The 271502-nt window shown below is 56.1% G+C and overlaps 19 protein-coding genes, 1 long non-coding RNA gene and 2 other non-coding genes across 41 annotated transcripts in view; 15 read left to right on the plus strand and 7 right to left on the minus strand.

The window, feature by feature from the left end:
• Positions 1-54807: 54807 nt before the first annotated feature.
• LCMT2 (leucine carboxyl methyltransferase 2) lies at positions 54808-78445 on the minus strand. 3 transcript variants are annotated; one of them, XM_053971813.1, is made up of 15 exons: positions 78396-78445; positions 77948-78072; positions 76135-76216; positions 75633-75813; positions 73357-73513; positions 72748-72937; positions 72238-72345; positions 70169-70259; positions 67753-68001; positions 65488-65718; positions 64363-64460; positions 62586-62773; positions 62250-62385; positions 57585-60281; positions 54808-57442 (listed from the first exon to the last, which is right to left on the minus strand). In XM_053971813.1, the coding sequence occupies exons 1-14, from the start codon at positions 78417-78419 to the stop codon at positions 60114-60116; spliced, it is 2028 nt and encodes a 675-aa protein (XP_053827788.1). In that variant the 5' UTR covers positions 78420-78445; the 3' UTR covers positions 54808-57442; positions 57585-60113. The 3 variants fall into 3 exon arrangements, with proteins under 3 accessions (XP_053827788.1, XP_053827789.1, XP_053827787.1); XM_053971814.1 differs by having other exon boundaries at positions 70169-70211; positions 77948-78442; XM_053971812.1 differs by having other exon boundaries at positions 77948-78442.
• A 62-nt stretch (positions 78446-78507) lies between these two features.
• Positions 78508-83058, plus strand: LOC128804225 (uncharacterized). 3 transcript variants are annotated; one of them, XR_008435978.1, is made up of 2 exons: positions 78508-78702; positions 82346-83058. It is a non-coding gene; the product is annotated as an uncharacterized LOC128804225 (long non-coding RNA). The 3 variants fall into 3 exon arrangements; XR_008435980.1 differs by having other exon boundaries at positions 78508-78610; XR_008435979.1 differs by lacking the exon at positions 78508-78702 and adding an exon at positions 79508-79608.
• Positions 83059-104652: 21594 nt separating this feature from the next.
• DCHS1 (dachsous cadherin-related 1) lies at positions 104653-141547 on the plus strand. Its single transcript, XM_053971811.1, has 20 exons — positions 104653-106404; positions 119808-119996; positions 120095-120326; positions 121353-121589; positions 121888-122907; positions 123290-123477; positions 127949-128045; positions 128213-128370; positions 129934-130768; positions 131066-131305; positions 131740-131865; positions 132132-132341; positions 132851-133714; positions 134185-134298; positions 135196-135407; positions 135549-135703; positions 136797-136927; positions 137380-137666; positions 138250-138388; positions 138611-141547. Exons 1-20 carry the CDS (start codon positions 104653-104655, stop codon positions 141223-141225), a joined length of 9801 nt encoding a protein of 3266 aa, XP_053827786.1. The 3' UTR covers positions 141226-141547.
• Positions 141548-146085: 4538 nt separating this feature from the next.
• TPP1 (tripeptidyl peptidase 1) lies at positions 146086-151652 on the plus strand. Its single transcript, XM_053971815.1, has 13 exons — positions 146086-146133; positions 146522-146617; positions 146698-146837; positions 146912-147062; positions 147276-147397; positions 147757-147941; positions 148151-148349; positions 149530-149718; positions 149822-149894; positions 150133-150253; positions 150354-150512; positions 150582-150719; positions 151420-151652. Exons 1-13 carry the CDS (start codon positions 146123-146125, stop codon positions 151558-151560), a joined length of 1725 nt encoding a protein of 574 aa, XP_053827790.1. The 5' UTR covers positions 146086-146122; the 3' UTR covers positions 151561-151652.
• Positions 151653-151923: 271 nt separating this feature from the next.
• On the plus strand, positions 151924-153507 carry TAF10 (TATA-box binding protein associated factor 10). Its single transcript, XM_053970620.1, has 5 exons — positions 151924-152120; positions 152311-152462; positions 152620-152684; positions 152789-152903; positions 153345-153507. The coding sequence occupies exons 1-5, from the start codon at positions 151940-151942 to the stop codon at positions 153432-153434; spliced, it is 603 nt and encodes a 200-aa protein (XP_053826595.1). The 5' UTR covers positions 151924-151939; the 3' UTR covers positions 153435-153507.
• Positions 153508-154001: 494 nt separating this feature from the next.
• Positions 154002-160381, minus strand: ILK (integrin linked kinase). 3 transcript variants are annotated; one of them, XM_054003755.1, is made up of 13 exons: positions 160252-160381; positions 158367-158460; positions 157171-157336; positions 156748-156843; positions 156561-156657; positions 156385-156468; positions 156193-156278; positions 155839-155948; positions 155452-155579; positions 155228-155349; positions 155046-155145; positions 154839-154969; positions 154002-154602 (listed from the first exon to the last, which is right to left on the minus strand). In XM_054003755.1, the coding sequence occupies exons 1-13, from the start codon at positions 160379-160381 to the stop codon at positions 154453-154455; spliced, it is 1494 nt and encodes a 497-aa protein (XP_053859730.1). In that variant the 3' UTR covers positions 154002-154452. The 3 variants fall into 3 exon arrangements, with proteins under 3 accessions (XP_053859730.1, XP_053859721.1, XP_053859737.1); XM_054003746.1 differs by having other exon boundaries at positions 160036-160381; XM_054003762.1 differs by lacking the exon at positions 160252-160381 and adding an exon at positions 159999-160064.
• Positions 160371-162891, plus strand: RRP8 (ribosomal RNA processing 8). Its single transcript, XM_054003772.1, has 7 exons — positions 160371-160454; positions 160531-160691; positions 160769-161177; positions 161401-161530; positions 161791-161897; positions 161998-162094; positions 162696-162891. Exons 1-7 carry the CDS (start codon positions 160405-160407, stop codon positions 162804-162806), a joined length of 1065 nt encoding a protein of 354 aa, XP_053859747.1. The 5' UTR covers positions 160371-160404; the 3' UTR covers positions 162807-162891.
• Positions 162892-162909: 18 nt separating this feature from the next.
• Positions 162910-169762, plus strand: LOC128804348 (F-box/WD repeat-containing protein 7-like; the record flags this gene model as incomplete). The annotated part of the gene is made up of 13 exons (XM_053972014.1): positions 162910-163101; positions 164140-164319; positions 164639-164959; positions 165394-165476; positions 165812-165950; positions 166256-166390; positions 166478-166601; positions 166682-166818; positions 167455-167568; positions 167800-167981; positions 168087-168312; positions 168856-169066; positions 169324-169762. Coding segments are annotated over 13 exons (2313 nt in total), but the record flags the coding sequence as incomplete, so codon positions are not given.
• A 399-nt stretch (positions 169763-170161) lies between these two features.
• Positions 170162-171168, minus strand: TIMM10B (translocase of inner mitochondrial membrane 10B). The gene is made up of 3 exons (XM_054004237.1): positions 171064-171168; positions 170702-170797; positions 170162-170621 (listed from the first exon to the last, which is right to left on the minus strand). Exons 1-3 carry the CDS (start codon positions 171100-171102, stop codon positions 170424-170426), a joined length of 333 nt encoding a protein of 110 aa, XP_053860212.1. The 5' UTR covers positions 171103-171168; the 3' UTR covers positions 170162-170423.
• Positions 171169-171198: 30 nt separating this feature from the next.
• Positions 171199-176797, plus strand: ARFIP2 (ADP ribosylation factor interacting protein 2). Of its 4 annotated transcripts, none has more exons than XM_054004087.1 (9): positions 171199-171284; positions 172171-172278; positions 172363-172471; positions 173367-173477; positions 174015-174130; positions 174248-174469; positions 174826-174983; positions 175062-175236; positions 175574-176797. In XM_054004087.1, exons 2-9 carry the CDS (start codon positions 172180-172182, stop codon positions 175727-175729), a joined length of 1146 nt encoding a protein of 381 aa, XP_053860062.1. In that variant the 5' UTR covers positions 171199-171284; positions 172171-172179; the 3' UTR covers positions 175730-176797. The 4 variants fall into 4 exon arrangements, with proteins under 4 accessions (XP_053860062.1, XP_053860055.1, XP_053860070.1 ...); XM_054004080.1 differs by lacking the exon at positions 171199-171284 and adding an exon at positions 171319-171639; XM_054004095.1 differs by lacking the exons at positions 171199-171284; positions 173367-173477 and adding an exon at positions 171322-171639.
• Positions 176798-179064: 2267 nt separating this feature from the next.
• Positions 179065-188109, plus strand: TRIM3 (tripartite motif containing 3). 3 transcript variants are annotated; one of them, XM_054004014.1, is made up of 12 exons: positions 179065-179165; positions 180162-180303; positions 182059-182293; positions 182709-182869; positions 183129-183309; positions 183659-184382; positions 184625-184728; positions 185007-185174; positions 185254-185422; positions 186134-186204; positions 186313-186453; positions 187420-188109. In XM_054004014.1, the coding sequence occupies exons 2-12, from the start codon at positions 180176-180178 to the stop codon at positions 187570-187572; spliced, it is 2235 nt and encodes a 744-aa protein (XP_053859989.1). In that variant the 5' UTR covers positions 179065-179165; positions 180162-180175; the 3' UTR covers positions 187573-188109. The 3 variants fall into 3 exon arrangements, with proteins under 3 accessions (XP_053859989.1, XP_053859992.1, XP_053859997.1); XM_054004017.1 differs by lacking the exon at positions 179065-179165 and adding an exon at positions 179333-179399; XM_054004022.1 differs by lacking the exon at positions 179065-179165 and adding an exon at positions 179884-179900.
• Positions 188110-190064: 1955 nt separating this feature from the next.
• Positions 190065-197550, plus strand: APBB1 (amyloid beta precursor protein binding family B member 1). 2 transcript variants are annotated; one of them, XM_054004033.1, is made up of 14 exons: positions 190541-190612; positions 191099-191759; positions 192160-192338; positions 192592-192648; positions 192724-192824; positions 193210-193246; positions 193669-193806; positions 193917-194041; positions 194671-194785; positions 195426-195510; positions 196038-196121; positions 196241-196362; positions 196915-197091; positions 197157-197550. In XM_054004033.1, the coding sequence occupies exons 2-14, from the start codon at positions 191234-191236 to the stop codon at positions 197322-197324; spliced, it is 1914 nt and encodes a 637-aa protein (XP_053860008.1). In that variant the 5' UTR covers positions 190541-190612; positions 191099-191233; the 3' UTR covers positions 197325-197550. The 2 variants fall into 2 exon arrangements, with proteins under 2 accessions (XP_053860014.1, XP_053860008.1); XM_054004039.1 differs by lacking the exon at positions 193669-193806 and having other exon boundaries at positions 190065-190612.
• A 381-nt stretch (positions 197551-197931) lies between these two features.
• On the minus strand, positions 197932-202124 carry SMPD1 (sphingomyelin phosphodiesterase 1). Its single transcript, XM_053972015.1, has 6 exons — positions 201888-202124; positions 200220-200998; positions 199511-199682; positions 199355-199431; positions 198768-198913; positions 197932-198690 (listed from the first exon to the last, which is right to left on the minus strand). Exons 1-6 carry the CDS (start codon positions 202122-202124, stop codon positions 198275-198277), a joined length of 1827 nt encoding a protein of 608 aa, XP_053827990.1. The 3' UTR covers positions 197932-198274.
• Positions 202125-202661: 537 nt separating this feature from the next.
• On the minus strand, positions 202662-206226 carry CCKBR (cholecystokinin B receptor). The gene is made up of 5 exons (XM_054004060.1): positions 205970-206226; positions 204675-204926; positions 204189-204444; positions 203991-204118; positions 202662-203672 (listed from the first exon to the last, which is right to left on the minus strand). The coding sequence occupies exons 1-5, from the start codon at positions 206118-206120 to the stop codon at positions 203155-203157; spliced, it is 1305 nt and encodes a 434-aa protein (XP_053860035.1). The 5' UTR covers positions 206121-206226; the 3' UTR covers positions 202662-203154.
• Positions 206227-206715: 489 nt separating this feature from the next.
• Positions 206716-210729, minus strand: CNGA4 (cyclic nucleotide gated channel subunit alpha 4). Its single transcript, XM_054004008.1, has 5 exons — positions 210626-210729; positions 210334-210447; positions 210145-210251; positions 207814-208806; positions 206716-207728 (listed from the first exon to the last, which is right to left on the minus strand). The coding sequence occupies exons 1-5, from the start codon at positions 210667-210669 to the stop codon at positions 206725-206727; spliced, it is 2262 nt and encodes a 753-aa protein (XP_053859983.1). The 5' UTR covers positions 210670-210729; the 3' UTR covers positions 206716-206724.
• Positions 210730-210867: 138 nt separating this feature from the next.
• Positions 210868-220955, plus strand: FHIP1B (FHF complex subunit HOOK interacting protein 1B). 7 transcript variants are annotated; one of them, XM_054003847.1, is made up of 14 exons: positions 210936-211007; positions 212729-212770; positions 214281-214542; positions 214620-214868; positions 215256-215642; positions 216275-216433; positions 216514-216600; positions 216736-216903; positions 217080-217159; positions 217358-217530; positions 218199-219152; positions 219222-219400; positions 219638-219800; positions 220351-220955. In XM_054003847.1, exons 3-14 carry the CDS (start codon positions 214405-214407, stop codon positions 220620-220622), a joined length of 3009 nt encoding a protein of 1002 aa, XP_053859822.1. In that variant the 5' UTR covers positions 210936-211007; positions 212729-212770; positions 214281-214404; the 3' UTR covers positions 220623-220955. The 7 variants fall into 7 exon arrangements, with proteins under 7 accessions (XP_053859837.1, XP_053859850.1, XP_053859822.1 ...); XM_054003832.1 differs by lacking the exon at positions 210936-211007 and adding an exon at positions 211026-211114; XM_054003869.1 differs by lacking the exon at positions 210936-211007 and adding an exon at positions 211026-211114 and having other exon boundaries at positions 216323-216433.
• Positions 220956-223110: 2155 nt separating this feature from the next.
• Positions 223111-225491, plus strand: RPS11 (ribosomal protein S11). Its single transcript, XM_054004203.1, has 5 exons — positions 223111-223218; positions 224061-224192; positions 224398-224473; positions 224916-225045; positions 225322-225491. Exons 1-5 carry the CDS (start codon positions 223204-223206, stop codon positions 225443-225445), a joined length of 477 nt encoding a protein of 158 aa, XP_053860178.1. The 5' UTR covers positions 223111-223203; the 3' UTR covers positions 225446-225491.
• Positions 224576-224659, plus strand: LOC128804419 (small nucleolar RNA SNORD35). The gene has a single exon (XR_008436057.1). It is a non-coding gene; the product is annotated as a small nucleolar RNA SNORD35 (small nucleolar RNA).
• Positions 225132-225219, plus strand: LOC128804418 (small nucleolar RNA SNORD35). The gene has a single exon (XR_008436056.1). It is a non-coding gene; the product is annotated as a small nucleolar RNA SNORD35 (small nucleolar RNA).
• Positions 225492-234710: 9219 nt separating the features above from the next.
• Positions 234711-237406, plus strand: LOC128822370 (olfactory receptor 52B2-like). The gene has a single exon (XM_054004070.1). The coding sequence runs from the start codon at positions 234746-234748 to the stop codon at positions 235718-235720; it is 975 nt and encodes a 324-aa protein (XP_053860045.1). The 5' UTR covers positions 234711-234745; the 3' UTR covers positions 235721-237406.
• A 13095-nt stretch (positions 237407-250501) lies between these two features.
• Positions 250502-251578, plus strand: LOC128822432 (olfactory receptor 52B2-like). The gene has a single exon (XM_054004140.1). It carries the CDS (start codon positions 250502-250504, stop codon positions 251468-251470), a length of 969 nt encoding a protein of 322 aa, XP_053860115.1. The 3' UTR covers positions 251471-251578.
• Positions 251579-270675: 19097 nt separating this feature from the next.
• The window catches only part of LOC128822407 (folate receptor gamma-like), a 5612-nt gene continuing 4785 nt past the window's right edge, over positions 270676-271502 (minus strand). For both annotated transcript variants that reach the window (XM_054004110.1, XM_054004117.1), the window contains exon 5: positions 270676-271326. In XM_054004110.1, coding sequence (XP_053860085.1) covers positions 270989-271326 — 338 coding nt within the window. In that variant the 3' untranslated portion in view covers positions 270676-270988. The remainder of the gene's footprint in view (positions 271327-271502) is intronic.

Raw genomic sequence — 271502 nt, forward strand, 5'->3', positions numbered from 1 at the left:
TGTACGTATGATATACTTCTATACATAGATTTCTAACTTATTTATATTTCTAATTTTTACAATAAAAACCCTGCCTACTAACAAATACAAAATTTTAAAAATCCTTTTATTTTAAACTATATTTGAATATTTCTATATTCATGCTTTTGATATTTACATTTATATGCTCTTGTATATTATATTACAGTATATTGACATACTATATTTAGATAGATATAATATATTACATGTAATGTGGTATAATAAGACATATACACTAGAATATCTATGAGGTATTGTATCGATTTCTGTGATTTTGTATTTTTTTTTCTATTTTCTATTTCTATTTCTATATACACGTATATTAATTATACATTACATCCTCACAGCGCATACCTGGGGCTGTTCTGGCTTTCTTTCCAAATGAATTTAGCAATACTTTCCTATTTTTACCAATACCTATAAAAACGAAACATTTGCCAGGATTTAGTCGTATTCTACACACCCCCCTTCCTGTGCATTTTGGGGGCAGCTTTGGGTCCCTCGGGGGGACGGCACCCGGCAGGACCCCCCCTCATTCGCCACCCACCTGCTCCTCCGCCGCAGCGTGCGTCCCTCTCCTAGGGACCTTAGGGTGCCCCAAATGACACCAGAGCCCCGAGTCTTCACCCCTTTTTCCTGGCCCCCAAAGAAGGCACAGAAGGAGTCTTAACTGCCCCGGACAGCAGCCCAGCACTTGCTTCCATCCCTTTCCACATGTACATCCCCCCCGAAAGGGACTCTGCCGCAACAAGAAAGGGGGGCAGCCGCCAGAAGGGTCGAAGCTCCTGCCCAGCCTCGCTGTCACGGGCGAGGGGCAGAGAGGGGGAGCGGCAGAGACGGCGGGGACGCGGCACGGACGGCACGGCACCGAGCGGGGGCCGCTCTCAGCGCGATGCCGGCAAAGCCGCAGGTCCGGCGGGGCCGGGCGGGGTTTGACCGGCACGGGGGGATCCGCCGAGAGCCTCCGGCCCCGTGCGGGGACTCCCGCAAGGGCCCGGGGCCGCCGGGCTCCGGCCCTCTGGGCTTTATGCTCCGGCGCCCCCGGCCCCGCGGCTGCGGGGAAAGAAGGAACGGGGCGACGGCAAGAGAGGAGGGCTAGCAGGGCGTGAGACAGCGTATGGAGGGAGGGAGGTCGGGCTGCGGAGGAAAGCGGGAGGGCAAGGGAAAGGCCGGGAGCGGGGAAGAGGGACGGTGCACAGAGGAGGGAGAGAAGAGGAATAGAACGGAGGAGCGGGATAGGGACAGGGCAGTGGGGGTCGGGTTTGCGAGGGAGAGGAGGGGAGGGTCCGCGGACAAAGAACAGGAATACGGGGAGGAGGAAGGAAGGGTAGAGGGGGGGACGGGAGGGGAGACCGAAAAGGGAGAGAAAGGGGTCGGCTTTGGGGAGAGAGGGAACTAAGGGATAGAGAGAGAAAGAAGGGGAATACGGGAAGGAGGAAGAAAGGAAGAAGGATTGGTAGAGAGAGGGACAAGAGGGGGAGCCTCAGAGAGCGCCGATCCACCCCGAGCCCGCCCCGGCGGTCCGCCCTGCTCGGGATGCTGCGCTCGGCGGAGCTCGGCTCGGTTCGGCCCCACTCGGCTCCTCGCCTACACTCGGGCTGTTCTCCGCTAGACTCGGCTGGATTCGCCTCTTCGGCGCAGCTCGGCTCGCCTCAACTCGGAGCCGCTCGGCTCCGCTCGGCTCCGTTCGGCTCCGCTCGGCTCCCCGCGGCAGCGCGCCTCCCGCGCGGCGCGCACAGCTCGCCGCGCTCCTGCCGCCGAGCCCCGCGCCCGGCCCGGCCGGCGCACGGAAACCCCCGCGCCACATCAGACCCAGCAGTTTCTGCGCTAAAGCCTTTCTGTCCTAGAAGGAGATAAACTTCTCTACCTCCTTCGTCTCCTCAGTTTTCTTCTTTGATTTCAAAATCAGAGTTACAAAAACCTACTCAACTACAAGACTCAGTAAGTAGCCGAGAAAGTAGTCCCGTCAATTTCAGAACCTAAAGAACACGTTATACTTAAGTTTCCACACTTAAAAAAAGAAAAATCACACACGAGTCCTACTCACTGTGTCAAGCCTTATTTAAAACACACCAAAAAACCCTAAAAGAAATAGTTCCACAACCAAAACAGAACAAACAAGTAACACTAACTAAAACCACGCATCCAAATACACTGTTTATCAGTCACCAACCCGAAAAATCTCTTTTCAACGTGTCTCGTTTGTATACCTCCTCACAACTAACCTTATCCTTTACAAACACTAAATTGCAAATCAAAAAACTTACACATAACATAAACTCTTCAAATAACATTTATACACTCATACCCCAAATGACAGGTAAACCACCAAAAGTAAAATTACTCAAATCATTACAAACAAATACTTGTACAATATTTAGTTACAAAACAACCCCCAAACCACACAAAACCACAAAGAAGTTACCTCAAAACAGCAAACCTACAATTTAAAACAATTAATCCACTAAGACCAAACTTAACAATAATACATTAAAAAAACACCAAAAAAAAAAAAAAAAAAAAAAAAAACCCACAAACAAACAACCAAAAAAAAAAGAACACCCACCCAAAAATACCCAATCGCTCCAACACAAATTTACTTCTCAGGATCAAAACAGTACGACCTTTTAATAACCTAATTCTATTATTTCTGCATCTCTTTTAACACCTAAAATAACTACAACTCACACTTGAACCACATTAAATGAACTTACTTATTAACTAGCCAAATGAAACAATAACACATCTATAACATTAAATAAATTACTGCCAAATAGGAACATCTTTAAACATACTACCTTACAAAATAAAACAACTGTTCATTTTTTATTATTCACACACAATCATAAATATAAAACATTTAAAAAATATATAAATTGATGAAATCACAAGAAATCAATTTACAAAAACATTACAAAAATTTTAAATTAATCAATCACACATAAATAAAAAATAACGAAATAATATTTTCAAGAATTAAAACATCACTAAATAACTTAAATCATTATTAAAAACTAAAATACTCATCTTATTAATAATTACCGCTTTTTATCTCCCCTACCGATTTAAATTTTTACATAGAACTCTACAAAAATCCTTAACAAGTAGATTTATAACTTAAATTTAAAACATTTATAGATAAACATACTTCATGAATAATCTACACACCAAACAACTAAACTAACAAGAAAAACCTAATAAAATACTAATATATTCATAACATCAAAACCCCAAATCATTAACATAAAAACCCATATAAACACATGAAAATACCCACAGTTAAAAAAGACGTACCTTAATGAACATATTCACACCTTAATAATTCATTACAAACTCTTACCAATTAACGATTAACATTAATTACTTGATACCAATAAAATACAAGAAAATGTTACTTTAGCCAAAAACTATAATAAAATATCATAACTAATAACTTAAAATCACACTTTATTAAAAATATACAACGGTGAAGCAACGTATCATAAAAAATCCCATTATTATCACTACACAGATATACGTATATACATCTATCTATCTACAGATAGATAGATCATATATCCATCTCAACAGCAGCATCTGGGACCGATTCCTGTTTTCTCTCTTGTCTCCTAAATTTATTAGCCATAGAGGATGGAGTAAGGAAATTATTTTATTTATCACCTTGTTCTCCAGAAACCTGAAAAACAAAATAAAACAGAAGAAAAAAAAAAAAAAAGAAAACCACATTTGAAAGGCAGATCCTCACCAGCAGCTGGTCCATCTCCTACGGGGGACCATATTCTAGGGCACTTTTGGTGCACTTGCCTGAACCTGTCAGGGCACTCTGTGCCTGCAGAAGAGATTTTTTTTGTCAGGGAGAGGCAAGGGGAGGAGAAATAACGTTCGAGACAGCTCAAATCCATTACTGTGCCACTTCCTGTGCAGCAGGTCCTGTCACAGGATGGGAACTGAGGCTGCTTGAAATTTAAAAGCTAAAGACACCAGCACAAGGTGTCCTTTTGCTTTGTCAAGGAAGTGATTCCCAAATCACACAGCCCCCCCACCATCGTCCCTCCTACCACCACCTGAAAGCCTCTTGATTCTCTTCTCAAAAACACAAGGGACACCTCAGAGTTCAGCAAGTTCTGCCAGTGCAGCCCTCGGTGCCCCCGTCTCCAGGTCTGTCCCCCTTGCTTTCATCCTCAGCCACGTCATTCTTCAGCCGTGGACAGGAAATTGTCCCCATTTCTCCCGTACTTCCCTGGTTACCTTTTCTCTAAGCCGTGCAGGACCCCCGAGAGGAGGCTGTGATCCTCTATCAGCTCATGGGCAGCTCTAGAGGTGACACGGGCAGCACTCTGTCGTATCTCCAGAATACGACGCTGAAACAGAGAATGCAACTTGTTCTTTTACAGCCAAGATCTGATTATCTAAAATAAAATGAGCAATTTGGCTGGTACCCGATCAACTTCCAGCTAAAATGAACACCGCCTGTTCTCAGCAACTCCAGAGAAGGAAAGACATTCTCCCTTCAACGCTTCGCACCACAGGTGCTGCTCTTACAAGAAGTATTCAGGTAGCAAGACAATTTTCTCTTTTTGTCCGAGGTTTTGATACCTGAAATCCTCAGGGTGGATGCTCCCAAACCTGAGAGCTCCCGGCAGGCGAGTTTCCCTCCTGCCGAAGCACTGTGCAGGTGACAAACGTGCTGGCTGGGGAAATAGAGACCCCAAAAAGAAAAGGCCCCGACTGCAGGAGCAAAACCACGGCACCCCCGTGAGGCTCCACGACGGCAGGAACCGGTCCCAGTTTCAGGGGATAAGGATGGGACCGGTTTAGACACAAGCAAAATTATTTCTCCCTCCACACATCCACAAAACCAACAAGGAACAGATTTTCAAGAGGACCAAGGCAGAATCAGCTATTCCTTTCTGTTTGGTACTTGAGATCTCGAGGCCAATACAAGCTTTTGTGGTTTTGGGGTATTTGGGAACTGTTCTTTTTCAATTCTTACCTGGGAGCCCTGGTCACACAAAGGACTGCTGAAAAAGGCAAGAATGACCTGGAAAATCCTCTGGTAGACATAGAGCTCACAGCAATGTTTGTCACGCAGCCCTTCCCCAAGAAATCTGAGGATCCACTCGTGCTGTTTTGTACTGGAAGCCATAAAGAAAAATACCACCGTCAGACATTCCGACATTTCCAAAGGATACCTGCTCCTAAGAGCACAAAACCCCGGTTCCCTCTGAGTGCCAGCTCAGGAATTACCACAGCTTGTTCTGGACTTCTCAATTTTCCATTCCTATCAAATTTAATCGCTAACATCCATTGGGAACAGTCAGTCTGCAGCCCAAACATGCAGTGGAAATGGAATTTTAGAAGTTGCTGTTTCTAAAATACTTCAGTTGAACTCCAAGGTACTAACCTAAACTCAAAGAGGAATTGTAGCTAGCCGGGGCAGAACATTCTTTTCTTGTGCTCACAGAGCATACACAGCACAACTCATTGTGCGTTAGTATTAAGAAGACAACAAAAACCCCACAGAAATAACATTTTGAATTCCTATATGAAACAGAAGAAAGACGCTTCTAATTAACTACCTGTGGGAGAATGAGGTTTCATTGTATTTTTGCGGCTGTTTCTAATACATTTCTGAAGAATTACTGGGTACCTAAAATGGGACTCTTACCTCAAAATCAAAACTGTAGAAAAGCTGGAGAAAACCTGGTACCTTTCTCAGGTCCAAATACCAGTGCGACAGAAGGAATCTCTTTACCCTTATGTACACGTGCTCCTCTGTAAAGAGAAAAAGCTGGCATGGTGGAGGAGGACAGCGCTCCCAATCCACAAGCACGGATGACAATTCGTGGAAGCTGCAGTCAGTGAGCGTGCAGCGCTCCGAGCTGGGAGAACAGCCCGGCAACTGCAGAAGGCCTTTGCTCTGAGGCGCGTTCCCATTGCTGCCCACCCTCCCCTTCTCTTGCCCAGGAGGAAAAGCTCAGGCAAGAGCGCACGAGCAGAGAGCAGGTGAGGGGATCGACACTCCCCAGGGCTCTGTTTTTCACCCCAGCAGTGACACACGCAGCACGTTCCAGTACCCGGCTTCAGGATCTGCTGTGCCACACGAGCAGCGCAGAGGGTGAGGGAGAAGGTGAACCTGAGGCTTGGCTGCCTGATTCCGTTCTGCACGGCATCCAAGAGATACAGCAACGGCAAGGGCCCCGGGAGAGAAGCCTGAAGCACAGCCCAAATGAACACAGCAGGAGCACAAAGACATCGATCAGCTTCCGGGACATTTCACGGGTCACACAGGTAAGAGCCCCAGTTCAGCAAATCTGAGGCTTTGGTGACGTCAGGATCAAAACACCCGGAAACCTGTGAGAAAGAAACTGAACTGCACCCGGCTAAAAGCCGACCCTGCCTCAAACTCCTTCAAACAACTTGTTCACGAGGAGGCAGGGATTGATTCAATACTCACCAGCCCATCTGGCCAAGGTCAGAGCTCTGGGCCCACCGAGGACACGGCAAACAGCAGGGACCTTTCTCCCACTCTCCAGCACGGACCTGCGAAGCCAGGGAGAAGTTTACGGAGCAGCAACAGCCAGAAGATGCTCTCTGCTTCCGTATGCTCTCTGATCGATCATTCCCAAGGAAAGTCCCCACGGATCGGAAGCAACCACCTCTCATTTCTCCTCCGCAATCATCACTGCTTGCCTTTCTGTGCGTTTCCTCCCGTGCCCGTCCCCAGAGCACCTTTAGTCCATCTTTTCCTCCCAACCGCAGCTCTCCAGCACAAATGCCACTCCTCACACACACAAAGCAAACAGTCATCTGCTTCAGCTTTTGGCTTAGAAAGTAAAAACCTCAGTGCGTCCAGCTATGTGATTAAAACACAGAGACACACGGGTGGACATAGATGGAAAGCTTTTCAGGAGAGAAAAGAGCTGATTCGCTAGCACGCCTCCATACAGCTTCAGAAAAATCAGAATCCACAGCAACTCCTAAGACCCCTGCTGAGGAACCCAGCCCTCCTGGGGACACCCAATGCAGCAGCTACGGGAAAAGCATGGGAGAAGCCAAGCTTGGGGTGAAAAAAAGATGACATCAATACAGCAGCCTGTAAAAAGCCTTCACACAGCAACAGTGGGAACCAGTCCCATTTGCTCCGTCCCTGCTTTCTGGGATGACACAAACAGGAAATGAAAACACGTGCAACACAAGGCACACCTATAGGGTGTACCAGGTGCTCCTTTTGGCAGCGTGGATGACAAAGGTCTCTCTCTGCGCACTTACAGGCAGCCCGGTTGCAATCCATCCTTAGCCCAAGCCTTCCTCGCCTCCCATTCGCCAGCGCTCTGCTCTGGCCTTTGGAGCGCTGGCCCCGTCCTCCCGCAGCAGCACGGCACCGGAACACAGCGAGGCAAAGCGTGCCGGAGCCGCCCGTGCTGTCAGCGTACCTGTCAGCTCCCGGCGGTGGGCAACTCCGGCCCTGCGGGCAAGGGGGAGACGGCTCGGGCACCTCCAGCGGCTGCTCTGCCCCGATGCTTTCGCGTTCTCCTGCATTTCCCTGCAGCGGAGGGGGTCCGGGACGGGGGCGGATCGTGTCAGAGTGGAGACGGCGGGGAAGCACGGGGAGGCGGCGGGAACGCGGCGGGACGAGACAGGGACGCGGCGGGACGGCGACGACTCGCTTGACCTTCCAAAGATGGCGGCAGGGGGGGCGGGGAAAGCCGGGGCCCCGCTCCGCCGCCCGCGCGCCGCCCCGGCGGCATTTTCCGGCACGCGGTCGCTTCCAGCGTCTAGAGAGGGACGCGCGCGGGGATCGGGAAAGGGGAGTGCAGCCCTGTTCCGACGCCGCTCGCCCCCGGCCCGTGAGCGCTGCGACCGCGCCTCCGCCGCCCGCCGAAAGCGGCCCCGCCGGGCCGCCCTCGCCGCTGCCGTTCTTCTCGGTCATCGGGTCCCTTTGCTTTCCCGAATCTCCTTCACCCCTCCCCTCTATTTACAGACACCGCCCCGCTTGCCGCTCGCTCCCGCGCCTCGCCCTTCCCACGCTCGGCAGCCGTCCTTCCCCCCGTCAGCCGGCACCCAGCGGCGAGGGGCAGGGCGCTGGCTGGGGGCGGCTGCAGTACCGCTCTCTGTCCACAAGGCGGCAGCACCGCCGCCGGCCACAGCCGGGGGCTGCCGCTCGCCCGGAGGGAAGGGAGGCAGAAAAGAACGGGGGCGATCCCCTTGGAAAAATCCTGAAAAATAAACGGCCCAAAAAACATCCGCACACAAACTAAAACACACTGCCCCTAACCCAATACAACCCCTCCAAAATCCTTTTCTTTTAAACTCTCTCTGACTATCTTTCATATTTATACTTTTCACATTCGCATTTATCATGTATATTGATGCATGATGTTATTTCGATTCTATATTAAATATCTTCCTATGACTTCTATTTATTTCTATTTTATCTTTTTATAGATCTAGATATATATATGATACATTTCTATATTTATATTGCAAAAATAGTTCTGTTATTTAAAATAAAAGCCCTGCCTGTAACCAAATTGTAGCTCTATGATATTAATATTAACGATCTCTTATTTAAAAGAAAAATGCTGCCTGAAAGCCACCCGCCCGCGGCGCAAGTGTGGCAACAGCCCGTGTCCGCAGTACTGGCAAGGCCGCGGGAAATCCCGGCGGGGCGGCGCCTGCGTGGCGCGCGGGCAGTGCAGCACGCGGACCACGATTTTCCCGCGCCTTTTTTTTTTTTTTTTTTTTTTTTTTTTTCCTATCCGCCATATTGAGAAGGTCAAGAGTGTCCCGGCCGCCGCGACACTTTCAAGATGGCGGCAGGGTGAGGCCCTCGGAAGGGAGAGGCGTTTTTGCCGATGCCTGTCGGCGCCCGCTCACAACCTGACCGCCCGCGCAGCCGCTGAGCTCACAGTCCGTGGCCACGACACGGGAAAAAGCGAAAAAAATCCCGCGGGGCGGCGCCGGCGTCAGGGTGGCGTGCAGGCAGTGCAGTAAACAGACCGTGGTCCTCGTTTTTCCCGCCTTTTTTGCCGCCATATTGGGAAGGTCAAGCGAGTCCGCGACAACCCACTCCCAAGATGGCGGCCGCGGGAGGACCTCGGGCGACGGCTGCAGTCCCGCACTCTGGCCACAAGGCGGCGGCACTGCCGCCCGCCCTGGGGCTGCAGGCGGGGAAGGCGCGCAAAGAAGAACAGGCGCGACCCCCTTCAAAACATCCTCTGCAATAAATGCCCCTAAACAGCCCGCACGAAACCAAAAAACACCGACAAAAAAAAAAAAAAAAACAAAAAAAAACCTGCCTCTAACCCAATAATAACCAAAATAAAAAATCTTTTCTTTTAAGCTATATTTCAATCTATATTATTTTTATATTTTTTATATTTATATTCACATTTTGATTTAAAATGTATACTGATGTATAATGATCATTTTATAATTTCTTACATTCATTCATATTACTTAAAGTTTATTTTATTTTATATTTTTATGCATGTCTTAATATATGGATTACATATTTCTATATTTAGATTGATATTTCTAAAAGGTTTATATTTTTAAAAATAAAATCCCTGCATCTATCCAAGTAAAAACCTAAAAAAAAAAAAAAAAAAACTCTTTTAAACGGTTTGTAAATTTATCTATATATTTTTCGCATTTATATTCAAATTTGCATTTTAAAGGTAGATTGATATATGTCGTTATTTATATTCTATCTCTTCCTATTACTTATTTTTACTTATATTTTATATCTATCTTTGTACATTGATTATATATTTTTATATTTAGAAGTCTATCAAAATAAAATGTATATTCATATTTTTTTAAATAAAAACCCTGCCTCGAACCAAATAAAAACCAAAAAAGCCCTTTCTTTAAACAATATTTAAATATTTATAGCATATTTTCATCATTATAATCACATTTGCATTTATACTTTCTATGGATGGATTATATTTATAAATGCATATAATATATATAATAAGATAACAAGATAGATAAAATATTATATATATTATATTTCATACATACTGCTAATACTTCTATTTACTTACATTTTAATTTTTATATAGATTTTAATGTACGTATGATATACTTCTATACATAGATTTCTAACTTATTTATATTTCTAATTTTTACAATAAAAACCCTGCCTACTAACAAATACAAAATTTTAAAAATCCTTTTATTTTAAACTATATTTGAATATTTCTATATTCATGCTTTTGATATTTACATTTATATGCTCTTGTATATTATATTACACTATATTGACGTACTATATTTAGATAGATATAATATATTACATGTAATGTGGTATAATAAGACATATACACTAGAATATCTATGAGGTATTGTATCGATTTCTGTGATTTTGTATTTTTTTTTCTATTTTCTATTTCTATTTCTATATACACGTATATTAATTATACATTACATCCTCACAGCGCATACCTGGGGCTGTTCTGGCTTTCTTTCCAAATGAATTTAGCAATACTTTCCTATTTTTACCAATACCTATAAAAACGAAACATTTGCCAGGATTTAGTCGTATTCTACACACCCCCCTTCCTGTGCATTTTGGGGGCAGCTTTGGGTCCCTCGGGGGGACGGCACCCGGCAGGACCCCCCCTCATTCGCCACCCACCTGCTCCTCCGCCGCAGCGTGCGTCCCTCTCCTAGGGACCTTAGGGTGCCCCAAATGACACCAGAGCCCCGAGTCTTCACCCCTTTTTCCTGGCCCCCAAAGAAGGCACAGAAGGAGTCTTAACTGCCCCGGACAGCAGCCCAGCACTTGCTTCCATCCCTTTCCACATGTACATCCCCCCCGAAAGGGACTCTGCCGCAACAAGAAAGGGGGGCAGCCGCCAGAAGGGTCGAAGCTCCTGCCCAGCCTCGCTGTCACGGGCGAGGGGCAGAGAGGGGGAGCGGCAGAGACGGCGGGGACGCGGCACGGACGGCACGGCACCGAGCGGGGGCCGCTCTCAGCGCGATGCCGGCAAAGCCGCAGGTCCGGCGGGGCCGGGCGGGGTTTGACCGGCACGGGGGGATCCGCCGAGAGCCTCCGGCCCCGTGCGGGGACTCCCGCAAGGGCCCGGGGCCGCCGGGCTCCGGCCCTCTGGGCTTTATGCTCCGGCGCCCCCGGCCCCGCGGCTGCGGGGAAAGAAGGAACGGGGCGACGGCAAGAGAGGAGGGCTAGCAGGGCGTGAGACAGCGTATGGAGGGAGGGAGGTCGGGCTGCGGAGGAAAGCGGGAGGGCAAGGGAAAGGCCGGGAGCGGGGAAGAGGGACGGTGCACAGAGGAGGGAGAGAAGAGGAATAGAACGGAGGAGCGGGATAGGGACAGGGCAGTGGGGGTCGGGTTTGCGAGGGAGAGGAGGGGAGGGTCCGCGGACAAAGAACAGGAATACGGGGAGGAGGAAGGAAGGGTAGAGGGGGGGACGGGAGGGGAGACCGAAAAGGGAGAGAAAGGGGTCGGCTTTGGGGAGAGAGGGAACTAAGGGATAGAGAGAGAAAGAAGGGGAATACGGGAAGGAGGAAGAAAGGAAGAAGGATTGGTAGAGAGAGGGACAAGAGGGGGAGCCTCAGAGAGCGCCGATCCACCCCGAGCCCGCCCCGGCGGTCCGCCCTGCTCGGGATGCTGCGCTCGGCGGAGCTCGGCTCGGTTCGGCCCCACTCGGCTCCTCGCCTACACTCGGGCTGTTCTCCGCTAGACTCGGCTGGATTCGCCTCTTCGGCGCAGCTCGGCTCGCCTCAACTCGGAGCCGCTCGGCTCCGCTCGGCTCCGTTCGGCTCCGCTCGGCTCCCCGCGGCAGCGCGCCTCCCGCGCGGCGCGCACAGCTCGCCGCTCTCCTGCCGCCGAGCCCCGCGCCCGGCCCGGCCGGCGCACGGAAACCCCCGCGCCACATCAGACCCAGCAGTTTCTGCGCTAAAGCCTTTCTGTCCTAGAAGGAGATAAACTTCTCTACCTCCTTCGTCTCCTCAGTTTTCTTCTTTGATTTCAAAATCAGAGTTACAAAAACCTACTCAACTACAAGACTCAGTAAGTAGCCGAGAAAGTAGTCCCGTCAATTTCAGAACCTAAAGAACACGTTATACTTAAGTTTCCACACTTAAAAAAAGAAAAATCACACACGAGTCCTACTCACTGTGTCAAGCCTTATTTAAAACACACCAAAAAACCCTAAAAGAAATAGTTCCACAACCAAAACAGAACAAACAAGTAACACTAACTAAAACCACGCATCCAAATACACTGTTTATCAGTCACCAACCCGAAAAATCTCTTTTCAACGTGTCTCGTTTGTATACCTCCTCACAACTAACCTTATCCTTTACAAACACTAAATTGCAAATCAAAAAACTTACACATAACATAAACTCTTCAAATAACATTTATACACTCATACCCCAAATGACAGGTAAACCACCAAAAGTAAAATTACTCAAATCATTACAAACAAATACTTGTACAATATTTAGTTACAAAACAACCCCCAAACCACACAAAACCACAAAGAAGTTACCTCAAAACAGCAAACCTACAATTTAAAACAATTAATCCACTAAGACCAAACTTAACAATAATACATTAAAAAAACACCAAAAAAAAAAAAAAAAAAAAAAAAACCCACAAACAAACAACCAAAAAAAAAAGAACACCCACCCAAAAATACCCAATCGCTCCAACACAAATTTACTTCTCAGGATCAAAACAGTACGACCTTTTAATAACCTAATTCTATTATTTCTGCATCTCTTTTAACACCTAAAATAACTACAACTCACACTTGAACCACATTAAATGAACTTACTTATTAACTAGCCAAATGAAACAATAACACATCTATAACATTAAATAAATTACTGCCAAATAGGAACATCTTTAAACATACTACCTTACAAAATAAAACAACTGTTCATTTTTTATTATTCACACACAATCATAAATATAAAACATTTAAAAAATATATAAATTGATGAAATCACAAGAAATCAATTTACAAAAACATTACAAAAATTTTAAATTAATCAATCACACATAAATAAAAAATAACGAAATAATATTTTCAAGAATTAAAACATCACTAAATAACTTAAATCATTATTAAAAACTAAAATACTCATCTTATTAATAATTACTGCTTTTTATCTCCCCTACCGATTTAAATTTTTACATAGAACTCTACAAAAATCCTTAACAAGTAGATTTATAACTTAAATTTAAAACATTTATAGATAAACATACTTCATGAATAATCTACACACCAAACAACTAAACTAACAAGAAAAACCTAATAAAATACTAATATATTCATAACATCAAAACCCCAAATCATTAACATAAAAACCCATATAAACACATGAAAATACCTACAGTTAAAAAAGACGTACCTTAATGAACAATATTCACAGCTTAATAACTCATTACAAACTCTTACCAATTAACGATTAACATTAATTACTTGATACCAATAAAATACAAGAAAATGTTACTTTAGCCAATAACTATAATAAAATATCATAACTAATAACTTAAAATCTCACTTTATTAAAAATATACAACGGTGAAGCAACGTATCATAAAAAATCCCATTATTATCACTACACAGATATACGTATATACATCTATCTATCTACAGATAGATAGATCATATATCCATCTCAACAGCAGCATCTGGGACCGATTCCTGTTTTCTCTCTTGTCTCCTAAATTTATTAGCCATAGAGGATGGAGTAAGGAAATCATTTTATTTATCACCTTGTTCTCCAGAAACCTGAAAAACAAAATAAAACAGAACAAAAAGAAAAAAAAAGAAAACCACATTTGAAAGGCAGATCCTCACCAGCAGCTGGTCCATCTCCTACGGGGGACCATATTCTAGGGCACTTTTGGTGCACTTGCCTGAACCTGTCAGGGCACTCTGTGCCTGCAGAAGAGATTTTTTTTGTCAGGGAGAGGCAAGGGGAGGAGAAATAACGTTCGAGACAGCTCAAATCCATTACTGTGCCACTTCCTGTGCAGCAGGTCCTGTGACAGGATGGGAACTGAGGCTGCTTGAAATTTAAAAGCTAAAGACACCAGCACAAGGTGTCCTTTTGCTTTGTCAAGGAAGTGATTCCCAAATCACACAGCCCCCCCACCATCGTCCCTCCTACCACCACCTGAAAGCCTCTTGATTCTCTTCTCAAAAACACAAGGGACACCTCAGAGTTCAGCAAGTTCTGCCAGTGCAGCCCTCGGTGCCCCCGTCTCCAGGTCTGTCCCCCTTGCTTTCATCCTCAGCCACGTCATTCTTCAGCCGTGGACAGGAAATTGTCCCCATTTCTCCCGTACTTCCCTGGTTACCTTTTCTCTAAGCCGTGCAGGACCCCCGAGAGGAGGCTGTGATCCTCTATCAGCTCATGGGCAGCTCTAGAGGTGACACGGGCAGCACTCTGTCGTATCTCCAGAATACGACGCTGAAACAGAGAATGCAACTTGTTCTTTTACAGCCAAGATCTGATTATCTAAAATAAAATGAGCAATTTGGCTGGTACCCGATCAACTTCCAGCTAAAATGAACACCGCCTGTTCTCAGCAACTCCAGAGAAGGAAAGACATTCTCCCTTCAACGCTTCGCACCACAGGTGCTGCTCTTACAAGAAGTATTCAGGTAGCAAGACAATTTTCTCTTTTTGTCCGAGGTTTTGATACCTGAAATCCTCAGGGTGGATGCTCCCAAACCTGAGAGCTCCCGGCAGGCGAGTTTCCCTCCTGCCGAAGCACTGTGCAGGTGACAAACGTGCTGGCTGGGGAAATAGAGACCCCAAAAAGAAAAGGCCCCGACTGCAGGAGCAAAACCACGGCACCCCCGTGAGGCTCCACGACGGCAGGAACCGGTCCCAGTTTCAGGGGATAAGGATGGGACCGGTTTAGACACAAGCAAAATTATTTCTCCCTCCACACATCCACAAAACCAACAAGGAACAGATTTTCAAGAGGACCAAGGCAGAATCAGCTATTCCTTTCTGTTTGGTACTTGAGATCTCGAGGCCAATACAAGCTTTTGTGGTTTTGGGGTATTTGGGAACTGTTCTTTTTCAATTCTTACCTGGGAGCCCTGGTCACACAAAGGACTGCTGAAAAAGGCAAGAATGACCTGGAAAATCCTCTGGTAGACATAGAGCTCACAGCAATGTTTGTCACGCAGCCCTTCCCCAAGAAATCTGAGGATCCACTCGTGCTGTTTTGTACTGGAAGCCATAAAGAAAAATACCACCGTCAGACATTCCGACATTTCCAAAGGATACCTGCTCCTAAGAGCACAAAACCCCGGTTCCCTCTGAGTGCCAGCTCAGGAATTACCACAGCTTGTTCTGGACTTCTCAATTTTCCATTCCTATCAAATTTAATCGCTAACATCCATTGGGAACAGTCAGTCTGCAGCCCAAACATGCAGTGGAAATGGAATTTTAGAAGTTGCTGTTTCTAAAATACTTCAGTTGAACTCCAAGGTACTAACCTAAACTCAAAGAGGAATTGTAGCTAGCCGGGGCAGAACATTCTTTTCTTGTGCTCACAGAGCATACACAGCACAACTCATTGTGCGTTAGTATTAAGAAGACAACAAAAACCTCACAGAAATAACATTTTGAATTCCTATATGAAACAGAAGAAAGACGCTTCTAATTAACTACCTGTGGGAGAATGAGGTTTCATTGTATTTTTGCGGCTGTTTCTAATACATTTCTGAAGAATTACTGGGTACCTAAAATGGGACTCTTACCTCAAAATCAAAACTGTAGAAAAGCTGGAGAAAACCTGGTACCTTTCTCAGGTCCAAATACCGGTGTGACAGAAGGAATCTCTTTACCCTTATGTACACGTGCTCCTCTGTAAAGAGAAAAAGCTGGCATGGTGGAGGAGGACAGCGCTCCCAATCCACAAGCACGGATGACAATTTGTGGAAGCTGCAGTCAGTGAGCGTGCAGCGCTCCGAGCTGGGAGAACAGCCCGGCAACTGCAGAAGGCCTTTGCTCTGAGGCGCGTTCCCATTGCTGCCCACCCTCCCCTTCTCTTGCCCAGGAGGAAAAGCTCAGGCAAGAGCGCACGAGCACAGAGCAGGTGAGGGGATCGACACTCCCCAGGCCTCTGTTTTTCACCCCAGCAGTGACACACGCAGCACGTTCCAGTACCTGGCTTCAGGATCTGCTGTGCCACACGAGCAGCGCAGAGGGTGAGGGAGAAGGTGAACCTGAGGCTTGGCTGCCTGATTCCGTTCTGCACGGCATCCAAGAGATACAGCAACGGCAAGGGCCCCGGGAGAGAAGCCTGAAGCACAGCCCAAATGAACACAGCAGGAGCACAAAGACATCGATCAGCTTCCGGGACATTTCACGGGTCACACAGGTAAGAGCCCCAGTTCAGCAAATCTGAGGGTTTGGTGACGTCAGGATCAAAACACCCGGAAACCTGTGAGAAAGAAACTGAACTGCACCCGGCTAAAAGCCGTCCCTGCCTCAAACTCCTTCAAACAACTTGTTCACGAGGAGGCAGGGATTGATTCAATACTCACCAGCCCATCTGGCCAAGGTCAGAGCTCTGTGCCCACCCAGGACACGGCAAACAGCAGGGACCTTTCTCCCACTCTCCAGCACGGACCTGTGAAGCCAGGGAGAAGTTTACAGAACAGAAGCAGCCAGAAGATGCTCTCTACTTCCATATGCTCTCTGATCGATCATTCCCAAGGAAAGTCCCCACGGATCGGAAGCAACAACCTCTCATTTCTCCTCCGCAATCATCACTGCTTGCCTTTCTGTGCGTTTCCTCCCGTGCCCGTCCCCAGAGCACATTAAGTCCATCTTTTGTTCCCAACCGCAGCTCTCCAGCACAAATGCCACTCCTCACACACACAAAGCAAACAGTCATCTGCTTCAGCTTTTGGCTTAGAAAGTAAAAACCTCAACGCGTCCGGCTATGTGATTAAAACACAGAGACGCACGGGTGGACATAGATGGAAAGCTTTTCAGGAGAGAAAAGAGCTGATTCGCTAGCACGCCTCCATACAGCTTCAGAAAAATCAGAATCCATAGCAACTCCTAAGACCCCTGCTGAGGGACCCAGCCCTCCTGGGGACACCCAATGCAGCAGCTACGGGAAAAGCATGGGAGAAGCCAAGCTTGGGGTGAAAAAAAGATGACATCAATACAGCAGCCTGGAAAAAGCCTTCACACAGCAACAGTGGGAACCAGTCCCATTTGCTCCGTCCCTGCTTTTTGGGACGACACAAACAGGAAATGAAAACACGTGCAACACAAGGCACACCTATAGGGTGTACCAGGTGCTCCTTTTGGCAGCGTGGATGACAAAGGTCTCTCTGCGCACTTACAGGCAGCCCGGTTGCAATCCATCCTTAGCCCAAGCCTTCCTCGCCTCCCATTCGCCAGCGCTCTGCTCTGGCCTTTGGAGCGCTGGCCCCGTCCTCCCGCAGCAGCACGGCACCGGAACACAGCGAGGCAAAGCGTGCCGGAGCCGCCCGTGCTGTCAGCGTACCTGTCAGCTCCCGGCGGTGGGCAACTCCGGCCCTGCGGGCAAGGGGGAGACGGCTCGGGCACCTCCAGCGGCTGCTCTGCCCCGATGCTTTCGCGTTCTCCTGCATTTCCCTGCAGCGGAGGGGGTCCGGGACGGGGGCGGATCGTGTCAGAGTGGAGACGGCGGGGAAGCACGGGGAGGCGGCGGGAACGCGGCGGGACGAGACAGGGACGCGGCGGGACGGCGACGACTCGCTTGACCTTCCAAAGATGGCGGCAGGGGGGGCGGGGAAAGCCGGGGCCCCGCTCCGCCGCCCGCGCGCCGCCCCGGCGGCATTTTCCGGCACGCGGTCGCTTCCAGCGTCTAGAGAGGGACGCGCGCGGGGATCGGGAAAGGGGAGTGCAGCCCTGTTCCGACGCCGCTCGCCCCCGGCCCGTGAGCGCTGCGACCGCGCCTCCGCCGCCCGCCGAAAGCGGCCCCGCCGGGCCGCCCTCGCCGCTGCCGTTCTTCTCGGTCATCGGGTCCCTTTGCTCTCCCGAATCTCCTTCACCCCTCCCCTCTATTTACAGACACCGCCCCGCTTGCCGCTCGCTCCCGCGCCTCGCCCTTCCCACGCTCGGCAGCCGTCCTTCCCCCCGTCAGCCGGCACCCAGCGGCGAGGGGCAGGGCGCTGGCTGGGGGCGGCTGCAGTACCGCTCTCTGTCCACAAGGCGGCAGCACCGCCGCCGGCCACAGCCGGGGGCTGCCGCTCGCCCGGAGGGAAGGGAGGCAGAAAAGAACGGGGGCGATCCCCTTGGAAAAATCCTGAAAAATAAACGGCCCAAAAAACATCCGCACACAAACTAAAACACACTGCCCCTAACCCAATACAACCCCTCCAAAATCCTTTTCTTTTAAACTCTCTCTGACTATCTTTCATATTTATACTTTTCACATTCGCATTTATCATGTATATTGATGCATGATGTTATTTCGATTCTATATTAAATATCTTCCTATGACTTCTATTTATTTCTATTTTATCTTTTTATAGATCTAGATATATATATGATACATTTCTATATTTATATTGCAAAAATAGTTCTGTTATTTAAAATAAAAGCCCTGCCTGTAACCAAATTGTAGCTCTATGATATTAATATTAACGATCTCTTATTTAAAAGAAAAATGCTGCCTGAAAGCCACCCGCCCGCGGCGCAAGTGTGGCAACAGCCCGTGTCCGCAGTACTGGCAAGGCCGCGGGAAATCCCGGCGGGGCGGCGCCTGCGTGGCGCGCGGGCAGTGCAGCACGCGGACCACGATTTTCCCGCGCCTTTTTTTTTTTTTTTTTTTTTTTTTTTTTCCTATCCGCCATATTGAGAAGGTCAAGAGTGTCCCGGCCGCCGCGACACTTTCAAGATGGCGGCAGGGTGAGGCCCTCGGAAGGGAGAGGCGTTTTTGCCGATGCCTGTCGGCGCCCGCTCACAACCTGACCGCCCGCGCAGCCGCTGAGCTCACAGTCCGTGGCCACGACACGGGAAAAAGCGAAAAAAATCCCGCGGGGCGGCGCCGGCGTCAGGGTGGCGTGCAGGCAGTGCAGTAAACAGACCGTGGTCCTCGTTTTTCCCGCCTTTTTTGCCGCCATATTGGGAAGGTCAAGCGAGTCCGCGACAACCCACTCCCAAGATGGCGGCCGCGGGAGGACCTCGGGCGACGGCTGCAGTCCCGCACTCTGGCCACAAGGCGGCGGCACTGCCGCCCGCCCTGGGGCTGCAGGCGGGGAAGGCGCGCAAAGAAGAACAGGCGCGACCCCCTTCAAAACATCCTCTGCAATAAATGCGCCTAAACAGCCCGCACGAAACCAAAAAACACCGACAAAAAAAAAAAAAAAACAAAAAAAAACCTGCCTCTAACCCAATAATAACCAAAATAAAAAATCTTTTCTTTTAAGCTATATTTCAATCTATATTATTTTTATATTTTTTATATTTATATTCACATTTTGATTTAAAATGTATACTGATGTATAATGATCATTTTATAATTTCTTACATTCATTCATATTACTTAAAGTTTATTTTATTTTATATTTTTATGCATGTCTTAATATATGGATTACATATTTCTATATTTAGATTGATATTTCTAAAAGGTTTATATTTTTAAAAATAAAATCCCTGCATCTATCCAAGTAAAAACCTAAAAAAAAAAAAAAAAAAACTCTTTTAAACGGTTTGTAAATTTATCTATATATTTTTCGCATTTATATTCAAATTTGCATTTTAAAGGTAGATTGATATATGTCGTTATTTATATTCTATTTCTTCCTATTACTTATTTTTACTTATATTTTATATCTATCTTTGTACATTGATTATATATTTTTATATTTAGAAGTCTATCAAAATAAAATGTATATTCATATTTTTTTTAATAAAAACCCTGCCTCGAACCAAATAAAAACCAAAAAAGCCCTTTCTTTAAACAATATTTAAATATTTATAGCATATTTTCATCATTATAATCACATTTGCATTTATACTTTCTATGGATGGATTATATTTATAAATGCATATAATATATATAATAAGATAACAAGATAGATAAAACATTATATATATTATATTTCATACATACTGCTAATACTTCTATTTACTTACATTTTAATTTTTATATAGATTTTAATGTACGTATGATATACTTCTATACATAGATTTCTAACTTATTTCTATTTCTAATTTTTACAATAAAAACCCTGCCTACTAACAAATACAAAATTTTAAAAATCCTTTTATTTTAAACTATATTTGAATATTTCTATATTCATGCTTTTGATATTTACATTTATATGCTCTTGTATATTATATTACACTATATTGACGTACTATATTTAGATAGATATAATATATTACATGTAATGTGGTATAATAAGACATATACACTAGAATATCTATGAGGTATTGTATCGATTTCTGTGATTTTGTATTTTTTTTTCTATTTTCTATTTCTATTTCTATATACACGTATATTAATTATACATTACATCCTCACAGCGCATACCTGGGGCTGTTCTGGCTTTCTTTCCAAATGAATTTAGCAATACTTTCCTATTTTTACCAATACCTATAAAAACGAAACATTTGCCAGGATTTAGTCGTATTCTACACACCCCCCTCCCTGTGCATTTTGGGGGCAGCTTTGGGTCCCTCGGGGGGACGGCACCCGGCAGGACCCCCCCTCATTCGCCACCCACCTGCTCCTCCGCCGCAGCGTGCGTCCCTCTCCTAGGGACCTTAGGGTGCCCCAAATGACACCAGAGCCCCGAGTCTTCACCCCTTTTTCCTGGCCCCCAAAGAAGGCACAGAAGGAGTCTTAACTGCCCCGGACAGCAGCCCAGCACTTGCTTCCATCCCTTTCCACATGTACATCCCCCCCGAAAGGGACTCTGCCGCAACAAGAAAGGGGGGCAGCCGCCAGAAGGGTCGAAGCTCCTGCCCAGCCTCGCTGTCACGGGCGAGGGGCAGAGAGGGGGAGCGGCAGAGACGGCGGGGACGCGGCACGGACGGCACGGCACCGAGCGGGGGCCGCTCTCAGCGCGATGCCGGCAAAGCCGCAGGTCCGGCGGGGCCGGGCGGGGTTTGACCGGCACGGGGGGATCCGCCGAGAGCCTCCGGCCCCGTGCGGGGACTCCCGCAAGGGCCCGGGGCCGCCGGGCTCCGGCCCTCTGGGCTTTATGCTCCGGCGCCCCCGGCCCCGCGGCTGCGGGGAAAGAAGGAACGGGGCGACGGCAAGAGAGGAGGGCTAGCAGGGCGTGAGACAGCGTATGGAGGGAGGGAGGTCGGGCTGCGGAGGAAAGCGGGAGGGCAAGGGAAAGGCCGGGAGCGGGGAAGAGGGACGGTGCACAGAGGAGGGAGAGAAGAGGAATAGAACGGAGGAGCGGGATAGGGACAGGGCAGTGGGGGTCGGGTTTGCGAGGGAGAGGAGGGGAGGGTCCGCGGACAAAGAACAGGAATACGGGGAGGAGGAAGGAAGGGTAGAGGGGGGGACGGGAGGGGAGACCGAAAAGGGAGAGAAAGGGGTCGGCTTTGGGGAGAGAGGGAACTAAGGGATAGAGAGAGAAAGAAGGGGAATACGGGAAGGAGGAAGAAAGGAAGAAGGATTGGTAGAGAGAGGGACAAGAGGGGGAGCCTCAGAGAGCGCCGATCCACCCCGAGCCCGCCCCGGCGGTCCGCCCTGCTCGGGATGCTGCGCTCGGCGGAGCTCGGCTCGGTTCGGCCCCACTCGGCTCCTCGCCTACACTCGGGCTGTTCTCCGCTAGACTCGGCTGGATTCGCCTCTTCGGCGCAGCTCGGCTCGCCTCAACTCGGAGCCGCTCGGCTCCGCTCGGCTCCGTTCGGCTCCGCTCGGCTCCCCGCGGCAGCGCGCCTCCCGCGCGGCGCGCACAGCTCGCCGCTCTCCTGCCGCCGAGCCCCGCGCCCGGCCCGGCCGGCGCACGGAAACCCCCGCGCCACATCAGACCCAGCAGTTTCTGCGCTAAAGCCTTTCTGTCCTAGAAGGAGATAAACTTCTCTACCTCCTTCGTCTCCTCAGTTTTCTTCTTTGATTTCAAAATCAGAGTTACAAAAACCTACTCAACTACAAGACTCAGTAAGTAGCCGAGAAAGTAGTCCCGTCAATTTCAGAACCTAAAGAACACGTTATACTTAAGTTTCCACACTTAAAAAAAGAAAAATCACACACGAGTCCTACTCACTGTGTCAAGCCTTATTTAAAACACACCAAAAAACCCTAAAAGAAATAGTTCCACAACCAAAACAGAACAAACAAGTAACACTAACTAAAACCACGCATCCAAATACACTGTTTATCAGTCACCAACCCGAAAAATCTCTTTTCAACGTGTCTCGTTTGTATACCTCCTCACAACTAACCTTATCCTTTACAAACACTAAATTGCAAATCAAAAAACTTACACATAACATAAACTCTTCAAATAACATTTATACACTCATACCCCAAATGACAGGTAAACCACCAAAAGTAAAATTACTCAAATCATTACAAACAAATACTTGTACAATATTTAGTTACAAAACAACCCCCAAACCACACAAAACCACAAAGAAGTTACCTCAAAACAGCAAACCTACAATTTAAAACAATTAATCCACTAAGACCAAACTTAACAATAATACATTAAAAAAACACACAAAAAAAAAAAAAACCAAAAAAAAAAAAAAAAAACAAAAAAAACAAAAAAACAAAAAAACAAACAAAAAACAAACAACCAACCAAAAAAAAGAACACCCACCCAAAAATACCCAATCGCTCCAACACAAATTTACTTCTCAGGATCAAAACAGTACGACCTTTTAATAACCTAATTCTATTATTTCTGCATCTCTTTTAACACCTAAAATAACTACAACTCACACTTGAACCACATTAAATGAACTTACTTATTAACTAGCCAAATGAAACAATAACACATCTATAACATTAAATAAATTACTGCCAAATAGGAACATCTTTAAACATACTACCTTACAAAATAAAACAACTGTTCATTTTTTATTATTCACACACAATCATAAATATAAAACATTTAAAAAATATATAAATTGATGAAATCACAAGAAATCAATTTACAAAAACATTACAAAAATTTTAAATTAATCAATCACACATAAATAAAAAATAACGAAATAATATTTTCAAGAATTAAAACATCACTAAATAACTTAAATCATTATTAAAAACTAAAATACTCATCTTATTAATAATTACCGCTTTTTATCTCCCCTACCGATTTAAATTTTTACATAGAACTCTACAAAAATCCTTAACAAGTAGATTTATAACTTAAATTTAAAACATTTATAGATAAACATACTTCATGAATAATCTACACACCAAACAACTAAACTAACAAGAAAAACCTAATAAAATACTAATATATTCATAACATCAAAACCCCAAATCATTAACATAAAAACCCATATAAACACATGAAAATACCCACAGTTAAAAAAGACGTACCTTAATGAACATATTCACACCTTAATAATTCATTACAAACTCTTACCAATTAACGATTAACATTAATTACTTGATACCAATAAAATACAAGAAAATGTTACTTTAGCCAAAAACTATAATAAAATATCATAACTAATAACTTAAAATCACACTTTATTAAAAATATACAACGGTGAAGCAACGTATCATAAAAAATCCCATTATTATCACTACACAGATATACGTATATACATCTATCTATCTACAGATAGATAGATCATATATCCATCTCAACAGCAGCATCTGGGACCGATTCCTGTTTTCTCTCTTGTCTCCTAAATTTATTAGCCATAGAGGATGGAGTAAGGAAATTATTTTATTTATCACCTTGTTCTCCAGAAACCTGAAAAACAAAATAAAACAGAAGAAAAAAAAAAAAAAGAAAACCACATTTGAAAGGCAGATCCTCACCAGCAGCTGGTCCATCTCCTACGGGGGACCATATTCTAGGGCACTTTTGGTGCACTTGCCTGAACCTGTCAGGGCACTCTGTGCCTGCAGAAGAGATTTTTTTTGTCAGGGAGAGGCAAGGGGAGGAGAAATAACGTTCTAGACAGCTCAAATCCATTACTGTGCCACTTCCTGTGCAGCAGGTCCTGTCACAGGATGGGAACTGAGGCTGCTTGAAATTTAAAAGCTAAAGACACCAGCACAAGGTGTCCTTTTGCTTTGTCAAGGAAGTGATTCCCAAATCACACAGCCCCCCCACCATCGTCCCTCCTACCACCACCTGAAAGCCTCTTGATTCTCTTCTCAAAAACACAAGGGACACCTCAGAGTTCAGCAAGTTCTGCCAGTGCAGCCCTCGGTGCCCCCGTCTCCAGGTCTGTCCCCCTTGCTTTCATCCTCAGCCACGTCATTCTTCAGCCGTGGACAGGAAATTGTCCCCATTTCTCCCGTACTTCCCTGGTTACCTTTTCTCTAAGCCGTGCAGGACCCACGAGAGGAGGCTGTGATCCTCTATCAGCTCATGGGCAGCTCTAGAGGTGACATGGGCAGCACTCTGTCATATCTCCAGAATACGACGCTGAAACAGACAATGCAACTTGTTCTTTTACAGCCAAGATCTGATTATCTAAAATAAAATGAGCAATTTGGCTGGTACCCGATCAACTCCCAGCTAAAATGAACACCGCCTGTTCTCAGCAACTCCAGAGAAGGAAAGACATTCTCCCTTCAACGCTTCGCACCACAGGTGCTGCTCTTACAAGAAGTATTCAGGTAGCAAGACAATTTTCTCTTTTTGTCCGAGGTTTTGATACCTGAAATCCTCAGGGTGGATGCTCCCAAACCTGAGAGCTCCCGGCAGGCGAGGTTCCCTCCTGCCGAAGCACTGTGCAGGTGACAAACGTGCTGGCTGGGGAAATAGAGACCCCAAAAAGAAAAGGCCCCGACTGCAGGAGCAAAACCACGGCACCCCCGTGAGGCTCCACGACGGCAGGAACCGGTCCCAGTTTCAGGGGATAAGGATGGGACCGGTTTAGACACAAGCAAAATTATTTCTCCCTCCACACATCCACAAAACCAACAAGGAACAGATTTTCAAGAGGACCAAGGCAGAATCAGCTATTCCTTTCTGTTTGGTACTTGAGATCTCGAGGCCAATACAAGCTTTTGTGGTTTGGGGTATTTGGGAACTGTTCTTTTTCAATTCTTACCTGGAAGCCCTGGTCACACAAAGGACTGCTGAAAAAGGCAAGAATGACCTGGAAAATCCTCTGGTAGACATAGAGCTCACAGCAATGTTTGTCACGCAGCCCTTCCCCAAGAAATCTGAGGATCCACTCGTGCTGTTTTGTACTGGAAGCCATAAAGAAAAATACCACCGTCAGACATTCCGACATTTCCAAAGGATACCTGCTCCTAAGAGCACAAAACCCCGGTTCCCTCTGAGTGCCAGCTCAGGAATTACCACAGCTTGTTCTGGACTTCTCAATTTTCCATTCCTATCAAATTTAATCGCTAACATCCATTGGGAACAGTCAGCCTGCAGCCCAAACATGCAGTGGAAATGGAATTTTAGAAGTTGCTGTTTCTAAAATACTTCAGTTGAACTCCAAGGTACTAACCTAAACTCAAAGAGGAATTGTAGCTAGCCGGGGCAGAACATTCTTTTCTTGTGCTCACAGAGCATACACAGCACAACTCATTGTGCGTTAGTATTAAGAAGACAACAAAAACCCCACAGAAATAACATTTTGAATTCCTATATGAAACAGAAGAAAGACGCTTCTAATTAACTACCTGTGGGAGAATGAGGTTTCATTGTATTTTTGCGGCTGTTTCTAATACATTTCTGAAGAATTACTGGGTACCTAAAATGGGACTCTTACCTCAAAATCAAAACTGTAGAAAAGCTGGAGAAAACCTGGTACCTTTCTCAGGTCCAAATACCAGTGCGACAGAAGGAATCTCTTTACCCTTATGTACACGTGCTCCTCTGTAAAGAGAAAAAGCTGGCATGGTGGAGGAGGACAGCGCTCCCAATCCACAAGCACGGATGACAATTCGTGGAAGCTGCAGTCAGTGAGCGTGCAGCGCTCCGAGCTGGGAGAACAGCCCGGCAACTGCAGAAGGCCTTTGCTCTGAGGCGCGTTCCCATTGCTGCCCACCCTCCCCTTCTCTTGCCCAGGAGGAAAAGCTCAGGCAAGAGCGCACGAGCAGAGAGCAGGTGAGGGGATCGACACTCCCCAGGGCTCTGTTTTTCACCCCAGCAGTGACACACGCAGCACGTTCCAGTACCCGGCTTCAGGATCTGCTGTGCCACACGAGCAGCGCAGAGGGTGAGGGAGAAGGTGAACCTGAGGCTTGGCTGCCTGATTCCGTTCTGCACGGCATCCAAGAGATACAGCAACGGCAAGGGCCCCGGGAGAGAAGCCTGAAGCACAGCCCAAATGAACACAGCAGGAGCACAAAGACATCGATCAGCTTCCGGGACATTTCACGGGTCACACAGGTAAGAGCCCCAGTTCAGCAAATCTGAGGGTTTGGTGACGTCAGGATCAAAACACCCGGAAACCTGTGAGAAAGAAACTGAACTGCACCCGGCTAAAAGCCGACCCTGCCTCAAACTCCTTCAAACAACTTGTTCACGAGGAGGCAGGGATTGATTCAATACTCACCAGCCCATCTGGCCAAGGTCAGAGCTCTGGGCCCACCGAGGACACGGCAAACAGCAGGGACCTTTCTCCCACTCTCCAGCACGGACCTGCGAAGCCAGGGAGAAGTTTACGGAGCAGCAACAGCCAGAAGATGCTCTCTGCTTCCGTATGCTCTCTGATCGATCATTCCCAAGGAAAGTCCCCACGGATCGGAAGCAACCACCTCTCATTTCTCCTCCGCAATCATCACTGCTTGCCTTTCTGTGCGTTTCCTCCCGTGCCCGTCCCCAGAGCACCTTTAGTCCATCTTTTCCTCCCAACCGCAGCTCTCCAGCACAAATGCCACTCCTCACACACACAAAGCAAACAGTCATCTGCTTCAGCTTTTGGCTTAGAAAGTAAAAACCTCAGTGCGTCCAGCTATGTGATTAAAACACAGAGACACACGGGTGGACATAGATGGAAAGCTTTTCAGGAGAGAAAAGAGCTGATTCGCTAGCACGCCTCCATACAGCTTCAGAAAAATCAGAATCCACAGCAACTCCTAAGACCCCTGCTGAGGAACCCAGCCCTCCTGGGGACACCCAATGCAGCAGCTACGGGAAAAGCATGGGAGAAGCCAAGCTTGGGGTGAAAAAAAGATGACATCAATACAGCAGCCTGTAAAAAGCCTTCACACAGCAACAGTGGGAACCAGTCCCATTTGCTCCGTCCCTGCTTTCTGGGATGACACAAACAGGAAATGAAAACACGTGCAACACAAGGCACACCTATAGGGTGTACCAGGTGCTCCTTTTGGCAGCGTGGATGACAAAGGTCTCTCTCTGCGCACTTACAGGCAGCCCGGTTGCAATCCATCCTTAGCCCAAGCCTTCCTCGCCTCCCATTCGCCAGCGCTCTGCTCTGGCCTTTGGAGCGCTGGCCCCGTCCTCCCGCAGCAGCACGGCACCGGAACACAGCGAGGCAAAGCGTGCCGGAGCCGCCCGTGCTGTCAGCGTACCTGTCAGCTCCCGGCGGTGGGCAACTCCGGCCCTGCGGGCAAGGGGGAGACGGCTCGGGCACCTCCAGCGGCTGCTCTGCCCCGATGCTTTCGCGTTCTCCTGCATTTCCCTGCAGCGGAGGGGGTCCGGGACGGGGGCGGATCGTGTCAGAGTGGAGACGGCGGGGAAGCACGGGGAGGCGGCGGGAACGCGGCGGGACGAGACAGGGACGCGGCGGGACGGCGACGACTCGCTTGACCTTCCAAAGATGGCGGCAGGGGGGGCGGGGAAAGCCGGGGCCCCGCTCCGCCGCCCGCGCGCCGCCCCGGCGGCATTTTCCGGCACGCGGTCGCTTCCAGCGTCTAGAGAGGGACGCGCGCGGGGATCGGGAAAGGGGAGTGCAGCCCTGTTCCGACGCCGCTCGCCCCCGGCCCGTGAGCGCTGCGACCGCGCCTCCGCCGCCCGCCGAAAGCGGCCCCGCCGGGCCGCCCTCGCCGCTGCCGTTCTTCTCGGTCATCGGGTCCCTTTGCTCTCCCGAATCTCCTTCACCCCTCCCCTCTATTTACAGACACCGCCCCGCTTGCCGCTCGCTCCCGCGCCTCGCCCTTCCCACGCTCGGCAGCCGTCCTTCCCCCCGTCAGCCGGCACCCAGCGGCGAGGGGCAGGGCGCTGGCTGGGGGGGGCTGCAGTACCGCTCTCTGTCCACAAGGCGGCAGCACCGCCGCCGGCCACAGCCGGGGGCTGCCGCTCGCCCGGAGGGAAGGGAGGCAGAAAAGAACGGGGGCGATCCCCTTGGAAAAATCCTGAAAAATAAAGGGCCCAAAAAACATCCGCACACAAACTAAAACACACTGCCCCTAACCCAATACAACCCCTCCAAAATCCTTTTCTTTTAAACTCTCTCTGACTATCTTTCATATTTATACTTTTCACATTCGCATTTATCATGTATATTGATGCATGATGTTATTTCGATTCTATATTAAATATCTTCCTATGACTTCTATTTATTTCTATTTTATCTTTTTATAGATCTAGATATATATATGATACATTTCTATATTTATATTGCAAAAATAGTTCTGTTATTTAAAATAAAAGCCCTGCCTGTAACCAAATTGTAGCTCTATGATATTAATATTAACGATCTCTTATTTAAAAGAAAAATGCTGCCTGAAAGCCACCCGCCCGCGGCGCAAGTGTGGCAACAGCCCGTGTCCGCAGTACTGGCAAGGCCGCGGGAAATCCCGGCGGGGCGGCGCCTGCGTGGCGCGCGGGCAGTGCAGCACGCGGACCACGATTTTCCCGCGCTTTTTTTTTTTTTTTTTTTTTTTTCCTATCCGCCATATTGAGAAGGTCAAGAGTGTCCCGGCCGCCGCGACACTTTCAAGATGGCGGCAGGGTGAGGCCCTCGGAAGGGAGAGGCGTTTTTGCCGATGCCTGTCGGCGCCCGCTCACAACCTGACCGCCCGCGCAGCCGCTGAGCTCACAGTCCGTGGCCACGACACGGGAAAAAGCGAAAAAAATCCCGCGGGGCGGCGCCGGCGTCAGGGTGGCGTGCAGGCAGTGCAGTAAACAGACCGTGGTCCTCGTTTTTCCCGCCTTTTTTGCCGCCATATTGGGAAGGTCAGGCGAGTCCGCGACAACCCACTCCCAAGATGGCGGCCGCGGGAGGACCTCGGGCGACGGCTGCAGTACCGCACTCTGGCCACAAGGCGGCGGCACTGCCGCCCGCCCTGGGGCTGCAGGCGGGGAAGGCGCGCAAAGAAGAACAGGCGCGACCCCCTTCAAAACATCCTCTCCAATAAATGCCCCTAAACAGCCCGCACGAAACCAAAAAACACCGACAAAAAAAAAAAAAAACCAAAAAAAAACCTGCCTCTAACCCAATAATAACCAAAATAAAAAATCTTTTCTTTTAAGCTATATTTCAATCTATATTATTTTTATATTTTTTATATTTATATTCACATTTTGATTTAAAATGTATACTGATGTATAATGATAATTTCATAATTTCTTACATTCATTCATATTACTTAAAGTTTATTTTATTTTATATTTTTATGCATGTCTTAATATATGGATTACATATTTCTATATTTAGATTGATATTTCTAAAAGGTTTATATTTTTAAAAATAAAATCCCTGCATCTATCCAAGTAAAAACCTAAAAAAAAAAAACCTCTTTTAAACTGTTTGTAAATTTATCTATATATTTTTCGCATTTATATTCAAATTTGCATTTTAAAGGTAGATTGATATATGTCGTTATTTATATTCTATCTCTTCCTATTACTTATTTTTACTTATATTTTATATTTTTATATCTATCTTTATACATTGATTATATATTTTTATATTTAGAAGTCTATCAAAATAAAATGTATATTCATATTATTTTAAATAAAAACCCTGCCTCGAACCAAATAAAAACCAAAAAAGCCCTTTCTTTAAACAATATTTAAATATTTATAGCATATTTTCATCATTATAATCACATTTGCATTTATACTTTCTATGGATGGATTATATTTATAAATGTATATAATATATATAATAAGATAACAAGATAGATAAAACATTATATATATTATATTTCATACATACTGCTAATACTTCTATTTACTTACATTTTAATTTTTATATAGATTTTAATGTACGTATGATATACTTCTATACATAGATTTCTAACTTATTTCTATTTCTAATTTTTACAATAAAAACCCTGCCTACTAACAAATACAAAATTTTAAAAATCTTTTTATTTTAAACTATATTTGAATATTTCTATATTCATGCTTTTGATATTTACATCTATATGCTCTTGTATATTATATTACAGTATATTGACGTACTATATTTAGATAGATATAATATATTACATGTAATGTGGTATAATAAGACATATACACTAGAATATCTATTAGGTATTGTATCGATTTCTGTGATTTTGTATTTTTTTTCTATTTTCTATTTCTCTTTCTATATACACGTATATTAATTATACATTACATCCTCACAGCGCATACCTGGGGCTGTTCTGGCTTTCTTTCCAAATGAATTTAGCAATACTTTCCTATTTTTACCAATACCTATAAAAACGAAACATTTGCCAGGATTTAGTAGTATTCTACACACCCCCCTCCCTGTGCATTTTGGGGCAGCTTTGGGTCCCTCGGGGGGACGGCACCCGGCAGGACCCCCCCTCATTCGCCACCCACCTGCTCCTCCGCCGCAGCGTGCGTCCCTCTCCTAGGGACCTTAGGGTGCCCCAAATGACACCAGAGCCCCGAGTCTTCACCCCTTTTTCCTGGCCCCCAAAGAAGGCACAGAAGGAGTCTTAACTGCCCTGGACAGCAGCCCAGCACTTGCTTCCATCCCTTTCCACATGTACATCCCCCCCGAAAGGGACTCTGCCGCAACGAGAAAGGGGGCAGCCCCCAGAAGGGTCGAAGCTCCTGCCCAGCCTCGCTGTCACGGGCGAGGGGCAGAGAGAGGGAGCGGCAGAGACGGCGGGGACGCGGCACGGACGGCACGGCACCGAGCGGGGGCCGCTCTCAGCGCGATGCCGGCAAAGCCGCAGGTCCGGCGGGGCCGGGCGGGGTTTGACCGGCACGGGGGGATCCGCCGAGAGCCTCCGGCCCCGTGCGGGGACTCCCGCAAGGGCCCGGGGCCGCCGGGCTCCGGCCCTCTGGGCTTTATGCTCCGGCGCCCCCGGCCCCGCGGCTGCGGGGAAAGAAGGAACGGGGCGACGAGAAGAGAGGAGGGCTAGCAGGGCGTGAGACAGCGTATGGAGGGAAGGAGGTCGGGCTGTGGAGGAAAGCGGGAGGGCAAGGGAAAGGCCGGGAGCGGGGAAGAGGGACGGTGCACAGAGGAGGGAGAGAAGAGGAATAGAACGGAGGAGCGGGATAGGGACAGGGCAGTGGGGGTCGGGTTTGCGAGGGAGAGGAGGGGAGGGTCCGCGGACAAAGAACAGGAATACGGGGAGGAGGAAGGAAGGGTAGAGGGGGGGACGGGAGGGGAGACCGAAAAGGGAGAGAAAGGGGTCGGCTTTGGGGAGAGAGGGAACTAAGGGATAGAGAGAGAAAGAAGGGGAATACGGGAAGGAGGAAGAAAGGAAGAAGGATTGGTAGAGAGAGGGACAAGAGGGGGAGCCTCAGAGAGCGCCGATCCACCCCGAGCCCGCCCCGGCGGCCCGCCCTGCTCGGGATGCTGCGCTCGGCGGAGCTCGGCTCGGTTCGGCCCCACTCGGCTCCTCGCCTACACTCGGGCTGTTCTCCGCTAGACTCGGCTGGATTCGCCTCTTCGGCGCAGCTCGGCTCGCCTCAACTCGGAGCCGCTCGGCTCCGCTCGGCTCCGTTCGGCTCCGCTCGGCTCCCCGCGGCAGCGCGCCTCCCGCGCACGCGCACAGCTCGCCGCTCTCCTGCCGCCGAGCCCCGCGCCCGGCCCGGCCGGCGCACGGAAACCCCCGCGCCACATCAGAGCCAGCAGTTTCTGCGCTAAACCCTTTCTGTCCTAGAAGGAGATAAACTTCTCTACCTCCTTCGTCTCCTCAGTTTTCTTCTTTGATTTCAAAATCAGAGTTACAAAAACCTACTCAACTACAAGACTCAGTAAGTAGCCGAGAAAGTAGTCCCGTCAATTTCAGAACCTAAAGAACACGTTATACTTAAGTTTCCACACTTCAAAAAAGAAAAATCACACACGAGTCCTACTCACTGTGTCAAGCCTTATTTAAAACACACAAAAAAAACCCCTAAAAGAAATAGTTCCACAAGCAAAACAGAACAAGTAACACTAACTAAAACCACGCATCCAAATACAATCCGAAAACTCTCTTTTCAACGTGTCTCGTTTGTATACCTCCTCACAACTAACCTTATCCTTTACAAACACTAAATTGCAAATCAAAAAACTTACACATAACATAAACTCTTCAAATAACATTGATACACTCATACCCCAAATGACAGGTAAACCACCAAAAGTCAAATTACTCAAATCATTACAAACAAATACTTGTACAATATTTAGTTACAAAACAACCCCCAAACCACACAAAACCACAAAGAAGTTACCTCAAAACAGCAAACCTACAATTTAAAACAATTAATCCACTAAGACCAAACTTAACAATAATACATTAAAAAAACACCCAAAAAAACCCCCAAAAAAACCACAAACAAACAACCAAAAAAAAAAGAATACCCACCCAAAAATACCCAATCGCTCCAACACAAATTTACTTCTCAGGATCAAAACAGTACGACCTTTTAATAACCTAATTCTATTATTTCTGCATCTCTTTTAACACCTAAAATAACTACAACTCACACTTGAACCACATTAAATGAACTTACTTATTAACTAGCCAAATGAAACAATAACACATCTATAACATTAAATAAATTACTGCCAAATAGGAACATCTTTAAACATACTACCTTACAAAATAAAACAACTGTTCATTTTTTATTATTCACACACAATCATAAATATAAAACATTTAAAAAATATATAAATTGATGAAATCACAAGAAATCAATTTACAAAAACATTACAAAAATTTTAAATTAATCAATCACACATAAATAAAAAATAACGAAATAATATTTTCAAGAATTAAAACATCACTAAATAACTTAAATCATTATTAAAAACTAAAATACTCATCTTATTAATAATTACTGCTTTTTATCTCCCCTACCGATTTAAATTTTTACATAGAACTCTACAAAAATCCTTAACAAGTAGATTTATAACTTAAATTTAAAACATTTATAGATAAACATACTTCATGAATAATCTACACACCAAACAACTAAACTAACAAGAAAAACCTAATAAAATACTAATATATTCATAACATCAAAACCCCAAATCATTAACATAAAAACCCATATAAACACATGAAAATACCTACAGTTAAAAAAGACGTACCTTAATGAACAATATTCATAGCTTAATAATTCATTACAAACTCTTACCAATTAATGATTAACATTAATTACTTGATACCAATAAAATACAAGAAAATGTTACTTTAGCCAATAACTATAATAAAATATCATAACTAATAACTTAAAATCACACTTTATTAAAAATATAAAACGGTGAAGCAACGTATCATAAAAAATCCCATTATTATCACTACACAGATATACGTATATACATCTATCTATATACAGATAGATAGATCATATATCCATCTCAACAGCAGCATCTGGGACCGATTCCTGTTTTCTCTCTTGTCTCCTAAATTTATTAGCCATAGAGGATGGAGTAAGGAAATAATTTTATTTATCACCTTGTTCTCCAGAAACCTGAAAAACAAAATAAAACAGAACAAAAAGAAAAAAAAAGAAAACCACATTTGAAAGGCAGATCCTCACCAGCAGCTGGTCCATCTCCTACGGGGGACCATATTCTAGGGCACTTTTGGTGCACTTGCCTGAACCTGTCAGGGCACTCTGTGCCTGCAGAAGAGATTTTTTTTGTCAGGGAGAGGCAAGGGGAGGAGAAATAACGTTCTAGACAGCTCAAATCCATTACTGTGCCACTTCCTGTGCAGCAGGTCCTGTCACAGGATGGGAACTGAGGCTGCTTGAAATTTAAAAGCTAAAGACACCAGCACAAGGTGTCCTTTTGCTTTGTCAAGGAAGTGATTCCCAAATCACACAGCCCCCCCACCATCGTCCCTCCTACCACCACCTGAAAGCCTCTTGATTCTCTTCTCAAAAACACAAGGGACACCTCAGAGTTCAGCAAGTTCTGCCAGTGCAGCCCTCGGTGCCCCCGTCTCCAGGTCTGTCCCCCTTGCTTTCATCCTCAGCCACGTCATTCTTCAGCCGTGGACAGGAAATTGTCCCCATTTCTCCCGTACTTCCCTGGTTACCTTTTCTCTAAGCCGTGCAGGACCCACGAGAGGAGGCTGTGATCCTCTATCAGCTCATGGGCAGCTCTAGAGGTGACACGGGCAGCACTCTGTCATATCTCCAGAATACGACGCTGAAACAGACAATGCAACTTGTTCTTTTACAGCCAAGATCTGATTATCTAAAATAAAATGAGCAATTTGGCTGGTACCCGATCAACTCCCAGCTAAAATGAACACCGCCTGTTCTCAGCAACTCCAGAGAAGGAAAGACATTCTCCCTTCAACGCTTCGCACCACAGGTGCTGCTCTTACAAGAAGTATTCAGGTAGCAAGACAATTTTCTCTTTTTGTCCGAGGTTTTGATACCTGAAATCCTCAGGGTGGATGCTCCCAAACCTGAGAGCTCCCGGCAGGCGAGGTTCCCTCCTGCCGAAGCACTGTGCAGGTGACAAACGTGCTGGCTGGGGGAATAGAGACCCCAAAAAGAAAAGGCCCCGACTGCAGGAGCAAAACCACGGCACCCCCGTGAGGCTCCACGACGGCAGGAACCGGTCCCAGTTTCAGGGGATAAGGATGGGACCGGTTTAGACACAAGCAAAATTATTTCTCCCTCCACACATCCACAAAACCAACAAGGAACAGATTTTCAAGAGGACCAAGGCAGAATCAGCTATTCCTTTCTGTTTGGTACTTGAGATCTCGAGGCCAATACAAGCTTTTGTGGTTTGGGGTATTTGGGAACTGTTCTTTTTCAATTCTTACCTGGGAGCCCTGGTCACACAAAGGACTGCTGAAAAAGGCAAGAATGACCTGGAAAATCCTCTGGTAGACATAGAGCTCACAGCAATGTTTGTCACGCAGCCCTTCCCCAAGAAATCTGAGGATCCACTCGTGCTGTTTTGTACTGGAAGCCATAAAGAAAAATACCACCGTCAGACATTCCGACATTTCCAAAGGATACCTGCTCCTAAGAGCACAAAACCCCGGTTCCCTCTGAGTGCCAGCTCAGGAATTACCACAGCTTGTTCTGGACTTCTCAATTTTCCATTCCTATCAAATTTAATCGCTAACATCCATTGGGAACAGTCAGTCTGCAGCCCAAACATGCAGTGGAAATGGAATTTTAGAAGTTGCTGTTTCTAAAATACTTCAGTTGAACTCCAAGTTACTAACCTAAACTCAAAGAGGAATTGTAGCTAGCCGGGGCAGAACATTCTTTTCTTGTGCTCACAGAGCATACACAGCACAACTCATTGTGCGTTAGTATTAAGAAGACAACAAAAACCTCACAGAAATAACATTTTGAATTCCTATATGAAACAGAAGAAAGACGCTTCTAATTAACTACCTGTGGGAGAATGAGGTTTCATTGTATTTTTGCGGCCGTTTCTAATACATTTCTGAAGAATTACTGGGTACCTAAAATGGGACTCTTACCTCAAAATCAAAACTGTAGAAAAGCTGGAGAAAACCTGGTACCTTTCTCAGGTCCAAATACCAGTGCGACAGAAGGAATCTCTTTACCCTTATGTACACGTGCTCCTCTGTAAAGAGAGGCATGGTGGAGGAGGACAGCGCTCCCAATCCACAAGCACGGACGACAATTTGTGGAAGCTGCAGTCAGTGAGCGTGCAGCGCTCCGAGCTGGGAGAACAGCCCGGCAACTGCAGAAGGCCTTTGCTCTGAGGCGCGTTCCCATTGCTGCCCACCCTCCCCTTCTCTTGCCCAGGAGGAAAAGCTCAGGCAAGAGCGCACGAGCAGAGAGCAGGTGAGGGGATCGACACTCCCCAGGGCTCTGTTTTTCACCCCAGCAGTGACACACGCAGCACGTTCCAGTACCCGGCTTCAGGATCTGCTGTGCCACACGAGCAGCGCAGAGGGTGAGGGAGAAGGTGAACCTGAGGCTTGGCTGCCTGATTCCGTTCTGCACGGCATCCAAGAGATACAGCAACGGCAAGGGCCCCGGGAGAGAAGCCTGAAGCACAGCCCAAATGAACACAGCAGGAGCACAAAGACATCGATCAGCTTCCGGGACATTTCACGGGTCACACAGGTAAGAGCCCCAGTTCAGCAAATCTGAGGCTTTGGTGACGTCAGGATCAAAACACCCGGAAACCTGTGAGAAAGAAACTGAACTGCACCCGGCTAAAAGCCGTCCCTGCCTCAAACTCCTTCAAACAACTTGTTCACGAGGAGGCAGGGATTGATTCAATACTCACCAGCCCATCTGGCCAAGGTCAGAGCTCTGTGCCCACCCAGGACACGGCAAACAGCAGGGACCTTTCTCCCACTCTCCAGCACGGACCTGTGAAGCCAGGGAGAAGTTTACAGAACAGAAGCAGCCAGAAGATGCTCTCTACTTCCATATGCTCTCTGATCGATCATTCCCAAGGAAAGTCCCCACGGATCGGAAGCAACCACCTCTCATTTCTCCTCCGCAATCATCACTGCTGGCCTTTCTGTGCGTTTCCTCCCGTGCCCGTCCCCAGAGCACATTAAGTCCATCTTTTGTTCCCAACCGCAGCTCTCCAGCACAAATGCCACTCCTCACACACACAAAGCAAACACTCATCTGCCTCAGCTTTTGGCCTAGAAAGTAAAAACCTCAACGCGTCCGCCTACGTGATTAAAACACAGAGACGCACGGGTGGACATAGATGGAAAGCTTTTCAGGAGAGAAAAGAGCTGATTCGCTAGCACGCCTCCATACAGCTTCAGAAAAATCAGAATCCACAGCAACTCCTAAGACCCCCTGCTGAGGAACCCAGCCCTCCTGGGAACACCCAATTCAGCAGCCACGGGAAAAGGATGGGAGAAGCCAAGCTTGGGGTGAAAAAAAGATGACATCAATACAGCAGCCTGTAAAAAGCCTTCACACAGCAACAGTGGGAACCAGTCCCATTTGCTCCGTCCCTGCTTTTTGCGATGACACAAACAGGAAATGAAAACACGTGCAACACAAGGCACACCTATAGGGCGTACCAGGTGCTCCTTTTGGCAGCGTGGACGACAAAGGTCTCTCTGCGCACTTACAGGCAGCCCGGTTTCAATCCATCCTTAGCCCAAGCCTTCCTCGCCTCCCATTCGCCAGCGCTCTGCGCTGGCCTTTGGAGCGCTGGCCCCGTCCTCCCGCAGCAGCACGGCACCGGAACACAGCGAGGCAAAGCGTGCCGGAGCCGCCCGTGCTGTCAGCGTACCTGTCAGCTCCCGGCGGTGGGCAACTCCGGCCCTGCGGGCAAGGGGGAGACGGCTCGGGCACCTCCAGCGGCTGCTCTGCCCCGATGCTTTCGCGTTCTCCTGCATTTCCCTGCAGCGGAGGGGGTCCGGGACGGGGGCGGATCGTGTCAGAGTGGAGACGGCGGGGAAGCACGGGGAGGCGGCGGGAACGCGGCGGGACGAGACAGGGACGCGGCGGGACGGCGACGACTCGCTTGACCTTCCAAAGATGGCGGCAGGAGGGGCGGGGAAAGCCGGGGCCCCGCTCCGCCGCCCGCGCGCCGCCCCGGCGGCATTTTCCGGCACGCGGTCGCTTCCAGCGTCTAGAGAGGGACGCGCGCGGGGATCGGGAAAGGGGAGTGCAGCCCTGTTCCGACGCCGCTCGCCCCCCGCCCGCCGCCCCCGGCCCGTGAGCGCTGCGACCGCGCCTCCGCCGCCCGCCGAAAGCGGCCCCGCCGGGCCGCCCTCGCCGCTGCCGTTCTTCTCGGTCATCGGGTCCCTTTGCTCTCCCGAATCTCCTTCACCCCTCCCCTCTATTTACAGACACCGCCCCGCTTGCCGCTCGCTCCCGCGCCTCGCCCTTCCCACGCTCGGCAGCCGTCCTTCCCCCCTCAGCCGGCACCCAGCGGCGAGGGGCAGGGCGCTGGCTGGGGGGGGGCTGCAGTACCGCTCTCTGTCCACAAGGCGGCAGCACCGCCGCCGGCCACAGCCGGGGGCTGCCGCTCGCCCGGAGGGAAGGGAGGCAGAAAAGAACGGGGGCGATCCCCTTGGAAAAATCCTGAAAAATAAATGGCCCAAAAAACACCCGCACACAAACTAAAACACACTGCCTCTAACCCAATACAACCCCTCCAAAATCCTTTTCTTTTAAACTCTCTCTAACTATCTTTCATATTTATACTTTTCACATTCCCATTTATCATGTATATTGATGCATGATGTTATTTCGATTCTATATTAAATATCTTCCTATGACTTCAATTTATTTCTATTTTATCTTTTTATAGATCTAGATATATATATGATACATTTCTATATTTATATTGCAAAAATAGTTCTGTTATTTAAAATAAAAGCCCTGCCTGTAACCAAATTCTAGCTCTATGATATTAATATTAACGATCTCTTATTTAAAAGAAAAATGCTGCCTGAAACCCACCCGCCCGCGGCGCAAGTGTGGCAACAGCCCGTGTCCGCAGTACTGGCAAGGCCGCGGGAAATCCCGGCGGGGCGGCGCCTGCGTGGCGCGCGGGCAGTGCAGCACGCGGACCACGATTTTCCCGCGCTTTTTTTTTTTTTTTTTTTTTTTTTTTTTTTCCTATCCGCCATATTGAGAAGGTCAAGAGTGTCCCGGCCGCCGCGACACTTTCAAGATGGCGGCAGGGTGAGGCCCTCGGAAGGGAGAGGCGTTTTTGCCGATGCCTGTCGGCGCCCGCTCACAACCTGACCGCCCGCGCAGCCGCTGAGCTCACAGTCCGTGGCCACGACACGGGAAAAAGCGAAAAAAATCCCGCGGGGCGGCGCCGGCGTCAGGGTGGCGTGCAGGCAGTGCAGTAAACAGACCGTGGTCCTCGTTTTTCCCGCCTTTTTTTGCCGCCATATTGGGAAGGTCAAGCGAGTCCGCGACAACCCACTCCCAAGATGGCGGCCGCGGGAGGACCTCGGGCGACGGCTGCAGTACCGCACTCTGGCCACAAGGCGGCGGCACTGCCGCCCGCCCTGGGGCTGCAGGCGGGGAAGGCGCGCAAAGAAGAACAGGCGCGACCCCCTTCAAAACATCCTCTGCAATAAATGCCCCTAAACAGCCCGCACGAAACCAAAAAACACCGACAAAAAAAAAAAAAAAAAACAAAAAACTGCCTCTAACCCAATAATAACCAAAATAAAAAATCTTTTCTTTTAAGCTATATTTCAATCTATATTATTTTTATATTTTTTATATTTATATTCACATTTTGATTTAAAATGTATACTGATGTATAATGATCATTTCATAATTTCTTACATTCATTCATATTACTTAAAGTTTATTTTATTTTATATTTTTATGCATGTCTTAATATATGGATTACATATTTCTATATTTAGATTGATATTTCTAAAAGGTTTATATTTTTAAAAATAAAATCCCTGCATCTATCCAAGTAAAAACCTAAAAAAAACCCCACTTTCTTTTAAACTGTTTGTAAATTTATCTATATATTTTTCGCATTTATATTCAAATTTGCATTTTAAAGGTAGATTGATATATGTCGTTATTTATATTCTATCTCTTCCTATTGCTTATTTTTATTTATATTTTATATTTTTATATCTATCTTTATACATTGATTATATATTTTTATATTTAGAAGTCTATCAAAATAAAATGTATATTCATATTTTTTTTAATAAAAACCCTGCCTCGAACCAAATAAAAACCAAAAAAAGCCCTTTCTTTAAACAATATTTAAATATTTATAGCATATTTTCATCATTATAATCACATTTGCATTTATACTTTCTATGGATGGATTATATTTATAAATGCATATCATATATATAATAAGATAACAAGATAGATAAAATATTATATATATTATATTTCATACATACTGCTAATACTTCTACTACTTTAATTTTTATATAGATTTTAATGTACGTATGATATACTTCTATACATAGATTTCTACTTTATTTATATTTCTAATTTTTACAATAAAAACCCTGCCTACTAACAAATACAAAATTTTAAAAATCCTTTTATTTTAAACTATATTTGAATATTTCTATATTCATGCTTTTGATATTTACATCTATATGCTCTTGTATATTATATTACAGTATATTGACGTACTATATTTAGATAGATATAATATATTACATGTAATGTGGTATAATAAGACATATACACTAGAATATCTATTAGGTATTGTATCGATTTCTGTGATTTTGTATTTTTTTTCTATTTTCTATTTCTCTTTCTATATACACGTATATTAATTATACATTACATCCTCACAGCGCATACCTGGGGCTGTTCTGGCTTTCTTTCCAAATGAACTTAGCAATACTTTCCTATTTTTACCAATACCTATAAAAACGAAACATTTGCCAGGATTTAGTAGTATTCTACACACCCCCCTCCCTGTGCATTTTGGGGCAGCTTTGGGTCCCTCGGGGGGACGGCACCCGGCAGGACCCCCCCCTCATTCGCCACCCACCTGCTCCTCCGCCGCAGCGTGCGTCCCTCTCCTAGGGACCTTAGGGTGCCCCAAATGACACCAGAGCCCCGAGTCTTCAGCCCTTTTTCCTGGCCCCCAAAGAAGGCACAGAAGGAGTCTAACTGCCCCGGACAGCAGCCCAGCACTTGCTTCCATCCCTTTCCACATGTACATCCCCCCCGCAAGGGACTCTGCCGCAACAAGAAAGGGGGGCAGCCCCCAGAAGGGTCGAAGCTCCTGCCCAGCCTCGCTGTCACGGGCGAGGGGCAGAGAGAGGGAGCGGCAGAGACGGCGGGGACGCGGCACGGACGGCACGGCACCGAGCGGGGGCCGCTCTCAGCGCGATGCCGGCAAAGCCGCAGGTCCGGCGGGGCCGGGCGGGGTTTGACCGGCACGGGGGGATCCGCCGAGAGCCTCCGGCCCCGTGCGGGGACTCCCGCAAGGGCCCGGGGCCGCCGGGCTCCGGCCCTCTGGGCTTTATTCTCCGGCGCCCCCGGCCCCGCGGCTGCGGGGAAAGAAGGAACGGGGCGACGGCAAGAGAGGAGGGCTAGCAGGGCGTGAGACAGCGTATGGAGGGAGGGAGGTCGGGCTGTGGAGGAAAGCGGGAGGGCAAGGGAAAGGCCGGGAGCGGGGAAGAGGGACGGTGCACAGAGGAGGGAGAGAAGAGGAATAGAACGGAGGAGCGGGATAGGGACAGGGCAGTGGGGGTCGGGTTTGCGAGGGAGAGGAGGGGAGGGTCCGCGGACAAAGAACAGGAATACGGGGAGGAGGAAGGAAGGGTAGAGGGGGGGACGGGAGGGGAGACCGAAAAGGGAGAGAAAGGGGTCGGCTTTGGGGAGAGAGGGAACTAAGGGATAGAGAGAGAAAGAAGGGGAATACGGGAAGGAGGAAGAAAGGAAGAAGGATTGGTAGAGAGAGGGACAAGAGGGGGAGCCTCAGAGAGCGCCGATCCACCCCGAGCCCGCCCCGGCGGCCCGCCCTGCTCGGGATGCTGCGCTCGGCGGAGCTCGGCTCGGTTCGGCCCCACTCGGCTCCTCGCCTACACTCGGGCTGTTCTCCGCTAGACTCGGCTGGATTCGCCTCTTCGGCGCAGCTCGGCTCGCCTCAACTCGGAGCCGCTCGCTCCGCTCGGCTCCGTTCGGCTCCGCTCGGCTCCCCGCGGCAGCGCGCCTCCCGCGCACGCGCACAGCTCGCCGCTCTCCTGCCGCCGAGCCCCGCGCCCGGCCCGGCCGGCGCACGGAAACCCCCGCGCCACATCAGAGCCAGCACTTTCTGCGCTAAACCCTTTCTGTCCTAGAAGGAGATAAACTTCTCTACCTCCTTCGTCTCCTCAGTTTTCTTCTTTGATTTCAAAATCAGAGTTACAAAAACCTACTCAACTACAAGACTCAGTAAGTAGCCGAGAAAGTAGTCCCGTCAATTTCAGAACCTAAAGAACACGTTATACTTAAGTTTCCACACTTCAAAAAAGAAAAATCACACACGAGTCCTACTCACTGTGTCAAGCCTTATTTAAAACACACAAAAAAAACCCCTAAAAGAAATAGTTCCACAACCAAAACAGAACAAACAAGTAACACTAACTAAAACCACGCATCCAAATACAATCCGAAAAATCTCTTTTCAACGTGTCTCGTTTGTATACCTCCTCACAACTAACCTTATCCTTTACAAACACTAAATTGCAAATCAAAAAACTTACACATAACATAAACTCTTCAAATAACATTGATACACTCATACCCCAAATGACAGGTAAACCACCAAAAGTCAAATTACTCAAATCATTACAAACAAATACTTGTACAATATTTAGTTACAAAACAACCCCCAAACCACACAAAACCACAAAGAAGTTACCTCAAAACAGCAAACCTACAATTTAAAACAATTAATCCACTAAGACCAAACTTAACAATAATACATTAAAAAAACACCAAAAAAAAAACACCAAAAAAACCACAAACAACCAACCAAAAAAAAAGAACACCCACCCAAAAATACCCAATCGCTCCAACACAAATTTACTTCTCAGTATCAAAACAGTACGACCTTTTAATAACCTAATTCTATTATTTCTGCATCTCTTTTAACACCTAAAATAACTACAACTCACACTTGAACCACATTAAATGAACTTACTTATTAACTAACCAAATCAAACAATAACACATGTCTAACGTTAAATAAATTACTGCCAAATAGGAACATCTTTAAACATACTATCTTACAAAATAAAACAACTGTTCATTTTTTATTATTCACACACAATCATAAATATAAAACATTTAAAAAATATATAAATTGATGAAATCACAAGAAATCAATTTACAAAAACATTACAAAAATTTTAAATTAATCAATCACACATAAAAAATAACGAAATAATATTTTCAAGAATTAAAACATCACTAAATAACTTAAATCATTATTAAAAACTAAAATACTCATCTTATTAATAATTACCGCTTTTTATCTCCCCCACCAATTTAAATTTTTACATAGAACTCTACAAAAATCCTTAACAAGTAGATTTATAACTTAAATTTAAAACATTTATAGATAAACATACTTAATGAATAATCTACACACCAAACAACTAAACTAACAAGAAAAACCTAATAAAATACTAATATATTCATAACATCAAAACCCCAAATCATTAACATAAAAACCCATATAAACACATGAAAATACCTACAGTTAAAAAAGACGTACCTTAATGAACAATATTCATAGCTTAATAATTCATTACAAACTCTTACCAATTAATGATTAATTACTTGATACCAATAAAATACAAGAAAATGTTACTTTAGCCAAAAACTATAATAAAATATCATAACTAATAACTTAAAATCTCACTTTATTAAAAATATAAAACGGTGAAGCAACGTATCATAAAAAATCCCATTATTATCACTACACAGATATACGTATATACATATATCTATCTACAGATAGATAGATCATATATCCATCTCAACAGCAGCATCTGGGACCGATTCCTGTTTTCTCTCTTGTCTCCTAAATTTATTAGCCATAGAGGATGGAGTAAGGAAATTATTTTATTTATCACCTTGTTCTCCAGAAACCTGAAAAACAAAATAAAACAGAAGAAAAAAAAAAAAAAAGAAAACCACATTTGAAAGGCAGATCCTCACCAGCAGCTGGTCCATCTCCTACAGGGGACCATATTCTAGGGCACTTTTGGTGCACTTGCCTGAACCTGTCAGGGCACTCTGTGCCTGCAGAAGAGATTTTTTTTGTCAGGGAGAGGCAAGGGGACGAGAAATAACGTTCGAGACAGCTCAAATCCATTACTGTGCCACTTCCTGTGCAGCAGGTCCTGTGACAGGATGGGAACTGAGGGTGCTTGAAATTTAAAAGCTAAAGACACCAGCACAAGGTGTCCTTTTGCTTTGTCAAGGAAGTGATTCCCAAATCACACAGCCCCCCCACCATCGTCCCTCCTACCACCACCTGAAAGCCTCTTGATTCTCTTCTCAAAAACACAAGGGACACCTCAGAGTTCAGCAAGTTCTGCCAGTGCAGCCCTCGGTGCCCCCGTCTCCAGGTCTGTCCCCCTTGCTTTCATCCTCAGCCACGTCATTCTTCAGCCGTGGACAGGAAATTGTCCCCATTTCTCCCGTACTTGGCTGGTTACCTTTTCTCTAAGCCGTGCAGGACCCCCGAGAGGAGGCTGTGATCCTCTATCAGCTCATGGGCAGCTCTAGAGGTGACACGGGCAGCACTCTGTCATATCTCCAGAATACGACGCTGAAACAGAGAATGCAACTTGTTCTTTTACAGCCAAGATCTGATTATCTAAAATAAAATGAGCAATTTGGCTGGTACCCGATCAACTCCCAGCTAAAATGAACACCGCCTGTTCTCAGCAACTCCAGAGAAGGAAAGACATTCTCCCTTCAACGCTTCACCCCACAGGTGCTGCTCTTACAAGAAGTATTCAGGTAGCAAGACAATTTTCTCTTTTTGTCCGAGGTTTTGATACCTGAAATCCTCAGGGTGGATGCTCCCAAACCTGAGAGTTCCCGGCAGGCGAGGTTCCCTCCTGCCGAAGCACTGTGCAGGTGACAAACGTGCTGGCTGGGGGAATAGAGACCCCAAAAAGAAAAGGCCCCGACTGCAGGAGCAAAACCACGGCACCCCCGTGAGGCTCCACGACGGCAGGAACCGGTCCCAGTTTCAGGGGATAAGGATGGGACCGGTTTAGACACAAGCAAAATTATTTCTCCCTCCACACATCCACAAAACCAACAAGGAACAGATTTTCAAGAGGACCAAGGCAGAATCAGCTATTCCTTTCTGTTTGGTACTTGAGATCTCGAGGCCAATACAAGCTTTTGTGGTTTGGGGTATTTGGGAACTGTTCTTTTTCAATTCTTACCTGGGAGCCCTGGTCACACAAAGGACTGCTGAAAAAGGCAAGAATGACCTGGAAAATCCTCTGGTAGACATAGAGCTCACAGCAATGTTTGTCACGCAGCCCTTCCCCAAGAAATCTGAGGATCCACTCGTGCTGTTTTGTACTGGAAGCCATAAAGAAAAATACCACCGTCAGACATTCCGACATTTCCAAAGGATACCTGCTCCTAAGAGCACAAAACCCCGGTTCCCTCTGAGTGCCAGCTCAGGAATTACCACAGCTTGTTCTGGACTTCTCAATTTTCCATTCCTATCAAATTTAATCGCTAACATCCATTGGGAACAGTCAGTCTGCAGCCCAAACATGCAGTGGAAATGGAATTTTAGAAGTTGCTGTTTCTAAAATACTTCAGTTGAACTCCAAGTTACTAACCTAAACTCAAAGAGGAATTGTAGCTAGCCGGGGCAGAACATTCTTTTCTTGTGCTCACAGAGCATACACAGCACAACTCATTGTGCGTTAGTATTAAGAAGACAACAAAAACCTCACAGAAATAACATTTTGAATTCCTATATGAAACAGAAGAAAGACGCTTCTAATTAACTACCTGTGGGAGAATGAGGTTTCATTGTATTTTTGCGGCCGTTTCTAATACATTTCTGAAGAATTACTGGGTACCTAAAATGGGACTCTTACCTCAAAATCAAAACTGTAGAAAAGCTGGAGAAAACCTGGTACCTTTCTCAGGTCCAAATACCAGTGCGACAGAAGGAATCTCTTTACCCTTATGTACACGTGCTCCTCTGTAAAGAGAGGCATGGTGGAGGAGGACAGCGCTCCCAATCCACAAGCACGGATGACAATTTGTGGAAGCTGCAGTCAGTGAGCGTGCAGCGCTCCGAGCTGGGAGAACAGCCCGGCAACTGCAGAAGGCCTTTGCTCTGAGGCGCGTTCCCATTGCTGCCCACCCTCCCCTTCTCTTGCCCAGGAGGAAAAGCTCAGGCAAGAGCGCACGAGCAGAGAGCAGGTGAGGGGATCGACACTCCCCAGGGCTCTGTTTTTCACCCCAGCAGTGACACACGCAGCACGTTCCAGTACCCGGCTTCAGGATCTGCTGTGCCACACGAGCAGCGCAGAGGGTGAGGGAGAAGGTGAACCTGAGGCTTGGCTGCCTGATTCCGTTCTGCACGGCATCCAAGAGATACAGCAACGGCAAGGGCCCCGGGAGAGAAGCCTGAAGCACAGCCCAAATGAACACAGCAGGAGCACAAAGACATCGATCAGCTTCCGGGACATTTCACGGGTCACACAGGTAAGAGCCCCAGTTCAGCAAATCTGAGGCTTTGGTGACGTCAGGATCAAAACACCCGGAAACCTGTGAGAAAGAAACTGAACTGCACCCGGCTAAAAGCCGACCCTGCCTCAAACTCCTTCAAACAACTTGTTCACGAGGAGGCAGGGATTGATTCAATACTCACCAGCCCATCTGGCCAAGGTCAGAGCTCTGTGCCCACCCAGGACACGGCAAACAGCAGGGACCTTTCTCCCACTCTCCAGCACGGACCTGCGAAGCCAGGGAGAAGTTTACAGAACAGAAGCAGCCAGAAGATGCTCTCTACTTCCATATGCTCTCTGATCGATCATTCCCAAGGAAAGTCCCCACGGATCGGAAGCAACAACCTCTCATTTCTCCTCCGCAATCATCACTGCTGGCCTTTCTGTGCGTTTCCTCCCGTGCCCGTCCCCAGAGCACATTAAGTCCATCTTTTGTTCCCAACCGCAGCTCTCCAGCACAAATGCCACTCCTCACACACACAAAGCAAACACTCATCTGCCTCAGCTTTTGGCCTAGAAAGTAAAAACCTCAACGCGTCCGCCTACGTGATTAAAACACAGAGACGCACGGGTGGACATAGATGGAAAGCTTTTCAGGAGAGAAAAGAGCTGATTCGCTAGCACGCCTCCATACAGCTTCAGAAAAATCAGAATCCACAGCAACTCCTAAGACCCCCTGCTGAGGAACCCAGCCCTCCTGGGAACACCCAATTCAGCAGCCACGGGAAAAGGATGGGAGAAGCCAAGCTTGGGGTGAAAAAAAGATGACATCAATACAGCAGCCTGTAAAAAGCCTTCACACAGCAACAGTGGGAACCAGTCCCATTTGCTCCGTCCCTGCTTTTTGCGATGACACAAACAGGAAATGAAAACACGTGCAACACAAGGCACACCTATAGGGCGTACCAGGTGCTCCTTTTGGCAGCGTGGACGACAAAGGTCTCTCTGCGCACTTACAGGCAGCCCGGTTTCAATCCATCCTTAGCCCAAGCCTTCCTCGCCTCCCATTCGCCAGCGCTCTGCGCTGGCCTTTGGAGCGCTGGCCCCGTCCTCCCGCAGCAGCACGGCACCGGAACACAGCGAGGCAAAGCGTGCCGGAGCCGCCCGTGCTGTCAGCGTACCTGTCAGCTCCCGGCGGTGGGCAACTCCGGCCCTGCGGGCAAGGGGGAGACGGCTCGGGCACCTCCAGCGGCTGCTCTGCCCCGATGCTTTCGCGTTCTCCTGCATTTCCCTGCAGCGGAGGGGGTCCGGGACGGGGGCGGATCGTGTCAGAGTGGAGACGGCGGGGAAGCACGGGGAGGCGGCGGGAACGCGGCGGGACGAGACAGGGACGCGGCGGGACGGCGACGACTCGCTTGACCTTCCAAAGATGGCGGCAGGAGGGGCGGGGAAAGCCGGGGCCCCGCTCCGCCGCCCGCGCGCCGCCCCGGCGGCATTTTCCGGCACGCGGTCGCTTCCAGCGTCTAGAGAGGGACGCGCGCGGGGATCGGGAAAGGGGAGTGCAGCCCTGTTCCGACGCCGCTCGCCCCCCGCCCGCCGCCCCCGGCCCGTGAGCGCTGCGACCGCGCCTCCGCCGCCCGCCGAAAGCGGCCCCGCCGGGCCGCCCTCGCCGCTGCCGTTCTTCTCGGTCATCGGGTCCCTTTGCTCTCCCGAATCTCCTTCACCCCTCCCCTCTATTTACAGACACCGCCCCGCTTGCCGCTCGCTCCCGCGCCTCGCCCTTCCCACGCTCGGCAGCCGTCCTTCCCCCCTCAGCCGGCACCCAGCGGCGAGGGGCAGGGCGCTGGCTGGGGGGGGGCTGCAGTACCGCTCTCTGTCCACAAGGCGGCAGCACCGCCGCCGGCCACAGCCGGGGGCTGCCGCTCGCCCGGAGGGAAGGGAGGCAGAAAAGAACGGGGGCGATCCCCTTGGAAAAATCCTGAAAAATAAATGGCCCAAAAAACACCCGCACACAAACTAAAACACACTGCCTCTAACCCAATACAACCCCTCCAAAATCCTTTTCTTTTAAACTCTCTCTAACTATCTTTCATATTTATACTTTTCACATTCCCATTTATCATGTATATTGATGCATGATGTTATTTCGATTCTATATTAAATATCTTCCTATGACTTCAATTTATTTCTATTTTATCTTTTTATAGATCTAGATATATATATGATACATTTCTATATTTATATTGCAAAAATAGTTCTGTTATTTAAAATAAAAGCCCTGCCTGTAACCAAATTCTAGCTCTATGATATTAATATTAACGATCTCTTATTTAAAAGAAAAATGCTGCCTGAAACCCACCCGCCCGCGGCGCAAGTGTGGCAACAGCCCGTGTCCGCAGTACTGGCAAGGCCGCGGGAAATCCCGGCGGGGCGGCGCCTGCGTGGCGCGCGGGCAGTGCAGCACGCGGACCACGATTTTCCCGCGCTTTTTTTTTTTTTTTTTTTTTTTTTTTTTTTTTCCTATCCGCCATATTGAGAAGGTCAAGAGTGTCCCGGCCGCCGCGACACTTTCAAGATGGCGGCAGGGTGAGGCCCTCGGAAGGGAGAGGCGTTTTTGCCGATGCCTGTCGGCGCCCGCTCACAACCTGACCGCCCGCGCAGCCGCTGAGCTCACAGTCCGTGGCCACGACACGGGAAAAAGCGAAAAAAATCCCGCGGGGCGGCGCCGGCGTCAGGGTGGCGTGCAGGCAGTGCAGTAAACAGACCGTGGTCCTCGTTTTTCCCGCCTTTTTTTGCCGCCATATTGGGAAGGTCAAGCGAGTCCGCGACAACCCACTCCCAAGATGGTGGCCGCGGGAGGACCTCGGGCGACGGCTGCAGTACCGCACTCTGGCCACAAGGCGGCGGCACTGCCGCCCGCCCTGGGGCTGCAGGCGGGGAAGGCGCGCAAAGAAGAACAGGCGCGACCCCCTTCAAAACATCCTCTGCAATAAATGCCCCTAAACAGCCCGCACGAAACCAAAAAACACCGACAAAAAAAAAAAAAAAAAACAAAAAACTGCCTCTAACCCAATAATAACCAAAATAAAAAATCTTTTCTTTTAAGCTATATTTCAATCTATATTATTTTTATATTTTTTATATTTATATTCACATTTTGATTTAAAATGTATACTGATGTATAATGATCATTTCATAATTTCTTACATTCATTCATATTACTTAAAGTTTATTTTATTTTATATTTTTATGCATGTCTTAATATATGGATTACATATTTCTATATTTAGACTGATATTTCTAAAAGGTTTATATTTTTAAAAATAAAATCCCTGCATCTATCCAAGTAAAAACCTAAAAAAAACCCCACTTTCTTTTAAACTGTTTGTAAATTTATCTATATATTTTTCGCATTTATATTCAAATTTGCATTTTAAAGGTAGATTGATATATGTCGTTATTTATATTCTATCTCTTCCTATTACTTATTTTTACTTATATTTTATATTTTTATATCTATCTTTATACATTGATTATATATTTTTATATTTAGAAGTCTATCAAAATAAAATGTATATTCATATTATTTTAAATAAAAACCCTGCCTCGAACCAAATAAAAACCAAAAAAGCCCTTTCTTTAAACAATATTTAAATATTTATAGCATATTTTCATCATTATAATCACAGTTGCATTTATACTTTCTATGGATGGATTATATTTATAAATGTATATAATATATATAATAAGATAACAAGATAGATAAAACATTATATATATTATATTTCATACATACTGCTAATACTTCTATTTACTTACATTTTAATTTTTATATAGATTTTAATGTACGTATGATATACTTCTATACATAGATTTCTAATTTATTTCTATTTCTAATTTTTACAATAAAAACCCTGCCTACTAACAAATACAAAATTTTAAAAATCTTTTTATTTTAAACTATATTTGAATATTTCTATATTCATGCTTTTGATATTTACATCTATATGCTCTTGTATATTATATTACAGTATATTGACGTACTATATTTAGATAGATATAATATATTACATGTAATGTGGTATAATAAGACATATACACTAGAATATCTATTAGGTATTGTATCGATTTCTGTGATTTTGTATTTTTTTTCTATTTTCTATTTCTATTTCTATATACACGTATATTAATTATACATTACATCCTCACAGCGCATACCTGGGGCTGTTCTGGCTTTCTTTCCAAATGAATTTAGCAATACTTTCCTATTTTTACCAATACCTATAAAAACGAAACATTTGCCAGGATTTAGTAGTATTCTACACACCCCCCTTCCTGTGCATTTTGGGGCAGCTTTGGGTCCCTCGGGGGGACGGCACCCGGCAGGACCCCCCCTCATTCACCACCCACCTGCTCCTCCGCCGCAGCGTGCGTCCCTCTCCTAGGGACCTTAGGGTGCCCCAAATGACACCAGAGCCCCGAGTCTTCACCCCTTTTTCCTGGCCCCCAAAGAAGGCACAGAACGAGTCTAACTGCCCCGGACAGCAGCCCAGCACTTGCTTCCATCCCTTTCCACATGTACATCCCCCCCGCAAGGGACTCTGCCGCAACAAGAAAGGGGGGCAGCCCCCAGAAGGGTCGAAGCTCCTGCCCAGCCTCGCTGTCACGGGCGAGGGGCAGAGAGAGGGAGCGGCAGAGACGGCGGGGACGCGGCACGGACGGCACGGCACCGAGCGGGCGCTGGGCCGAGGTGGGACGGAGCTGCGGTTTAAACAAACCGAGCCGTGTGCTAAGCGCAGCCAGGCCCAGGTCCCGCTGCGGAATTATTAGGAGGAGCAGAACCCAAGGGACCGGCTCAGGAACAGCCGTGCGGACTGAGCCACCCCTGAGCCGCCTCGCTGGGCAAAGGGCTGCGATACTCACAGCCCTCGGGTCGGGGGGGAGCCGTCTGTAGCCGGCGTCTTCCCGGCAGCACTCACGGAATAGAACCGTGGAACATCCCGAGCTGGAAAGGACCCACAAGGATCATCGCATCCAACCCCTGTCCCTGCACAGACACCCCAACCATCCCACCCTGTGCATCCCTGGGAGCGCTATCCAAAGGGTCCTGGAGCTCTGGCAGCCTCAGAGCCATTGCCCTGAGGAGCCTGGGCAGTGTCCAGCACCCTCTGGGGGAATAACTTTTCCTGACACTCAGCCTAACCCTCCCTTGACAGAGCTCCAGCCGTTCCCTGGGTGCTATCACTGTTCACAGAAAGCAGAGATCACAGCTGGCCCTCGGGAGGAAGCTTTAGATGTCATCTTTAGATAAATCCTGTATTTCTTTGGGACATAGATAAACTAAGTCTCATGAGGTAGAAAGAGGGAGCAGGGGGTTTTGTGATTTGTTTTTGTTGAACACGTTAAATCCCTAGGAAAGGATATGAGTCAAACCAGCTCTGCGGGAGGTGTCTGGAAGGACAGGGAGATTTCATTAACATCATCTTGTGTTGGCCTGGGCTGCCCGTGATGGAAGCAAAGTGGCTTTCAGTAAAGGATACCGTGTCTGTCGCAAGCTGGATCCACTTCCCTTCAGTGTGATCATGGAAACCAGGAACAGAGAAGAATGCCTCATGTTTGAGTCCAGAGCTGTGGCTGTCCTCTGTAAGTCAGTCTGCTGTGATAACTACAATGTTAGAAAGGTGGCAGACTGGACATTGTGTGAGCCGTTCATTCGTGGAATGTAAAGAAACAACTGCTCTGTTTTCCTATTTATTAATGGAGATGCTTCTGATTTAAATAAAAATAGAAAAAGAGACTTTTTTTTTCTTCATCTGTTGAGAGAAAATTTTTGACATTTAATTACATCTCATTATGCGTGTATATTTTCATGTGCACTAAATTTTCATATAATATCTTCCAACGATGTCTTATTTCTTTGGTTCTGAACAACCCTGTATTGAATGCATGATAACTCATTTACAAGCTAATTCTCTGTGTTGCATTTCACAACAATAAATTCTACATTCTTAAATGTTACATCATAATTTGGTTTTATCTTATTTTTTATGAGTTTCGATGGCTTCTTGGTTTTTAGCTTTATTTTGTCCCAGTATTTTTAGCCTGCCTTGAGGGTCTCTATTGATTCATCTCATAATAAAATGAGTAATATTTGGAGCAAGTTGTCTTGCACTGCAAAGTTACTTTTTACATGTTTTAAGTGAAAGATGGATATTTCACTTAAATTCTTGGCCCTCTTTTTTTTTTTTTTTTTTTTTTTTTTTTCTTTTTTTTTTTTTTTTTTTTTTTTTTTAGCTGTATGATGGTCCGGGTGAATAGTGGGTGCTTTTCTCCTTTTTTTTTTTTTTTTTTTTTTTTTTTTCTGGTGGTACAATTTTTACTTACTATGTATTTAAGTAATCTCCTTGACTTTGGTAGTAGTATCCCTAAGACACTGTGGTGTGGATTGGGAATAAGTGTCCAGTTGTAAAGATAGTGAATAGGTTTAGTGCAAGCCATAAAATATTTTGAAGATTTGTGGAAAAGGTTGTTTTAGCCTGTGTTTAGTAATTACAGAACATGCTTGAGCTACTTAAGGGCCAACAGATGAAAAATTATTTATTCCTGAAAGTTATGCTCAAAAAGAGCAGTAAGTGGCTTCTCATGCTGGGTTACGCTGCAGACACCTGGATAAACAGCCTTCCCTAAAAATTAAAACCCATGTCAAAGTTTCTTGCCCTCTTCTCTGCCTTGTTGCTACCAAGCAGAGGAAGCCAGACCTGAAGGAAGTTTGAAAGCCTCTCTCCTCATTACTAATCTGCAAAGCACTGTTCCTGAATTCTAATTGGTAGGTTACATCATAGCAAACGCTCATACTCTGCTGGAAGTAGTCACTGAGTATTGTTTTCAGTAACCTTAATCAGGAAACTGCTTTCTCTCTCTGGTACACAGGCAGAATTTCCCAATGAATATTTAGCAGTGGCATTTTGTTTTAATTCCCTCTATTTTATTTCCATTTAATTCCCTAAATCCCTTAGGTACTGATACTTTTCTTAAGGGTTGGAAGATCACTGTCTTAAACTGACAAGAGAAACAGTCCAGGAGTTCCCTTGCTCAGGGTTTTTTCTTCTCTTTCTCTGCTTGCTGTTTCATTCTGGTATCTGTTCTTCTTAATGCGTATTTAAAGAAGTACAATTATTAGTACTTCGGGAAGATTTGTGAAGTGCTACTTCTCTATCTCACTGGTCATGTCACAGAATCCATCCAGAAGATTCCAGTGTGTAGCTGTACCAAATTCCAGGTATTGGTACAAATAATAGACAAAGTTTATGAAACACTGTCCCTTAGGGAAGATTTGCCATGTTTTTAAAATCTGTGTGAATAGATGGAAAAATGGTCAGATCAAGTGTATATCACTTTAAATCCAGAACTCAGCATCATTTTAAACTGTCAAAAACTTCTGGGTTTTGATGATGATGCTACTGCTTTTTAGACTACAAAAATTTACAATACTGACCTTAAAACTGTTAGACATTTTTCCAAATATTTTAATAAATACTGGAGATTAAATAAGGTGTTTACCCTCAATTTAAACACAGACAGAAACGGAAAATGAGATTTTCTCCTCAATTTAAACCCTTTTCCCCACAAAACCTCAATTTTCTGGGGTCAGTGGGATGGACTGGGGAGGGACTGGGAAGATGAAATCAAAAGATGAAAGGAAAAAGAACTTCTTGTGCCCCACCCTGCCCCACCTGCTCAGGTGGGTTAGGGTAGGTGCATTGCTCTCCTCTCCTCTCTGGCGCTGCCCCTTGGCACAGGGCTTGTCCCTGCACACCTTTGAGCAATGCTGCAGGTCCTCCCCAGCCCCTGTGAGATGCTCTCACCACCACTCCTTGAGAGACTTCCTGGAATCCCCTCTCTGGCAGCTCTTGGCAACAGGTACACCCAGGTGACACCCCCCCCCCCCCCCCCAGCAGCATCTGCCCCCTCCTTGTCCTCACTGGCCACACCTGAGACTCCCACGGGGCGGAGGGGGGGGATGCTGTGTGAGGGGGTGGCACCACAAACCCAGGACTGGAGCCAAAGGTGAGAGGCAGACCCAAAGGGCTCCCCAGGATGTAGCTGCGCAAACAGTTCATAGAATGGAGAAAGCTCAACAGTTTTTGTATTTTACAAACACACTCATGATAAAAGTCACAATTTTTAATAGTCAAAATATCAGTGGAAGTTACTGGCTAGTTATAGCAGTGAGTTTCATACAGCATCCCACCTTTATGGATTTATCAGAAGCAGCAGATTCAGGTTCTTTCATCTCCTCCTAACACTTGGGAAAGCCATTTTTAACCAAACTGGTTGGCAATTTTCTCATCTGAATAAAAGCAAGCACTGGCAACAACCAGCAAGTGAAAAGGAAAGCAAAGTATCTTGGAGACACGGTGGCATGGCTCCTATGACTAGAGCACTGGAATGGAAGGGCTTAGACATTTTAGGAAAGGCTAGAAAGAAGAGGAAGGGATGTAGCCCTCTATGGATATGGAACTCTGCCCGGGGAAGTATGAGGAGCCAGCTGAGAGCTTGTGGGTAAAGATTAAGGGGAGGGCAGGGACAGGGATATTAAGGATAACAGGAGACCTGACTGCCCTGCACAAAGAGAAGAGTGATGTTCTCAAGGACTTCTGTGCCTCAGTCTTCAATGGCAAGTGCTCCAGCCATGCTGCCAAGTTGAGAAAGGCAATTGCAGGGACTGGGAGAATGAAGACCCTGAGCCCACTGAGAGGATCAGATTTGAGACTATCTAAGGAACCTGAATGTGCTCAAGTCAACGGGACCTGAAGAGATACATCCCCAGGTCCAGAGGGAACTAGCAGAAGTTGTTAAGCCATTATCCATAATTTTTTGAAAAATCATGGCAGTTAGGTAAAGTCCCTGATGACTGGAAAAAGGGAAATATAACCCCCATTTTTAAAAAAGGGGAAAGCAGAAGACATGGGGAACCATTTCTACCCAGAGCAATGGTGACAGTGCTGCACAGCCCCATGGACCTGCTTCTCCTATCTGGCTCTACAAGATCCTCCACTTCCATCACCCTCCTCCTCAATGGTTCCACAGGACAGCTGCTGCCCAGCTCTGGAGACTGATGGACGTTTTGCAGGCATTTCATGGGCAAAGGAGTGGTGAGGATGTGTTGTGATGGTGTGGGACCTGAGCAGGACATACACAACGTGGATTAATAAAGGCTGGAGAACATGCTGAGTTGGGCAGGAAGAGTTCAATTTCTTCCAGTGGGCCTGTGGTTTGGATTTGTGCTGAACAGACTGTTGATAGCCCCAGGATGTTTCAATCAGTGCTGAGCATCAAGGCCTTTGCTGCTCCTCACACCATCCTGCCAGCAAACAGGTTGGTGTTGCCAGGAGTTGGGAGGAGATAAACTCTTCAGAAGGGCTCAGCACGGAAGGAGAAGCAGCAGGGTAGTCCTGTCTATGAGGGCATGTTTTGACTGTCTAGGAATTGACAGTGGTGATGAAAGAATTGAGGGTTGATGGGTAAGAATCAGGGGAAGAGCAGATACCAAAGTGGGAATCTTCTCAGACACAGGGGGAAGGCTGGTAGGCAGATTGGTAGCTCCACGGGTTAAGGGTCCTTCATTCTACCCTTAAAGCAGGGTGCAATGAAGTCTCCTGGATTGTCCACAGCTTTCCTTCTATGACAAAGTGACCTGCTTGGCAGGAGAGAAAAATGCTGGGGATGATGTTTACCTGGGCTTTTATTAAGCCTTTGAGCCCAAAGCATTCTTGTGGAGAAACTGGCTGCCCATGGCTTGGACAGGTCCACTGTTCACTGTAAAAAAGGGTCTGGATGGCCAGACCCGGAGAGTGGTAGGGGACAGCTGAATTCTAGTATCCAGTATCCAGTCACCAGTGGGGCTCCCCTGGGTAGCACTGAGACCAGTCCTGTTTCTTATCAATGACCTGGAGGAGGGGACCCTCAGCCAAATTGTAAAGGATCTGCCAGAGGACAGGAAAACTCTACAGAGGGATCTGTAGAGGCCCAGGGATTGTGCTGTCCCAGGCAGTTCCGGAAGCTCCCTTCTCCCCTACCCCTTCCTGACTACTCATTCTTACTACACCCTTTTTCTCAACTGGGTCCAGCACCGCCGCCACCACTGGGGTTTCAAGCAGATGCTGAAGCACCGGCGGTGCTGACCATGGCGTGTCTGCCAGGCTTCCAGGTATCTCCGAAGGTGAGCGTGAATCTGCCCCAGGAACCTTCCAGCAGCAGTACTGGTGCTGTATTCCAGCTCCATTGAGCTGCTGCTCCTGCTGCTGCTGCTTTCCAATACAATGGGATTCATGATCACCACTAGTCTAGGGAGCAACCTGGCTATTGCCACAGATCTTCTGCGTTGCAGCACCATGGAGCTGTTGCTACTGTGTCGTCTTAAGTTCTTAGGTTTGTTCTCTTCTGTCACCTTGTACATGTCTGGCCTTGCCAACTCCACTCCAAGGCACTGAGGACACTCTTTGGCCCCCAGCAGCCTTGGTGTAACATGCAGATCAGCCTGGAGCACCCGGCCACTCCCCCGGCCCCATCGCCACTGGGACAGCTGTGCCTCCAGCTCCTTGCGGTGCTCCTCAAAGAGCACCTGGGAGTCCTGGCAGCTCCGGATGAACCTTGGGAAACGCCTCCTGGAGCTCATGGAACCGCGTGGGAAGCTGCCATGGGGCAGCTCCATCTCTGCTGATCTCTGTGCCCTGTCCACATTGCTCTGCCCTTCCAGCCGGCCTCTCGCTGCGCTTGCATGCGTCGAGTTCTGATGGATCCTCTGCAAGAACCACAGATGGGTGAGACAAGAACAGCTCCCCAGAATGCCCCACACTGTCCTGCCATGCATGCCACACCAACACACCCCAAGCCCACATGGCCCAGCCCAGCCCAGCCCAGCCAGCAGATCAGAGGCCACCTACCCATAGACGCTTGTCCCGTAGCATGACAGTGACCAGGATGAGCTGCAGCACCACCATCGTGACTGCCACCAGCTCACCCAGGGTGAAGATGTTGATGAATTCCATGGCACTGTCTGGCAATCCAGGTCACCAGCACAGGCTGGTGAAGAGGTTCCCCCGTGACCTGCAGAGTCCCAGTGATGGAAATCCAACCCTGGTGGGGTGGCAGAAGCTGAGGCTGTTGTCTGCCAAGACACTGCCAGACTGTTGTGCCCAGCACTGTCTGCTCCTGTGGGGCCCCTTTTATAGCCTGGCAGTCTGGCAGAGTCCCCCTCTGTGACATCATGGGGCAGCCAGAACCCTCTTTGTGACAGCGTGGGGCAGTCAGGAATCCCTTTGTGAGTGCATGGGGCAGACAGAGCCCTCTGTGTGTCATCCTGGGGCAGTCAGAACCCCCTTTTGGATACCCAGGAGCCCACAGGAGTCCAATGGAGAGCCCTTGCTGCCTTGGGCACAATGGCCATGCATTCCACGTTGCCCCGCTGAAACCTTCAGGATTCTCTAAGTCAGTCAGGTGGTAACAATTTCATTTCACATCATGTATCTGTTTTCATTTGTTGTTGGATCTGTAATTGCTGGGAGCAGGAGGAGGTTAACTGCTTCATAAAATAGATCTCTTTTGAATAGACGATTTGTCTCAGTTTCATGAGCCTCCATAACACAAGGGCAGTCAGTGATCATGCCCCTGTGCTGGGCACTGGTGAAGTTGGACTTCGAATCCTGTGTTCAGTTTTGGGCCCGGCACAACAATAGAGACATTGAGGTTCCTGGAGTGTATCCAGAGAAGGGCAGTGGAGCTGGGGAAGGGTCTTGTGCTTTAACCCCAGTAAGGAAAAAAAAGTGAGAAAGAAACTCATAAAATGAGATAATTCAAAAAATAGAAACAAATTCCAAAAATACTGGATGAGAGAAAAGAAACAGAGAGGAAAAACAAAGTTAATATTAACAATTTCTCTGCACCCAACAACTGATGTGCAGTCAGACACTCATCATGGAATTACAGACTGGTTTGGCTTGGAAGGGACCTTAAAGATCAAGTACCACCACCTTGCCATGGGCAGAGACACCTTCCACTGGACCAAGTTGCTCCAAGCCCCATCCAACCTGGTCTTGGACACTTCCAGACAAAGGGCAGCCACAGCTTCTCCAGGAAACCTGTGCAGGGCCTCACCACCCTCACAGGGAACAGCTCCTTCCCAATACCCCATCTATTCCTGCCCTCTGGCAGAGGGAAGCCATTCCTCTTTGTCCTGGCACTCCAGGCCCTTGTCCAAAGTCTATTTCCACCTCTCTTGAAGTCAGGGGCTCTAAGGTCTCCCTGGAACCTTCTCCTCCCAAGGCTGAACACCTCCAGCTCTCTCAGACTGTCTCCAGAACAGACAGGCTCCAGCCTTTGAGCATCTCTGTGGCCTCCTCTGGACTCATTCTAGCAGCTCCACATCCTGAAGGACCAAATGCCATCCAGAGGGACCTGGACAAGCTCAAGAAGAGGGCTCGTGGGAGCCCATGAGCTTTAACAAGACCAAGTGGTGGTGCTGCATGTGGATCAGGACAACCCCCAGTATCAAACCAGGCTGGGGATGAAGAGATCGAGAACAGCCCTGCCCAAGAACTTGGGGATGATGGTGAATGAAAGGCTGGCCATGCCCTGGCCCTGTGTGCTGGGCTGATCCCACAGTGTGAGCAGCAGGGGAAGGGAGGGATTCTTCACTTCTGCCCCGCTCTGGTAAGATCCCATGTGCAGTGCTGCCTGCAGCTCTGGGGTCCCAGCATAGGAAAGACGTGGAGCTGCAGGAGAGAGACCAGAGGAGACCCCAAGATGATCAAAAGGATGGAGCACCTCTTTGCTATGAGGAAAGGCTGAGAGAGTTGGGATTGTTCAGCCTGGAGAAGCTTTGAAGTGACCTAATTGTGGCCTCGCAGCACTTGAAGGGGGCTGAGAAGGATGGAGAGAGACTATTTACAAAGGCCTGGAGTGACTGGACAAGAGAGAACGGCTTCTAAATGAGACAGAGCAGGTTTAGATTGGCTGTTGGGATGACATTCTTCCCCGTGAGGCTGGTGAGGCCGGTGAGGCCCTGGCACAGGTTGCCCCAAAAACTGTTGCTGTCCCATCCATGAAAGTGTCCAAGGCCAGGTTGGATGGGGCTTGGAGTAACCTGGTCTAGTGGAAGGTTTCCCTACCCATGGCAGGGAGGTAGAACAGGATGATCTTTACAGTGCCTTCCAACCCAAACCACACTGTTCTTCACCTCTAAGGACTACTGCTGCCAGCTGCTTTTGAGGTACTTATTTACAGCAACACAAAGAGCCGCAAAAATGCAACAGCCAGTGAGGTGTGAATCCCTTACTTAAGTCCCTCCTGAGCCCACCTTCACAAATGCATTCTGGATACAAAGCCTTGTGGAAATATTGCCCTACTTTTGGACCTAGAGTGAACAGGTGTCTCCCCAGAGTGCAGTAGGAGGGTTCAGCCTTGCTTAGTCCCACTCAGTGACTGGTCAGGATGCTGCTGAGGCTCAGCAAGACAGGCTCTGGGTTCAAGTGTGTCCCAAAGGAGAAGCAGTTTCCACCACCGCCAATAACCAACAGCTCCTTTTCATTTGGCAGAAAGACACTGCTATGATTATGTAGCATTAATGGCCACTCCAGGTGCTCCTGAAAAAGGAAAGGAGATTTTGAACATACAGGACTTCATGTGGTCCACCGTACCACCCCTGAATGTGGGTAAGAACAGATAGCTAGAGAATATAGGAGCAAGTAACCCCTGAGGTGTACTCCTCCATGACACCCACCCACCCACCGACTTGCAGTTCAGTGATTTTTTAATGAGAGAAAATGTCTTTATACTCCCTGAATCTTAATGCTTTTCCTCCCAAGAAGGCAGCCAGCCAGTTTTTGATTCAGTGTATATCTTTTGCCATTCATGGCCTGTGGCAAGGAGTTCCAGAGCTTACCTATGTAACTGGCAGGTTCAAAAGCCTAGAGAGTTTTACCTTAGTCAAAGCAAACAGCTCATAAGCAAAGGAAGACACCAATCCATCTGCATCCACTTATTCAGTGTAATCAAAAAAGTTACATTCTTTTAGATACAACTTTACTATCACTGTACCTATCCTCATTGCTGTCCAACAAGGCCAGTCTATTTTATCTAAAGGATATGAGGCCACTTATAACTTCTGCTACAGACAATAATTGAAAACTAAGCTACAGTTAAGCACATTTCATGCTTACACTCAGCAAAATGCTGCAAGGTCAACTGGATGCACACATGCTGTTCACTATAAAAAACTGACTTGTCACAAATTCCAGTTTCACCAACAACAGGTTCCATATGTACAGTTATCAAAAGAAAGTTATTTCTTTACATAAAAGATAAATAAAAACTTGTCAAGCAAAAGAAATGTTCTTATAGAATCACAGAATGGTTTGGGACAGAAGGACCTTAAAAAATGCCACCTCGCTCCACCCCCCTGCACTGGGCAGGGACAGCTTCCACTAAACCAGGTTGTTCCAAGCCCAATCTAACCTGGCCTCAAACTCTTCCAGGGATGGGGCAGCCAAAGCTTTTCTGGGCAGCCTTTGTCAGTGCCTCACCATACTCTTCATAAAAAATTTCATCCATATACCTAGTTTGAAGCTACTGTCCTTTAGATGAAAACCACCTCCCCTTGTCCTATCACTACAGGCTCTGCTAAAAAGTCTGTCCCCATCTTTCTTACAAGCCCCCCTTTAAGTACTGGAAGGGGCTCTAAGGTCCCCCCACAGCCCTCTCTCTCTCTCAAGGCTGAACAACCCCAACTCTCTCAGTGCATCCTCACAGATCAACTCCAGTTCTCTGCTGATCTTTGTGGCCCTTCTATGGATTTCATCCAACAGATCTATGTATTTCTTTTACTCAAGGCAGTATTATCTGAGATGAGGGCTATTCAGAGATGTAGACCAAGTTTTGGCCAGAGTATGCCAAAATCCTGCTGTGTGACACCACCTGTATGACTGCTCTTCAGTGATTCATAGAAGAAAGTCACCAAATAGTTAAAGTTGGAAGGGTCCTCCAAGCATCATCCAGTCCAGCCACCCTGTTCAAAGCAGGCTCAACTCAAGCAGGCTTTTCAGTAGCTTGCCCAGTCAGGTTTCAAATATCTTCAATAATGGAAATATGACAACCTCTCTGAGCAATCTGTTCAGGGTCCAATCATCCTTAAAGGAAGCTTTTATGTTCCAGTGGAGTTTCCAGTATTTCTGTGCTGGTTTTTTTTTTTTTTTTTTTCCCTCATATTTCAGGCAGCAGCTAGAGCACACTGCAGTTTCCACCAAGAAGTTCTCAATGAAATTATACTACAGACCTTCATAAACACTAACTTAGCCTCTGGTTTATCTGTTCCCTTCCTCCACAGACATCCTAAAGGGACAATGCTTGTGCCCATTTCAGTTCTGCTGCCCCTTGTCTGAAAAAGAGCAGCTCCATGTTCCAGTCTTCTGCATATTCCATCTCTCCCTCTCTTAACCCTGTATGTTCTCTGTGCTGGGTAACAGCACTTTGGAATTAGACCTTACCTCTCCATAAAGTTACCACGTTCCTTCACAGGACACTGCTTACCCTGAAAGAAAAATTTCAGTACTTACCACATTAATCCTATAGTTCAAACAGAGACCAGTCATTAAGTCGATGACAGTGACACCTGGCACAGAGGGTGCATGAAACCACACTCCACCAACGAGCAGAAGCTTTCCTTCATGCACATGTGCAGTATGTGAATACCTGTGAGTTCAAAATGAGATTGAACTCCATTAGCAAGGGAGGCTAGTAGAGACAGGCTGAAGATTCTCTGTTGAACGCTCTGAGCAACCTTCTAGTTGAAGATGCCCCTATCTCATTGCAGGGAGGTTGCACTACTTGGCCTTTAAGAGGTCCCTTTCAAATCAAACTATTTTATGATGCTATGAATGCCTTCTGCTTACCTTGGGACAAGAGGAGGGTGTGTCTCTATTGTCTGCCACTGAAAGCCATGTTCAAGCTCCCTCAGCAGGAAAACTGAACCCAAGGGCTGCTCAGCTGCTCCCAGACCTCCTGCAATCAGCACACCTCCTTCCCAGCTGCAGGCACTGTGAGAGTGGCGGCTTTCTGGGACTGGACCCTCAACAGCAATCTGAAAAAACACAAGTCCAAGGCTGAAGTTAGCCAAGCTAAGTGTCTGCTTAATGTCCAGGCTTTTATATGTCTTTTCCTGTGCGGTTGAGTTTTTTGACACCCAACCTTCTCCACATATTTCTCTAGGAACTGCTCTGTGCTTCCATTTACACTGTCTCTGGCCCTCAGTACATTTAATATAATCAGTCTTTAGAGGCTTTATTTTCATACATTTATTAGAGGTAACTTTATCTGCATTCTTGCAGGCTGCTTTCTGCTCAAGATATTCACCTGGGAACTACAAGTTTGCTTAGAAACACATGGACTAATGCAGTGACCAGCAAAGCAGGTGATCAGTTGCTCAAACCACAGAGCGAGTTAAAAGGCTCAACTGCAGGACTAAAATCCAGAAAGAAAACCTTTAGTGCAAGCACTAAAGGAAAAAACCAGGCATTAAAGGAATATCACAGCAAATAAGTGATGTAGAAAAATTTGGAATTTCTCACCTCTTTAGACAGTCTATTGCAGACTCAGCTAGCTTCATGATCAATAGCTTTCCTTAGTGTCCATCTGATTCCCTGTACTACTCAAAAGTTAAAATGGAGAAGATTTTTTTTTCTTCTCTGCAGCAGTATTTTAGATATTTATTTATATCTTGAATCTTCTCCAGATTCAATAGCTAGAAGACCTTCAAAACCTTCCACTGTGAGGTATCTGGCCTAGTCACTCTTGCTGCATACTTCTATACAGCTGTTTTACACCCTGTCCACCCCCTTTTCAGCTGTCAGTTTTGGGTATTTTACAGGAGTTCTGCTGAGATTAAGAACGCTGTAGAAAATAAAATAAGCAATTCATGTGTCTACCAGATAACATTCCTGTTACATATCTGAAGGCACACTGTAGGCCTCCCACAACAGTGGGATGTTGCTTACTCATGCTTAGCTTGTGACCTCTTGCAATTTTGCACCTCTCACCCTACAATTGTGCTGTGCACAAGGTTGGGCTCAAAGAGTTATAGTATTTAGAGTTACATAGGATGGCGGCCAGTACATAAACAAGGGAGTAAGTCCTCTTCCACTCAATTTCCTTTTATGACACATTCAGCAATCTAGTTGACTGAGGCAAATCAGCAGATGTTGTGGAGGTGCTTTTGATTGTAGCAAAGCTTTTTATACATTCTCTAACAGTATCCTTCCACAAAAATGTCCTGCTCACAGCTAGATAAGTCCATGATGAGAGAGGTGAAAGAAGACAGAGACAATATGTTCTCAGTAGCATCCAGCAAAAGGGCAGGAGGCCATGGGCACAAGCTGACATAGAAAAAAATAAGACACATAAAACTCCCTCATATTGTTCTATCAGGGTGGTCAAGCAGTGGCATAGGTTGCCCAAAGAGATTGTGGAGTCTCCATCTATGGAGATAATCCTTCCTGGACAATATACTGAGCAACCTGCTCTAGTTAGACCGGTTTTAAGCAAGAGTGCTTGACTAGATGACCTCTAGATGTCCCTTCCAACCTCCACTGTTCTGTAGAGATTGTATTTGACTAAAAAGCTGGATGCTCAGAAGTCAGCTTTAACTCTAATCACCACGGAGTGTATTCTTACCGCAGTGTAGGAGAGTTCTGGTGCGTGCAGGAAATGCCAATCCCCGAGCACAGGCTCCAGAGCAGAGCGGCCACCATACACAAACAGGTACTGCTCACCTAGGGAAACAGGCAGCCAGGAGGTAACAACTTAGAATCTGGTATGCCACAACAGCAAAAATTTCTGTTTGCATAGAAGGGAAGCTGACAAAAAGGGTGCAATAATACTTTGGGTAGATGTTAAGGACATGCATTTACTGCACTATGCCCTGTCCTTTCACTGATTCAGAATGGACTGTTAACAGTCCATAACACTGATAACACCAGTGTTGGTCACTTTCTTCATCTACAAAGCAATATCAAGGCAAAAGTAAGATGAAACAATACAATCTGACAAAGACAAAACCCAATGTATTATTAATAAAATTTTATTTTCCCATTTAGCATTTGCTTTTTTGATATAAAATTCTGACTGGAAGGCTGAATGCTACAGTGTTAATTAAACACTGCTCCACAAATGGAAAAGTGTGCTCCAGACTAGACTAACAACTGCTTAACAATTCCCCTCTGCTCCCCTTGGAGAGTTCCCTGCCAACTGCAGGAATGGGACACATTAGGAAAGGACAGCTTTCAGCTCCTCAATGCCACTGCTTAAGTTTTTGCCCCTTACAACCAGGATCTTTTAATAGACCAACCTTCAACTTGCTATTGCAGGACCTGATTCTAGAGCTGTTCACAACTACTGAGTGTTTGTCAATTGCTACTAGAAAAGTAACATCTCTTCTGAAGGACTTTGGGATAAAGAGCTAGGGATCCTGTTTCCCAAAAGATATTCTTCAGAGAGAGCAAAACTTTTATTTCTGCCGTGATCAAGCATGACTAACTTCAGCCATAAATGATCTCAAAGAATCAGTCTGCCAGAATGGATTACAGTAGATTTCAACCCTACTTGCCACTGGGGATTGTGTAGATAACAAAATAAAAAAATACCATATTTCAAGTGCCAAGAAGAGATCTCAAAGCCTCCTAATTTCTTTACTACTGCCAGGGTTGAGGAATGGTCAATATGAACTTCATAAAGTTCAACAAGGTCAAGTGCAAGATCCTGCATACCTACAGCCATTTCTACTCTTTCCAGGCTTTTTACCTTTGAATGTAATTTCAGTTGTGCTGTGTCTCCAACGCAAAGCTGCTGCTTCAGCAGCAGGCTGCAGGCTTACAAGCTCCACTGCAACGTCATCTGGGCCTGAAGCATCACAGGTTTTGGGGAACTTCAGCCACAACATTCCCAAGCCTGTGCTCGATGGAGATGTTCGTCCTCCTACCACCAGAGCCAGAGTGTCCGAGAGACAAGACACAGTATGGTACAACCTCTCACCTGTGGAGATACAAAACATCATGCTTCACACAGGTGATTTTTCCATGAAATTTATAATCATTTAAGTTGGAAAAGACCCTTAAAGATTATCAAGTCCAACCATTCCTCCAGCACTCTCAAGGAAGAAACTAAACCACGTCCCCAAGAGCCACTTTCACATGGCTTTTAAATCCTTCCAGGGATGTGGACTTCACCACCACCCTGGGTAGCCTGTGCCAGGCTTTTCTTAAAGACATTTTTCTCAATATCCAACCTAAACCTCCCCTGGCACAACTTGAAGCCATTTCCTCTTGTCCTGTCCCTTGTCTCCTGGGAGAAAAGGCCAACCTCCACCTGGTTACACCCTCCTTTCAGGTAGTGGTAAAGAATGAGCAGCTTCCTCCTGAGCCTCCTTCTCTTCAGTCCGAGCTCCTGCCCCACCCAGTTCTCTTGGGCACTACTACAATGAGCTTACAGCAGTGGTGGATGAGGGAAGATCAACAGATGTTATCTACCTGGACTTATACAAAGCACTTGACACTGTCCCGCCCAGCACCCAGTGTCTAAACTGGAGAGACCTGGATTTGACAGATGGACCATTCAGTGGATTAGGAATTGGCTGGATGATCTCTCTCCAAGAGCCACAGTCACTGGCTCAGTGTCCATGTGGAGACCAGTGATGAGTGCTGTTCTTCAGGTCTCCATAGGGACCAGCACTATTTAACATCTTTGTTGGTGACATGGACAGCGGGACCGAGGGCACCCCAGCACATTTGCCAGTGACAAGGAGATGTGTGGTGCAGTTATGCGCTGGAGGGAAAGGGAGTGGCAATACAGAGGGAACTGCACAGGAGAGGTGGGACTGTGCCAGCCTCATGGGGTTCAGCAGGACCAAGGGCAAGGTCCTGCACCTGGGCTGGGGCAATCCCAGCACAAATACAGATGGTCAGAGAATGCATCAAAAGCAGCTCTGGGGAGAAGGACTTGGGGGTGTTTGTGGACATAATGTTCAGTATGACTTGGCAGTATGTGCTCACAGCACAGAACGTCAACCATGTCCCAGGCTGCATTGAACGATGTGTGGCCAGCGGGTTGAGGGAGATGATTCTCACGCCCTATGCTGCTTTTCTGAGACCCCACCTGGAGTTCTGCATCCAGGTCTGGTGCCCCCAGAACAATTAAGACATGTAGCTGTTGGAAAAATTCAGAGTCCACTAGCTTGATCACAGGGTTGAAGCTCCTCTGTTTTGAAGCCAGGCTGAGAGAGTCTGGGCTGTTCAGCCTGGAGAAGTGAAGGCTCCAGACAGACCTTAGCAACCCTTCCAGTGCTTAAAGGGACTCCAAGAGAGCTGGAGAGGGACTTTGGAAAAGGGCCTGCAGTAACAGGACAAGGGAGAACAGCTTCCAACTGCCAGAGCGCAGGGTTAGACGGGATATTGGGAACAAATTCTTCTCTGTGAAAGTGTGGAGGCCCTGCCACAGGTTGCCCAGAGAATTGGCTGCCATTTGTCTGGAAGTGTTCCACACCATGCTGGATGGGACTCTGATTAACCTGGTCTACTGGAATGTGTCCCTGCCCATGGTTGGAGCTAGATGATCTTTAAAGTCCCTTCCACCCCAACCCTTCTATGGTTCTATGACTCCAGCTCCTCAATGTCTCTCTTTCTGTTAGAGGCCCAGCACTGGACATGGCACTCAAAGTATCTCTGCAGTGCCCAGCAGAGAGAGACAATCACTGCTCTGGGCCTGTGGCCACACTAGGCTGGTACCAGCCAGGGGCCATTTGACTTCTTGCCCACCTGGGCTCATGTTCAACCACTGTCAAACAGAACCCCCAGGTCCTTTTCCAGCTTTCCAGTCATCGTGCCCCTCAGCTTGGGGCGCTGCATGGGGTTGTGGTGACCAAAGGGCAGGATGGGGCATTTAGCAACCAGACCCGTCAGGTGTCTGTGACTGCCAGCATCACTGTGCCATGACAGCACTTTTTCACTAGACTTTCTTTCACTTTTAGCACAAAGGTATCTCCCTTGCATTGCCATCGGTATGGGAACTCACCCCATCTTTTATCAGGAATATTCTGTGCCACACAGACAGCTTCCCAGTGGCCTGCATGCTTACTCAGCACGTGGAAATTTCTCACGCGGCAGTGTTGTCCATCCTCCTCCCCAAAGCCTCCCATGGTGAGAATCACGTTGGGCTTTATAAGAACAGAGTGGTGACCGTAACGTCTCAGGCCAGGAATTCCTGAGAGCCTTGCACACACTGCTGCAGAGACACTCCCTGCCATCCCAACAGGACCAGGAACTGGAAGCCAAAGAGAACCAAAGAACTTAGGCACAAATACAAACCAAGGACTACATCTTGAGATAAAGTAAGAGATTAAGCATGTCACCTTTTCAAAATGATCATTCATCATTTCAAGAAGAAAAAATTGAGAAGTAAGTTGACAGTGCACACAGATAATCTGACATGCCCTAGAAATCAGGACGTAATGGTTAAAACTACTGCTGTACAAACTGTAACTTCTACTCTGCTCACTCAGCTCCTGCAATTCTGAGACTGCTTTCGTGGGATGGACGTAAGATTGGCCAAGCAAGTGCAGTGTCCTAAACTGCTGCAGCAGCAAGATATGAATCACTGCAGTACCTTCAAAAGGAAGACATGTCTGATTAAGGCAATGTTTGGCTACATGAACAGCAAAGAACAGCAGAAAAAGGTCAAACACCTGGAAGCTGATTTCAAAGTTTCTTGCCAGATTTTGATCCTACCTTCAAGAAGCACTGAAATAACATTCTGAAGCATGAGAAGTAATGTATTAATTCTAGTGGTCCTACTATAGGAGAGTATTTCCAGTTACCTAAGTACCTTCTCTCTAAGTATTATATCCCTTAGCACAAAGCAAACTCTCAGCACAGGACTCTGGCTCACCTACACATTGTTTTCTTTTAATTGGTTTGGAATCTGTGTCTTCTTTGTTTTAATCAAGGTCTTTATTCTTGTGTTGTAAGAGATGATGAAGTGGAGGAGGAGCAGCTCGCAGTCCATTTTTTGTATGGCATAATCAGAAAAATTGCCTATACTGATTGTTGCTTTGTACAAGACCCTACTTAATCATTTGATGAAGTAAGAAATTCCATCTCCTTGGGCTTAAATGTCTTTTTACAGACTGATGTTTTAAAGATGGAGGAGTTTTTCCATGTCACAAAATATACTTACCACTATCTCTTTGGCAAATGTAGTACTTGCACTCTCTTGAACTGGGGCCCAAGTCTATCTGAGAGGATAACTGGGGACATTTATTGATATTAGAGACATATCTTTTGCATTCCCAGTAAAATATATCTAAGCATGGACAATTTACGGGACTTTGAAGGCTTTTGCTATCAGTTTTTGAATATAACAGAGACAGCAGCAGAAAGACCCTAATCCTGTCTCTAACAAATCAAATATCTTCACTGTAATAAAGTCCGTTAAGCAAATGTTAGATTTTTTTTTTCTTAATTTAAGGATAGATACTATGCGTTTAGGAGCCTTCAAGGATTTAACTTAAGGACCAGTGACAATCACACAGTACATTAAATCTCACCCACATTCATTTAGTGTCAATTTCCCAACATCTTCAAATCTAATTGAGACACAACACATGGATTCAGTGGCCTTGTTGGCCTCAGGAATGCCATCCTGCCCTATCCTTTTTCAGCTGCTTTTCTTACTCCCTAGAACACAGATTTCAACTTTCTCTTGAAGCTACAACTACTTGTGGTGCTATACTGTGAACACTAGTGATATAAAACAGGTTAAAAATAACCTTCTGCTTTCTACCCTGAAAAAGGAAGCAATCAATCAAAAACAGGAATTTCTTGGACTGCTACGGCCACCAAATCCTTTTTATCTTGGAAACACAATCTTGGTCTTGGCTTTTCCCCAGCTGTACCACTTCTCTCCCATCTAAAAAAAGTGACATAAAGATTTAAAAGCATTTCAGAAACAGAAATACGGCAGGTACAATTGCACCCACAAGGGATAAGGAAGCAAAGCACAGCTTCATGTCAGGCTCCTGAGTGGTCTGCTGGACAGGGCAGTAAAGAAAACAGAACAATCTTCTGGGAGCTGGAAGGAGAGAACAGTTCAGAGAGCCGTACATGGAGGCAACCAGGAATAAATTCGAAAGGGAAATCCCGAAAACAGGACAAGGAGCAGGGTAGGCTGGCATTGCAGCCATGCACTGGAGGGGCTCATGTATGAACAAATGACAAGCTGATCAGACTGAGAGGTTCAATAAACTGAAAGAACAGGAGTGATCAGAACCAGTAGCACTAGGCCACAGCCCTGGCCTTGGTTTGGACAGCAGAACTATTGTGGAGGAGCCGAGAAAGCTACCAGACAGCAGCATCCCATCTGCCCCTTCCAGGATTTCAATGTCTCCTAAAACCTCTCAGAGATGCCTAGATGAGATAAAACAGGTGTGTACCTGCTACACTGGGTGACAACGGAGTCCAGGAAGGTTCCATCCCCTTTGATGCAGCCAACACAAAGTAATGAGAACATTTCAGATGCCATTCCTGTAGCAAGCCCAAAGTAAAAACCAAATAAACAAACAAACAAACCAATAAAGGAAGAACCAAATAAAAAACAATCCCCTTCAAAATCATGGTCAGAATCAGAGGGGTAAAGCTGCATCGGAGAAAGAACTGGTGGGTAAATACCTCTCTCACTCCAACTTTCAAAAATTTACAGTCCAGGGATCTTCTAAGCAAGAAGCTGTGTCTCTGTATTGAACAATCCTTGAAGGATTTTTCATCCATAAATCTACCCAGCTGCTCTTTGAACGCGCATAACTTTTAACATGCCCAACATACATCCCATAGCTTAACTATGTGTTCCACGGAAAAGTTTTTCTTTTGGGAATCAGCTTCCCCTTATGCCTCTAAGTTCTGATCATAAAAAAGAGTGAGGTCTTTATACCAGAGGGATTAAAGTTTCTTAAAGTTCATGGACTATAAGTGATTCCGAAGAAATCACAAATGTTAAAAAGGTGCAACATGCTCTGTGCTGGACAGTAATACATCATTTTCAGTCTGGCCTTAGAAACATTCTGAGGCAGAAGCAGAAGCAAAAGGAATGTACAGGAAGCCAGTAGCAATGAGAATTCACTGTGGCGTTTATGGACATTAGGGAATTGAGTGTGTTCATTCCCATGGGGTGGGATACATTCAGCCAACTACGTGACTAGCAAGCATAAACATGAATTTAAAAGGCACAAGAACTCATTATATCAGCTTAATTGTCCCAATCCATATTAGAAGTAAAAAGCATCTTTTGAAAAGTGACATCCAGAAATTAATGTAAATACTGAAAATGGAAGAATCCACTATTAATCCCTAAGAAAATTATTCCAAAAATAGTCTCCCTCCACACTGCGTGTCTATTTTACATTTTTTATCTAATTTGACCAAGCCTGTTTACAATAAGACCTTGGATCTTACTTAATCTTTCTCTCAAAGGCTAATTGTAGAGCTCTCTGTTGTCACATCGTTTACTCCTCTGTACACGTTTCCAGCTCAGATTCATGCACATTAACCTCCTTTGTAAGGAAAACAATACTAAGTCTTTACCTTCCCACTGTATGAGCAATGACCTTGACCTACAATTCCAGTAGATATTTCTAAACCACTTAGCAAATCTGCCACCACTTTCAGTCATCAGTTTTGCATTCATATAGCAGAGCAGATCCCAGCATGCTGGCAAAGTAGATTCAAGCACATTCAACTGTTTTCATACTACAGTTATTAGATTTCTAGAATTATAAACAGAAAACCATAAAATCAAAAGGGAAACTTCTAGTAAGTATTCCACAGGATATTTAGCTCAAAGTTACTCACTATCTTGCACTTATCTTCGCTTCTATACTTCAAAGAGTCAGAAACTTTGCCAGCAGTTAATATCAAAATTAACAAAGAACAGAGTCATTGTTGAATTTCAATCAATGCAGGAATGGCTGTACAAAGTCAGACCAAAAAATATCTGAAATTAGTAACCTGTATCCAACAATGACAAACAATAAAGTAGTCCATGGAAATGGAGGAAAGCAGGAAAAGTGCATCTGCTTTCCCCAAGAATGCTCTCAACCAACTACAGTCAGGAACAGCACATCAGCTGCATATTTAGGTATTCAGTAATCCTTAATGGATTTCTCTTTCATTAAAGTAATTGTCCCTTGAATCCATGCCAACTTTTAGCATGTATAACTTCTTTTATACTACCAGGTAGTTTGCTATGACAAGACTGTCTCCTTGAGAGACTGCTCACAGGAAGGAAGGAACATGCAGCTTTTCTAAGATCAAGGACAGCCTTCTTCCCATGCTGCTTCACCAGGAGCTCCCCATGGCCTCTGTGTTAACGAAGCTGATCCAAGATCCTTTCTGCCTGCATGAACACCTGTGCCTCAGCAGCTCTATACAGAATTACAACCGTAAGAATTTGCAAATACCTTATGATATCAAAGCCAGGTCCCTGATCGTCAGAATAATGGAGGGTTACCTCATACTCATCAAAAGGTTCCAGAGTCTGCACTCTTTGCTGCTCATCTTCTGGAATACAACAGGTGAAAAACTCATTCATATCCATGACACTGCACTCAGTCCAGCCCTAAAAGACAAATCCCTTGAAGTTATCACCCCTGGAAGGACAGAAACTCACTTCCCACAGGAAAACAAAGACCCTAAATTAAACACCTGCACGAGCCACTTAGACCGTTTAGCTAAAGCAAGAGCTTCCCAAAAACTGGTGAAAATAGGTCTTTCATGTGTAAAGTTCTTAAAAATTTAACTTATTACATCAATAGTCTCAGAGGAACCCGTTACTCCCATATGAGGCAGCAGGCTGCAAGCCAGTTGGAAGCACCTTCTAATGACGAGTCATGCTACCAGAGAAGGCAGTAGCTCAGCCTCAGCCCTGTTTGCTTCAGCCATAACTGAGCAAGCACTCAGTGCTCTGATCATCCTCAGATAAATCATGCCTCGTGCACACCCTAGGGCTGCAGGTGCTCACCTTCCCCAGGAAGCGCCTCTGCTGAGCCTTGCAGTCAGGGTACTGTGCCAGTGAGTGCAGTGCAGTGTTCAGCTGCCTGAAATGCTGCTGCATGACACGTCCAAAGGGGTCCTCTGGGTGCACCTGCTCATACAGCAGGAAGCACGCCCGAGGGAAATGCTCTGCTGCCCACTGAATCAAGGCATCTGACCTGTTGGGAGATTGTGCATAAGAAATCAAATTGAGGGCCCACGCATCATACAACAGATGCGGTGTATCCTTCTGCAACACCATAAAGCTGCTATTAAGGCATCCTGACAAGTGGCAATACACTAATGAGAGTGCTGTGCTGAACATCTCCTCCCCACCTGCACAGACAACTCAGGGGATGAGAAGAACAAAAACCTCAAAACTGTTCATTTGAGATTTTTCTTTTTTTTCCTTCCTTTTAGGGTATCATGTGGACATCAATTACACCATCACAGTTACGATGTAGGGAGCTATTTGGGATGCCACAGAATTCCCAAGGTTTTAGTTTCAAGAGACCAAGTCTCTGAGCCCAAGATGATGCACTCAGAAAGAAGCTTGTTTTCTCTTCACCTCTAGGCAAGAGAGGAGAACCCAGCTGACCTGGTGTTCTCCATGTAGGTGAGCACCACCTCTGCGATGAAGAGGGTGGGAATTTCATTGTTCAGTCCTGCTTCCTCCAGGGTTCTCTCCAGCTCAGACAGCTCTGATAAATCCACTCCCAGTAATTTATAATCATCTCCAGAAAAGGTAATGGCTCCTGGGAAACAAAAATGATGCAACCTCACTATGGTGCTGCTGCAATACTGCGACCAAAGAGACAAACATGAGAATCAAACCCACAGGCAATCACTCACAAGGCTATGTCCATCAACTATATTTCTCTGGAACACGTACAAGAAAATTCCCATCACTACATGACCCATGAAGGGATAGTGCCATGTGATCCATTAACTGCAGGTCTAAAACTCCTGTATTGCTAATGCAAATTTCACATACAGATTTCTCATAGAATTATTACACTTACTATAACAACAAAACTTTATTATATTTACTTTAAGAGATTTTTTTTTAACCACTGTAATTCAAAATCAAATCTAAAGGGCTCTCATTCATACACCTTTCACTTTAGGCTAAGAAAGCATCATTGCTTTGATAGATTTTCAATGGTTCCCCTCACAATCAGAAAACCATTCTCACGTTTCCTAGGCTTTGTTGGTTTGTTTGTTAAACAGATTTCATTTCTGTATAATAGCCCTGAAACTGCATATGCTGGCTCTCAGCAAACACCAGGACCTGACTCGCAGATCACCATCCTCAGAACTAAGCTCCAGTTTATGATCTGCAAGCATTATCATACTTCTGTATCCCATCAGAATATCATAAGTTATGGCCTATTTTTGACTTTTTCAGTCAACACCACATCATTAAAAAACCAAACTGTAAAGTACCTTTAGAAATCATCTACATTGTCTCTGCAGCCCAACAACTCTATCTGTCCTGAGGACAGTTAACCTATCTGAGACCTTCCTTTAAGTTCCTGAAGATTCTTGGTATGGACAGAGTTCCCTGCCAATATTAAAAATGTGAATGGATTCAGGAAGAAAATGAACGAGCTCGTGGAAGAGCTACTCACTAAGACCTGGGAGTCAGGAACTCACACTCTATAGCTGTCTTCCATCTGCATTTAAATTGATCAAGGCCATCTAAATACAGTGGCTTACATATGTCCCTACTGCATTTCATTCCATGTTTGCCAGACCATTCGTGTACTTTGTCAAACTCCTACACTCACTCATCTTATTGCAAGTCCCCATGTTTCCTGCAGGTTTGTGACATTTCATCTTCTATAGCACATCATCTAGAGCATTACTGGAAATGCTGGAGGAAAACAGATGCAGGAGAAACTCTAGTGATCCACATGCTTTACATTCCTCCTTTTGCCCCTCAGCACTCAGCTGACATAAAATTCTGCAGTAGTTTCACAAGGCTCATTTTCTCCTGCCTTGGAGGGCAAAAAAAAAGTCAGGAGACACAACAACTAATGTTTTATTACAGTCAAGACACTTAAGAGTCAAATCTTCTCTCTTACCCATCAAGCCCATAAATCATTGTATAATTTAGGGTGAAAGGGACATTTAAAAGTCATCTTGCCCAAATGCTTCCTCAAGGCAATTATCTGTGTTGTGTTGCTCAAAGCTTTGTCCAGTCAAGTTCTATCTCTGTAGTGGTTTTGGTCCCCAATGCTGGAGATTCCATTACCTTTCTAAGCAATCTGTTCCCATTTTTAACTACTCATGTGGCACAATCTCCCCACCAACATTTTCATTATACGTCACTGGAATTTCCTTTTTTTGCCACTTTAACTATCCCTTGACTATTTGCTTTATGCCTCCAAGAAAAGCGTAGCTCTGTCTTTTCTAACCTCTCCCAATAGGAAAACTGAAGAGTGCTGTAAGACTCACCTCCCTTCCAAACTCCTCCCCACATGGCTGAACAAAACCATTTCTCTCAGCCTCCCCTCCTACAACACCTGCTCCATCACTTCATCATCCTCATAACCTCCCACTGGACACGCTACAGTTTGCCACTGGTTTTGGACCAGTATGCTCCAAGCTGGACACACCCTTTCAGAAATTGCAACAGAAAAAAACTGACCTTGGTTTGATATAATCAGCTCCTGACAAATCCATCCTGGCTTCTTGCTATCTCCCAATGCTTGCAAATTGTTTGTTTCAACATTTTTCATCAAATGAATATCCTTTTCATCTATGATTTCATAGTTCCCCTAATAGAATCTCTTGCTTTTTTGAAGGCTGAAGCTGTGTTTATTCCTTCTAAACACTTTGTACAAAAAAAATCTTCCATAAATGCCATACCTAATCCTTCCCCTCCAGTGTCTCCCACCAGCGCTGACAACTCTTTAATTCCTTTGATCAGAGTAGCTTTTTGGCATGCCACATTTGGGAAATCTACCTCATATACCACAGTGTGATGCAGAAGACCCATATCCTTCAAACGGAAGTATAAGGAATCAAAGCCAGCACCTAAAGATAGGATCTGCAGAGAAAGTATCAGAAAAAGTTATACACAATCTAGCAGTATCTTGAGCATCTAGGTGTGAAAAGCATTAAGTATCATCTGTAGAGTGACAAAATCAGGCAACCTCCTGCAAGATGCAGAAGAAATTTGTGTGGATATTGTCCTCCCCCAAATACTTCTGCCAAAGTGACACATGGACAGCCACAGTACTGCCAGTCAGATTTCTGTGCCCTGCTGGGAAAGGATCCCAACAGATGCACTAATGAGTCACTGCCCAGATGCCAGAAAGACTTTACAAACATTTAGTGAGAGATGCCAGAAGTCCCAGAGAAAATGTACCTGTGTCCTGGCTAGGCTTTGTGTCTTCAGCAGGAAGTCCTGAACACAGTGATCTACAGCACGGGCGCGGATGTAATAACCCCTGTAGGAAAAAAATCACTGATAATCACTGTCCAGGAACGTGATTTCTCCAGCACTGGCAACTTCAATTTAAAAACAATAAAGATTTTTTTTTTTCTCTAAGCTTCTACCCAACAATTCCCTGTTTACAGACCTGCACTGGGAGATGATAGTCATCTCTAGAGCTCGCTAATAAACACAGATCTCCTGCAATCAGTGTGTGTATTAACCATCAAGACAACAGATAACCCAGAGAAAATGTGCAGATATCCCAGCTGGACCTGTTCTGTTTTGCATAAGTAAATATTTGCTGAATGAAAATGTACGAATCCAGACACTGATGATGCTCCCTGGCAATGCAGATGGCCGATACCTGAGCTCCTGCCCCAAACTATATGCCATAACAACAAAATGAATGTGTGTGCTAATGTAGTGAGAAGGGAACAAAAAAGGGAGGAAAAGCAAAGTCAGGAGAGGAATCCTGTTCTCTGGTTTTTGAATAAATGGAACTAAGTCAGACTAACTCCTGGAAAGCATTTACCATTTCCCTAGTCTGACATGGACTGATGCCTCTTGTTTCTTGGCATTCTCTTTTAGTTAGTTTCATCCTAGATCCACCTGGTTATATTCCAGCTCTTTTCAACCCTTTAACAAGCATGTTATCATCTTCACACCTCACAGAGACCACACAGTCTAAGATGTCCCAAAATTGTTGATAAATGCAATACAGAACTCTTCCTGTGAATTCAGCTTGGCATGCCAATGTTGTGTGACAAGTCAATGCAGGTTTCCTGATGAGCCACACACATCTTCATAGGCCTGCAAGCTTCTAGTGCTCTGCTTGAAGACCACTGTTTGATTTTCCCCTGAATGAAACTCCTTTGGCAATTCACAGTCTTTTGGATTGCATTAAACTATTCTCCTGAAATTATGTAAATTCCACAATGTCATCAGACTAGAGCCCTCTGCAAACACACATTAAAACACTCTTGTGTCTTACAAAGCTCTAGAGAAGTTCTCCTGGTCAGACACCACTGACTCAAAAGATATTGCTTCCCAGAGCCACCAAATACCTTACAGAAATGGTAACAATTCTGGGGAGTTAATGAGAAAACTATTGATGTAATTACATTATTAGTATATTTTCTAATATTACAGTTTTCAGCAGCATTGAACACTGTAGTTAGGAACCAGTCTGGTGGCATATTTTACTCAGGACAAACCATTCAGTATTGGTCCAGAAGCCATGTAACATACTAACAGTCTAACAAGGTTACACTACTGTGAGGCAGGGCACTGCACGTTGCCACTCTGCCACTCTGTTTACTTTACTTAAAATGTGTTTGAGAAGCTGTGCCTTGCCCAAGTGACAGCTCCAAGCATGAGGGTTTGTGGTGGAAGGCACCTTAAGCTGCTCTCGTTCCACCCCTGCCATGGCAGGGACACCTCCCACTGTCCAAGCCTGCTCCCAGCCCCAGTGTCCAACCTGGCCTTGGGCACTGCCAGGGATCCAGGGGCAGCCCCAGCTGCTCTGGGCAACTGCGGAGCCAGGGCCCCGCCACCCTCACAGGGAAGATCTCCCTACTAATACATAACCTAAACCTACTCTCTTTCAACTCAAAGCCATTCCCCCCTGTGCTGTCATTCCTGGCTGTCCGCAGTCCAAGAGGCCGAGATCCCCTCCCACGCCCCGCGGGCACCGGGGTTCAGCAGCCGGAGCAGGTGAAGCTGCTGCCAAGCACTCGCTCCTCACCGGTGGATAAGGGGCGCTCGCCGCCGCCGCCGCCCCGCCAGAAGCCGCAGGAACCGGTCCTGGATGTAGCCCCGCGCTGCCGCCGAGCACTTGCTGACGGCGCTGCTGCCGCCGGTGTCCTGGACCTGCCGGGACAATGACACGGCGCTGCCGCTCCTGACCAGCATCGCCACCCGAGAAACACACGGGCCCCCGGCGCGGCATGGCGGGGCCGGGCAGCCCCAAGAGGAGAGGAGACGGCAGTGCCCGCCGCCGTCGAATCCCCCTCCGTCCAGCCTCCGCTTGCCCTCGCTCTCCGAAGCAGCCGGGCCGAGGCTCCCCGGGCCGCCCTCCGCGGCAGCGGGCCCCCGCGGTCACTCGCAGCCCGGGGGATGCTGACGGCCCGGGGTCACTCGCAGCTCGGGGGACGCTCATAGCCCGGGGTCAATCGCGGCCCGGGGTCACTCACTGCGCCAGGACGCCCGCGGCCCATCCTGCGCACACCGCGCCGACCGGAAGCAGGAGCGCAGCGCCGGCCGCAGAGAGCGCGGATCGCGCGCCCCCTCGCGAGGCCGCCCGGCACTGCCGGTGCCTCCCACCGGTGCGGGGGCCTCGGGCGGCGCCGCTCGTCGGGAGAGAGACGGAACGCACCGGGCACGGAGCTCACCGGGCAGCGGGCACCGGGTATGGAACACACCGGGCACGGAGCTCACCGGGCAGCGGGCACCGGGTATGGAACGCACCGGGCACGGAACTCACCGGGCAGCGGGCACCGGGTATGGAACGCACCGGGCACGGAGCTCACCGGGCAGCGGGCACCGGGTATGGAACGCACCGGGCACGGAGCTCACCGGGCAGCGGGCACCGGGTATGGAACGCACCGGGCACGGAACGCACCGGGCGTGAAACGCACCGGGCACGGAACGCCCCGGGCACCGGGCATGGAATGCACCGGGCACGGAACTCACCGGGCACGGAACGCCCCGGGCACCGGGCATGGAATGCACCGGGCACGGAACTCACCGGGCACCGGGCACGGAGCGCCCCGGACACCGGGCGGCCCCGGCGCGGTGAGCGGGCTGCGGGGGCGCAGGGCTCGGTGCAGGGGCACCCTTGGCGGTTCGGCCCGGGCTCTGCCCCTGAGCTGCGCTCGGGGCGGGGTGGCACTGGTGGCTGCACGGCTGTGTTGGGGACACAGCTGCGTTCCCAGGCAGGTGTGCTGAGGACAGGTGGGCAGAGGCCGTGGTGAGTGTTGCTCTTCGGGATTTTTACTGGGAGTTACAGAGAGCGGTGGTAGTCTGTTGGTAGTGGTAGTAGTACTTTATTCAGTCTATTCAGCCGTTGTTCTATTCAGTGTCTCTACACATTTTGCAACCCACAAATTAGTGTATTTTGCTTTAAATAAATTACAGTCTCAAAGTGTCACTTTTAAAGTGAGTGGTCAGTATGTATATTTATTACTGGGATCATAAGGCTCAGTCCTCAGCGCAGTGCTAGATTTAACCAACGACCACATGGAAGAGTTTCTCTGACATGTATTTTATTAGTGTTGCTTTCCAGGTGATTCCTGGTAGATTCTGAGGTAGCCAGCACAGTGGCCACAGTTACAGCACAGGATGCAGAACCTTACGGGATCTCCTATATTTCTGTTTGTATTCTAGATGCGTGTTCTGTTCCTGCAGGTATGAAGGCATCCCTTTCGTTCAAGTTCCCTTTTCCTAACTGTTCATGATTTTGTTGATCTTGTCATAGCAGAGCTATGGATCTGGAAATTATATTTTGCTTTAGTTATGGGTTAAAACTTACAGGGAATGCTAGCCTGTCCTGCTGGTCCTTCAGAACCTGCAGGATTTCCAATTACACTGGCAGCCTGAAATTTGTGATGGAATAAATTGCATGGCAGCAAGTTGGGGAACGGCCACTGAGGTCAGTGCCTCCAGCCATCCCAGAAGTCCTTTCAGTCCTGTGTTTCTATATCCATAACAATATTCTGTGGAAACTGAGCTGACACTGAAACATGAACTGGGCATCTTGGGTTTAACACAGACCCAAATTGTTTTGGGGATGGGGGCGGAGCAGTCTGGGAGATTACTTTCCTTTGGTACCACACACAAGGTACCACATTTGCACTCCAGGAAGGGAGTGTGGGTCAGATTTCCATGTTAAAGGATGAGAAGGCAGTGTGCAGCCCTTCTTGGGTCTGTGAGTGTCTGATCCTTAGCTCTCACAGATACAAAATCCTGTAATCACTCACAACTTTATCAGGCTCTCATTTGAAAGAAGATGGGCCTCCTTTTGTTTCTATGTCCTTCATAGTTTGGAAAGGTGTTTTGTGGCCTGATTGCTGTCATAGGTAAAAATCTCCTCCAGACTTCTTGTTGTGTGTCCCACTCCTCGAAGGATCCCCCCAGGGCTCTGCATGACACTCAAATCATGTGAGGAATGCGCAGCTCACCCCAAATAACAGAAAACATGTAGCAGGGCAGCACGGGGGCCCCATGATGCTCCCACCCGCACTGGGTGCAGAAGGGGAGGTGCACAATGAAAAGCATCTGCTGCAGCAGCTATCTATAGTCCCTTGTGTTTGGAGAGGGCCCTGCACACCTGACCTCAGAGCTGACGTTAGAGAACCCCAAAGGAGGAGCAGGGAGACTCCAGAGAGTCACAGCCAGGCTGCCCAGCCTGGCAGGGACATGCCAGCACTGCTCAAGGACAGGGGAGAATGGGTGGTATTGTCCCCACAGATGGGCACTCTGTACCCATAGGGTGAAGGCACTTCAATTCCAGGTGAACCAAGGAAGTCCGAGTCTCTCTACAGGCTGACTCACCAACTCGAGATGTGTACTTCTGATCCTCTATTTTCCCTTTCCTGTTCTGCTTTCTCAACCACTCAGGTGCAAGCTGAAGGTTATCAGTTGATTATCAGCATAGTGTCTGTATGGGCTTGCACCTGGGAAACAGTTACAGATCTGTATTTTCCTAAGCAGGAGGGCTGTGCTGTCGAAGCATTGCTACCTAAAATACTTGGTTGTAGCATTATGGATATTGTCCTGTTGTTCCCCATTACTGCAAGAGTAGAGGGCTGGATTCATCTGACAGTCCAGGACAATGTGGTAAGATTTTGATCTGGGAGAACATATGGTTTGAGCCTCGGATCTCAATCATTTTATTGTAATGTAATGTCACAGAGAGGCCTCAGTGATGGGGCAAGACCTTGTCTAGCTAAGGGCAGTAAAATACAGAGCTAAGCAACACAACTTGTGAGTTATGCACATGGAAGTTGTGAGTGTACAGTATAAACACTGCACAAAGTACATCTGTGTCATCAAAAAGACTGTGAGTAATAAAATAAGATACAGTCACAGAATCACAGAATAGTTTAGGTTGGAGGAGACTTTTAAGAATCATCTAGTCCACCCCTCTGACACGGGGTGGACAAGGACATCTTTCATTAGACCCAGTTGCTTAAAACCCCATCCACCTGGCCTTGATCACTGAAAGCAATCACAGGAACTTGGTCACAGGAGACTTGCTTCCTGGTCATTGTTAAGAATGTAAACATCTCCAAAAAAAAGCCATCACTGTCCAGGAAAAAACTGTGATTTTTCTCATTCTTTGATGTTCACTGGAATCTTGTCTCCATCAAAAAGAGTGATAGAAAGGAATTTTAGAAGATATCCTTAGATATAATGGCAGTGATGTCAGAAGTGGAGGGAAGAAACAATCATCCTCTGTCTTATCACAGAAGTTAGGAAGTGCAGGAAACAGTTGTGAGGACTTTCAAGAGTGGTTTGTTTTATTGCCTTGTGGAGACTGCAGTAGAGGAGGAGGAAGTGAGATATGGATGTGCTGGAATGCTAGCCTGGAGGGATAGGTTTTGCACTGGTGGTATAATGATGTAGATTTGTGAATCAGCACTTGAGGAGATGTGGCAAACAAGAATGCTGAAGATGGAGTTTGTTTTTCTGTTGTTCGTGTTTTACAGATAACTTTGACCAGAAGATCCGGGGGAAGTACCAGTGTGCTAATATTTATAGGATGAAAATGACATGTCTTGTGAAATTGTTCAATTCTACAGTATCAGCCCTGGACAGAATAATGGAAGGGTTGGCCACACATTATCAGGGGGAATGATGACTGCCATTAACTCTACAGCCAATGTACATTTCCAAGAAATGTAATTTATGCCTGTTTGGAATACCACCAGTGGAGATACATTGCTATCCCAGGATATTTTGCTTCCCTTTTTAATCTTATGCAATATTGTGGTCTTTTAAAATCTATGCGTTAGTAATTTAGAACTTCGTAAAGTTGTGTTATCCAGTTCATGTTGAAGGACAAGAGCTTGACTTTAGGCACTGCTGGAAACAGCAATTTTGGAAAAATTACTAGAGTTTTGAAAATTATGTCTTTTTGCAGGAGGACACTCTCAAGCTCCACATCAAGGGATGCCGAGCTCCACCTGCCTTCCTTTTGCTCAGTGGGAGCACTCTTCATCTGCTCACCTACGACAGAGCTCCTGTGCTACCTGCTGCTTTCCCTATTTTAAGGATACATTACCAAACATATCAGTTGCATTTACATTCAGTGATTCTCTGCGTTTTGTGAATAAACATGGATTGTACCATTAGCATGGTACTCATGATAAACTGACACTCCATGTGCTGCTGTGTTGCAGGTATGTCTGTGCTGTTCAGAGACCTTGAAACACTGGATCAATTTACTTTTTCTCTCTGTGATGCCTTAAGTTTTAGATTTCATATTTTCCAGATTCTGTACTGCCTTAGTGTATAACACGGAACTTCATATCAATTGTCAGCAAGTTCTCCTCGCAGTTCAGTCACACAAAATAATCCTTTTCCAGCCCCAAAACCAAGGACGCCTCTGCAGCTTCAGCTCCAAAAGGTGTAAGCAGCAGGGAATTGAGGAGAGCAAACTGGGAGGATGGGACCTCATAACTTGGAGCTGTAACTGGACAATTAACCCCAATATGGAAATGGACCAAAACCTATAAAAGTGTGAAAACTTGTGACTCTGAGTCCATCTTGGGTGTAGCCACAGCCAGGCTCTTGTATTGCCCAAGGTGCATCCTTTAAAGTCCTTTTAATAAATGCCTACTTTATTCCTTTGAAGAGTCAAAGAGTCAGCCTCTGTTCTAGGTCTGCCTCTCTAGGCATCATCTGTACAGGCCGAACTGCAGTTTGAGTTATTGCACAGCGTGGACATTTTCAAAGAGTTACTGAGCAAGACAGAAGCCTTTAACTTCCACTGAGGGAAGCTGAAGTTCCAAAAGTAACCTTTATGCCTGTGTTTAGGGACCTGGTGTTTGGGGTGCTGTTCCTGCAGCTGCTTTGATCAGCAGATTCAAGCCTCTCAGAGCTTCATTTGTATTTAAGAGGTAACGACCCTGCCTTGTTCTTCTCTCCAAATGCACAAGTTACACACTGACTGTTTCACAGTTTCTTTGGTGACTTGAAAGCTTTCAAAAATCTGGCTCTTCCATTGTTTCCTCCTCACCTCTGTCTCAATTCCCTATCTGTAAAATGGGGATAAGACCAAATTTCATACCTCCAAGGGGAAAAGCATGAAGGAAAAAAAAGGATTTTTTGTCACATTGGAGAAAACTGATGTCTGTGAGACATTTGTCAGTAGTACATGAAGAGCTGATTAAATGCTGATCAGTGATTAATCAACTTCTCACTTAAACTCTGTTGCTGCTTTTCCAATAGATGATTGTCAGCAGTAGGGCTGTTTCCAGGAGAGTGCCACAGAGCACTTCATGGGTACAGATTGGTGTCTGTGTCTTGGAAAGCAGGAATTAAAGGAATTAGTGATTGCATTAGGTGACCGACAAAGCAGAGGTCCCACTTTAATGAGACAGCTAGACCAAAAGGTGTTTTGAAGCATATATGAAAAGTAGAATAGAACAGTTGAAAGAGACCAATATTCATCTAGTTCAACTGCAAGAAGGATTGGCATTACTTACGTTTATTTCATTAAAAATGATTACTGGCAGAATGTCAGTGTTCTGGGATCAGCATTTCAAACCCCTCTTGGTTAGACATTGAAAGGAGTTGTGATTTGAGGTCTCCCCTGTATTCAGAGGTTGAGGGCTCTTCAGTTGTAAAATGGTTGTAAAATTGACTAGTATGGATCTACAACAAGACTTTCAGAAAACGAAATCCAATCTGTATTTGGACTGTGAGCAGATTTTGTCAAGCTCCCAGCCACATGATGCATCTACTCTGCTGGCAACTGACATTATTTCTTACCAACTTCCTGATGTTTCAAAGATCACCAATATTGTAATGTTTGTCAGCAGACATAGTACTGCTTTCCCCAAGTTAGAATTCCCCATCCACATGATGTTTAAACCAGAATCACACATACCCATTTATTCCCAGGAGGCTTAGATGGACAGGACTAGAACAGAGTCCTTCTCCAGTGTTCTGGCTCCCAGTTCTGCAACATCTTCTCACAGTTTCATCCTGCTGTTATTGCTGCTTCCAGGATCTCCTAACCTGACACAGATATCTACCCAGTCTCCAGGGAGTCTCTGGTCTAGGAGTTTGGCCTTACAGCATCTGAGCCATAGTGTCATCACTTTGGGGCCCCACACATGGATGGCAAGGGAGGAAACAGTGTAAATTGTGCTGGCCCCTGCTTTCTTGTGGTGAGATCTGCAGTTGCCAGAAACTTCCAGTCTTTGTTCTGGGCTGGGAATGGGTTTCATAATGGGGAGGAAGGCACTTTCTATTCTGAGAGGAGAAAGCAGCATCAAGGAAGGTTTTAATTTTCTGCCACCGGTGCAGAGCAGACAGTTTGCTGGCAGCTGCAGGGCTTGATAAACAGTCCTGATCCAGTCTGTCACATGGAGGGGGACTGCAGCAATGGAGCACGTTCTTGTCCTGTGAGAAAGAGTCCTTGCTGGAGTGATGCCTAAAGATTTTTGCTTTTTATACATTTTTCATAAATTTGTAGCTTTATGGACTGTTAATACGTACTTATAATTTCTAGTACTTTCTCTGCCCTCTCCCATAATTTAACAAACCCTTAGGAATCCATTCTTGAAATTCTATTTAGTCTCAATTTTTATGCCTTCCCCTGCAATTGGGCATTTTTTCTCTGGTACAGTCGTGCACCCTGAGGTCATACCATGAAAATTGTCTGGTTAGTATTTTTCAAATGTTTTGAGGGAGGGTTCTTGTTTATATACCATTCTTACTTTTTTTATTCCTCCCATCTTGCTGATGCTATTTTTCCATCTTGTTACCCTCATCTGTTAGTGGTTCCCATTGCCTTTGCTAGTTCCTTTCTCTGCCATGTTTTTGTTTTCACATGGTAAGTATAAATTTAAATTCTGCATCCATTTGCAAAAGCTGCTGCTTCCTTCTGTCCCCCTTAATTTGATTCATATTTCCTTCCACCTTTTCTGCCTATTCAACTGGTCGTTTTGCTGATTTTAATATCACCTTGCTTTTTCCTGGTGTTTCTGAAATGCACTTTGTAAGAAATTGATCTGTCTCTGGCACCTTCATGGTGTCCCTGTCTACATCCTGAGTCCTTTAGCAGCTTCAATGCGTTTATTTGACATTTCTCAGGTCTAAATTGATACCTTATGTAGTTTGAACTGAGTCAGGTGCCAGGGGAGTGCTGTACTGCTGCTTTTCCATTGCTGTCTTTCCCTCTACCCTGCTTCCTTTCATCTTCTCTTCAGAGCAGTGCTGTGTTCAACTTTTTAGTGTTGCTGTCACCAGGTCCACCCTGCCAGCCTTTCTTTTTTCAGTTTCTGGCTCTTTCTCTTTTTCTGCTCAGCCATGGCTCACACTTCTCCACTGACTAATTCTCTTCATGCTCTAATGTTCTCTACCCTTGATTAATTTTTTCCTTCTCTTCCATTACAATCTAAACCCTGAAAATCCTCAGCCTTTAAAGACGTCTAGGATCTCCTTCACCTCTTGCACTGGTTCCTCCCACTTTCACTTTGCCATCTTCCTAAATTAAAATGGGAAGGTTCAAAGTTCGGCTTATTTCCTTGTCCTTCATTTCAGGTGGATTTGACCTGTTTTAGCTCATTCCTCAAACTCTTTCCTCCTCCTGTGCTCAGTTGTTTCTTTGTAAGAGCTCTCTGCTTCCTCCCACAGGAAAGGAACAGGAGATAACCTCTTCTTTTTCTTTGCCTTGTTTCATTTTTCTCTTTCTTCTCCCCATCACTAATGCAGAAATTTCTTACCTATTTTGTTATTGCAATCTCAAGTAACACACTCCAAGGACTTCAAGCTTAGAATTTCAAATAGTTTATGTGACTAATTATTTGCTCTAGAGGGGAAGATGAAGTTTGTAGGTGGTGTTTGTACAACAAGTAGTGACTTTGCAGCATGATGGGCTCTGTATCTCAGTCTCCAAGGCTACAGGCTACAGCAGGAGTGAACATAAAACCTGTGATGCACAACATCACTCAGGCACAAAGTAAGTGCGGTGAGACATGCTAATTTTCTGTAAACAACACTTAACCCTTATGTTTTGCTTCTTTATTTGAGAAATTATCAATTGTACAAATAAAACAAAGATCTGCAGTAGTGTGTAATACAGGTGAAGGATAATGTTTCTCACAATCACCCAATTCTAAAAGCTGCATATTGTTCATTGTTTACCATGGCTGTGACAGAGGCTGCTGAAGCCACTGCAGGTCCCAGGGCTCCTCAGGTCGGTGATGTTGGATATGTAGCCTTTCTAAGTGCAGACCTGGACACGGGGTGGAACAGACCTGGGAAGGTGCTAAGAAGAGTCCTTTGACAGTAATGAAACCAGAGGATATTATTCTTATTCTATATTAGAATAGAATAGTTTCACTTGAAAGGGATGTGCAAGGATCATCTAATCCAACTGCTCAACTGCTTCAGGGGTGACCAAAAGTTAAAGCTTTAAGGCATTAAGGGCAATGTTCAAATGCCTCTTAAATAGCCACAGGCCTGGGGCATTGACCATCTCTCTAGAAAGTCTGTTACAGTGTTTGACCAGCTTTTCTGTTAAAGAAATGCTTCCTAATGTCATCTGAACCTCCCTGCTCAGATTAAAAAACAACACAAATTTTTCTGATTCCTCTACTGTTGTGCTCCCTGCTCACGTGATTTTACTTTGAACACTTTTTCAGGTTTGTCAGATCCAGGATGAATGGAGAATGTTCAGTTGCTTAAGATCAGATTTTGCCTTCATTAAAGAACCACAGAACCTGGAGTGGGACAACCACCAGTACCAGTGGAGGCTGGGGATGGAGAGATTGAGGGCAGTCCTGCCAAGACGGGGGATACCTGTGGATGGAACACTGGCTGTGAGCCAGCCGTGTGTGCTGGCAGCCCAGAAAATCCATCAGTTCTGGGGCCAGCTCCAGGGAGGTGATTCTCCCCTCTCTGCCCAGGTAAGACTGCCTCCAGCTCTGGGGACCAGCAGGAAGGACGTGGAGCTGCTGGTGGGAGCCCAGAGGAGGCCACGGAGATGGTCCCAGGCTGGAGGCCCTCTGCTGTGGGGACAGGCTGGGAGAGCTGGGGGAGCTCAGCCAGGAGAGGAGGGGGCTCCAAGGACACCTTGTTACAGCTTTTCAATACTTAAAGGGGGCTTATGAGAACAACAAAGATACTTTTTACCAAGGCCTGTAGTGACAGGACATGGAATAATGGTTTTAAACTAAAAGAGGGTGGATTTTGACATAGCAGAGACATGTTCACATAATTAAGGTTAAGGGTTTTTTGTTTGCAATCCATGATAATGTTTCACTGAATATTCTTATCCTTGAAAAACTCTAATCCTTGAATTTTCTTGACCCTTTTGTTTAATTATGTCTTGAAATCATAAGATCTACAGTCTAAACACACATATAACTGTGGGTTTTATCTTCAGGATTTAAATGACTCAGCGATGCAGTTGCTAGCAGTCACAAATCCCAAACCGACAGAAAGAGTACTGTGAATTGGACAGTCATCTTGTAAAACACATGTCATAGAACTTCACTGAGTAATCTTTTCCTTGATTTAATAACATATATTAGGGGAAAAAAAGAACCCTAACCCACAAACAAAACCCACCAAAACACAAACAAAAAATTAAACCAAAAAGAAACCCAAAGCAAAGCCCCTCACATGCATGTTTTCACTGAGAAGTTTCCAGTCACCAGAAATTTACAACATTGTTAGTTAAGTTGCTCATATTGTTAATTACTTAGGCTGTTAAATTATGTATCCCGCTTTTGATCTGAATTGGTCTGTTTTATAAGATTGCATCCAGGACAGTTTTGCACTCTGTTACATTCAATCTAAAAGACTGGTAATTGTTCAAAACACTTTTTAAGAAATCTTCCCTAAATATATCTACTGCATTGGATATTTATATTTATATATTTATATACCAAATATTTCTAATATGGTAGAATTGATTAAAAATTGCTTCCATTATCAACTGCTGCAGTTATGCATGCCCATTCTGTCCATTCTGGAATGCAGAGACAATGTAAGAATCAAATTGTTTCCATCAGAAAAATGAGCATTTCCACACCCTCCTTACACCCGTGCTGTTAACAACATGCTTCTGAGGTACAGAAATCAGCCTCTTCATTTCTGTGGATTCTAGGTTTCTCTCTATTACCTTTATCAGGTAGTTCCTCATACAGGGAAGTCTGATGCCTTAGCCAAGGGCAGCAGAGTATTGGGCCTCAGTTCAACAACAGCAACAACTACACAAGCAAAACTGGTTGCAATTTCAGACTGTAAAAATACAGAATGGGAATCAGAGTGTTGATGGGGCCATCAACTGACAAAATAAATTTCTGGCTTGTTTGGTCAGTTATCAGGGTTCAATTCTCTCTGACCTGATTCTTTTAGAAAGACCATGTGAGGAGGATTTATTGTTTGGAAGCAGATCTACTTACTTGAAGATACTTGGCATTATATAATTTGATTTACAGATATGCCTCAGCTTTTACACCTTTCTTACTGTATCCCTCACTTCATGGACACAGCCAGTAGAGCCCGTCAGAGAGGTTTTATAGTATTGCCTGATGAGCTTCTAGAAAGTGTTTAGATTTTGTAAGGCAGGCAAGTATAAATGCTATAGACTGGAAATTGTACCTTGTCTGCTTTGTGAGTTTGTGATCCCATGGCAAATTAGTGGCTGCCAAAGACTTCCATCCTGAGTAATAGATAGGACCCTGTTCTTGGTCATCAAATAGAATATCATAGAAGAGTATAACAAACTTTGAAATGTTAAATATAAAATTACACTACCGCTTGTGGAAAAAAAGAAAACTTTGAAGGATAACTAACACCCTGGCTTTAAAATCAGTGACTCTGCACTAGCTGTGGGACTGACATTCTCTGCAGTTACCTAAGGTGTCATTCAATTTAAATGAAAGGAGGAAAAATCATCCCATGCAGGTGTTCATAAAGATGACGTGAGAAGGGTTTAACCCATATGGTTACTGGAAGAGTTCAAGGCCAGTTTGGATGGAGCAACGTGGTCTAGTGAAAAGTGCCCCTGTCCATGGCAGGGGGGCTGGAGCTAGATGATTTTTAAGTTCCTTTCAATCCAAATCACTGAGGAATTGTGTCTGTGATTATCCTTCCTGACTAAAGCCTTACTGAAGCTGAGCCACCAACATCTGCTGATCTCCTCTCCTACCCTAAATCATCTCCTTGTAGGAGGCTATTGGGTTATTTGAGCATAATTTTCTCTTTATAAATCACAGAATATTCTTAGCTGGAAAGGACCCACAAGGATCACCAAGTCCACCTCTTAAGTGAATGGTCTGTACAGAGGTTGAACCCACAACCTTGGCATTATTAGCACCATGCTCTCACCAACTAAGCTAAAATCTTTGCTAATTGCTCCCAATCACCTTTGTGCCTTCTTGTGTTTGGAAATGCTTTTCAGGAAGGTTTACTCCGTCACCTTTCTAGGGACAGAGGTGAGGCTGACTGGCCTGTACTGACTGGCCTGTAGTTCCCTGGATCCTCCTTTTTGTTCTTCTGGAAGATAGGAGTGATATTTGCTTTCTTCTGGCTGTCAGGAGCCTCCCTTCATCACAGGCCCTCTCAAAGAAAATCATGAGTGGCCTCACACTGATGTTCCCAGCTCCCTCACCACCCATGGGTGCATCCTTTCAGGTCTCTGTTAGAAGTGGTCCCTATGTCAGTCTGCTACACTGAAGGTATATAGTCCTTGCTCTCTTTGGTCTCAGAGGCCTGCAGTCCCTGGAGGCTGCTGTTCCATGTCCTTCAGCACGGGGGTGCTTGCCCCCTTTGGTCGTGGGTCCATGTTTTCCTTAGTTTTCCTGTTGCTACAGACATATCTGCAGAAGCCTCTCTTACTGCACTTCGCATCTCTTGCCATATTTGACTCCACGTGGGCTTGGGTTTTCCCTATCCCTTTTCTTCTTGCTTGGATAACACCTCTATATTCCCCCTGAATCACCTGTCCCTTCTCTCATCTCACAGCACGTCTCAGTGGCCCGAGTTATTTCTGGACAATTAAATCATTAAATTGACTCATAAGCCAAATTTTCTTCTTCTGCATTAGTTATGGCCCTTAAGGTTGTGTAAAACAGGATCAGCAAAGTAGTGGTTTGTAGCCTGGTTCTGTTGTTGGAGGAGCAACAGGGCTGGGATTTAACCTGGAGGACTGAGTAACTTTTAAAGTGAATGATAGGCTCATATGTGCACTTTTAACCTAGGGGATGTTTTGGGATTGTGACTTGGATTGGATTATGTGATGTTACCTAATGGTCACATGTTTGTCAGATTATGTGCATCATGGTATCTTAAACTGCAAGGTAGCAATCTGTTATTTTGGGTTTTTTTAAATAGCTCAAACACAATATGTTTAGCAGGCACTGGTCAGTGTCTGGGTCTCACAAGCAATGCTACACCACAGATAGCTAATATTCCTGAGATCAGCATTGTGTCCGACAGAAACTCAGAAACTCCCACAAGATGGAGCTGCACCATACCAGTTCATTCTGCCTTGCTCTGGGCTGGCGGTCCTTGTCTGTGTGTGTGTGTGTGTTTGTGTGTTTGTGTGTCTGTCTGTCTGTCTGTATGTGTGTGTCTGTATGTGTGTCTGTGTCTGCGTGTGTGTGTCCGTGTCTGCGTGTGTGTGTCCGTGTGTGTGTCTGTGTGTGTGTGTCTATGTGCCTGTATGTGTGTCTGTGTGTGTCTGTCTGTGTGTGTGTGTGTGTCTGTCTGTCTGTGTGTACCTGTGTCTCTGTGTGTCTCTGTGTCTGTATGTGTGTCTGTGTTTCTTTGTGTGTCTGTGTCTCTGTGTCTGTGTGTCTATGTCTGTCTGTGTTTCTGTGTCTCTGTGTGTGTTCATGATCCTCTCCACAGACGACTGCCCATCCTATTTGTGGTATCTGATGCATGCACACAGCACATTCTGCACAGACTGTCTCCTCAGTGTGGCAGTGCTCCCGTTTGCTGTTGGCATCTGCAGTCCAGAGTATTTGTGGGATGTCATTGCATCCCAGTGCGCAACAGTTGTGGATGATAAACATGGTTTGTCACAGGGAAAAAGAAGGTCAGGGAAAAAGAAGGTCAAGCCATCTGCATTGTTTTTCCCTGGAGAAATCATCAGATCTTACTTCAGACCTGCCACTCCATGGCAGACCAGAGCCTGAACCAAAGCTTGAGCACAGATAAATTTGGTGCAAGTGGGCAATCCCTGGACAGTACCCTCACCCCTGCAGAATTCTCACAAGTCTTTGCTGCTGGGCAGAAGAGTCCAATGGAGTCGGCAGCATGTGGGTGAGATTTGACTCTACTGATCTCAGAGCCTTTCCTTCCTGAACAAACATTTTCCATTCTGAAATAATCACCTCACTATATATAGAAAACTCCTCCAAAGCAAAAGCCATGTTCTTTAGGAAGGGGTAATTCAAAAATTGTTTTGTTCCTTTCACCGGAATCAGCGGGTCCTTTGCTATCAGGCTTGTACCTGTTTGTGAACACCAAAGGCATGTGTCACCTCATGCAGAAATACCCTGGATTTCCCCCGCAGCCCCTGCCCCCTGCCCCCAGCCCGCAGATTCCGAGGCTGTGTCTGTAATCACAGTCCACGGCATTTCGGAAACCACCCCCCCATCTTGCTTCCTCCCAGCTGATTTTCAGGGGAACAGAAGGAGACTTGTTTGCTACCAGGGAGGAAGTCCAGGCCTTAGCAAGCAGCTTTCTAAGAGGCACCGGTGAGAGCGGTGCGCTTCAGTCAGCGCTCAGTGGCAGAACTGCTGCCAAATGAGGTCACCCTGCTGCAAACGTGGATGGAGAGATCTCGGAGGAGGAGAGTGGAAGAAGCCAGTACAGGAAGTAGAGCAGTCAGTAGCACAGGGCTCAGCTCAGTCAGTTCACCCTCTGGAAATGTTGATTTCAGTTTAGTCTTGGCTCACAGATGAACATGTATTAGATGGTTTCTTTCTCATCATTATCTCATTTCCTTTCCTCATACAATGATTCCTTGGTTTGGCACAGTTCAGCCATCGCTTTGGGCAGGGTTTCATGGGGCAGGCAGCACTCAGGTTCAAAGGGCAGTTCAGACACCAGGACGGGATGGCACTATCCACGTCCTTTGGGAATCACAAAGATCACAGAAGCTCTGGGACAGACTCTGCCTCTTGAGAAAGGCCACAGACTGCTAGAATTGGAGAATACCAGGTTGGAAGTGATCTCAGGGGTCATGTGGTGCAAGTTTTCTGGGCAAAAGCATGGTCCATAAGAGCTGGCCCAGTACCCTTATTAGCCAAGATGTACAACTTTGCTAGGGATCTGTTATGTCTTTTTCAGGGTTATTCTAGTGATTAATTCCTCCTTCCACTGAACTACTGCTCTTTCCTTTCAGTTTGTATAACTTCCAACAGATCCACAGTATGTCTCCTGTTACACCTTTATTATAAGATTGAAACATTATTATTATTGAAACAACTAAAAATTTTCATTCTTAGAGATCCTTAGAAATCATTACTTTTAAAAATCTTACTAAAGGTGCTCACATGGAAGCTTGTTCCTTGGATCCTGACTCATGACTCTGGCCATTCTGAGTTTTCTACAGTCTTTATAAATATTGAACATTAGGTTTGCATCTTAATGCTGCAGTAACAGAATTTCCTTGTTGTTCTGTGACCTTCTGTTTAGTCAGTTTATATTTCCTTGAAGGTCATTAGTCAAGATACTAAAAACATTGACAGAAATTTAAAATTATTATTATTATTATTCCTTGGTAGGAAGTTTATCTGCTTAATAGGAACAATATACTGTACAGATAGACAGAGAAAAACCGTCTGTACGGTTTGGTTTATAGGCACCTCTAGGTTGAATATTAATCAGCTGAGGGCATATTGTAAAAACAAAGTAACATCATTTGATGTGGTATAAACAGGAATATGACTTGCAGGATGCATGAACTAACATTTCTGGCTCTGCTTTGCTGTGATCAGGCCCACAGCCAGACTGTGTCCAGTACTGTGTGCAGGGCACCCCAGAGAATGTACAAAAATTTGTGAACGTCCAGAGGGAACAATGAGAGGTTCAGAAAATGCCATATGAAAAGATCAAATGCTCTGGGCAATTTAGGTTAGAGAAGAGTGAAAAGATACGATGACCACCTTGATTTGTAAAGCACAGTTGCAAAGAGAACAATCTACTTCCAGTGTTCATGACAGGTAGTACAAGAAATAATGTTTAAATAATAGTAAATAAAATTTAGCACTGAATAGATTGACTGGCAAGTTTATGAAATCTTCATTATGGGTGGACTTTTAGCACTAGCTAGGTGCACATCTGCGAGGTATGGCAGGTGTTCCTGGGTTCAACTGAAGCCTCTTTGAGGTGAGGGAATGAATCCTCTGACAGCCCTAGATCTTTCTTCTTCTGTTTAAAACCTGCCTCTACTATGCTATTTAAAAAATACCTGCCAGAGCTTCACCAAATTTCCAAGAGTATAAACATTCTTATCAACCAATTGAATTCTACCTGCTCTACCTTAAAAGCGTCCATCACATGAAGCCCAGGGAGAGGATCTTACATTCAGGGCTTCAAGAACAGCCCCTATGGCACAGGAAAGTATGCCTGTTGAGAGAACTTTGTGTGACAGGAGTTCTGTGTCCACCTAGACAAGCAGGGAATGCAGAAGAACTCTTCCACTGTGAGGTTCAAAACTCTCTCGTTGGGTTGGATCCAGAAGCAGCTCACAGGAACATTTCCTCTTGTACTGGCTGTGAATACAGAGCTGCACAGTTGAGGTACCAGCTCCATTTGTAGGTGAAATGATCCTGCAGCTCTTTCTCTGTTCATGGATTTAATGGATTCTCTTTCACGGCTTTGAAAGGAATTCTAAATAGCAGAGGCAAACTTGGGATCTCACATGAAAAAGACTTTCTCCTGTCTCAGGGAGAGCTGTCCCCTCACTTTCCCTCCAGCCCCAGCCATGTATGTTACTAGCAGGTGCCTTATTTTATTTTTAACCTCCATTCTGCATGGAGGAAGCCTTTGCTTGCTGCAAACATCCGGGAATCAGAGCCTAAGCACATCCTAGAAGGATTTCCTGTTTGGGACTTGGAGCTAGGCTTCAGCCTGCACAAGCAGAAGCCTCTGAGCCTCAGTTCTGCCATGCCATGGGCCAAGTGGCCACTGCCTGCTTTGGGAGTAAGCTGCCGTCGAGCAAGAAGGTGCCAAACTGCCCAAGCACTTCCCACCTGCTAGGGATGAGGACAGGAACATGCACGGCTGGGTAGGATGTACCTGAGTCAGGGTTCAGGGTTGGTGTGGTGTGGCAAAGCAGCATTGTGAGGGGTGGTATCATGGCATCCCACCATGTTTGCTGCACTCTTGGAGCGCAGTGTGGAGAGTGTGTTTTCTGTGCTCATCTCAGCTGAGCTTGGGCTCAGTTTGCTATATTTTATCACCTCCTATTAAATATGATGACCAGTAATGGTCTGCCCTGAGTAGGTGAATAACGTATTTTTGCCCTTGCTTCTGTGTCATAGTTGCTCTCACAAAGCACAGCTCGGCTTAACCTCTTTCTACCGGTCCACATATACATGTCAGAATGGCTGTGGAAGGTCTCTCTGAATGTCCAAGCACGTAATATGGCTCTGTTCTCACCTCTCTTGCAAAGCTGCTCCCAGAATATCTAGTAAACTAGAATTTACTAGAAGACCAAAACGAATCCACTAATGTCTATCTTTGAATAGAGGGAGCACTTGAGAACCAATTGCAAGTCTGAGAGGAGGGTTGTTTGATGATCTGAGGCAATGCCATGGGCTGAGGACTAACAAAATCATTGGTTTTGAAGGAAGGATTGAAGGGAATGACCTAGGAAAATGCAGATTGCTTGCAGTAGTATAAAGGATTCAAAGCAGATTTTAAAGGAAAATGATAATTTGAAAACATGTCCATAATGTGATAGGCTCTGTGCTCTTCAGCATCCTCATAAATTACTTGGATGCAGGAATGGAAGGAATACTGAGCAAGTTGGCTGTTGATATAAAACTGGGAGGAACTGTTGACTCCCTGGAAGGCAGGGAGGCCTTGCAAAGAGACCTGGACAAATTAGAGGATAGGGCAGTCACCAACCAGATGAAGTTTAACATGGGAAAGTGCCAGGTTCTGCATCTGGGATGGGGCATCCTGGATGTACATACAGACTGGGAAATTAGATGCTGGAAAGCAGAGCTGTGGAAGGAGACCTGGGAGTCTTGGTCAGCAGAAAGCTGAATCTGAGACAGCAGTGCCCTGGCAGCCAGGGGGGGACATCCCTGTCCTGGGGGCAGCAGGCCCAGCATGGCCAGCCAAGCCAGGGAGGGATTATCCCACTCTGCTCTGCACTGGGGAGGCCTCACCTGGAATATTGTATGGAAGTTTTGGCACTGCAGTGTAAGAAAGATATTAAAGTATTAGAGAACCGCCAAAGGAGGGCAAGAGATGGTGAAGGGCCTTGAGGGGAAGCCATGTGAGGAGCAGCTAAGGGCACTTGGTCTGTTCAGCTGGAGAAGAGAGCTCAAAGCTGTCTACAACTTCCTCATGAGGGGCAGAGGAGGGGCAGACACTGTGGTGACAGTGACAGAACCCGAGGGAATGGCCTGAAGTTGTGTCAGGAGAGGCTTAGCTTGGATATTAGGAAAAGGTCCTTCAGCCAGAGGGTGACTGGGCACTGGAACCCAGGGCAATGGTCATGGCACCTAGCCTAACAGAGGCTTCACGGAGCATTTGGATAATACTGTCAGGCATATGGTGTGATTCTTGGGATGGTGCTGTGCAAGCCCAGCAGTTGGTCTTGATGGTCCTTGTGGATGCTTTCCAACTCAGAATGTTCTGTGATTCATTTTGCCAAATTATGCCAGAATAGCACATTAGACACCTTGATAAGTGACTCTTTCAGGGCCAGGATCAACCTTTCAGTTGAGCAGACTATCTGAACTGCAGTGCTATAGTAACACATGAGAAATTATTTACTCAACTGAAGAAGACAGATATTAACATGAAAGCTCTAAAATGTGGAAGACTGGCAAAAAATATTAGTAAATTAGGAGTTTTATGCTTGAGGAAATGCACAGTCTTTTCAAGGCCAGTTTTAGAGCTCCTCTATTTCAATTTTTTTCAGTAAAGATCTCAGAAAAAAAAGTACTTGGATAAGGTAGCTTAGTGACACAAGATCAAGAGGCATTGTGAGTATAGAGGGTGACTGGGACATAATAAAAGCAAGAAGCTATTATTAAGGAGTAGCATAACAGAAATGGAATTCAATTCATCAATTCATAGTAGACAGTCCTGTGGTTGACAGGGGTGCCCAGAATTGCATAATCCAACCTCTTATGTGAAGACAATCAGCAATAATAGATAGATCAGCCTTGGAAACTTGCAAGGGGATGAGATTCACTTCTCTATTAGTATCTTTTCCAGTGCTACACTACTGTCCCAGCGAAAAAAACAGTCTCTAATTTTCACTCTGAATCTCTCAAGGTGTGTGGTCATTGTTATTGTGCTACTGTCTGCATTTGGTTCCATCATCTTTGTAACCTGTCCTTGAGGCAGAAGCAGAATGCTGTTAAACAGCCATACTGCTTAAGCATCATCAGACCAAGAGAGCCCAGCTTCTTCAGTGTCTTATTATAAATTGATCAGGTGTCCCAGACCACTACCTACCTCCTACAGTTTTTCAGTATCTCTCATGAACAGGGAGAGACAAAAATGTACGGTGAATTCCAGTTATGGCTTCACAATATCCCAGTTCAAGGGGGATGATTGTTTCCCTCAGTCTGCTGCTGACCATTCTCCTAATGTAGTGGAGAAATTGGTTGCCTGATTTGCAATGAGGACATCCTACTGAGTCTTCATTCCATGCTTATCCCTACTCTCATGTTCCTTTCAGCAGGACTGTGACTCAGCCAGATGGTTCCCAACCTGTAGCAATTTTGGGGTTATTCTGACTCAGATGCTGAACTTTGCACTTCTCCTTATTGAACTTCATGAGGTTTCTGCTAATTTCTTTCTGTGAGTTTCTAGATACCTCTTTGGACTAAAAGGCCACCTTTCAGTGACCCCTCCTAGTGTCATCTCCTGGATGTCATCTCATGGAGTCTTGTACTCCATTGTCATCACAGAGTATCAACAAACACTGAACAATACTGGCACCTAAATCAGTGCTTGGTATATTTTGTTGGCTGCTAGACACCATCTCTGTATTGAGTCACTGATCACTACCTTTACAGCCCAGAGGTGCAACCAGTCTTCAGCCCAGCCAATGCTCCATTCACTCAGACCATATGTCCTCAGGTTGTAAACTAAAACTCAGTGGGAGCAGCTGTCAATGTTGTCAAGGCACTTTGCAGCCACTGCTTTCCCTTCATCCACACAGCCAATCATTTGGTCAGAGAAGCTAATTGGGCTGCTCAGGCATGATCTGTGCTTGCTTAATCTGTGCTGACTATTTCTGATCGCCTCTTTGTTCTCCATATGGTCAGAATTGGATTCTGAGACAATGCAGTCCCTGAGTTTTCCAGGTGTGGTGATGACCTTCACAAACTGGTGGTTCTCTGAGTTCCTTATTCCCTTTCTTAAAGGTGAGTGTAATGTTTGAATAATAGAATCATAGCATGGGATGGGCTGGAGGAGCCTTTAAGGGTCACCTACTCCAACCCCCCTGCAATGAGTAGGGACATCTTCTATTGCATCAGGTGACTCAGAGCGCCATTTCAACCTGACCTTGAGTGTTTCCCCACCCTCACCATAAAAATTTCTTCCTTATACCTAATCTGAATCTACTGGGTGTTTTTTTTGGTTTTGTTTTGTTTTTTTTTTTTTTTGTTTTTTTTTGTTTTTTTTTTTTTTTTTTTTTGGTTTTGGTTTTTTTTTTGTTTTGTTTTTGTTTTTGTTGTTGTTGTTGTTGTTGTTGTTGTTGTTTTTAAACCATCACGTCCTGTCATTAGAGGACCTGCTAAAAAGTCTGTCCCCATCTTTGTCATCATGCCCCTTTAAGTTCTGGAAGGGGCTCTAAGATCTCCCCAGAGCCCACTCTCTCCAGGCTGAAGAACCCCAACTCTTTCAACATGTTCTCACAGAAGTGCTCCAGATCTCTGATCACTTTTGGGGCTCTTCTCTGGATCAATCCAACAGGTCTGTGTCTTTCCTGTACAGAGGACTCCAGAGCTGGGAGCAGTGCTCCAGGTGGGGTCTTTCCAGCGTGGAGTAGAGGGGAGGAATTATTGCCCTAGTCCTGCTGGCTACACTATTGCTGACAGAAGCCAGGTGCCCTTAGCCTTCTTGTCCACCTGGGCACATACTGTCTCATGTTTAGCCACTGTCAACCAGCACCCCCAGGTCCTTTTCCAACTTCCTAGCCACTCTGTTCCCAGCCTGGAATGCTGCCTGAGGTTGTGGTGATTCAAGTCCAGGACCCAGCACTTGGCCTTGTTGAATGTGATACATCAGCTGATCAGCCCATCAATCCAGTCTGTCCAGACCCCTCTGCAGAGCCTTCCTACGCTCCAACAGATCAATGATCCTGCCCAATGTGGCTGAACCCATCAGCCTTCTCCTTGTCCTTTGTTACCAGTTTGCCAGTCATGTTTATCAGCAGACTATAATGTCTTTGACATTTCTTTTCTGGCTGACATTCCTGGAGAAACTCTTCTCATAATTCTTTGTATTTCTCACCAAGTTCAGCTCCAGCCTTCCCTAGACAGCTGGGCAAGGTCCCTATACTCCTCTTGGGATACCTGTTCCTGTTTCCACTGCCTGTGTGTTTCCATCTTGCTCTTTAGTTTGACCAGCAGGTCCTGACTCAGCTGTGCCAGTCTCTCACCTTCCTTGCCTGATTTCTTACACACGGGGACTGAGAACTGTTGTACTCTACACAAAATGTCATTAAAGGTCTGTCAGAGAAATAAGAGATATGATAGCTAAGTCAAGGCTGAAGTTATTGAAACTGGAACAGGCACAAGATTGTAAGGACCATCTGACCATCTCAGAGCACACTGAGCCATGGCCTTTAGCAGATGATCTTAGCAACAGACCCTCGTCAACAGCAGTTTCTCCACTGAGAAATCGAAGAAGGTCCAGCAATGGTTACTGGCCCTAGAGGCTGCATGGCTCCAACAGACACACAGACTGCTGAGACCTGTCTGGAGCAGGGAAAAACTGCCCAAGTGGCCAAGCCGAGCTGAGGAGCCAGCTGTTGGTGGGGATGCCTGGACAGTCATCAGTCTTGGTTTTTTTTTTTTTCCCTGGCATAGACTGGTGGAGCCCCAGTCCCTTGTAGCACAGGCACACTGAGTGAGCATCTTCCAGCCTGGACCTTAGGAGCCCTGATGTGAGTCAAGGTGTTGGGAGGTCACAGGTACTTGAGCTCGGGGTTATGTGCTGAAGAAGCAACTGCGGTAGAGAGGAAAGAATGGCCTGTGATCATGTCCCCACATGCTCACAGTGTCGCCCACAGCCTCATTTCATCCCCTGCCCATCCGTCTCCCTGCCCTGTCCCGTCCCACTCCTGCTCTGGCTCCTGCCAACCCCTTCCCATTTTCTCCGGCTCCCGGCACCCACCGCTTCCTTCCATCCTTCTGTACCCCGGGTCCAGCCCTTTCTACCTCTCCGTGTCGATCCTGCTCCCCGACCCCTTGGAGCCCGGTGATACCGAAGCACCACCCGCACCTCCGCTCGCCCATCCGGGGCCGCCTCGAGGCCGCGCTCCGCCGGCGCGCTCCGGTGCGGGGCGGGGAGGGGGGCGGTGGAGGGAGCGGGGGGCTGAGGGCGGCGCTGGGTCGGATTTCAGCAGGAGCCTTCGCGCCGAGCCAGTTCCGAGCCAGCGCCGACCCGCCGCCGAGCGCTCCGCGGGGCCACAGCCGCACCGGGGCGGCCGCGGCACCGGGGGAGCACCGGAGCGCTCGGGGCACTGGAGCGGCCGGCGGTACTGGAGAGACCTTGGCGCCGGAGCAGCGGGGAGGCTGCGGGACGTCGTGGCGGGGCCGGACCCTGCGGGATGTGAACGCCGCCGGCACGGGACGGGCAGTGTAAGTCCTAGCGCCGCGGCTCGGCCCCTGCCGGAGCCCCGCACGGTGGCATCGTCGCACGGTGGGACCGGACCGGGACCGGGACCAGGCGCTTTGTTCTGCCTCCGCCGCGGAGACAATGGAGCTGGGGGGGTGGGGGGGGGGGCGGGGGAGAACGGGGGGACGCGCCCGAGGCGGCGCAATACCGCGGACCCGCGGCCGGACCGGGCTCGCCGGCGGCCCCGGCGCTGGCGGCTGCCGGGCGGCACGGCACGGCACGGCACGGCACGGCACGGCACGGCACGGCACGGCACGGGACCGGGCGCTCACGGTGCCGCTGCAGGGCAGACCCGCCGAGGGGAGGGCGCTCAGCGGAACCGTGGAGGCGCCGGGCGGGGGCTGCGAGCCCGGGCGGAGCGGGGAGCGGGGCTGGCAGAACGCCGGCACCGAGGCCGCCCGGTGCGGGACGTCCGGGAGCGCCAGGAACGGGGACAGGGAGCAGCAGCGGACGCTGGGCCCGGCGGCAGGGGAGCCCCGGGAGGCCGGAGCTCGGGGGAGAGCGAGCCCCAACAGCCGGGGGCTCCAGTGTACAGGGAGCAGGCGAGGCCCCGCAGCGCCTTGGCGATGGGCACAATCTGGCAGGGGCCGATGCAGCGCGGGGATGTCCCGAGACTGGGACTGTGGGAATTGACTCCAGCGCGGAAATATTTAATTAGACTTTCCTTTGTGGGAGATGCGTTCTGAGAGACAGGAGAGCCCGCGGGGAGCCCCAGTGTGGCACAAAAATGGGATTCACAAGGATGCAGTAGGGACTTAACTGCATCCGCAGAAAAGGAGTGCCACCGCCCCTCTGACTGCCCGGGGCCATATCGGAGGGTCATGGGGCTGTGTGGCCAGGCTGGGAGCGAGCAGAAGGGTGCTGGTCCTGCAGGCCCGGGTGGGAGATGGTAGGAGAGCCAGGAGGCACGGAGGTGGCTGTAGGTAGTGATAGGCTAAGTAGAGGCTGGAAGTGAGTTGTTAGCCCAAGGCTGCACTGCAGGCAAGTCAGGGCTGTGCATGGTTTCGAGGGCAGATGATCTGAAACTAGAGAGAGAGAATCTCTGTGAATATACAGGAGGAAAGCATATTCCAGGTCAGTGACCAGTGCTCAGCAAAGATTAAACAGTCTTCCTCTTCTGGACTGGAGTCTCAAAAACATCATTACACAAGTCATGGCCTCTCATGTCAGAGCTAGGGTATGGCATCAGCAGCATCTGTAGCTTTCATGAAGCCTTTGCAGAGCAAGCACTCTGACATCTGTTTGTGGCATGCACAGTGGGTGCCATCTTTCCAGCTCCTCTACTGGGGCTGCTGGGAGCCCACTTCCCCTTTCTCATGGCTGACAGAAGGCGCAAGCTGCCACTGGCAAGGGTGCACACAGGGTCCCAATGTAATTCCATATCTTTTTTCTTTCAAAATATCACACATCTACTACATGTAGGCTGGGCTCTCCTGGTGCCCCAGCCTGTCAGCTCTAGGCTTAGATGGATGTTGCAGCTCGGTCCATTTTAGCTGCCCTTCCTGTCAACCTCGTCACCATGGTTCTGGACCTCAAAGACCTATGTGAAGAGATTCTCATCCTGGCAGTTTCCTTCAGAGACTCCTGCTGCGGTTCTTCACAAGGGATCTCGGTGCCCGGTGGTGGGAGGGACAGAAAGGGAGCAGGGCAGTGTGGCTCACATTACATAGACCGGCCAAGCTAGCCCTGCACTGAGCTCGGCTAACTGAAAGCAGCTGTTCAGATTTTGTGACTCTGCATCCACTGAGGTCACTGCTGTTTCCCTCTGACCCAAACCTGCAGACCTCATTTTAACAGGGGTCTGCTGGTACCAGGGATGGCTGCTACCTCCGACTGGTGCTGTCTAGTAAAGTTCCACCTTTTGCTGAAAGATAGGCTTGCTGTGAAACTACTCAGTTGCATCCAGGGAGGATAGAACTGGAGAAGCTTATATAGGCTTTCATCACCAGTTTTCCAGCCCAGGGACCCTAATTTTTGTTCCCTGGTTGTGCTAGTGCTCTCAGCTGCTCTTCACACTCCCCAGATTCGCTTTTCAAGTCTCTCTTCTCCCCTCTGGCAGTCCATAAAGCCTCACTGGCTTCTCAAGGCAATATTACTAATGGAACCAGGTGGGCTTTTCCCCATGTCTTTGCCCTGATTTCTTCCAGACACCACCCAAGAACTGTTAGCTCTATCCTGTCCTTAGTCACTGAAGTTGCCCCAGGGAATCTTGGCCCTCTACCTGCTTTTCTACACTTTTTTTTTTGTTTGTTTGTTTAACAAGGCTTTAAACTCTCTGCCCTGGCCCTTCCCATGACCTGAGCATCTGGAGCACCATTGGAATGGTGCAGTCTCATCACAGAAGCTACCTCAGACCCCATTTCTCCAGCACTGCCTTTTCTGGGGGTAGGCAGTTACCCCTCCATCTGGGGAATTAAAACTAGCTCCAACAGAGTGGCAGACCTGTCAAGACCACTGAGTTGGTGCAGATTCCCAAATCGCAGCGTGCAAAAGTATTTTCTTTTGACTTAGGGTCCTAGGATATTGTGAGGGTTCTCATCTGCTGGGTGCAAGAAGAGCATGTGGATTTACCTCAGACTGTGTGGATAGGCCTCAGACTGGATGCCCACTGAAGTAAACATTTCTTTATGAGTAGAAAATACTTTTAAATTATTTTGTTTCTGTCACTAACCTAGGATTTACACAGGAAAAAAAAATCTAGACAGCTGATCCGAGGTGGGAAAAGGGACCCAAGAATACCATCATATGTGCCCTGGAAAGGGTTAACACCGCCGTGGAGTTCTTTGGTCAAGGGCTGATATTCTTAGTCCCCAAACTAGGCATTGCCAGCCACCTCCATCCCCCAAGACAGGGAGGTTCTTGCTCCTGCATCTGACATGAGCGGCTCCTGAGTGTGGTTATGGGCCCAGCAGCAAACGCTTTCAAGAGAGTCCAAGTGTGAGCTCATGCTGCCGCCATCCCCGCAGACCACGAAGCCTCGTTCGCTGGGGCTGAGCGGGTGTTGGGGTCGGTGTTCCTCGGCAGCTCCTTGGCCGCTGTGTTATTCCGGCTGTTCTCAGGAGGGGAGGGCAGTGCAGGGGCTGGCAGCCTGCGGGCACAGGGCGGGTGTCCGGCGTGTCTGCCGTGTCCGGCTGCGTTGCTGCAGGAGCTGCGGCTGGCTGTGCGTCCCTCCCCCACTGCTGCAATGAAATGCAGTTACGGGGAAAGGGAGGGAAGGAGCCGGAGCCAGCAAGGAGCAGCGAGAAGGAGACAAAGGAGGGGAGTGAGCAGCGGAGGGTGTGGGACGGAGCAGCTGGCAGCTCCGAGGGAGTCGCTGCGTTCCTACGGCACTGCCACCGCCCTCCATGGTACCGGCTTGGGGCACCCACAGATCTCCGTGCCAGCCCAAACAATGAGCATGGTCTGATTTTATCCCGGGCATTCCCAGCTGTGGGCACATCCTTTGCAATACATCCTTTTTGATTTATTGTTCACTGGATGGAAGCCCACTCCAGTTCTGTGCTCCTTCCCAGGGACACCAGATTTGCACTTCATGGGTTTTTGGCACCTATGTCCCTGAGGTCCTGAAAGGCACACTGCTGGGGAGAGAGGGGGGTAGGGGCTAGGATCTCAACCAGTGACTCGCTGAGCTATCTCGTAATTTGAGACCAGCTTTTTTCAGGGTAGAGAGATGCAAGGCTGCTGTTTGCCCAAAAACCTGTGTCCTCCTGCAGACGGCTCTGAACCTCACAGGGAGCATTCAGCTGTTAAAGACACAGGGCATGCTGCTCTGGGGCACCTAATGCCAGTGCTGCCAGTCGGGCAGTCTTTGGAAGAGCACCTGAGGATGTAGAAAGCACCTTTGTGACAGGGTCCTAGCTGCTCTCCTCGGTGCACTGTCAGGTGTGCGCTGCTGGGCTGACTCCAGGTGCTGTCCCAGGTTTTTGTTCTGGGCAGGCTCTGACATATTGTCACATTTTCTTCTTGTGAGGGACAGGCGTTACATAGTGATCGGGCAGCAGGTACCTGGCAGGCCTTCCGTCTCCAGGCTGTTTTCTATCCTTCCTTTGCTCTCTCTTAACCAGTATCCTCTGGTCTGCATTCCAGGCAGGATTAAAGCAAACTCTGAAAAGGAGATCAAGCCACCCTCTGCTCTGCTAGTTGCCAGCCATGGAGCAGATGAAGAGGTCAACAATGCTTCTGCTGGAGCTGCTTATTCTTGGGGGCCTGAGAGCAGGGATGGGCTCTGCTGTCCTGGGCACCCTGGATCTACAAATAGATGAGGAGCAGCCGGCTGGCACCATCATTGGGGACATCAGTGCTGGCCTACCCCCTGAAACTAGTGCCTACATGTATTTCATCTCAGCACAGGAGGGCAGTGGCGTCTCCACTGACTTGGGGATAGATGAGAATACTGGGATCATCAAAACAGCTCGTGTCCTGGACCGGGAGACTCGGGACCGCTACAGCTTCATTGCTGTCACCCCAGAGGGCATCACGGTAGAAGTGAACATCCAAGTGAATGACATCAATGACCATGCCCCAGCGTTTCCCAAACAGCACAGCACCTTTCAGATCCCAGAGCACACACCCATTGGCAGCAGGTTTCCCTTGGACCCGGCCTTTGATGCTGACAGTGGCCTCCTGAACACACAAGGCTACATGATTAAGGGAGGGAATGTGGGGCAGGCCTTCCGCCTGGAAACACGTCGAGGACCCAATGGGGTCCTGTATTTGGACCTGGTGGTCAGCAACGTTCTGGATCGGGAGAACCGTTCATCATACTCACTGCTGCTGGAAGCCTACGATGGGGGTTCTCCGCCCCGGAGCACCCAGATGACACTGGATGTGTCCATTCAGGACATCAACGACAATGCCCCCAGCTTCAACCAGAGCCGCTATCATACGCTCATTTCAGAGAATCTGAAACCTGGCAGCAGCATCCTGCAGGTCTTTGCCTCCGACGCAGATGAAGGTGACAATGGGGATGTGATTTATGAGATCAACCGACGGCAGAGCGATCCTGACCAATACTTCACCATTGATGCCCGGACTGGAGTCATCAAGCTCAACAAGGGTCTGGACTATGAAGTGAGGAAGGTGCATGAGCTGGTGGTGCAGGCAAGGGATAAGGCTGTCCATCCTGAGGTCACCACAGCCTTTGTCACTATCCATGTGCGTGACTACAATGACAACCAGCCCACCATGACTATCATCTTTCTGAGTGAGGATGGCTCCCCACAGATCTCCGAGGGAGCCCAGCCTGGACAGTATGTGGCACGCATTTCTGTTTCTGATCCCGACTATGGAGAGTATTCCAATGTCAATGTCACACTGGAGGGAGGAGATGGCAAATTTGCCCTCACTACCAAGGACAATATAATCTATCTGATCTGCGTGGACCAACTTCTGGATCGGGAAGAAAGAGACTCCTATGATCTGCGGGTGACAGCTACTGACTCAGGAACACCCCCGCTCCGGGCAGAATCAGCCTTTGTGCTGCAGGTGATGGATGTTAATGACAATCCCCCGCTCTTTGACCAGCAGGAGTACAAGCAGAGCATCCCTGAGGTGGTGTACCCCGGCAGCTTTGTCCTGCAGGTGACAGCTCGTGACAAGGACCAGGGTCCCAATGGGGAGGTGCGGTACAGCATTCTGCATGGCCGCGACACCCACTCCAGCTGGTTTACCATTGACCCTGCCACTGGCATCATCACCACTGCTGCCCCACTGGATTATGAAAAGGATCCTCAGCCTCAGCTCACCGTGCTGGCCACAGACCGAGGAACTCCTGCCCTCTCTTCCTCAGCTGTGGTGCACGTGGCCTTGCAGGATGTCAATGACAATGAGCCAGTGTTCAAAAGTAACTTCTACAATGTGTCCCTGAAGGAGAACACCCCTGTTGGGACCTGCTTCTTGCAGGTAGGTACAGGTATTGAGGCCAGAGCTCAGCAGGGGCACAGCCAGGGCTGTGAGCAGCCTGGGGTGGGAGACCTGGTAGTGCAGGGTGTTTGCTGCAGGTGTTGTGGCCTTGATGGGCAGCGTTTGCAGCAGGAACGCCCGAGCAGAGATCCCCACCCTTGGTGTGAGTCTGGAATGGGGCCAAGTTGTGTACATCCTTTCTGTGTGCAAGCAGTGGGCAATGCCACTGCCATCGGGCACACCACAAGGCTGCCCATCATGCAGAGCATGGTGTGGGCCTCTCTTGAGGTGGGTCCTGCTGTGCCAGGCCTTGCTTGCATCAGTGTGGAGCTACCTTGCAGCCAGGACACGCAAAATGGGGCTAAGGAAAGTGATACTGCCTCTGGGAAACTGCCTGTACCAGGCTTCAAACTTCCTTCTCCCCCTGCGAGGTCATTAGCCCGAGTTTATCAGTGTTGGTAAGACTAGTTGTGAGCATTAGCATTAATTATCCTAATGAGTTAATGAGCTGAGACTCGTGCTGCTGCACCAGCCTTTATGTAGCAAGAGGTTGCAGCTGGGGCTGGAGAGCTTCTGGGCCTTCAAAAGTTCTGTGATGAGCTAGTGATGCCATTGAGATTCTGTGTGTTGTGTTCCCTGTGTTTGGTGTTTCTGCTGCAGCTTAGGCCCTGGACCTCTGGTTCCTGGGACAGGTGATGCCACCTGCCTGAGTTGGGGTGAGGGCAGGTGTGGGGGTGCAGTGAGGCAGTGCCAACCATGGCAGCATCCAGGCTGTCCATCGGGACAAGCACTGGGGGCACTTCCTTGCTGGAGGTGTGGGGCACGGGGATTTCTAGCTGGGACCATGAGAAGCTCTGGTGCCAGGCTGGTGAGAGGGGCCCAAGGGGACAGGAAGAACAGAAATTCTGGGATCCATAAGACAAGGCTGGAGGAGGTCCTGTGATTTGGCCAGGTGACCTCTAGGTCACCCTGGAAATGGCAAGAAAGAATGGTCTATGGGTGCCCTGTGGGTACACGGCAGGGCATAGGGGGTGTGAGTGTGGGCTGGGGAGGATGGATGGGCTGGGGGCGGGGGGTGTGCATGCAGGTGACTGATGGCATGGGGTGAGAGTGCTGGAGAGGGGCTTGTTGGGGAGTGAGTGTGGGGGATGGGGTAGGAGTGTGGCGGGAAGGAGGAACTGGATGGGAGCAAGCGCCAGGTGTGAATAGAGAAGGAATGGAGGAAGGCATGTGGAGCAGGGGCAAGTGTAAGATGGCATAGATTAGGGGGCTTGGGGAAGGGTCGAGGTAGGATTAGGGGGAAGAATGGGCAGAAAGAGTGAGTGGGAGATGAGGAGGAAGATGTAGGTCAGAGGAGATTTGGGTTTGGTGTATGCAGGGCAACACTACACACTGTCCCAGTCTGGGGTGGATGGGGATGGGGCAGGGCTGGGGACAGAGATGGGGAAAGGGTCAGGGATGGGCCAGGGCCAGGGTCAGAGCAGAGGTGCTGTGTGTCCTGGCGTGAGCATGGCAGTCCCAGGCCTGTGTACAGCCCCTGCAGGGAGGCCCCCCTCTTTCCTTGTCCGTGCCTTCCTGCTCAGTGCTGCTCGTGTGGGAAGGCGTTCTGGAAATGCAATCGGAGATGGCGGCTGGGCTCCTGACGGCGGGTTGGGGCCGGGCTGGAGGGAGCGCGCCCTACAGAGGAAATGGGGCGTGTGGGCACACCCAGAAGAGTGGCCAGTGCACGGCTACCTGGCTCTGCGCTGTGCAGGGACAGGGCTGGCCTGGCAGCCGGCAGTGACCAAGGCTTGGCCCCATTTCGATGGTTTTGGCTTAGTGCTGGTGTTTCGTTTGGAAGCAGCGCGTCTGGGCTGAGCACAGGTAACTCCCGCGCGGCCTCGGCACAAAGCAAACAGCTCACACATCTGCTGCTGCTTCCTCTGAGCCAGGAAATGTGAGAGGATGGGAAAGGAGGCTGGCCAGGCCCATGGCTTGATCGAGGATGCAGCAGGAGCCAGCCGAGTCTGGGAGCTGGGCAGAGCCAGCTCAGGGAGCCCTGGGCTTGGAGCACAGCTGCCTGGCATGGCCACCCCTGTTGCCTCAAACAGGAAGGCTTCAGAGGTGCTGCCAGGGCTCACGGTGGCCAGTGCCCAGCACTGTTCCCCACGAAGTTGCCCATGTCAGGTGTGCTGCCCCCACAGCTCTTTTGTGCTATTGCTCCTGCTTGACTCCCTCTCCCTGTGGCTTGCAGGCACTGGGGCTCACCCTGCCTTGGGACAGTAAAGTATGTTTGTCAAAGTCTGGGTTTTGTCCGGACCCACACAATGGTCATGAGTGCTCAGGTCATGGGCAAGCCCTGCCAGATGAGGTACAGGACACAGGACGGTCACCCAGGTCAGCACAGAACTCAGTGGGTTTGCTTCTTTGTCAGTCTGCCCCATTTTTAAGCAGAAAACCCTGGGAGGAGCCTGTTTTTAGACAGTGATGTCTACTCTCCGTGGACAGGACAGAAAGGTGGGGAAGGAAGGAGTCCCTGTGAGTGAGCAGGAGAGACCTGAAGAGTTGCTACAGATGATCTGCTCCCTTGCAGTCTCCATTCTGTCTGCCTGGACAGCCTTTGTGTCTGAGTATGAACAGGGATGAGCAGAGCAGGTTGCTGGCCTGAGCTTCTGAGAAAGAAAAAGGAACTCATAACATCTTCTCTGTTTATTACTCGTGTTTACTATGGGCCAGGTCCCACAGTAGCAGACTGAGCATGAAGCAAAGGAAATAGCAAACTCGCTGTTCAAATCTGAGATGAGAAAGAAACACTGGTGGAGACAGAGCCCAGGGTAGCAGTGAACATGAAACCAGGAGAAAATGGAGTAGGAGACTGTCCCCAGCTGGCTGCCCTGCTCCTCTCTGCTGCCATGAGCTGATGTTGCAGAAGCTTTAGGGCACTGGACCCTGTTCCAATGCTGTGGTCCGTGATGTGAAGCACTGCTCTGGTATAAATTCACCCTGCTGGTTTAAATTTGCTTTAAACATTTGACTGTGTACCAGCACACTGCATGCATGGTCAGATAGTGTTTTTTTGGGACTTTCTGACTTTTCATGCTAAATCAAGTATTGTCTGTGCTCTGGCAGAGAGAACTGTGAACCCCATGTGGTGAGCATGGGCTGATTGGACAGCAACCTGAATGACATGGAGCGGTGGATTATTGATTCTTGCATATATCCAGTATTGATGATTTTGGAACCAGGGTTTACATACTGCCTTTGCACCCATACACAAATGCTGGGAACATCAGAAATTAAAAGCTGACCAGCAATGCACCTAATGTAGAGTCTCTGTGGTTCTGAGGATAAGTCTGATCAGTTTTTGGTTCTGGTTTGTGATCCCATGGGACATTCATGGGCAATGCTACATGCATAGCACTGGGACAGCCCCATGGGCTGTTTTTAGCCCCAGGGAGGAAGATTTGGATGAAGAGCTGTAGGCTACACCAGGCCACATACACTGTATTACCAAAAGAGAGTCTGGAGGGCTGTTCCTGATGCCTTGGCTGTGCAGCAGGAGGGGGCTGTGCAGGGACACAGAGCCATGCATGGACCCTGGGGCAGCACGAGGACTAATGCTCACCAACTGTGGGCAAGGAAAGTGGTAGGAGGGACGGGGGCACTGCTGCCTGCATTTGTGTTCTTAGGGCAAGGGATTTAGTATCAACCTATTTTCAGACCTTTGCACAACACAGAACAGGCCTCCCCCTCCTTAGAAACAAGAAGGCAAGCTTTCCAAAGCAAGATGGGGAGATGGCTGGGAGCGTGCTGGGGGAAAGAACAAGGGGAGGGGAAGTATCACGGTCCTGAGGAGCAGGCTGCCATGTGGGGGGATCTGGGGGTACACAGGACTGTGGGCATGGGGGAGATGCTGGTACATGGGGAGGTTGTGGGGGGAGGTGAGTGCTGTTGTTACCGCCAGAAGAGCTGCATTTGTTCCAAATTCCTGTGAAAGTTATTTCCTTGCGCTGCCAGCAGCCTCCTCCTGGGCTTGGCACAGCAGCCAGCGCCATGATTAATTCAAGTAGCATTTCCCCTGGAGCTGCAGCAGCTTTTCCACTGCAGCTGAGAGGCCCCAGCCCCTCGCGCTCCTCTCCCCCCATCCTCGGCTCCTCCTCCCAACCCCCTTGAACAGCTCCCTCCTTCCTCCGTGCAATCCCCAGCCCCCTCACAGCTGCCCCTTTTCCCTTACCTCTGCTTCTGCTCTAGGCCCCACAGAACTCCTCTTTCTACCACTGCCCTTGCTCACACAGCTCACTCATCCATGTCCACCCACAGCCCCACCCACACACGCTGCCCTCCAAAGGGCCAGTCCTTCTGCCTCCCTCCTGTGGCCCCAGTCACCAGCATACTGTCCCGCTGGACCCCAGTTTCTGCTCCCCCTTGTTCTCCCCACACCCCTCAGTCAGTGCCAGCTGCAGTTGTCTTCTCCCCCAGGACCCTTGCCACTGTGATCCAGGGCAGCTCTCCTCTACCTGCATAGCTCTTGGGACATGCCAGCCTCTCCCTGCTCCCTGTGGAGTCCCAGAATAGTTTCAGGTGGGAAGGGACCTTAAAGATCATCCAGTTCCAACCCCCTGCCATGGGCAGGGGCACCTTCCACTAGACCAGTCCTGGCTTTGGGCACTTTCAGGGATGGAGCAGCCACAGCTGCTCTGGGCACCCTGTGCCGGGACCTCCCCGCCCTGACAGGGACGAACTTCTTCCCAATATGCCATCTAACCTGGTCCTCTGGCTGTGTGAAGCCATTCCCCCTTACCCTGTCACTCCAGACCCTTATCCAAAGTCCCTCTCCATCTCTCTTGGAGCCCCTTTAGGCACTGGAAGGGAGTCTAAGGTTTCCCTGGAGCCTTTTTGAGGTTGAACACCCCCATCTCACCCAGCCTGTCTGCAGAGCAGCTCCGTGTCCTCCTGATGTTGGGGGCCCCATCCCAGCCTTGCTCCCTAGGCTCACCCTGCCTGGCATGCTCAGTCTTGTGCTGACCCCAGCCCAGTCTCTCCTGTACATCTTACTGATCTGTGTCCCATCTTTTTGTATAGACCTTCTCTGAGCACTCTCTGCCTGAGCTCCGTATGGCTGAAACCTAGCCCTGGTTTGGGGTCGTTCTCGCTTCAGTGCCCCCCAGGGTCCTGCCATTTCTGCCCTGTGCTGTGGCTGCCCCATTCAAGCCCCCCACCTTGAGCACTCTTCCCAGCCCTGCTCTGCTCCAGGACTCCCTGCCCTTTTCTGCTCCCCAGCTTCCAGGTCCTGTTCAGCTCCTGCACTTTCTATGGGGCTCCCTATGCCCTCTAGCTCCTGGCTGCAGGTGCCATTTCACTAGCAAGGACACCCGTAACCCAGGTGCAGAACTTCACTCCTTGTCCATCTGTGCCCTGGTTTGTCCCTGTACTTGGAGGCCCCTGGGCTCCCAGAAGGGTGCTGGGCACTCCCAGGCTCTCTCATCTCTTGCCTAGCCCCACTGTTCACATCCTGCCTCCCTGCCAGTGTCTGTGATTAACCCACTTCCCCTCACCCTCTGAACCGAAGGTTTTACCCCATCTCAGGGCAGCCCCTGCTCCCCATGCCCAGCTACATGTGTTTCTGGCAGCCTGCGTCTGTCATAGAATCACAGAAGGGTGGGAAGGGACCTTAAAGCCCATCTTGTTCCACAGCTGCTCTGGGCAGTGTGGAGGCCTTGGCTGTGTGACCACCAGCCAGACTCCTGCCCGTGTCTGGGGCCTTGGGGACCAGCAGTGCAAGCCAGCAGTGCCGGCAGCTGCGCTGGGGCTCCCTGGACGGGGGGCTCTGGTAGCCATGGGGTCTGACCCTCGCCTTGGCCACGTGTGCTGGACTGTCACTGGGCCAAACCCTGACCCTGCTCCCTCCCCTGAGACCTGAGTGTGCTGGAGGCTGAGACAAAGCCCTGGAGACAGGAACAGCTCCTGAAATAGCTTCGTGGCTGCTCCCTGGCCACTTTTAGCTGGTCAGTGGCTGTGCCAGGGCTGGGAGGGCAGGACGCCTGGCATGCACTCAGGCGCAGGGAGCCATGCGTGGGATCACTGACCACACTGGCGCCAGCCTCCCCTCCTCTCCCACCAAGAGCCGTCACTCAGAGGGGCGGGAGCCCCAGAGCCAGATGTTTGCCAAAGCCACAGCACAACATGTGCGCAGCAGAGCCCCAGCCGTGGCCAGGCTCCAGATGAGTTCCCTGCCTGCTGACTGCGCTGGCTGGAGTGGGGAAGATGGCTGAGGAATGGAGCCTGAGCTGCTGAGCAGTGCTCCATCACTTCACAGTACTGTGGGCTGGGCGAGGGCACAGGTCAGCAGGAGGGCTGTGAAAGCAGGAGATTTGTATGAGGGGCTCTGGTGATGTGCTTGAGATGGGTCTAAGGGAAGGGGCAGCTTTGACTCCCACAGGGTGAGGGACCTTGGTGTGGGACTGTACTTCTGGGAACTGTACCACCTCTGGGAAATGTAGGAAGTTTGTTGTGCCTTGGCTCCACTTGTTCCTTCTGTCTTGCTGGGGTACTGGGAGGAGGGTGTGAAGTTGCAAGGCCTCGATACCCATCACTGCCCTCCCAGCTCTCCATGCAGTGGGGAGAGGCACGCTTGGCCAGGACCCTGCTTCCTTTTCAAAGTCTGGTGCTCTGGTTTCTTGCTGCCTAACCCTGAGTCACCTTGCTGTTCTCCTTTGTTGTCCTCTTCTGCTCTGTGGTGGCCACAGCACTACTGTTGCATGCTCTTCTCACCACACCTGCAGGCAAGGAGGGGCAGGTAGCAGATGCTACTGCCTGGTGTGGTCAAGGCTGCTGTGCAGGGACAGGGAGCAGATCAGCTCTCTTGGAACAATTTGAGCTCAGTGGGGAACTGGGGTGTTCAGGAGGGTCTTTGGCTGGAGATCACAGAATGGCTGAGTTTGGAAAGGACCTCTTGAGAAAGTCTAGTACAACGCCCCCATGCACAAGCAGCACCATCCAGAGTTGGTTGCCCTGACATCCCCACTTTCCTGGGAAACATCATAAAGAAAAAGTGCTTCCTGATCTTCAGAGGGACTCTCCTGTGTTCCAGTGTGTGCCCATCCCCTCTGATCCTGACACTGGGCACAACTGAGAAGAGCCTGGATCAATCGTCTTGTTGCCCTCTTTCCTGTATGAATGATACCCCTTCTCCAGGCTGAACCATCCCAGCTCCCTCAGTCTTTTGTCACAGGAGAGGTGCTCCAGTCCCTTCATCATCTTTGTGGCCCTTCCCTGGACTCTCTCCAGTATGGCCATCTCTCTCCTGTACTGGGGAGCCAGTACTGTATTGTAGGAGTACTAAGGAGTACTGTACTGTACACAGCTCCAGCTGTGGCCTCACCACTGCTGAGGAGAGGGGCAGGATCCTCTCCTTGACCTGCTGGCCACACTCACCCTGATGCTGCCCAGGACACCATCCTCCTTCCTTGCAGCAAGGGCACGTTGCTGTCTCATCTTCAGCTTGGCACCCATGAGGACCCAGAGGGTCTCTGCTGAGCTGCTCTCCAGTGGTGCAGCCCCCAGCATCTGCTGGTGCAGGGGATTGTTTCTTCCCCAGGACTGAACTTCGCACGGTCCCTTATGAACTTTAGGAGGCCTCTCGTCCCTCCCTGCAGCCTCTCAAGGTCGCTCCAGATGCAGTATGAGCCTCTTGCAAATCAACCAACTCCTCCCAGTTTGGGGTCATCAGCAAACATGCTCAGGGTACACACTGCACCATCAAACAGGTCATTAATGAAGATGCCAAACAGGACTGGAGACAGGATTGACCCCTGGGGCACACTGCTAGCAACTGGCCTCCAAGTAGATATTGTGCCCCTGACCACCACCCTCTGGATAGGAGGCATTCAGCTGGTTTTCAGCTGGATGAGGATCTCATTGGGGAGAGTGTCAAAGAATTTAGTGCACTTCAGGTTGACAATATCCACTCCTTTTCTGTCATCCACCAGGCCAGTCATTTATCATGTGGATCAAGCATGATTTGTCCTTAGGGGAAGCTGTGCTCACCACTCCTGATGATTTTCTTGTCCTTCCCATGCATAAAAATGGTTTCCAGGAGTAGCTGCTCCATCGGTTTCCCAGGGATCAAGGTGACACTGATTGTTTTGTAGTTACCTGGGTCCTCCTTCCTTACTCTTGAAGACAGGAGATATTTACCTTCCCACAGTCTTCAGGCATCTCCCAAACATGACAACTGAGCAAAGATTATTGTGAAGGGCCTGGCAGTGATGTCTTTCACTCTGTTCTCTGAGACCTGAGGCTCCTGAAGACCCATCTTACTAGTAGAGAGTAAGGGAAGGAGGGTATTAAGTGCCCCTGTCTTTTATATGTCCTTTGTCACCAGGTCCCTAGTCTCCTTCAGCTGTGGGCCTACATTTTACCCAGCCTTCCTTTTGTCACCAGTGTACTTATAGAAGCCCTTCTTGTTGAGTTTGAAATCCCTTGCCAGATTCAAATCCAGTTGGGAATTGGATGCCAACAGCTGCATTCCCATGTAATTACACTGATCAGTGAGTGATTTCAGCAGAAGGTAGCCCAGATGTGTTCCCCAAACCCTGCCATGGTAGCAGCCTCTTCTACACCTATCCACGAAGTCTTCAAAACACAGCATCGGGGTCATCCCTGGGTTCCTTAACACATCCTCTGGTCTCAAGGGCATATGCCTTTTCATTTGCATCCATTGTCTGACAGAAAAGATGTATTTCTTCTGTCACTTTCATCCAGACCCTTTCGCTCATTACAGCCCCCAGGCAGAGCACTGCTCATGAACCTCTCCCCAGAGCCTGTCTCCCAAACTGTCTTTCACCCCCTGATTGCCCAGCCCTCCAAACTGTAACATCCTGCCTTGGATATGAGGACAGTGGGAGAGGGTGTCAAAATCCTTCCTAAAGTCAAGGCAATTGTCACCCACAGCTGTCAGCCCTTTGACCTCAGATCCCATCACTCCACCACAGAGAGCAAACAAGATGGTCAATCCATGATGGCTCTTCCCTTCCAGGATCTTTCATGTGGCCTAAAATATGCTAGAAGACTCACTCCATGATTCTCCCAGGGCCCAAAGTGTGGCTAACGAGAACATAGACCCTCAGATGATCCCTTTGGCCTTTGTTGAAGGTGGGATGTGAGACTTGCATTCCTCTAGGTGTCAAGGATCTCCCCTGGTTTGCTTCCACATGTGACAAGCAACCCTACAAATCCATTTCTTCAGCATCCATTGATGCAGCCTGTTGAGTCCCATGGATTCACATGGATCAATCTTTTCAAAGAAATACTGAGTCTCTCTTCACCCCTCTCTGGAGGCTCTCTGAAGCGTTTTGAACAGCATGGAGGCCTGGGAGGCTGGTGGAGACCAAGGTGGAGGAGGCACTGAGTGTCCCAGTCTTACCTGTGCCTGCTGCTGCTGATTCCATGCTCAGAAATGGGCCCTTCTTCAGGCCTTCACTACCAGCATAGTACAGAGGCTCTTCTTGGCACGCTCAGGCTTGAACTTTGACTTTGCTGACACACTCCTGACATGCCTGGCAATGTTTATAGATTCCTGCTTATGTGTCTTGCCTCCGTGCCCATCTCAAAGAATTGTGGAATGGTTTGGGTTGGAAGGGACCTTAAATATCATCTCCTTCCACCCCACTGCCATGAGCAAGGACACCTTCCACTGTCCCAGGCTGCTTCAAGCCCCAGTGTCCAGCCTGACCTTGGACACTCCTAGGGATCCAGGGGCAGGCACAGCCTCTCTGGGCAACCTGTGCTAGGGCCTCATCACTCTCACAGGGAATAATTTCTTTCCAATATCCAATCTAAACCTCCTTGCAGTCAGTGTGAAGCAGTTCTCCCTTGTCTTGTCTTTTGAGGCCCTTTTAAATAGCCTCTCCATCTCATTGGCTCCCTTCAGGTACCAAAGGGCCCCAGATGGGTCACTCCAGAGCCTTCTCCTCTCCAGGCTGAACAATCCCAGTTCTCTTAGCCTACACCACCTTTTGCATGGCAGCTTAGCCCAGAGGCCCCTGCTTAGCCCAAGCCATCTGCTGAGGTCTCTGTGTTTTCCTGAGCATTGGGATGGGCTGCTCTGGAGTGTGCTGTCCTGAAGGCTTGCCAGCTTTCCTGAGCTGCCTTGGCCTTCAGTGCTGTCTCCCATGAGATCCCTTCCATCGACCAGCTCCCTGTAAAAGCTGAAGTCTGTCTTGCAATCCAGGGTCTGTACTCTGCTTCTCTTCTTCCTCACTCCCTTTAGGATCCTGAATCTGCTGCTTCATGGTCACTGCAGTCACAGCTACTGCAAACTGCCACATCCCCAGTTAGTAGTCCCTTCTAGGGAACAGCAGATGCAGCTGTGTGCCACCCCTGCTTGGCAGGGACACTGGAATTCTTTGCGAGACCAGGGGTCTGTGATCCTAGCTTCCTCAGGTACTGCTGCTTCCTTGGCGGCTTCAGGTCAGGAATCTGCTGGCAGAGAATTGATGTCTTTGTGCTTAAAGCCTTTAGCGTCTGTGTGGGCTGTGTTCAGAAGTCAGAGGTGAGAGGGCAGTGGGGCTGCCATTCAGGCTCAGAGCCCTGGCTCCTGCTCCCACATATTCGAGCAGCAGGACTGGCACAGCCCCAGTGGAGAGTTTCCTGGGCAGTTCCACAGGCAGCTTGACCCCGTTTCCCTCTACTTTTCAGGCAAACATCAGGAGTCTCATGAGCTGCAGTAAAACCAGCTGTGGATCCAAGATTTGGGGCGGATGCTAAATACAGAGCCTGGGGCTGCCCTGCATTAACTTCTAGCAAAGTTCCTGGAAAAATGTCCATGCTTGGCTTAAAAATTTCCAGAAGTGGTGAACTCACCGCAGGCCTTAATGAGCCCTTTTGGTGGCTAATTGCCCTCACAGCTAAAAATGTGTCCCTGTCTCAAACTGCATGTGCTCTGAGTCTGCAGCAGTGCATGCTGGCTGAAATGAGGTGGTTGCCATACCTGGTGGCTGGTGGTCCCTGTGATGTCTCTCAGGAGTCCCCAGGAGGCATCACCCAGCTGCAGAGGGGATCCTGCTGTCCCTGGGTCTCGTGTCAAGCCCTGCTGAGTGTGGGCTGCCCACAGGCAGTCAGCCAGCCCCATCCCATGGGATTCACAGATGGGATATCAGCAGTCTGCAGGCAGGGAGCTGGGACTGGGGTGCACCAGCCACAGCCCTCCTCCCTCTGCACACAGTGGCAGAGCGCAGAGCAGTGTCCAGTGGCCCCAACCTCAGCCAACACTGTGACCTGGTCCAGCAGGTGTTTGCTGTTCCTGTAGCTTCTCTCTAGGCACCAGTTTAGCATCACCCATCCAAGGGAGACAAGAACCAGGTGCAGGGCTCCAGTTGTCATTGCACCAGTGATGTGACCTCTCTTAGATGCTGTGTAGGTTCACATTGGGCAGAGTTTTGTGTTGGACCAGCAGTTCACAGATGGTCCCACCACTGGATGGGACAGTGAAGCAGTAGATACATGGGATACCTTGTCCTGGCTGCACAACCAGGGCTGGTTCTGATACCAGACTGCTGGCTCCACCAGTTATCTTGCTGGAACATGGCTCTGGGTATCAGGAAGCTGCCAAGGAGATGGTTCTGCACTGAACAGTAGTGAGAGCTCATCTATTGCTTCCCTGTTCCTGAAACCTGGCCCAGGTCTTGTGGCAGGAAGCTGGATATTCCCCCTGTGGGTATTCCTAAGGGTGGCACCCATCAGAAGATGGTTACGGTGGGGAAGGGAGACTCTTCTGGAAGCATCAGAGCCCCTGGGCTAAGGAGTCTGAAGCTGCTATGTCACTCTGCAGCAGAGCATGTTGCTGTACAGTGATTAAAGCAGCTGATGTGCATTTTGGATAACCTTCAGAGTGAGAAGTAGTTCATTCTGAAGGAAAGAAAAGTCTTCATTTACCATATAGTACCTATTCCAGTCACCGTGGCAGCTGATTATGCATTTCCATCTGCAGTGGTGGAGAAGGCTGGAAGCTGACCCAAGGAATGGAAGAGGCACAGTGGAGTGTGGGTACAGGCTGTATCCCGGGCAGGGCAGAGGCACACCGGGGTGTGGGTACAGGGCTGTACCCAGGCACAGCAGAGGCACACTGGGGTGTGGGTACAGGCTGTACCCCTGTGATGACAGGCAGCATGGAGCCACTGTGCTGGTAACCTGCATACAAGCTCCAGTGATGTCAGCAGGGTCAGATTTGTGCTCTCTGCTGAGCAGCTCCCCAGGAAGACGGGCTGGGGCAGTAGGGAGGGGGATGGTGAGCTCTAGGTGGGTCCAGTTTCCCACAGTGCCTCCTGACCCAGTTCTGTCACAGCACCTGTGTTTCCAAGCGCTCTGCAGCTGGAGTGGGGAGGGGGGATCCTGTTCCATGGTGCTTCTTCTGGCAGCTGCTGCAGGGTTGGGGAGCAGATCCTCTGCACAGGAGCCTAGTGCTCACTGGAGATGTGGTCTCAATGTCTTCTCAGTTTCTGCCTGCAGGCAGCCCCTCAGACCAAAGGCAGCAGGGCTGCTGGGAGTGTCGCAGGTGCTGCCTAGCCTTCCTGGTGAGGACAGGGTGGTCCCACCCTGCCCATTGACTGTTCCCTGCAGGCCCAGCCATCCTGTGTCCCCTTAGCCTTGTTCCTCCATCCCCGATGACCGGGCTCGCAGCCCCCAGCCGGGCCCTCCGCTTGGCGCGCACGCAGCGTTCCTGCGCTCCTCGTGCGGAGCCGAGGCCCCATGGCTGCTGCGGGGAGGAGCTGTGGCTGACGAGGCCTGAACTCCACTTCACCCGGGCCTGGCCCAGCTGCCTTCCCCCAGCTCTGTCCCCCAGCTTTGTTCTCCATGGAGCTCCCAGCTGGTGGAGGAGCTGTGGGCAGGGATGTGGAGTCAGGAGTTGGTTTCTGCTGACCTGAGCTCTATAGGAGCCCGAAGGGGGAGCTGGGGAGGGCAAGCAGGGAGCAGCATTTCTCCTCCTGCTATGTCTGTCATAGTGGGTGCACTTCTTGTGCTGCAGGCAACGTGAGACTGGACTGTCACAGGGCAGTGCCATCCTCCATCCTCATGCCCCATGTCTGGGGCTGCTAGACTCAGAGCCCTGAGAGCAGGACAGAGCCAGGGCCGTGGTGACAGGGGGTGACTTTCTTCCTGTCCCATCCTGAGTGTCTTTGCAGAAAAGAAGGAATAGAGGTGCAGGGGCTGCTGCTGCTGCAGTGCTGCATGTCCTGCAGAAGAAGCAGTGGCTGGTCTGGGACAAGGACCACAGTTGCTGTCACACTGCGTTGTGATGGCGAGCTCTGAGGGTGGCACGGTGGCTGTGGCCATGGAGCAGAAGGTGGCACTGAGGTGTGATGGTGGTGCTGGGCCGGGTCTGGCTGGTGGTCTGTTCTGTTCAGGTGGTGCCTTCCCTCACACAGGTGACAGCCACAGACTCAGACAGTGGTGCATTTGGCTCCCTTTCCTACTCCATTGGCTCTGGTATCGGCAGCATCATCCCCACACAGTTCAGCATTGACAAGCACTCAGGGCAGCTGTGCACGGTGCAGCCCCTGGACCGTGATGAGGGCACGTCTGCCTATGACTTCACCATCACTGCTGTGGATGGGGTGAGTGCTACCGAGGCTGTGCATGCAGTGCTGCTGACCCAGCACTGTGCAGGGGGTGCTGCTGTCCTCGCACTGTCTCTGATGTGGTGCCTCCTCAGGGCGGCCTGAACTCCATGGTGTATGTGAAGGTGTTCCTGGAGGACACAAATGACAACCGGCCAGTGTTCTACCCGCTGGAGTACGCTGCCAGTATCAGCACCCAGAGCATGCCGGGGACAGCCGTGCTGCGTGTCACCGCCCATGACAAGGATGAAGGGCTGAATGGGAGGGTGACATACCGCATCATCCTGGGAAACTCGCCCCCGCTCTTCTCCCTCAACAAGGACACAGGTGAGATCTCAGGCAGCCAGAGCAGGCAGCAGTTGGAGCACTGTGATGTGGGAGCTATCAAAACTGGCCTGAGTGTCACTGCTTGGCCACTTCAGCAGTGCAGTCTGTCTCCAGAGTATGTCTGTTTCTGTCCCTGCCACATCTTTCCCTACTAAACTTCCTTAGCCTCTGGTAACCCCTTCCCAGACTCAGTCCCTGACTTTTTGTTTCTGCTCCCTGTTCTGTTCTTCATTTGTCCTGTCTTCCTTCTTCTCCTCATTCCCCATCTCCAACTCAGTGCGCCCTTCCTCTTGTGTGCTGATCACACAGCTGTATGATCAGCTGGATGATCAGGCTGTATCCTGCTTCCTTTCTTATCCCTGCCAGTCCTCTCTTCTCCAGCTCAGTTAACTCTCCTCTATAACTCTGTCACTCTTGATCCCACCATTGTCATTGGCTGCATCTGCTCGAAGCCAGAGCATTTTCTGCTGGGGAAGTGGGTGCATGGGTATGTGATGCCAGGGACTCTCAGCAGGACAGAAAGGTGCATTGGGAAATCTGCACACTGGTTCTCAAGTTCCCAGCAGGTGACTGGGAAGGTGACAAGCCCTACCAGCCCTCCTAATGCAGGGCCACCTCTTTTGTAAGGCCTATCAGCTATGGTCCTTCACTTCTATATCCCCTCCCAGATCCTCTCTGCCAGTCCAGGGCCTGCTTGCTGTGTTATGACACTCACCCTGTGCCCCAGATTGGAAGCCCTCTCCCTGCCTTTCACTGTCCCAAGAGCTGCCTTCTGGCTCATGTCCCAAAGCGTGTACCACTGCTTAACTCAGAGCTGGGTGTAAGATAAGTGTGGAGGATTTGGGGAGGATTTCCTGGGACAGCTCCACTCATTCACTCCAGCTCCTCCGTGGTGGGCTCCCAGTGTGATGCACATTGTTTCCTACTCCTTCTGGTTTGTCTTTTCCATCTTATGGTTTGGCCTGTCCCCTGGTGCCAGGTGACAGGGGTGCAGCACAATGCCACATCAATTACTTTTTTCCTCAGGTGTCATTTCTCTGTCATGGTCTCTGAGTGGCAAAGCCAACACCCTGGTGCAGCTGGTGATCTCTGCTCAGGATGGGGGGGGCCTTCAGGCACAGCCGAATGCCCGGGTAAACATCAGCATCGTGGAGGGCACAGTCTCACCCCCTGTCTTTGAGCAAGCTCAGTACTTCTTCAGTGTGCCCGAGGACATGCCAGAGGGCACCAGTGTGGGGGCTGTCCAGGCCCAGAACCCACCAGGTATGACCTCGTCCCTTTTGCATGTTGCCACTTTCCCTGTCCCTACACCATCCTTGAGGTCCAGCATCCACCAGACTTCCTCATGGAGTGACCCTGCTCTGAGAGCTCCACACACTCACACCTGAGTGTGCACCTAGCTCAGCACCTGTGCCCACACAAGTGTGTAAGCACACCTGGGCGTCTGTGCACGTGGGCACAGTGCTGCTGCACCCCTTGGACCACAGCTTCCTGACCCTGGGGCTGAGGCAGTAAGCTGGATGACAACTCATTCCTTCTGTCTCCGTCCTCTTGCCCACAGGTCATGCTGATGACATCTTCTATTCCATCTCCTCGGGGGACCCTCATGGCTATTTCTCCATCGACTCGGCCTCGGGGCAGCTCTGCACCAGCCTGCCTCTGGATCATGAGTCCCAGTCAGTTCTCATCCTGGATGTCCAGGCCCGGAGCGGTTCACCCCCTGCCTACAGCAACACGCGTGTGAAGATCTCCGTGTCAGATGTGAACGATAATGTGCCGGCATTCCCAACTCCCTCTGACTCCATCCTGCTGCCAGAGGCCACAGAACCTGGGAGTACAGTCTACACCCTGCAGGCTGAGGACCGTGACAGTGGTGCCAATGGACAGGTGACCTTTGAGCTGGTGTCGGGGGGTGAGGGCACCTTCGTTGTGGAGCGTGCCTCGGGGGCAGTGCGGCTCCTTGGGGCCCTGCAGTACGAGGCCATCTCAGCCTACAGCCTGGCCATCGTGGCCCGGGACAGTGGCATTCCCCAGCTCAGCTCCACCTTCACGCTGCTGGTGCACGTGCAAGCCGAGGACGACAACGGACCCATCTTTGACACTCTCACGTACCGTGTGGAGGTGCAGGAGGGTGTTCCCGTCTCCACCCGCTTCCTTCAGGTGAGGGCCCTGGCACATGATGTGGAATCCGCAGCCCTCACCTACCACCTGCGTGCAGATGGGGATGCTGCCAGCTTCGGCATCGTGCCTGAGAGCGGCTGGCTGTACGTCAAGAGCGCCCTGGACCGGGAGACGCGGGACCTGTACGTGCTGACGGTGCTGGCCTCGGTGGGAGGCACCGGGGCTGCGGCAGACACACGGAAAACCGGCACCAGCACCGTGCGGATCAGCATCACCGACGAGAACGACAACAGCCCTCGGCTGAGCGAGGAGCGCTACTTCTTCACTGTGTCTGAGAACCAGGCTCCTGGCAGCACTGTGGGAAGGGTGATGGCAAGCGACCGGGACGCTGGGCAGAACAGCCGGCTCACCTACCGCCTGCTCCAGCACGACCCCAACTTTCTTATTCACATGCAGACAGGTGAGAGACTCCTGGCCTCCTAGGCAGGGCTGTCTGGTGAGAAAGCCCAGGGCAGGGCAGCTGTGATGGTGGCCAGGCCAATGCAGCAGCACAATATTCACCTTACAGCCCCCACAGTGCTGGGCTCCAGCAACATGCCTGAATAACACAGCTGAGCACAGGCTCTGCTCTAATGCAGCTTGTGGGCTGAGCTGTGTCCCTACTTACCAGTGTTCTCACTTCTTGTGCCTGCCCCATTCCTGGAAGTATTCAAGGCCATGTTGGATAGGGCTTGGAGCAACCTGGGATAGTGGAAGGTGTCCCTGCTCATGGCAGCAGGGTGGAACAAGATGGGCTTGAAGGTCCCTTCCAACCCAAGCCCTTCTGGGATTCTCCCTCACAGGAGAGGTCAGCACCAAGCACAGCTTGGATCGGGAGCAGCAGTCCAACTTCCAGCTCCTGGTGATTGTGCAGGATGGGGGAGCACCACCTCGCAGTGCCACCGGAACCATCTATGTCACTGTCCTGGATGAGAATGACAACGCTCCTGCTTTCCTCCATGTGGGCAGTGGTCAGGAGCTAACTGTGCAGGTAGGTGTGCAGGCTGGAGCACTGATGGTGGCCTCTGGATGTGGGGGCAGGTGGTACTGCTGGGGAAAAGGGAGTGGGTAGGCGGACCCAGGAGAGTTTCAGGGTAGGAGATGAACAGGCATGAGTTGGATCCATGCAGCAGCCAGGACAGTTTGATAAATTTAAGATGTGGCAGGAGGGGCATGTCCTTGGGCAGGGCAGACATCCTGGTGCACAGAGCAGGCAGGGACTGTGGAGGGTTCTGGCACAATCAGGACTGGCCAGCAGAAGCTCTTGGCTCACACGTGCCTGTAGGGAGGGACAGCAAAAGGAGCCCTGAACCTGACACAGGTTCAGAGAAGAGCCAGGGTGAACAGTGGTGCGCAGGGAGATGCACGAGGCTATCACTCTCTAGGTCTGGGGATTTTGGGTACAGCCACTTGTCTTTCCGGGAGGTCAAGAAAACGTTGTCCGGCTGGGCTTGGCATGCACAGGAGTTTTCTGTGAATCTACTGTGTCTGCCAGCCAAGCTTTCCCTGCACACTCTGGTGGCAGCAGTTAGTGGGCACTGCAGACCCAGCTGCATGGGTACTGCTCAGGAGAACTGGGTGAGGACCTGCCTCCCTGCGAGGGCTCGTGGGAGCCAGCTGAGGGGCACTGGCAGCAGCAGAGCAGGATGGGCAGCCAGGGCCCTGGCCTCACCTGCTTAGCACAGAGCAGGGGCAGCCCACAGCTGGACGGCCATGCTCTCTCTGCACATCCATTGCTGCTTATCAGGCTGTGTGCTCAAAGCCCCTGCCTCTTGAGTGGTTCAGAAACACCACGATGGTGACAGCCACCCTCTGTCACACATCCTGCCCAAGCTGGGCACTCCAGACAGGTCAGAGCAATCTGTGTTGCTAGCCACCTGGGTGACACAAGATCTGGGGACACTCTGCAGCTCCAGCCAGGCCTTCCCTGTTGTTGCTGCTTCCCTTCCCATCCTAGGATGCAGTCATTCCTTGCCCAGCCATCTTCTTGCATGCTGCTCTGCTGGCAAAGCTGCTGGCAGGGCTTGGCCTGGGTAAGCACATCTCGCAGAGCCTAGAGGAGGCAAAGGGGGTACGGTAAGTCTTGCCCTCTCTCTGAGCAAGGCTCTGGGACCAGAGCAGGCCAGGGACTAGCCAGCCATAGCATGGCTGAGGGAGCACTGGATGGGCATTTCTCACACCTGGCATCTGTTGGAAGCCCTTGTGGGGACACATGTGACACACCACATGGCAGGATCTGCAGCTGATCCCATGTCTGGGGGCACAAAGTGCTGAAAAGGCCCTGCTGGAGCTTGGCAGGGCTCTGCTCTCACAAAGAGACCATGAAAGCGGATGTGTCCTCCAGGGGACAGGACAAGGCTGAGATGGGTTCAGAGTTCTGAGGGCAGGTAAATGCTGCAGCAGCTCTGAGAAAACACCTGTTTGGGCACTTTGGTTTGCAGGTGCTGAAAACAGAGATAAAGAAGGGTGAAGTACCATAACAGCCCACTGTTAGCCATGTTTTGGATGTAGAAGAGACTTGGAGGAAGAAGTGAAAACTGGATGATAACTCAAAGCTCCATGATTTCTTGCAGACATGCTAGGGCAGCATTCATGTCAGCGTTCCTCAGGCAAAGCAGAGGAGGGTTCTGTGTCGGCACCTGCGAGCACCAGCTGCGGCGTGTCGAGATGAAGCACTTTGGTGATGTGCTGGCAGTACAGGGGCTGTTTGCAAAGGGTCTGCAGTGATGGATCCTCCCAGGGAATGATTGTTAGGAGAGGGGAGAGGGAGCAAAGGGAAGGAAGAGTGCCTACTTTCACAAAGGGCATGCCCCTGGTGCTGGTGTTTTGCAGCATCCCCTCAGAGATGTGATGGTTGATGTCACTGTTCAATGTACAGCATTCAAGGCGAAGGCTCCCTGTGAAGACCTGTAGAAGGATCATGTTCCACTGTTGGGTCAGGGAAGATGATGGGACAGGAAAATCACTGCTGCTAAGCAAGTTGCTGGAAAGCAACACAGAGGGGTGTTAGGGGTGGGCTCTGAACTGGCTGCTTCAGTTTGGGGAGAAGCCTGGAGCTTTGTGAATGTGCCACACTAGGCTCAGGGCAGGTAAAAAAGCAAATCAAATGCTGAGTTTAATTAGAAAATAAACAGAGAATGAAAGAAAATATCATCACCCACAACTCAGATTCTGCCCACACTTTCTTTCTGGTTCCATTCTCTAAGTGAGCAGAAGTGATAGAAACTGTTTAGAAAAGGATGTTAATGGAATCTCTGGCAGATAATGGTTCCAAGCAGAAATAAAACATCCTTTGGCATGGACAAAGCTGGAGGAATATCACAAAGGTATGCACAGAGTCATGGGGAAATGAGAAGTTGCTTTTTTCATAACAAAAGGCTGGGCAGCTCCATAAGAACTGACCAGGCAGCAGGTTTAAAATAAACACAGGCAGCATTTCTTCATGCAGAATGTAATTAAATTGTGAAATTATTGTCCAGAGTTGCATGGGTTCAAAACTAGATGAATTCATGGAAAGAAAAAAATCCATCAAAGGCTGAGGATCACAAATATGATCTGTGGCTCAGGAAGTGTCTGAGCCACAGTGGGCTGGGAGCCGGGGAAATTCACAGGAGGATTGTTCCATATGTACCATGTTTCTCACATTTCTGTACATCCACTGCCAGCCCCTGCTGGAGCTGTGCTTGTGGCCAGAAGGACTCTGTAAGCCTGAGACCAGGCTGGTGTTTGCAGCAACCTTCAGGGCGGGTGGCCAGACCCAGATGTGCCACTGGCCGCTGGCCAGTGTGCATGGGCAAGCCCACTGCCATTGCTGCTTGTTCCTGTCTGTGTGACTGGACTGGCATTTGTACATGTGGGTGCTGCTCATGTAACTCCTCTGACATGTCTGCTTTTCTCAAAGGGCTCAGATTCCTCATGAAAGGGAGAGTGTCCCTGCCTGCTGAGCAGGAGCCACTCAAGTCTGGGTTGAGGGCAGTGGGGGCAGATGTTGCCCTGGCCTGTGGCAGGGAGAGGTTGGAAGGGGCCTCTGAAGCGTGGCCCCACATCGAGGTGTCCACGCAGACCTTCCTTTCATCAAGGGCCAGGCTATATTTAGGTCTGTGCCTCCATCACTGCTGTGAAAGGCTGTTCCAGATTCCTTGATCTGGTACTAGAAAACATCTCTTCATTTCCAGCCTAAACTAATTTCTGACCATTTTATACTCATTTGTTCTTGTGCCAATATTGTGTTTTTGCTTAAAAAGCTGTCCTCTCTCCCTGGAATTTCCCTCCCTCTCCCAGTGTTTACAGAGCACAGTCCCAGCACTGCCTAGCCTGGCTGACCTAGTCCAGCTCCTCTGGTCTCCCCTCCCAGGGCTTCAGCACAGTGCCAGCAGCTTAGGCAATAGCTCTGACCCTCACCTCCACCTGGAAACTTGCATCCTCTTCTCCAGAGTCGTGCTTGGATTCCACTTGTCCCTTTCCTAAATGCATTAAGTGGCACAGATCACCCTGCACAGCTGGGTCTGGGAGGGTGGTCTTTGCCACAGGATGTGCTGATGGCATGGGAATGTGAGGTCTGTCCCCTTGAGGTGGGAATTTGGCATCTGCTGGGGTGGAAGGAACAGCAGAGCCTGTGCCAAGTGGGAATCCTGTTCCACCAAAGAGTATGTGCTGGAGGGGGCAGGTCTGCAGCAGGGAGGGGATGTTTGCTGAGGATGATTCCAAAACCTGAGGGAGAGTGATGGGGGTGCATCCAGTTCCATAGCTATCAGGAAAAGGTGTGCAGTGCTGTAATGTGTGGTCTCAGTGGCAAAGGAGGTGGGTCCCCTCAGGACATGAGGTTACCTGAGCATGTGTGATTGATGTCTCAATGGTCTTGTGCTACACTGGCATAAAATGGGGAATCTAAAGTACCTACAGACAGACAGTGCTACCCAGAAACAAAGGAGAGAAGGGAAAAGCCCCAAGTTGAGGAACCTGAGCCCCAGATCTGCCAGCTGCACTTCCAGAGGTGAGAAACCTCCCTGGCTAAGTGTGGGAACTGAGAAGTTCCCTGTCTGTGGCCAGGGAGGCTGGCACTGGGCTGTCAGGGTTCACACATTGGCATTTCCAGCTGAAGGTGTCTGTTGGGACAGGGAGAACCAGGACTGTTGTGGAGCCCTGCACTTACCTGCCTGCAGAGGTTCTGGGTGTAACATGGGTGAAGCAGTGCCCTCCTCCAGTGTGCCCCCACCCTGCCAGGTGTGCTGTTAAATGGAACAGAAGGGGAGGAGGGCTGGTGAGACAGAACCTCCCCTGACCAATTGCTGTGGGCTCCTCCATGTTCCCAGCCTCAGGCACAGCTTGTGGGTCCTGTGGGGAGTCTGTGTTGTGGGTAAGGTGTAGTGCTGGTGCAAGATGGTGCAGACTTCATGCCATGCTTGGGGGGCAATCTGAGAGGTTCCCTGTGCCACTCAACTACTCCCTGGGCCATTCTGCAGGTGCTGGAAGAGAAGCCATCGGGACTCCTGGTCGCCTCCCTGCAGGCCAAGGACCCTGACGAGGGGGAGAATGGGACCATCATCTATTCCCTGATAGGTACGAGCTCCAGAGCTGGCAAATCCGTGCTGCTCTGCCTGGCAGCCTTCACCCAGGCGGATGGGTGCCCACTGCTCGGGATCCCCACAGCACACTCCCCTCCTTGGAACCCTCCCCTGCCCTCCCTCTGCCAGGCTTCCCCCAGCCATGTTCCCCTCTCTCTGCAGGAGCCTGGGCAGAGCGTTTCACTCTGCATGTGGCTACTGGAGAGCTGCGGACGGCCACGGTTCTGCGGCGGACGGAGCGGGCCGAGTACATCTTCACGGTGACAGCCAGCGACCGCGGCACAGCACCTCGCAGCACCTCAGCCATTGTCCGTGTCCAGGTACCCGAGCTCCTCCTGTCCCTGCCCGCCAGCTCCTCTTGTCCCTGTGCCATCTGCCCAACACTTGCCTCTTGGAAGACACATCCAGCTACTCAGTAGCCTTTCTCTGCACCTCCTCATCCCCTACTGCCTTTATCCCTGGGCACCCTCTGCTCCTGCTCAGCTCTTGATCCAACCTTAAAATCCCCAGGGAGAACCTGGACGGGAAGGGATGACCCTGCACCTGTTCTCATGTCCAAAGAACTGCCAATTGCAGTTCTGCCTTCTCCAGGCTTTAGACAGCCGACCCTGTTCTAGATACCCTGGTGCAGGAAAGATGTCAGAGGTTTCCTGCACAGAGACTTCCACTGTTCTCAGCGTCTGCTGAAACCAGTGTTCTGACCTGCAGGGTGTTTATTCCGACCTGCAGGGTACCCCTCATGTCTGTGTCACTTTGGTACTCCCTGCCTGGTACTGCCCAGACAGCTACATACTTTCTTTACTGTTAGTAATGAGCTTCCTTTTACAGCCCAGGCTCCGGTTCCCCCCATCAAGGCACTCCCACTGAACATTGTTTCACATCTTCTCGTCCATGTCCTTGTAGTTGCCAAGGCCATTTGACTGTCCTTGCTGTGCCATCTCCAGCCCTGCCCATTGCTCCTGTGAGCCAGCTGGTCTCTCAGTCCTTTGTCACACAGCTATCCCCACTCTGTGCCTGTCCCTCGCTAGTGTGGGAGCTCCAGAGCTGAGTTCTAGCCCAGAAGGGTGTGATATACCATGTTCCCTTGAGGAGTGGAGCCTGGTGTTAGCCTGCCACAACTGCCTTCAGCCACCAGAAACGTGTTTTATACAATTTCCTTTTTACACTACGTCTGTAACTGTTCTTGTCATCAGAGCTGTTCTGCAGCCTCCAGAGCACTGAGGCTAGGCTAGCCATCCCTATCATGCTGGTTTGCATCCCTGTAATACATATTTGCTTACCAGTCACTGGGTTTGATCCCCTCTGGGCTGACAGGTTTGTTGTTACTCCCGTTTTCCTCAGCTCCTTGACAGGAATGTGTTTCTTCAGTGGGTTTTCCCTTCAGGTCATACTGTGGTGGCCTTTACAACATCCTCTCTCCCATCTGCGAGTGCATCTCATGCTCAAAATAACTCCAATATCTTTAATAAAACTAGTGATAGTATTTATTTATCTTGGGGTCATACTAGGTTCTCTTTCTGTGCCTCCCATCAGGATGAGCGTGACCTCTCTTCTTATTCATTCTTGCTTGTGTTTGCAGAATTGTTTCTCCTGCTGTCTGTTGGCTTTGCAGTATTGGATGGATGAATTAGTCACAGAGCCCAAGAGTGGCTGAGGGAAGGTGTCACCTTCTCCAGCCCCCTACTCAGATGGGGTTGTCTGGGTGACTTCTGGCTGTCTCCAAGGCTGGAGACTCCACCACCTGTGGGCAACTTGTGCCAGGGCTCAGGCACCCTCACAGTGAAAAGTGTATTCTGAGGAGCAGAGGGACCCTCCTGTGTTCCAGCATGTGCCCTGGCCCACAGCCCCCTGTGCATGCCACTCACTCCTTCCTCTCCTCACAGGTGTTGCCATCCTCCCGTGTGCTGCCACGGCCTGATGCCACCGTGTTGACCCTGCATCCTCTCGAGGGGGTCAAGCCAGGGTCTGTGATTGGTTCAGTGGCGCCCCTGGACGCCCCTGCACGAGGACAACTGATCTACACGGTGGTAGGAGGTGGTGGGGATGGCACCTTTGTGGTTGATAGTATGACAGGGGAGATTTACGCTGCCCGTGAGCTGGACTATGAAGCTGGGGCACGGCACGTGCTCCAGGTGAGTGCTGAGGACACGCAGCACGGCTATCCCTCCAGCAGGTTGGTGCTGGTCCAGATCCATGTGCAGGACTGCAATGACCAGGCACCCACCTTCCCCGAAGACCCCATTACCATTGTGGTGCCTGAGAATGCCCAGGCTGGCTCCTCCATCTTCACCTTCCAGGCGCTGGATGGGGATGGAGTGGGCCCCAACAGCCAGGTGCGCTATGGTCTGCTGCACCTGGAGCCACCCGGAGCCCCCTTCCACCTCGACGGCCGCTCAGGGCAGCTGAGCCTGCTCCAGGGCCTCGACCGGGAGGCCGCTGCCTCCTTCCTGCTGGTGGTGGAGGCCACAGACCAGGCCCGCAACGTCAGCCAGCGCCGCTCGGCCGCTGTCACAGCCCGCGTGTTTGTCACCGACGAGAACGACAATGCGCCCATCTTCCTCTCCCCGGCCACCGTCAGCGTCATGGAGGACCAGCCCACAGGCTTTGTGGCACTGCACGTGGTGGCCCAGGACAGTGATCTGGGAGAGAACGGACGTGTGAGCTACTCCTTGCGAGCAGGCAACGCTGATGGCCGCTTCCACCTCAACCCCAGCACAGGTGAGGTCTGGGAGGGTGCAGAGGTGGTGGCAGGGATCCTGGGAACACGGAGGCTGAGGAGGGTGCAGGGGTACGTGAGGACGTTGCACAGTGCATGGGAGGAGGGTGTGGGCTGGGGAGCCCAGAGGAGGGAGATTGGGGGTACAGGGAGTCCCAAGCACAGCACCTGGTTGGCACAGTGCTGCTGTCTCCTGAAACCCATCTGTCCTGCAGCCCAGTGCCTGCAGCCATATAGTAGTCCCAAGGCATAAGGCCCAGTGCCACTGGTGCCAGCGTGGCCCTCTCCTGTGCCCACAGGTGCACTCTCCATCGTGCGGGCCCTGAACCGGGAGGAGGTGGCCCAGCACAACCTGACGGTGGTGGCCACAGACCACGGCTTCCCACGCCTCTCGGCCACACAGCTGCTGTCCGTGCTGGTGCTGGATGTCAATGACGAGGCTCCTGTCTTTGAGAAACCTGAGTACGAAGCCCACGTCATGGAGAACCTGCCAGCCGGCAGCCCAGTGCTGCGGGTGCTGGCCACGGACCGGGATCTGGGTGAGGATGCAGGCGAGGGTGAGCTGCCCAGTTCAGTCAGGGCCTGTCTGGAAATGCAGCCCCAGGTCTGGGCATACCCTGCTCCCTCCTGCCAGTCTGGAGAGGCTGGCTGACCAGAGGGAAGGATCAGCACTTGGCCTGGAGGTGGGAGATGGGCTGAATCCTGGGAGAGGATGGGAATGGAACTAGGACTGTGGTTCCCTCTGGTCCCCTAGCCCATGGCCTTTGTTCTGTGGGTTCTCCTTGACCCATCTGGCCTCCTAGCAGCTGGGTTAGGCTGGGACCCTCACACACACCTCTGCCACCAGGGAGCAAGGCCACCCTCTCACGCAGCCTGTGAGCCCCGGGTGAGAGCTGGGAGGTGCAGGACTGATAGCCAAAGGAGGTGCTGGGGCTACTGCTGGGCTGCCTTCAGACCACCTTTGTGCCCACAGGTGCCAATGGACAGGTGTCCTATGGGGGTCTCTCCGGGGGGCCGTTCTCCATCCACCCACAGACAGGGCTCATTGTCACCACGCGTCCCCTGGACCGGGAGGAGCAGGAGCAGCACGTGCTGACCGGTAAGCAAGGGGAGGCAGCAGGCAGGGGGTCAGTGGGGGTACACAGGGACTCCCTGCTGCTGGGGTGGGGAGTGCTGCAGAGAGGGGAGGCCATGGGGAGGGAGGAGGGGTGTGAGGCACAGCAGGGCTGTGGGGTGGTTTGAGGCTGCAGGAATGCTGATGCTCGCATGCCTGGCTGCCCCTGTGGGTGCCTGGGTGTTGGCATACAAACACCATGGCTGTAGCTCCCAGTCAAGGCAGCCTCTGGTGCTCTCACTGTCCTGCAGTCTATGCGCGGGACGCCGGCCTGCCGCCCAGCCTCACCAAGGCCACGGTGTGGGTCACGGTGGGGGATGAGAATGACCATGCACCCCACCTGGAGAGTGAGTCCTGCTCTGTGGAGGTTCCTGAGAACCAGAGTCGTGTGGCACTCTACACCCTGCGGGCCACTGATCCTGATGGTGGGGAGAACGGACGCCTGGAGTACCGGGTGGCAGGTGAGATGCACTGGGAGCATGGGAGTGGGCAAGGACTTCTCCCTGGGCTTCCCTGGATCTGGGGACATCAACTGCAGCAATCCCATTCCACGTCAGTTCTCTCCTGCTCTAAACTGCACGGCATTGCTGTCGTCTCTCAGCTCTCTGCCCCCAGTGAAGAGCACCCTAAGATCTGGACAGGCTGCACTGCTCATTCTCTGGGCTTGTGTCTAGTTCTCCAGGCTTAGACCAGTTCAACACCTCTCCTGGCTGCTCTGACCTGTTAATTCACAGGTTGCCAAGTCAGATTTTTGCTGTATCCTGTCACAGGCTGCCTGGCAACTCCCCATGGCAGCAGCACTAGCCTGTGAGTGGTTAGAGTCAGTTCTTCATATGGAGCTAGCCCAAGGAGTTTGCTCCCACTGGGGCTCACTCTACCCACCCTGCCAGGTCCCATGGTGGTGGGCTTCATGCTCTCTGGGGGCCTTTCTCATTCCAGTTACAGGCATGCTCCCCCTCTTCTGTTTTAGGTGGAGACCCTGGGCAGGATTTCAGCCTAGACCCCATCTCCGGTGTCCTCTCCACTGCACATGCCCTTGACCGAGAGCAAATTGCTTCCTACAGCCTCATTGTAGTGGTGCAGGACCACGGCTCCCCACCACGCAGTGCCACCATGTCAGTGACTGTGCAGGTGTTGGACCTCAACGACAATGCACCCAGCTTTGCTCAGGCCAGCTACACAGTGGAGGTGCCAGAGGACTTGCCAGTCGGTGCCCTGGTGCTGCAGCTGGTGGCTGAAGACCCAGATGAGGGCACCAATGGGCAGGTCTCCTACTACCTGGGCAATGAGTCGCTGGGCACGTTCCAGGTGGAGCCACAGAGCGGGCGCATCCGGAGTGCCCAGGCACTGGACCGGGAGCGCCAGCCCACCTACAGCTTCCTGGCCAAGGCCGTGGACTCCGCACCGTGGGAGCCCAAGAGCGCGGCTGTGCGTGTCACTGTCGTGGTGCGAGATGTCAATGACCACGTTCCGGCCTTCCTGCAGAGCCCGCTCACCGTCAACCTGTCCCGCCACACGCCGCTCAAGCAGGTGGTGGCCACCATGAGGGCCGAGGACAGGGACGCGGGTGCCAATGCCTCCATCCTGTACCGCTTTGCCACCCCCAGCTCCGCCTTTGCAATCAACTCCTACACGGGGGACATCCAGCTGCTGCAGCCCCTTGGCTCCCTCAGCCAGCGCCAGCGGACGCTCTTCGTGCTGGCCATGGACCTGGGGCAGCCAGCACTCTCCTCCACAGGGGTGGTGGTGATCCATGTGCAGGAGGAGCCCTACCGGGGGCTGCGCTTTCCTCGCAGCACCAGTGACGTGGCCCTGGCCGAAAATGCTGCCCCAGGTACCCACTGGCAGTGAGCAGAAAGTGCTGTGATGGAATGGGATAGGGCACAAGGGGAGGTGGGAGCAGCTCTGTGGTGAACTCAGACCAGAGAGCACTGTGGGGTCTGGGGAAGTCCTGTTATGCTTTGGGCAGACCCAAGGAACTGCAGGGTCTGAGTGGTACCCAGGCTGGTCAGGGTGGTGTCCCTGTAGGCTGGCCTGAGTGTTCAGATCACTGTAGGCAGCCACAGGTGTCCAAATGCTCCCAGAAGGTCTCCAGGTCATAGTGAGACCACTGAGGAGCCATGGATAGGCACCATGACAGCAGGCTCCCAGCCCAACATTAACCTTAGATCTTCAGTCCCCTGTCACAGTGTCCTCAGGCAGAGCAGTGCTCCTGTGGTGCAGCACATGCTGCCCTGCATCACCTAACCCTTTGCCACGTGCTCCCAGGCTCCACTGTCTCTTCATACCCTTTTGCTCTCCCAGGGACCGAGGTGGCGAGTGTCCAGGCCATGCACACGGGGGGCTCCTCGGGGCACATCACCTACAGCATCATCAGTGGCAACGAAAGGAACACCTTCCTGATCCAGCCCAGCTCAGGTACAGCTCCAGGAACACTTGGGGAGCTCTGCTCATGCCTGCTCAGGTGCTCAGGGCCCCCAGGGCACAGGAGCACTGTCCACACTCTATACCAGTTAGGTGAAAGGTGTTAGTACTGGAATGTGGACACTGCCCTGTCACTGGCCAGAGTTAGCACTGCTCTCAGTGCAATTGTGGTCCCCCATAATTAGACCTTTTCCCAAAACCTCAGAGAGCGGGGTTAGAGGGGATTTTGGGAAGACATTCTTCCCTGTAAGGGTGGTGAGGCTCTGGCACAGGTTGCCCAGAGAAGCTGTGGCTGCTCCACCCCTGGAAGTGTCCAAGGCCAGGTTGGATGGGGCTTGGAGCAACCTGGGATAATGGAAGGTGTCCCTGTGTGCCCATAGGAATGTTGTCAATTAGTTCAGTATATCCTGCTGGCTGCCCTCCTCCTTCTCAGGTGGGACAGCAGCACCTTGTCACTCCAGCAGCCTAGCTGCCCACGGTTCAGGCTGCTGGCAGTGGGTGTCTGTCCTCAGAGCACTTTGTAAGGCTCTGACTGGACTCAAAGCTGCAGTGAGGTGTCTCTGGCTCGGAGCTGGATGAGTTATGTCATGGTGGGAACAGCTCTTTCTGCTCCACACTTTCGGGGGGTCTCCAGATGGGAGGACTGTCACATGCTGTAATGTCAACAGGAACTGCCTGTCCCCAGCAAGGTTGTGGGTGTTATCACTCAGGGCAGCTCTTGAGAACAATGAGAAGCTGGCAGTGTGGGGAGGGCTTGGAAGAGCTGAGTGTGTCTGTCCTGTCCACCTGAGAAAGGATGGATGGATGGATGGATGGATGGATGGATGGATGGATGGATGGATGGATGGTGCTGGTATGTCACTCCCCCCTTCCCTCCATTCCCCCTCCCAGGTGCCATCTCAGTGCAGGACTCCAGTAGCCTGGATTTTGAGGCCAGCCCCCGGCTGCGCCTGGTGATCCAGGCAGAGACTGCAGCTTCCTTTGGCTTTATGGCCATAAACCTCAACCTCCAGGATGTGAACGACAACCTGCCCCGCTTCCAGCTGCAGAACTATGTGGCATTCATCTGGGAGTCACAGAGCTATGACTCACCTGTCATCCAGGTATGGCGGGGCACAAACCGGGACACCTCAGCCCTGGCCTGGCCGCAGTTATGGGACGGGGACTGCATGGGCCTGGTGTTTGCACCAGCACACAAGTCCTGCCTCAGGGGCTCCACAGCTGAATCTCATGTGGCTTTGCAGGTGCTGGCAGATGACCTGGACCAGGGAGTGAATGGGCAGGTGACTTATGCCATCAACCAGTCCCTGCCAATGCCGGGTTTGTACCACATTGACCCTCAGACTGGCACCATTACCACTGCTGCCATCCTGGACAGAGAGATCTGGTCCCAGACCCGGTGAGTGCAGCCAGGCTAGGGGATGCCAGGACAGGGACAGAGCTGTGGAGCACAGCCCTGGGGCATGGGGAACACTGTTATTGGTGCCCCCAAAGCTGTCCCAGCCTGGCTGTGAAATGGCTCTATCAAGCAGCACAGCTGAGGGTCAGTGGGAGTGAAGGACACAGGAGCCAGATGGCCAAGATGAGCCCATGCACAGCTCAGTCGGGTCTCTACAGAGCTGAGGAGATTGTGAGAGGGCCCTAGGTTCATCCATTCCCCTTCCTGCCTCCTTAATCTGCACTGCATCTGCTCAGTTTCTTCCACCTCCAAGCACAGGACCCTTGCACTAGCTCCCACAGATGTCCCCTTGCATCCAGACAGGGATGGGCCCCTCACCATATGTGCACGCTCTGGACATGTCCATCCACACGTATGTGAAATGCTGGCAAACACCCTGCCATGAATCTGAGGCTTCTCCTGCCCTTTCCCACACACCTTGCTCAGATGAGGACCCCTAGTTCATGTTTTCCCCCTCCACATGTGCCCCCATGGCTGTGGGCTCCTCTGCCCTCTTCCCCCGAGGGGGGAGTCTGGGGTATCCCTTCCATTCCAGAGAGGCTCCAAGTGTTCCCCAGCAGCCAGAGAGCCCCAGACACCTGTCTGCACCCTGCAAGGTGCTCTGCCTGCACCCACACACCTTCCAGAGTTCAACACGTGCCTTAGGTGTGCAAAAACCTGCTGCCGTGCCCCACCATGCTCTCCGTGTACCACACCCACTGCCCCACATGTGCTCTCCAAATCATGGAACCATTGAGGCTGGAAAAGACATCTGAGATTATTGAGTCCAGCCTGTGACTGGTCACCATCTTGTCAGCCAGACTAGAGCACTGAGTGCCGCATCCAGTCTTTTCCTAAACACCTCCAGAGGATGCACTGCACAGATCCATCACCCCAGAGTCTGAGCTGCTGCACTTTTCCCCACCACGTGCACACCTGCAGTTCATGTCCCAGGTGTGGTGCAGGTGTGCAGTGCATGTCCCAGGAACTGTACACGGGTGTAGTACTCCCTCACATGTGTGGACACACATCTGACCCTCATGCCTGCCCACAGCTTGGTGGTGACAGCGATGGACCGAGGAACACCACCGCTCATGGGCTCGGCCACGCTGACCGTGGTGGTGATGGACATCAATGACAACAGCCCTACCATCCCGGTCCCCTGGGAGATCCGTGTCCCTGAGAGTGAGTGCCGTAGCACTGAGGGCCAGAGCTGGGGTACGATGGGCACTATGGGATGGGGAGGAGCCCACAGGGAGGCCAGGCCAGTCCCTGTCAGGAGCTGGATCACACTGACCCACTGCAGCCCCCTGAGCTCTCCAGCATGACCCTTGTGCTGCTGCTATGTCTTGAGGGAGCAACTCAGCCTTGGCCTCTGCCCCATGTCTGGGACTCTGGCTGCAGACACCTGCCCTGCCTGCTCACAATCCTCAGCCATTATGCCCTGTGCCCATGCCATAGCTCCACCTGTCCTGCCAAGCCCCCAAGACCTTTGTCTTCCCCCAGCATCTCCCTCTCCCATGGCATCTTCCCTTCTTCCTGGTGCTCAAGCTCTGGATTGAACTGGTTTCCCAGCAGGTGAGCCAAGTATGCTGGGCAGGGATGGGTCTGCTCACTCACATGTCTGCTCCCCACAGACACAGTGCTGGGCACCCAGATAGCCCAGCTGACTGGGAACGATGTGGACTCGGGCCCTGCACTCTCGTACACGCTGTTGCTGGAGGGGGACGTGGCGGACACCTTTGGGGTGCTGCGCTACGGTGGCCACATTGCCCTCACGGGGCCACTGGACCACGAACAGCGCAGCCGCTACACCCTCACCCTGCGCGCCTCTGACACTCGCCACGAGACTGAGGCCAACCTCACTGTCCTTGTGGAGGATGTGAATGACAATGTGCCCACCTTCACCCAGGTTTTCTATCAGGTACATGCACCAGGTGTGCCAGTCAGCAGGGGCCATCCCACGCAAGCCCTCTTGCGCAGCTCCTTCCTGCCCACCTGCCCTTACAAAGCAGAGGATGGGTCTGAGCCCCTTCTGGTCCCACTTTCTGACCCACATCTACATCCTGGCATCGCTCATGTTGTCACTGTGGCATAGAAGGAGTTGAAACCGGGCAGGTGAAACTGGGACCAGCCCCTGCAAGGGACACAGCTGGATGCAGAGGGTCCAGCAGAAATGGATGAGCACAGTGGGGAGGCCAGAGAGGGTGGGAAATGGGCCACAGCTCAGACAAATGTTTGTGGCGAGACCTCGGTAGGTCCCTGTTGGAGGCTGGCTTGGGCAGTATGTGCTGCAGCACTGGAGCCCAGGCAAGGGGCTAGGGAGCCCCAGGAATGCTTGAAGAGTCTAGGAGCACAAACCCCTTGCATGTGGTTTCCCTGGCCAGTGAGACGCTGGATACCCTTGGCTTTGGCTGCCTGGCCAGCCCCAGACCCCTGTCCCAGGGATGCTGGGGGCTCTGAGCGGGAGGGAACCAGATGGTGACTGGGGTATCCTCCTCTTCCAGGTGCTGCTGCCAGAGCACACACCTGCTGGCAGTGTCATCCTCACTGTGAGTGCTACTGACCCCGACTCAGGGAGCAACGGGGACATCACCTTCCACCTGGCTGTGCCCAGCCCTGATGTTGCCATCGACCCCAGCAATGGTGCGTGGGCTTAGTGCTCTGTGTGCCTCTCTCATGGGTCAATCTAAGGTAGCCTGTGGAGGGGAGTGCCCCCATCCTGCCTCTGTTCAAACCCGCACAAGGTCACTTTCTGGTGTGGCTGGTGAAGCAGACACAGCAGGGTGACCATCAAATGCTCCTCCAGCTGATACCCTTCCCAGCTCCCACTGGCTCCCATGCTGACCCTGGCTTTGTGCTCCACAGGGACCCTCTTCACCACCCGGCAGGTGGAGTTCAATGCCAGCCAGCCCACCCTGGACCTGGTGGTGGAGGCCCGCGACCACGGCTCCCCCAGCCTCTCATCCTGGGCCACAGTGCAGCTCCAGGTTCTGGATGTTAACGACCACAGCCCCCGCTTCCAGGAGCAATGCTACAACGCCAGCATTCCCGAGGACCTGCGCCCAGGCACCACTGTGCTAATGCTGGAGGCGGGTGACGCCGACCTCTCCCGGGAGAACGCTGGCTTTGACTACACCATCGTCAGTGGGAACGGCGGCAACGCCTTTCAGGTGGAGAGCCGGGTGGCCCGGGCCGGGGGACAGCTCCGCACGCAGGGGGCCCTGGTGCTTGTGGAGTCCTTGGACTTCGAGGCCATCCCAGTGTACAACTTGACTGTGGCAGCCTCGGACCGGGGCCTGCCGCAGCGCAGTGCCACGGTGCCCGTGCTGATTACTGTGCAGGACGTCAATGACAACCCGCCCGTGTTCAGCCGGGCCGAGTACCGTGCAGCGGTGAGCGAGGCCGCGCTGCCTGGCACCGAGCTGCTGCGTGTGGCAGCCCACGATGCCGACTCGGGGCCGCGCGGCCGCGTTCACTACACCATCAGCTCAGGTGACCAGCACGGGCTGTTCCAGCTTCATGAGAGCACGGGGGCCCTGAGCCTGGCGCGGCCACTGGATCGGGAGGCCCAGGCACTGCACACACTGGTGGTGCGGGCCACGGACACACCAGGCGGGCACTTTGCGCTGGTCCCCGTGGCCATTGAGGTGAAAGACATCAACGACAATAAGCCATACTTCCCGGTGGAGGTGCTGAGCGCCAGCATCCGGGAGAACTTGCCCCCTGGCACACTGGTCACCACGCTGCGTGCTGTTGATGCCGACACCGGCGCCTTTGGGGAGCTGCGGTACGTGGTGCTGGAGCAGGCAGTGGGGGACCCCAGCACTGGGGACGGCCGGGACGCCTTTGCTGTCAATGGGAGCTCTGGGGAGCTGCGCTCCCGCCTCACCTTTGACTATGAGCGAGCCAAAGCCTTCCAGCTCCTGGTTCGAGCCACCGACGCTGGCAATGCCTCGGCCACTGTGACTGTGAGGGTGCTGGTGACAGGGGAAGATGAGTATGATCCCATCTTCCTGAGCCCCTCCTTCAACTTCGAGGTGCCTGAGGGCGCGCGCAAAGGGCAGAGCATTGGGCGGGTCCTGGCCACGGATGAGGATGAGGGGGTTGATGGTGTTGTGCTGTACACCCTGGCAAAGCCCTCACCATACTTTGCCATCAACCAGACCACGGGTTCTATCTACCTGCGTGTGGACAGCCAGCCTCAAGCCGGGGCTGGGCGCGCCAAGAGGGAGCCACGGGAGATGAGCCTGGAGGTGCAGGCACGCAGCCCACTGCCTGCTTCCCGTGTGGCCTCTGCGCAGGTCACCATTGACGTCACGCACACCTCCTTTGGCCTGGCACCTGACCTCAACCTCCTGCTGGTGGCCGTGGCCGCCTCGCTGGGTGTTGTGGTGGTGCTGGCTGCCGTGGCCATCGTGCTGGCCCTGGTGCGCTCCCGGCAGCGCCGGGGCCGTAAGAAGGCAGAGGGAGAGGGGGCACTGGCCCGTGCACAGAGCGGGTCTTTGCAGAAGCTGGGCCGTGAGGAGCCAGCACTGCCTGGGGCTGAGCACATCTACCACCAGGCGCTGCCAGGGTATGGGACTGAGCCGGCGGGGCCCTACACGCGGGGCGGCTCCCTGGACCCCTCGCATTCCAGTGGCCGTGGATCTGCTGAAGCTGCTGAGGATGACGAGATACGGATGATCAATGAGTACCCACGCGTGGCCAGCATCACAGCCTCCATGCAGGAGCACATCGCTGCCCGCGGCCCTGACTCTGGCATCCAGCAGGATGCTGACCAGCTCTCCGACATCTCCTGTGAGCCAGCTGCGTTGGAGAGCGCCCAGTGGTTCAAGAGCAAGAAGGGCTCTGGGTTGCTGCTGCCAGGGCCACCCCTGCAGCTGTACCGTGAGGACGGGGGGGGCAGTGCCTTCCTGGGCGTCCGCTGCGGCCTCAGCGTCTCCTCACAGCCCCAGGACTACACCTTCCCAGAGGACGGCAAGCCCTCCGTGGAGGGCTCGCTCACCGCCATTGTGGCCAGCGACGAGGAGCTCCGCGGCAGCTACAACTGGGATTACCTGCTGAACTGGTGTCCCCAGTTCCAGCCACTGGCCAGTGTCTTCACGGAGATCGCCCGCCTCAAGGATGAGAGCTCCCTGCGCAAACCCTTCCCAGCCAAGCCCAAGGCAGAGCCCAAGCCCCGCATCGACCCCCCGCCCCTCATCACCTCAGTGGCCCATCCAGGGGCCAAGTCTGTGCCCCCCAAGCCACCACCAGGCAGGACCTTCCCGCACCCATCCTCCCTGCGCCGCTCGCCTATTAGCCATGAGGGTTCCATTTCATCCTCCGCCATGTCACCCAGCTTCTCCCCATCGCTGTCCCCGCTGGCCGCCCGCTCCCCTGTGGTCTCGCCCTTCGGCATCTCACAGGGGCCATCCACCTCCACCATCAGTGCTGAGCACTCGCTGGAGCCTCCTGAGGAGGCTGAGCTCAGGATTTAGAGCTATGCCCCTGGACTCCTGTGCCCCAGCCCGCAGCCATGGGGCCGAAGCGGGGCCCAGCCCAGGACTGCTAAAATGGGTGCTCATCCTGCTCCCAGCCTGGCCTGGCCTGGGCCCCTGGGACTCCAGATGCCCTTGGGGGCTGTGGCCCCTGTCCCTCCCCACAGCTTGGCAGACCCTGTGCTGGCTGGTGCCCTATGGACTGCTGACCCCAGTGCTGGCACCCCGGGGTGATGGTCCACGTGCTGCTTGCGGTGGCTCAGATTGGTGCTGGGCAGGATGGTGCTTCACGGTACTTGGTGCTCTGGGAGCAACGGGGAGCTGGCGGGGGGGGGGGCTGGAGGGCCAGACCCTACCCTACCCTGTGCAGCAGCCTGGGTCCAGGAGGACCCTGAGCCTTCCCTTGTGACCCTAGGAAGTCCCAGGGCAGGGGGACGATGCCCCATGGCTGGGGGTGATGTCCCAGGGCATGTGTGATGCCCCAGGGCACGGACACTGCCTGTGGGAATGAACCTGCCCCCTGGCCGGGAGGGGACACTCACCGGGCTAGCTGCAGCAGAAGGCAGCAGTGCTCACAACTTGCTGCATGTCTGTGTCTGGGCAGAGACAGGAGAGCCTTTGAGGTCTCTCTTGCCCTTTCGCTACCCACTGCAGGTGACACATCCAGGGAATCTCCTGCCCAGAACTTCAGGATGGTTCCTGTGGTCCTCGGAGGGAGGCGCCTGCCATGCTCAACGTGGGAATCCCGTTCCTGGGACCAGGTACCTCTCTGGGCAAGGGTCCCAGGCAGGGACAGTGCCCAGGCACAGGCAGCACAATGGGGCTGGCAGAGCTGTGTGAAGCTGATAGGGACAGCGCAGCCTCAGCAGCAGTGGTGATGCCTGCTGTGACCCGCACCCGCCTCAGCCTGCAGCTGCAGGGGCACAGGTGGGAGGTGGTGCCCCAAAAAGCCACATTGCCCAGCATGTTCTCTTACAGCCGCAATGGGGACACTGGGCATCTGGCCTTCCCTGGGGCCCTCTTGCATGATTGCTTCCCAGCACTGTCTGGGCCACCTCCAGAAAGTAGTCAAGGTGCCAGAACCCCCTGCTCCTGGCCCCAGCCCCCTCTGCAGGGCTGCTCTGCACCCCCATTATGCATGTTGTGAGCCCGAACGGAGCCCCTGCCCTGGGGCCGGTCTCCGTCTCCCCCCAGCACTGCGCATGGCCGGTCACACCCGCAGCACACTGACCCCACCGGAGCTGTCCCTGAGCCCGGCTGCTCACGGGAGCTGCTCCCACGTCACGGGCCCTGGGAGTGCGGCCCTGGGCTCTGCTGCTGCAGCCCGGTGCTCCCGGGGCTGTGATCCCCACACGGCCATGGGTGCAGAGCGAGGGCTGGAACAGCACGGGGTGCCCCACAGCAGTCCTGAATGCCCAGTCTGGTCAAGAGTGTGTTTGGTGGTTGGGGGGACACCCTATGCCTGAGCAGAGCTGGGGGGGAGCTCCTTCCAATCACACATTCCCCAGACCCAGGACATCTGCAGTGTGGCTGCAGCCCCAGCCCCACAGGTGTCACAGCACACAAATGCATCACTTCTGCCTGTCCCCCCGTTTCCCATGAAGAGCCATCTGTGGCTGCAGCTCCGTGTGTCACAGTCAGCCTCTCATCCCCCTTGTGCCATGGGGTCCTGGCACATGCCGCTGGGTCCCAGGTGCTGTCCTGGGCACAGGGCAGTGACAGAGGACAGGCATCTGCAACAGTGACAGGGACACCAAGGGAGCCCCACCAAGGGCCATGCCCACTCTTGCCTGGGGACCACAGGGGCCTGAGGTGCCCTGGGAGGGGGAGACGGTTCTGCCTTGGCACAGGGACAGCCCACAGAGGTTCTTGGGGTGGGCACCCTCATCCCCTCTCTGTCCTGCTCACGAGCACTGTGGGGACACATTGTTCTCCCCAGGCTCCGTAGGGGCACTCTGGGGGTATCCTGGTGCTCCCTAGTCCCATGCTGGGGTGCCCCATGCCCCCCAGCCCTGTGCTGCCCAGACAGCCCAGCTCCACTGCACATCTGGGATGGGAACACAGATGGGTCACGCTGCACACCACAGGAAGGGCCAGACACATGCACCCTGCTTTGGGCTGGGGTCACTGAGCCCCCAGTTATTTATTTTTACACATTGTACTACAATTCCTGTTTTTACTCGTTTGTACCTTTTGTATTGTGTCTTGTGGAGCTGCATGTACCAGCGCTGCCCACGGCCGTGCAGGGGCCACTCGGTGCAGCCTGAACCCAAGTGCCAACGTCTCAAAAAATGCCTTAATAAACCACACGTTTGTACAGACACAGCCCCATCCCTGCTGCCCTGGGCTCGTGCCAGACTGGCACCATGTTCCCAAGGCACTCACCAGAGGGGGGATATTGGACCTGCATGATGGAGGGCTCATGTGGGCCAGGCTCTGGCACCCACATCCATGGCTGCATCCTGCCAAGTCCTTTTCCTGAGAGGCCAGTGGAGCTGCAGCAGGACCATGGCCTTGGGGCTGTCCAGCAGCGAGGCTGGGTGTGTTTCCATACAGGCATACATGCGAACACAGCTGTGGAAGGCATGTCTCCACACGTGCACACAGCTGGTCCCACATGCCACAGGCATCCCCATCCCATCCCGTACCCTGTCTCTGCTGAGGGCTGTGGGCAGGGCTGTGCAGGCACCCAGAGCTGCAGCAGCCACACCTGGACACGTCGTCTGCCCAGCAGGTACCTCACATTCCCGGGATCCCCACTGAGGACACCGGGACACACAAGTTCCCCAAGGCGCAGCCTGATCACAGCCAGCACACACAGACCTGCCCTGGGGATCCCAGTGCTCCAGTGATCCCACCAGTCCCAGTGCTCCAGTGATTCCACCAGTCTGCCCAGTAGCTTTGGCTCTGCTTATCCCTGTTGGGTGACACAGGCATGCGCAGGGCTCTTTGCTGGTCTCCAGACACTGTGACCTGACGCCACACTCCTCACCAAACAGGGCCCCCCAAGCCCGGGAAACAGTTACAGAGCTGAAGAACCAGGAGTGGCCGTGCAGCTGTCAGGTGTTGGATGTGGCCAGACCCACACAGTGACAATCAACCACCTACATATGATCAGCCATTTCCACCCTGCCTTCACTGCTTTACCTTTTTTTGTTGTTCCCAAACCAACCTGTTTACTCCCTGTTCTCAGCTCTCAGGTTCCAACACCCCACAGCGAGTCCTGCACAGCCCCAGCCTATTCTGCACAGCCCCCAAGGCATGCCCAGCCCTGCTGGCAGCGCTCTGGGACCAGGGGGCAGCTCCCGTCCCCCCTCTCCAACAGGGCTCCTCGCCCTGCAGGGGTAAGCACAAGCCTGCACAGCCGGGGTAGAAGGGGAAAGGGCCACCCCGTCCCTGATGATGTCCCTGGGGTTCCCTCTGCTCCTTCCTCCCCCAGCCCGACCCCTTCCAGCTCCCTGCTGGGGCACAGCGGGCATGCTGGCTGCCCTCAGTGCCACCATCCTCCTCAGGTGTTCCTGGCCTCGGGAAAACCCAACTGCCAAGAGCAGGGACTCACTTCACCCCATCAGCGGGAGCAGCACATGAGGGTCCAGAGCGAGGCTCCAGCCAGGGACACCGAGGCTCCCTGACCTCCCAGGCACGGACCAGCAGCAGATGTTCCTTAACACGATTAGCTCTGCCCAGCTGCCTTAATCCCGGCTGTCCAGACAGAGCCAGACATCATCCCCTGCAAATCCCATCCCACTTAGAGAGTCCATCCCCAAACTGGACATGGGGCGTGCAGCCCCGACAGCACCCAGCCCCTGGCTGCGGCCAGGGCAGCTGGCTCCCCCCTCTGTCTGCGGCCAGGAGGAGGCCGGGGCTGCCAGGCCAGGGCAGTCGGTGGGGCTGGAGCAGGGGAGCAGGAAGAGACGCCTCTGGCATTGCTCCAGTGCGGGGGATTGGCAGCCACGGCTGGGCAGGTGGTTTTCCTATTGCCTGTCTCCTCCTGGCCTGGACCCTGCTCTGCAGAAGCAGGAAAGCAGCTGGGAACTGCTGGAGCCGTGGGATGTGCCGTGTGACTGGGTTTGTCACTGAAACTGCAGGAAAACCAAAAAACTCTCCAACAACATTTTTACTGTTAGAGAATCAAGGCATTACTTTATCCTGGCCAGGATGTGCAACAGAAGTTGTTTCATCCACATATGTCCTGGGTTGTGCAGAGAAAAATCATTCCATGACACGTGAATTTTACTAGATTTTCTACATATTTTATACAGTCAAAACACATAGAAATTCATTGGTTCATTGTTCATTGGTCCCAAGTGTCGAAGTTCTCAGTGTTTGGTTTCCTGTTCCAGGGGTGATGTCTGGAGTTGATGCTCGTTAATGGTTGTTATCTATCGTGTATCTCCTGCGCTGCTCGCAGCAGCCCCTCCTGCACGGGACCCCTCCGCCCCGTCCGGCCCGGACCCGAGCAGGACCCCCAGCCTTTCAAGGGCCTCTCCTCCCGCTCCCAGCAGTCCGCGGCCATCGGTCCTGCACGGACTCTCGTCCTGCCTCCAGCCCAGGACCCCCAGCCCTGCAAGGAGCCCTGCCCTTCGGGAGCCCGGGAGCCCGACACGGGCCCTCGGCCGAACCCCCTGTCCGGGCCGGGAACGTGTCTGCACCGCGCCGGGAGACGGGGCGGGGGCGGCCAGGGCCGTGCCCGGAGCCCACCCCGCCGCCCGGAGCCCCGCGGCCCCGGAGCCCCGCGGCCCCGCCGCTCGCAGCCCGGCCCCGCCGCCCTGAGGCTCCGCCGGCGCCGAGCCCGCAGCTCCGCCCGTCACGTGACCGCCGTCACGTGACCTCTGTTTTGGTGTCCCCACGTGGCGGGAGTCACGCGCCCGCACACGTGACCGGGCGGCACGGCGGCATGGCGCGGGGGTAACGGGCACGGAGCGGGCACCGAGCGGGGCTCCCCGGCCCCACCGGGACACTCCGCGGTGGGGGCGATGACGGGGCGGGGGCGCCTTCCGGCCCCGGCGGCGATGGGGACCGCAGGGGTCCGACAGGGCTCCCGGATGGCGGTGGGGACGGGGACCGGGGGGGCAGGCGGGGTTCCCTGGTGGTGAGGGCTCGCGGGTCAGGCGGGGCTCCCCAGTGACAGGGCAGCAGGGTCAGACAGGCTCCCCGGTGCTGGGACTCGGGGAGCTCCGGGGGGCTCCCCAGACCCGGGGTAAGGGGTAGTCAGACGGGTTTCGGGCTCAGTCGCCGGTCAGTCCCGGTTCCCCACGGCCGTGCCATTGCCCGTGCTCCCCTGAGCCCATTTCAGGTGTTGGGGGATCCCCGCCGTGCTGGCGCTGTGTGCGGCCGCCTGGAGCTGCGCCCCGGGGCTCGCGCTGGAGCTGGAGCGGGACCAGCCGTTCCGGTAGGTCCGGGGCGGTGGCCGGGCCGGACTGGGCCGGGCTGGGGTGCCGGTGCTGGCCCCGCTCACCACCCACCCTGCAGCGTGCCCCCCGGCTGGGCCCATGCTGGCCGTGTGGATCCCGGGCACCCCGTGCAGCTGACCTTCGCCCTGCGGCAGCGCGGCACCGCCCGCCTCACCCGCCTGGTCGAGGCGGTCTCGGACCCTCAGTCCCCGCGATACGGTAACGGCCGCATCCCTGAGGCCCTAGACCCCGCCGCGGCCTGGGAGGGGATCTAACCCCTGTGTGCCTCCCAGGGCAGTACCTGTCCCTGGAGCAGGTGAGGGACTTGGTCCAGCCTTCCCCAGCCACACTGATGACAGTTCTGAAGTGGCTGCAAGGCCATGGTGTAGAGGACTGCTGGAGTGTCACCACCCTTGACTTTCTGGAGTGTCACCTGCCTGCAAGGTGAGCTCTAAGGGCTGTAACCGGCTCTGCTGACCCTGTGGTGGCTGTCCCTGTGTCTCAGTACTGTCCCATCCTGTGGTGGCTGTTCCTGTGTCCTAGTCCAGTCCCACTCCGTAGTGGCTGTCCCTCTCTCCCAGCCCTCTCCTGGCCTCTGATGGCTGTCCCTGTGTCCTGGTGCTGTCCCGTCCCACAGCAGCTGTCCCTGTGTTGCAGCACGGCCGAGCGCCTGCTCCCCGGGGCCGAGTTCCACCGCTACGTACAGGGCCAGCTCAGCCTGGTGCGGTCCCCACTGCCCTACACTGTCCCTGCAGAGCTCGCCAAGCACCTGGACTTCGGTATGTCCCACCTGGGGGAGGTGAGGCTGCGGAATGCAGGTGCAGCTGCTGCTGGGGGACAGACCTCCCTCCTGCAGATCCCTGTTCCATGGGATCCAGTGACCATCCCATGAAAAGTGGAGGGGGTGCCAGGCTGAGGCTGTGGCTGAGCTGTGGGAAGGCTGAGGAAGGCTCAGCCGTGGGAAGGCTGAAGAGGCTCTTCCCCCGGGCTGGGGCTGCAGGGCTGGGCTCTCCAAGCCCTACTGTTGGCCTGCCCATGTAGAAGTGGGGGCAGTGATGGAGAGCCCAAGGGCTCTGTGCTGCCTTCCCAGGGCTCTGTGCCCTGACAGCCTCTCCCATCCCGCGGGGCTCTGCTGCAGTGGGTGGGATGCACCGGTTCCCCACGGAGCGCAAGGCAGTCAGCAGAGCCGGGACCAGGAAGGACCCACAGCTGGCACGAGCGTTGTTCCACCTGGGCGTGACACCGGCTGTCCTGCGCCAGAGATACAACATGACAGGGGGGGACGTGGGGCTCCTGCCCAACAACAGCCAGGCCTGTGCACAGGTAACCACTGCCCCGTCAGAGGCCCATGTGCCGTGGCAGTCCGAGGGATTGGTGCTGGTCTGGGGGTCTTGGGACAGCTGGGTGTCCCTCAGTGGCTGCTGGGAATACCTGGTGTAGCACAGACCCGTGCTGGAGAATTTCCTATGTCAGGATCAAAACATTACCTTGTTTTTTCGAGAGGAGACAACCTGTCGCTCTGTGTCCCACAGTTTCTCGAGCAGTACTTCCACCAAGCTGACCTGGCTGAGTTCATGCAGCTCTTTGGTAGCGGCTTTGCCCACCGCACGCAGGTGGATCGGGTGGTGGGGCACCAGGGCCATGGCAAAGCTGGGCTGGAGGCCAGCCTGGATGTGGAATACATCATGAGCACAGGTGCCAATGTCTCCACCTGGGTCTTCAGCAATGCAGGTACTGGGGAAGAGCCCGGAGGGGCAGAGGGAACACCTGGAGGGGGAAGGAGAGCACCCAGAGGGAGGAGGGGAGTGCCTGGAGCAGGGAAGGGAACACTTGGAGGTGTGTGGGAGGGGGCTGGAATGGGAGAGGGGAGTGCTCGGAGGAGTGAGAGGAGAGCTTGCAGGGCTGTGCAGACAGCTGGCTGTAGTACAGCCCCAGGGGCTTTCCCAGCTGCTGTGGGAGTCGATCCTGTGTGCTCCCCAAGTCAGAGCTGGCACCGCATTCCCCTCTCCTGGGGACATCACTCCTGCTGTGTGTAGTGACTTTGAACTCTGTGAACCTTCAACGTCCAGAGTATCCTGAAGCAGGGATTTCATTGCTGGCACCATACGGAGCAGCTGCCCCACTCAGCTCCCATGAAGCACAGTCCTCCTCCCGTGGGGTTTTCCAGCTCTGCTGCTGCTGAGCTCCCACCCACGAGTCTCCCAGTGGAGCAGATGAGGGAGAGTGAGGGAATTGGGAAAACAAATTGCCAAACAGCCTGCACAAACACAAACAGGGCACAGTGCTGGGGGCAGTGTCCCTGTCCCATATGGGGAACTGGTTGAGCAGGTGAGTGCCACAGGGACAGTGGCCCTGTCCCTGATGGTGACAGTGACAGCAGATGAACACTGCCCTTCCCTCCGCCCTCACACAGTTACTGGTACAGTGACATGGGTGACTGAGAGTGAGTGGGGGTGGCTGGGGCTCTGCTCCCCTCCCAGTGGAGAGGGCTGGAGGGCAGGGAGGGACCTGGGCAGGTGTAGCTGGGATGTGTGGAGGTGGTACACGTGCTACTCTGCTGGGACCTGTTGCCAGAGGAGGAGCTGAGGCCCTGCTGGGTCCACAGGTGCCCATGTGGCTGCAGCCCTGGGGCAGTCCTGGAGAGGGGTGTGAGTGTAATCCCCTGTCCTGGGCTAATGATGACCGTCTTGCCAACCCCATGGGCTGAGCTGAGGCTCGGCGCTGTCAATGTGAGGAGCCCCAGGATGAGCTCACGGAGCTCCAGGCTGGATGTGCTGTGACTCCACGGCCCACAGAAAGGAGCACTTGGGGCTGCACTGCATAGGAAGGTGCTGGTGCTGATGAGGCAGGGCTCCCCATCACTGATGTCGGAGGAGGTGTCCCACGTGTCCCTTCCCTGATGTCCTTGCAGGGCGCCACGAGAGCCAGGAGCCCTTCTTGGCCTGGCTGCTGCTGCTCAGCAACATGTCAGCACTGCCCTGGGTGCACTCGGTGAGCTACGGGGACGACGAGGACAGCCTGTCCTACGCCTACATGGAGCGTGTCAACACCGAGTTCATGAAGGCGGCGGCCCGCGGCCTCACCATCCTGTTTGCCTCAGGTGCGGCCGGGGCCTGCCACGGCCGAGCCCAAGCACCGAGCAGGGCTGGGGAAGGGGTGCCTGGGGCGCCGTGGTCGCCTGTCACCTGTTCCCGTGTCGGCAGGTGACGACGGTGCTGGCTGTCGGCGGGAGCACAGCGGGAACCACACGTTCCGGCCCAGCTTCCCGGCTTCCAGGTGGGTGTGAGGGGCCAGCACAGACCTGCGGGGGCACGGCCGGCCCCGGCCCCAGTGGGGTCTGAGCCCCTGGAAGGTCACCTTAGGGTCCTCACCAGCATGCTTACAGACCCCAGCGCTGCAGCCTGTGCAGCTCCGGGGGTTGGTCTAGTTTGTGGGGTGAGGTGGTGGTGGCAGAGGGGGCTGCTGAGGCCCAGGCAGCCGTGTGCCCACCTGCAGTGTCCCTCTGTTTCCCCAGTCCCTACGTCACCACTGTGGGTGGTACGTCCTTCAAGAACCCCTTCCTGGTGACAGAGGAGGTGACAGATTACATCAGTGGGGGCGGCTTCAGCAACATCTTCCCTATGCCTGAGTACCAGGTGAGGGACGCTGCCAGGCTGGGGGGTGCAGACAGGGCTGCAGGGTTAGGGATGGGGGGACAGTGGCTTTGGGGATGCCCACGGGCCGTGCCGTTCCCAGGCTGCTGCTGTCGGGCGTTTCCTGCGCTCAGCCTCGAAGCTGCCGCCCAGCTCCTACTACAACAGCAGCGGCCGCGCGTACCCGGACCTGGCCGCGCTCTCTGACAACTACTGGGTGGTGACAAACCGCATCCCCCTGCCCTGGGTGTCGGGGACCTCGGTAAGGAGCCCACCCCCTGCTGCCCTCCGGCACTGCAGGGCCCTGGGCTGAGGGGTTGTGCCCACGCAGGCGTCCACACCGGTGGTGGCAGGCATGGTGGCTCTGATCAACGACCGGCGCCTGCAGCGGGGGCTGGCACCCCTTGGCTTCCTCAACCCGGCGCTCTACCAGCTGCAGAAGCAAGGACATGGTGACGCATTCTACGATGTGAGTGGGGCAGGGAATGGGGGCTGGAGGGGCTGTCCTGGGGGCTGAGGGGACTTTGGGTGTCCTGAAATGTTGGGCGGAGGCCTGGGGTGGGCCTTGTCCATGGGGCTGGGAAGGCCATGGGGTTCCAAGGCTGGGCTGGGCGCTGAGCGGGCTGTCCTGGGGCCCGTGCTCTCAGAGTTGTGCCTGGGGCAGGGCCAGCAGTGTCCTGCTGCAGGGCAGGAGAGAATCCCTATGGCCTTCCCATGGGAGGGGGTCCTGGGCTTCCCCTTGACCTTTCCTTGGGAGTGGGGTCCTGGGGGGTCCCCATGGGCTCCTGTGAGCTTTGTGGGGCAGGTCCCCTTGTGTGGCCGGGGCTGCAGAGGTCCCAGGGTCCAGCTGAGTGTGCTGTTCCACATTGCCAGTGTCCTGAGGGGACCCTGGGCAGGGGAGGCCCGTGCCATAGGGGGCGTTGTGTGGAGGCCCCGTGTCAGATGTCTGGGGCCGCTGTCCCCGGGATTCCTGTCGCAGGATGGCAGGGACAGCTGTCCCTGGTTCCCGGGGACTGTGGGCAGGGTCCCTGTGTCCATGGTACCCCTGTCCTGGGTGGTCCCTATGCCCCGGGGTCCTTGTCCCAGGGCTGTGTGGGGCTCCTGTACTCCGGAGGTCGCTGTCCTTGGGGGGCGTCCCCGAGCCCCAGTACTGAGGCTGGTCTCCGCAGGTGATCCAGGGCTGCCACCTGTCCTGCCTGGACGGCACCGTTCAGGGCCAGGGCTTCTGTGCCACCCCCGCCTGGGACCCGGTCACTGGCTGGGGCACCCCCAACTTCCCGAGCCTGCTACGGGCGCTGGGGCCGCGCTGACCGGGACGCCGTGGCCGGACAGCGGGGGCACGGACAGCGGGGGCACGGACAGCGGGGCACGGACAGCGGGGGCACGGACAGCGGGGCACGGACAGCGGGGCACGGACAGCGGGACCGGACAGCGGGACCGGACAGCGAACGCCGCGGAGCTGGGGGCGGGGCGGGGCCGACGGGGGCGGGGCAATAAACAGGCAAAGCCCCGCCCGCCGTCTCTGTTTGTGCCCGCGCCTCCGCTAGGGGGCGTGCGGGGCGGTGAGCGTCGGAGAGCTGGACCAATGGGGGGCGGGGCGGGGGCCCGAGAGGGGCGGGGCGGGGGGGCGCGGGGCCAATAGGGCGGCTTGGCGCGCGCAGGCGCGAAGCGGAGGCTGGGGCCGGGACCATGAGCGGCAGCGCCGATCCCGACCCCGCGGCCGCGGCCCCGGCGGCCCCGCCAGGCCCCGCCGAGGGCAGCAAGCCCAGCCCGGCCGCTGTGGGCAGCGCCGGGCCCGGGGCGGCGCCGGCTGCGGGAGGCGGCGCGGCGCGGGCCACCGAGGGCTGTGCGGCCGGCGGGAGGGGGCCCGGTGAGTCGCGATGGGGGGCGGCGGGGGACGGGCCCCGCGCAAGGGAGCCCCGCGGGACGGGGCTTGAGCCGCTGTGGCCGAGGGAGCGGCGTCCGGCGGCCGCGGGTGTCCCGGGTCCCGCTGACCGTGCTAGCCGCATTGCCGGTGCCGGCGGTGCGGGGTTCCTAGCGCTGACCGTGCTGTCCCGTAGTGCCGGTGTCCGCAGCCGTGGCCGCCCCCCCGGACGGGACCATGTCCAACGGCGTGTACGTGCCGCCCGCGGCCAACGGGGACGTGAAGCCCGTGGTGTCCACCACGCCGCTCGTGGACTTCCTCATGCAGCTAGAGGACTACACGCCCACGGTACCGACACACAGGGCGGTTCCTATGGGCCGGGCGGGACGGGACACAGGGCAGGTCCCACGGTACTGGGATACGGGGCGGCTCCTGTGCGACGGGATACAGGATGTGGGAATGCTCCCGCGGGGCCGTGGAGCTGTTCCAACTCTTCCCTTCCCAGATCCCGGACGCCGTCACAGGGTATTACCTGAACCGGGCAGGGTTTGAGGCCTCGGACCCCCGCATGTGAGTGGCTGCAAGGTGGGGGGGAGTGGCAGGAACCCCGCAGGGGTCCGGCAGAGGGGCCCACGGACCCCTGTCACCTCGCTGACACGGTCCCTGTCCCGCAGAATCCGCCTGATCTCGCTGGCGGCACAGAAGTTCATCTCAGACATCGCCAACGACGCGCTGCAGCACTGCAAAATGAAGGGCACGGCCTCGGGCAGCTCCCGCAGCAAGAGCAAGGTGAGGGCTCTGGGGGAAGCGGGGAGCCCGCTCTGGGGATGGGGCTGAGCCTGCAGCCACCGAGTGTAGAAATCCCAAAACCTGCTGGCCCAGGTGGTCCCTGCAGGTGGGGAGGGGCTGGTGGGGACACGAGGAGATTGTGGACACCCTTTGGTGCTCCTGCACCCCAGCAGTGACTGCAGGTCTGGGCTTGGGGAGGAGCTGGAGTGAGGGGTTCTGGGGACCCTCCGAGTGCCATATCTGGGCTTCAGGGGCTCCGCAAAGCTAATGGGATTTGGTGCTAGTTGTCTGGGGATGTCTGAGGGCAGAACGTGGGGAGCTGGGAATGCCCTAATGCTGCCGAGCAGCTCCTCTGGCACTGGGACACACCTGTCCCTGCACCGTGGGGGGTCCCACAGCCCCGGCTGTCCCTGCTGTGACCACCTGCCCCCTGTCCCTCAGGACAAGAAGTACACGCTGACCATGGAGGACCTGACGCCAGCGCTGGCCGAGTACGGCATCAACGTGAAGAAGCCGCATTACTTCACGTAGAGCACGGGGGAGCTTGGGCAGCTTGTAGGGGTCGTGTCGGTGCCATTAAACACCTCACAGGGTTTTGTGGGAAGGCAGCCTTGCTCCTGTGCCTGTGTCCTCAAATGCTGGCCCTGGTCTTCCACGTGCTCACCCCCCTCGGCCGGTCACAGGGGGCTCGGTGCTCCCGGCAGTACCGGAGCAGAGTGGGGTTAGGGGACAGGAACTACCCAGCACTCTTCCTTCTCCTCCTTCCCTAAACTGCCCCTTGTCTCCCACAGGGAATACCCCAGGGTTGCACAGGCAGCACTACAAATTGAGCCAGGGATGGGACCCTGAGCCCACCCCTCCTGCACCAGGCACCTCCTGAGGGGGCCCTGTGCCCACCTACCCTACCTGTGCTGGGCACCAGAGGGTTGCTGTGGGTGGTGATTCATGCCCAAGGCTCTGTGGGCTGCAGGGCAGCCCCATGTCAATCCATCCCCACCCTCAGGCCTAGACATCCCCTGTGAGTCCCAGCCCCCCAGTCACTCCAGCCCTCCACCCCCAGCCAACTCCCCCCATTCCTCCGCCCTGTACCCCAGCAGCTGGTTCCATACCAAACGTTTATTTGGTTGCCAGTGGCCATTCTGGGGCCAGAGGGAAGTGGCCAGTGAAGCGCAAAGCGGGGGCAGTGCTGGGCACCACAGGTGGCCTCTCCTGGCCTGCCCCTTCCCCCCCAGCCGTGGGGGGCTGAGTCCTGGGTTGGGCTTTGCCCAGCAAGGGGGACAGGGGGCCCCACAGCCCCATCCCCCAGCAGCAGGGCCAAGCCCCACGCCGTGCCCTGGGGTAGGGGGGCTGGCCAGACGCTGGGTTGGGGCTGCCCTGGGCGGGGGGCCGGAGCCTGCAGAGCTCCAGCGCAGGCAGTGCCATCTGTACCGTGTGTCCGTGGCTGGCTCAGGGTGAGGGGTGTCCTCTGCTCCCCCTGGCTCTAGGGCTAAAGGCACTTGGGGGTGGCGGGGGGAGCAAGGCAGCACTGGAGGGGGGAGGTGCCTCTTCTCTACTTCTCCTGCATCTTCTCCAGGATGGGCACGATCATGTCGAACTTGGGGCGCTTGGCTGGGTCCTCGTTCATGCAGATCTTCATCAGTTTGCAGATGTGGGGGGAAATACCGGGGGGGATGGTGGGACGTAGCCCCTCCAGTGCTACCTGCAAGCAAGAAGAGGAGCCAGAGTCAGAACTGGGACCCTGCCCCCACAGGCAGGGACACCTTCCACCTGCCCAGGTGCTTCCATACCCCCTCCAACCTGGCCTTAAACAGTTCCAGGGATGGAGCAGCCAAAGTTCTCTGGGCAACCTGTGCCGGGGCCTCACCACCCTCAATGGCCAGAACTTCTCCCCTAACTCTGACCCAAATCAGTTCCTTTGCCTCTCCACCCCCTCACCTTCATACCAATCTCCATGTTGGACAGGTCAGCGAAGGGCACCTCACGTGTCACCAGCTCCCAGAGCAGCACCGCGAAGCTCCACATGTCAGCTGAGCGCCGGTTGATCTCCTCTGGTTTCTTCTGCAGGGCTGGGGGATGGCTGGGGGCTGAGTGGGACTGGGGGTGAGGGGGCCAGTCTGGGGGGGCTGGGAACTGGGCACTCACCTTCGGGAGCCACCCAGGCCGGGGCATACATCCGCCCCGGGCACTGGAAGGAGAACTTGACATCGGCCATACTGATCCGTGCCGTCATGTCCTCATCGATCTGCGGACGGCAGGCGGTCAGCAGGAGCCTCCCCTGCCCTGAGAGCCCCCCTGGCCTGGGAGAGGGGTTGTGCCCCACTAACCATGACGCTGCGGCTGTTGAGGTGGTGCCGTGGGATGAGGGGCTCCAGCGTATGCAGGAAGGCCATGCCCCGTGCGATATCGAAGGCGAACTTCACTGCTTGCATCTGGTCCACCACAAAATCTGAGAAGGGGGGTGACGGGGTCAACCCACCCAAAGCCCACCGAGGGCTGTGGCTGGAGAGGCCCCCTGCTGCCCCCAAACACACCATCCCCCAGCACTCACTGGTTCCCTCGTGCAGGACGTTGTACAGGGAGCCATAAGGCATCCAGTGGCTGATGACAATGGGGTGGGGAGCTGGCGGGGCCTGGCAGGCACCCAGCACCGGCAGCACATTGGGGTGGGAAAAGATCCTGCAAGAGAAGTGACAGTCCTAAGAACAGGAAGGGGCTGCCTGCACCCCCTCATTTGCCTTTTGTCATCCCCCAGGGCCTCCCAGCCCTTGGCCACCACCCAGAGCATTCCTGGCCCCACAGAGCTGGGAGGCTCCTGCCTGCCCCATACTCTGAGAGCTGCTGTTGGCCCTGAGAAGGTGCCAGAGTGGCCCTGGTCAAATGCAGGTGGGAATCCCAGGCACGTGCTGGGGTGGCTCCAGGCATGTGCAGCACCCACCGCAGTTTTGGGTACTCCTCGTTGAAGTCCCGGCTCTTCCGTGTCGTCCAGTCCCGGATCTTCAGCATTTTGATCACGATGTCATTGCCCTGCCAGCGCCCCTTCCACAGCTGGAGGAGGAGCAGAGACACAGGCACCGTGAAAGGGGTGCAGAGTCCCCAGCATCCCCAGGCCTCTGTGTGGGGCTCTGGAGCCCATGGGACCAAGGGTCCACAATGAGAAGGGAGCCCCTCGAGCTGGGGACGAGCTCCCTCCCTGCACCCGGCCATGGACCCCAGAACCGTGTGCCCAGCAGGGCCAGGACTCAGCGGTCTGCACAGGCACAGCGCCCACCTGGGGCTGAGAGGGACCCACCTCTCCTGACTGGTTCTCATTCAGTTTGTGGCTCAGGCTCAGCTGTTTGAAGTCAATCCCGGCCAGTTTGTTCAGGGTCCCATTCCCTACAGTGGAAGGGGGATGAATGCCTAATAGCTGCTGGATCCAGGAAGCAGTGCCAGCAGGGCACGGGGGACCCATGGCACCCCCCAGGGGACCCCCAGTCCTTACTGGGCCGGGTGCGGGTTGTGCCCTTCCAGAACGTGTCCTTGTAGGGGATCTTGGTGAGGCTCTGGCCCAGCTTCTCAGCACGCTCTGCAGAGGGAGGAGGAGGAGGGTGGCACCCAGAGCCTGCTGTGGCTGGCTGGAGGCTGTGTCAGTTGTGGGGTCCTGAGGGACCCTCGTACCTTTCAGGACCTCTCGCAGTGGCGTCTTGGCCTTGTCTGTGGGGGTCTCACCATATTTGTTAGCAATGCTGACCAAGGCCCCGCTGCCCACCAGGTCCTGTGAGAGCAGGGAGCAAGGACTGTGGTTTGTGATCTCCCCTCGTCCCCCTCCCACCCCGCCCTCCCTCCTGCCCGTGCTCCCACTCACCTCAGCCACCTGCTCGTGTCCCCAGAAGCAGGCATAGTGCAGCGGTGTGTTCCCGTGTTCATTCACTGCATTGATGTCTGCTTTGAACTGCATCAGCTAGGGACATGGGACAGTCCCTGTGAGCCCAGGACTGTCCCTGTAAGCCCAGGCAAGGTCCCCATGAGCCCAGGACAGCCCTCATCCTCCTTGTGCCTTGCCCTGGGGGATGCAGGGGCAGCATATTGGGAGCTGTAGGGAGGGGGCTGAACTGATGTGGGGCTCAGAGGGATTTGGAGGGAGTTTGTGAGGAGTGGGGAGCTCAGGGCTGCTGGGGGGATGCCAGGTGCTCCTGACAGGTGACGAGGGGAGCAAGTCCCACGAGGGTAATGTGGAGGGCTACACAGGGGGTGGGGAAGGGCAGGTGCCGGCACAGGGGACAGGTACCTTCTGCACGATGTCCCGGTGGCCGTGGCTGGCGGCCAGGTGCAGTGGGGTGTCATCGCCCCGGTTCATGACGTTGATGCGGGCCCCGCGCATGATGAGCATGTCCACCACGTTGGAGCGGCCCTCGCGGCAGGCCCAGTGCAGGGGGCTGAACCCATGGTCGTCCCTGCAGGATGGGGGGGGCTCTGCTCAGCTGTAGCCCCCTGGCCCAGGCATCACTGGCATCATTCCCAAAACACCAGTGGCAGGGGCAAAGGGACCGGGTGGAACATCCATCCCACTCCCACCCACCCCCACCAGGGCCCCACCAGCCCAGGCCAAATCCTGTCTCTTCCAAGGCTGAATCACAGCTGGATCCTATCCCCATCCCCCCTCTCCATGACCAAGTAAGGGAGGAGGTGGCAGCCAGGCCTTAAATGGAGATCAGGAACTGGCAGAGGGGCTGCTGCAGCCCCAGCTCCCCTCCGGCCCAGGCCTCCCCCAGTCCCAGCCCCCCTCCAGCCCCCTGGCACAGCAGACTGCATTTGTCCCCACCACAGCCCTGCAGGCAGGGGCTACCCAGCACAGAACAGTTCTTTGGGCACCTTCTGTGGGTCTGAGAGAGCTCCATGTGCCTGGGACCCCCAGGAGGGGCAGGGAGGCATGATCAAGGGAGGCATTTGTCTGGAGCATGTCCGGAATGCCAGGGCCATGGCCTGGCTGGGGTCATGGTGCGGGGTCACGCCGTGCCAGCTGCACACACTGCAGGCAGATGCTCCAAGCCCCACGCCTGGCCCAAACGTGGCTCCTGAATGGCTGTGAGCTCAAGTTGGACCCCACGGTCCTGCACGACCCCTCAAAAGGGAGCAGACCCCTGGGCACACAGAGTGGCCCCCACAACTCCCAGCCCCAGTGGTCCCAGCCGTGTGCCCTCACATCTGCCATGGTGCTCCCCAGAGAGGGGATGGCGACACGAGAATAAGGTCAGCGGACACAGCCGCCACCACGGGGACAGGGGAGGCAGCCCCAGCCCAGCTGATCCCCGGCTGTGGCTGTGAGGAAGTGGCCAGAGGATGTTTGGCCTCGTGCCTCAGCGATGCGGTAACTTCCTCCAGCGGGGAGGAGCTGCGTCCTGCCATCTGCCCCCTGCCTTTCCATGGAGACCAGCGGAAACCAGCGCCCAGCACAGCCCGCACAACCCTCACAGCCCCGCTCACCCCTGGTTGAGGTCATTCTCGGTGTTGTCCAGCCACAGCCGCACGGCCACCGCATTGCCCTCCCGGCATTGTGTGAAGATGTCGTCCATGGCAGCTGCGGGAGGGGATGTGGGTAAGGACATGGGGACCCCGATCCCCTTCGGCGGGGAGGCCCCTGGAACAGCAAGTACAGGAGCCTCCCGCCCTATCCCTGACCCCTCCTGCCCCGTCCCTGCAGCTCTCCAGGAAGCCGCAGGCAGGCTGAGGCCTGGGTTGAAGCGAGACCAGCAGCCCAAGGGGAAGATCCTGGGTGACTCCAGAGGGGCCGTGGCCACCCACAGGAAGCCAGGCTGGCACCCCCAGGCTTATCACCAGGCACAGCCACCCCAGCGCCCACAACTCTGGAGGGGGAGTGAGGCTGGGGGAGCTCAGCACCCTCCCTGCAGATCTGGTGGGGGAATGGGGCTGGGGTAGCTCAGCATCCCTAGCATGGGATCCTGCAGCCCCACGACCCTCCTGAGCCACTTGGCCGGGCCAGGCATGGGCCATGCTCAGAAAGCAGGACCCCAAAGCCTCGTGCATGGAAGACCTCGTGGACATGGAGGATCCATGGACGTCCCAGCTCAGAGCCAGGCACAGAGCTCCCTCCTGCTCCCCCTGAGGCCTCGGCTGCGAGTGTGGGACCCGCTGCCCAGCGGTCTGTGATGCTGAGCAGGGACATGCAGTGAGTCTCACAGTGCGAGGACAGTCAGATTGAATATGACATGCCCCCACTGGGGCTCAAACCTGCTGCTGGAGGATTGGAGGATCCCCCTGGACCTGAAGCCCATCCAGACACATTGGGACCCCCACCAGCTGCCAGCACCTGCAGCTGTTCCCCAGGATCCAGCCTGCACCCCGTGCCCCAGGCAGCTCCAGAGGCGTGGGACGCAGAACCCTGGATTTTTGCTGGGGTCTCGTACACCCTAGAATGGCCCCAGCACACCCACAGCAGCATTGGCCCTGTCCCGGCACCAGAACACCCACACTCCCAGACGAGATTTATCCCCCACCCATTTTGGGGCACCTCATGAAAAGGGGTCCCCAGGACATGCCAGGACACTAGTCCCGGCCCTGTGGGACCTCACACCGCAGTGAGGACACCCCATCCTGGCCCCACCCTGTCCCCTGCTTGGCCCGGGACCGTGCCCTCCTGTCACCCACCGGCCCCTACCCGGTCCCGCGGGGCTGCCAGGCCCGACCAGCCCCAGCCCTGCCCGGATGGCCAAGTGCCCAGCTCGGCCCTGCTCAGCACCCGGGGCAGGCGACGGGATGTGGAGACACAGTCCCCCCGTGTTACCCCGCACCAGCTGCTAGGGCCCCGCTCTGCCCGCGGCCCCATCAGTCCCTGCCCTTCAGCCCCCAACCCTCCGCTGTACCCCCAACCGTCCCCTGTACCCCCAACCCTCCCCTGCACCCCCAACCCTCCCCTGTACCCCAAATCCCTCCGCTGTACCCCCAACCCTCCCCTGCACCCCCAACCGTCCCCTGCGCCCCCCACCCTTCCCCTGCAGCTCCCGCCCCGGCCCGGCCCCGGCCCTGGCTCCGGCAGGGCTCCGTCCGGCCCTGCTCCCGCTTCGAGTCGCCCGCAGCCGTGCTCGGGGCCTCCCCGACCTGTCCCCGCTCGGCGCCGGTGCCGTCCCGCCGTTACCGGGTGCGTGTCCCGGCGGCTCCGCAGGGCGGCGGCTGCGGCGGGCGCGGGACGGCGCGGGGGCTCCGCCCCGACAGGGCGCCCTCTGCCGGCCGGAACCCGCACCGGCCGCGGCTCCGCCACACGGCACCGGGCGGGGCCGCGGGCGGGGAGCGCGGTCAGGCGGGCTGGAGGCGGGGTTACCGGGCGTGCCGAATTGACCGGGGGCGCGGTTACCCGGCCGGGGGCGGAGCGGGCCGTCCGCGGCACCGCCCGGTCCTCCGGGCCGAGAGGAGGGGCTGTTCCCCCGGCGATCCCCGGGCGGCAGCACGTGCGTCCCGGTACCGACCGAGGGTCCCCGCTCCATGTTCGCGGAGCAGGGCCGGAACGATGCAGCGGAGCCGCTGCCCCGCGGCGCCCCGGAGGGCCCGGGCCGACCGGTAAGCGGGCGATGCGGGGGCGGCGGGCCGGGCCAGTCCCGGGCGCGCGGAAGTTACCGGCCCCCACTGTCCACAGGAGCCCACGAAAGAAGCGGCTGCCCGGGACCGGTGGGGACGGTGAGGCGGCGCGGAAGCGGCCCCGGAAGCGGAAGAAGGCCGGCGGGCCGCGGGCCGCGGCGGGGGAGCTCCCGGCCGGTCCCGACGAGCCCCGGGAGGTTGGGCAGCGGCCGGACACAGGTACCGGGACGGCTCCAGGTCCGGGCGGGCAGGACGGAGCCGCCTCCGCGCCCTGACCCCCCTCTCGATGCCCCCAGACGGCCCGGCCGAGCCGGCGGAACAGTCCGGGAAGCCAGCGGGACTGAGCCATAGGCAGCGGCGGAACCGGCAGAAGCGGCAGCGGCGGCAGCAGGAGCCGCCGGCGGGGTCGGACGCGGAGCGGGGCTCAGGGCCGGGCCCCCCGGACCCGCCGGGCCCCGCGGAGGCTCCGCCGGAGCCCCGCTCGGGCCGCTCGGCCGCGCTCCGCGCGCGGATGGAGGAGCGGCTGCTCGGCGCCCGGTTCCGCTATCTGAACCAGCAGCTCTACACCGGCAGCAGCCGGGACGCGGCGCGGCTCTTTCGCGCCGACCCTGCCGCTTTCCACCTCTACCACCGGGGCTTCGAGCGGCAGATGCGGCGCTGGCCCGAGCGCCCGGTGCAGCGCATCGTGCGCTACCTGCGCCGCCGGTGAGCGGGACGGCGAGGCCTGGGGGGAGTATGGAGCGGAGGGGTCGTGAGCGGGGCCGGGGGCTGGACGGAGAGCCGGGAGATGGACCGAGGCGGGGCTGGGGGGCGCGGGGCCAGAGGATGGCCGGGGAGGCCGTGAGCGGTGGGGTCCGGCAATGATCGGGGGACCGGGGAGCAGTGGGGGGGATGAGGCGCCGCTCTGAGCCCACTGTCCCTGCCCCAGACCGGCGTCACTAGTGGTGGCGGATTTCGGGTGCGGGGACTGCACGCTGGCCGCCAGTGTCAAGAACCAAGTGCACTGCTTCGACCTGGTGCCGCTGAGCCCGCGGGTCACCGTCTGTGACATGGCCAAGGTAGCGGGGCAGCCCCGGGGCAGGGGCAGGGAGGGCGTGCGGGTGGGGGACCGTGACCCCGAGGGTCCCGGGGCGGGGAGGAAGCACGGGTGTGTCTGTTCGAAAGCTGGGTGTGTGCCTGGGGCACGGCTGAATCCACAAGCCTGGGGAGTCCCAGCCCCATCAAGATCGCCATCCTCCTCCTCCTGCTCCCGGGGGTGTTCAGAGTGGCTTTCAGGCCAAGTCATCATCCTTCTCCGGGCGTGTCCCGGGATGGGCAGGTGCCACTGGCGGCTGAGTCGGTGGACGTGGCCGTGTTCTGCCTGGCGCTGATGGGCACCAACCTGCAGGAGATCCTAGGAGAGGCCAACCGTGTGCTCAAGCTCGGGTAGGCAGAGGCTGTGGGGCAGTGGGGGAGTGGGGCAGGGATGCTGAGCAGCGTCCTGGAGGGTGCCTGGGCACCTTGCTCAGATCTCAAGTGACTGCAGGGGGACCCTGATGGTGGCCGAGGTGGCCAGCCGCTTTGAGGACACCCGTGCCTTCCTGAGGGCCATGACGCAGCTGGGCTTCAGGAGCGTCTCCAAGGTGTGTCCCCAGGGTGCCCTCGGCTGTGCCTAGGGCTGGGCACTGGGTGCACCAGGGAGCCCAGGGAAGGGGTCCCAGGAGGTGGTGTACTGCCTGGTGTGGAGCAGACCAGGGGTTGGTGAAAGCAGATGGAGGTGGAAGGGATTGGTGCACGGGGAACGGCAGATGGGGATGTGTACGCACAGGGGTGGAGTCCTGGGAGAAGGTTTGGAGGTCCTGGGGACCATGGGGGCACGCTGTGGCGGTTTGGGATGCAGGCTAGGGCTGGGAAAGGGATGAGGGGGGCCTGGAGCACAGTGGGATTGCAGTGCGGGGCCTGGAGGTGGGCGTGTAGCCCAGGAGGGGCTTGGTGGTCCCGGGGCCTGGAGGAATTGTGGTGTGGGGTTGATGATGGGTGTGTTGGGCATTTAGAGGAGTACGCCAGGGGCCGGGCTTTGGAGACAAGGTCTGGACACAGTGCAGGTCTGGAAGGAGGCGGGGGGACCTGGGGTTCTCTGAGGCTGCATTGAGTGGTGCTGGAGGGGCTGGGGGTTCCGGGGCTGTGGTGATGTTGGGGGCTCCGGGGTGCCGATAACAGAGTCGGGTGTCCCCGCGCCCCCAGGACCTCTCCAGCTCCTATTTCTACGTGTTGGAGTTCGCCAAGACGGGCCCGGCGCGGCCCGGCCCCGCTCCCGGGCTGCGCCTGCGGCCGTGCCTGTACAAGCGGCGGTGACCGGACCGGCGGGAGGGGGGCGGGACCGCCGCGCCTGGCCCCGCCCCCCGTGCGATATCACCAATAAAGCCGCTGCTTCCTCACAGCTACGCCTGCGCGTTTGGGGGGCGGGGCCGCGCCTGCGCGTTGCTGTCGGGCCTGCGCGGCGGCAGCGCCCGGAACCGGTACCGGGATGTCGGGGCCGGGCCCCGCCGGGGCCAAGCTCGACATCAACCGCGCCGGCGTGGCCGAGCTGGAGGGTGCCCTCAGCGGCATCGGCCGCCGTCGTGCCCGCGGTATCGTCCGCAAGAGAGAGGTGCGGGGGGGGGGCAGGGACGGCGCCCCACGCTCAACGACCCGGGCCCGGGACCCCGAGGAGGGGGTGGCCGTGGCGCTGTCCGTCCCGGGATGCGGGCCGCGGGGGCGACAGCGCTGCTTCCGTGCTGGTAGCCGGGGCAGGTGGGGGGCCGGGATCCCCAAGTCTCGCCCCGAGCCCGCGGGGCCGGGCGAGCGCTGCCGCCCCCGGTGCTGCCCTCCCTCCTGCCGGTCCTGGCAGCGCCCCGGGCCCGAGCGGGGCGCCAGGAGAACGGGACTGGCCCTGCGGCCCGACGGCTTCCGAGCGCCGTCGCCGCCCATGGTGGGGCGAGACCCTGCGGGAGCAGTGGGGGCGGCACCGCGGGCCGCAGCCCGGCGGGTACGGGCGCGTCAGCGGCAGCCGTGTCCCGATGCTGCAGGGATGGGCAGCGCCGCGGCCGGGCGAGGCAGGGCTGGGAACGCTTGGCATGTCTGGGGCTCGAAAAGGAGCTAGAGGGCTGGACGTCCAAACGCTTGGGAACACCGGGAGGCAGGAGGGTAGAAACCGGTAATGCATAGGAGGGTAGTTTGGAGCAGGGCCTGTCCCGGGTGGTGCTGCTACTGCAATCCTTTGTGGGGAGTAAAACGAGCCCTGCCCGGTCAGAAGGGCTAGTCGGACCCTTCCCGGGCCCGTGGGCTGCGCTGCTTGTCTGTGGAGTCCTGCCCCAGGACAGCCCGGCCCCGCCGGGTTCCTCCCACGGCAGGTGCTCCGGGAGCCACGCAGGGAGGCAGCTGATCCCAGGTCAGGGCTGGGATCCCGCACCCGCGGGACCGTGGGTGCCTCACATGTGTGCATCTGCACATATCCAGTTGTTCCCCTGCCCTGGAGCTGCGGCCTTGCTCCCCATTCTGCTCATTTGGGGGGCACAGTGCTCCTACCACAGCTGGCAGCGTTGGGTTGCTGCCCCCCTTTCACGGCGCTGTGCGGGGCCACTTGGGCAGGGGGCTCTGGGAGCAGGAGGGATTCTGTTCTGGGCAGGGCTGACTTCCCTCTGCGCAGGAGCTGAAGGGCTTCACTTGCTTGGATGACCTGCTGCACGTCAAGGGCATCACCACACGCATCCTGGAGCTCAACAGCCAGCGCATGACGTGCCGGCGGTGCCCGGGCCCCGAGGGGCCCCCACAAGCCAGCCCCACTCCCCTGGGGGACAGTGAGGACCACAGGGCACCTGCGGCACAGGTAGGTGCAGAAGGGTTCCTGCTGCCAGGTGCAAGGACAAGGGAGGAGGTCTGGCTCTGGGGGGGCTCAGGGGAAGCTTGTGGCGAGCTGACAGAACTGCACCTGGAGGATTCTGGAGGAGCTCATGGTTGTGCTTGCCCTGCAACCCCCCACAGTGCTGTTGAGTGGAGCCCCTGTGCTGCAGGGCCCTGGCTCTCACTGGCTGCCATCCAGCAGCACTCCCGGCCCCTGCCCTGCTGCTGGGTCTCCAGCAGGAGACTGGAGGTCTCTCTAAGGCTGGTGCAGAGTCAGCCCTGCTCCCTGCTTTTTCCCTGCTCAGGTGGTGGCTGAAGAGGAGGAAGATGAGGAGGAGGAGGAGGCGGCGGCGCCAGGGCCCTGGGAGCCGGAGCACCCCTGGAAGGGTACCCCCAGGTCCGGAGCAGACCCTGATGGTTCTGGGGAGCGGGGACCACAGGAGCCCCCCAGGTCCACCAGGGAGGAGGAGGAGGAAGAAGAGGAGGAGGAGGAAGAAGGGAGCTGCTGCAGCGAGGAGGGGGAAGACAGCAGCAACGTATACCTGTACTACACCCTGGGCGAGCGCTGGATCGACTACCTGCAGCGCACTGGGGATGGGGGGCTGCTGCGGCACCTGCGCCCCAAGGTGCCTGGGGGGCCAGGGACTGCTGGGGCACCGCGGGCGCCTGTGGGAGGGTAAATGGGGCTGGGCTTCCGTGCTGCCTGGCTGCTGGGGCTGGGGAAACAGATGCTGCCCCAGTCCCCCATGCAGACCCCTGCCTTGCGTGGGGGTCCTTGGTCACAGGGTGGGGGAAGGAGGTGCTACCCTGGTCCCCAGCTCTAGCTGGCCCTGGTGCAAGCCCCCCTGCCCTGCGTGGGGATCCTTTGTTGCTGTATGGACCGTGAATGGAGAAAGCGAGAGCAGGTGGGGGTCTGCCCCATAGCTCTTGGCAGGGGGCCTGCAGGGGTTGGTTGTGAGTAGGTGGCCTGTAGGGATCCACAAGGATCAGCTGTGGGCAGGGAGTCTTCAGGGGTCTACCTGGGTTTCTCCCAGCCACTCCAATCTGCTGTGTCCCACAGATGAAGCGGAAGTCAGAGAATGGTCCAGATGGCCGGGCCTTGTCCCCCGGGAAGAAGCTGTGCAAGGGCTCTGACTATGGCAGGTGAGGGGTGGGGGGGCTCTGAGTGCAGCTGGTGAAGGGGGTTCTGTGTGCTGGGGCAGCACATAGCTCCTGTTGCCCTCCCCAGGAGCCACTTGGGTTCAGCAGGGGTCGGCCCAGGTGAGATCCAGCCCTGACCGGTTGCCTCTCTGCTGAGCAGGCTGGGCTGTATGTCTGGGCAAGGGGTCAGCAGGGTGGGGGCAAAGAGAAGGGGTCAGTGGGGTGGAGCTCTCACTGGTGGCAACCAGTTCCAATACCTCTGGAGCACTGTGGCCCGGAGCAGTGCTGGCACATGCCAGCTGTGCCATGGTCTCACCTGTGCCCGGTGTTTCTCCCAGGACGCTGGGTCCCTGTACACCTAGCCCCACGACCACCTTTGGGGACCTGCGCAATGCCAAGGTGGGGCAGGCCCGGCGCCGTCGCATCCCCTCGGTGGCTCCCCCACCTGAGCTACAGGACTGGCTCCGCACCTTCCAGGTATGGCTCACCTGGTGGCTCCAGGCAGCCTGGGTATGATGGGAGGGAGCTGACCCTAAGGGATCCCCCACTATGTACAGGGATTGGGCCCATGGTGGGTTTTGGGTAGTTTTGTTTGTGTGGGGAAACACAGAAGAGGTTTCAGCCCTGGCCAGGGGTGGTGTCACCTGTCACACAGCACCTGTGACCCACCAAACTTCCACCTGCCTCAGGCTCCTGGCCTGGGACAAGAGGCCTGGCTGCCAGGGCTGTGGCTGGGCTAGCTGGGGACACAGAGCCAGGGGTCACTGGGGGTCCCTCTGCAGCGCTGGAGCGGCCCTGAGAAGCTGCTGGCCCTGGATGAGCTCATTGACCGCTGCGAGCCGGCGCAGATCAAGTACATGATGCAGGTCATCGAGCCCCAGTTCCAGCGGGACTTCATCTCCCTGCTGCCCAAGGAGGTGAGTGAAACTTGGGGACCGGGGGCCTGGCCTGGCCTGGCCTGACTCTCCCCCGGTGACCCCTCTGTGACCTTTGTCCCCCCACAGCTGGCCCTGTACGTCTTGTCTTTCCTGGAGCCACGGGACCTGCTCCGTGCTGCCCAGACTTGCCGCTACTGGAGAGTCCTGGCCGAGGACAATCTGCTCTGGAGGGAGAAGTGCCGTGAGGAAGGTGAGGGTCCTCCCGGGTGGGGGCTGGGGGGCCACCCCAGGCTTGACCCAGGGGAGGCACTACTGTGTTGTCCCCTGCAGGGATCGAGGAGCCCCTACACCTGCGGAAGCGACGCCTGCTCAGCCCCGGATTCATGTACAGCCCCTGGAAATTCGCCTTCCTGCGCCAGCACCGCATCGACATGAACTGGCGCAGTGGGGAGCTGCGACCCCCCAAGGTAGGTCTGGGTGTCCCAGCGGGCACAGACTCCAGGGAGCTGTGGTCCCCAAGGTGAGCCTGGGAGTGCCCCTGCCAGGGGTGGAACCTGGAGATCTGATGGGCTGGTGGGAGTCCCTCTGGGGACAGACCTCAGGTCCCTGGTATGGGGAAGCTGGTACAGGATCTGCCATGGGGAGCAGATCTAGCTTGCTCAGAGCAGTGGGGGCAGCAGAAATCAGATGTCCTGGGTCTGGAGAAGGGGGTCCTTTCCTTTGCTCCTTCCCAAGGCCCCATGCAGGGCTGCAGCCAGCCTCAGCACCCAGGGAAGGTGCAGCATCACAGGGCTCAACTGTGTTCTGTGCAGGGTCCCTCCTGCCCCTGGGCAGAGTCCCCACCAGCCCTTCTCTTGCTGCTGGGTTCCTGAGCCTCCTCCTCCCTGTGCTGCTGTAACCCCTGCCCCTGCAGCAGCTGCCAGACACACCACACACCCCAGCTCTGCTGCCCTGCAGAAGCATCAGGGGCTGCAGGTGTTTTGGAGACCCATCTGCCTTTCCTCCCCACAGCTCCTGCTGCCTTCCTACTGCTCATTGTGCTGAGGGGTCCTGCAGGCTGGGGGGGACCACACTGCCCCCCCCACACTCCTGTACTCCCACAGGTACTGAAGGGCCACGACGACCATGTGATCACCTGCCTGCAGTTCTGTGGCAATCGCATAGTAAGCGGCTCTGATGACAACACGCTCAAAGTGTGGTCAGCTGTCACAGGGGAGGTGAGTGTCACTGTCACCAGGCAAGCGAGTGTGGCATTGTCACTGGCGCCACAGGGGTTTGGAGCAGGGATCATCTCCCTGTGCTGGGCACAGGTGGGGATACACCCTGACTGCTGAGATCGGTTTGGGCCCATTATGATAAGGACACGGAGTTGTGCTGCTCCTCTGTGCTGTTTCAGGGGTGGGGAAGTGTGAGAGGCTCACCTGTCCCTCACGTTCTGTTCCCCACAGTGTGTGCAGACACTGGTGGGCCACACTGGGGGGGTTTGGTCCTCCCAGATGAGGGACAGCATTGTCATCAGTGGCTCCACTGACCGCACACTCAAGGTGTGGAACGCTGACAGCGGCGAGTGCGTGCACACGCTGTACGGACACACCTCCACCGTGCGCTGCATGCACCTGCACGGCAACAGGTACGGGACTGCGTGTGCTGTGTGAGGGGGGATACCCACGGGGGTGAGGCTTGTTACCCCCAGGCTGCCCTGGCAGCTGAGCCCCAGATCTCCCCTCACCTGCAGGGTGGTGAGTGGCTCCCGGGATGCCACGCTGCGGCTCTGGGACATTGAGACGGGGCAGTGCCTGCACGTGCTGATGGGCCACGTGGCAGCCGTGCGCTGCGTGCAGTACGACGGCAACAAGGTGGTCAGCGGTGCCTACGATTACACGGTCAAGGTGTGGGACCCCGAGAGCGAGAGCTGCACCCACACGCTGCAGGGGCACACCAACCGTGTCTACTCACTGCAGGTACGGCCCCGCACGCATCCCCTCCTGCTGCTTCCCCCCTCCAGCTCCCCTGCCCTCCCCGCTCCCTGCAGCTACAACCTGCCTTCCTGCTGGCTTGCCCCATCTCTCCCCTGCCTTCCAGTCATGGGCACAAGCTGTGCCAAAGGTCCCGCATGTGCTGTAGGGACAAATAGGCCGTGCCTGTGTCGTGCAAAGCCCTGTGAGCTTTGCAGGGACATGTCTGCCCTGAAGGGGATGTATCTGCCCTGCAAGGACACATGGATCCTGTTTGTGTCCTCTGGGGACAGTCTCTGTCCTCCTGACCCCACTTCCCATACACACATGCTGTGGACACAAACACTACTCCATGCCCCTTCCCTGGAGCATTTCTACAGTCCAAAAAGCCAAGAGATGCGTGAGCAAGCCTATGTCTCAGCTGCTGAACTGGGGTCTCTGGTGCTGGAACTGGGGGTGCTGTATCCCAAACCAGGGGCTGTGGGCTGCACCCCAAACCAGGGACACTCCTGTCCTCGATACTGAGCTGGACCCCCTTCTCTCTGGCAGTTTGATGGGACACACATCGTGAGCGGGTCCCTGGACACCTCGATCCGCGTGTGGGATGTGGAGAGTGGGAACTGCCTGCACACGCTCATGGGGCACCAGTCACTCACCAGTGGGATGGAGCTGCGTGACAACATCCTCGTCTCTGGCAACGCTGACTCCACTGTCAAAATCTGGGACATCAAGACGGGGCAGTGCCTGCAGACACTGCAGGGTGAGAGGGGATTCCTCGCCCTCGGGGGGCAGTGGGGTGTTCCCTCCATCAGGGGGCTGGGAAGGGGCAGCTCTCCCTTGGAGGGTGGGAGGGAGCTCCTTGCCCTTGGGGCTGGGTTGGCTGTAAGCTGCCAGCTGTGTCTGGACAGAGTGGTGGGTGTCCCTGAGGAGCCAGGCCTGGCTGGCTCTGCGGTGCCAGATGTCACACAGCAGTGGGTGGCCCAGGTGCACGTGGGGCTCACGGGTGCCTCCCCATAGGTCCCAGCAAGCACCAGAGTGCTGTCACCTGCCTGCAGTTCAGCTCCAAGTTCGTGGTGACCAGCTCAGATGACGGGACAGTGAAGCTGTGGGACCTGAAGACGGGGGAGTTTGTGCGAAACCTCGTGGCCCTGGAGAGCGGGGGCTCGGGGGGCGTCGTGTGGCGCATCCGTGCCTCCAACACAAAGCTGGTGTGCGCCGTGGGCAGCCGCAACGGCACCGAGGAGACCAAGCTGCTGGTGCTGGACTTTGACGTGGACCTGAAGTGACCCCGGCCAGCCCGGGGGTCCCGCGGGAGGGGTGGCCCCGGCGCAGGCGCTGGCCCCCGCGGGCAGGACAGAGGGGAGGCCAGGCCGGGCCTTATTTATATGCGCGGGAGCGCCCGGCCGGGCCTGCAGGAGCATGTTTTGTACACAGAATATATCAATTTATTTCTGTACTGGGGCTAGTGCCTACCAGCCCTAAGCCCTGTCCTGGGCCCGCAGCTCACGCCCTCTGCCCAGGGGCTGCAGCAGGGAGAGAAGAGGCCAGGGTCTCCCAGGGACTGTGCACACACATGCCCTTAGCTGGTGGGCACTGGCCTGGCAGCGCCTAACATCTACCCCCCCTTGCCCCCTCACACTGCCCTGAGTGCCTGCTCTGCACCTGCCAGTTGTAGTGAGAATGTTCAGGGCCCCACAGTGTCCTGGTGATCACGGGGGTCCTGCAGGGAGACGTTTGTATCACGTTTAGGTGCAATTCTCTGGATTCCCAGTTGTGCCATGGGCTCCCCCCAGCACACCCAGTAGGGAACAGGGGCCAGGGTTCTGGTGCCCTCCCCACATGTCACACTGAGCCATTACTGTGAAGATGTTTTATTGGTACTCACAATCCACTTCCCAGAAATCCACAACCAGGAGGGCCAGGGGCGCCTTCCCCCTGTTGCTGTGCCCTCCCTCCCTGGTGCCCTGCATAGCCCAGCCGCTGCTCGGGGCTGCCGGGGCCCAGTGCAGATGCTGCTCCAGCCTGGAGCTCCAGCGCAGCAGGGCTGCAGCTGCTGCAACGGGGCCGGGCTGCTGCCAGTCGCGTCCGACGGCCGCGGGAGCTGCGGCCAGCTGCTGCTACGTGCCGGCAGCGGGAGCGTCTCCCGCGGGGCCCGGGGCCGGCTCAGAGGAGGCCGGCAGTCCGGGTGGCCCCGCTGGAGCCCCGTGCTCGGCTGCGCGGCGCTGCAGCAGCGCCGGCACCAGCCCCACGTAGGCGCCCATCAGGCGGTGGTTGGCGCGGACCAGCCTGGCGGCGCAGCTGTCCAGGCACGACTCCTGCGGGGGGACGGGGCTCAGGGGGCGCGGGGACACCCGGCCTGCGGCCCCCGGCCCGCGGCCCCCCGTGCCCCGCTCACCTCGCGGCCCGTGAGCAGCCGGTAGTTGAGGTTGCAGACGCAGTGACGGAAGCAGAGCTCGGTCATGCGGTTGTAGACCAGAAGGAAGTCCCGCAGCTGGGGAGCAGGAGCGGGTCACACCGGGCGGAGCCGGTCCGGGACCCCCGAAACCCATCGCGAGTCCCGACGTGCCCCCCGGCCAGCTCGAGACGCCCAGGTCCTTTCCAGGGCCCCACCGGTTCTCCTGCGACCCCGGCACCTCGCGATCCCCCAGCCGGAGCTCTCGGGACACGCCGGGACACGCCACCACACCGACAGCCCCGGGACCCCCCATGAAGGCCTCGCGGGACACGCCGCTCCCCGCCCCCGGCCCACGCGCTCACGCTGCGGAGCTGCTGCCGGTGCTCGGCCGCCGGGTCCATCCCGGGCCGGGCCGGGGCCCGGTCCCTCCGCGCCCGCGGGACCACCCGCCGAACTCCCAGCGACGTCACTTCCGTCCGGCTCAGCGATGACGCCACTTCCGGGCCCTTGACGCCACTTTCGGCGCGTCCGGGCCGATCGGAGCGGGAGCGGCGCGGGGGGGCCCGGCGGGGCCGGGGCGCAGGTGGGGCTGGGGGCGGGCCGGGGAGGCCGGACAGGGTGAGCGGCCGCGGGGCCGGCGGAGCCTGGCTGGGAGAGCCCCGGGGAGCGAGGCTGGGGCCGCCGCCGCCCGCTCGGGCCGGTTCCGCCAGGAGCGGCCACCGGGGGTTCCCTCGGAGGTCGGTCCCGTCCCGGGGCCTTGCCGTGCGTGGCTGCGGAGGGGTCCGTTCCGCCGCTGTCCCCGCCCGCCCCGGAGGCTGTGGGACTGCGGGGCCGTTCTCCGGCCAGGATGGCCCCGGGCAGTGACGGCCCCTGCCCGCCGGGCTCGACCCTAGAGCCGGGCCGGGCGCTCTCCCCGCCGGGGAGGGGACAGGTCACAGGTAACGGGTTCTCTGAGCCCGCCCCGGGCCCCGCCTGCTTTGGAATGTGCCCGGACCGGTCCGGGCGCAGCGGGCCCCCTCCCGCTCTCCTGCGGACGTGGCTCCCGGCGCCCTCCTGGCCGGGGCCGTGCCGGGCGCTGCCAGCGCCGCTGTCCCGGGGCAGGGTCTGCGGGGATCCCCGGCGGGGTTTGTGAGAGCGAGCACGGAGTGCGGCCCGAGGGGCGGGGGAGCCCGGGAGTCCTCCGCGTGATGGTGTGGGAGCCGCAGTGGGGTCGGCGCCTCTGGGATGTGCCACCCTGCGGGTCCGTTCTGGGAGCCAGGGGTGTCCCGAGAGGCGGCCGAGCCGGGCTGGGCAGTGGCTGCAGGAGGCGCGGGGCAGGGGGCAGCCTCTGCTCAGAGCCAGCGGCTGCCGGTGTGGGCCCCTCCCTCCGCGGCGTAGCCTCCTGCTGTCCCGCCACAGCCCCGCGGGCACTGGCTGGTGCCTCCGGCCGGGGGTGGTCCTGGCCCAGCACCACGGCTGTGTCCCTGCAGGCCCTGAGGATGTCGGACGGGATCCTGAGCAAGGCAGCCACCATGGAGATCCCCATCAGCAGCAACGGGGACACCAGCAGCCTGCCCGAGGACGATGGCCTGGAGCAGGTCTGGGGGTCAGGAACCCCGGGGGGTGTTTGGGGCTGAGCCAGGGCTGTACCTCTCAGCCCCCTGTGCTCCTCTGCCCCCCAGGACCTGCAGCAGGTGATGGTGTCGGGACCCAACCTGAATGAGACCAGCATCGTGTCAGGCGGCTATGGGGGCACAGCCGAGGGCATCATCCCCACCGGCACCATCAAAGGTACTGGGGCTGGCTTGGGAGGGAATGGCATCATCGTGGGACCAAGGGGCTCAGCTCCCCTCAGTGCCCCTGACTTATGGCACAAGGCTGTGCCACAGCCTAGCCGAGGTGTCTCCTGGGTGGGCTCGGGTTCTGTGCAGGGCCAGCGTGTGGGATGTACTGATGGCAGAGGAGGGGCTGCTGCCCCAGCTCTGCTCTCCCTGGGTTGCTCCCCTGTCACAGGGTGGGGTCTCTGCTGGGAATTTCCATCCCCCTGGTCAGGACATCCCTATGGGATTCCGAGTCCCTGCTCTGGTGGAGGATCCCAGGTCTGTCCTGGTCCACGTGCATCGGGAGCTCTGGAGTGTGCTGGGGATGAGGGGGCAGGCAGGGGGCCCCAAGCCCACACCCTACTGAGCTCTTCTTGCTCTCCTAGTCAGACCGGGCCACAGTGGCGCCAGTTGGGCTCTGCACCCTGGGAGAACTGGCACCACTGTCCTTGTTCCATGCAGATCTCTCTCTGAGGGTCCCCCAGAGCTTGAGGAAGGTCTGTGTGGGCAGAGAGGGCGAGTGCACGGGTGTGCGCTTCCCCGGAGCACTGCCGCTGCTGGCCTGGTGTCCCTGTGTCTCTGTGTCCTGGTGTGCCCGTGATGCCAGGCCTGCCCAGCCCTTGGGGTGCAGGGATTCCTGCACAGGTGCCAGAGGTGGGGGGCTTCCTGGGCTGGGGAGTCCGTCTGTGTGGCTGTGGCCGTGTCTCTGGGTTCCAACACTCACCTGCTGCCGTCGCTCTCCCGCTGCCGCCCGCCCGCGCACTCGTCCCTGTCCCTTGCCCCCCGTCCCCTCTGCCCTGGCTACCCTACTGTGCCATGCCCTGTGCCCCCACCCTGTCCCGCCCCACCCTGCTCGGCTCCCGCAGCCCCCCCATTTCCAGGCTCTCTTGTCCACCCTCACCCCCCCCGAGGACCGTCGGTGCCCCCCAGCGCGCCTGCTGCCCGTAGGATGGCCCGCCCGGCCACGGCTCCCGCAGGTACTGCGCCCCTCACTCCACCCCAGGCCGTCCCTTGGGTCTGGGGGCTCCGGGCCTCCCTAGGGACGTTGGTAAGAGCCCCCGTGGCAGCTGTGTCATGGCCAGAGCCTGGTCCTGGTGCTGATCCTTGTGCTGGGACAGATGACAGCGCTGGTGGGCCCAGGGGGCTCAGAGGTGGGTCCTGGCCAGGGGGGCCCACCCTGCCCCTGGAGCCCACCTGAGGGACTCCCAGTGCTGCTGGGCAGTGTTTCCCCTGTGTCCAGCCTGGTGAGGGTAGTCAGCAGCATGGGGCAGGGCCTGGTGCAAGCAGATGTAGCTGGGGTGGGGTCTGTGCCCCTGTGTGGGACCCTCAGTGGGGCTGGCAGGAGCAGGGTCCTCACCACAATGCCTGTGAGCCAGTGCTGGGCATATGCCCAGAGCTGGGCATGCTGCTGTGGTAACAGCAGCTCCAGGACAAGGGCTCTGGGGCTGCCTGGTCCCCATGGCTGCCACCCTCGTGGAGCTGGTGCCAGGTCCCTATCCCTGTCCCTGTGCCAGGCCCTGGGCTGCACCCACCACCCCCCGGACCCCCACCTGGTGGAGAGGAGGTCGTGCGTGGCATTGCCGTTGAGAAGTTTGACATTGTCAAGAAGTGGGGGATCAACACCTACAAGGTGAGGGGTGAGGGGACACCAGCGGGCCTTCCTGCTCCCCTCCCACAAGCAGCTGCTCTCAGAGTGGTTTGGGGGACTCACAGGTGCCTTGGGGTCCCCGGTGTCCCCCTGCTGCAGTGCACCAAGCAGCTGCTCTCGGAGCGCTTTGGCCGGGGGTCCCGCACAGTGGACCTGGAGCTGGAGACCCAGATCGAGCTGCTGCGTGAGACCAAGCGCAAGTACGAGAGCGTCCTGCACCTGGCACGGGCACTCACGGCCCACCTCTACAGCCTCGTACAGACCCAGCACGCCCTGGGGGACGCCTTTGCTGACCTCAGCCAGAAATCCCCTGAGCTCCAGGTGTGCCAGGGCTAGGGGGACACTGGGGTGAGGGCAGGGACACCTGGGCACCAGGGCTGGGGGAGGAGTGCGAGGACTTGGAGGGGACACCTGGACACTAGGGCTGGGGGGGCAGGGGTAGCTGGGGCTTGACACTGGGGTTGTGGGGGTCAGGACTTGGGGAGTCACACTTGGACACCAGGGCAGGAACGTGATCTGCACAGGAGTGGCTGTTGTGCTGGTGCTGGCCTCGGTGGTGCTGCGTCATGCTTGGCCTCAGTGGTCTCAGGGGGCATTTCCCCCAGCACCCTTGATGGAGGGGAGTGGGGATGTGATCCATGGCCCCCTCACCTGTGCCCCCATCCCTCTGTCCCCAGGAGGAGTTTGGGTACAACGCGGAGACGCAGAAGCTGCTGTGCAAGAACGGGGAGACGCTGCTGGGCGCCGTCAACTTCTTTGTGTCCAGCATCAACACGCTGGTCAACAAGACCATGGAGGACACGCTCATGACAGTGAAGCAGTATGAGACAGCCAGGTGGGACAGGGAGCTCGCGGGGCTCAGGCTTCTGGGGAGGTCTGGAGGCAGGTCAGTGATGCCGGGGGTTCCACGCAGGTTGGAGTATGACGCGTACCGCACGGACCTGGAGGAGCTGAGCATGGGCCCGCGCGACGCCGGCGCTGTGAGCCGCCTGGACGCGGCCCAGAGCCAGTTCCAGAGCCACAAGGACAAGTACGAGAAGCTGCGGGCAGACGTGGCCATCAAGCTCAAATTCTTGGAGGAGAACAAGGTGGGTGCAGGGGTGGGAGGTGTGGGGTGGGGATGGGGGGGCACAGGAATGGAAGATGCAAGAGAGAGGTGGGGCATGCAGAGATGGGGCACATGAGGAGGAGGGGTTCGGGACAGGGATGGGAGGGAAGTGCAGGGATAGGAGGCACAGGGATGTGGTCCCTGCAGGGACTTGACATCCATGTTGGATTTGTCACTCAAGGACACAAATTGGGTGGAACGGGCAGTGCAGAGGGGGAGTGGTGGCACTCAGGGGGTCTCAGAGGGCTTTTCAACCCCTTTTCTGTGCTGCTGGGGTGGGCTCAGGCCCCCCCAGTGATGATCCCCTCCCCCCCCAGATCAAGGTGATGCACAAGCAACTGCTGCTCTTCCACAACGCCATCTCTGCGTACTTTGCTGGGAACCAGCAGCAGCTTGAGCAGACCCTCAAGCAGTTCAACATCAAGCTCAAGACCCCCGGCGCCGAGAAGCCCTCCTGGCTGGAGGAGCAGTGAGCTCCCTGTGCCCCCCCTGGATGGAGGAGCACGCATGGACCTCAGTTGTGGCCAGGGGCTCATGGGGGCCACAGCCCAGGCCTGGTCTTGGATGGGGGGGGCCACCAGGTGTGGGGAGCTGCCAGTGGGTTGGGTCCCCCCTCATCCCACAGCCATGCTCAGGGCAGGGTGCAGCAGCTCCTCAGCACAGACCCCACAGAGCAGACAGCTGGAGCCCCCCCTGCCCCTGACACTCCTAAGGGGACTCGCTGGGCTGCTGCCCCCAGGCACCCTACTCACCTTGGGGTGAGCCAGGACCTTCCACTGTCCCCCTCTGCCTCCCTGGGGCAGGATGAGGGTGCACCCCTCCCAGGCCCACTGCCAGCTTCCACCCAGGCAGCCCCCTGCCCTGTGGCACAGTGGAGCTGGGTGGGGGCAGGGCCCCCCTGTGCCAGGGAGAGGCTGCGGGGCCACCCTGCTGCACCTGGCACCCAGGGGAGCTCCTGCTCTACCTGCCAGTGCCAGGGACACCCTGGCCCCCTCCAGGCTGTTCACAGGTGTTTCCAGCCTGGCTGCTCATGCACTCCTGATTCACAGGGGGCTGCACCCCCCCAAAGACCCCCCCTGCTTCCCCGGAGCTGTGGCATCCTGTGCTGGGCTGGTGAGGGGTCCCTGTGCCCTGCTGCTAGTGGCAGGGGGGAGTCGCTGGCCAGGCACAGGTCCACTGGAACCCTGGGAGAGGACAGGGGGGCTCCAAGCAAGGACCAAACGTCAGTGGAGGCACAGGGGGTGCACGCATGTCCATGCGTGTCCGTGTGCGGGCACATGCGTGTCCCGGGACTGGGGCACGTGTGCTGCACACGGGGGGCTGGGGTCCCGGGCAGGGTTCACCCCCAAGCCATGAGGGCCCCCCCACCTACCCCCGCACTTGGGCACTTTCTCCTGAGACAAAACTGTTGGTTTTTCTTGCTCATTAATTTAACTCATAATTTAATGTCGGGATCCGACTTCCCCCTGCCCCGCCCTGGTGACGGTCTGACCCCCCAAACCCCTGACTTCTGTAAAATCTCAAATAAATGGTACAGATCAGTGTGTGCAGAGCTGCAGTGGGATGAGGAGGGGCTGCACCTTGCGGGCTGGGGCTGCCAGGGTGGGTGGGAGACGGGGGCATGAGCCCCACAACGCTGAGGACTCTGATGGAGCCCTAGGGCAAGGGGGACTGGCTGTTCCTTGTCCGGGCCCCAGGCTCGGAAGGGGAATGAGCTGGAGCACGGAAGAGATGGCTCTGGGGGGTGAGCACGGGGCTTGGGGGGACCCTGCTCACTTGTGTCTGGTGAGGGGAGCCACCCCTCGCTCCAGTCCCGGGGCACCAGCATGAACCAGGACCAGGTGGGAGTAAATGGGGCCAGGATGGGGGGTGCTGCAGGGGGAAGCTGGGTGGGATTGGCCTGGGGTTCCTGGCCCCATCACCACTGTCCCACTGGTGGCACTGAGAGCTCAGGAGTCCCACAGGATAGATTCCCCTTCCCCAGGCCAGGCACTGGGGCCGGTGCCATCTGCTGCCCTCCTCCATCGCCCTTCAACCTGTTCCTACTCTGGTTGCTGCTCCCCTGGGGCTCCTGGACACCCCCAGGACACTCCCTTCAGAAGGTCCCCAGCCTCCCCTGAACATTCCTCCTGGACACCCTCTCCCTCTGGCCTGGCCCCCCTGGAACACTGAAACCCTCCCATGGGGTCCTGCCACTCCCCAGACATGGATGTGGGCAATCCCTGAGCTATGGGGGTCGGGTGGGTGTCTGCCCCACAAGGGATGAGGGCTGTTCTCAGACACCTGCTCTGTGCCCCCAGGCCCATCCACAGGGTCCTGTGGGATACTGGGGAAGGACCAGGGGCCTCTGTGGGGAGAAGGAGCCACTGGAGGTGAGGGTGGGGGGCCAGAGGAGGTCCTTGGTGGAGGGGAGCCCACTTGGTCATCCTGTGCTGCAGATGTCCCAGCACCGATCCCCGCTGTGCTGTAGGTGCCCGTGGGACACGCTGAGCCTCAGCACCTTTTGCTGCTTCTGGTGGTGCCTGGCTGGGAGTGGAGGGTGCTGGGGGTGGGTCCCAGCTTCCAGAGCAGGTCACTCCCTATCACCCTCATGATCATCCTTGCTCCTGGGCCACTGGCCATCAGGTGCACAACCAGGTCTGGCCTGGCTGCAGAACCTTCCAGACACTGAGGCCAAGGTGGAGGGTCAGGGGACCATGCTGGGGCCCCCCATGTGGACTGGGACAGATTTATTGGGGGGCTGGTTCATGGCAGAGCTCTGGGTCCATCCTGGAGCTGATGGGTCTCCCTGATGGGTCCCCAGATGTACTGGGCCGGGTCAGCACCTTCCTGTCCCTGTGGCCATCATCCCCCCACGGCCCACTCCGGCAGTGACCTGGCTGGGGATAGGGGCACCTCCTCTGCACCCCTTGAGCTCCAGCTCTGCCAGGATGCCTTGTCTAAAAGTGCCCGCTCGCTGCCCCACCTGCCTCACACGAAGGAGGCAGCCAGGAGCTGCTGGAATTCCCGGGAAGCTGCAGGAGGTGGGCTTGATGCCACGTCCTGAACCGAGTGGGGCCCCTGCCCTGGGGGTGGAGGGGTACCAGCTGAGGGGGGTGATGGTGATGAGGGGAGTCCCACGTGGAGGAGCTGTGGCAGCTGGCAGGTGGGAAGAAGTGTGGGCCCCCTACAAACTGAGGGGCTGGGACAGGCCTACTGGCTCTGGTTTTACTCCTATCCCCCCTTTATAGCCCCTTTGCACCCCACCTGTACCTGCTTTATACCACCCCTCTATAACCCCTATTTTACCCCTCTTTTTACCTGTGCATCCCCCTCGCCCCCCTTTATATCCACCTGTTCGCCTTGACCTTCCCTTTATTCCCCCATTATCCCCCTTTTATAGTCTTCCTACTTCCCAATTTATACCGCCTGTCACCCCACGCTCGGTAACCCCCCGCCCCGCCATGCCCCCACCCACCAGTGTATGCTCACATTCCCCAGTCCTTTTCCCCCTCCAATTTGGGGGTCAACCCCCCCAAATTCGGGGTCGGGATGTGGTTGCCGTGGCAACAGCCGGGTACCCCTGGATGCGCGGAGCCCCCCCCCCCAGCTGCAGAGCCACAGCCCAGGCGAGACCACTGATGTTGGGGGGGGGGGCCGAGGGGTCACATTACCCACTTTCCCACGGAACCCTCCCCACGAGCCCCCCAGTCGGGGGCGGCAACGCGTCCCGCGGCGACGCCTCGCCTCCGCGAGTGGGGTGTCCCGGGGCGCGGGCTCCGCGAAGCAGGGAGGCGGCGGCACGTTCCCGCTCCCCCTCCGGAGCGCGCTTGGTGCCGCCCGGCCCGGCCGCCTCCCTGTCGCATCCCGGGCCGGGGCCGAGGATGCGCCGTGGGGCCCGCGAGGAGCGAGGAGGGGGCTGCGGGGGGGGTGAGTGCGGCCGGGCCGGCGGGCGGCCCGGGCGGGGCCGGGGGGGCGCCACCTGTGGGGCGCGGGTGCGTAAAGGGCGGGCGGGGCGGGATTGCTGCGGCTGGAGACCCCCGGGGGCCCCGCGGGGTGCGGGACCCCCGGGCCCGCCCGGTGCCGGTGCCGCGGGGGGGGCGGTGCCGCACAATGGCGGCCGGGGCGGGGCCGGGGCCTGGAGCGCGGAGCCGCCGCAGCGCCGTGAGCGGGGCCGGGGCGAGGGACGGAGGGCGAGGGGGGACAGGGGGCTGTGGGGGGGGGTCACTGGGGCACAGGGGACAAGGGAGGGGGTGAGGAGTGTCCCGTGGGACAGGGGTGGGGTCGGAGCTGGGGGGCTCGGGAGGAGGGTGGGGGCGTTGGGGTGTGCCCCGTGGGGCGGGAGGGTGGATGCCGTGGGTGCCCTGTGGGGTAGGCGGTGGATGGGGCCGGGCGCCGTGGCGCACGAGGAGAGGGGGCTGTGGGATCAGTGGGTTCCGAGGGGCTGGGGGTAAGGTGGGGCAGGGCAGCGCCGTGGGACACGGTGGTGTCTGAGGCTGCGGGTGCCCGGAGCTCATGGGCATGGGGGGGGCCAGGGGGAGTCCCCGTGTGTGCCCCACAAGGTGTCTGTGGGGCCAGGGGCTGTGGGATGCCTTGGAGTGGGTGCTGTGGGTGCCATGGGTCAGGGCTGTGGGTGCCCCGGGGTGCTGAGCCCTCATGTACAGCGTGAGTGTCCGTTGTGGCCCTCTGTGGGGCTGCGGGGTGGGCAGGGGGCTGCAGGGCACTGTGGGCTGCAGGGTGCCATGCAGTGCCTCCCAAGCATTTAAATTCCCCCCATTCTCCGGCTGAGGGTCTGCCGTGACCCACCACGAGCCTGTGGGGTGGGTGGGGGTTGTGTGGGGTTGGGGCTGGGAGTGGCCGTGGGGTGCCGGGGAGCCCCATGGGGTGTTGCAGGGTGCCTGCCCCTCACTGTGGTGTGCCTCCCAGGCTGAGGAGCCACCATGGCCCGCCATGAGCCCGCCAGCCCGGTGGTGCGGCAGATTGACCAGCAGTTCCTGATCTGCAGCATCTGCCTCGACCGCTACTGCAACCCCAAGGTGCTGCCCTGCCTGCACACCTTCTGCGAGAGGTGGGAGCTCCCGAACCCGCCCTGAGCCCCCTGCATCCTCCCAAACCCCATCCCTGCCTGCACGCTTTCTGTGAGAGATGGGACCCCTGAACCCCTCCTGAGTCCCCCCTGCACCCCCTGAACCCAATCCTTGCCTGCATGCCTTCTGTGAGAGGTGGGGCCCCTCCCTGCACCCCACTGCACCCCCGGTATACCCTCTGTGCCCTGGCATCTACTCTCCATCCCACCCTGTCTCTGAGCACCCCTCCACCCCTCCCGTGCCCTCTGCATCCCGCCAGCATCCCTCCCCAGCACATCCCCACTGTGCCCTGGGCCCCCCTGCACCCCACTGAATCCTGACTGCAGCCCTGTCACTGTGACCCTCCAAATGCACCCCCCATGTCCTTACTGCCCCCCTGCAGCCCCCAGCCTGCTCTGCCCCTACAGCATCCATCCCCTCTGCCCCTCAGTGCACCTAGCCCCCCTCTGCCTTGCTGCATCCCCCTCTGTCCCTGAGCCTGTACCCCAGCAGTACCGGCTGCACCCCCAGTGTGCCCCACTGCACCCCTCCTGCACCCCCTAAACCTTCAGTGTGAGCAGAGCCCCCCCCTCAACCCCCACTGGTGGTGAGCCAGGCCCCCCTGCACTCCCTGCCCTCCCCAGTGAGAGATGGGGTCCCCAGAGGTGGGGGCTGGGACCCCCCTGCATTCCACGGCCCACGGCGGTGCTGGGACCCCCCTGCCCTCCACACCCCGCTTGTCTGGGAGGGCTGCACATCCCCTGAGCCCCCCGAGTGTGGCTGCTGGGGGCACCGTGGCTGGGCTCCCCAAGTTGGGGGGTCTTGTTGCTGATGGCCCCCTCTCTCTGTGCTCCCAGAGCCCTCTGGTCCTGCTCCGTCCATCCATCCGCCCATCTCCCCAGGGGCACTGGCACTGCTGCCCCGTGTCCATCCTGTCCATCTGTCTGACTGCCTGCTCCTCTGCCGCTCCCCCACCTGGTGTGACACCACATAGCCCTCCTGTCTGTCTGTCCATCTGTGTCTCCCGTCCTAGTGTGACACCGCGCAGCCCCCCCCATGTGACTGTCCGTCTGTCCTCCTCCTGCACCTCAGTGTGACACTGCAGCCCCACCATCTTGCCCATCTGTCCCCTGGTTTGTCTGTCCCTCCCACCCTGTTCTCACACCCCAGTGTTCCACCACACAGCCCCCATGTCTGTCTGTCCATCTCTCCCCCTGTTCTCTGCCTGCACCCCAACTCTTCAGTCTGTCTCGCTGCCCCCCTCTCCCTGTGTCCCTCATTGCCCCATGTGTCCATCCTGCTCCCACTGTCACTGTGTGCAGCCCCCCTGTCCATCCATCTGTCCCCGTGCCGCTGCCTGTCCCCAGGCCTCTCCACATGCCCTTGTCCTGCACCCTGACCCTCGTGTTCATCTGTCCATCCCACTCTGCCCCCAGCCCTAGGTGGCATGTTCCCCCTTCTGTCCCCCATCAACCTGCCTATCCATTCCCGTCTCCCTGTCCATCCATCTGTCCCTTCATCCCCCTGTTCTGCCCCCCACCGCCATCCCACATCACCCATCCCTAGCAGGTCCTGTCCCCCCATCCATCCCCTTGTCTGTCCCCCTGTTGTCCCTATATCTGGTCCCACGGACCCCCTGCGCCCCCACAGCCCCCATTCCTGTCCCTGCCCCTTTCACGTCCTGACCCAGAGCCTGTCCCTGTCATGCCCCGTGTGACCCCTGGCCCCGGTGACCCCCGTGACCCCTGTGACCCCAGGTGTCTGCAGAACTACATTCCGGCCCAGAGCCTGTCCCTGTCGTGCCCCGTGTGCCGCCAGACCTCGATCCTGCCCGAGCGGGGGGTCCCGGCGCTGCCCAACAACTTCTTCATCACCAACCTGATGGAGGTGCTGCAGCGGGACCCTGACCCCCGCGGGGCCCCCCCTGCACCCCTGCCCCCCCTGGGCGCCGCCACCGGGCAGCCGCTCTGCTGCCCGAACCACGAGGGAAAGGTGGGGCCCGAGGGGCTGGGGAGGGGCTGGGAGGGCTGTGCTGGACTCCAGGGGCTCAGGGTGTAGAGAGTGGCTGCAGGGACCTGTGGGGCTGCAAGTGTCCGGGGGGGCTGGGGAGGTCCCGAGGGCTGATGTGACTCAGGGGGCTGGGGACCTGCAGGAGCTGGAAAGGCTTTAGGAGGACTGGGATCTGGGGAAGGCTGAGGAGGTCTGTGAGGATCTGGAAGGGCTGTGAGGGTCACGGGGGGTCGGGGGTGATGCAGACCTTGGAGAAAGGGTCCAGAGAGGGTCTGGGGAGCCTGCAGTGGTCCAGGGAGTCTGGGAGAGGCTGTGTGGGCTCAGGAGGTGATTTGGGGTGGGATGCAGGGTCCTGTGGGCTGAGGTGTGGGGCAGCAGGTGAGCGCAGGTGTGGCAGGTGATGGAGTTCTACTGCGAGCCCTGCGAGACGGCCATGTGCCGGGAGTGCACGGAGGGGGAGCGGCGGGAGCACCGGGACCACCGCACCGTGCCACTGCGTGACGTGCTGGAGCAGCACAAGGCAGCCCTGCAGCACCAGCTCGACGCTGTGCGTGCCAGGTACGGGGGGCAGGGGGTTTCTGGGGGTCCCCGTGGCCCCACTCCCACTGGTGGCAGTGCCAGCTTGATGCCACCCACACGTGGTAGAGGGGGAGGGGTGGCTGAGGGCGTCGGGGGTACTGTGGGGTTTGAGGGTTCAGGGAGTGCCCATATCCTCCTGTAGAATACCACAGCTGGATGAGGGTGCTGTGGGGGGCTCGAGGGTTCAGGTGGGGTTGGTGGGGATCTGGGAGTTCAGGGGGTCCCCATGTCTCCCCAGGCTGCCACAGCTGGCGGCAGCTGTGGGGCTGGTAGCCGAGATCAGCCGGCAGCTGGGGCAACGCCGGGCTGAGGCCGAGGCAGAAATTGGGAGCAGCTTCGAGGAGCTGGAGGCAGCGCTGCGCCAGCGGCGGGAGGTGCTGCTGCGCGACCTGGAAGCCACCTGTGCTGCCAAGCAGCAGGTAACACACCTGGGGCTCTGTGCCCTTCACCAGCCGTTCCTGGGAGGGTGTGTGGGTACCCCAGCCATACTCCAGTGCCAGTGGCTCGGCTGGTGCAACGGTTGGGGTCCCAGTGCAGCACCAGCATTGGGGTTGTGGCCATGGCTGCGGTGCAGGTGCGGGTGCAGGAGGAGCACTGGTTAGGGGTGCTGGGTGTGGGGTCCCACACGGACACCACAGAGATGTGCCATCCCCACAGGATGTGCGGAGGGGCAGCTGGAGTGCTGCAGCAGGGCCAGGATGTGGTTCAAGTGTGGGTGTTGGCACCGGGGTCCCACGTGGTGACACAGGTGATGTCCTGGTCCCACAGGTGCTGGAGGCACAGCTGGAGGTGCTGCGGCAGGGCCAGGAGAGCATCCTGAGCAGCTGCGCGTTCACAGAGCAGGCGCTGCACCACGGTTCAGCCACGGAGGTGCTGCTGGTACAGAAGCAGATGGGCGAGCGGCTGCGGGAGCTGGCGGCGCGGCCCTTCCCCGAGCACCCGCACGAGAACGCGCAGCTCGAGTTCCACGCCGAGCCCGAGGGGCTGCGCCGCTCCATCCAGAACCTGGGCTCGCTGCTGACCACCAGCGCCACGGCACACACCACGGTGGCCACGGGTGAGGGGCTGCGCCAGGCCGTGGTGGGGCAGCCCTGCTCGCTCAGCGTCACCACCAAGGACAAGGACGGCGCGCTGGTGCGCAGCGGCGGCGCCCGCCTGCGCTTCGCCGTGACGGGCCCCGACGGCGCCGCGGCCGAGGCCGAGGTGCAGGACAACCGCAATGGCACCTACGAGCTGGTGTACACGCCGCGCACCGAGGGTGACTTTGTGCTGTCCATCCTGCTGTACGGGCAGCCCGTGCGCGGCTCCCCCTTCCGCGCGCGCGCCCTGCGCCCCAGCGACGTGCCCCCCTCCCCCGAGGAGGCCAAGCGCCGCGTCAAGTCCCCAGGCGGGGGGCACGTGCGGCAGAAGGCCCTGCGCCGCCCCGCCAGCATGTACGGCAGCGCCAAGCGCAAGGAGAACCCCATCGAGGACGAGCTCATCTTTCGCGTCGGTGAGCAGGGCGTGCGGGGGGTCCTGGGCCGGTGGGGGTGTCCTGGGATGACGGGGGGCTCCTTAGGGCTCCCCACAGCTGTAGGGGCTCCCCAGGGCTCCCCAGGACGGTGGGGTCTCTGCACCCTGGGCTCCTCATGGCTCCCTGGGGTGGTGGTGGAGGATCCCAAGGGTGGCAGGGGTTTTCTGGGGTGGTGAGTGGTCTCCTGGGGCCCCATGTGCCCCCCTGACTGGTGCCTGCAGGCAGCCGTGGCCGGGAGAAGGGCGAGTTCACCAACCTGCAGGGGATCTCCACATCCAGCGCCGGCCGCATCGTCGTGGCCGACAGCAACAACCAGTGCGTGCAGGTATGGACCCCTGGGACCTCCAACCCCCCCCAGGACCCCCACTGACTCTTGTTGATCCCCACTGACCCTGACAACAACAACCAGTGCATGCAGGTATGGACCCCTGGGACCCGCACTGACCCCTCCCCTTCCGTGATCCATGAACTCTCCCAGGACCCCCACTGACTCCCCCTGCTCCCCCTGGCCCCCACAGTTGTTCTCCAGTGTGGGGCAGTTTTGGCTGCGTTTCAAGGTGTGGGGGTGTTCCCCCGATTCCCCTGACGCTGCTGCCCTCCCAGGTGTTCAGTAACGAGGGGCAGTTCCGGCTGCGTTTCGGAGTGCGGGGGCGTTCCCCGGGGCAACTCCAGCGCCCCACGGGGGTCTCAGTGGACACCAATGGTGACATCATTGTGGCCGACTACGACAACCGCTGGGTCAGTGTGTTCTCACCTGAGGGCAAGTTCAAGGTGAGTGGAAGCAGGGCTGCAGGGTCTGTGGGGTGGGGCGTCCGTGGCACCTCCTGTCCTGACTGTCTGTCCGCCCCAGACAAAGCTGGGCGCGGGCCGGCTGATGGGCCCCAAGGGCGTTGCCGTGGACCGCAACGGACACATCATCGTGGTGGACAACAAGGCGTGTTGCGTCTTCATCTTCCAGCCCAACGGGAAGCTGGTGGCGCGTTTCGGCTCCCGCGGCACCGCTGAGCGCCAGTTTGCAGGTATCCCTGGGACCCCCCAGCTGTGAGCCCTCGGGCTCCCCAGGGACCAGGGCAGGCAGGACTGTGTGCCCCACGTTGCTGGGGCGGCTGGGGGCACTGGGACCCCCAAGAATGGCCTGAGGCTGGGGGACAGGTCCAGGCTGCGGTTCTAGACTGGCTTTCTGCATCCGGTTCTGGGCTGTGGGTTCAGGTTCTGGGCTCAGGACTTCTTCTGAGCTCTGCTTTGAGTTCTGGGGCTGGACAGGGAGCCAGGATCTGATTCTAGGTCTAGCACCAGGTTCAGTGCTCTGGGCTGGTGATCCAGTTCCAGGTTCTATCTCTGGGTTCTGGTTCAGGACTGAGATCCCAGGCTCTTTGAGTACAGGGTTTGGTTTTGGTTCCCAGGCTGGGATGTGGTTCCAGGTTTTGGGCTTGGGTCTGGGTCCTGAGCTGTGTGTCCTAGACTGGGGCACTGGGTTTGGTTCTGGATACAGATTGTGGGTCTGGGTTCTGGGTTCAGTTCTGGCTGGGGCCCTGGGCTCAGGTTCTGGCACTGGCTCCATCCTGGGGGCTCTGAGTTCTGGGCTCTGTCCAGACCTCAGGGCTCTGGGTCCATCCTGGTCCTGCCATGGGGCCAGGGCTGAACCCCACCATTCCCCTCAGGGCTGAGACCCCAGTCCTGGGGATGAGTTCCCTGTGCCCCATTTGGGCTGAGCCCCTTTGTCTCCTCAGGACCCCATTTTGTGGCTGTCAACAACAAGAACGAGATCGTGGTGACTGACTTCCACAACCACTCTGTGAAGGTGAGCGCAGCCACAGGCAGGTGCTGAGAACCCCCTGGTGCTCTCAGGGCTGGGGGGCTGCAGCGACCCCCCATGACTCCTGCGTGTTGTCCCCCCCGTGCCCACCAGGTGTACAACGCTGAGGGCGAGTTCCTGTTCAAGTTCGGGTCGCACGGGGAGGGCAACGGGCAGTTCAACGCACCCACAGGGGTGGCCGTGGACAGCAATGGCAACATCATCGTGGCTGACTGGGGCAACAGCCGCATCCAGGTACCGCACCTGTGCCTGCACACCTGTGCATGCACGGACACACAGACACCTGTGCCTGCTCAGACACCTGTACCAGTACAGACACCTGTGCCTGCACCTGCGTGCCTGTACCTGCACACCTGTGCATGCACGGACACACAGACACCTGTGCCTGCTCAGACACCTGTACCAGTACAGACACCTGTGCATGTACAGACACCTGTGCCTGCACCTGCGTACCTGTACCTGCACACCTGTGCATGCACGGACACACAGACACCTGTGCCTGCTCAGACACCTGTACCAGTACAGACACCTGTGCCTGCACAGACACCTGTGCCTGCACCTGCGTGCCTGTACCTGCACACCTGTGCCTGCACAGACACCTGCACCTTCACACCTGTGTCTGCACCTTCACACCTGTGCCTGCACAGACACCTGCACACATCCCCCCAGTGCAGCCCAGGGGGGCTCAGCACTGTCCCCTCCCCATGCCATCCCTGACCCCCAGCCCAGGTGTGTGCTGTGGGTGCTGTGGGGCACCTGCAGGAACCGGGACACAACTCGGTTTAAGTGAGAGCAACTGGGAAGGGTCTGTGCAGGGTCTGCAGTCAGCTGGGAGGGGTCTAGGGACAACTGTGAGCAACTGGAGTCAACTGGGAGCAACAAAGAAGGGTCTCTGGTCAACTGGGAATGGTCCATGGGGGCCTAGGATCAGCTGGGAGGAACTGGGAAGAGTTTTGCACTGAGAGGAACTGGGATGGACTGGGAAGGGGTGTGGGATCACCTGGGAGCAACTGAGAAGGGTCTTGGGTTAACTGGAATAGGGGAGGATCCCTGTCCTACTAGGAGGGATCGTGACCACATGTCCCACAGGGAGTGCATCCTGCAGGTCCGGGGGCTATCAGGGCTGGGGGTTCCTGGCCTTAGGGCCATTGGGGCTGGGTGTCCCTGGGCCACTGGGCACACTGTGCACACCTCCTGCAGGTGTTTGACAGCGCGGGCTCGTTCCTGTCCTACATCAACACGGCGGCTGACCCGCTGTACGGGCCGCAGGGGCTGGCCCTCACCTCCGACGGCCACGTTGTTGTGGCCGACTCGGGCAACCACTGCTTCAAGGCCTATCGCTACCTGCAGTGACGGGCAGGACACGCGGGCACGGCTGCGGGCAGGAGGGACCTGCAGCTGCAGTGCGGCGCGTGGGGTGACGGCTGCCCCACGGCCTCGCCTGCCCCCCAAGCGCCATCCTGGCTTCATGTGCACTTTATCCCAGGGGGCAGCCGGGCCTGGGGGGGTGAGGATGGGTCCCGTGGGGTGGGGGCTGCCTGGGGGTCATGGTCTGGCCCCTCACCCACGGCAGGCCCAGCATCACACTGCCCCTGCTGACAGGGTTCCCAAGGAGTGGGGGGTGTGAGGGGCAGGGGGAGCCGCTAGAAGGGCTTGTGGAGGGCTGTGGGGTGGCCAGTCCAGAACCCCATGGCCCTTGAGGGCTGCCCCCCACCTCCCCAGCTCCCCTCCCCAGCTGTGGGGTGACTGTGTGTGCCTGCTGCCCCACTGCACTGCTGCTCCACAGCTCAGGGGGGCTCCGGGGGTTGTGGGGCAGCTGCCGCACGCTGACAAAACTGTATGTACAAAATAAAGTATTCTGGAAGTACCCTGGCCCCGTGCTGCCCCGTAGCCCTGCCTGTCCTTCACACACCCTGCCCTACAGCCCCCGTGGCCTATGGGCCCTGCCAGCTGCGCTGGACACCCCCAGACAGTGCCAGGCCAAGCAGGGACAGGAACGGTGCCTGGAGCTCAGTGGCACCATGGGTGTCTGCCTGGCCTGGGCGTTCTGCCAGCACTGACCCATCTGCAGGGCCAGGGAGGGACTGGGAGTGGGGACTGGGCTGGCCTGGGAGTGGGGACAGGGTTAGACTGATCTGTGTTGGGTCAGACTAGTCTCTGCTGGTAGCAGGGTTTGGGTTGGACTGGTCCGTACTTATGCTGGGTCAGACTGGGCTATACTGGCATGGAGACTGGGTCAGACTGGTCTGTTCTAGGAGTAGGAATTGGTCCATACTGGTCTGTGTACCCAGGAGAAGGTGGTCAATGACCTGCTGAGCTGCACAGACCCCTGGGGCCAGTGGATCCCCGGGGCTACCACAGGGGCTGTGGAGGGGTCACGGAGCTGCTCCACCTGGTCCTCACCAACTCTGGCCATCCGTGGGGGGTTCTGGATGGCAGCAGAGCTCACCCAGACCCTACTCATCATCCCCCACTAGCCCTCTCCCCTGGGGGCTCCCAGGCCCCAGAGGTGGCCAGTGACCCTATTCCCAAGCAGGGCTGGAGGGAGGATCCAGGGACACCTACGCCTGTTCCTGGTCCTGATGCTGGGAAGGCCCTAGAACAGATCACCTGTGGGTCCCACAGCATGGGCAGGACAGCCAGGGGATCAGATCCAGCTGGGGCTGGGGAACGGCAGGTCCTGCCTCACCCACTCGGTCTCCTGCTGGGACAGGGTGACCTGGTGGCTGCGGGACAGGTGTGGGTGTGCGTGCTTGAAGCTCAGCAAAGCCTTTGGCACCGTCTCTGTCTCCCTGACACCTGACAGAGCACCTGCAGCCTGGCTGGGACAGGTGCTCCTTGTTGGGAGCAGCTAGCTGAGGGCCAGGCCCAGGGAGGGGTGGGAATGGGGCCACATCCAGGGGGGGCAGGCACTGCTGGGCTCCCCAGGGCTCGGTGCTGGGGCCAGCGCTGTCCCACAGAGCTGTCAGTGATCTGGGTGGAGCGTGGAGCGTGTCCTCACTGAGTCCACGGACCGCACACGGTTGGTTGGGATGTGGAGGGCAGGAAGGATCCCAGAGGGGTCTGGCCAGGCTGGACTGATGGGCCAAGGCCAACAGCGTGAGGGTCAACGAGGGCCCGTGCTGGGTCTTCTGCTCGGGTCACCAAAACCCCCGCAACACCCCAGGCTGGGCAGAGGGGCTGGGAAACGGCCCTGGGGGTGCTGGTCACAGTGACTGGACACGAGCCCAGGTGTGCCCAGGTGGGCAAGAGGCCGATGGCACCTGGGCTGTGCCAGCCCCAGGGCAGGGATTGTCCCCCAGGGCAGGGATTGTCCCCTGTGCTGGACACTGGGTGACACCTCGAGGGCTGTGTCCAGTTCTGCTCCTGCAGAAGAGACCTGGAGGGGCTGGAGTGTGTCCAGGGCAGGGAAGGGAGCTGGGAAGGGGCTGGAGAATTCCTGAGGGAGCTGGGAAGGGGCTGAGCCTGGAGCAAAGGAGGCTCAGGGGGGACCTTCCCAGGAAACAAGTGACAGGACAAGAGGAAATGGCCACAAGCTGTGCTTGGGGAGGTTCAGGTTGGACATCAGGAGGAATTTCTTCATGGAAAGGGCTGCCACATCCTGGAAGGGGCTGTCCAGGGAGGTTTGGAGTGCCCATCCCTGCAGGTGGCACTCAGTGCTCTGGGCTGGGGACAAGGTGGGCATCAGTCACAGGTTGGACTCAGCCTTGGAGGTCCCATCAAACGGAATGGCTGTGATCGTGCACAGGATCAGACCGGCGCCCGCAGGGTGCTGGCACCCCGAACACCGAGTCACCATCGCTGCTCCCGGCCGGACCCCGCTCCCCTCCGGGGCTGGTAAAAGCCGGGAGCCTCGAGGCCCTCCCGGTCCAGCCGGGGGTTTGGGGGTTCCGGGGGCACGGCAGCCGCAGGGAGTCCCAGGGCTGCCCCCGGCCCTGTCCGGTGCCGGTGTGAGGGCAGCGGGTCGGAAACCGGCGGTGCCGGCGCCTTGGCGGATGCCGCCAGGCGTAACCGGGGGTTCAGCTGGGCTGAACTGGTCCGTGGCACCGGGGATCCCGCTGCCCGCCCGGAACAGCCGGAACACTGGGGCGGGCACGGGCAGCGTCTGGGTCACCGGCCCCGGGAGTATCACCGGGGGGAAGGTTCCCCGTTCCGCCCGGTTCCCGCTGCCGGCAAGGCCTGGGGCTCCCGGTCCCGGGGCAGTACTCGGGGGTATCCGGTGGTGCGTGCCGGGCAGGGTCCGGAGAGGTCCCGGCCGGTGCCGGTGCCGGTGCCGGTGCCGGTGCCGGTGCGGGAGGCGGCGCTGTCCCCGCCGGCCGGAAGCGGAAGTGACGCGGCCCCGAGCCCCCCACCCTCCCCCCCGCGACCCCCGGCAGCGGAGCGGCCGCCGCAGGTACCGGCACCGGGGGCAGAGAACGGGGGGCTCGGGCCGGCCCCGCCGCGCTGCGGGCAGGGACGGGGGCGGGCGGGCCGGGGCCCGTGCAGACCCCCGAGGGCCGGGCCGGGGGCAGCGGGGAGCTCCGTGGGTGCGGGGTCCCGGTGGGATCTCCCCGGGCAGGGCCTTGGGGCGGATGCGGAGGGACCCCGGTCCGCGGGAGTGACGGGGCCACCCCGGGGGTTGTGCTCGTGGAGGGGACGGCGGGCGGACCCGGGGCCGCGCGGCGGGGGCAGTGCGGGATGCCGGGGCCGAGGGGGATGCCGGTGTCGGGGGAGTCCCCGCGTCCCGGGGTGGGGGGGGCCGTGGGGGGATGCCGGTGCTGCGGAAGGCTGCCCGGGGCCGGGAGAGTGCTGCGGGGGGGGGGTGCCGAGTCCTTGGGAGGACCCAGGGCCGCGGAGCGTCCGCGGCCGGGGGTCCCCGTGCTACCGCCGCTCCCCACAGGCCCGATGGACGCGGAGGCGCCCCGGGGGCTGTAGGACCCCCCCGCCCTCCCCACCCCAGCACCGGCAGCCGCGGCCGGGCCGGGCCGGGCTCCCGCCGTGCCGGGGGTCCCGCCGGTCCCCGCGTCCTCGCGCCATGTCGGGGGCCCTGAGCAAGCGCAGCGACCTGGCCAACGACAACCGGTGCCCGGGGCTGAGCCTGGGGCTGGCGGCGGCCCCCGACCCCCGCACCGGCCCCGGGGGGGCCCCGGCCGAGGAGCTGCCCGGCGCCGGGTGGGCGAAGGCCGGGCAGGACCAGAACCGCAACGAGCTCGAGCCGGGGCCGGGGCCGGGGCGGTCTCCCGGGGCGCACGGGGAGTCCCCCGGAGCCCTCGAGCCGGGGGTCCGGGCCCGCAATGCCCGGAACGCCGCCGGGAACCCGCGGGCTCTGCTGATCGGCGCCTCGGAGGAGGAGGAGGAGGATGAAGATGAGGAGGAGGACGAGGAGGAGGAGGACGGCGCCGGGGTCTCTCCGCCGGCTCTGGGCACGGAGCGGGCCCTGCGGGAGCCCCCGGGGCGCAGCGCCAGCCGCCTCTTCGGGGGGCCCGGCCCCGGCAGCGACGAGGACTCGAGCTGGGCCACGCTGAGCCAGGGCAGCCCCGGCAGCTCCCCCGATGAGCCAGGTGGGCACCGGCGGAGCCCCAGTGACTTATGGCTGCCCTGTGGAGCCCCACGGTGAGCTCTGGCTGTCCCACAGCTGCCCCATGGAGGCTTCTGACTTCTGACAATCTTTGGCTGCCCCACAGAGCCCGATGGCTGCCCCCACCTGCTCCTTCCCGCCGTGCCCCCCTGCTCCTATCAGCTCCACATCTCCCCAGTCCCTGGCCGTGTGCCCACTCCTACACTCCCAGCCCCCGGGTGCCATTCCTGGTCCCCCAGCTCCTGGGCACTGTTCTGTGTCCCCAGCCCCCATTATTTCCATGCTCCCTTGTCCCTGCGGAGCCCTCCTGGGGCATCCCCATGTCCCTGGGTGGGGGGGCTGTGCGGGGCTGGGGCTGACCCCTCTGGCCCCCTGCCCTGCAGAGTCGCTGTGGCCGTGTGGCGCGGGAGCACACGGGGACCTGCCCCCCGGCTGGCTGCGGGTGCAGGACACCTCGGGCACCTACTACTGGCACGTCCCCACTGGGACCACGCAGTGGGAGCCCCCCGGCGGGCCCCACGAGAGCCCTTCCGATGGCAGCACCCCCACCGAGGGGCCCACCGTGAGTCGGGACTGAGAGGACTGGGCTTGGACTGGGAGGTGGCTGTGGGGCCACGGGAGTGGCTACAGGGCATGGGGTGGCCAGGACATGATGGTGCGGTGGTTGTGGGGGGCGCAGGGCACCCGTGGTGCGGGCTCTTGGGGTTACCATGGGGCTCTCATAGTGTGCTGTGGGGTGACTGGGGGGAACCATGCGGCACTTGTGGGGTGACTGGGGGCTGCCCTATGGAGCACCCTGACCCAGCCCCCTGCAGCTTTCCTGGACGAGCTTTGCCCCGGCCGAGACCTTCAACGATGGGGACTTGTGGAAGGTGAGAGGGGCTAGTGGATGGGAAGGGGTGGGGGGGTCAGTGCCCCCCAACCCCACAGAGCCCCCTTGCCCCTAGGACCCCACAGCTGAGGAGGAGGAGGAGGAGGAAGAGGAAGATGAGCCAGGAGTGTCAGACCTGGAGATGCTGTCACCAGGCCCAGGATCACCGGGAGAGGGGTGCGGTGGGGGGCACAGGGACTGGGGGGACTCATGGGCAGAGCTGTGCCTGGGCCCTGTCGGGATGTGGGACACTGGGTGACAAGCAACAGAATGGAGAGAGGGTGTCTGGTGTGAAGTGGGAGCTGAGGGGGGCAGGGACCCAGGTGTGGGGCAGGGACCCAGGTGTGGGGCAGGGAAATGGGGTCTCAGGATGGGGGTTGGGCTTGAGGGACTCCCAGGATCTCAAGGCAGGGGTTTGGGGGGGAAAGTCCGAGGTACTCGGGGTGCAATGACCCAGGTATAGGATGCAAGGGATCCCAGGGGCTTGCAGGGACAGGGTTTGGGAGTGAAGAGGCCCGAGCATCAGGGTGCAGTCACTGATGCCCCTACCCTTCCCCTGCAGCATGGCCCTGAGCGAGGAGGATGTGCTGGACTCCAAGGTAGGGCCAGTCTCTCCTGACCCTCCCAGCCCACAGGGCCCCTTCCCCGCTCCCGTGGGGTCTGGTGCACTGCAGGGGGCTGAGGCACCCACCGCAGGGATGCCCCAGGCTGTGTCACTGCATGGCAGGGGCTCGGCCCTGCCCCTCTGTGGGCTCTGCCCTGCCCCGAGGGCCCGGGGCTGTACAGACTGGGGCGCTGCGGGGCCGGGTTACTGCTGGGGGGCTCAGGCTGCCCCCCACTGTCCCCCTGCCCCTCGCCATCTCTGCCCCACAGCCCCTGCCCCACACCACCCCTGCCTCATGCTCCGTGCCTTTCCTGCCGCGCGTCACTCCCTTCTCCACTGCCCCCAGCCCGTGCCATCCTTGCCCCACAGCCAGCCCCACACATGCCCCGCTGACTTCCATTCCCCCCTTGCCCCCAGGGCCTCCCGGTGCGCTCTCTGGGCTGGGTGCAGCTGCGGGAGGAGGAGCTGGGTCCCGGCCGCAGCAGCAGCGCTGTCAGCGCCTGCATCCGGCAGCTCTCGGGGCCTCGTGAGGGCCCCCCCGGCACCTGGGGGGAGGTGAGTGACCCCAGACCCACCCCGTGCCCCACATCCATCCCACACCCTCCCCGCTGCCCCCCTGGCCCCTAGGGGAGCGAAATACCCTCCTGACCCTCCCGTGCCCCCAGGCACGGGCGCTGCTGCTGCTGGAGGAGCGCACGCTGAAGCTGGTGGACCCCCAGGACCGGGCCCTGCTGCACGCGCAGCCCGTGGGCGGCATCCGCGTGTGGGGCGTGGGGCGGCACGGCAGCAGGTGGGGGGCACGTGTGGGGCTGGGGCACGGGGATGCCCACGTGTGTGGAGATTGAGGTGGCACTGGTGTCCCGTGTGGACAGCACGGGGTTCTGGGGTCTGCAGGGGACTCGGTACATACAGGGCTGGGGATCCCGTGTACGTGGGCTGCAGGGATGGGGAGATCTGGTGTGTGGGACCCCCATGGGGCTTGGAGGTCCCACACGGTGTGGGCTGGGGGCTCTGGAATCCCATGTATGTGGGGCTGGGGGCCGTGGGGCTGGGGTCCCCACATGGGTGAGGTGTGGGGCTGCGGGGGTCACGTGTGCACAGGGCTGGGAGGTCCCACATGTGGATGTGGTCCCATGGGTTGGGCAGGCGGTGGCCATGGGGTCCCAGCAGTGAGCCCCCCGCAGAGAAGGGAACAGATCTGCTGCTCGGGGGTGTGGGCTGGCTACTGGGGGTGGGGGGGAGGGGGGCCCATGCCCGCCCTGGCACCCCCTAACCCTGCTCTGTCCCACTGTGCTGCCGGGGACACAGGGAGAGGTATGGCTCCAACCTGCCCCCAGACCCCCAGTACCCCCAGTCCCGGCCCAGACTGGGTGGGGAGGGGACCGAGATGGTCCTGAACATCCCCCTCCTCCTCCCCAGGGACTTTGCATACGTGGCCCGGGACCCCCTGACGCAGGTGCTGAAGTGCCACGTGTTCCGCTGCGAGGGGCCCGCCAGCGCCATCGCTGCTGGGCTGCACCGGGTCTGTGCTCAGGTGAGACCCCCAGACCTCCCCAGGACCCCTCAAACTGTGGCCTGCACCACGTCTGTGTCTAAGTGAGACCCCCCCCCAAAATTCGCCCGGGACCCCCCACTCTGGCCAGCACTGGTTCTGTGTCCAGGTAAAACCCTCCCAACCCTCTGCTGGGCTTCCCCCCAAACTGCCACCTTGGCCTGAGCTGTGTCTCTGCCTAGATGAGACCCCCAAAAAGCCCCTGAGAACCCCCCACCTGACCTGCACCAGGTCTGGGCCCAGGTGAGACACCCCCAAGACCCCCCAGGCCCAGGTAACCCACTCCAAAATCCCTTCCTTGGTCTGCACCACATCTGTGCCCAGGTGAGACCCCCAGAAACCCGCCAGGACTTGCCCTAGCCTGCACATCTGCACACAGGTGAGACCTCCAGGCTCCTCCAGCTGGCCCCTAGGGGTGAGCCCCTGCCCACCCCAGTGTCCCCACAGACCTGCCACAGGGCCCAGGGATCCCTGGGGGTCCCTGCAGGTGCCCAGGGTGTGACAGTCAGGAGGGCTGGGGGTGCCCCTTGTGTGACATCTGGGGGACTGTGGGTCACCGTGGGGGTCCCTGGAGGTCACTGTGGTGTGACATCTGGAAGGGCCCTGTCCCCCTGTCCCCCAGCTGACAGCGGAGCGGCGAAGTGCCCGGGCAGCAGGCAACGGCCTGGGGACAGACCCCCCCCGGCTGGGAGAGCCTCCCCTGCAGGGTACGGGCTTAGGGGGTACCTGTGAGAGAACTGGGGGGGCTCTGGGAGGGCATCTGGGGGTACCCCGGAGGGCATGGGGAGTCTGGGGGTAACTAGGAAGGGCTGGAGGACTGCTGGGGGATAGGACGACTGCAGGGGAGGGGGCCTGTGGGTCTGGAGGTTGCATGCTCTGGGGGAGGAGGGCAGTTGGAAGGGAGGGTGGCTTTTAGGGAGGTTTGGGGGGTGTCTGACAATGTCCTCCACCACAGTGGGGCTCCTGGCCCCCAAGAGCAAGGCAGCGCAATTGAGGGTGTTGGGAGTTCTGGGGGTGCTCTGAGGGAGTGTTGGGGTGCTCTGGGGGGTACTTGAAGGGCTCTGGGGAAGTCTGCCATGTCCCCCCCCCACACTGGAGTGCCCAGCGTCCAAGAGGTCTTGGGGGGTTTGGGTGCTGGGTGAGCACTGAGGGGTGGGAGGGGTTCTGGAGGGATGTTGGGGCTCTGGGGTGTTTTGGGGGGCTCTGGGGGTGTCTGACAGCGCCTCCCCCACAGTGGAGTTCCCAGCCCCCAAGAGTGAGGTGGTTCAGCGCTTCCCCGTGTGTTACCTGGGCTGTGTCCCCGTGGCCAAGCCAGTGGGTGAGTGGGGGACTCGAGGGGAAGGGGGAAGTGTCTCGGGGGGCTCCTCCGGCCCATGTGCAGCAGCTGTGGGGCGAGGGCACCCCCAGGGTTGCCCTGAGCCTCCCTGTGCCCCCCAGGCATGGATGTGATCAACGCGGCACTGGAGGCGGCGCTGGCCCCTGGCTCAGGGGAGCCCCCTGCGCCCACCCCCGTGGTGGTCAGTGTGGCCCCCGCCACCCTCACCATTGCTCACCGCCAGGTGTGTGCCCTCCTCGGACCCCCTGCCCTGGTGCCCCCACCCACGCTCGCCCTCACCCTCACCAGGTGCATCCCCAGCTTGGACCACCACCCTGGGGCGACCCTGTCCCCTTCTGGGGAGATCTGTTGACCCCCATCCTCACTGGTGACCCCTTCTTGTTCTGGGGTCTGAGTGACCCCGTCACGTGCCAGAGGGGCTGCAGAGACCCCCCCCCGTAGCAGGGAGCCACCATGGCTGCTTCCATTGTGTCCCCATCCCTCCACATCCCATGGGGCCTTGGGGAGCCCCCTCCCACCCTGGGGGGTGTGCTGAACCCTCCCCGCCCCAGGGATTCACAGTGACCCCCCCACCCTTCCTGGTGGGTGCCTTAGTGACACTCCTGTGAGTGCCCTGCTGACCCTGTCCCCATCCTGGGGGTGTCTCGATGCCCCCCTCGCCATCATGTGGGTGCCCTGGTGACCCCTTCCCCTTGCCGTGGGTGCCCCAATGCCCGCTGCTTCTCCTCCTGTGGTGCCCGAGCTGTGGGTGCCCCGGTGACCCCCGTGCCCCCAGACAGAGGCGGTGCTGTGCGAGTGCCGCGTGCGGTTCCTGTCCTTCATGGGGGTGGGACGCGACGTCCGCGCCTTCGCCTTCATCATGGCCAGCGCCCCCGGCACCTTCCGCTGCCACATGGTGTGGTGCGAGCCCAACGCCGCGGGGCTCAGCGAGGCGCTGCAGGCCGCCTGCGTGGTGAGTGGCACCCCCGACCCCCCCCGGGCTGCCCCCGGCCCCGCTGACCCCCTCGCTCCCCGCAGCTCCGCTACCAGAAGTGCCTGGACGCGCGGCCCCAGGCCTCCAGCTCCTGCCTGCCGGCCCCTCCGGCCGACTCGGTGGCGCGGCGGGTGGGCTCCTCCGTGCGCCGAGGGGTGCAGACCCTCCTGGGGACCCTCAAACCGCGGCGGGGAGGGGCGCAGACCCCGTGAGTGGGGTGAGGGCACGGGGGGCATGTGGCTGGGCAAGGCAGCGTCGGGGGGCAGGACCACGGACCCAACGCTCCGGGGCACAGAGTTACCCAGGGTGTTGGGTCGGGGGTCCTGCCCGCACCACTGCCCCCGCGGTGGGTCACGCCCCCCCCAAGGTCCCCAATGCATGTGGCGTAACGAGGGTCTGTGTTGTACTAAATCATTAATTAATAAACCCATTCCACCAGCCCGGCTTGGCTGCGTTTGGCAGCAAGAGGAGGAGGGATGAGGGTGTTGGGTCTGGTTTGGGTTTTCTTAAGATGTGACAGAAGAGAGGCAGTGGGGTCCATCCATGCCTTATTAGGGGGGCAAAGGGAGTACAGGGATCACAGGCTGATCCCAATTGTGATCCCAGTGGGTGAGAATCAGGACAAGGAGGCGGGGCTGTGGGGCCCCAGCATCCCTGATTTGGGTCTCCCTAAGTTGTTGTGGCTGAGAATTGCAGTGAGGAGGATGAAGGACAGTGTGGTCCATCACACCTATATGGGGGGGGGTGATGGGAGCATGAGGACTATGTGCTGATCCTGATCCCAGTTCCAGTCCTCGTGGAGAGGATTAGGAGGGGTGGTGGTGTCCATTGTGCCTTTATTGTGTAACTGGTGGGACATGGGGACCACGTGCCAATCCCAGCCTCACTCCCAGTGACCTTGTACCAATCCCGCTCCCAGCCCCACTCCTGGTGTGACCTGTGCTGGCTACAATCCTGCTCCCTGTGTAACCGTGTCCCTGCCCTGCTTCCAGTGAGGCCACTGCTGACCCCGCTCCCGGTGTCACCACGTCCCAGGAGCTCCCGGTGTCACCATGTCCCAGGAGCTCCCGGTGTGACCACGTCCCAGGAGCTCCCGGTGTCACCATGTCCCAGGAGCTCCCGGTGTCACCACGTCCCAGCCCCTACTCCTGCCGGTCCTGGCTCAGCAGAGCCGCCGCTGGTGCCAGAGCTCCTGGATGCGCGGGAAGGGCAGCGCGGGGCGCAAGGGCCGGCAGAGCGCAGGGTCGGCGGCGCGGCCGGAGCGCAGGGCGCAGAGCAGAGCGGCCTTGCAGGGGCCACCGCAGGGCTCGCGGGGCGGGTGCCCCTTGTGCAGGTGGAACCAGAAGAGCTGGAAGAGCGGCTCGTCGTCCTGCATGCGCCGCACCAGCCGGTCCCAGTCGGCCGGGAAGGCCGCGGGCAGCCCGTAGGCCTCGCGCGCGCCGTAGAGCCGCCGCCAGCGTGGGGCGGTCCCCGGGGGCGCCGCGTTGGCCTCCGTCAGGTTTAGGATGAAGGTCTCGTGGTCCAGGACCGCGTGGGAGCTGCCAGGGTAGGAGCCGGCCACCTCGTACACGCGGTACCCTGCAGCGGGAGGGACGGTCAGCACCGGGGAATCGGGGCGGCTTTGGGGGGACACACGGCGGGGGCTTGGGGCGCACCGGGATTGAGGTTGATGTAGGTGGTGACGCTTGGTGCGATGAAAGCGATGGAGACGGGACGTGACAGCGTCTCCTCATCGTAGAACAACTCGAACTCGTCCAGGTGTGTGTGCCCAAAAAACTGCGCCGCGATGGTGCCCTCAAACCTGCCAGGGTGGGTGAGCGGGGGGTGGCATCCCCAGAGCCCCGCCCTGGAACCCCAGCCCGAGCCTGGCCCTGAGGTCTGGTATGTGGGGTGGGGGTGCGGGATACATGGGGTGGGAGTCTGGCACACAGGGCGGGCAGTCTGGCGCATGGGATGGCACACGGAGAGAGAGCCCAGGGTGGCGGGTGAAGTCTGGTGTAGAGGTCCAGCATATGGGGCAGGGGTCTGTTGTGTAGGGCAGGGGGACCACGTGTGGGATGGGAGTTCAGGCTCTGGCTTGTGGGGTGGGGGGTCTGGTGTGGGGGTCGAGGGCACACAGACAGGGGTCTAGCACACGGGGTTGGAGGCCAGGGCATGGAATGGGGGTCTGGCACGTGGGGTGGGGCACATGGTCAGGGGTCTGGCACGTGGGGTGGGGTCTGGGCAGGGGTCAGGCACTGACCTGCTGACGATGCGGTAGTAGTTCCAGCTCCAGCTGTGCAGACAGTGGGCTGGGGGGATGTGCCCGATGATGTGCACCTGTGGGCAGGGAGCCAGGGCTGGGGGTTTGCCCAGGGCCCACCGGGACCCCCCATGTCCCCACAGAACCCCCCCACACCTTCTCCCCATCACGCTCAGCATCTGCCAGGACCCCCATGAGCCACTGGAGCTGCCCTGCAGGGTCAGTGGCGTTGATGAGAAGCCAGAAGTTGGCCTGGGAGCAGAAGTTCATGTTGAGGGAGACGAGGCGCAGCCCAGGCCAGACCTGTGCTGTGTAGAACCCACCAGCCCTGTGTGGAAAAGGGAGGTCAGTGCTGCGACCCCTGAGACACAGACCCTGCACCCATCCCACGGACCCCCAGCTCTCTGCCACCTGCACTGCCCACCCTCCTACAGCCCCCAGCCTGGAGTTCCTGTTACCCCACAGCCCTCTCTGTATCCCAGCCAGCCATGACGCCCCTCCTTGCACCTCTCCCGGCCACGAAGCTGAGACATCTGCAGCCGGCCCCAGCTAACCTGGTACCCCCACTGCCCCTCGAACGTGGAGACCGTGCTGTGTCCTGCTAGTCCTGAACCCCCAGTAGCCCAGAGTCCCCTGCTCTGAGCCTCCAGTCTGTGCTACTGCAGCTCCCAGAGCACCTGACAGCCCAGAACCCCCCCAGTCTGGAGCCTGCCAGCCCTGTATCCCCTGATCCCTGGTACCCCAAATGCCACAGACCCAGGCCCCCAGAAGCCTAGAACGCCCGCCCCTGTGCCCTCCTACCCCCACAAACTGTCCATCCCCAGACCCTGAATGGATGGAGCCCTCCCCCCGGCCCCTTGCCCACCGCAGGGTGTGCAGGGCACCGGGGGGCAGCCAGTGCTGCCAGGCCTCGGCCATGGCGTCGTACAGCCACGCGGCCGAGCGGTTGCCCCGCACGTAGGGCGGCGGGAAGGCGTTCACCGGCGTGGCCTCGTGGTTGCCCACGGCGGGGAAGACGCGCAGCCCCCCGAGGCGGGCGCGCAGCAGGGCCGTCACCGTGCGCAGCGCCCGCAGCTGGTCCCCGCGGCTCTGCTGCCACACGTCGTGCGCGGGGATGTCCCCGGTCCAGTACGCCGCCGCGAAGCCGCCGGTGCCGTTCCCGGTGCTGTTGGGGAGCTGGGCCAGCAGCGCGTCGATGGTGCGCAGGGGAAGGTCGCACTTGCTGTAGGAGCCCCAGAAGCCCGCCGCCCCCGGCCCCTCGCGGGGCGCCCCGCGGCAGCACAGCGGGTCGGGGCAGGCGGCGGCGCTGCCCGGCACGTACTGACGGTCCCAGTGCAGGTCCGTGAGGAAGAGGATGCGGGCCGTGGGCGCTCCGGGCGGCGGCGGCGCGGGGGGCCGCACCGGTGGCTTGGGGGCGGCGGGCAGGGACAGGTTCCAGGCGCCCAGGATGTCCCAGTGGCCGCAGCGGGGGCCCAGCAAGAGCCCGCAGGCCTCGGGCGGGCGCAGCACGGAGCGAGCCCAGGCGGCCACCACGTCGCCCTGGAAGAGCTGGACGGCCTGGCGGCACACGGGCGGCCGCGCCAGCCGCAGCTCCTGGCACAGCCGCGACGCCACGCGCCCCACGCGGGCCACGTTCGGCTCCAGCTGCAGGGGGATGGACACCGGCATGGTCCCGGCACCTCCTGCCATCCCCGCTGCCCTCCACCCACCGGCTGCCCAGGACAGAGCCTGCACGCTGAACTCAGCTGCTGCCACTGGCCCGTGCCCGTCGGCATCGCCGGGAGGGGAACGGCTGCACCGGGAGGGGCACGGCACCACCCGGGAGGCGCACGGCACCCCAGCTGCCATCACTGTGCCGCACCCAGCAGCTCCCGGGATGGCCCCCCGGCTCCTGTCACTGTCCCACACCCGCCGGCCACCCCGGCCCACTCAGCTGGATATCCCGAGGCCAGAAGGGACCCACAGGGTCCCCCAGCCCCTCTGCTCCCCAGCCCGGTGCCCTCCTCCCTCCCTTCCCGTCCCCGCCCTAGCCTGTCCCCGCTCCTGTTCCTGTCCCCGCCCGTCCCCGTTCCCCCGAGCGGAGCCGCTGGCACGACCCCGCCCATCCCCGCCTCCGTCCCTGTTGCTCTTTCAGCCGTCCCAGCCTGTCATTCTCCCCGTCCTCGCCCGTCCTGATCCCAACCCGTCCCTGTCCCCATTCCCAACCCGGTCTCGTGCCTGTCACAAGCCCCGACCTGCCCCGGCCCGTCACGAGGGACTGGCCCGGGCTGTCCCTGTCCTGTCCCGTCCCTGTCCTGTGCCTGTCCCTGTTCTGTCCCATCCCTGTCCTGTCCTGTCCCTGTCCTGTCCCTGTCCTGTCCCGCCCCGTCCCCTCTGTCCCCGTTCCCGTCCCATTCCTGTCGCCCCCGCTCTTCCCGTCCTGGTGTCCCGGTGTCCACCCATCCATCCCTGTGCCTCGCCCGGTGTTCCGGCGTCCCCCCGGTGCCAGCCGGTGCCCCCCGTGTCCCGGCACTCGCCGGTCCCCCGTGCCCACCTGCAGCGCCAGGTCCAGCGCCCCGAAGAGCACCCGGCAGGCCGGGCACGACACGTTCCGCCAGCCCCAGCGCGGCGCCGCCGCCACCAGCTGCTCCTCGGGCCCGGGCGGCGACCCCGCGGTCACGGGCAGCGCCAGCAGCGCCAGCGCGGCCAGGGCCAGCGGCAGGGCCAGGGCCAGCGGCAGCGGTGGCCGCGGTGGCCGCGGCGGCAGCGGGGCCCGAACCCCGGCGGCCATGGCCGAGCGAGGGGCGGGGCCGGCTCGGGGGCGGGGCCGAGCGCCGCCATTTATCGGTGAGGGGGCGGGACAAGGACGGAGAAGGGGCGGGGCCAAGGTCAGGCGGGGCGTGGGCCCGCCCCCGGCGCCACGGCCGAGGGGCTGGGGGCGTGGCCACAAAGGGGGCGTGACCAATGCCCGCGGGGCTGGGCGTGGCCACCCGGGGCGGGGAGCCGTATGCAAATGAAGGAGCCGGGCCGGCGTAAAGAGCGCGGGGCACGATGGGAGATGGAGTCCTGGGGCCGCCGGCGCTCCCCGGGGTGCCCCTCCGCTGGGGTCCCCTCCCCCGCGCACGGCCCCCCCCGGGGCGGCACTGGGCGCACCGGGCCCGGGGGTCCATCCCCCCAGCCGCCGCCGCCGGGCTCGGCGGTTCCCGCAGAGGAGGGTCCCAGCCCGCAGCCCCCCGAGCCCCGCGCGGTGCCGCCGCCACGTCCCGCCCGGAGCTGCCCCGCGGAGCCTCCGTGCCGGCGGGGCAGGAGCGCTGGGAGCAGCGGCGTGGGTGGGCACGGGGTCAGTTTATTGTGACCGTAGCCGGGGAGCAGCGCGGGGAGACCCCGGGCTGAGCTGGGCTGGGGGTTCCTCGACCTCCCTCAGCCTCCGACCTGCCCGGCCCCGAGGGTCCTCCAGCGCGCCCCTCGCCCCCACCCAGCCGGGGCTCGGGGCCACTGGGATCGAGCGGGGAGTGGGTGGGCAAGGGTGTCCCGGGAGGGCGGGCGGCTGGGGGGGCACCGGAGGGGGGCACGGGGATGCTGGCAGGGCAGGGGTTCATGCTCGGGGGCGTTCTGCTGGGGGTGTCCAGCTCGGGGGCGGCCAGGCACTGCTGTCAGGGCGCCTAAGGGGGGCTAGCTCAGGGGACCCAGGCTGCTGAGGATGCTGTAGCTGAACTTGGACAGAAAGGTGTTGGCCTTGGGGGCTGGGGGGGGTCCAGCTGGCGTGGGCCCCAGGCACTGGTGTTGGAGGGCTCAGGGGGCTCCAGCTCGGGGGTGCCGGCTCAGGGGGGTCCCAGGCTGCTGACGGTGGTGTAGCTGAACTTGGAGAGCGAGGCGCTGGCCATGGGGGGCTCGTCCTCGGGCGGGCGGCGGGGGCAGGCGCGGCGGCACCCCCAGCCTGCGCAGGTGGCCCCGAAGGCCTTGCGGAAGCGGCGGTTCATGAAGCAGTAGATGAGGGGGTTGGCGCAGGCGGAGGTGTAGGACAGCAGGTGGATGAAGGCGATGGGGGTGCCCGAGAGCGCCCGCTGGGCTGCCCGCGGGGCAAAGGCACGCCAGGTGTTGGCGGCGAAGATGGGCAGCCAGCAGAGGAAGAACATGGCCACGATGACCACCAGCATGCGGATCACGCGCCGCTTGGCCGCCAGCTGGGCCCCCGAGCTGTTGATGCGGGCCCGGTCGTGCTGCGCGGCCGCCCCCAGCGCCCGCAGCTCCAGCGCTGCGCCCGGACGCGACAGCTGCAGGTAGCACCCGTCACCCTCATCGCACGTGGGCGCCGAGTCCCCCCCGATGCCACGCTGGCCTGCGGAGTGAGGAGGCATGGTCACGGCCACGGCACTGCAGGGACACGCTGCATCCCAGCACCGCGGGAGCATCCTCCAGGAGAATGGGATGGGGTGCAGGGGACATGGAAATGGCAATGGCACCGTGGGGACCTGCTGCATCCCACGGCTACAAGGAGGTCCCCGGGAAAGGGGGGTGTCCCTGAGGAGCACACTGCTGTGGGGAGCAGGGGTGAGGGCTCAGCCCTGCCTCTCCTGCTAGGGTGGGCACTCTGCCCACACAGGAGTCACGCCGAGCAGGAGTCGCCCCCAGCGTCACCCCCGCCCCTTCCCCTCACCTGCCACCTCCCTCTTGACGTCCAGCTCGAAGTGGATGCCGCGGTAGAGCTCGCGGGAGATGAGCCCGTACGCCACCGTCATCACCACGCCCGGGATGAAGAAGAGCACGAGGAGCAGCAGGACGTACCTGGGACAGGTGGCCCCCGTCACCTGGCGTCCCCTCACGCCCGCGTCCCCCCTCCCTCCCCGGGACTCACCAGACCTGCCGGACGCGCTCGCTGGGCCAGTGGTGCGTGCACTGCGCGGGGGGCGGGCGCGGGGCCGCGGGCCGCGTGGTGCTGTACACGGCGTAGGGCAGCATCAGCAGCGCCGCCAGCGCCCAGGTGCCCGCGATGACGCGGCACGCGTGGGACCGCGTCTGCCAGGCGCGCGACTGCAGCGGGTTGCAGATGGCACTGTAGCGCTCGATGGCGATGGCCACCAGGCTGAAGGTGGACACGGCCACCGAGACCCCTGCGGGTGGCGGGGGGCGTCAGTGGGCATGGCGTGACACTGCGGTCCCCGCCTCCTCCTGAGGCCCCCCCGCTGTATTCCATGCACCCATGAGGCGGGGATAACCCTCCGCGTACCCACGGGGGAGGGACGAGCCCCTCCCTGCGCCCCCAGGTACCGACAAGGCCGGGATGAGGCCCCCCCACCCCACCCACGAGGGAGGGACAAGCCCCCGCCGTGCCCCACCCTACCCATGAGGTAGGCGACGAGCTTGCAGACGACGTCGCCGAAGATGAAGGCGCCCATGAGGCCGGGCAGCAGGGTGAAGGGCATGCAGCACAGCGCCAGGAGCAGGTCACTCAGGGCCAGGGACAGCAGGAAGCAGTTGGTGACGGTGCGCAGCCGCCGGTTCAGCGCCAGCACGGCCACCACCAGCGCGTTGCCCCCGACGCTCAGCACGAAGATCAGCACGTACAGCACCACGCGCACCGCCACGTCCAGCTCTGCGGGCAGCGGGGCACGGCGCTGCACTGGCACCCCGCGGGCACCCCAGAGGCGCTCCGGGTTCACCCCAGAGGCACTGCGGGTTCACCCCAGAGGCGCTCCGGGTTCACCCCAGAGGCACCCCGGTGCACCCCAGAGGAGCCCAGGTGGCACCCCAGAGGCGCTCTGAAAGCACTCCCGAGGCCACCACAGAGACTCTCCCACGGCACCCCAAGGGTAGCTCGGTGGCCCCCCAGACACGCTCTGAAGGCACCCCACAGGTGCCCCAGCACAGGCCCGGGCACTGGGACACCGGGGATCCGACGTGACCGGCGCAAGCTCGCTGGAGACCCATCAGATGAGTGCATCGTTCCCCCCCCCGTGTGGCAGCCGCCGGGATTTGGGGTGAACCCCACGATCCTCGGCTCAATTCCTTGAGGCTGAGGGACCCTCATCCAGGTGGGTGCCCCCATCCTGCCCACCCTCCGCCTCGGTGCTGAGCTACGGCTCCCCCGCTGGCGCGGGGACCGGGGACGTCCTGCCCGGAGAGCGGAGTGACAAGTCGGAGCAGGGGCCCCAGGCGGGGGCTGGGATGAGGTTCGGGCTCTCGGTTCTGGTGGAGGGCGGGATGTGGGCGTCCCAGTCGAGGGTCCAGCTGGAGGTCCCGGCCCCGGCAGTGGGGCAGGGGTGCGGGGCGGGCGCTGTCTGTGTCCGTGGAGTCCCTGTCGGAGTCCCCTCCGCCCTCCTGCTGCCACCGGCACAGCCCGGCGTGTTCCCCCAGGCAGCGCCGAGATCCGCATCGGAATCCCTGGGCAGTGCCGGGGCCCCCGAGCCCGCGGCCGGGGCGCGGGGATCGGGGATGACGGGTGCGATGGGGGGCACGGCGGGGAACGGGAGCGGCAGCGGTAGGGGACCGGGAGAACCGGAGCGCAGGGCGGCGGGCACCGGGGTGGCACGGCGGGACGAAGCGGGGTGCCGGCGTGCCGGGGGGCACAGGGCCGGGCACGAAGCGGGGGTTCCTTCCCGGGTCCATCCCGCTCCTTCCCCCCGCCCCCGCTCTCACCTCTGGGCGCCGGGGGCCCGCGGAGGCCCCTGCGGAGGAGGTCGCAGACCGAGCCGTTGGTCCCGTTGCCGGTGCCGGGTCCGTTGCCGGTGCCGTTCCCGGAGCGGCAGAGCATCTCCTGCAGCGATTCGTTGAGGGGCCGGGGGTCCATGGCGGGGACCCCCCGCCTTCCCCCGCCCCTCCTCCGGCAGGAGGCACCGGGAAGGATCAGGCACCGGGAGGCTCCGGGAGGGACGAGGCTCCGATCCGCTCGGAGCCGCCGGTGGATAAGCGGGGGCGGCGCCCGGCGCGGGGCGGGCCGGGGGCGGGGGGCGGTGGCGGCGGCGGGGGGAGCCCGGGGGGTGCTGGGGGGCGCGGGGGAGGCGGGAACAGGGGGAGCCCGGGACGGTGGGGGACGGGCGGGGCCATGGAGAGTACCGGGAGCGCGTCTCGGGGAGTACCGGGCTGCAGCCGGAGTCCCGGGCGGGTCGGGCAGCTTCGGGGGGGCTCGCCGGGAGCGCTCGTGAGGCACCGGGCGACGGCGACGGCCGTCACCGCGATGTCTGTCACCGCGTCCCTGCGGCTGCCCCGGGACGGCCCGGCGGGGCTGGGGGTCCCGAGCTGTTCACGGCTCCGAAACTCCGTGACCCTGACCCGTCCCCATCCCGGCTCCTTCCTCGTCCCTGTCCCCGTCCCGCAGCAGCAGCTGTCGGTGTCACCCGACAACAGTGGTCGCTGCTGTGTCCCCCTCCAGGTCACCCCTCAGCACCGTGGAACTAGTCCCGCGGCACCCCCACCCCTCGTGGGACCCCGAGCCCCTGAGCCCCGGAGACATCATGCGCCCCCGTGGATCTCTGTGACCCAGAGGGACCCCATGCCCTGGGGAGAGCCCGTGCCCTGCGGGGACCATACACGCCGCTGGGACCTCGTGCCCCAGTCTGCCCCTGTGCCCTGAGGGGACCCTGTAACATGGGGGTACCAGGCTTGAGGGGAGCCTGTGCCCCGCTGGGGCCACGCATGCCACGAGGACCCCGTGCCCCAGTGTGACCCCGTGCCCTGAGGGGCCCCTGCACCGTGGGGGTATCGTGTGCTTTGGGAGGACCTTGCATGTTGCTGGGCCCCTGTGCTCTATGGGGACTGTGTGCCCTGTGGGGACTCGGTGCCTTGGAGGGGCCCTGCACCCCAGTGGGACCCTGCCCACCTGCAGAACCTGGTTCCTGGGCAGGACCCTCTGCCCTGGGGGCACCCTGCACCTTGGAGGGACCCTGCTCCCCGAGGGGACCGTGTGCCCTGAGGACAGCCTGTGCCTTGGTTGAAGCCTGCTCTCTGGGGGGGCCCTGTCCCCCGGTAGCACCCCGTGGGCTGGCAGGCCGCTGCGGTGAGGCCGTTCCTGCCGTTCCTGCCGCCCCGTCCGCCCGCCCTGCTCTGCCCCGCAGCTGCAGCCGTCCCTCGAGGCGCCGGACGCGCAGGGCCATGCGCAGGGCACCGGCCTCCAGCTGTGCCAGCAGCCGTGCTGCCCGCGTCTGGAGCCCCTCCAGGGCCACCTCCAGCCCCTGCAGCCGCTGCTCCGCCTTGGCCTCGGCCGCCAGTGCTGCCGCCTCAGCTCTGGTGTCGAGCTGGCCCATGCGCAGCAGCAGCTCCCGGCCCTTGGCCTCCATGGCAGCACGGGCACAGGGGAACTCGGCCAGCACCTCCGCCAGGTCCTCCTTGCCCAGGCAGAACAGGTCTGAGTACCCGATGCTCAGGATGTTGGCCGTGCGCCGGTTCCCGGCCATGTTGCCTGTGGGGCAGGGGGCCGTGAGCCCGAGGGGGCCACGAGCCCGAGGGGGCCACAGGGCAGCATCAGGGCGCAGTGCGGGGCTCACCCTTGATGTTGATGAGGCTGATCTCCCCGAAGTAGAGCCCCTCGCCCAGCACGGCCAGCTGCGTGACGCCGTCCTCGGCCACCACGGCCAGGCGGCCCTCGCGGATGAAGTACATCTCGCGGCCCACGTCCCCGCGCCGGCACACGAACTCGCCGGGGCAGAAGACCTGCGGCCGCAGGCGCAGCACCAGCTGCCGCAGCACGCCGTGCTCCCAGCTGCGGAACAGCCCCACGCGCCGCAGGGCCGCCAGGTGCACGCCGGCGGCCACCTCGGCCCGCAGGCCCTGCGGCAGGTGCTGCAGCACCTCCCACTCGGCCGGCAGCTTGCGCTGCGCCCGCAGGTGCTGGTGCCAGCGCGCCACGCGTCCCGCCAGCCGCCCGCCCACGCCCCACGCCCGCAGGTAGCGCCGCACCGGCCCCGCGTCGGGGTAGAAGGCGGTGGCGGCTGAGCTGAGGTTGACAATGACGGTGCTGATGCTGCCGGTGATGGTGGCGAAGCCCAGCACGGCCAGGAGGAAGCCGGCGGTGAGGAAGAGGAACTCCTCCTCGCGCTGCGGTGCCGGCGTGTCGCCCACTGTGGCCAGGACCAGCGTGGAGAAGTAGAAGCTGTGCAGGTAGCGGCGCAGCAGTCGGGTGAAGCTGGGGCAGACCCAGGGGTCGACGCCCAGCCCCAGGCGTGCCGACAGCGCGAAGTAGAGGCACCCATGCCAGTGGATGCCCAGCAGCAGGTACAGCATCAGCTTGGCCATGCGGAACACGTTGGGCCGTCCCGTGCGCGTCTCGCACCGGTCGAAGGCCTCCAAGAGTCGCGGCACCCGTAGGCAGCGGTTGGCACGTGCCGCTGGCACCCCCGGGACCCTCGGGACCCCGGGGAGCAGACAGAGCAGCTCGGTGGGCAGCACGGCCATCACATCCCAGGGGAAGGTCCAGGAGCCCAGATAGCGCCGCCGCGTCCGCCTGACGTCCCGCACCAGGATGCCGTCCTCCAGGAAACCTGAGTGGGCAGCCAGGGCAGCCACGGCACTACAGGGCACCCGGCCCTGGAGGGGCAGGGGCTGCTCACCTCCCCGTGCGGGCAGAGGGCTCGCAGCAGGGACCACGCCGGTGCCCAGCGTGGGGCACAGGACCCCTGGATGGGCACCCTGCGGGATGTCACTGGCGGCCCCTGCACTGCCATGGGGCTGAGGGGGCGAGCGGTGGGTGCCGGGACTCCAGACCACCCACCCAGACATCCTCTGGGTAGGGCTGGGTGGTGGCTGTACGGGGTGGGAGTGCACATGTGTGTATGCACCTGTACACACCTGCATGTGTGTGTGTGTGCATGTGCACACCTGTACACGTACGTGTGTGTGTGTGTATACATGCTTGCATATGTGTGTATGTGTTTGTACACACCTTCATGTATGTGCATGTACACACCTGCGCATGTGTGTGTGTATGTATACATCTGCATGTGTGTTTGTACACACGTGTACGTCTGTGTCTGTGTGTGTGTGTACCTGTGTGTGTCTGTGTACACACCTGTGTGTCTGTGTGTGTACACACCTGTGTGTCTGTGTGTACCTGTCTATGTGTGTGTACCCGTGTGTCTGTGTGTGTCTGTGTGTGTGTACACACCCGTGTGTCTGTGTGTACCTGTGTGTCTGCGTGTGTGTACACACCTGTATCTCTGTGTGTGTACACACCTGTGCATCTGTGTGTCTGTATGTACCTGTGTGTCTGTGTGTCTGTGTACACACCTGTGTGTCTGTTTGCACCTGTGTGTACCTGTGTGTCTGTGTGTGTGTACACACCTGTGCATCTCTGTGTCTGTATGTACCTGTGTGTCTGTGTGTCTGTGTACACACCTTGTCTCTGTCTCTGTGTGTGTGCACCTGTCTGTCTGTCTGTGTGCGTGTACACACCTGTGTGTCTCTGTGTGTGTGTGTCTGTGTCTCTGTGCACCTGTCTGTCTGTGTGTCTGTGTACACACCTGTGTGTCTGTGTGTCTGTGTCTGTGTGCACCTGTCTGTCTGTGTGTGTACACACCTGTGTGTCTGTGTCTGTGCGTACCTGTGTGTCTGTGTACACACCTGTGTCTCTGTGTGTGTGTCTGTGTCTCTGTGCACCTGTCTGTCTGTGTCTGTGTACACACCTGTGTGTCTGTGTGTGTGTGTGTCTGTGTGCACCTGTGTGTGTGTGTACACACCTGTGTGTCTCTGTGTGTGGGTATCTGTGTCTGTGTGCACCTGAGTGTCTGTCTGTGTGCGTGTACACACCTGTGTGTCTCTGTGTGCACCTGTCTGTCTGTCTGTGTATGTGTGCACCTGTCTGTCTGTGTGCGTGTACACACCTGTGTGGAGGCGCACGGCCATGTCCAGCAGGTACAGTGTGTCGCTGAGCCCGTCCAGGGCCTGCCACAGCCCCACGTGTGCCTCCTGCACCTCGGGGAAGCAGCACCTGGGTACGAGTGGCATCATGAGGCATCACTGGGATGGGGCCAGGACACCCCACACCCCCACCCAGCCCTCCTGCCTGGCACCTGAGGATGAGGACGACCCAGTTGTAAAGGATGGGCAGCACCATGAGGCTGATCCACCTGTAGTGCCAGTCCCCGGCGGGGTCCAGGCTCCAGTTCCGGGGGGTGGCAGTGCACCTGGGGGCGCAGGGGGACCCGGGGTCACTCCGTCCCCATGTGGGGTCCCTCTGCCCGCGCTCAGCCCCAGCTGCTGGTGGCCCTAAGGCTCAGCCAGCCCCCCCGGCAGCTGTGGGACTGAGGGGGTCCCTGCGGTGCCCCTACCCCCCCCCACCCGCAGCCGCCGTGCCCCGCTCACCCCGTGGAACGTCCGGCGCCGGTGCCAGCCCTGGCTGTGGCCATGGCTCCAGAGGGGCTGCCGGGCTGGAGCCGGCCCAGCGGCAGGACAGGAGGGAGCCGAGGGTCCCGGTGGGATCCTTCACGGCGGGGATCCTGTGCGTCCCGCTAGCCGGGGGTCCTGCGCACCTGAGCACCTGCCGGGTGCTGCCTGCCCCGGTGCCAGGCGCGGTGCCTCGAGGGGACGCAGCCGCGCGGCTCCTGCGGCACCGGCCGTGTCCTGGCAACGAGGCGTCCCCGGGGTACCCACCGGCCCCCGGGACGCCTGGGCTGAGACAGCCACCGTGCCACGTCCACCGGGCGCGCTGGGGCACGGAGCCGTGGCCAGGTGTGCCGGGGCTCAGGTGAGCCTCCAGGAACAGCGGCCGGTGCCAGGCCGTGCCCGCGCAGAGGCGGCGGCAGCTCCCAGCGCCTGGTACGGGGCTGCCTGGCACAGGGTGCTCGGTACAAGGTAATCTGGCACGAGGGTGCCCAGGGCCAGGGAGGGCCCGTTTCTGGGGTTCTGGGGGGTCCCGGTACCGGGGTGCCCGACTCTGAGGTGCTCAGTTCCGGTAGGCGCACTGTGCAGGGGTTGTCCGTTGCAGGGTTACCCGGTACTGGGGTGGCAGATACGAGGGTTCCCAGTACGGGGGCGGCTGGGCCAGCGGGCTGCCCGTGCTGGGGCTCTCGGTGCCGGGAGTGCCAGCCCCTGGGTACCCGGTTACGCTGCCCGGCTCAGAGGGTTTCCCGGTTTCTGGGCATGTCCCGCTCCGGGGCGCGCTCGTATAGGGTACCCGGTGCTGGGCTGTCCGGGTCCCGGGCTGTCCCGGTGCCGGGCTGTTCCGGTGCCGGGCTGTCCCGGGCTGTCCCGGGCTGTCCCGGGCTGTCCCGGTCCCGGGCTCTCCCGGGCTGTCCCGGTTCCGCCTGTCCCTGCTCCCGGGCTGTCCCGGTGCCGGGCTGTCCCAGTGCCGAGCTGTCCCGGTGCCTGGGCGCTCCAGTACCGGGCTGTCCCGGGCTGTCCCGGTGCCAGGCTGTCCCGGGCTGTCCCGGTCCCGGGCTGTCCCGGTTCCGCCTGTCCCTGCTCCCGGGCTGTCCCGGGCTGTCCCGGTCTGTCCCGGTTCCGCCTGTCCCTGCTCCCGGGCTGTCCCGGGCTGTCCCGGTCTGTCCCGGTTCCGCCTGTCCCTGCTCCCGGTCTGTCCCGGTCTGTCCCGGTTCCGCCTGTCCCTGCTCCCGGTCTGTCCCGGTCTGTCCCGGTTCCGCCTGTCCCTGCTCCCGGTCTGTCCCGGTCTGTCCCGGTTCCGCCTGTCCCTGCTCCCGGGCTGTCCCGGTCTGTCCCGGTTCCGCCTGTCCCTGCTCCCGGTCTGTCCCGGTCTGTCCCGGTTCCGCCTGTCCCTGCTCCCGGGCTGTCCCGGTCTGTCCCGGTTCCGCCTGTCCCTGCTCCCGGTCTGTCCCGGTCTGTCCCGGTTCCGCCTGTCCCTGCTCCCGGGCTGTCCCGGGCTGTCCCGGTCCCCACGCGCCCCGGCCCCGCCCGGCCCCGCCCCCCTCACAGCCTAGCCAATGAGCGCTCGGGCTTTCTCGGAGAGGCCACGCCCACCAAGAGGTGTGGGCGTGTCCCTGCGCCGCGGCGGGCGTGGCCCAGCCGGCGGCGGGCGTGGCCAGCGCGCGCGGTGCGTCGGGCGCGGCGGGAAGATGGCGTCGGGAGCGCGGGGCCCGTGGCGGGGGCGGGCGGTGAGCGGCGGCACCGGGGCGGACCGGGAGCGGCCGGGGGGCACCGGAACACCGGCAATGGGGGCCCCGCAAGCGGGGACAGCGGGAGCGGGGGCTGCGGGCAGCGGGGCGGGCCTCGGGGCAGGTCCAGCCGCCCTTCTGCCGCGGTGCCGGGGTGCCCGGGCCGCCGCCCGCCCTTGGCCGCGCGGGGCCGGAGGGACCGGCCCTGCCCGGGCGGTGTCCGGGGTGAGGGGGCCGCGGCGGGGGCGGGTCCGAGCGGGCCGCGGTGCCGTGGGGCGAGGGGCCCAGTCCCGCCGAGGCCCGCGGGGTCCCGGGGGCTTCCCGGCCCCGCGTCCGACGCCGCCTCTGCCCTGCCCAGGTGCGGCGCTGACGGGACGGGACCGCCGCGACCTTGACCCAGGTAGGCGGCCCGGCCCCGCGGCATCCTAGGTCCCAGTTATGCGTGACCCCGGAGCCTGAGGGCGTCCCGGACCCGGTGTCTCCGTGGCTCCGGGATTGAGGATGCCCAAGTGAGCAGCAGCCTCCGCGGGCTGGGGGATCGCGGCCCCGGCTGGGGGCAGCCCTGGGCTGTGACCGCCCCTCGCCTCACCCGGACCACCGGCGCCTACCGGCCACCGCCCTGCCGACCCCTCGGTGACCACACGGTGCTTCGGTTCCCGGGTGCATCGGAGGGGCCGGTGCTCATCACCCACGACCTCCTGGCACTGGGTGCCATCCTCTGCCCGTGGTGGCCGTGCCCCGGGGTCCCTGTCCTTGCCCTGATGGCACCTGGTGTCCCTGTGCCCTCGGTGTCCCTGCCTGCAGTGTCCCTTTCCCTGGTCTGGTGGCACCTGTTCCCCCCCCAGTGCTCGGCTACTTGCTGCCCAGGCGGAGGGCGCTCCCCCACCGCAGCCCGTCTGGGTGGCACTGGGGTGACACTGGGGTGACACTGGCGTGGTGCTACAGCCCCGTGCTTTGCCCCAGTGGCTGGGTCCTTTGGCATGTGACAGGCACAGCCAGCTTGGGGTGAGGGGGCACTGGTACCAGGACAGAAGTGGTGACAGCTGGTGTCCCTGTCCCACCAGCGTGGCTCTGGCCGTGTGTCACACGGGTCCCTGCCCTAGGTGTCCCGGTGTGCCGCACTGTGGCCTTTGGTTCCTGCTGCTGGGGCCGCAGTGCTGGGTGGCAGGGCTGGCACTGCCCCGGCATTCAGTGGCTCTAACTTTAGCAGCCACACGAGCTGGCTGTGGGTGGGATGGGCTGAGCCGGGTATAAATAGACAGGCCCTGCCCCTGCTGTGTCCCACTGCCCCAGCTTCAGCCACTTTCCCTTCCTGCCGCTGTGGTTTGGGGTGTCTTTAATGGCACTTCCACTTCCCCAAGCGCCATGCAAGGGCTGTGGCACTGGCTCTCAAAGCCGCTGCCCTCCCCACATGCTCGTGGGGGACTGGGGGGCCCCTGCGGTGTCTCTTTGTCCCCAGGCACAGCGGTGCTGCTGGCTCTGGGGCCTTAGTGCTCAGTCCCGTGCTGGTGCCTGCAGTGGCAGTGGTGGTGCTAGGGCACGGGGCCCTAAAAATATCCTGGCAGCGCCGTCGTGCTGCACCGGCCGTGGGTGCTGCTGAGCATGGGGGTGGGCAGCTGTCCCAGCTGTCCTGGTGTCCCTGTGGCTGCTGGGTACTCCCCACACCCATGCTGGGCTGGTTCCTGGTGTAAAGTCCAGTACGGGGTGTGAGCAGGGCTGGGATCCAGAGTCCTCCAGCCAGCACTGCTCCAGCATGCTTGCCCGGCCCAGTTCCCACTGCTCTGTCTCTCCTGCCTGCCTTTCCTCTTGATAGCAGTCTCTTCCTCCTGACTTTCTTCCTTCCTGGCTTCCCTCCTCCTTTCCCTTCTGCCTCCCTCCCTGGGGGTCTCTGACAGCCCCTCTCCCTGCAGCCCGCTGGCAGCAGCATGGAGAAAGGACCCTGGCATCCCGCCCGCTGCCCTGTGCCCCCACGGTGGTGCCAGGCCGCCCCCAGGCCGGCTGGGGTGCCCCGGTGCTGTCTGTGACCCCGTGCCGATGGAGAGGATGAGCTGGCTGAGCAAGCTGACCCCACGGGCGGGCGGGCAGCGAGCCCCCCGCAGCGCCAGCCTGCAGCCCCCCGTCACCGCTGACCCCGAGACCTGCCTCATGGTCTTCAAGAACCACTGGGCACAGGTGAGTGGGGCGGGGGGACAGCGAGCGTCCCCCGGCCCTGCAGCCCCCGGCCCCCACTGCCCGGCCCCCTCCCACAGGTGCTGCGGATCCTGGAGCGGCGCGGGAGCAAACCAGCCCCCGATGACCTCAGCGCCGTCCGCAACAACACCTACCAGATGCTGAACCTGCTGGCTGAGGACCGGCCCTGGGGGGACGGGGACAAGGACAGGTCACAGGGGGACGGGGACATGGCCTGCGGGCCCATCCTGGAGTTTGTGGCTGCTGAGAACCTGCTGGAGCGGCTCCTGTGCTGGCATCTGCAGGGCGACTTCACCGAGGAGAGGAAGGTCTGAGTGAGGGGAGCGGAGGGGGTCTCTGGGGGGTTTGTGGGGAGGCTGGGACAGGCTGGATCCAAAGGGTGAAGGTGCTGGGTTGAGGGTCAGTCAGGCCAAGGGTAGGGCACTGTCCCATGGCATGTTCAGGTTGAACTGGGGCTGAGGCTACCCGAGCCATCCTGAAAACTCTGTGACGCTGGAGGAAATTCCTCATGGAAGGAATTTCCTCCAGCCCTGTCACAGATGGCCCAGGGCAGTGCTGGAATCCCCAGCCCCGGGGGGATTTCACGGCCATGTGGATGTGGCACCTGGGGACGGTGGTTGAGTGGGCAGGGTTGTACTGGAGGAACAGCAGGACCGGGTGGTCCCTGTACCTTTCCGCCGTGTCCTCGTTGCCAGGTGGAGCAGCTGAAGCTGTACGAGATGCTGATCAGCCAGGCCCGGCAGCCCCTGCTGCGGCACAAGCCGGTGCTGACGCCGCTGCTGCGCCTGCTGAGCGTGTGCGCCGAGCCTGCCTCGGCCCCGCTGGAGAACAGCCTGGTGCTGCTGCTCAACCAGCTCTGCGTCTCCGTGGCACGCGAGCCGGCCATCCTGGAGCTCTTCTTCCACAGCCACACGGACCAGGGCCCCGCCAACCTCATCATCTTCTCGCTCCTCATCCCCTTCATCCACCACGAGGGCGCGCGGGGCCAGCAGGCACGGGACGCGCTGCTGCTCATCATGGCCATGTCGGCCAGCAACCGCGCCGTGGCCCAGTCCATCACCGACAACTCCTACTTCTGCCCGGTACGGATCCCCGTGGGGCGTCCCCCTCCTCGGGGCAGCCTTCCTGTCCGCTGTCCACTGGGACAGTGCTGGCACCCTGCACTGCTGGCACAGAGCTGGCCCAGCTGGGGCAAGAGCCGTGGACAGCCCTAGAGGGAGAAGTCCTGCCCTGGCTTGGGGATGGTGGAGGGCAGGGCTGGAGATTATGGGGGGCTTGGGAATGATGGAAGCTGGGTGATGGAGAGGTTGCAAATGATGGAGAGCTTTGGGATAGAGGGCTTGGAGGTGATGGGGAATGTGGGGATGATGGAAGGTCTGCGAGTGATGGGGGTCTTGGAGGTGACAGAGTAGTCTGGAAATGATGGAGAGCTTGGGGATGAGGGGCCTGGGAACAGGGTGCTTGGAGATGGTGAGGGGACTCGGTGATGACGGGAGGCTTGGAGATGGTGGAGGGCCCAGCGCTGGGCTGGGGATGAGGGGGCCGCTCCCTGGGGTCAGCGGTGGATGCAGGGCCCAGCCCAGCTGCCCTGCCTGCAACGCTGGAGCGGGGCAGGTTTGTGGGGGGCAGGTTCCTGGGCTCTGGGGAAGGCCAGCTGGGTCCAGCAGCTGGAGGTCCGAGGGGCTGCGGGGCAGCCGAGTACATGTGTTCCCAGGTGCTGGCCACGGGCCTGAGCGCCCTGTACTCCTCCCTGCCCCGCAAGATCGAGGTGCGAGGAGACGACTGGCACTTCCTGCGGCGGGAGGACTGGATCGGCGTCTCCTCCCTCGTCCTCTTCATGAACTCGCTTGAGTTCTGCAATGCTGTCATCCAGGTGGGGCTGAGGGGCTGCGAGGAGCTGTGACGGGCTCCCAGCCCCATAGGGGGCTGCCTGACCCCTCTGCGGCCCCTCAGGTCGCCCACCCACTGGTGCAGAAGCAGTTGGTGGATTACGTCCACAACGGGTTCCTTGTGCCCGTCATGGGGCCGGCGCTGCACAAGGTGAGGGACCCCTGGCAGCAGCTGTGGGATGGGGGTCTCTTGGGGGTCTCCTACCTGTACCACTGCCCGTGCGGGTGGGCAGGGCCCCGTGGTGCCCGTCCCTGTGGCTCCCAGCTGCACGTGCCCCTCCTGCAGACCTCGGTGGAGGAGATGATTGCGAGCACGGCGTACCTGGACCTGTTCCTGCGCAGCGTCAGCGAGACGGCGCTGCTGAAAACCTTCCTGCGCTTCGTGCTGCTGCACCGGCACGACAACACCACCATCCTGGACACGCTGGTGGGCCGCATCAACAGCAACTCCCGGGTGAGCCCCGGGGCCCCCACGGCCCCCCAACGTCCCCATCCTCATCTTTGTCCCGTCTCCGGTGTCCCCATCCTTGTCCCGTCCCATTCCCATCCCCTTCCCCTGTCCTGCCATGGGGTGGGTGGCACTGCCCCTGCCCGCTCCGCTGCCCCTCTGATGCCCTGCGCTGTCCCCAGCTGTGCATGGTGTCCCTGAGCCTCTTCCGGACCCTGCTCAGCCTCAACTGCGAGGATGTGATGCTGCAGCTGGTGCTCAGGTGAGGGGGGCCGGGGATCACCTGCTGCTGGCCCACTCTGGGGGCTCCTCTGGGATGGGCCTGGGGAGTTGCTCCCAGGTGGGCGTGTGGATGTGAAGCAGCCACATCATTTGCCCCCCTGTGAAGGGGCTGGGGTCCTGTGGAGGGTCCCTGTCCCCGTGTGTCCCCTGCAGCTGCCCTGTGCCACCCTGCCCGCAGGTACCTGCTGCCCTGCAGCCACGTGATGCTGAGCCAGAAGCGGGCGGTGCGGGACCTGGACATCTACGGGAAGACAGCGGCGAAGTTCCTGTCCCTCATCCCGCGCTGCTGCCGGCCCGAGAGCCCCCCGCCACCCCGCGACCGGGACGAGGAGCCCCCCTCCCGGGCCAGGGGTACGCCACTGCGGCCCCTCAGAGCCCCTCCACCTCCCAGCTTGCTGCTGAACCTCACCCCACCATCCCCATGGCCCCTTGGACCCTGTCCCAACACTGAGCCCTCTCCCTGGATCCCCGCAGCCCCTCAGACTCCTTTCCTACCCTGGCTTGGCACTGAGCTGTCCCACGCTATCCCTGTGGCCCCTTAGGCCCTGTCCCCCTCCTGGCTTGATGTGGAGCCTTCTCCTGGGGTCTCCATGGCCACTTGTAACCCACCCCTGCTCTAAACTGTTGATGAGTCCCAGCTGTGCCATCCCTATGGCCCCCTCATGCCTTGGCCCCATCCTGTCCCATTGCTGAGCTCTGCCTTGGTGTCCCCTTGGACCCTGTCCCAGCTCAGCGCTGAGCCCCTGGTGCCATTCCTGTGGCAACCTGAGCCCCATCCCCACCCCACCTGGCACAGTCCCCCGTGCCACATGATCCCCACGTACGTGAGCCCTGTCCTGGCACTGCGCTCCCCCGTGCCATCCCTGCAGCCGCTGGGACCCCGTTCCTCCGCCTGCTCAGTGCTGAGCCTCGTGCCACCATCCCCGTGGCACCTGGAATTCCCCCGGCCCCAGCTCGCTGCTGAGCCCGGTGCTGCCCCCCCGGTGCTGAGCCCGGTGCTGACCCCGTGTCCCCTGCAGGCCACGGCAGCCCCGGCGCAGACGCCCCCCCGGCTCCGAAGCCCTCCACGCCGTCCCGCCTCTCCTTCTTCATGCGCCAGGCCAGCGCGGCCCCCGCCGAGGCCGCTGCCCCCCGCTCCCCCGGGCCCCCCGCGGGCAGCCCCCCCCGGCCCGGCCCCCGGGACGAGGTGGCGGAGCTGGACAGGAATTACCTGGAATACCTGCGGGACGCGCGGCGCAGCATTGACCGCTGCGCCTGGGCCTGCCGCGTCTGGTCGGCGCCCTACGACGGCGAGGACCCCCGCGCCCCCGGCCCCACGCCCGACCCCGACAGCCCCCCGGGGCGGCCCCCGGGACCCCCCACCCCACGGACTAAGAAGCGGGGGCTGCCCGAGGAGGGGGCGCGGGAGGCGCCGGGGGGACCCCTCGGGGGCGACGAGCCCAGGGCCGGGGGGCCTGGCCCCGAGCCCCGGGATGGGGGGACGCTGGTGAACGGGGCGCACGGGGCGGCTGAGCCAGGGCGGCCGGAGGGGGATGTGGTGGTGAAGAAGGTCCGTCGGAGCCCCCAGGGCGAGGGGGAGGGCAAGGGGGGGGCTCCGAACGGGGCCCCTCAGGCGCAGCCCCCTGGCTGGGAGCCTCTGCCCTCGGTGGACTCGCTCTTGGAGGAGCTGCTGGCCCGCGTGCCCGCCGAGCCCCCTGGGGCCGGCGTCTCCATCGAGACCTTCACTGAGGAGCTGCGTGAAATTGAGGCCGAGATGCAGAACGGGGGCGTGGGGGGAGCCCCAGCCACCCCCACGGAAGCCCCTGAGCCGCCCTTGTCCCACGAGGAGGAGGAGGCCTTTGCCAGCTTCGCTGCGTTGCCCGAGGGGGACGCGGGCAGCGGGCGGGCGCCGCCACGGCCCCCAGACCCCCTGGCGCAGGTGGTGGCCAGCCCGCCGCGGGCGGTGGGGCCACCCCCCAGCCAGCCCTTCACAGGTGGGCACGGGGGGACAGGGAGGGTCCCGGCTCGCTGGGGGGCCCTGCCTGACCCCCCCGTGTCCCCAGGCCCCTTCGTGTCGGTGCTGTTTGGGAAGCTGGAGAACATGCCCCACAACTCTCTGTATGTCAACTTCCTGCTGACGGGGCTGGTGGCCCAGCTGGCCTGCTACCCCCAGCCTCTGCTCCGCTCCTTCCTGCTCAACACCAACATGGTCTTCCAGCCCAGTGTCAAGTCCCTGCTCCAGGTATGGCCCCTGGGGAACCCCTGCCCTCATGGAGTCACGGGAAGCCATTGGAAAGACCACTGAGTTCGCCCTGTGCTGCCCAGCGCACCCCTGCCCCATGTCCCAAGTGCCACAGGCACATGGCTGTAACCCCCTCTGGATCCCCCCTTTCCTGTTGGGGTACCCTGTGCTCAGGGGAATACCCCATCTGATGGGGACCCCTGTTCCTCTGGGGACCCCCGTGCTGTGGTCCTGCAGGTGCTGGGCTCGGTGAAGAACAAGATCGAGAGCTTTGCTGCCACTCAAGAGGATTTCCCAGCGCTGCTCTTCAAGGCCAAGAAGTACCTGATTGCTCGGGGGCGGCTGGACTGGGCTGAGGGGCCAGGGGCTGTCCCTGCTCTGCGGCGCACCGACACCCTGGGTGAGGACAGGGCCTTGCCCGGGGGGCTGGCGGTTCTGCAGGCAGCTGGGAGTGGCACATGGGGCTGGGGGCTGTGTGAAGGGCTGGGGGCTGCATGATGTGTTGAATAAGGAGCTGGGAGCTGCCCTGTGTGTTGCCTGGGGTCTGGGGGCTGGACAGTGTGTTGTGCAGGGGGTGGGGGCTGCCGGGGGGGCTGGGGGCTGCATGGGGGGCTGGGGGCTGTGCAGCAGGCTGCATTGTACAAGGGGCTGGATGTGTGTGGTGGGCTGGGGCTTGCTTTGGGAGTCTGGTGTCTGGGTGGGCTGTGGGGTCTATGCAGGGACTGGGGAGGGGGCCTGGGGGTTGTGTGTTGCGTGATAAGGAGGCTTGGAGATGGTGTGGGGGAGCTGAGGGCTGCACGGAGGCCTGGATGCCATCAGCCTGTGCTTGAGCTGTCCCTTGGGCCCGGGCTGGGGGCCAGGGGCTGGGCTGGGGGCTGGGGGCTGCACTGGGGGCCGGGTGCCCCCCGTCCCCCCGGCCCCGTGTCCCTGACGCTCCCCGCGTGCCGCAGCCCGCAGCCGGAAGCCGTCCCTGGGGGAGCTGCTGCTGCGCCACGCCAACAGCCCGACCCGCGCGCGGCACGCGGCGCAGCTGGCGCTGCAGGGGCTGCGGGACGGGGGGCTGCACCCCCTGGCCCCCCCGGCGCGGCACGGCGAGGCCCTGCGCGTGCGCAACGCCGTCTACTGCGCCGTCATCTTCAGCGAGTTCCTCAAGGAGCTGGCGGCCATCGCCCAGGCCCACGCCGTCACCTCCCCCTTCCTCACCGAGCCCCCCGAGGAGTGACCCCCGGGCCCCCTTTCTGACCCGGACTCGGACCTTTTTAATTTATTGGGGCGGAGCCGGGCCGAGGCCGGGCCGCACTTCGGACGCGAGCGGCCGCCCTTGCCCCGCGCCCCGGGGCAGCAGGGCAGGACCCTGGGGTCCCCGGGGCTGGCGGGGCGGGGGTCGCGGGGCGGGCTGGCTCTGCCCCCCTCGGCCCCCCGGGGGTTCCTGGTGCCCGCCCGGCCGCTCTCTATGCAACCCCCGGGGCGAGGGGCTGGGGGGGCTGTGCATGGGGAGGGGATGTGTGTCTGTGCTGTGTAGAACCCTTGGGAATAAAGGGCCTGATTGAGGGCAGCGCCTCCCCCGTCTGTGCAGCTCTCGGGGTGCGGGGCCGGCCAGGGCAGCCCTGCACGGCCGGGATTGCATCCTGCTGCTGCCTGACACACCCCGGCTCTGCTCCCCGCTCAGCTCTGGGGGGCTCCGGGGCTCTGTGGGTAGCCACGGGCCCTGGGGTGCAGCTGTGACTGTCGGGGACAGCAGGCGGCTCGTGGAGCAGGTGCCAGCTTTGGTCCCCCGGGTGTGGGGTGCTCTGGCCCCCAGGTGCCACCACAGTTCCCGTCCAGCACTGACCAGGGACGCCCCCAGGGACTCCCCTAGGACCCTGCTCATGGCCCTCACCTCTGCCAGATCCGGCCGTGTCTCACAAACGGGACAGACCCTGACTGGCTGCAGACTGAGGGTTTGTTATCTGTCTGTACCAAACAAGCAAAAAGCAAGAGACACAGGAACAGCCACATCCATGCAAACACAGATCAGAGACAGCATGGCAGCCCATGCAAAGCCTTTTTCTACATATTCTCTGAACCAACAGTGTAAAAGAAAAGGTGTAAAGTCATTTTACTCTAACCAATAAGAAAAGGACCCCAGTGGGTTTAACATTAACAAAAGGACTTCTATGAACCTCAAACACTACACAATAATTCATTCTTTAAGATAGAAACTTTTTCTATCTTTGCAAAGCATATATCTAGGACTTTTCACATCTTGAGCTATCAGTAAGTTCTTGTTCTTTCCTGTTCCTTATGATAAATATAAATGTATTCACTTGGTTCTTCCTAGCTTCCCATGAGAAGGTTTAGAAATTTCCCAGCCTTTCTCAGCTTTAGAAAGTGTCTTTTACCTTTTTATATTCCTACACTCACCCAGAGGTTTCCTGCTGCTGCTGGGCTGAGGGTGGAGCTGCAGGTAATTAGGATGGGATGGGATGGGGATGGGGTGGGATGAGGTTGAAGGGGATGGAGCCCCAGTGCTGGAGATACCCAGTGGTGTCTCCTGGGCTGCTGGGCGTTCTGGGGGCACCGAGCCGTCTGGGCCACGACTCCACTCTCTGTCCCAAGCACCCCCTGGCTCTGTGACCTGCAGGAACAGTGACTGGAGAAGGTCTGGATTTCCTGAGCCAGGAGTTCGTGTGTTTATTCCAGTCAGTGTCTTCAGCTTTCCTCCGGCTGCACGATGCTGACCCCGGTGCAGGTGCAGGAACTCCGGGGAGCAGCGTGGGGTCAGCTGCAGTCCAGCCTTGTCCCTAGCAGTGTGCAACGTCAGCCACCAGCAAAGGGACCTGGAGCCAGCCCAGGCTGGAGCTGGGGGTGCAGCCTGTGTCACCTGCAGTTCCAGCCTTTTTCACAATTGCCAAGTGATCTGTGACCAGCTCCCTCTCCTCTCTTTGGGGTTTTGCCCCAGAGGAGGTCATGTTTGTATCAGAAACAGCGGGGCCGGCAAGGCAGGGAAGTGCTGGCACAGCTGAGGCCACACCTCGAGGGCTGTGTCCAGTTCTGGGTCTCTCAATTCAGGAAGGACAGGGAGGGGCTCCCAGAGCGTGTCCAGGGCAGGGAAGGGGCTGGAGAATCCCTGAGGGAGCTGGGAAGGGGCTGGAGAATCCCTGAGGGAGCTGGGAAGGGGCTGAGCCTGGAGCAAAGGAGGCTCAGGGGGGACCTTGTGGCTCTGCACAGCTCCTGCCAGGAGGGGACAGCCGGGACAGGGCTCAGAAAAAGGGACAGGAGGAGAGGGAACGGCCTCAGGCTGGGCCAGGGCAGGCTCAGCTTGGCCAGCAGCAGGAATTTCCCCATGGAAAGGCTGCTCAGGCCTTGGCAGGGGCTGCCCAGGGAGCTTTGCAGTGCCCATCCCTGCAGGTGTCCCCTGGAGGTGGCACTCAGAGCTCTGGGCTGGGGACAAGGTGGGCACGGGGCACAGCTGGGGCTGCACGGGCTGCGGGCGCCGTTCCGTTCCCGGTTTTGTGCCGTTCCGTGTCCCGGTTTTGCGCCGTTCCGTTCCCGGTTTTGTGCCGTTCCGTGTCCCGGTTTTGCGCCGTTCCGTTCCCGCTTTTGTGCTGTTCCGTTCCCGGTTTTGCGCCGTTCCGTGTCCCGGTTTTGCGCCGTTCCGTTCCCGGTTTCCTCCGGAATTCCGGAGCCGTTCCCGCTGTTCCGGCCCCTCCCCCCGCTCCGTCACACCGACCGCGTGGCGTCACTTCCTGCCCCTGGCCCCGCCCCCGGGTTAACCCGCGCCCCGCGCGCTCCGCGGCCTCTTTCCGGCCGCGCTCGCCAAGATGGCGGACACGCAGGTGGGCGCCGCGCGGGGCCCGCGGGACAGCCCCGGGACAGCCCTGGGATAGCCCCAGGGGTACCCCTGAGGGGGTGATACCGGCCCAGCGGTGGTGGGGGGGCGCGGGGGAGGCGGCCCGGACCCGGGAGAGGCGGCCCGGACCCGGGAGAGACAGTCCGGACCCGGGAGAGGCGGTGGGGCGGCGTGCGGGAGGGGCGCGCGGTGCCTTAAGGGAGTGGGGAAGGATGATGAGGGGCGCTGGGGGTGATCTGGGTGTGGGAGGGGAGGCCCGTTCCCCGCGGGGGACCCGTTCCCCGGGGTCGGTGGAGCGAAGGGGGTGCGGGAGGGGGGGGTGTCTCGATTCGCCGGGATTTTGGGGAGGGGGCGGCTCTCGGTCCGCCGGGGTTGCGGTGGAGGACAGAGGGTGCCGTGCTCTGAGGTTTTGGGGCAGTGGAAAGCTCGGTGCCCCGGGGTTTTAGTGCTTGCGGGGAGGTGCCGTGTGTCGGGCAGGTGGGAGGAGGGCGCGGGCGGAATCTCGGTGCCCGCAGGCACGGGGGGGGCGAGCGGAGCGTTCCGTGCCCGGAGCTCGGGACGGGTCTCGGTGCCCCGAGGTCTGGGGGAGGGCAGAGGGTCCAGTGTCCGGGGCTGGGGGGAAGGGTCTGGGTGCCCGGGGCTTTGCAGGGTCTCGGTGCCCCGGGCCGGGCTCACTCGCGGCTGAGTCGCCCTCGCCGGGGGTCTCGGGGCCCGGCTCCCCCGGTGCCCGGCTCCCCCGGTGCCCGGCTCCCCCGGTGCCCGGCTCCCCCGGTGCCCGGCTCCCCCGGTGCCGCGCCCCGCGCTGACCCCCCGCTGTCCCCGCCCCAGACGGAACGCGCCTACCAGAAGCAGCCGACGATCTTCCAGAATAAGAAGCGAGTGCTGCTGGGCGAGGGGGGCAAGGAGAAGTTGCCCCGCTACTACCGCAACGTGGGGCTGGGCTTCAAGACCCCAAAGGAGGTGAGGGGGCTTGGGCTCAGGGCTGGGGGCCCTGGTGGTCCTGGTGTGGATGTGGCACTTTGGGACGGGGTCAGTGCTGGCCTTGGCAGCGCTGCTTGCACTCGAGGCCTCTGGTGGCTTGTCCCCACCTGGGTGTGCGAGCGTTCTCTGGGCTCCGGGGGCTCAGGGGCTGCGTGTGCCGCCTGACGCCCGCCTGTCCCTGCAGGCCATCGAGGGCACCTACATCGACAAGAAGTGTCCCTTCACTGGCAACGTCTCCATCCGGGGCCGCATACTCTCAGGTGAGCTGGAACATCCCCAGAGGGGTCCCGTGGGAGACGTGGGGCAGGTAACCCAGGTAACCAAGCCCCCGAGGCCCCTGTAAGCTGCCCCGGTCCTGGAGCCGCAAATGATGCCAATCTCACGATGGTCTGCCGAGCCCACGCGGGCCTGACGACACTGCCTCATGGCTTTCCTGATGCAGGCGACAGGACCGGGTGTGCTGGGGGTGGGACGGGAGCTGGCGGTGTGGGGGGCGTTAGGAAGTGTGTTGGGAGGGCCCGGAGAAGAGCCGGAATGGGGTTCGTACCAGACACGGGGAGGCCGCGGCTGGCACGGAGCGGCCGGTGAATGAGGAGAGATTCCTGGAGCTGGGCCGTGTTGCTGCCCGGTGCCACAGCGATCCCTGCCAGCCCCTCGGACCCCCCAGCCCCTCGTGTCTCAGGTGCGTGTGCCCTGGCGCAGGTGTGGTGACCAAGATGAAGATGCAGCGCACGATCGTCATCCGGCGCGATTACCTGCACTACATCCGCAAGTACAACCGCTTCGAGAAGCGCCACAAGAACATGTCCGTGCACCTGTCCCCCTGCTTCAGGTGTGTGCCTGCGTCCCTCGGCTGTCCCCACGCCTGGGCAGGACGTGGCTGGCTGCAAGGCCCGTCCTCGCCTGGAGCCTGCTCACGGGTCATGATGTTCAAACTCACGATGGTCTGCAGAGTCCCCGGCTGCGGGGCTGCTGACAATGCCACTGGCATTACTGAACCACGGGGCAGGTTCCAGGCACGGCCCGTCCCAGCAGGGACAGCCAGGTTGGGCGGCTCTGAGGGACAGGTGAGCCCTAGGAGCGCCCTGAGGCCCAGGTGTCATTGCAGGGATGTGCAGATTGGGGACATCGTGACAGTGGGCGAGTGCCGCCCGCTCAGCAAGACCGTGCGCTTCAACGTGCTCAAGGTGACCAAGGCTGCAGGCACCAAGAAACAGTTCCAGAAGTTCTGACACCTATGGGGACAGGTGTGGGAGGAATAAATGTTGGGAGAGTGGAGCTCCTTGTGTGTGAGCTGAAATGAGTTGTGTGCAGGGCAGACTGGGACGTGTCAGCTCTGGTGTGTGGTGCTGGGGGCACAGGTAATGGCAGAAGGGGGACACTGCAGCTGCTCTTGTCACCTGCCGTGTCCCAGGTCAGTGTGGTTTGTTCTGGGCTGTGACTGCCTGCCCAGTGCTGCTGCAGCAGGTGCTGGGTGTGGGTTTGGTAATAATTCAGACCCTGAAGTCACCTGGTGGTGACAGGGGCAGGTGTGGCCCTGAGGGTCCTTCTCAGCAGGAATGAGTGGTTCAGCACTGGTGGCAGCATCTGGGGCCAGCTCTGGCGGTGTCACCTTCACCTCAAAGTGCCCAAGGCCAGGTTGGATGCCACTTGAAGCACCCTGGTCTAGTGGGAGGTGTCCCTGCCAATGCAGGGGGCTGGAACTGGATGAGCTTTAAAGGTCCCTCAACCCAAACTGATTCCATGACCTCTGGCTGCCTCCACCTGCTCCGGGTGAGCCCCGCACCTTTGGCTGTGGGCTGGAGCTGTAGCTCCAGGGTTGAGCTGTAGCTGCTCTTTGTGCTCAGACTCCTGAAGGAAAGCTCAGCGTTTGAGGTAAGTTCACACAATTCCGAGTAAATTCAGATTTTTGGGGCATGGTGGCATCCCTGCCTTGGTTCCTGGTCCTGCCAGAACCACGGCACTGTCACATGTTTGCACAGGGAGCAGTGCAGGATGTGGGAGCTGGTGTCCAGGGATAACAACAGGAGAATTTCCAGTTGGCTGGGGGGATCTTAATGGTGTCCAGTGCCAGGAAGTGCCGTGAGTGCACTGGGGTTCATCCATGGGGTTCAGCCTGAGTTGGAAGGGACACACGGGGACTGTTGGAGCCCTGTGCCCTACCAGCCACCCTGGTCTCGGGAACAACTCCCAGCTTTAGCCTGGGGTGATGTCACTGCCCTGGGCATGAAGCTCCTCCAGCCGGGATTAAAGGGGAACACATGGTGTGGGGGGAAAGGGGACACGAACAGGGCATCCATCAGCCATTCCCTGGGAGCCTGCCTGTGTGAGACCCCCAGCTCCTGAGTGGGGACAGCTGACTGCCCCCAACACCGCCCTGTGGGCCATGCCAGCACTGAAACCCCCCAGACTGGAGGTGCCACCAGCCCTGTGTGTCCTGCAGCAGGGGACAAGGTCCACACCCAGCTCCTTCCCGAGTCCGTGTGCTCCAGGCCGGGGCAGGGCTGGGGGCAGCAGCAGTGTGCTGCACCTGGGTTACCTGAGCCTGGTGTCCTGGGGGGCTCCAGGAGGGTGCAGGATCCCCCTGCGCTGCCCAGCTGCACCCTCGGTCAGCACTGGGGGGGTTTGGGGGCACTGGCCATGACAGACCCACCTTTATGGTGATTTCTGTGACAGGGCTGTGCCCTGGGCTATGGCAGCTCCTGTGCCCTCAGCACCTTCAGCTGTTCTGGGCTGACCCTTCCTGGGGCCAAATGCCACTGGGACATTTCTCTGGGGCGTTGGGGGTGCTGGGTCCCTGACTCCAGCCCAGGGACGCCTTTACCTGGCGTCAGAGGCAGGTGAGTGGTGCTCAGGCTGCTCTGTGCAGTCTCGCGTTGGTGGCCCATCCTCACGGTCCCTGTCCCACCTCCCCTCGTTCCCACCTGTCTGGGGCTGCCCTGGTGGTGCTGGGTGTCTCTGGGACAGCTGTGGCAGGGCCAGCGTGTGGCTGAGGCTTCCCAAAGCTTCAGTGCCCATTGCCAGGTGGAGCCAGGGTCCGGTGCAGGGGAGCCCCGCGGGCCCTGCAGCACTGAGGGTTGTGGTGTTTGCCCCCACAGTTCCCATGGGGAAGGGCCAGGACCAAACCACAGGCTGCTTGGAGCCCATGTCCCCCACACCTTAATGCCCAATTATCTGCTCCTTGGGAGATTATCCCAGGTCTTCATCCCGAAGTGATTAGTCCTCCTTCACTCCCCTAAGCAGATTTATTTGGCTAATATGCCTCCCCTATGAATGGTCCCAACAAGCCTGTTTTTAACCCCAAACTGATTTTACTGGCTGTCTGAGCTGGGGGTGGCCTGTGTTCCCCTGCCCTGAGCCCTGCTGGGAGTGGTGTGTCCCGGAGATGACCCTGCTGCCCCTGCAGAACTGGCACAGGGACAGCTCATGTTAGAAGCTTTCCCTCTTAATCCCTTCCTAATCCCTCCTAAACCCTCATGACATACCCAGAGCTGCTGGATTTGGGTTTTTTCGGGGAAGCAGCTCCCAGCAATGGTGAGGGCAGTGATCTGTGTCCCCTTGGGGACTCCCATTTCCCCACTCCAGGGTTTTACCTTCTGCCAAAAGATCACAGAAACTTCAGTGTCAGAGCTGAGGGACCAACCCCCTTCCTGTGGCAGGCGTGGGGCACTTTGTCCTTTTTCTCCTTTGCTCCAGAGCAGGAACTGCTGCCTTTGGGGCTGTGGGGACGGGAGGATGCTCTGGCATAGGGCCAGCCTGGCACAATCCATGTCCCTGGAGCCCTGCCTGGCATGGGAGAGACAGCCTGGCACGATCTATGGCTCCAGAGAGCTTCAGCCTGGCACAGAAGAGCCATCCTGGCATGATCCACGGCCCAGGAGCTGGTGGCTGTGCCCTGGCCGTGGTCCTCAGCCAGCCCCGACTTGCCAGCATGGAACAAAGCCCCCATTCCATTACCTGAGGGTTCACATCGTCAGCTCATCTCCAGGCTGGCACATTTTGGAATGAATTCCCCTGCCAGGCAGCTCAATTCCTCTGATTGCTTTTGCTCCCACTGCCGAAGGGACTCCACATGCTCTCCCTGCCTCAAAGTGGGAATTGGCCACCCTTGGACTGACCTTGGCACCTCTGGGACTGGATGGGCTTTGAGGTCCCTCCCAACCCAAATTGTTCTGTGATTCTGGGATTAGGGCACTTCAGGTCCCATGATGGGAATTGCTAAATGCTTCCTGGGGCAGAGAGGGGACAATACTCATCATCTTTTGGGGACAACGTCCATCATCTCCTGGGACCACATCTATCATCCCTCAGCTACTGCTCAAGGCAGCGCAGCAGGGTCGGGTCCTCAAGGGGTTTTTCCTTCATCCCACAGCATCCTGCTCTGCTGCATCTGACAGAGCCTCAGCCCTCAGGATGGGAGGGGGCCTGCTGAGGTCCCCTTGAGCTCCTCCCTCACCACCAGGCCATGGGATGGAGCACCTGGCTCCAGCTAAGGCTGTTTCCAGACCCGTGCTCCACTGGATGGACCCGAGGGCAGCACCCGAACCTGTCCCAGCCTGTGTGTGCCCAGAGCTGCAGGGTCCCACGGAGAGCTGCTCCCAAGCCCAGCTCCAGGCACTTAACGCCCAGCCTGTGGCAGTGACAATGTGTTGGGCTCCCTCCTGGAGCTGCCTCCTGGCTGGAAATCCCTGTCCCTGCCTGGGCTGTGGCTGTCCAGCCCTGTCCCACACCACATCATGGCCCCATGGCCAGTCAGTCTCCATCACTCCCTATTTCCCCAGAATTTCCCCAGAATTTCCGCAGGCTGTTTGTCCTGCTCCATCCCTGCCCTGTGGGGCTGTTTCAGCTCCAGGAGTGCAGGGACCAGGGCTGGCACAGTGCCTGTGTGGGATCAGACACGGAGCGATGGAGACTCCAGCAGAACCTGCCAGGGAAATGAGCCTTTGGGTCCTGACTGGGGCAGGGAGGAGCCTGGGACCCTCAGGGACAGGCACAGGACAGAGCAGGGGTGGCACTGGGCACCGGAGACACCGATCCAAAGCTGGGGAGGAGCTGCTGCAGATGTCCTGGCAGATGGACTGATGTGCTGAGGAGATGGCAAATGGACCGAGGAGATGGCCACTGTGCTGAGGAGATCTGTGGCTTTGCAAGAGACACAGCACCAAAAGTGGCAGCTCTGGTGTCACCAGCTGGGCACCAGGAGCACCAGGGGTTGGAGGGTGCTGCCAGGGCTGCTGTGCCAGGGCTGCTGTGCCCCTCCACAGAGTGGGGCAGGTGAGGAGCTGCGCTCATCCAAACCGAGGATGTGCTTGGACAATTCCCTCATCAGAGAGCGGCACAGGTAAAACCAGTGGGGGGGGTCTGTGGCTCCATGGGGCTCCTCAGGGCGTGCCAGCGCCCGCCCAGGAGCCCGAGCTCAGGTTTGATGTCCCTGTCCCACGTGGCCTCGGTCAGCTCCAGGGTCTGGCTGTTCCCTGCCTGTGTGAGCCACACTCCTGGGGCACCCCCAGTCCCTGGGGGATTGTTTTGATGGGGCAGAGCAGACCTGGCCCCATTTTCACCCCACTGCTGAGCTCCTCTGCCCAGCTGGAGGGTCCCTGTGCCAGGCAGGAGCTCCCTCCCAGCTGCAGGCTGCCCAGCCCAGAGCTGGGGGAGTTTCCTGGGTGGAATTGCTGTTTTTGGAGCTCTGGGGAGCTGCTGCCCAGCCCTGTGCCAGGCAGAGCAGGACAGCTGTCACTGCAGCGTGAGTCAGGAGGGTAATTACATGTCATCATCTGCAATTATGTGTAATTCCATGTCATTCCATGCAATTCTTTGCCATTTTGGTGACAATATTCGCTGCGCTGAGTCAGCCTTTCCCCAGCCAGGGACTTTCCCATTGGAATTCCTTCCCTTGCTGTGGCTGGACCTGGAGACCTTCAGGTACCCCTCACCCCCTTTATGTGTGTGACCCCTGGGGACACGGTCCATGGTGGCCCTGGCAGTGCTGGGGCAGCAGCTGGGCTCCGTGCTCTCACAGGGGGTGACCAAAGGTTGGACTTGGTGACTGAGAAGGTCTTTTCCACCCTCGGAGGTCCTGGGGGGTTCAGAGTGGTGGGGTCTGGTGGGGTCTTGGGGTCTGGGTGTTGGGATGACCCCAAGATTGTAAAAGTCCTTTTTCTCCCAGCCCAAGCAGCCAAAGAAGAAGTCTGAATGCGTAGGATCAGCTTCTCAAGGTTGTTTATTTCTCCTTATCTATATGTTCTCTCTCTGACCTGCTGAGCTCTGGCTAGCAGGGAGGCCATGGCAGTCTGACCTCGAGCCTTGGGTGGCTCCCACCTTATATACTCAAAACTACGTGTGCATGTTTACAATTTGTTACCAATTCCCATCACCCGTGTTAGACTGTGAATCTCTACCTTGAACCACGAGAAAAGTGCCACCATCACACCAAGACATAGAGGACAAGACGAGGGAAAAGAAGGTCAGGACACGCCCAGATTACTCCATCTTGTACCCCTGAATCACATTCTAAAATCCCCAAAATTCTGTTTTTCCACCTGTGTTAGTTCAAATATCACACCACTCAAACCCTTGTGCCTTTTAATTCCTCACACAGAGTTGGCAGCTTTTTCCACGGGCTAAAATGGAAGCCACAGGTGTTTTTGACTTCTTGCCAGGGTCCCTGAGACCCCTGCCAGGGTCTGGAGCCAGCCAGGGCAGCCAGAGGGGTGTCCTGGACCCCGACACACCTCTGGGGCTCCATCCTTGTGCCGGGCTGGACCCGGGGTCCTTTTGCACCCCCTGAAGGGCGCTGCTGCGGGCTGGGATGTGGCTCACGGTGGGCAGGGCTGTGCAGGGTGTCTCTGGGCCACTCTGGGGTGTTCGGGGCAGGGAGGAGCTGAAGCCAGCCCGGGGGGAAGAGCCTGTGGCAGGAAGGGAGCCCGGAGCTCCTTGTGCGAGCCCCGCGCTGGGGGCTCAGCAGCAGCACGTTCTGCTCCGCAGAATGACAGAATCACCAAGCTTGGAGAAAACCCCCTGCAAAAAAACGCCAATCACTTGATTTTAGAATTTTTAGAAGTTTAATAATAATAAAATGGTTATAAAAATAGTAACACAAATAGAGTAATAAAAATTTAGAGTTAGGACAATTACAAGACAATAAAAAGCAAATAATTTCGGATGTCCGGATGTTTTTGGGCACTAAGCTGCCAAAACCATGCCTTGTGAACAAAGGAATAACCCTTAAAAGCAACAGCCTGTTGTATATTCATACATCTCATACATGATGCATAAATTCCTTGCAAATTAAGAACTTTCCTGGTTTTTGTCAACTTCTTCCCCTTAATCCTGGTGGTTCCATAAAGATGGAGAGGAGGTGGAAGGATGTTTGTCTTTTCTGATAAGGAGGCTGTAACTCTTTATGTGCCCTGTCGCTGTTATCTCTGGGTGAAGAGTTTCTTCATTATCTTATCCCTTTTCTTAAGCTAGCAAAAGATATCTTACATTGCAGAGTTCCTATTTTAACATTATGTTATAACCTAAAACTATATTTAACACACTACTTAAGAGAATTAACACAGCATAACTTTCTAACATTACACATATAGTATTCATTGTAATATTTGCGAAAAGCCAATCATAAAGTGTGCATTTTTCACATCTCCCGAGTCATCAGCCTTGAACCGACAGATTTCCTGTGCAACTCCTGCCCTGCCGCACGCCGAGGCTGGTGCTGGCAGCGGGGCTGGGCACGGCTCTGCCGCAGGAGGAGCCAGCCCGCCCTGGAGGGAGCCCAGCTCCAGCTGCAGCCCCGGACAGCTCACGGCATCACCCAAACCCTTCCTGGAGCCAGGGGAATCCAATCCAAGAGCTGCATTTCAAGATGCATGAGGCAGCAGAGGAGAGAAAACACCAATATCTGTAATTGCCAGGCTCCTGTTGATCGTTTCCACAGCAGCTGCAGGAGTGATGGTGCCTTGTCAGAGCCTTTCCTGGATCCAGGATCCCTCTGCAGGACCAGAACCTCCCGCTCCTCGATGCTCCAGGAGCTGTGTCTTTGGGGGAGGAGGGAGATGTGTCCCAGGGTGAAGGAGGGATGGGGAAGGAGGGGTTGGGACTGAGTCTCTGGGTGGGGCAGGACGCTCAGTATTGACTTTCTGACAATACTTTTTGTACTTGATGGTCCTAGAGGTCACAGAATCACAGAATCTCAACTGGGTTGGGATGGGAGGGACCTCAAATCCCACCCAGTGCCACCCCTGCCATGGCAGGGACACCTTCCACTGTCCCAGGCTGCTCCAGCCCCAGTGTCCAACCTGGCCTTGGGCACTGCCAGGGATCCAGGGGCAGCCCCAGCTGCTCTGGGCACCCTGTGCCAGGGCCTGCCCACCCTGCCAGGGAAGAATTCCTTCCTAATGATGATTCTGTAGATTATTGATTTGATCAATGATCCTCACGATAATTACAATGACCACGGTAGATCACTGCCCATGGGCTGGGGTTGGGTGGCAGAGGGGAGCTGGCAGCTGGAGGGGACCAGCTGTGGAATGGGAGGTTCCAGCAGTGGAATGAGACAATTTTCACCCGCTGCGGATAAAACTCTCGGACATCCATGATGCTCTGGATCCCAGGAGTGCTCAGGCTGTGCCCACCTCCTGCTCAGCTCTTCACCTGCCCGGCCCAGGGTCCGGCGCTGCAGGGAGAGAGGAAAATCACTTGCAATGCAAATGCTGGAAAAGCAGGAAATGCCTCACCCGGGAGTGTTAACTGCTGTTAATGGTTAATGCACCGGCGATTTAAACCTCCCCAGGTGCAAGGACTGATGCTTCTTCTGAGGTGTGGAGGGGGAAGGATCGATATCACCTGCCCTGGCAGCACAGGGGGCTTTGGGCTCCCCCCACGCGGGGCTGCGGTTCCTCTTCCCAGTGCGGGGCTGGCCCTTGGTGAGTCATTTTCTGTCAAACGCTGGGGTTTGGGGCAGTGATTCTGTTGAAAAGACTGAAGGGAAGCACAGTGGTGTGTGAGAGGAATAGATTTCCATATTTCTGGGAAGTGGAGGTGGAAAGCCTTGCTGAGCTGCTTTGTAGCCCACACACAGTAGCACTGGCTGGTGTTGGAGCCTGGGAATGCTCCCAGGCTGATTTAATCCCCTGCTCTAGACCCATCCTGGCTTGATTCACCTGGGTGATGTGGGTCTGCAAGTGGAAGAGGCGACTGGACAAATATTTGCGATGACCTGAAGGTCTTTTCTGTCCTGAGCCATATTTTAGCTGCGGACTTTTGGTTCAGGGAGCTGAGAGTCCTTAATGGAAGCACTTAGAAATGCAAACACGTCTGGCTTGGGTACCTGCTGTTTGCAACAAATCAGGCTGTGAGCAGGGAAGGTTTATCTTTGGTCCGAATCCAGCTGCTTTTCCTCCATCCCAGCCCTGGCCTGGAGCTTTCCTAATGTATGATGGAGCCTACACAGGGAATGGGAGCTGGGGGTAAGATGGGGGAAGCACACAAACCCAGCAGTCCTGCGGTGCTCCTTCTCCTCGAAGCCCTTCTCATGGCAAAGCTTTTGTGGAGGATTTGCAGCTTGGCTGGCTTGCACTGTTCAAATCTTCACAGATCCCCTCAGGCCGATCAGTCATGGGACGGTGCTCCCAGCTCAGGCTGCCCCAGCACTTCAGGAAAGGGGAAAACTGAGCTCAGAGGCTGGAACAGTGCCAGGGCCCAGCATCAGTGCAGAACTCTGCATTTGGGCTGTCTCTCTGGGGTATTTCTGCTTTGGGCCACAATTTCTTTGTCCAAGGATCACTCTGTGCAGTCCACCAGGTCTTTGCCCCTCTTAAAGAAGGAGTAGAAAAGGAATGAGGCAAAAGGCAGGAAAAGAAAGGGCTCCCTCTGCTCTAGAGTCAGGCTGGAGAACAGAAGGCACCAAGGTGACCTTGGTGCCCCTTCCAGTGCCTGCAGGGGTTCCAAGTGAGAAATGTGACGGGTGGCCACAGCCCTCAGATGCCAGCTGGATGTCAGTCACACCCCAGACACTGCCCAGCATCGATACTGGGGAAGGATTTATTCCTATATTTGGGATTTTACAAGGAACTTTGGTCTGAGCAGGGTGAGAAACTGGGTCATTTCACCTCCCTGGAGGAACGTGGAGTCCCAGCACAGACACAGCTCTGTGTGTGTGCTCACAGATGGAGCCACTGACTGTGACAAGGCTGAGGGTGACTTTATGACTATTTCTATGACTTTTACAAGGTTTTTGTGGCAGTGGATAAAGCAGAGCTGGAAAAAGGCCTGACCTGTCTGGCAGTGGCAGTGGGAGAAGAGAGATCTTTTCCTTCCAGACACACTTTGTAAGACTGGCAGAACAAACAGGGTCCTTTGTACAAAACACAGTGAGGGAACCCCTGGGGGTGGAAGGCAGGAGCCTTGTCACTTGTGTCCTGATTTGCAGCATCTGTCAGGTGTCACGGGCAACTGCAGGCTCACAGGGGTGGTTTATCCCTTCTCCTTCCTGCACAGAGCTGAGTCAGGCCGACCCCGAGCACGGGAGCACCATGTACGAGCTCAACGAGAGCAGCTTCGACCCCATCACCTTTGTCCTGACGGGCATCCCGGGCATGGAGGAGTCCCACATCTGGATCTCCGTCCCCTTCTGCCTGATGTACCTCACCGCCGTGCTCGGCAACCTGCTGCTCCTCTTGGCCATCGCCACGGACCGCAGCCTCCACGAGCCCATGTACCTCTTCCTGGCCATGCTGGCCCTCTCTGACCTCCTGCTCTCCACCACCACCGTGCCCAAAATGCTGGCGATCTTCTGGTTCAGTGCCAGGGAGATTTCCTTCGACGCCTGCGTCACACAGATGTTCTTCACCCATTTCAGCTTCATCGTGGAGTCCTCGGTGCTGCTGGCCATGGCCTTCGACCGCTACGTGGCCGTGTGCGACCCCCTGCGCTACGCGTCCATCCTGACCCCCTCGGCCATCGGCAAGATCGCCGCGGCCGCCGTGGCCCGCGGCTTCTGCATCATGTTCCCGCCCATCTTCCTCCTGAAGCGGCTGCCCTACTGCGGGCACAACGTGATGCCCCACACCTACTGCGAGCACATGGGCATCGCCCGCCTGGCCTGCGCCGACATCAGGGCCAACGTCTGGTACGGGCTGACCACGGCGCTGCTCTCCTCGGGCCTGGACGTCGTGCTCATCGCCGTCTCCTACGCGCTGATCCTCAGGGCTGTGTTCCGCCTCCCGTCCCCCGAGGCTCGCCTCAAAACCCTCAGCACCTGCGGCTCCCACCTCTGCGTGATCCTCATGTTCTACGTGCCGGCCTTCTTCTCCTTCCTCACGCATCGCTTCGGCCACCAAATCCCCAGCCACGTCCACATCCTGCTGGCCAACCTCTACGTCGTGGTGCCGCCCATGCTCAACCCCATTGTCTACGGGGTGAGGACCAGGCAGATCCGGGAGCGTGTCACCCGCCTCCTCTGCCCCACGGGGGAGTGTCCCTGCCCCAGCTGGGGGGGCAGGTGCTGAGCAGGGCAGGGGGATGCGGGATGGGCTCCGGAGAGCAGCACCGAAGGCTGCAGTGCTTCTTGGCCTGGAGGAACCGCTTTGCCCAAGGGCTTCAAGGGAAGCCGAAGGTGGTGTGATTTCTGGAAACGTGGGCTTGGCTCATCAGCATCTTCACTGCTGCTGGCTTCTCCTGGAGCTGCTTCCCCTGAGCTTCCTTCATTGGCAGAGACCGGGTAGGTTCAGCTGAGAAGCAACAAGGCACTTACACCTGCTGACTCACTGTCACCTGCTACAGCTCATGTTTGCTGTCCTACAGCTTCATTTCTGCCTGTTCCTTCACCTTTCCAGCAGTGTCCAGACCACGAACACCTTGCTGGTTGCCAAACTGAAGCATGGCACACCAAGCACGGCTGCGTGGGCACCACGCTGCTCACCATGGCACAGAGGGGTACGTCCTCCTGCCCTCATTGCTGAGGGACCCTGGCACTGCCTGCTGCTGAAGGAGTTTCCCTGCTGAAGTGCCCTGAGAGCCTGGGAAAGGCTTTATTGTCCTGTGTTTGAGGGAAACAGTTCCCTTGAACCATGACTCCCAAATGCAATTCCAGCCTTTAGAGTGGTGTGCAAAGGGACAGTGGTTTCCTACACCCACCACATCCCACAGGGATGCTTTCTGTCTTGGCCAGTACAGCTCTGCCTCATCCAGGCAGCAGCCAGGGTTTTGGCTGTGGTGGTTAGGGAGCCCTTTCTGGAGGCTCCACACAGCGATGCCAGGAGTGGGGTGGTCTGCCCTGTGTCACCTGTGAGGCCCCACGAAGGGTCCGGTGTGCTCCTGATGTTACTCCTGACATGGAGCAGGTCAGCCATGTCTGCAGAATGTCCCTTTGCCCTGGCTGTGAGGGCAGCCAGCACTTGCCAATCCCACAGCCTGCCTGGGCTGCAAAGCTCTCTCAGACTGCCCAGGGCGGGGAAAGCACTGCTGCACACCTGGACCTTGCAGGTGTCTCACTGGGAGGGGGTGGTGACCCCTGGGAACGGCTCTGCCAGGGTCTGAGCTCCAGGAAATGCTCCATGAAGTGCTGTACCCTGCATCAGGGCGGGAGCTGTGGGGCCATCCTGCTTGGGGCTGATCAACCCCACGCTCCTGATGGAGGGCAGGAGCCGAGGGCACACCAGGTGTGCTCAGACCTGAATGCACAGGAGCTGAGACCAACCCAGCCAGCCAACCAGCCAACCCTGCTCCAGCCACACCAGTAATGCTACCACGACTTCAAAAGAGAAGGGGAAGAGACAGATTCATGATTTCAGATCAAACCCCCCAAAAGTTTTTCACTTTTGCAACACACGTCTTCTTTTCTTTATTTTCCTCTGATTTGATCAAAGGTGGCACCCTGTGACGGGCACAGGGGAAATGAAAGTCTGTTCATTAAAGGCTGTTTGTCTACCAGCGGAGATAACGGAGCTGGTACAAAAGCTGCTCGTGTCGCTGGGCTTTTTAATGTCCTCAGAGCGTTCGTGTTTGCGTTGGCTTTCTTAGCAAAAAGAAAAAAAGAGTGTTTGCGCAGAGCAGCCATGTAATTTTCGATAGGAGATGGAGCTGTGAGAAGGAAAATGTGTCAGGAGAGCACGTTGCTGTGGGCAGCTCAAAGAACAATTGAGCTGCTGCCTGGATTTGTCAATATGTGGGGCTTGGAGCAGCCTGGGACAGTGGAAGGTGACCCTGCCACGGCAGGGGTGGGATGAGATGGGATTTAAGGTCCTTTCCAGCCCAAACTGTTCTGTGACTCCATGGCTCTGTGGATCTGTCTGCTCCTGGGGGTTTCCCAGAATGGTGTTACACGGTGGAGGAGGCAGGTTTGAACTCTCTGCTCTGCTCCTTGGCTGGATGTGGTGGCCAGGTCAGGAGCAAACTGCCCAGGGAAATGTCCCCAAGTCAATGAATCACCAGCTGGACCATTCCTGGCCAGGGGCCCGTGCCTAATGGGGCATTAGCCAGCCGAGCAGGGAGATTTATATTTCAAGGTGGTTAAAATGTCAGCTTAATAACTCACACAGGGTGGGAACCACAGCTCCTTCACTTCATATTTTTTTTCAAATCTGGAGACACACATTGTGTTTTTAGCTCAGTTCATGGCTTTTGTAAGTGTGTTTGGATTCCAGGGATCTTTGCCTGGTAGGAAGCAGGGGAAGGCTCCCTGCCTGTGGCACAGAGTTAGAACAAGGTGAGCTTTAAGGTCCCTCCCCAACCATCCCACCATCCCATTATTCTATAAATTCAACTGGTGCTTTTCCCAGATAGCACATGAAGGAAGTAAATGGAATCTCAGAATTCTTTGGGAAATAAGTGCAAGTCACCGAGAAACCCTCCTGTGCCCTCGGTGAATGTTTCTGTAGGTGGAGAAGGAGCTGAGCCTGCAGCTGGAGTGGAGATGGAGCCTGGGCTGTGTGAGTCAGGCTCTTGTGTGTCTGAAAGGAAACGCTTTCCGGGCGGGATTGCTGTGCTGCAGGGACAGGGACAGGGGCAGGGATAGGGGCAGGGACAGGGACAGGGATAGGGACAGGGATAGGGACATGGACAGGGATAGGGACAGGGATAGGGACATGGGCAGGGACAGGGGCAGGGACAGGGGCAGGGATAGGGACAGGGGCAGTGACAGGGATAGGGACAGGGACAAGGACAGAGACAGGGGCAGGACAGGGACAAGGACAGGGATAGGCTCAGCTTTCAGCATGGGCACAGCTCGGCGTGTGCCAGGCTCAGGTGCCTCATTTCCACTCAGCTTTATTGCTCTGCACAGACAATGGTGCTTGGAAACTGTCCTTCATTCAGAGCAGCCAAGCTCCGTGGTTCGAGTTCTCCCTCTTCTCTCATCGCTGTCCTGGCAAAGGGCAGGACAGAGGCTCCTGGGAAAGGATGGATGGGCAGAGGGAAGGGTCTCCTCAGTGCCAGTGAGCAGCTGGGGGCGTGGAGCCCACCTGGGATGGGTGAGGAGCCGACTGGGAGCTCTCAGGTCAGCATGCCCATCCCTGGAAGTGCTCCAGGCCAGGCTGGATGGAGCTTGGAGCAGCCTGGTCTAGTGAAAGGTGTCCCTCCCCATGGCAGGGGGAGAACCAGGATGATTCCATCATTCTGTGAAATGTTAATTTAATAAAATCATATGGGAATGAATCACGCGGACTCCATTTCCTTCATGGTGGAACAAACCTCTTCTTTATTCACGTAACTTGTTTTTATATAATTTTTACAGACCTCGTGGGTGACTCCAGTTGGTCAGTAGCTTCTTTGCCAATTACTTTATTGGTTAATAACAAGTTGTTATTCTGTATTGATTGGTCATTCAACCCCCGGTGTGTACGTGCAGGGACAGTTGTTTGTGAGAGAGAGTTTTCATTTTTCTATCTGACAGTGTAAAAACAGTTTATACAAGTGCTGGTTGTTTTTCACCCAGGAACAGATTGTTATGCTAACGAACTGCTCACACCAGGATTGCTTCCACATGGGAGCTTGCAAAGGGCTGACTTTGACAAGGCCAGCCACTGATTCCAGGAGAGCAGGCTTGGTTCTATGAAGCCTTTCTTTATGATTTTTCTACCTTACTGCAACAAAACCCCACTTCACAGACAGGCAGATAACAAACAGCACCACCTTCTTGCCTGAAATGAGACGGTAGCTCAGCCTTCGGGGGGAAGTTTTGGGTGACTGGTTTGATCTCATGGATTAGAGATTCCTGCTGGTCCCAAAGGTCCCTAACAGCTCCCTGAAGGGTTGTGGCAGTCAGGAAGCTGCTGACTGCAATTTCCCTGCTGAGGCTCTCTGCAGGTTTCTAGGAGGTCCGATTCTAGTGGTCCAAAACATCAGAAACGGGGACGAAATCACCTAAGAGGTTTTTAGCAGGAATGTCTGCTGATCTCCAGCTCAGAGCTCCCAGTTTCCTCTCCACTGTGGTTCCCAAAAAGTTAAAACAGTTCTGTGTCCTAAAGCACTTCGAGCCTGGGGCAAGAGCAGGGGTGTCACCAGATGACACAAGTAAAAACGACGCACCACAGCCTTGGTCACGATGAGGAGCCTAATTTACTTCCTCTGACTCCAATCATTTATAGTTCTCAAAAGGTGCCAGTGGATTGGAGGGTGAACGTGCCACCTCTCCAACGACACTGGACAAACTACCAGTACATCAAATTTCTCCACCTCTATGAAAGAATGCAAAACAATAGGTTGTTTACAGAAAGTTGTGTGAGAAAGTTCTCTACAAGAATGTAAACTCAGAAGGCTTTAGAAAACTCTTGATAACCTGGGCGACACAGGGGCAGAGCTCACCCCTGCTGGGCAGGTCCCTGCCAGCCCAGGCTGGCACGGGCACAGCCCTGGGCACCTCTGTGTGATCCAGGGGCAGGCAATGAATGGTGCAGGAGTGGCTGTGGCACAGGACCGTGAGCCATGGGTGGTGAGGCCTCACTGAGCTTCCTCTGGGGCCGCCCGAGGGTCTGCAGGGCTCCTGCAGTCAGTGCAGGTCATTAGTGCAGTTGTAGGAAATATCCAGGGGAACGACCTGGTGAGGTCCCTGTGCCCCTCGCCGCAGCTCAGGTGTGAGCACAGCCCCCTCCCCACCCTGAGTGCCCCGGGGCACTCCTGGGCTGGCTACAAACACGGGCTGGGTCAGCGGCTGGGGGACAGAACCGGGCTGGCACCTGGCACTGCTGCTTCAGCCTTTTCAGGCTTTTAACTTTGCCTCCTTGCAAATCCAGAGTGGATCTACTGGAGCGTGTCCAGGGCAGGGAAGGGAGCTGGAAAGGGGCTGGAGAATTCCTGAGGGAGCTGGGAAGGGGCTGAGCCTGGAGCAAAGGAGGCTCAGGGGGGACCTTGTGGCTCTGCACAGCTCCTGCCAGGAGGGGACAGCCGGGACAGGGCTCAGAAAAAGGGACAGGAGGAGAGGGAACGGCCTCAGGCTGGGCCAGGGCAGGGGCAGGGTGGATTTTGGGACAGTTCCTTCCCAGAAGTGCTGTCCAGCCCTGGGACAGAGGTGGAGTTCCCATCCCTGGAGGGATTTCACAGCCCTGTGGATGTGGCACTTGGGGACACGGGTCGCTGGTGGCCTTGGCACTGCTGGTGAATGGTTGGACTCTGTGGGCTGAGAGGCTTTTCCAGCCTCAGTGGCTCTGATTCTGGGCTTTGCTCTGGCTCCAGCAGCTGCAGGCAGGAGATGCTCCTGTCTCAAAGGCTGCAGCAGCAGAAATGCCAGTCCCAGCCAGGATGAAGGAGCCAGGACAGTGGAGGGGCACCCTGATAAAGCAAACTGCCCACTATTTACTATTCCCAGTTAAAAGGTGTCCCAGGGGTTCAGGTGTCTGTGCCAGGAGCAATGCTGGCCGTGAACCACCTGCCCTGAGCCAGCCCTGGGCTCATTCAGCTGCTCCTGAGCCTTTTCCTCACACCCTCACCTGGCACAGGCTGCCCAGAGAGCCCCTGGACTCGCCAGCCCTGGCAGTGCCCAGGGCCAGGCTGGATGGGGCTTGGAGCAGCCTGGGACAGTGGAAGGTGTCCCTGCCATGGCAGGGGGTGCAATGAAATATGCTCTAAGGTCCCCCCAGCCCAAACCCCGTGTAATTCTGTGATTCCGTGATTCCCCAGCTCCTGCAGCTGAGGAATGCTGTGCTGTGCTGCACGGGGACACGCCAGCAGCCAGCCAGGCAGGATGCCAGCCCTGCCCTCCACCCTGGGGGGATACCTGGGCTGGAGAGGGCTCTCCATGCTGGTCCGTGTTGGGTGCACTGCTGGGAGCTGGGTCCTGCTGCTCGCTGCCCCCAGCCCGTTTCCCTGCACCCTGCCACTGCCCCAAACCCCTGGTGTTCTCTGGTCTCTGCCCACCCTCTTCTCTTTCACTGTTTGCCTGGTGCAGATGCCAAGCAAGCCTTCCTCAGGTATCTCTGGCTCAGCCAAACTAGGGGAAAAGGGAAAAAGAAAAAAGAAAAAAGTTTCTGACTTAAGTCAGGAAAACCGTAAGTTCATGTGCTTAAATTTAACAGAGAAATGGGATTATCAGAGAAATCTGAAACAGCTTCATTTGCCTTTAGATTCAAATAAAATAATGGCAAAGTGAATATGAGACTTGATCAATAAAGTGAAAAAGGGCAGGAATGTAATTAACAGCAATCAGTGCTTGTTTGGGCATTCAGCTTCCGTGGAGACATGGAATTCCATTTTCTGATGCATCCACATGGGCCGATAAAGTTACCCCAAGCCTGAAAAAAGTTACCCCAAGGCTTGATGCAACCTGAGTATATGTATATTCACAACATTGTGATATAGAGCTCATTATGCCATACAAACAAATTAATAAACCTTAAGTAAAGCAGCTGCTGGTGGGCTTTGGCCAACTGCAAAACCTCTCTCCAATATAGGTCTCATTTTCTGTGTGCTCCTGGAGAGGGCCTGCAGGGATTGGCCAGATGCTGCCTCTGATGTCGTGTGATTGGTATCAGTTGTGTAAACACAAGTACAAAATCATTGCTAATGAGGTTTCTGGCTGATGCAGAGACACTCATTTGCTAATTTAATTGAGGGGAGTGCAGTCCCCCCAGGAGGGGCCCAGCCCCAGCCCCAGTGAGGGGAGCTCAGGGCTCGGAGGGAAGGAGGTGGGGGCTCCTGGGGGATGCTTGGCCCCAGCGAGGGTCCCTGCAGCCAGCGAGGGGCACGGTGGCAGCACGGGGCAGTGTCCCTGGGCTGGCTCCCAAACTCTTCACCGGCCCCCAGGGCGGCAGGTCTGGATGTGGGTGGGGACCAGCAGGGCTGGAGCTGTGCTGGCCTCCAGGAGAGGTCTGCTCCTGTTCTCCAGGAGAGGTTTGCTCCTGTGCTCCAGGAGAGCTTTGCTCCTGTTCTCCAGGAGGGGTTTGCTCCTGTTCTCCAGGAGAGCTTTGCTCCTGTTCTCCAGGAGAGCTTTGCTCCTGTTCTCCAGGAGAGGTCTGCTCCTGGCTCCAGGAGAGGTCTGCTCCTAGCTCCAGGAGAGGTTTGCTCCTGTTCTCCAGGAGGGGTTTGCTCCTGTTCTCCAGGAGGGGTTTGCTCCTGTTCTCCAGGAGAGGTCTGCTCCTAGCTCCAGGAGAGGTCTGCTCCTGTTCTCCAGGAGAGCTTTGCTCCTGTTCTCGAGGAGAGGTTTGCTCCTGTTCTCCAGGAGAGGTTTGCTCCTGTTCTCCAGGAGAGCTTTGCTCCTGTTCTCCAGGAGAGGTTTGCTCCTGTTCTCCAGGAGAGCTTTGCTCCTGTTCTCCAGGAGAGCTTTGCTCATGGCTCCAGGAGAGCTTTGCTCCTGTTCTCCAGGAGAGCTTTGCTCCTGTTTTCCAGGAGGAGTTTGCTCCTGTTCTCCAGGAGGAGTTTGCTCCTGTTCTCCAGGAGAGGTTTGCTCCTGTTCTCCAGGAGAGCTTTGCTCCTGTTCTCCAGGAGAGCTTTGCTCCTGTTCTCCAGGAGGGGTTTGCTCCTGTTCTCCAGGAGAGCTTTGCTCCTGTTCTCCAGGAGAGGTTTGCTCCTGTTCTCCAGGAGAGGTTTGCTCTTGGCTCCAGGAGAGATTTGCTCCTGGCTCCAGGAGAGCTTTGCTCCTGCCCAGCAGATGCCAGCCCTGCCTGGTCCCTGTGGGACACCTCCTGCTGTCCCATCTGGGCTCCCCAGCCCCTCTGAACAGAACTGAGAGCAAAGCCCCTTGCAGGAGCTTCTTGGTGTCACACAGCAGCAGAACTGGGTGGTCCCACAAGTCCCTTGTGAAAAATGAGACTTTGGTCCCAGAGCTGCTGGAAATCAGGACAAGCTCCTTGAGCATCTGCTGGGGGGATGGGAGGCCACCGGGTGACTTCAGGTGAGCCGTGGGTGCTGCCCTGACCTAAGCAGGGTGGCCTTGCCCCTGGGCTGGGGTAGGAAGTGGGGAGCTTTCTCCTGAGATCTATTTCAGCATTCATTCATTTATTTATTTTATTCAGCATTAAATACCCTTCTGCCCCCAGCCCTTCCCTGTGGCTGCTGAGGCAAGGAGAGCAAAGCCCTGCTTTGAGTCCCAGACATCTCTGGATTGTGAGCAGCATCTGGAGAGTTCTCTGGCATCAGAGCAAAGGAGGAGTCTGAAGCACCTGCCTGGAATCCCAGCTCTCTCTGGACAGTGTAAATTACCAGCTGCAACGGGAACAAAGCATCAATTTTCTGTTTCTTCAGTCAATGCTTACATTTTGAAATGGTGTGGGGATGGAGGGAGGCAAATTGAGCTGGGGAGAAGAGGAAAACAGGCTCTTATTAGACATTTACTGTTAGATATTTACTGTTATTAGATATTTACCTAGTATTAGATGTTTATTTACTGTTAGATATTTATCTGTTATTGGATGGTTATTATTAGATGTTTATATTGGTAGTTGATTACTTTCTTAGATACTTGTCTGTTATTAAATACCTATTATTAGTAGATATTTAGAATAGAGACTTGGCAAGGTAAACGCCTTGTTGAGCCTCTAAAAGGGGGAAATGATGCCTCAGGTTTGGCTTTTCTATTTTTCAGGTTCTGTGCTGCTTTAGTGTGTGGGTCTGGGCTTCGTATCAGGGAATGGAGAGCTCTGTGCACAGAGCAGGGAGACAAAACAATTCCTGCTCCAGCTGGGCACCAAGGACAAATGATCCAAAGCTCAGGCCCAGGAGCACAAACAGCGTGGGCTGGAGAGAGAAAAACAAGCAGGATGGGAGTGCCTGGGCTAAAGCTGGAATGGGACAATGAACTGCAGTGTGCAAATGGAGCAGAGCTGATCCCAGTGAGAGCCCCCGGGAGCACTCGTGCATTTTGGGACCATTTTGGTTCCTCTTGGCTGCAGCCCTGGCTGGGCTCTTGTGCTGCCCAGGGTGGATCCATGGAGGAGATCCTTTCCATAAATCCCTGTTTATTCTGTGACTCTGCCCAGCTCCTGCTCCAGGGCAGCTTTCCAAGGCTCACCCCTGTTGAGGTGAGGAGGGGGTGCCCTGCTCCCACCTCCAGTGCATCCACATGTCCCTTGGGGGGTGGGGCTGGCACAGGGCTGGCACAGGGCTGTCTGATTCCCTGCCCCAGAGCAGGGTCCTGGAGAGCTCGAGTGTTCCCTCCTTGGAGACAGCTGAGCCCCAGCCCTTGGCTGACACTGCACAGCTTTCAGGCCCGGGACACCCCTGGCTGCTGTCCAGCCCCACAGCTCTGTGCTGGGAGCTGTTGCTGTGGGCCAGGCTGTGCCACGCGTGTCCAAGACCTCTGACACTGAACTTTTGTCCTTTTTCAGTCACAGGAGGTGCAAGGAGCAGGCAGTCCTGGCAGCTGGCAATGGCACTGCCCCCCTGCTGTCACCTGTGTCCCCTCTGGCATGGGGGAGCCTCATCTCTGGGCCCCCAGCCCCTTGCAGAGCCAGCAGTTGTGGCTGTTAGACTGGGGAGGTTTCTCTACAGCTCCTCAAGGACTGGGGATGCTCTGGCTTAGAATCATGGAATGGTTTGGATTGGAAGGGACCTTAAATCCCACCCAGAGCCACCCCTGCCATGGCAGGGACACCTCCCACTGTGCCAGGCTGCTCCAGCCCCAGTGTCCACCCTGGCCTTGGGCACTGCCAGGGATCCAGGGGCAGCCCCAGCTGCTCTGGGCACCCTGTGCCAGGGCCTGCCCACCCTCACAGGGAACAATTCCTAATTCCCAAGATCCCATCTAAATCTTCCCTATTTTAGTTTAAAACTTTCTCCTTATGCCATCCCATCACTTCTCACAGATGTGGAGGCAGAGCTCAGGCCAGCAGTGATGGGAGGCTGGTGGGGACAGTGCCACTGCTGTCCCCAGCAGCAGCAGGGCTGTTGGTGGCAGTGAGGGGGACACAGGAGCAGTTGTGGGGACAGGGAGGGACCTGGCATCAGTGTCCTGTCCTGGGTGTGCATGGCAGGGGCTCTGCCCAGCGCGGAGCAGCTCTGGGGCTGCAAACACAAGCTGGGCTTTGGGGCACCGGCCCCTGGCATGCTCAGGGCACGGCCACCAGCCACGGCCCTCGGGAGCCGTCTGGGCCACGAGTCAGAGACACGAGCCAGGCTCTCTGGGAACCGATCAGGAGATTTCTGATGGAAAGAAAACGTTTGTAATTTAGAAAATTGACGTCAGCATCAAATATCCTTAGAGCTGTGAGGATGCCTGAACAAAGGGACCGGTTTGCCTCTGCAGCTGGGTTTCTCTGGTCCCTCTGTGAGCGTTGGTTTGTGGATTTTGCAGATGAAATTGAGCAGTGACCTGGGGACTGTGGGGACTTCTTTCCAGGCAGCACACAAACAAGAAATGAACCACGGGTTGCTGAGACACATTTGCTTCCTTTTGGTTTTCTTTTGAAACAAACACACTTTTTCTCAGCTGGGTCAATATTTGTTCTGCTGATGGTGCTGGACGGTGTCTGCTCTGGGAGCAGGGGAATTGAACATGGATGCTGCCAAAATGTGCCATTGCTGGGAGCCCGTGAGAGGGGAGGGGCTGAGCCCAGGTGTGGGGACGCAGGGCTGGCAGCAGAACCCCGGGAGGACCCAAAGGCTGGCTGGGGTGTGAAGTGCCAGGGTGTTTTACATCCCCGAAGCAAACAACAGGATGGGGGGGTTTACTGAACCAGGAAAGAAGGGTCTGGAGCAGGAAGGGAGGGTCCCTGGGGCTTTTCAGGGGACTTGGCCAGGGCAGATTGCAAGTGGCTGGGTGAGGTGATTGTCCCAAGTGGAAATGGTCCTGGAGTCCCCTGAGCCCCCATCTCCCATGTCATGGTTCTGCTCTCCCCACAGATGAGGTGACCTGGGAGCCAACCTTTGCCATCTGTTCCTTTGTGCAGTGGCTGGGCTTCAGTGTCCACCCACATTCCCTGGCACGGGCAGCAGCCTTGGACACTTCCAGGCACACGTTTCTAGCCTGGCCAGGACAGCAGATATCCTCTGCCCACAGTTGCCCCTGGAGAGCACTAACTGCTCGCTGATCCTGCTGCAGCAGCGAAGCTGCAGCTCCCTGGGCCCTCTGTGCCAGCCCTGAGTGCCACAGAGGACAGGCATCACCTGAATTTTGGATTTACTTGGATTAGCAGTCCAAGTGGAGAGTGATTTTTTTTACAGGAGCAGAGAGTGATGGGACACAGGGAATGGTTTACACCAAGGGATGTCAGATGTTGTCACCTGGGAGGGCGGGCAGGCCCTGGCACAGGGTGCCCAGAGCAGCTGTGGCTGCCCCTGGATCCCTGGCAGTGCCCAAGGCCAGGTTGGACATTGGGCTTGGAGCAGCCTGGCACAGTGGGAGGTGTCAGGAGGTTGGAAAGAGATGAACTTGAAGGTCCCTTCCAGCCCAGCCTGCTCCATGGTTTTGTGATGCTGCGATTCCATGATTCCTGCAGTACCTGCAGGCCTCACCAAGACTTAGCAGGGTGGCACTCCTGCCTCGGGGCTTTAGGGCTGTTGGATGCTCAGTGGCACCGCTGCTCTTGTGCAGTTTTTGGCTTTATTATGGTCAAAACCTGCCTGTGTTTCTCCCCTGGGGGTGAGAGCCCCACTGCTGGTGGCTGGAGCGCTGGAAGGACGCAGCCTGCAGATCTGTCTGCAGAGGGGTGGGTTCCGACACCGGAACGGGGGGATCCCTGGGGGCTGCAGGGAGGGGTGGCCACCCGCCGACCCAGGCTGCGGGTCCAGGCATTAACGGGATCGAGTCGCAGAGCAACTTGGGTTTGGGAGGCGCCCTAAAGGGCGTTTCAGCCCTGCCATGGGCAGGATGCCACCCCGCTCCGTCAATCCCAGGAACGATCCCGAGCCCCGAACTCTTCCTCTCATCCCCTGGAGCGGCCGAGCCCACAGACCTCCCCCCGCATTCCCACGGGGAAACTCTTCCAAATTCCTTCTACCCAATTAATCACCAAGAGCGATCTGCATAACAATAATTATTCAAATCGGGGGCTGCTATTTATAGAGACGCGCTGCTGTTCGCAGAACGCATCCCGAGCGCGCCCGGCTGCTCGGCGCCCCCCGTGGCAGAGCGGCTGGCAGCGCTCCTCACGCCCGCCCGTTTTCCCGAAGCCCGGTCGCGTTTGCCATCGCCCGGGCTCCGCCCGTCGGTGCCGGGGGGTCCCGAGGACGGGGGGGCCCTCGGTGGGCTGGGAGCACACGGAGCCGTCAGAAGCCGCAGCGAGCGGCAGCTCCCGCTGTGCGGGGCGGGTGAGGCACCGGGGAAGCACCGGGGATTCACCCCGGAGCAGCCGGGGCTGCCGAGCGGGACCGGAGCGTCCCCAGCCGCTGGCACCCGCGGAGGGACCGCTGCTCCCTTCCTCCCCCGGAGCCGCGGCGCTGCTCGCGCTGGGGATTCGGGGCCGGGGGGAATCTCCGCGGCGCTGAGAGGCTGGCGCAGAGCTGCCGAATTCCCCTGAACGGGAAACAGGGGCAAAGCCCTCCGCGCTGAGCGGGGAGAGCCGCCGCGCCGCGACGGGGACAGGGACAGAGCGTCCCTGACAGCCGCGGCCACCGGGCTGCCGGTGACCGGGCAGAGGGAGCCGAGCGCGGGTGATGCTCGGGGGCCGATGCCGGCTGGGCTGGACCACCGGCCCAGCACTGCACGCTCGCCCACGCCCGGAGCCGCGGACGCGCCCTCCGTGCAAAAGAAACGCGCCTGCGGTTTCCTTCCGTCCTAAAGGAGAGCCGGGATCCGCGGGGACCCCCGGGATCCGCGGGGACCCCCGGAATCCGGGTCCCGCGGTCCCCGCCGCCGTCCGCTGCCCTGACCTCCTCCCCAAGGCCGGGACCCGGGGAAGGCGGCCCCTCTTAGCCCTTCTCAGCCCCTCTGCAGCCCCTCTTAGCCCCTCTCTGCCCCTCTTAGCCCCTCTCTGCCCCTCTTAGCCCCTCTCAGCCCCTCTCTGCCCCTCTCAGCCCCTCTCTGCCCCTCTCAGCCCCTCTCTGCCCCTCTTAGCCCCTCTCAGCCCCTCTTAGCCCCTCTCAGCCCCTCTCAGCCCCTCTCTGCCCCTCTCTGCCCCTCTCAGCCCCTCTCTGCCCCTCTCAGCCCCTCTCAGCCCCTCTTAGCCCCTCTCAGCCCCTCTCAGCCCCTCTCTGCCTCTCTCTGCCTCTCTCTGCCCCTCTCTGCCCCTCTCTGCCCCTCTCAGCCCCTCTCTGCCCCTCCCCTTCCCGTCCGCAGCACAAACCCTCCCGCGGCGATCCCCCGAGCCCTCAGAGCTTCCCGTCATCCCGGGGCAGATGGAGCTCGTGTTTTAGGTAACTGCTTCGAGCTTGAAGTAAAAGGAAAAGATTTTAGGGAAGAAGAATCCACGGAGCGGCTTGGGCAAAGCTGTGCGAGCTGCATCCTTGGAGCTGCACGGGAAAGTGTATTAATAGAGTTTACAGTGAGGCTGGACCTGGGGAAAGGACCTGGTACATCGTGGAGGAAGGGGTCTGATAGATTTGGAGGAAGGGGTCTAAAGCTGAGGGACTCCTTTGGTGCAGAGCTCCTGGGTGCACTGAGATTCCCGCTGGATCCCTGTTTATTTGCAGTTTAATATTTGCATTTTGCCACAGAAGCTGAGCTGTTGGCATGGCAGCACAGCTGCCGGCTCCCAGCACTAGTAATGTCTTTTCTGTTAACACCTCACATCTGCTTTTGTTTGATGCAATATTTATACTGAATCTCTTTTAAAAATTACGAAATTTGTTGTAATTATTAGAGAATAGTAGTTTTTGTTATATAACAGTTATTACTATTACTATTACTATTATTTATTAGTAGTAGTCGTATTATCATAGAATCAGGTATGATTTTGATTAATTTTATTTTTAAAGATGATTCACTGCCATATTGCGTTTCCCTGGACACTTTCTTGGTTCAGGATATTTTAGATATGAAATAGAGTGTGAGCAGAGAATCCAATCTGCTGTTGAAGATACAGCTGCTTTTTCATAGACAGAGTCAATATTTTGGTGTGCAACAACATCACAGCTTTTCAGCACTTACCCCACTTCCTCCTGCGTTATGGATAATTCCTTATGGTTTGAGTTTTGAGATTTAAGACCTGAGTGTTAATGCAGAAGTTGCTGAAAACAGTCACATTCCATCTTCATTTGTGTGACTGGGTCTGATTCAGCCTCTGGGGCTCTTCAGGGCTCTCCGGGGCAGCAGCACCTCCCTTCCTTTGGCTGGAGGGAGGATTCCATCTCCCACAGGCTTTTTCCTCTGACATAAAGGTCTTTCCAACTGCCTGGTTAAATTTTAGTGCTGCTAGATTTGCTCTGAAAAATGCCGCGAAGCAAATTGAGCTGGGTCTCAGAGCTGAAAGGGGAGGGAAAGAGAAGGTTGGAGATAAGGAACATGGGCAGCCAACTCCAAACCTGGAGTTAATTTTGTTCTCTACCCTAGCTGAGCCCAGGGGCCCTAGAACTTCCCACTCCCAGTGCCTGAGAACATCTTGCTCACCCCTGCAAACACTTGACCGTTCCTCTCTCATTGCCCGACTTCTTCCCTCTCCTCTGGACTTAGAACACAGAAATATCCCAGTATTCATGCAACAGGAGCTGGTTCTGTCTCCAGCCACTGCTCGAAGTGGAAGCCCTTGGAAGAAAAATGTGTAACTGTTGTGTTAAATCCAAGTGAGGAGGAGATCTGGACGCTGGTTTTCACACGAGCGGGGTGTAAGCACAGTGCAGATCACGGGGTTTGCAGCCTGGGTTTGTGCCTCTGGCTGGGGCTCTCTGCAGACCACAGCAGGTGACATGAGGCATTTGGTGCTGCTGGAAGAGCTCAAGCACCCCAAATAACGTTCTGCAGTGTCTTCTGCCTTTGCTTTCAGGTGAACATGCCCCCGTCCAACCTGAGCAGCCTGACCCCAGACACATTCATCCTGATGGGGATCCCTGGCATGGAGCAGCTGCACGTCTGGATCTCCATCCCGTTCTGCTCCGTGTACGTGGCCGCCCTGCTGGGCAATGGTGTCCTGCTGCTCACCATCTGGAGGGAGCGCGGCCTCCACCAGCCCATGTACCTCTTCCTGGCCATGCTGGCCGTCGCCGACCTCACGCTCTCCACCACGGCAGTGCCCAAGATGCTGGCCCTGTTCTGGTTCCGAGCCAGGGAGATTTCCTTCAGCGCCTGCCTGACCCAGATGTTCTTCCTGCACTTCACCACCATGGCGGAGTCGAAGATCCTGCTGGCCATGGCCTTCGACCGCTTTGTGGCCATCTGCTTCCCGCTGCGGTACGGCGCAGTGCTGACCCCGTCTGCCGTGGCCAAGACGGGGCTGGCCGCTCTGCTGAGGAGTTTCTGCGTCATTTTCCCCTGCGTCTTCCTGCTGAGGCGGCTGCCGTTCTGCGGGCACACCGTCATCGCGCACACCTACTGCGAGCACGTGGGCGTCGCCCGCCTGGCCTGCGCCGACATCTCCGCCAACGTCTGGTACGGGCTCGCCGTGCCTTTCAGCGTGGGCCTGCTGGACCTGGCCCTCATCGCCGTCTCCTACGGCTTCATCCTCCTGGCGCTGTCCAGGCTCCCGTCCCGCCCCGCGCGCCGCAAGGCCCTGCACACCTGCGGCTCCCACCTCTGCGTGCTGCTGCTGTTCTACGCGCCCGCCGTCTTCACCGCCCTGACGCAGCGCTTCGGCCGCAGCATCCCCCCCGAGCTCCACATCCTGCTGGCCAACCTGTACGTGCTGCTGCCCCCGATGCTGAACCCCGTTGTGTACGGCGTGAGAACGCGGCAGATCAGGGACAGGGTTCTGAAGGTGTTCGTCCGCCCCCGGAGCCGCCTGCCCAGACGAGATCGAAGGTGATGGACGCCTGAACGGGACTCCAGCTCCCCACCCCAAATTCCCTTTCAGCTCTTTCAGGCAACGCCCCGAGTCTGCTACCCCAGGCAAACACAGGGCACCCGACACGCTCACATCACCATCCCCAGGTTTGTGCAAAATGCAAGATAAAGGCAAAAATCAGGATGGCAGATTGGCAGTGGAAGGAGAGTGATCAAAGAAATGAGAACCTACCCCAGGCGTGTCACCTTTGGGAAATCCCAGAACCCCAGACTCATGGAGTAGCTGGGGTGGGAAGGGAGCTCCAGAGATCAGCTCACCTGACCCTCCTGCTCACTCAGGTTCATCCAGAGCGGGCTACACAGGATCAAAGCCAGGTGGGCTTTGGCCATCTCCAGAGAAGGAGACCCCACGACCTCCTGGGCAGCTGTTCCAGTGCTCGATCGCCCACGAGCAAAAGGATTTTCCCTCATGTTCCCTCACTTCAGCTGGAAGTTCCCATGTAAATCCCCTACAAGGAGGAGGTAGGTGGAATTCCACTGTGGTGTGACAATAAATCTGGACTCAGGTGGAAAGACATATAATGAATGTGTTCTTCTGAATGACACATGTGTAATGAAATTCATCTTAGCAATTTAGTCTTCATTAAAATTCATAGTATTGAAATATCTCCTATAGGAGTAATACAGAAATAAAACCAAGTGCTGCACTTCAGCATTCATGGGGTGTTTTTATTCATTAACTGCATCGTTTGATCTTACTTTGAGTAAACATGTCAGTGAAAAATCATTCTCAGAAGAATCACAGAGTGGCATTGAAACAAATTGTTGTTATCAAATCCTAGAAATGCTCTTGCTGCAGAGTAGCTGCCTTCCTGGAGCTTAAAAATCTCCTGGGCATCAGTTTGGAACAGCAACGGGAGGCATCAGAGCAACGTCCCCCAGAGCAGAGCTGCAGCTCTGGTGCAGTGAGCCATGTGACTGAGCACGTTACTCTCTCTAAAAATAGCAAAAAAAAAAAAAAAAAAATCTAATGCCATTCTGAGATGGAACACAAGAATTTTCTTTCAGTAGCTCGACTTCATTTCTTGTTGCTTGGAGGTTACATATGGCACTGTTATTTTGTGAAGAAATGATAATTAAAGGGTGACTCGGGGTGCCTGTTCCAGGCTGGCTGTGAGACACCCGCAGGCTGACTCTGCCTTCCAAGGCCTTCAGCCAGGGCCAGTTCCAGGGGCAGCCACATGTGCAACCCATTGTTTTCTCTACAGCAACGTGTATTTGATTTGTTATCAATTTATCACTAATGGCAGCAACCTAATGTTCCAGGCAGAATTCACCCACACAGTCACCCAACAGGACACCCAGAGGCTTTGCAGAGTGCCCAGACCTGCCAGTTTACGAAGGCAGAGGGACAGAGGCAGTATTTATTCCCATTTTGTGTGGTATTTATTCTCATTCTGAGCAGCAAAAATGAGTTCAGTGATTTGCCTAAGGTGTATCAAGCCTCATCTTAGAAGCTAAATGGATTAAGGTTTTTTTTATGGTAAAAGTCTCATTTTCTAGACCCTCAGTTGCAATCTGAGACCTCAGCAGGTTCACCCCTCTGGCTCAGTGCCTCATTTTGTTCATGATGTGCCTCATTTTCACCCCAAAATAAAAGGGTTAAAGACAGGGGAATTGCTGGTGCAGTCGTGTCCATGGTGGGGACCACTGTGACCAAAACAGTGCCTTGAAAATGAGAAAGGTGCTGGAGTGCAAAGCAAGAAAGCAGAGAGAGATTCCTTGTCTTGTTACATATTGCAGGTTTCAAAACAAACCCAACTATCTCAGGTCCAAAACCTGTCAAGTTTCAGTTGGCTCTTGACCTTGACAGATTTCTGTGCAAAGGCTCCAGCACAGCAGAAAAGCTGCCAGGGAGAAGGAGGCTGGTGCTGCAACACTCTAACCCAGCACATTTACAGCATTTCACCATTTCCCTGCAAAGCAGAGCTGCTGCATTTCTTTTTGCCAGGAATCACTGATTCTGTAGAGTTCTGGGGTAAGAAACAAACCTAAGTTTTGCTTTGGTTTCCAGTCTTTGAGCTGCATTAGGTCAGAGAGGATCTCTACGGTCCCTTCCAACCCCAACCATTCTCTGGTTCTATAAACCATCCATTTGGGTTTAATTTGCACTGGAACTCTTCTCTCTGCCCATGAAGTGCAGTAAATCTTTGTGTGTGTGTGTCAAACCCGGGCTGATGTTTTGCTGCAGCTCTGCCTTAGGGAAGTGTGCCCTGTGATGAGCATTGCTCCTTTAGAGAAGAAAGGAGTGATTTTCTGGGTGTGGGGAATTGAGTGAACAGCACCTTGCTGATCAATAAACCCTTTAAATCCAGCTGGTGCTCTCACTGCCAGCACAGCACGTGCCTGGCCAAGCAGCCTGCCCCGGAGAGCTCGGCAGGAATTGTCCTGGGCACGGGCATGGCCTGCAGGGTGTCCCCAGAGGGGCCCATGAAATGTCACTGGGGTCCCTGGGTCACTCACCAGGGCGGCTGCAGCAGATTAATGCCAATCTCATTAATGCAGATTAATTCCCATCTCATCCGGGGCTGGATTGAGAGCGATCAGGACTGAGGGGAAATCAAATCCTCAGCCCTGGTTTGGTCTGTGGATGCCTGAAGGGATGGCAGCCCCAGCCCCTCAGCCCGTGGCTTCCCTGTGGGGGGGCAATCCTGCTCCACAGGGGCAGGTCCTGAGCACGAACACAAAGCCACAGACACCCTGTTTTACTCAGGCCTTAAATATTTTCTGTGGTAGTTTAGTAGAAATATTTTCTGCAGTTGTTTAGTAGAAATCTCTTCTGTAGTTGTTTAGTAGAAATATTTCCTGTGGTAGTTTAGTAGAAATATTTTCTGCAGTTGTTTAGTAGAAATATTTTCTGCAGTTGTTTAGTAGAAATATTTCCTGTAGTAGTTCCCAAGCTGTAGCTGTGCTTCAGTTCACTCGTGTGGTGCAGCCTGTGAGCATCCTGCTCCCAGCTCTGGGCCAGGTGTAACCAAAGCCAGGTTTGCATCAGCCTGTGGCAATCAGAGTTTGGGGTCCCTGCCCCAGCCCAGTTCCCCTTCCAGGGCACGCACAGGACAGGCAACGTGAGAACAGCTTCTCAAGGGGCTGCTCCCTGCTCCCAGGGAACGAGGACGAGAGCCAAGAGCCTCAGGTTGTGTCAGAGGAGGCTTAGGCTGGGTGTTAGGGACAATTTCATCACTGAATGGGCTGCTCAGCCCTGGCACAGGCTGGAGTCACAGCCCTGGAGGGCTTTCACAGCCCTGTGCAGGTGGCACCTGGGGACATGGTCAGCAGTGGCCTTGGCAGTGCTGGGGAAGGGCTGGACTCGATGGTGTTGGATATTCTGACATCTGTTGCCCTGATTTTTAGAAGTGTTTTCTTTTATAGTTCTTTTGAAAGTTTTAAAGTTCTCATAAAACTTCTTTAGCCGTCTGATAATGTTTACTGTTAATGTTTAATGTTAATAAAACATTAATGTTTAATGTTAATATTTCTGCTGGAGTTCTACTGGAGTTCTCACGCACTGTTCATGTCAATAATGATTGTTTTGCATTCTTCTTTGTGGGAGGAGAGAATTGATGGACTGTTGGTTTGACCAGTGTGGTTGGAGAGGTGGCAATTTCATCCTCTAATCCACTGTCACCTCTGGAATTCTATATATTGCGAGGTCAGAAATAAAATTGGCTCTTTTTCTCTCTTGAACTCACCAAGCTTCTGTGTACTCATTTCGTGTCCAACAGCGACAGGCAGCACTAAATAACTCCACGATTCTGTGGTGCAGTGGTGCCTCAGTCTGACGGAGAAGGTTTCACTCCTGACCCCACAGAGGCCGTGCAAGGGAAGCAGCCACGTGTCCTTCATTTCAGCACCAATTTAGCTGAGCTGGAAGCAAGAGCTTGAGAGGTTTCCCCTTCGAGCTGGAGCTCACCAGTTAAGGATGTGCTGGATTTCACATTTCAGACAGGGATTTTCAGTGGTGTTTGATGGACTTTAGGGGCCAAGCCTTTCATTCCACTGGCTTCCACGGAATGGGCCTCACTGAACCTCCCAGTCCAGGTGCAGAGAGAGTGAACACACATTGAAACAGACCCTGTTGCCTTCTTTTGAGGCAACACAGAATGCCAGGATGCTTTGGGTTAGGAGGGACCCTAAATCCCACCCAGTGTCACCCTGCCATGGCAGGGACACCTCCCACTGTGCCAGGCTGCTCCAGCCCCAGTGTCCAACCTGGCCTTGGGCACTGCCAGGGATCCAGGGGCAGCCCCAGCTGCTCTGGGCACCCTGTGCCAGGGCCTGCCCACCCTGCCAGGGAACAATTCCTAATTCCCAGTAGCCCACCCAAATCTCTGCTCTCAGATTGACACTGTTGCCCCTTGTCCCGGCACTCCAGGTCTATGTAAAAAGACACTCTCCTGCTTTTTAATGAGCCCCCTTTTCATGGCAGCAATAAAAAATCATCTTATGCTAATGAACCGTTTCTTCCAGAATTAAGAGTTGCTCATCTGTGTACCAAGTGTGAGTCACGGTGACTCAGACGTGTCTGAGACACCTGGAACAGCCTCTGCTCGCAGAGGAGCTGCCAAACCCGGCCAGCCCCAGGGTCTGGGATGGGGACACCGAGCCCCGCGGGCTTTGGGGCTGCCCCAGCTCCTGCGGGTTCTGCCCCAGGTTCTGCCCCAGCTCCTGCGGGTTCTGCCCCAGGTTCTGCCCCAGCTCCTGTGGGTTCTGCCCCAGGTTCTGCCCCAGGTTCTGCCCCAAATCCTGCAGGTTCTGCCCCAGCTCCTGCAGGTTCTGCCCCAGGTTCTGCCCCAGGTCTCCCCCAGCTCCTGCAGGTTCCTCCTGGGCAGAGCAGCCCCTGCCCTGGGAGCAGCTGGAAGGGCCTGGAGGAGGACGTGGCTCCTCGCGGTGTCCCAGGTGGCCACAGGGCTATGGGACAGGGCCACCCCCAGCTCCGGGGAGGAGGTGTGACCTCGGCCAGCGGGGCTGCCCCGTCTCTCCGAGGCTGTGTCCGGCTGCACCTGCCGGCTGTGCAGAGGGGAAGGGTGTGAGCACGGGAGGCTGAGCTGGGCTTGTGGCCAGCAGAACAGCAGCCAGAAGCAGTGTCCAACCGAGTGTCTCATTTCCAGACAGAGAACCCAGGGGGAAAACGGAGCCAGACTCATCTGGGGTGAAAGGACAAGAGGGTGGGTGGAAAAGTTGCAGTAGGGCAAAATTCTGTTGGAAAATAAAGGAAAAAATTCTTCCTCGCGTGGGTGGGACCTCAGTCCTCAGAAATGCAAAACTTGGATACACACAGAGCTCCTTTTTCAGGCTGGAAGCTGTTTGCTTGCAAGGACACGACAGGTGTACAAGTACAAAAACTTGTTTTCCATTTTGAATTTCTATCCCTGACAATCCTGACTGGGACCTGCCCAGTACAACCTTCTCAACCCTCAGAAAACCCGCGTGCTGCCCCGAAGCAGAGAGCAGATGTACACACACCTCTGTGTTTTATTAGTTCCATCATATTTTATTTCATAAAGTGCCCAAGTCCACAGCAGTGGATAATGAACACTCCACTGGCTCTTTTCACTGGTGTCTCTGGGATAAAGTATCCATGAAGAGACAAATTTAGGCAAAAACTTCAAGGAATTTGTCAACTTATCAGCTGCCTCAATATTTAGAAGTTTCCCCCAGCACTGTTTGTCTTTTTTTTTTTTCAAAATACAACAATTTTAGAGCCATAATTAAAGCCCATGTGTCCATCCAGCAGTTTGAATTTCCCAGTTCCTCTGATCCAGATTTTGTCTTGGGCAGGTGAATGACTCAGAATGACTCTACTGAGGATGTTTTGGGGTTTTTTTTTCACAGTAATTGTGAAAGTTCTGATCCAAAGAACTTATAACTATTCATCTGATAGATAAGGATTGAATAAAATCTTGAGAAAAAATTGCAAAAAAAAAAAGAAAATAAAATAAAAATGAAAAAGAATATGAAAAAAGAAGAATGCAAATTTCACCTAAGATACCAGCAGAGAGAAAGAAAGTCCAGGGAGAGACCTGACTTATTTAGTTCAGACAATGTGAGAGTTAAAAGAAAAGCTGAATTGATCTGAAACTTGTCCCCAGTCTCATGTGGTGGCTGTGATGACTCCCCAGCCCCACCCCAAGCCTAACATCACGCAGTTACACAGGAATGGGATGAATGAGGCACTGCTGCTTTGCAAATCTGAAAGTGAAAAAAGACAGATGGCAAATTCTTTGTCTTTGGGGAGCCTGAAGCTGAGGACAGAAGCTCTTCTGCCTTTCCCGAAGCCCATTGCAGGGGTTTGGTGGGTAAATGGGTCATGAAATTCCTCTGGAAATGCAGCACAGGATGTCAGACCAGATCACAGTGATCCCTTCCAGATCTAATATTCTGTAACTCTGCTGTAGCCAGGAACAAACCCCACATGAATTAACACATTAATTAGAACGGGGAGCAGGGACTAAACGCTCTTTCCATGCTTTGCCCTTGAGTCCCATCAGCGAAACCTCTCAGCAGTGACATCAGGCTCTGCAAGTGCCCCCTGAGTGACAAAACCTCCTGGCACTGCCCTGGTGCTGTGGAAATGTCCCAATTGGGAGCTCCTGGCACTGCCCTGGTGCTGTGGAAATGTCCCAACTGGGAGCTCCATGGTCTCTGCCCTGGTGCTGTGGAAATGTCCCAACTGGGAGCTCCATGGTCTCTGCCCTGGTGCTGTGGAAATGTCCCAACTGGGAGCTCCATGGTCTCGGCCCTGGTGCTGTGGAAATGTCCCAAATGGGAGCTCCTGGCACTGCCCTGGTGCTGTGGAAATGTCCCAATTGGGAGCTCCGTGGTCTCTGCCCTGGTGCTTTGGAAATGTCCCAGTTGGGAGCTCTGTGGTCTCTGCCCTGGTGCTGTGGAAATGTCCCAGTTGGGAGCTCCATGGTCTCTGCCGTGGTGCTTTGGAAATGTCCCAGATGGGAGCTCCATGGTCTCTGCCCTGGTGCTGTGGAAATGTCCCAACTGGGAGCTCCGTGGTCTCTGCCCTGGTGCTTTGGAAATGTCCCAGTTGGGAGCTCCGTGGTCTCTGCCCTGGTGCTTTGGAAATGTCCCAATTGGGAGCTCCTGGCACTGCCCTGGTGCTGTGGAAATGTCCCAGTTGGGAGCTCTGTGGTCTCTGCCCTGGTGCTGTGGAAATGTCCCAAAACCTGCCAGGCTGAGGCTCAGTTTGGGCTGTGGAGAGGAAGGCCAAGCCTGGCTGAGCGAGACACAAGCAGCCACAAGTGGTCAGGGGGAGTGCTGAGGGCTGGCTTTGGTGTGGGTGGAAGGGTGGCTGCAGCTGGCTGATGCTCTTGGTGCTGCGTGCTGGGAGCTGAACCTGGTGTGGGCAGAGCTCAGAGCTGTCCCTGTCCCTGTCCCTGTCCCTGTCCCTGTCCCTGTCCCTGTCCCTGTCCCTGTCCCTGTCCCTCTCCCTGTCCCTGTCCCTGGCGTTTTGTGGCATTTAGGGTCCATTGCTGTGTTGTGGCCAGCTGAGGCGCGTGTGTAGAACTGCTCTGATCAGCTACAGGGCTGGAATTTCTTCATGGAAAGGGTTGTCCAGCCCTGGCACAGCTGCCCAGCACAGTGGTGGGGTCACGTCCCTGGAAGTGTTCAAAAGAACCTGGATGTGGCACTTGGGGGCACACGGTGGTGGCCGTGGCGGCAGAGCTGGTGGATGGTTGGGCTGCAGAGATCTTTTCCAGCCCCTGGTCCTGTGATTCCCCAGGAGCTGCATCCCAGCACAGCTTGGGGCTCCCAGCACAGCTTGGGGCTCCCAGCACAGCTTGGGGCTCCCAGCATCTGGAAGGACATCGGGTTGTCTGTACTGCTCTCTCATTTTTTTGGGGGTTTTAGATCTAATAAACAGCATTTTGAATGAATCTCCACAGGGCCTGGGTGCCTTCTGGCACCGGAGCCACCACGGAGCAGCAGCTTCCGAGGCAGAACTCCCTCCTGCCCGGGGGGAGGCTGCAGCAGCTCCGGAGTGGTTTCACCATGGTTGGGTGAAGATGATGGTGAAGGAGTCCCCCCCTCCTGGCCCCATGGGCTCCCATCTCCTGTCCCCTCACACCAGGGTGCTCCACAGGGCTGGGGCCCCTCCAGGAGCCTCTCTGTCTGTCCTGGCTCTGGGATGGAGCTGGGGTCACCCCGGTGTGTTGAAGAGCCCCCGGGGAGCCCTGTGCTCCCTTGGCTGGCTGTGCTGTGCCCTGGCAGTGCTCAGGTAGGAAAAAGCACCTGGAGAGCACAGGGGCATCGCTGCTCTGCCAGCCTCCATCCATCCGAGCCTCTGCTGCTTCCTGAGCCAGGAGATCTGCTTTGTGGGGATATTCTTTAATGGATGTGTTTTTCCTGAGGCTTTCTCCCACCACTTGGTGAAGCCTCTGCGGATTTTGGTGTTTGCTGTTTGCTCTGACAGAATGTTCCAAAGATTAATCCTGCTGAGGCAAAAAGGCCTCCTGTAACTGGTTTTAAATTTGCCACCTGCTATTTTATTTAATGCAGCTTAGTGCTTGCATTAAGGGAGAGCAAGCAATTAGACCCGAGTGACCTCCTCCAGCCACCCAGGGCACCACAGAGCCCTTCTCCACCCTCCAGCTCCCCTCCCAGGCTGGAGACTCTGGGTTCACCCACATCTTCCTCTGTGGAAATTATTTTACGCTTCTTGGTTGTGTTTGTTGCCTGCTCCCAAAATCCTTCTACCTCCCCAAGAGGACAAGTGGAAGGTGAGAGCTTTCAGGTCAAGGCTTTTGTGGCTTAAAGGAAAGGGAAAGTAACTGCGAGGGATGCAACACAACTCTGGTACAATAGCAGAGCCTAAAACTCTTCAGCCACTCACTGATGGACGATTAGGAAACTCCAGCTCAGCTTTGGAGAGGGGCAGCCTGGCCTTTATGGCTGAGAAAAGCAGGACATGAGGTGAGGATCCAGGATGTCTGAGTCCCGTGGGACTCTGCAGAGCCCTCAGAGAGCCTCAGGGGGGGCGCAGCGGTGGGAGAGGGGTGTTGGGAGGCCAGAGGTGGGGGAGATCCAGGGGTGAGGTACCCAAAGGGCCGATTGCAGCCACGGGGAGGTCAAATGCTGGAGCAGACTGTGGGATCCAGCCTGCCCTGCGTTCAGCAGCCCAGCTGGAGGCGGTGGCAGCAGCAGTCCAGTGATGCCTCAGGTTTGGCTTTTCTATTTTCCACATCCTGTGCTGCTTTAGTGTGTGGGTCTGAGCTTCGTATCAGGGGATGCTGAGCTCTGTTCACAGAGCAGGGAGACAAAACAATTCCTTCTCCAGCTGGGCACCAAGGACAAATGATCCAAAGCTCAGGCCCAGGAGCACAAACAGCGTGGGCTGGAGAGAGAAAAACAAGCAGGATGGGAGTGCCTCGGCTAAAGCTGGAATGGGACAATGAACTGCAAGGTGCAAATGGAGCAGAGCTGATCCCAGTGAGAGCCCCCGGGAGCGCTCGTGCATTTTGGGACCATTTTGGTTCCTCTTGGGTGCAGCCCTGGCTGGGCTCTGGTGCTGCCCAAGGTGGATCCATGGAGGAGATCCTTTCCATAAATCCCTGCTTGATTCTTTAGCTCTGCCCACCTCTGTTCTAGGTCAGCCTTCCCAAGGCGTCACCACCAGCAGTGGGGACAGCTCGGTGGCTGCCGGGGGCAGCGGTGACCCCCTGGCTGCTGGGCAGTGCTGTCTGTGGCCTGCAGGCTGCAGGGGCCGTGGCAAGAGGGCCGAGGTCAGAGCTGGGTCCCCCCAGCTCACTGGCTGCTGGCCCAGCACGTCCAAGGATGTGCTCGTCCATCTGCACCTCCCCTCCGTGCTGCCAGTGTCCCCCAGCTCCAGCAGCTTCCCAAGCCACGGCTGATCCCAAAGCATCACTGACCCCAAGCCACGGCTGACCCCAAACCATGGTTGATCCCAAATCATGGCTGATCCCAAACCATGGCTGACCCCAAACCATGGCTGATCCCAAATCATGGCTGATCCCAAACCATGGCAGATCCCAAACCATGGCTGATCCCAAACCATGGCTGACCCCAAACCATGGCTGATCCCAAACCATCACTGACCCCAAACCATGGCAGATCCCAAACCATGGCTGATCCCAAACCATGGCTGATCCCAAATCATGGCTGATCCCAAACCATCACTGACCCCAAACCATGGCAGATCCCAAACCATGGCTGATCCCAAACCATGGCTGATCCCAAACCATGGCTGATCCCAAATCATGGCTGATCCCAAACCATCACTGACCCCAAACCATGGCTGATCCCAAACCATGGCTGATCCCAAACCATGGCTGATCCCAAACCATGGCTGCTCCCAAACCACGGCTGACCCCAAACCATCACTCCTGTGCCAGCCCCCCTGTGCCAGCCCCCCGTGCTGGACGCACACCTGCAGAGCTCCCCCCTCGCAGGCCCCGTGTCACCAGGGTGCTGCCGTGACCTGCAGGGCCCCGTGCGGGGCCGGAGCCGGTGCCTGCTCACATCTCGTGCCCAGCTCCGTGCCACAGCTCCCTTTCCCTGTCCCGGGCTGCCCTGGGTGCCAGGCACGCAGGACAGGCAGGATGGGGGTCTGAGGAGGTGCTGAGCCCCCTCGGGGTCCCTGTCACCTGCAGAGATCTGCCTGTGGTGCCCAAGAGCCATGAAATGGTTTGGGTTGGAAGGGACCTTGAGGATCACCTATTGGAAGGGAAAGGCTCTTCCCCAGAGCCTGCTGGCACTGCCCAGGCTCCCCAGGGAATGGGCACGGCCCCGAGGCTGCCAGAGCTCCAGGAGCCTTTGGACAGCGCTGCCAGGGGTGCCCAGGTGGGGTTGGTGGGGGTCTGGGCTGGATCCATGATCCCTGGGGGTGATCCTGGATGATCCTTCCAGCTCTGGATGTTCTGTGATTCCCTGATCCAGTTCCACCCACCATGGGCAGAGGGAACACCTTCCACTCCCCTGGGCTTCCTTCAGGAAAACCCCAGCTGGCACAAGGATGAAAACAAATCTCAAAACAGGACCCATCCATTGTTCCCAGGCTTTTCTCTTCAACTCTTCCCATTTGGAAACCAAGACCTTTACTCTTCCTGGAAATCCTCACCCTTCTAGACTGTTCTGTGGCACAAGTGGGCCAGGGGGTGCCAGGGTGAGTGAGGGGTGCCTGCAGTGAGGGGTGCCAGCGGCTTGGCACGGGGGGCAGTCGGGTTTGACAGGTTCCAGCACAGGAGTGCTGGGTGTCCCAGGGCCAGGGCTGGCTGGGGCCTGCCAGCAGCACCAGGGGAGAAGTCCCTGCTGCAGGGTGAGTCTGTGAGGACAGGAGCTGGGCTGGGGCAGAGATCCAGGGAGAAAACAGTGAGTCAGTGTGTGACGTTCACGTTCTCTGGACAGAGAGACACAATTCTGTCTCTCAGGAGTATTGTAAATGCAGGTGAAGCCGGTGGGAAGAAATGCTGATGTGTGGCTCCAGTTCAGAAGGCTGAATGATTTCTTTAGTATAACTATACTATAATACATTCATATACTATTTAAAGGAGATACTAAAACTACAAACCTACTTTTTTTAACTACCGTATCTAACTCACAACTCGTGCCCCTCTCTGAGAGTGCAGCCACAGGTGGGTTGGATTGGCCACCAGGCTCAAACAATCCTCACCAGGATCCAACCAAGCGCTCACTCTGGGTAAACAATTCTCCAAACACATTCCACATGGGAAAAACAAGGAGCAGAAATAGAAATTGTTTTCTCTTTCTGTCCTCTGTGCTCCTCTATGAAAAATCCTGAGAGAGAGAAGAATGTGCCTGCCACACGAGAAGCACAGAGAGGAGAAGAAGGGAAAGCAATCTTTATCTCTGCCCCTTTGTTTCCCCATGTGGAATGTGGTGTGGAGATTGTTCACCTGCAGGGATTGCTGGGCTGGATTCTGGTGAAGGTTGTGTGGGGTCAGTGCCCAGTGGGGTCCAGCTGTGCTGGGCTCTCAGCAGAGTCACAGTTTGAGTTAGTTAGAGAGGGGAGTAAGAAGTGAGTATGTAGAATAGGATAGCCTCTCTTTAAATAGTACATTAATGTAATATAATATAGTTTTAATAAATAATAAATAGTTTTAATAGTTTTAATAGTTTTAATAAAGCTATCCTTCAGCCTTCTGATCTGGAGCAGACATCAGCATCTCTTCCCTGAGCCGGGTCTGCTGTGTTTTTACTGTATCAGTGGATGGGAAGGTCTGTGCTAAGAGCAGGGTGAGGTCCCTGCAGCACTTCTTGGGTATAAAACCCAGCTTCTGGGCACTTTCACTGCTGAACTGCTTCTTTTTGCTCCTCCTTTCCGCTGCAACAACATCCAGGTGAAGGATGATCTGTGCCCAGTGGTCAGCTTTATGGGGGTTTTCATTATCCAAGTTATCTCATAATAGCACAAATTCTGGGAATGAAAGCCTCGTGGGGTGACATTCATCGCTGACCTCTGCAGGGGCCCGGACACCGAGAGCCTTCGGATCAAGGTGACTCACCCTGGGAAGCAGGGCAGTAATTATTTCATCCTCACTCATCACAGGGACGTGGTTTTGCTGTGGGGAGTGATGGATTCAGGGTTAGAAAATGGTTCCCGATAAATTTTGGAAAAGCAAATAATTTTAATGCTGGGCCACTTTTCCCTACAGCAAACAGCCGCAATTAATGATGCATTTTTCTGAAAACTGGGATGCCTGACCCTGCATTTTGTATTTTTATTTTTCAGGAGAGATAATTTCTTTCATTAGCCCAAAGGCTGGAGCTGGGAGATATATCTTGCAGAAGAGCCTTCTTTCTATAAAATGTGCTGATGAAAAAACAGCCTCCGGTCACACGTAGCTCTCTCTTTGATCAGCTATGCTTTTAGGGATCCTTGTGGCCCACAGGAGAGTCAGGAGGGGAAACCCTGTCTACATGGAGAGCTCTGAAGGGAAAATCCATGTGCAGCCAGCAATCAGAGAATCCCCAAATCCCTGGGGCTGGAAGAGCCCTCCAAGACCATAAAGTCCAACCTGTGACCACTCCCTGCCTTGTCCCCAGCCCAGAGCTCCGAGTGCCACCTCCAGGGGACACCTGCAGGGATGGGCACTGCAAAGCTCCCTGGGCAGCCCCTGCCAAGGCCTGAGCAGCCTTTCCATGGGGAAATTCCTGCTGCTGGCCAAGCTGAGCCTGCCCTGGCCCAGCCTGAGGCCGTTCCCTCTCCTCCTGTCCCTGTTCCCTGGAGCAGAGCCCGACCCCCCTGGCTGTCCCCTCCTGGCAGGAGCTGTGCAGAGCCACAAGGTCCCCCCTGAGCCTCCTTTGCTCCAGGCTCAGCCCCTTCCCAGCTCCCTCAGCCCCTCCTCATGGACTGACTTTCTAATAACACTCAGCATTCCTGCAGTGACATCTTTGCTCAAAGTCAGGTCCCCAGACTAAGTCTGGATGAGACTCAGAGAGTGCAAAGTCTGGCTTAAACCCAGGATGCTCAAGAAAAACAAACACACCTCCCCCTCAGCTTTAGGTAAGCATTTATTTTTTTTTAAAGCTGAGAAACCCAACCAGCCCTTGGGATTTGCTGATGAGAATACAGGAAGGGTTGGCGGCTCCTCACCAAGACCCAGCTCTTTATTATCACTGACATAACACCCACTTCTGGTGGAAGGGGTCCCTGCCCATGCTGGGGGGTGGAACAAGAGGATCTTTAAGGTCTCTTCCAACCCAAAACCTGCTGGGATTCTGTGACTCCAGACCCCCTGTCACTGGTAGTGAAGATCAGCCCATCACCAGGAAGAGAAGCTGCCCTCACAAGGAACCTCAAAGTGCACAAACAGCGAATGAGATGTGCAGGGCAGGGGTGGAAAATAAACATCTAACGTGAAATTCCTGATGGAAGTATGCAAAGGAGGAATACAGGGAACCTTGAGGGATTGCGTAGTCCACCTGCCCCCTGGAAAGACAACAGCTCACCCAAACCAGCCCAGAAGGGTGCTCAGGAAATCTGCTCCAACATTCCTGGCTGCCACCTCCATAAATCCCTTGTGCCCGAAAGGAGCCTGATGGTTTGTGTTCTCCTCGAGCCAGTTCTTCTGAGCTCTCAGAGAACCTATCACACCTGAGATAGCCCAGCTACCTCGAATGGCATAAAATTAGCAGGATGGCTTCTGAGGCAGTGTTGGAAACAGAAAAAGTTTTAATAAAAGGCAAAATAACAAAGCTCTTACAGAGAAAAACCTGAGCCAGGGGCAAGAGGTTCTTGCTCCTGCTAAAACACTCCACAAAAGCGATTATTTCCTTTGTTCTCTTCTTTTTCTATTGGATTACTTAGGTAGGACCTTTTGGCCTCTGTCCAGTTGGCAGCCCCAGGTCTGAGGTGAAGTCCCCAAGGTCCTATGAGGTGTCTTTTTAGCAAACTGAGGAGAGAAACTTCTGGGCTTTTTTCCTTTTTAAGCAGACCAAGAATAATTTGGTCACTCTGTCAACAGGGGGCACATTCCTACACCAGCCCTTGTGCTTCACATCCTGTGGAACTTCAACTATTTTGTTGCTAATGGGTCCTTGTGTTCCCTCATGGAAGGTGCCTCCATGGTTTGGTGCTGTCAGGGGAGGGAGGCTGGAGTTACACCAAGCACTGGGAGCAGTCAGGCAGCACAACACACACTGAGCCTGGTGCACTCACATGGAATACGTGGGTTAAAGGGTTAAAGGCCAGATCTCCCAGGGCAGATCAGATCTGTGTCCCCAGCATGTGGCAACAGCAGCATTCACCCCAAAAACGGCTGCTTCCCAAAGAGCTCACTGGTGGGAGCAGTCTGTAACGTCAGACCACGTCCTCATCTTCGGCAACGAGTAACTGATGGCTCCATTCTTCAGATGAGCCCTGTCCTCCCTTTTGTGGTGCTTTCATCCAGGCCCCTCTCTGCTCTCTTGTTCCTGAAGGTGCTGTGTGAGCCGTGCCCCAGGTGTGTCCCAGCTGTCCCAGGTGTGTCCCAGGTGTGCCCCAGCCGTGCCCCAGCTGTCCCAGGTGTGCCCCAGCCATGTCCCAGACATGCCACAGCTGTCCCAGGTGTGCCCCAGCCATGTCCCAGCCATGTCCCAGCCATGCCCCAGCCATGTCCCAGCTGTCCCAGGTGTGCCCCAGCCGTGTCCCAGACATGCCACAGCTGACCCAGGTGTGCCCCAGCCATGTCCCAGACGTGCCACAGCTGTGTCCCAGCTATCCCAACCATCCCCCAGCTGTGTCCCAGCTGTCCCAGCCATGCCCTAGCTGTCCCAGCCATGTCCTAGCCATGCCACAGCTGTGCCCCAGCCGTGTCACAGCTGTCCCAGCCATGTCCCAGCCCCATTCCCAGGCTGTGCCCTGCCAGCCCGACGTGCTGCCCCACTGCAGGAGGAATTGCAGCACTTTGGCACAATTTGCTCCTCAGAAATCCGCAGTTGTGCTGCCACGCTGCTCTGGGAGGACTGGGCTTCTCTGACTCACAGTTTTCCAGGAACTGAATGTCAATCCCGTTGGTTCTTTGCCCTTTTCCACGTCTCCTGTTGCCTCACTCCGCGCTGGTTTTCATTCCCATTTATTGTCTGTTCATGCTCCAAGGTCTCTGCCAGCAGCCCTTGGGCTGCCCCTGCCCCTCTGTAAGTGCTCCCAGGGGAACTGTCACCCTGCCCTTACCCTGCCCTGCTAATTTTAAACCATCTGTTTGATTAGCTTTTAATTTTCCCCCTATTCGCCCTGATTTCTTACTTTGCTGCTGATATTAGATACTTCAGGAAAAATAATTTATAACAAAGACCCAAGTCCCTGCCATGCCTGGTCACACCATCCATCACTGCCTGTGCTTCCCCACCACCTGAACAACAGAGCAGCTCGTGCTTTAATCTGCCTGTTGCTGAGTGCAAATCACTTCTTGTGTCCCATCCTTCTCTTTCCTTTCCATGCTTGTGCCATTTCCTTCTGTAAATCATCACTTCTGGATTGTCCTCATGCCAGGGATCACCTCAAAGGTGGGAACTTTTGCCTGGTGCCCTTCTAGTGCCCTTCCTGCCTAACATTGCATTGGTGAGGTTTGGGGGAAAAAAAAATTTCTATTTTGATTCCATCTCTAACGAACCCCAGGGGTTCCTGAAATGTCACCTCCTGGGCATTGTCCTTGTGCAAGGTGACAATTCTGGAGTGGTTGGGCTGGGAGGGACCTCACAGCCCACCCAGTGCCACCCCTGCCGTGGCAGGGACACCTCCCACTGTGCCAGGCTGCTCCAGCCCCAGTGTCCAACCTGGCCTGGGACATCCCAGGGATGGGACAAGGAGATATCTCTACCTCAGTATCCCCAAGCCCACCTTGCTGAGGTCCAGTGCTTTCAGCTACAAAACCCAGACAAGCAAAAGCAAATAAAACACCCCACAGAACGAAGATCTGCAGCAGTGCAGGTCCTGCTCAGTGGCATTTCTTCTCTTCTTGAAATAATCACCACGGACACCTCGGGGAATGTCATATTCCTGCATATTCCTGTTTGGGAAACCCATGAGACAGACAACAGTCAGATATCCCAGGGGGTAGAAAGGGTGAGACTGAACAGTAAATCTTCTTCTTCCTCCCAGGTGCTGCCTCTGTGCCTGCAGTGCCTCCCCAGCTCTGCATCCCCTCGTGCTCCAGCCCAGCCTCTGCCGACCCTGCCCAGGCCCCCTCCCCTCGGTGCTGCCAGTGTCCCTCGGACCCCACTCCCTGGTCACCTCCCCCGGAGCAGCCCCCAGCTCCTCCCTGAGCCCTGCTTCGCGCTCCACCTTCCTCAGCCTGGCACATTTTCCTGGCCAAGCTGCACAAAGCCACTTTTCTGGGGGAAACCAGGAACTGCTGAGAGCACTCAGCTTTGGAGGGGAGCTGGGGGTGCCTCAGGAGGAGCTGGCTGCAGCACCCCTTGGAGCTCGCCCCAAAGCCACTTCACAGGAAAAAACCACCAGTGGGTGGAAGGCAGAGGTCAGATCTCCTTAAAGACAGGGTGCCCCTGTGGGTTTGGGACAGGAGCAGATCCCCCTGCTCCTCTGCAGGACCCCAACAAATTCTGAGAGACCAGGACCTGCAGATCTGCCAGGCCCAGCAGCAGAGCTGAGCAGAGCCCACACAGACAGCAGGTCCACAGGCAGCAGGGGCTGCCCAGAGCAGACCCCCCTCCACCCGAGCAGCTCTGCCTTCTGAGCTGGTTTTGGGAGCTTTTGCTCCCAGTGCTCCCTCTTCCCTGTCCCTCCCTGGGGCAGGCAGGGCAAACCTCACCCCCCACACAGGGGCCAGAAAACATTTCTAAGCCCTGGTCAGCTGTGGGCCCCACCTTTGGATTTTGGAGACAAGAGAGTATATTTAGAGCAATTAGATTAAATGCATCATATTTAAGTTAGAGAGGGAAAGTGCTTCTCTGTTTCATGTAAAGGCACGGAATTAGTGATCTGCTGTGGCAGAGGCTACATCATTAGGAACATTTTAAAATAAAAATGCGCCAGAAAAGCTTCTGGAAAACAGCTGCTCTGATCTAAAAACTCCTGAAAATATTTGAAGTACTACAAAGCTCTGTAGCCTGGACTTGGCCTGGCCCAGACAGCCCTGGCCTTGCCCCATGGGCACAGTGGGAGACAAAGTTTGCCATGAGATCCTCCCACTGAGTCCTGAGGAGCAGAAAGGACCCCCAACACTCCCCACAGACCCCCAAACCACCACCCCACCCCAGCTGGACTCCGTGGCCTCCTGAACTCCTCGCAGAGGGGACTCTGGCTGAGGCTGGGTCCAAGCCCAGCCCCAGACCTGGTCAATGGCTGCTGTCTAAAGCATTGCACAGCTGTGATTGAACCTTTACCTCCGGGACTGAGGATGGGAACCCAAACACATTTCCATAAATAAATGATTCATTATGATTGTGATTAGACCAAGAGATTAATCAGCATTATTTACTGCACAGCACAGGTAGCTGCAACTACCAGTATGATATTTGAAACAAGATTGAAGCAGTTGTGTTGAAGCCAGCAAACCCCATTGCTGAGCAGAGGTTGATGTCACTCACCCAGACCAAGGCCCCTGGGCAAATCTCCTTGGCCCAGCCTTGAGACGTGACCTCGAGGGGCAGCCCTAGGAGGTACTCAGGCAAAGGGGGTGTTAGAAGATGCCCAGACTAAAAAGCTGGGGCTGGGCTTTTATAGGCTAAAGCCCCTGGAGTGGCAGCCAGGTGTCTCTGGGCTGTGCCAGCCCAGCAGCTTTAGGGAAGGGATCAGTGGGATCACCTGGGGGTTCCTTTCTCAGGAGCTTCCCCTGCCCTGCCATGCCTTCGCCTCAGTCAGGGTGTGGAGCCAGGCTGGTTCCTGCTTTGTCCCACCCCAAAAGCAGCAGGGTCCCTCTCTCCCCAGGCAGGGCACCCGGCTCTTCTCCTCCCCGCGTCTCCCTGCAGGACGTTACTGAAGTTCTGCTGAAGTTTCTGCCTCAGAGGAAATAAAACCCCAAACAAGAAGAGCAGCAAGTCTCTGCCCAGGTCCTGCAGGTCTGGGAACCTTCACCTTTCGCCCAGGCAGGTGTGGGCAGGGCTGAGCCAGCTCACCTGGGCTGCAGCCCCTGCCAGGGGCACAGCAGGGACACTTCTGCTGCTCTGCCCCAGCCCTGGGGCCAGCACAGCCAGGACCTGGAGCTGCTGGAGAGAGCCCAGAGGAGCCACGGGGCTGGAGCCAGGCTGGGAGAGCTGGGGGGGCTCACCTGGAGAGGAGAAGCTCCAGGGAGAGCTCAGAGCCCCTGGCAGGGCCTGAAGGGGCTCCAGGAGAGCTGCAGAGGGACTGGGGACAAGGCCTGGAGGGACAGGAGCCAGGGAATGGCTCCCAGTGCCAGAGGGCAGGGCTGGGTGGGAGATTGGGAATTGGGAATTGTTCCCTGGCAGGGTGGGCAGGGGCTGGGATGGAATTGCCAGAGCAGCTGGGGCTGCCCCTGGATCCCTGGCAGTGCCCAAGGCCAGGTTGGACACTGGGGCTGGAGCAGCCTGGCACAGTTGGAGGTGTCCCTGCCATGGCAGGGGAGTGGAAAGAAATGAGATTTGACATCTCTTCCAAGCCAAACCATTTATCATTTTATGATCTTTCCTCCCCCCAGGCCAATTCCTACATTTACAGACCCCACACTCACCACCACCCCCAGGACACCTCAGGCGTATTTCACATCAGTACAACAAGGCTGATCCAGAGCCAGACTTTATTGTCAAAGCCACCCTTCAGGGAGTCACAGCAGCCCAGACACCAGGGCTCAGCCAGGCCAGCACACGGCCATGGGGGGGAACAGATGTGCAGGAGCTCCCACATCAGAGCAGAGCTTGCACTGCTCTTTCCCCAGAGGCAAGAAAGTCCCTGCTCTGGTCAGCAGCCAAGAGGGGGTGCCAAGGTCAGCAGCACAGCTTCTGCTGAGCGCTGGGACAGACAGACGGACACAGAGAGAGAGTTACTTGTTCGGTTCCTCTTGCAGGGCAGCTGGAGCAGCCCAGGCCGTGCCCCTCACAGAGGGGTCGCAGGGAGCCCCGAGCCCCCGGGGAGCAGCGCGAGGGCCAGGGGCAGCAGGAGCAGCTCAGAGCAGGGCAGCGCCCGCGCGGCCCGGCCGCTCCCGGGAGCCCGAGCCGGGGAGGGTCTCTTTCTCCAGGCGTAGAACTTGGCCACAGCCACGTTGGGGTTGCCCTGGGCGGGGTCGAACCACATCTGGATGCAGCGCCCGCTGCCCCGGGGCTCGCGGCTGTATTGGAAGGAGCTGGACCAGATCTTCTCACACAGGTCCTTGGGGCGGGGGAACACCTGGCTGAAGGGTCTGCACATGGAGCCCCAGGGACAGCGGTTGGTTCCTGGAGGAATAGGAAAAGGTAAAAGACTTTAGAAAGTGCAAAAAGGCCCCAGGAAGTAGACATTAAAGCTGAGAAAGGCTGGGAAATTTCTAAACCTTCTCATGGGAAGCTAGGAAGAACCAAGTGAATACATTTATATTTATCATAAGGAACAGGAAAGAACAAGAACTTATTGA

Source organism: Vidua macroura, chromosome 2 (assembly GCF_024509145.1).
Source record: "Vidua macroura isolate BioBank_ID:100142 chromosome 2, ASM2450914v1, whole genome shotgun sequence".
NCBI lineage: Eukaryota > Metazoa > Chordata > Aves > Passeriformes > Viduidae > Vidua > Vidua macroura.

Bases quoted from the DNA above. Each gene is read 5' to 3' on its own strand.
- TRIM3 (XM_054004014.1), top strand. From the start codon at position 180,176: ATGGCCCGCCATGAGCCCGCCAGCCCGGTGGTGCGGCAGATTGACCAG. The intron at 184,729-185,006 runs GTATGGACCCCT...CTGCCCTCCCAG, and splicing joins GCAACAACCAGTGCGTGCAG to GTGTTCAGTAACGAGGGGCA. The intron at 185,423-186,133 runs GTATCCCTGGGA...TTGTCTCCTCAG, and splicing joins CGCTGAGCGCCAGTTTGCAG to GACCCCATTTTGTGGCTGTC.
- TIMM10B (XM_054004237.1), bottom strand. From the start codon at position 171,102: ATGGACCCGGCGGCCGAGCACCGGCAGCAGCTCCGCAGC. The intron at 170,798-171,063 runs GTGAGCGCGTGG...CCTGCTCCCCAG, and splicing joins ACCGGCAGCAGCTCCGCAGC to CTGCGGGACTTCCTTCTGGT. The intron at 170,622-170,701 runs GTGAGCGGGGCA...GTCCCCCCGCAG, and splicing joins GGCTGCTCACGGGCCGCGAG to GAGTCGTGCCTGGACAGCTG.
- DCHS1 (XM_053971811.1), top strand. From the start codon at position 104,653: ATGGAGCAGATGAAGAGGTCAACAATGCTTCTGCTGGAGCTGCTTATT. The intron at 131,306-131,739 runs GTGAGGATGCAG...TTGTGCCCACAG, and splicing joins GGCCACGGACCGGGATCTGG to GTGCCAATGGACAGGTGTCC. The intron at 134,299-135,195 runs GTACAGCTCCAG...TCCCCCTCCCAG, and splicing joins CCTGATCCAGCCCAGCTCAG to GTGCCATCTCAGTGCAGGAC.
- LOC128822432 (XM_054004140.1), top strand. From the start codon at position 250,502: ATGCCCCCGTCCAACCTGAGCAGCCTGACCCCAGACACATTCATCCTG.
- TPP1 (XM_053971815.1), top strand. The intron at 146,618-146,697 runs GTAGGTCCGGGG...CCCACCCTGCAG, and splicing joins GAGCGGGACCAGCCGTTCCG to CGTGCCCCCCGGCTGGGCCC. The intron at 150,720-151,419 runs GTGAGTGGGGCA...TGGTCTCCGCAG, and splicing joins ATGGTGACGCATTCTACGAT to GTGATCCAGGGCTGCCACCT.
- FHIP1B (XM_054003862.1), top strand. From the start codon at position 214,405: ATGGAGAGGATGAGCTGGCTGAGCAAGCTGACCCCACGGGCGGGCGGG. The intron at 216,434-216,513 runs GTGGGGCTGAGG...GCGGCCCCTCAG, and splicing joins TCTGCAATGCTGTCATCCAG to GTCGCCCACCCACTGGTGCA. The intron at 216,904-217,079 runs GTGAGCCCCGGG...CGCTGTCCCCAG, and splicing joins GCATCAACAGCAACTCCCGG to CTGTGCATGGTGTCCCTGAG.
- LOC128822370 (XM_054004070.1), top strand. From the start codon at position 234,746: ATGTACGAGCTCAACGAGAGCAGCTTCGACCCCATCACCTTTGTCCTG.
- ARFIP2 (XM_054004087.1), top strand. From the start codon at position 172,180: ATGTCGGACGGGATCCTGAGCAAGGCAGCCACCATGGAGATCCCCATC. The intron at 173,478-174,014 runs GTACTGCGCCCC...TCCCTGTGCCAG, and splicing joins CCCGGCCACGGCTCCCGCAG to GCCCTGGGCTGCACCCACCA. The intron at 175,237-175,573 runs GTGGGTGCAGGG...CTCCCCCCCCAG, and splicing joins AATTCTTGGAGGAGAACAAG to ATCAAGGTGATGCACAAGCA.
- ILK (XM_054003746.1), bottom strand. From the start codon at position 160,381: ATGGAGCGGGGACCCTCGGTCGGTACCGGGACGCACGTGCTGCCGCCC. The intron at 156,469-156,560 runs GTACGAGGGTCC...CTCCCTCTGCAG, and splicing joins ACTGCGAGAGGTCCTGAAAG to AGCGTGCTGAGAAGCTGGGC. The intron at 154,970-155,045 runs GTGAGTGCCCAG...GCCATCCCCCAG, and splicing joins GGCCTGGGTGGCTCCCGAAG to CCCTGCAGAAGAAACCAGAG.
- RRP8 (XM_054003772.1), top strand. From the start codon at position 160,405: ATGCAGCGGAGCCGCTGCCCCGCGGCGCCCCGGAGGGCCCGGGCCGAC. The intron at 160,455-160,530 runs GTAAGCGGGCGA...CACTGTCCACAG, and splicing joins CGGAGGGCCCGGGCCGACCG to GAGCCCACGAAAGAAGCGGC. The intron at 161,178-161,400 runs GTGAGCGGGACG...TCCCTGCCCCAG, and splicing joins GTGCGCTACCTGCGCCGCCG to ACCGGCGTCACTAGTGGTGG.
- RPS11 (XM_054004203.1), top strand. The intron at 224,193-224,397 runs GTGAGGGGGCTT...CTGTCCCTGCAG, and splicing joins GCTTCAAGACCCCAAAGGAG to GCCATCGAGGGCACCTACAT. The intron at 225,046-225,321 runs GTGTGTGCCTGC...GTGTCATTGCAG, and splicing joins CACCTGTCCCCCTGCTTCAG to GGATGTGCAGATTGGGGACA.
- TAF10 (XM_053970620.1), top strand. From the start codon at position 151,940: ATGAGCGGCAGCGCCGATCCCGACCCCGCGGCCGCGGCCCCGGCGGCC. The intron at 152,121-152,310 runs GTGAGTCGCGAT...GCTGTCCCGTAG, and splicing joins GGCCGGCGGGAGGGGGCCCG to TGCCGGTGTCCGCAGCCGTG. The intron at 152,463-152,619 runs GTACCGACACAC...TTCCCTTCCCAG, and splicing joins TAGAGGACTACACGCCCACG to ATCCCGGACGCCGTCACAGG.
- APBB1 (XM_054004033.1), top strand. From the start codon at position 191,234: ATGTCGGGGGCCCTGAGCAAGCGCAGCGACCTGGCCAACGACAACCGG. The intron at 192,649-192,723 runs GTGAGAGGGGCT...CCTTGCCCCTAG, and splicing joins ACGATGGGGACTTGTGGAAG to GACCCCACAGCTGAGGAGGA. The intron at 194,042-194,670 runs GTGGGGGGCACG...CCTCCTCCCCAG, and splicing joins GTGGGGCGGCACGGCAGCAG to GGACTTTGCATACGTGGCCC.
- LCMT2 (XM_053971812.1), bottom strand. From the start codon at position 78,114: ATGCTGGTCAGGAGCGGCAGCGCCGTGTCATTGTCCCGGCAGGTCCAG. The intron at 70,260-72,237 runs GTAACCCTCCAT...GGCTTGCTACAG, and splicing joins AACCTTTTGATGAGTATGAG to GAATGGCATCTGAAATGTTC. The intron at 62,386-62,585 runs GTAAGCAGAAGG...TTGAACTCACAG, and splicing joins CACCCTCCTCTTGTCCCAAG to GTATTCACATACTGCACATG.
- CNGA4 (XM_054004008.1), bottom strand. From the start codon at position 210,669: ATGGCCACAGCCAGGGCTGGCACCGGCGCCGGACGTTCCACGGG. The intron at 210,448-210,625 runs GTGAGCGGGGCA...CTGCGCCCCCAG, and splicing joins GGCGCCGGACGTTCCACGGG to GTGCACTGCCACCCCCCGGA. The intron at 208,807-210,144 runs GTGTGTACACGC...CTGCCCACTCAG, and splicing joins GGCCGTGCGCCTCCACACAG to GTTTCCTGGAGGACGGCATC.
- CCKBR (XM_054004060.1), bottom strand. From the start codon at position 206,120: ATGGACCCCCGGCCCCTCAACGAATCGCTGCAGGAGATGCTCTGCCGC. The intron at 204,445-204,674 runs GTAGGGTGGGGC...CGCCACCCGCAG, and splicing joins GCTCGTCGCCTACCTCATGG to GGGTCTCGGTGGCCGTGTCC. The intron at 204,119-204,188 runs GTGAGTCCCGGG...CACCTGTCCCAG, and splicing joins GAGCGCGTCCGGCAGGTCTG to GTACGTCCTGCTGCTCCTCG.
- SMPD1 (XM_053972015.1), bottom strand. From the start codon at position 202,124: ATGGCCGCCGGGGTTCGGGCCCCGCTGCCGCCGCGGCCACCGCGGCCA. The intron at 200,999-201,887 runs GTGGGCACGGGG...ATCCCCCTGCAG, and splicing joins CGCTGGACCTGGCGCTGCAG to CTGGAGCCGAACGTGGCCCG. The intron at 199,432-199,510 runs GTGTGGGGGGGT...CCCTGCCCACAG, and splicing joins CTGAGCGTGATGGGGAGAAG to GTGCACATCATCGGGCACAT.